At 38.4% G+C, this 288,358-nt stretch overlaps 1 protein-coding gene across 1 annotated transcript; it reads right to left on the reverse strand.

Moving 5' to 3' along the window:
- Positions 1-34,381: 34,381 nt before the first annotated feature.
- LOC150080000 (uncharacterized) lies at positions 34,382-170,799 on the reverse strand. The gene is made up of 15 exons (XM_090383327.1): positions 170,713-170,799; positions 155,631-155,789; positions 133,893-134,051; positions 125,262-125,384; positions 111,511-111,663; positions 100,653-100,763; positions 89,947-90,105; positions 86,498-86,656; positions 60,001-60,150; positions 59,640-59,759; positions 59,196-59,348; positions 54,258-54,404; positions 43,888-44,045; positions 37,290-37,572; positions 34,382-34,431 (listed from the first exon to the last, which is right to left on the reverse strand). Exons 1-13 carry the CDS (start codon positions 170,797-170,799, stop codon positions 43,926-43,928), a joined length of 1,800 nt encoding a protein of 599 aa, XP_090239453.1. The 3' UTR covers positions 34,382-34,431; positions 37,290-37,572; positions 43,888-43,925.
- Positions 170,800-288,358: the final 117,559 nt, after the last annotated feature.

Below are 288,358 nucleotides of genomic sequence, written 5' to 3' on the forward strand. Positions count from 1 at the left end.
TCACATAGATAAAATTGCTACAATGCATGGCTCACGAGCGGGACGCTCTTCTCCGAGACTGAAGGAATCACGCTCGTCATCCAAGACCAGGTAATCAACACCAGGAACTACAGAAAATACATCGCCAAGAAGCCCGGAGTGTTCGATGACACATGTCGACGATGCCACCTGGCCTCAGAAACAATCCAACACATCACCGCGGAATGTAAGGGATCACCCAGACTGAGTACACTCATAGACACGACCAGGCAGCCAGGATAATACATCAGAAGCTAGCAAAGAAATACCAGTTGGTCGAAGAAAGTGCACCGTACTACAAGTACGAACCTCAGGCAGTACTAGAGTCCCCAACCCACAAGCTGTACTGGGACCGCGCCATAATAACGGATAAGACCATCCCTCACAACAAGACCGGACATAACCCTTGTGGCGAAGATGGAAAAGGCTACCTATCTGATTGACATAGCGGTACCCAACACTGGCAACCTGCAGAAAACCCATGGGGAAAAATCAGGAAGTACACGAACCTAAGACAGGAGATCAAAGAGATGTGGCATATGCAACAAGTAACGACCATTCCGGTCATCATGTCAACCACAGGTATGGTGCCAAAAACCCTACATAACAGCCTTGCAGCAATAGGTCTCCCAGCGAACATCTACGAGGAACTCCAGAAAGTCGCAATCCTGAACATCTGTAGGATTGTCAGAGAGTAACACCAGACGTAACAACAATCCACCCTGTGTACTTGGTAGCAATACCCGTCACGAGGTGGAATCCTCAATCAGGGAGAAATAATAATAATAATAATAATAATAATAATAATAATATGTATGATGTTCTGCATATTTTGCACCTATGTTAGAATTGAAAATATTCCAAAGATGTTGAATCAAAACTGTGTACTACATTTAAGTAGCGCAAATTATGTGGCGATTGATCTACTGATATTTCGTTGAAAATCGATTTAGTTCTTATATAAATTTATTCTCAGGTAGATAAACTTTTATTTTTTTACCGAAAACTGACTACTATAATATTTGTGTAGCGTCAAGTCATTTCTTTAAGAGGATATTAAAACCCCAGTTTCTGGAAGAGAAACTATCGCCTGAGACCGACTAACTCGGCCACGTTGTGAAAAAGACCCATAAAAATTCCTCCCGTCATTCACGGGACTCGAACTTGGGTTTTTTCCACGCGATATGTATACGACGGCAATCCTACTAACTGTGCTAAATGATGCCTCTCCAAACTACAAACGTAGTTTGGAGAGGCATCATTTTATCTGTATCTCATATTGTGCTCCTCCTTCACAACGAGTTGCCATGTATTGCACTACCTCGAATAATTAACGCTTCACTAAAAGAGAAGACTATTGTTACTTATTCTAGGTGGGTACCACCACCAAGACGGCACCGTTTCAAGGCTTGTTGGCCCTTCGTCGGTGGGTGGGCAGACACCCTGGTATTACAGACATGACAATCCAGTTGCGCCTGCCCACCCACCGACGAAGGGCCAACAAGCCTTGAAACGGTGCCGTCTTGGTGGTGGTACCCACCGAGAATAAGTAACAATAGTCTTCTCTTTTAGTGAAGCGTTAATTATTCGAGGTAGTGCAATACATGGCAACTCGTTGTGAAGGAGGAGCACAATATGAGATACAGATAAAATGATGCCTCTCCAAACTACAAACGTAGTTTTTTCGTATAAGAGTTTTCTATGGTGTATTTACACCAATATTATATAGAATACTTACACTCTTAAACATCAATCTTCATTTATACAAAACTAATACTAAATAAATGAAATTTGGCTGTTCATTTAAATGTTACAAGAATAACTACACTGTAATCTTCGAATATCTACTTTTACCTATTCTACAAATTTCTAGCGCCACAGCATTTAAAGATTACTTGGGACCTACCTTCTGATCGCAAGAAGACACATTTCCTTTGCACCACTGTCGTAAGTGCTCTGTCAGCTTCAAACGAAACATTTCCTTTTCACAGTGTGGGCATTTGATCCGCTCAAAATCGCAAATTTTTCTGTGTTTCTGCAAAATACAAAATTTGGCAATCATAATGATATTAAAATAAATATTTTTATTTATTTTATTTATTTGAGGAAAACAAACTAGAATTTTAAAACCTAAAAGCTGCGGTTGTATGAATGATTTCAGTTTAAACCAACGAAGTACTTTTATTTTATTTTTTTACACACACTGTATATACAATAATTTTACATACATTTATATAAGCCGTAGTCCTTTTGTACATGTGTGTGTGTGTGTGTGTGTGTGTGTGTGTGTGTGTGTCCTGGTACCGCCTAGACATAAGCCCTCCACGTATTTCTCCTGTGATATCTCAAAACCTCTGCAAAACAGCCCTGAAAAAAGTGTTGTGTCAGGCCATTTCGCCACCAGAGAGCAACCAACACTTGGATCAACCATTCTCTGTGTGTGCTATAATGCACAAATCCCTCACCCACCGGTTGAAGTGCTATAACGGTAGGTGCCAGCAATCCTTCCCCCAAGGTTGCCCAGACCAGGGGGCCAGCGAAAAAAAAACAAGCTTCCAACTAGGAACAATGTACACTGTTGAAACGAAAGCAATATATGTGCAGCACTCACATTAACTTGTATCCTGCAATAGAGTTCTTACCTCCTATCTTCTTTTAAAAACTGGCTGAAAGTTCCTGCAGAAAAGCAAAGATGTCCCGGCTGTGAACCAAGAGAGGTAAATTATATTCCGTTAGATTTCGTAACCTATTTAGTAATTCCTGCCTTTCTGAGGCATACAGTCCGCAGTCAAAGATGACATGTTTCCAAGATTCAACCCTACCGCAAGAACAGTAGGGATCATATTCTAATCCTCTTTCAAATAGTTTGGCCCTTAAGGCATGTCCAGTGATTAAGTAACTCGTGGCAATGGTGGGAGCAAACCAAGAATTTACCCTCTTGTTCAACACAAAACCTATGTCTTGAATGAATCCTCTTTTAATGGTTCCAAAATCACTCACATCCCAACATTGCTGCCAGCAATTCACAAGCTCACCCAAAATTCAACGTTTTACCTCCTTAATGTTGTTATTTGGATTAGAAGTGATATTCAGTGATATTCAGGTGGCTTTAACTTCTCTAAGTGATATACTATACCTAGGAAAATAACGTGTAAATCCAAGGGGATGGTACCTGCAATAATTTGCAAGCATTTGTAGTAGCCGCAAACCAAATACCAGCACCATAAACCACAATGGGAAGAAATATCGTCTTGTAGTATAATACACGAGTTTTTTTGGATAAACCCCATTCCGTGAGGGAAATTCTAACTACTGCAACTATCATCCAAAGTTAAACCGAAATACTTGGTGTTCTGTACATATGGAATTTGATTACCATATAGGGTTGCCTTTGGCGGCATTCCATAATCGAAGTGGCGTTTAAACACCATGAAATTGGTCTTAGTGACAGAAATCTTTAGTTTTTTTAAACCCGCCCATGCCAATAAATAATTCAAAACTAACGAAGTACTTTTATTATTATTGCTCTTATATTATTTCTGGCTAATTGGGGCTTTACCTCGTGACGGGTATTGCTACCAAGTACACGGTGGTTGTTTTTATGTCTAGTCTTACTGTTGGTCGAAGAACTCTCTGACAGGTGTTCCTACAGGTGTTCAGAATTGCGACTTTCTGGAGTTCCTTATAGTTCGCTGGGAGACCTATTGCAGCTAGGCTGTTATGTAGGGTCTTTGGCACCATACCTGTGGTTGACACGTTGATCGTTACTTGTTGCATATGCCACATCCCTTTAATCTCCTGTCTTAGATTCGTGTACTTCCTGATTTTTTCCCCATGGTTTTTCTGCAGGTTGCCAGTGTTGGGTACCGCTTTGTCAACCAGATAGGTAGCCTTTTCCTTCTTGTCCACAAGGGATATGTCCGGTCTGTTGTGCGGAATTGTCCTATCCGTTATTATGGCGCGGTCCCAGTACAGCTTGTGGGTTGGGATCTCGAGTACTGCCTAGAGTTCGTACTTGTAGTACGGTACACTTCTTCAATCAACTGGTATTTCGTTGCTAGCTTCTGATGTATTATCCTGGCTACCTGGACGTGTCTAAGAGTATACTCAGTCTGGGTACTCACCTTGCATCCCGCGTTGATGTGTTGAATCGATTCTGAGGCCAGCTGGCATCATCGACATGTATCATCGAATACTCCGGACTCTTTGGCGATGAGTCCGGAGTCGATGATACATGTCGGTTCCTGGTTTTGATTACCTGGTTTTCAATGGCGAGCATGAATCCTTCAGTCTCGGGGAAGAGCGTCCCGGTCGTGAGCCATGCATTGGTAGAATTTTTATATATGTGATCTTGATGGGATCACTGTAGTGTCTTCTCTGCCCATCATTCTATCTTCGTTTGTGCCTCCTGGTTGGGGAGGACTCCTCGCTTAGGTTGAGTGGGGTATACCGCTTGTCTATCTTCCATTTGGCCTGCTGGAGTGCTGCTGTGTGTTTCTCGAAGTACATAATAAATAATAAAATAAATTTTCTGTTTATACTCCGGGACGACCAAACGGTCAGAGGAGTTCCAAGATAGCCAGAATACAAGAAATAGCACCGTATTCAGCAGTCATGGGCTAGAACCCCGGTCACTCAAGGCACGTGTACTTATGCACCCGCGCGCCTGACCACTAGGCTACGGCGGCCTCTAATCCTTCAGGTTACATATTACTGTCTTCTGTTGCCCAATGAGGTCTATCAGGCGCCTTCCTCCTTCTTTCCGGGCAATTGTCAGTGTCTCTCCACGGCAGATTTCGGGTGGTGTTGGCAGCTCTTGGTCATCATTGTTCTTGTATTTCTCATGATATCCTCCAGCTCGGTGTTAGCACTGGGTTATTGTTAGCACTGGGACTACATAAGTGTTTATGGCTTTAACTGTATTCCCTCCGTTCAGCTTTGCTTTCAGCAGGCTTCTGAGTCTCTGATGGTATTTTTCGGTCAGGCAGGCCTTAATTTCCTTGTTAGTTAGTTAGTTGGTTGGTTTTTAGGAGCATTAGCAACTAAGGCCATATTGCTCCGGGAAATGCGGTGGTCATTCTCTGACCTTTCCTCATCCTCCGTATTTGGTGGTGACGGGCTCGAACCCCGGTCTAATCAAGAAGTGTGTGCTATGCACTGCTGCTCCTTCCCACCTGGCTACGGAGGCGGCACTAATTTCCTTGTGCTATATCTGCTAAGCCTGCATCATCCCCAAGTATTTGTAGGCCTCTCCCTCTGCCATGACTTCGATCTCTATTATTATTATTGTTGTTGCTCTTATATCATTTCTCCCTGATTTTGGCACCATACCGGTGGTTGACACGATGATCGGGATGGTCGATACTTCTTGCATATGCCACATCTCCTTGACTCCATGATGGCTAGGCGCCTCCGTAGCCAGGTGGGAAGGAGCAGCAGTGCATAGCACACGCTTCTTGATTAGACCGGGGTTCGAGCCCGTCACCACCAAATACGGAGGATGCGGAAAGGTCAGGGAATGACCACTGCATATTCCCGGAGCAATATAGCCTTAGTTGCTAATGCTCCTGAAAACCAAATAACAATAACAATAACAATCCATGATGGCTACCAAGTACGCAGGGTGGTTGTAATGTTTGGTGTTATTGTTGGTCGAGGAAATCTCTGACTATCCTACAGGTGTTCAGGATTGTGACTTTCTGGAGTTCTTGTAGGTGTTCTCTGGGAGACCTATTGCTGCTAGGCTGCTATGTAGAGTCTTTGGCACCATACCGGTGGTTGACACGATGATCGGGATGGTCGATACTTCTTGCATATGCCACATCTCCTTGACTTCATGTCTCTGGTTCGTGTACTTCCTAATTTTTAACTCATGGGTTTTCTGGACATTGCTAGTATTGGACACCACTATGTCAATCAGTTAGGTAGCCTTTTCCATCTTGTCCACAAGGGTTATGTCCGGTGTGTTGTGCGGGATGGTCTTATCCGTTATTATGGCGCGGTCCTAGTACAGCTTGTGGGTTCGGGTCTCTAGTACTGCCTGGGGTTCGTGCTTGTAGAATGTACACTTTCTTTGGTACTGGTAATTCCTCGCTAGCCTCTCATGTATTATCCTGGCTATCTGGTCGTTTCTATGAGTGTACTCAGTCTCGGTGATCATCTTGCAACCCGCAGTGATGTGCTGGATCGTTTCTGTGGCCAGGTGGCATCGTCGACATGTGTCATCTGACATTCCGGCGGCCTCCTTTGCGATGTATTTTTTTGGTTTCTGGTGTTGGTTACCTGGTCTTGGATGGCCAGCATGAATCTTTCAGTCTCGGGGAAGAGCGTCCCGCTTGTGAGCCATGCATTGAAAGCAATGTTATCGATATGATCTTGATGGAGGTCATTGTAGTGTCTGCCATGGCGTGTCTTCCTTGCCCATCTTTTTAACTTCGTTTCTTGTGCCGTCTGGGTGGGTGGGGGTTCCTCGCTTAGGTTGAGTGGGGTATACCACTTATCTATCTTCCTTATGGCCTGGTGGAGTGGTGCTGTGTTGTTCTTGAAGTAATCCTTCAGGTTAACTATCGTTGTTTTCTGTTGCTCTATCAGGTCTATCAGCCCCCCTTCTTCCCTCTTTCCGAGTTATTGTTAGTCTCTACACTGCTGACTTCGGGTGGTGTTGGCGGCTCTTTGTCATCATTGTCCTTGTCTTTCGCATGATATCTTCTAGCTCGGTGTTAGTCCAATCTATGACCCCGAATGTGTATGTTAGTACTGGAGCTGCACAGGTGTTTATGGCTTTAACTGTGTTCCCTCCGTTCAATTTTGCTTTCAGCAGGCTTCTGAGTCTCTGATGATATTTTTCGGTCAGGCACTTCTTGATTTCCTTGTGCTCTAACTGCTGAGCCTGCATCATCACTAGGTATTTGTAGGTCTCTCCTTCTGTCATAGCTTCGATCTCTTTACCAATCAGCAGCTGGTAGTTTCGGCCAACTAATTTTCCTTGGTGCAGTATGTGGGTCTTGCATTTGTCTAGATAAAATTCCATCCTGATGTCCTTGCTGAATTCTTCGGTGATCCGAAGTAGTTGCTGGAGTTGCTTCTCAGTTTCCGCATACAGTTTGATGTATTATCCTTATTATTATTATTATTATTATTATTATTATTATTATTATTATTATTATTATTAGGGTTACCGGTAATTGATTATATAAACCCGTGTTTGTGTCTGTAAATGGTGTGTTCTCTGGTCGATTTGTCTATTTTGCTGGACGAAAAACCTCAGTTCTGGAGGGAAGAAACCTTGCTATCTACGCAGGAGACCGATTAACTCAGCCACAGAGTGAAAAAGCCCATTCAAGTTCCTAGCGTCATCGACGGGATTCGAATCCCATCGATGACGCTAGGAACCTTTTCCACCCGGGTTCGAATCCCGTCTAACCAAGTACTTTGAAATGATTTCTTCGGACTTGCTCTTTCAGTTCTGTGAGATTATATTTTGTTTAAGCGGTGACAGCCAATCTCTGGCATCTTCACCATCTCGTACATCACTTGCTAGGAATATTTTATATTGTTGCTGCCTTTGTAAGATCGCTTGCTGAGAGGCAGCGCCAATCTAAGAATATTTATCTTACTAATTTTTAAACATACCTGAATATCACCTTGGGGAAAACATCCATTGCAGAACTCGCAGTGCACATTGGAGCATCCATTCCTAGCATGACCATCCATACCTGTTGAGTTCAACTGACAATAAGAACAGATTAGTTTTGGACCAAAAGAGCTTTACGTTATAGCAAAACTAGTTAAATTACCGAATACAAGAATAAATTGAAATAATCTTGCGAAATTATGTACAGTAATTTGAAAATTTGCTATCCTGTTGATACGAAGAAATTAATAAGCTGAATAATACGTGTATACAAATTTAAAATGACCGAATGAATCTGTTACTCACGGAACAGTGGTTTATGGTTTTGGTATCGCAAACAATCCTGGCATGACAAATACAGGAAATCAGTTTTCATGACAACTAGTAGGGCAGGGACTCCCCTTCTCACTGACAAAGATTACTGCAGATGAGCAACAGGCAGATATGATAAACCTCATATCAAGAACTGTTTAAATTCCGGTTGCTGCCTATCACTTCCCAAGAGTATAAACAGAATAATGTGTGATAAGAGTAATCAAATAAAATTATGATATTAGGGTATCCCGCTGGCTAAATGCAAATTTCTGCACAGTCTATTCTAAAACTATCCTTCTTCAATTTGGATGTATGCTTCTTCAGGTGCGGAATCTGAGCAAAAGGAAGAATCGCATCAGCATAGAGCTTGCTCAAACCATTCAAGGCCTTATACACCTCAATCAGATCACCTCGCAGGTGCCTAGTCTCCAGGCGCTGAAATTTGCAGAACTTAAGCCTATCTTGGTAACAGCAACCCTTTAATCCACTCTAAGGATTTTTCCTGTAATTCCAGCCTGTTCCACCTTATAAAGTAACCGACATTTTGCAGAGAAGAAAAGTGCTTGAAATGCATATAAATTATCAGTTGATACAGAAGCATATAGTAGACATAAATTAATCTGTAATCAAGATAACAAAGGAGGTTAGGCAAGCTAAGGTAGATTATGAGAAGTCTCTGGGAAAAATTCAAAGAAAAGCAGCAAAAACTTCTATGCTTATATTAACAGTAGAAGAAAGGAATTAAATCATATTGGGCCACGTTAACTGTTCATGATCCTGATCGGATAGCGAAAAAATTGAATACTTATATCTAACAAGACCTGTGTGGCCCCTGATAAATTATATGTATCCCATGCATTTTTATTCTCAGCTACATGTCTAATTAGTTCATCTGACATTCATTTAGGCGTAAACCTTGAACAGTATTTCTTAGTTGGTATGAAAAGCCTTGTAGCTTCTATTATTACTTTCCTGAATGCTTCACATTTAGAATTGCTGTTGGTAACATCATCGGTTGGACCCACTGCATACAATTTAAACTTTTACCTTAATGCATGAATAATTACTGCTGATAATCTGATCAAGAGTATTACTCCCTCTGGTTGCCCTTCGGACATGCCGCTATAGAAAACAATCATGCAGTAAATCCATAAAAACCTTGATAGTGTGCGAGTGATCAAGCCACAAGTTCCAGTCAATAATAGGGAAGTTAAAATCCCCCATTAGAAGAATATTCTAATTTACTGGCTTAATTTATTGCTCCATAGAGTTGTTCGTTGTAAATAAATAAATTTTCCGTTTATACTCCGGGAGGACAACACGGTCAGAGGAGTTCACAGGATACAGAGGATACGTCAGAGTCATTAGATCTACAACACACTCCTTTTCATTTTTCTTGTCCACCCATTCCTTACAAATGTAAAGAATGGGTGGACAAGAAAAATGAAAAGGAGTGTGTTAAACTTTTTCGTGGCATAGTCACCAATTTTAAGGAGTCACCCAGAACTGGCCCCAGGTCTGTAAGCGTCCTGTACGGTCTTTTTTTGGTGCTTTCTTTCCGACTTGAAATTTACAGCAAATCAGTGAATTTTTAGGAGATTTTGCGCCCCTTAAATTTTGGCGCTCAATTGTGTATTAAGCCGGCCCTAGGGTCACCACATTTTATTGCCTATCTTTTACCATTTCTATTACTCTGTGTTATTAATTTACTGTTCTTGGCGGATTATAGCTTATGCTGCTGATGAACCAATAAAAGCCACACCAAACCTTAGGAGAAATTTTCATTATATTCCTGAAGAAGGCGTTGGTGTGGTTTTTTGGACCGTATTTAGGACCGCATTTGGACCGTTTTTTGGACCGTCACCACCAAATACGGGGGATGCGGGAAGGTCAGGGAATGACCACCGCATAACCCGGAGCAATATGGCCTTAGTTGCTAATGCTGCTAAAATCCAAATAACAACAACAACTGAAACTTGAATGTCATTTCCAATTTTTTCATTGGTTAAGTAAAGGATCAATACAACTCGTTTGTAAGCTCATAAGAAGACTAGTATCGTCTAGCAGCAGGGGTGCGTTATCCAATAGGCAAAAAAGACATCTGCCTAGGGCCCGGATCAGAGGAGGCCCCAAAAACAGTTTATAAAACTCATTGGTATTTTTTACTAATATTTAATGATTTTTATCGAAAATTGACTCTACCTGAAGGTCAATGAACTTGAAGATTAATTTGAAAATTAAGTTTTTCTTCAAATTTTTTACATTTTGATGAAATTTTATATTTAGTTCTTCCTTAAATAGTTTAGTTAATTGAAGAAGTAAAGACGGCCTTGAATGGAACCAACGCCGCTGACAGCCTTATGCTTAAGGGAACTAGCAGCGAAATGCAGCTAAAGCTTCTCACAGGCTATGATAATAATTGAAAGTAGAAGAGAAAAATATTTTTGCGAACGAATTTAAATTTATTAAGATTATTACTATATTTAATACCAATCACATACCACGTGAAATTAATAATATACAGTGTGATTCAAAATTATTGTCGGGGTTTCCGTGGCCTATAATTTTCAAACCGGAAACAAAAAAATAAAACTCCTTACGGCATATGAAAGTGTAACTCAAAAAGTTTTATTACCTGTAGAATCAATACTGCAGAATGCTAAACAACTTCAACATGCGCGCCTTTCGTGGCACGTAAGGTGTCCAAGTGATATTCAAATTCCCTCCAAGTGTTCTCCAGCATTTGCGGTGTAACTGTTTCAATCGCAGCAACAATTCTGAGCTTCAGTTCATCGAGGGAGGTCACAGCGGTGTTATACACAATGTCCTTCACGTATCCCCACAGGAAGAAATCAAGCGGCGTAAGATCGGGTGAGCGCGGAGGCCACAGAATCGGTCCACCACGCCCATAACCCAGCGCCTAGGAAAATGCTTGTCAAGAAATTCTCAGACAATAAGAGCCCAATGTGGCGGTGCACCATCTTGCTGGAACACTACACTTGGCTGATGATTTTCCAACTGCGGTAGTAGATACAGCTGTAGCATGTCCTGATAGGTCACCACTGTAACTGTTTTTCCGCAAAGAAAAAGGGCCCCAAAACTTCCGAACATGACAAAGCACTCCACAGATTGACCTTTGGACTATCTCTTTCGAATTCTCGAATGGCGTGAGGGTTTTCTGCTCCCCATATTCTGTCGTTATGACGATTTACCCTTCCTGCAACGTAAAACTTTGTTTCATCACTAAATCGCCATCTCCGAATGTAATTTTCATCAGCTTCGATGTTTGACAAAATGTCTTGGGCAAATTGGAAACGGCGAGGTTTATCGTTCGACTTTAAAGCCTGCACAGTCTGCAGTTTGTAGACATGGAGGTGAAAGCGGTTATGAACAACCCTCCAAACAGTCGTTTGTGGAATACATACTCTGCAAAGAAGCTGATATAGTTGATTTTTGTGGGCTTCGAGAAAACATTTCGTGGATTCGATCAACATCTTCCTGCTCCCTTTCGGTGCAGAACACTACCAGTTTCTTGAAATTGTTTAACCAACGTCGGATAGCATTATTTGAAGGTGGATATTTTCCATACTGAGTTCTGTAACAACGTTGCGTTGTGACAACTGATTTTGTTTCGAAAAACCAAAGTACACGCATTGACTCCTCTTGAACAGTCGCCATTGTGAAGTAATGTCGTCAATATCTCCCAAACATCAATGCGGTGAGTACAGCGTTGCCAAATAAAACTTTTTGAGTTACACTTTCATATTCCGTAAGAAGTTTTTTTGTTGTTTCCGGTTTGAAAATTATAGGTCACGGAAACCCCAACAATAATTTAGAATCGCCCTCTACTTTATTAAGGCTAAAGGTGACGTTTCAGGCATTAACATTAGTAGAGGGATAAGATGCAAGAAAGCAAGTTTATGGAACATCAGCCAGAAAAAAAAAAAACACCCATTTCACCCTTCATTCGTTCCAAATGCCTGTCCAACTGAGCCTTAAATTTATTTAGGCTATTAGCTTCCACAAAAAAAGATGGAAGCCTGTTCCACCAATCAACTACCCCCTGGCTAAAGGCAAATTTCCGCACATTTATTCTATACAACTATCTTTCCTCAATTTGAAACTGTACCTCCTGAGGTTCTCAGTCTGAGCAAGAGGAAGAATCCCATCAGCATTCAGCTTGCTGAACCCATTCAAGGTCTTACAGATCAATCAGATCACCTTGCAGGTGCCTGCTCTCCAGGCGTTACAACTTGCAGAACTTAAGCCTTTCTTGGTGAGAGCACTTCTTTATTCTCCTCACCAATCCTGTTGCCCTTCTTTGTACTCGTACTAGCAACTCTACATCCTTCCTAAAATGAGGTCTCTAGACCTGTACACAGTACTCTAGGTGTGGCCTGACTATTGCCTTGTATAATGTGATAATCACCTCCCTGTTCCTGCTAGCAAAATTCCTATATATCATTGACAAGACTCCATAATCTGCCCTGGCATCCCGTCTGCACAGCTCAGCGGACTTCATATTTGACTTCACAATTATCCCCAGGTCTTTTTCACTTTCTACTTTCCTGAGTGTAGTACCACACAGTTGGTACGTCTCTCTTCGGTTATTTCTACCCATATGCAGTACCTTGCATTTGTCAAAGTTAAACTTCAGTTGTCACTTCTCAGACCATTTTCCGAACTTATCTAGATCCAGCTGGAGTAGCATACCGTCTTTACTGTCGTTAACAATCCTGCCAACCTTTGTATCATCTGCAAACTTGGACATTAATATCATTGGACATCAATATCATTGATAAATATACAAAATATTTGTCCACGAAGAGCAGTGTCCATTGATTACTGATCTCTGTCGTCTCCCACTCAACCATCCCTTATCCATTGTAGCAACTTACCCTTAATGCTATACCTCTCCAATTTGTACAGCAGTCTTCCATGTGCAACAATATCAAGAGATTTCCTGAAATCCAAGTATATGATATCCCAGGGGCTCACATCTGGTGAGTATGGGCTTGGCACACCCAGGGTCCACAGCTGGATATCACCATTCTTCTCTTTCTTGGTGATTTCCTTCTACTTCTCTCTTTCTCACACACACACACACACACACACACACACACACTGGGTAACTCAGAATTTTTTTTTGGCTGTTGCAGCATAAGCCTCAGGCTTCCTTGCACCATATGGTTAATAATAATAATAATAATATCAAAATTATTTTTGGTATTCAGTTCCTTTGTGACCACATCATAGTATCTAATCAAATTAGTCAGACAAGATCTCCCTTAAACAAACCCATGCTGTGTCTTAACTATTATTGCAGTCTTGTCTAGATGACCCTGCAATGCTTCTTTAGCCAGTGATTCCATTATTTTTCCCGGAACACAAGTTAAACTAACAGGTCTCTAGTTACTTCACAAAGGGAGTTGAAAAGGTGACACAAGTGTGTCACCTTTTCAACCCCCTTTGTGAATTGGTGATACATTTGCACACCTCCAGTCCATGGAGACCTCCCCTGAGTCCAAGGAAGCTCTCCTAATTATGGCTAAAGGTTTGCTTACTTCCTTTGCTGCCTCTTTTAATATAACTGGATAGATCCCGTTCATCCCAAGTGCCTTCATATGTTTAATTTCAACAATTTCGCCTCCAATTTGCTCTCAGCTGTTACAAAATCACTTTGCTCCCTGTTAGCGTTTGATAAACTTCTGGCACTCCCCTCATTGAATAACTAACTCCTCATGTGTGAGTATAGATGCAAAATACTCATTCAGTTTATTTGTAATCTGAGCATGATCATCAATAATCAACCCATCGATGTTAAGTCGACCAATCTGATTCATCCCCTTCCTTCTAGAATAACTAGAAGCACCAAATGTGCTTTACATACAAACTTTGGTGCTTTTCTTTGAATCCTTTGCCAAAGATTTCTCAAAATCTCATTCGCCTGCCTAACCTCCTTTGTGACTTGACTACAGACTAGTTTATACCTGCCATAGGTTTCTGTGTCACCTGATACTTTATATGCATCCATTCATTTTTCTTCTCTGCCATGAGCCTCATTAATTCATCTGACATCCATTTAGGCCTAAACCTTGAAAAGAATTTTTAGTTGGAATAAAAAGCGTAGTAGCCTCAAAAATTAAGTCGCTGAAGGCTTCCCATTTAGAATTGAACGTTGGTAACATCATCAGTTGATTCCACCGTACAGAATTTAAAAACTGTCTCAGGCCACCGTAGTCACCTTTACGAAAGCAAAAACCCTTCCCTATAGCCTTGATGGTAGTTAAATCTTTAAGTAATTCCCATATCAGTACATCGTGATTACTGTCACCCAGTGGTTCCCTTATCTGCAAATTCTTAATGCATGAATAATCACTGCTGATAATCAGATCAAAAGTATTACTCCCTATGGTTGCCTCTCGAACATGTTGCTGTAGAAAACAGTCATGCAATAAATCCACAAAAGTCTTGTTAGTGTGCGTGTGACCAACCCACACGTTCTAGTCAATATCTGGAAAGTTAAAATCCCCCATTATAAGACATTCTGATTTACTGGCCCACTATTTCTCTGCACAATTGCTCATTATACTCATCAGATTCATTTGGCCTATAGCACACACCTACTTTCATTTTTCCTTTCCCAGTGCTTATTTCACACCAGACTCAACACTGCATTGTCCACCAACATCAATTGGATGCACTTACTTGGGTTTTATGTGTTTCTTAACTAAAAGCATAATCCCCTCCTCCCTCCCTGTCCTGTGTATCATTCCTCTACACATTATACTCCCCAAATTCCAATTCTGCACTGCTTATATCTGTTTGATACCACGTCTCTGATGTCCCAACAATATCTGCCTTTGATGTCTTGACTAGCACTTCAAGCTCATCAAATTTATTAACTATACTCTTAGTTGGTGTACATGCACCTGTTCCTACTCTTGGTTATCCTAACACAGCCCATGTATTTACTTGTTCCACTATGACTCCCAACAGTCCTGGAAATCTCCATTACCTTTCTTTCCAGGCTGCTGCTCATTAGAACAGAAGCAGTTCAAGAATCACTTTTCCCTCTGCCTGTGGCCACTGCTAACCTTTTAGTCTGTGTATCCTCCCCAAGCTAGCAGTTTTCCGACCCACCTAACATTGCCTCGATAGCATCAGCAAATATTCTTTCGCCCTTTCTACTTAAGTGTACCCAATCCCCGTGGAAGCAGTCTCTCCTGTCAACAAGTACAGACCAGGCTTTAAAAAATCTTAATTTCATTAGTTCCAACTGTACTACATCACCTTATGTGCCCTTAAAAGATGATATTTGCTCTACAACGTCATCAACTCTTGCCCCTGACAGACATACACTGGTGCTGTTCCACCTATCCTTCTTGCATAGGTGGAATAGGATATTCCCTATCTCCCTGACAACAGGGTCACTAACAAAACTTGTTCCTTTGGGACCAGCGCATTGTACCTTGGAGATTGCCTCTGTTTGATATGAGTCCCCTCATATTAATTTCTTCGAGGGCAATTACCCTACACCACAATCAGATTCCAATTCTGCACTGCTTATATCTGTTTGATACCCATTAGAACATGGGCATTTCATAGATGGGCATTCCATGGGCATCTCATAGATGCCCATTAGAACACTTAGTTGGCGCCCAATTTCTTGATACTCTAGACACCTAGCACACACAAAGGATAGGTGTCTACAGTGTCAAACCTCCTTGGCTAGATTATGTTTCACATTTCGCACATTTTTTGAGACTGTGATGCGTTGGAGAATCGTCCCCTTCGGTTCTCCCACGAGCCACAGCACTCTCGCTAGTCTGTGATATTTGCTTCTAGTCTCTGTCATGATTTCTGTTTAAATACAATTTAATTAACAATGAATTTAGACTATAAAGCGTTTAGGGGATAAAGCCTCCAGCTATGAAAACGTCTGGAATATCTATAAATTTAGTGCGAGAGCATCAATAATGCATAGCCAAATCTGAATTAACAGAATATATGCAAGGCGGCATCGTTTTAAGTTATATCTCATATTGTGAATACCTTCACAATGAGTTGCCATGATATTGCACTACTTTGAATAAGTAACGCTTCACCTGAGGAGAAGACTAATGTTACTTATTCTCAGATGGATACCACCACCCAGGTGGGTGGGTGGGTACCCAAGTAAAGCAATAATGGCAAAACAGTTATGAAGTATAACTCCACAATATGATGGTGTATGATGTGTTTAGACTATAAAGCATTTAGGGTTAAAGCCTCAAGCTAAAAAAACGTGTAGACTATGTATAAATTTAGCATCAATAATACATAGCCAAATCTGAATTAACAGAATATGTGCAAAGGCGGAATCGTTTTAAGTTGTGGTATCCATCTGAGAATAAGTAACATTAGTCTTCTCCTCAGGTGAAGCGTTACTTATTCGAAGTAGTGCAATTTCATGGCAACTCGTGAGAACCAAGAGAACCAAAATAGTTGCCATCCTAAAACCTGGGAAAAGTGGATCTTGCACTGAAGATTATCCCCCAATTGCACTTTTAAATATATGTTACAAATTAATTGAAATAATGGTTTACAATAGAATCTCAACCATAACCTTCCAACACATACCAATTGAACAAGCCGGATTCCAACTAGGCCAAAGCTGCTGTGATCAGGTACTGGCACTTACCAGCCACATCGAGAACGGATTCCAAGATAAGAAGAAGACCATCGCAGTCTTTGTGGACTTGACATCAGCTTATGGTACAGTATGGCAACAAGGAATGATTCTGAAATTTTTGAAGATTATTCCTTGTAAGACCCTCGCGATCCTACTTAACAATATGTTATGCAATAGAGTGTTTGAAGTACATTTAAACGGCAGAGTGAGCAAGCCTCATATATTAAATGATGGTTTACCACAGGGATCAGTTCTAGCCCCATTATTATTTAATACCTATACTGCAGATCTTCCAGCAACTGCTTCTAGGAAATTCATGTACGCAGATGACATAGCCCTGACTGCCCAGTCTACTGACTTTAATACAGCCGAAACTGTTCTCACAAAGGACCTTCATAACCTGAATAAATATTTTCATACATGGCTACTTAAACCTAACTTAAATAAAACCGAAGTTAGCTGCTTCCATCTGGATAATCAAAGGGCTAATTATACACCTCAAGTGAAATATAAAGGTCAACGACTGAAACACAACCCTTGTCCAAAATATCTGGGAATTACAATGGACTGAACACTGACGTATAAACAATACCTTTGTAATATTGCAGCAAAGATAAAAACTAGGAATAGCATCTTGCACAAACTCAGTGGAACAGGCTGGAAAGCAAACGCAATGGTGCTACGAACATCAGCCCTTGCCTTAGTCTACTCAGTTGCAGAATACTGCTGTCCCATATGGCTTAATAGTGCACACTCTGTAAAAGTTGATACCCAGTTGAATGACACAATGAGGACAATATCAGGTACCATTAAATCGATACCTTTAAAATGGCTACCAGTGTTATCTACCATTCATCCTTCTCATATAAGAAGCGAAACAGCTTTGCTGAAAGAATAGCAAAAATGTCAAAGAAATCCTCAATTGCCCATACATCAGGATTGCAAACCCCAGAAGCTGGAGAGATTGAAATCCAGGAACCTCCCTTGGAAGCTAGGCAAGAAACTTATTAAGTCACATTTTAATGCTGACTAGACCTGGCATGAAGATTGGATCATTTCAAATCCCGACCATCTGGGCTTAGTGATCCATGCAGAGCTGTACCAGGTTTCAACTTACCAAGGAAGGAATGGACATCCCTAAATAGAATCTGAACAAATCACGGAAGATGCAAGTTTTGGCTGCACAAGTGGGGAAAAACTGAAACCCCATTCCGTGACTGTGACAATGTGCCTCAGACCATCCAGTATGTCGCCTCTGCATGTCCAAAGAGGAGATTTGAAGGTCCCATCCAAGATCTACATAGTGTTACTGATGATGCCATTAATTGGCTGAATAAACTGGACATTACATTTTAATTCATCAAATGTTATTTATAATTTTCTCTGTAAATATTGTTTTTAGGCTTATTGTAATTTATTTATATTTTTTAATATTATCTGTTACAAATGTATCCTCATTTTGCCATACGAAATAATAATAATGGCAACTCGTTGCGAAGGTATTCACAATATGAGATACAAAGGGTACTAGGAAAGTTTTGCAATACAGCTTTGTTTATTTAATTTTTTCAAAGTAATTTCCTCTACATTCAATACACCTCTCCATCCTCCGAAACCAATCTTTAAACCAGTTCTGCCAAGTTTCACTAGGGAGTAAAGCACACTCGTTGTCCCAAGCCCGTAGCAGGTCCTCATCACTGGAAAACCGCCTCCCTTTTAGCTTCATTTTCACATGCGGGAACAGTGCAAAGTCGCAGGGAGCAAGGTCTGGACTGTAGGGAGGGTGCTAGAGAAGTTTCAGTCCTGTCGTGGTCAAATATTCGGTGCAGGATTTGGCGCGGTGAGCTGGAGCATTTTCGTGATGGAGGTACCAGGTGTCCATTCTTGACTTTGGCCGCAGGTTCTTCATAGATCCAATGACTTTAGGCAGGCATTGTTTAGTATACCACTTAGCTGTGACTGTCTTCTGCGTGTCCAAAACGACACGTTCCACAATTCCACTCGATTTGAAAAATACAGCTATCATTTTCTTCTTTACAGATCGAGATTTTCTGACAATTACGGGTGTGTCGTCATCATCAAAGACCCAAACTTTGTTTTGAGCCTTGGTCGGCAGATCGTAATAGTACAGCCAAGTCTCGTCACCTGTCACGATGTTGTTCACATACCGAGATTGTCCCTTATCAAACTTTTTTAACATCTCCCGGCACCAAGTCACACGTCGTGTCATCTGCTCTTTAGTCAGTTGATGCGGCACCCAGAGAGAACAAAGTTTCTTCACGTGCAAATGATCTTGCAGAATCGAACGAATTGCTGGTGCATTTAGGCCCAAAGTATCCTCTATCTGTTGGTAGGTCACTCGCCTGTTTTCGTCAAGCATTTTCCTCACAGCAGTAACGTTTTCCTCCGTAACTGACGTTCGTGGCCTTCCCGGCCTCTCAGAATCCTCCAGAGTGAAATTTCCCCTTTAGAATTCTCTATACCACCTGAATATCGTTGTACGATGTGGACAATCATCATCTAGTGCAAGAGCCATTTCTTCTAAGCACTTGTCTATGGTTAAACCACGCACGAAATTATACCGCAAAACTGTCCTTATCTCATTTCGTGACCACGATGCCATCGCAAGCACTTTACACTCTCACTACTAATGAATAACTGAGCCCATCGACTTGGCGCGGCGGCTACTATGCACGTATGAACATGTCTCAACATGCAGCAACAAGCAGCTTCCTGTGATTCATTGTTGCGTCATATTGCAAAACTTTCCTAGTACCCTTTGTATAACTTAAAACGATGCCGCCTTGCATATATTCTGTTAATTCAGATTTGGCTGTGTTATTGATGCTATCGCACTGAATTTATACAGTCTTAACAATGAATTTTAATAAGATTAATATTATTTTTGATTAATTGATACTATGATAAACTAACAGATTCCTAATTGTGTGCTTCTTATTACGCTATCTAGTTTTACTTTATTCCTGACGCTATCAGTTCGAGATATATATACTTTAAGCTATTTCTTATCGACTACAATATGGCGGCTAGTTCAACAATATTGGCGCCAACACCGGGAGTAGTAACTTCCAAAAATCGCTTGTTAAATTCAAAATAAGAAGCTAACGAACGCTACTAAACCTTTCTAATATCTTTGTAAAACACAATGTACTAAGTTAATTAACGAAGAATACGGTAAAAATTCTTATCCCTTAGCCAAAAATCCAAAGACTGTTCTCTTCCGCGACCCCAGTGGCCTCCAAATCTTGTCGAATTGTCTGATGATGGGTGTCGGGAAGATGCCTGAAACGTCACGTTAATATATAGTGGTTTACTGTTTAATAAACTATATTACTAATTTCACGTGGTATATGTGTGGTATTAAATATAGTAATAATCATAATAAATTCAAAATCGTTCAACTGCAAAACTATTCTTCACTTTCAATTATTTCAGTGAGCATTCCAACGAACATTTTATCGAAGTGTCCTGCGATGGGCATTAGTAAACCACCCACTCCCTCTCTTTATTCGCCTTATTTTTTTTATGGCCTTATTCATTGGATCTCTTTATCTAACACTTTAGTAAGAAACGTTCAAGTTTCATTGTGAAATTTATATTTTTGTTTTTAAATAAATTTTTAAAGAAATCTATTAATTTTAAAGATTACTATTAATATATATTTTTAGTAGCAATGGGTAAAATAGATATTTCTCTCTCCCCTTTGATTATGCCATTGTTTCATAATATTAGTTGTATAAATTTAATGATTTTCTATTATGACATTTAAAAAAAAGTACCGGAACGTTGTTCCGGCGCATTCCGTCCAGAATACACCACAGGTGTATCCCCTCTCTAGACTTGCCAGTGATTGACGGATGGAGACCACGCCTACTAAAATTTTTCCCCGTTCTCCTTGCCGAACTAATCCTTCAGTCAGCGGGTATATCTGTCACGTGACAGCGGAGGGTACAACCAACAGCACCGCAGAAAAATTAAGTAATTTGGCAATAATTTGTATTGAGAATGATATTACTGACAGGATTGATTATAATGAACTGATATCCAATTCTCAACCCAAAAAAAGCACGAAAAATCCATATAAAGTAGTATAAAAGTACTTAAGTGTATGTATTATTTCTGAATTATTCTTCTGGATTAGATATTTTTCTTGTCATATAATTCGTTTTGTTGTCACAATAAAATAAAATTGAAATTGTTCTTTATTAGTTTTTTTTTTTTTTTATATGGGGCCCCCAAATTCCATTTTGCCTTGGGCCTCGTGAGGGTATAACACGCCCTCCCAGTGTTATTTGTTATTTGGTTTTTAGGAGCATTAGCAACTAAGGCCATATTGCTCGGGGAATATGCGGTGGTCATTCCCTGACCTTTCCGCATCCTTCGTATTTGGTGGTGACGGGCTCGAACCCCGGTCTAATCAAGAAGCGTGTGCTACGCACTGCTGCTCCTTCCCACCTGGCTACGGAGGCGCCGCCCTCCCAGTGCTCCTGGACAAATATACCCTATGCCTTCATTAAACCTAGATGATTCGTTTCAAGATAATTCAACTTTTATTATGAAAACAGTCAGTACAATTTCCAGCACCATATGTGTTGTAACCATGAGTGCTGCAAGTGAAATCCAATGAGGTGGTGCATTCGAAATCCAACCTTTGGATTTCAAATAATCAGAGGTGCACCGTCCAGACAGTGCACTGCACCCATGTGCCAACGTTCAAGGGTTGCCTGAAAACCTGAAACTTACATACACATATTAAGAAAATTTTAAAGGGGGCACCAATTTTCAATTAGCACCTGAACGCAAAATTGCAATTTACACACGTGTGCCACATACCCTGGGAATGTCCCTGTGAATAATGCACAATTTTTAATATTTTTCTTAATTTATTGAAACATTAAACCAGGGGTGGGCAACAGCCGGCCCGCGGGCCACATCCGGCTCGCGACGATGTTGAATCCGGCCCCCTCCGTAAATGCATAAATATAGAAATCGGGAATCGCGGCCAGTACAGCAGTAAGCAGTGCGCAGTTAACCAGGTGATTCTACGCAGCGTCAAAAGTATTATTTCCTAATTATTATTGTAGCATCGATCGAACGAAGTTCCTTTGGGTTTGACTTCTTATTGAAAAAAATAATATTGGTGCGAGATATTTTATAAGTCAGTTTATGCCTTTTCTAATTATTACAATTTTTAATTTAATATAATTTATAGCCCATAAAATGAGCCAATTAAAAAAAAAGAAAAACTGATGCCGAATGCCGCATTTTTCAATGATAATTGGACATTCAAATATTTAATTACAAATATAGACGATAAAGCTGTTTGTTTGGTTTGTAACGAAACTATTTCCGTTTTTAAAGAATATAATCTAAAAACGCATTTTTCAAAAAAACATTTCGTAAAATATAAGCTATTTTCACCAGAACAAATGAAAATTGAAGCAGAAAATTTAAAATGTGGTTTGCGTAAGCAACAAAATACTTTGAAAATTTTGTCAAAACAGATAGAGCTCTGACAAAAGCTAGTTACATTGTTGCACAACAATGTAAATCATTTTCTGACGGGGAATTTGTGAAGGAATGTTTGATAGATATTGCAGAATTATTATGTCCTGATAAAAAATCTGACGTTTGAAAAAATTTCTGTCTCGAAGAACTCTTGTGAGATGAATTGATAATATTTCAAGTAATTTATGTGATCAATTAAAATTGGAAGATTATACTTATCATGCACTGGCTTTAGATGAGTCATGTAACATTACCGATACGGGTCAACTTTTAATCTTTATTCGAGGTATAAATCATAGATTTGAAATTACGGAGGAATTACTTTCTGAAAATCCTATGAAAGACAACGACTGGCGAAGATTTTTTTTATAGCTCTTCAAGAAGCTTTGCAAAAACATAATATAAAGTGGGACATGTCAACATCACAACCGATGGGTGTCCTAGTTTGACAGGAAAAAACATTGGATTATTAAAAAGAATAAGCGACGAAATAAAGCGTATTCCAGGAAAAGAAATAATTTTCTTACATTGTATAATTCATCGAGAAGCCCTTTGCAAAAGAGTTTTAAAACCGAAGCATGTTATATCGGTTGTAACGAAAGTAGTTAATTTTATTCGTGGAAGAGCTTTAAACCACCGGCAATTCATAACATTTTTGAAAGAAATTGAATGTGATTTTACTGATATTCCTTACCATACGACATAAGATGGCTTAGTCTTGCAAAAGTGTTAAAACGATTTCATGATTTGTTGGATGAAATTGTAAACTTCTTAAATGCTAAGGACAAGCTGAATGAATTTTGTGAATTAAAAGATGAACAATGGCTGAACAACTTTTTCTTCTCCATTGATATGTTTTCGCATCAAAATGAATTAAATTTATTATTACAAGGGAAAGCACTATTTATTTTTGATATGTACACAAATGTCACATCTTTTACGAGAAAACTCAAGTTATTTTCGCAACAATTCCAAAATAAACAGTTAACTCACTTTCCAATTTTACAAAAAAGAGAAAAAAACTTGAAATGTGCTGATTTTAAGAAATATGAGGCTATAATAAGTGACTTATTTAATGAATTTACAAGACGATTTGATGATTTTCAGAAAATTTCTAAAGTCTTTAGTAAGCCTACCATTTAGTTTTAATGTCAATGATGCACCACCTCGTATCCAGTTGGAACTGATAAATTTACAATCAAATTTAATATTAAAACAATCAATTTGCTGAAAAAACAATAACGGACTTTTATGCCTCGTTAAATCAAGAAATGTTTAAAAATATTCTAGATAATGCGCAGAAATATTTGGCATTCTTTGGATCGACATACCTATGCAAAACTACATTTCCTTTAATGAAAAATACAAAGAGCAAAATTAGATCAAGAATAACGGATGAAAATTTAGGAGCAGTTCTAAGAATAGCCACTAGTGAATTGAATCCCAATTTTGATGAAATCATAAATCAGGAACATTCCAAATGTAATCCCTCACATTAAAGTTTTTGTTTTCTGCATTTACTTTGTTATCATAACAATAAAAATGTTTATTCCAAATTGTAGTTCTTATCTGTACCTATCTATAATCGACTCCTATTTAAATATTGTATTTATTTTTTTTTAAAAATGCATTAATAATTTGGTAATTCAAGTAATATAACATTTTTTAGGTTCTGATTTTTTTTGTTAAATCGTTCAATCTATTCCGGCCCGCGTCATGATACGAAAATTTCATTCTGCCCGTTGACGAAAAATGTTTCCCACCCCTGCATTAAACCAATACAAATTTTACAAAAAAATTCTACGTGAAACATTGGCTCGGCTGTACGTGTAAATCAGTAAAACTTGACTTAATTAAGATATTGCATGTATTTGAAAATTTGGTGAACAAAAAATTATTCCCACATGCACCACCTTTCAAAATATCCTGTGGTGCCTATGGTTGTAATGTATTATTTTCTTTTGAAGGTAAAAGAAAACTAACTCCAGAAGAAAGTGTTAGTCTTAAAGTTCTCTTGATGATGCTGGTTAAAATTTCAATTGTCTCCAGCAATAAACAAATTTTAAAGGCTGCTCATAAAGTGGACTCGCCCAAGTGAAGTACATTAAGTAAAATTTTGAATTTGCCACTGGAGGGAGAATGTATATATTTTAATCTGAAATAAAAGAAATGATTGTCTATCTTGAATCCATATGCATAATTAATTTAATATTAAGAGAGGTTATCTTCCACAGCTGAAGAAATGCAAAACAAAATGTAATAGTTAAAAACAAAATTAACACTTCATAAAAAAAATTCAAGATTTCTCGAAGTCTGAGACTGTTTTAAATGGTCAATCTTTTAAATCTTAAATTTAAAATTTTATCAATCTTAAAAATTGTGTTAATTGGCAAATTGGGGAAAAAGGTTTTGAATACATTTCAACGTACGATAAAATGAAAATAATTGATGCAGATGAAGAAGAAAGTGGGCTTTTTTGAGATATATTTAAAAAAATATACCAATGATTCAAAAATAAAAGAATGGAATGATGCCAGCAGATATGAGGTCATTTGAAGAGTAATTGGATTTGCATCATGTTTGTCGAGAACTAATGGTGCAAGGGTTTTTTCGGTAGTAAGTAAGTTGTGGACACCAGAAAAACACAACTGACTGTAGAAACGCTGAAAGCACTACTACAAGTTAAGTGAAATTTTGCTAATTCTTATAAAGAATTTTATGAAGAAATAGTAAATAATGAAGAATTAAGAAAAATTCACTCCGAAGAAAAATATTTAATTTCTATTGATTTTATTGTTAAAAGATGTATTTTTATTATTATTTCACAGAAATACCTACAGTATATAATATAGGTAGGAAGTAAGAATATTGTTCTGTACCAGAGGAATGGAAATAATGAAAATTGCAGGTACACATGGTAGTAACTTTAATAGAAACCACAGGTACAAATTAAGGTAAGCAAATGAATTAAAATTAAAAGTAAAACAAAAACCAAAAGTAGCTTTCGAGTATTTGTACTTTTTTTTTTTTTTTTTTTAATTCATTTGCTTACCTTAATTTGCACCTGTAGTTTCCATTAAAGTTACTACCTTGCTTGTACCTGCAATTTTCATTATTATTTCCATTTCTCCTGTACTTCCCATCCATAGCAAGAGGCCTATTTAGTTTAATATAGGTACTTCTGTGAAATCAAACAAATATATGTGAACAAAAAAAAAAAAAAACAAATATTGGCTTTATTTGTTTTTTTTTTAAGAAGTATGATGCTTTATTTTATAAGTTTAGTTAAAAAAAAAAAAAAAAAAATATTTTGTATGTGAACATTTTTTTATAAATAAAAAATTTTAAAATATGTGTATATTGGGGGGGGGGAGGTTGTAATATTTATATTTACAAGATAAAATTGTTTATATATATGTATCTTACAAAATTTAAAGTTATTTTAAAAAATAGTTTTAAAAATTTATTTTAAGAATCCAATTCATAAAATTAATTAACGAATTGGTTTTTGTTTAATCAAAGGTTGAACAGTTACGGCCAAATGCTGAATTCAGTGGTCACATTCAACTTCTTATAGACTGACAGAATCCTTCAAATTTGCTTTTCCCAAAGCAAACATGTCATCACTCCCATGATGAGTGTTTTTTTATATTTTTATTTTACCAGAGTTGATCATAGGTTAAAGAAATAACCATTTCGTCAAGGGGAAATGCAGTTCAACTATTCAGCGTTCGAAACAAGTGAAACAGCCATTTACAACCAGTTACCATGCTCTTCAATAGTTTTTGGATTTAATTTAAATATTCTCAACCTTTCATGCAATGGAATGCAAGGCACCCATCTGTTGAGCTAGTCAGTCACTAAGATTATCTTTGGACAAGGAATGGAGTGAATGGATGGGTGAAATGGGAAGTTTCTTTTTGGCTGATGCTGTATAAGCCTGCTTTCTTGCATCACATCTGCTAATGCTAAATAACTGTGCAGTCAATTTTTTTCTGAGCAGTGCACTCTACAAAGGGATAATTCCTGTATATCATTGCCTTATTATCATTATTAACCATATGGTGCAAGGAAGCCTGAGGCTTATGCTGCACCAGCCAAAAAAATTTCCCGAGTTACCCCGGGAGAGAAGTAGAAAGGAATCACCAAGAAAGAGAAGAATGATGATATCCAGCTCAGGACCCTGGGTGTGCCAAGCCCATACTCACCACATGTGAGTCCCTGGGGCAGATATACAAAGGGATAAGGTATTATCCCTTTGTATAAAGCAATGGTTAGACCACACCTTGAGTACTGCATACAGGCCTGGAGGCCTCATTTTAGGAAGGATGTAGAGCTAGTGGAAGGAGTACAGAGAAGGGCAATGACATTGGCGAGGGGAGCAAAGGGTTGCTCTTACCAAGAGGAAGCTTAAGTTCTGAAAATTGCAGCGTCTGCAAACTAGGCCCCTGTGAAATTAGCATTAGCATTAGTAGAGGCATATGATGCAAGAAAGCAAGCTTATTCAGCATCAGCCAAAAAAAAAAAAAAAAAAAACACACACCACTCCCATTTCACCCCTCCGTTCGTTCGAAATACCTGTCCAGTTGAGCTTTAAATTTGTTGAGGCTATCAACTTCAACAGCAAGTGATGGAAGTCGGTTCCACCAACCAACCACCCGCTGGCCAAAGGCAAATTTCCGCACATCTATCCGACATCCGTCCTTCCTCAATTTGAATTTATGCCCTCTGAGGTGATTATTCTGAGCAAGATGAAGAATCCCATTGGCATTGAGCATGCTCAAACCATTCAAAGCCTTACACACCTCTATCAGATCACCTCGCCGGTGCCTAGTCTCCAGACTCTGTAATTTGCAAAACTTAAGCCTTTCTTCGTAAGAGCAATCCTTTGTTCCATTCACTAATCTTGTTGCCCTTCTCTGTACCCGTTCCAGCAGCTCTACATCCTTCTTGAAATGAGGCCTCCAGACCTGTATACAGTACTCAAGATGTGGCCTAACCATTGCCTTATACAAGGGAATAATCACCTCCTTATCCCTGCTAGAAAAATTCCTGTATATCATTGATAAGACACCATGAGCTACTCTTGCAGCTCGTCTGCACTGCTCAGAGAACTTCATATCTGCCTGCACAATTACCCCCAGGTCCTTTTCATTCTCCACCACTGTCAGTGTAGTACCGCAGAGTTGATACGTTGCTCTGGGGTTACTGTTTCCCATATGTAGTACTTTACATTTGTCAATGTTAAACTTCATTTGCCACCTCTCAGCCCATCTGTTCAACCTTTCCAGATCCTGTTGCAGCAGCATAGCGTCAGTAGTGTCCTTAACAACCCTGCCAACCTTTGTACCATCTGCAAACTTGGACATTAAACTTGATATCCCATCATCAATATCATTCATAAACACCGAAAACAACAACGGACCCAACACTGAACCCTGAGAAACTCCACTAATAACATTAGTCCACGTTGAGCAGTGTCCATTGATTACCACTCTCTGTCTTCTGCCACTCAACCATCCCCTTATCCATAGCAGCAATTTGCCTCCAATGCCACACTGCTCCACTTTGTGCAGCAGTCTTCCATGTGCAACAGTATCAAAAGCCTTTCTAAGATCCAAATATATAATATCAAAGTTATTCCCTGCATCCAGTTCTTTTGTGACTACATCATAGTATCCAATCAAATTGGTCAGGCAAGACCTGCCCTTAACAAAACCATGCTGCGTCTGAGCTATAACTGAATTCTTGTCTAGATGATCCTGCAGTGCTTCTTTAACCAGTGCCTCCATTAATTTACCTGGAACAGAAGTTAAACTAACAGGTCTATAATTACTTGTGTCAGCCTTTGATCCTCCTTTGTGAATTGGGGTTACATTTGCACATCTCCAGTCTATGGGTACCTCCCCTGAGTCCAAAGAAGCTCTCATAATTATGGCTAGGGGTTTGCTTACTTCCTTTGCTGCCTCCTTTAATATAACTGGATAGATCCCATCCACCCCAGGTGCCTTTTTTATGTTTATCCTCAACAATCTCTCCTCCACTTTCTTCTCAGTTATTACAAAATCATCCAGCTCACTGCCAATGTTTACTTTACCTACATCATTCTCCTTCCTGAATAACTCCTCATGCGTGAATGTAGATGCAAAATACTCGTTTAGATTGTTAGCCACCTGAGCAGGATCCTCAACTGTTGAACCATCAATATCCAGTGGACCAATCTGATTCATCCCTTTCCTTCTTGAGTTTAAATATGTAAAGAACTCTTTTCTGTTTTTCTTTGCATCCTTTGCCAAGGGTTTTTCGTAGTCTGCCTTTGCCTGCCTAATCTCCTTTGTGACTTGGTTACAGACCAACTTATATCTATCATAGGCTTCCATGTCACCCATTAATTTGTATGTATCCCATGCATTTTTCTTCTCTGCCACCTGTCTCATTAGTTCATCTGACAACCATTTAGGCCTAAACCTTGAACAATATTTCTTAGTTGGTATGTAAAGCCTGGTAGCCTCCAAGATTAGTTCCTTGAATGCTTCCCATTTTGAGTTTGCTGTTGGTAACATCATCAGTTGGTCCCACTGTATAGAATTTAAATACTGTCTCAGACCATCATAGTCGCCTTTACGAAAACAAAAACCCTTCCCTTTACCTCTGATGGTAGTTACCTCCTTGAGTAAATCCCACTTCAACACACTGTGATCACTGCCACCTAGTGGTTCATTTATCTGCAGATTCTTAATGCATGAAGAATCACTACTGATAATCAGATCAAGAGTATTGCTCCCTCTTGTTGCCTCACGAACATGCTGATGTAGAAAACAATCATCCAATAAATCCACAAAAGCCTTGCTAGTGTGCGAGTGACCAACCCACAAATTCCAGTCAATATCTGGGAAATTAAAATCCCCCATTATAAGACTCTCTGATTTACTGGCCCACTCTATTTCCCTGTACAATATCTTATTATACTCATCAGAGTCATTAGGCCTATAGCACACTCCTACTCGCAATTTTGATTCCCCTATGCTTATGTCATACCAAACTGACTCGACACTGCCCTGTCCATCGATGTCGACTGGCTTCACTTCCTTGGACTTTGTGTTTCTTAACTAATAGCATAACCCCTCCTCCCCTCCTGTCCTGTCTATCCTTTCTATACACATTGTATTCCCCAAATTCCAGTTCCGCATTACTTATATCTGTGTGACACCACGTCTCTGATATCCCAACAATATCTGCCTTTGATGTTTTGAGCAATACCTCAAATTCATCAAATTTATTTACCAAACTCCTAGCATTGGTGTACACGCAGGTATACATGCACCTGTTTCTATTCTTAGCTACCCTAACACAACCCATGTGTTTACTTGTACCACAATGACTCCCAGCAGTCTCTGAAATATCCTGAATCTTGTTTTTCAGGCTTCTGCTCATTTCAATAGAAGCAGTGCAAGAATCACTTCCACCTCTGCCAGTGGCTACTGTTAATCTATTAGTCCTTGTATCCCCCCCAACTAGCAGTTTTCCGACCCACCTAACAATGCCTCAACAGCATCAGCAAAAATTCTTGCATGATCTGATTGAGGGGTATAAGGCCTTGAATGAATTGAGCAAGCTCAATGCTGATGAGATTCTTCCTCTTGCTCAGATTATACACCTGAGGGGACATAAATTCAAATTGAGGAAAGAAGATGTAGAATAGATGTGTGGAAATTTTCCTTTCGCCAGCAGGTGGTTGATTGCTGGAACACACATCTGTCATGGAAGTTGATAGCTTAAATAAATTCAAGGAAGAACTGGAAAAACTTTTGGGGCAAAATGGATGGGTGAAATGTTATTATTTTCTTTTGGTTGATGCTGCATGAGCTTGCTTTCTTGCATCATAAGCTTCTACTAATGCTAATGATCTCATGACCCAGAATGAGTCTTGTTAAGGCTCCCAACTGCCAGGTGATGGTCGTAGAATTTTTGGACACATCAGCAACTCAGGCCATATATGTCTGTAAATTTCATGTGTTCTGTAGTCAATTTGCTGTTTACTGGATGAAAAATGTAATCCTAGCTGAAATTGGCTAAATCATGTGAAAGTCGCATAAAAATTCTTTGCTTTAATGACAGAATCCGAACTTAGGTCTCTTCCACCCAGTCTGGGGATGTCAGTGATTATGCCAACTGTGCTACCTATGAGGACCCAAGTGATTCTCTTGAGTGATATCGCTGTTCCAGAAGAACAATGACACAAGTGGAATTCATCAAATTTTTCAAGAAAGGGCAAATAAGAAAACCATTCATGATTAATTTTAATTACATGTGAGAAACTTTGCTGGCAATGAAAGCAGGTTTAATAATTGCATATATTTATATTACTGTTATATTTGTTGTCCAAAAACATAAAAATATCTACATTACTTTTATTTATAATGCCACTCATGCAGGGATGTTTTGAAAATCCATCCCCTATTCTACAATTGCATCATTGTTCTACTAAAATTTGGAATGAAACATACAAAGTTTTACGCAATTGTTATAAACAGAACTTGCAACGTTGTTGCACCGAAGAACTAACTTCATGGATCAAATCTGAGACACAACTAACCCTTGTGTCTTTCTTCTTCTAAAGGGTGGTAAGAAACAGCCGATATTTGAACAATGACGCAACTGCTCTCTAGTAGTGCTGAGTGTAACTACAGGTCTGTTGTTTTTGCTTTGGAAATAAGAATCACGTCAGTAAAAAGTGACACATTTAACTAAAAATACTCAAATTTAGCACTTGCATCATTGTTCTCCCGGAACAGCGATACATAGAGTGAACTTTCTGAGTGATTTTAGTTGTTTTATTCCTAATGACTTTGAGTTCAGTAAGTGGTTCTGTTCTTAAAAGGATATGAATAAGAACCCAGGAAATCCACTTTTTCTTAGTAGAACCTAGGTGCCAAGTGATTTTTAATCAAGTGTCTTTGCCAATGAATATGCACTCTCTTGAAAAAATAGAATCATTTACAGCATTACAGGAATTCTTAATTGTCATTAAAGAAATCATTTTACTAGATCAGGAAGAAAAGTAACCTCGTTCTGTTTTTATTTTATTACTAACCCACTGCCACTTAATCACAAAGGTGACACTGCTTTTGTCCAATGGCGACCTCAGGTGCCAAGTGATCTCGGACTTAGCGATTTATCTGCGCTTTCAATGAGCAAGTCTTCCACAGCCACTACTAGTTATTTTTAAGTTCGAATGCTTATTTTATTGCAGCTCTTCTGTCTTAAAGTAGTTGAAGAGAGTGAGAAAGGGAAGGTAACTTTACATTTTCTACTTTAATCACTAACAGTTACTAACCTTCACTTGGTCACACCAGGTTACTGGTTACCAGGCCTTCCAATGGTAAGGCCAGTAACCTGGGTGAAGATTCATTTGACTCCTTTTAGCCCCCAGCCAAATGAATCCTTTTTTCCACCACTAGAGCCCATGGGGTCAACACAGCGAGATGCCCCAAATCCAAAAAGAATGAGAAGAGAAATGCACAAATAAGCTCATGCACAGTTTCCACCCCTTGACAAATCAACTTGAGTAAACTTTCTCCATTTTTTATTCAAAAATGTTCAGAAAATGCTGCTAGTCCACCTAAAGCAATTTAAAAACTACGATCAGGAGACCTTGTAGAAACAGTCACACAAAAGCATACTGAAGCTCTGCTTAAACTGTCATCTTTTAATGGAATCTCCTCACGCAACTCTAAACACCTCAAAGGAGTTATAGCAGACTGGGATTTACTAATAGTATAAGAAGAAATAGTACAAGGACTGCAAGAACAAAAAGTCATACATTCTAAAAGAATGAATAAAATGAGGTGGAGAACTTGTACCTACATGCAACATTATACTTGCATTCAGTACCTCAATCTTACTAACAATAGTAAAAGTGTGTTACCTTTTGTATCAAATTCATCCCTATATACCAAACCTGATAAGGTGCTGTTAGTGCCAAAAATTTGGCCATTCACAAACACCATGCCTGGGAGACACCGGCATGTTGTTTGTGAACGTGCTCCACTCAGCTTAGCACAGGATGCAGCCATCTAACACATTCTTTTCTTCTGAGGGCTAATGACTCTCCTATATGTGAGCAACGTGACTGTTTTAACATCTTTTAAGCATATTTTAACTGAATGCACCAATTTTATAAATGCTTGTTTTACCACTTTTAATCATCTGACTGAGCCCGATACATTTATTGAATTTTTTATTTGACGATAACCACGTCGGCAGTTTTTAATTTTTTACAAACTTATCTCTTTACACTTATATAATTTAAGACAATTTATTTTTACTCTCATACTGCCTATTTTTGAAGTCTACACAATTTTTGATTTTGGTGAAGTAACTTATCTGAAACATTACCAAAATCTTTGTTTCTTTTAGAAATTGACTTTTTCCTGGTGCATTATAACCTCAATCATTTTTGTGCCATAAAACCCCAATCAACCAACTCATCCTTCAAGTGCCTTCTTTTTTTTTTTATGTTTACCTACAACTTCTCTTCCAGCTTCTTTATCACAAATTCATTTAGCTCCTTGTTAGAATTTGATAAATTCATGATATCCCTTTCCCTAAAGAATTTCTTGTGTGTGAATGTAGACACAAACAACTATTCAGTGAGTCAGTACCCTGAGCAGGATCATCAATGACTGAACCACTGACATCTAGCAGACCAATGTGATTCATCCCTTCCTTTTGAAATGTAACTCATTACATATATTACCTAACTTGTTTCTGTTAGTTGATGCAGCAAAAGCCTGGTGCTTCCCTGTACCACATGGCTAACAATTTAACAAAAAGGAAACCTTTTTTAAAAACTGTAGGTCTGACCCCTTTTTTAGCTATTACTCATAAAACCTAACAAAAATCAAACAAATGCTTATTAAGAATAATTAAAAGTAAGATATTCGATGGAAAATAATCATATTGTTCCCACTTCATGAAACTAAACATTATACCATTACAATAACTAAATATCAGAGATAGGAAGATTTCACATTTAACCCATTAGCGATGGGTTAACCTACGTATTATTCACAGGCCGTAGTCCAACCTACAGCCTGTGAATAATTTTTATATGGCCCACACAGAAAGTGAACTAAAACAGCATTTTAAATTTTGTTAATTATTTCAAGAACAGCGTATGACACTAAAATAAGTGTAAAAAGACAAATTTAAAAACTACGGCGCTCATTACTGCAAATGCATGAGTGTTGAAGTTACGAAGCCAGATGTTGGTGTTGTGAATTCTTTTCTTTTATCTACGTTTTGTATCAAATATGCGCATGCTCGACCAGAAGCGTGTGTATATAAGAGGTGCTATCAAAATGTTCTGGGACTCCAATTATGCAGCAGAAGTCATGCCTTCTGCTTGACCTTGGAAGATGTGCAAAAGTCTACGTGCAGTATACTTCATTGAAAAAGTAACACACTAATTTTTCTCAAATCACTCAGTGCAGCCCGCGAAATAAATCTAACTTTGAATATCGTCCCTGTACAAGAAAAGGTTGGACACCACTTCCCTACTGCATTCTTTTAAATATCTATTAGAACTACAGTCAGTATGAATTTTAGTATTCCTCCAGTATGGTATTCCCTACTAATCTGCAACATTAATTAATTTTTAATTGGAAAAGTACAGCTATAAAAAAAAAATTCTTCATAACACCATTTTCATCATGTTTAGTTTTCCATAGAGATTTTTATTCCCTCTCATTTTTCTACCTTGGGATTTGGTCATAAGATAGTAGCTTTAGATAGTATGGATTTTTAAAAATTTTTTTTTGCATTACAAGACTCTTATGTACAGTTTTTTTATTTCTGTCTTATTACACAATATGTCAAAAGTGAGATTACAATTTGAGAGTTTTCAATTTTAAATTCTTTCTTAGTCCCTTCTCCCAAAACTAATTTGTATATAAAATTTGCTAGCACTTGCTGTTACATTTGAATTTGGTATCCTGATTAATGGATTAATCTAGTATTTCAGCAACAGTAACTCTATCAAAATACACACTTTTCAAATGAATGTATGTGAGAATAATATTGAAAATTTACATTGTTTTTCAACTTATATTTACAGAGTTGTTATATTTACAATTCTCATAAGTCTAAAATTCTAAAAGTTATCACTCTTCACATTACACCTGATTTTAGCAACTTTTATCTTGTATCAGGGAGCTTATCCTGCATTGTGGCATGAATCTTCAACATAAAATCAGCAAATCTGTCGAGAAAAAAATAGTGGGAGAAATAAACTCAGTTATATTCAGTCATGAATTTGGTATATTATTTAGTCATATGTGAGTTTACTTTTTTATTTGGTATTACAGCCCTCCACCCTCACTGATGCTGGGTACATATACAGTAAATCCTCACTAATCCAGATTAACCAGGGGAGAGTTCATCCAGATTAAGCGATAATCTGGATTAGTGAAGCAAAAGATAGTCCTAAAAGAACAAAAATTTATAACACAAATAAATGGAAAATTTTAATAAATAAAATATAGGTAGTGCTGATGAAACTAAATAAAAAAATATCACCATAGAGCCTTTATTTAAAAACTATAAAAAGACAATACATTTATCCATTGATAGATAGATAAATGTATTGTACTTTTATACATTTATCAGGTGGTGTTGCACACCAATGCCACTTAATCATTGCTATGAATACCACTTAAATACAGCTTCTTCGAGCAACACATCATTTGACTTTTTTAATGTCTGTCTTTTACTCTCCTCCATTTTACTCTGTCTTTGATGCACTGCTTTTATCACTTCCCACATTGAATTTTAAAGAAAATAGCATTATAGATTCTTTTTGTTTTTTAATATCTGACATAATCTATTGGCTAATACCAAACTCTTCAGTAATTTCTTTTCCAGGTACACCATTTTCAAAAGTTGTTCTTCACTTTGAGCCTTGTTAATGATAGTTAAAGTAACATGTTTTCTTTTTATTCCACTTTTAAATTCTTTAGAACCCATAATTATATAAAATATGTTAATTTATGTACATATATATGTATAAAGTAATCAAATGAAGCAATAGCATCCGTCCAACTCAGAGTCAACAATGATACTGAACAACACACAAGACAACATAATGTATGATCCATCTCTCTCTACGCAGTCAGTGACTCATCTGCCTTCCTAAATCCTGTGTCTTTAAAAGTACTCAGATGTGAACGGAATTTTTCATATTTTGATTCAGATTAACTGTAATCAGATTAGTGAGGGTTTACTATATATTCCTGAAAAATGAGCTAAAACTAAATTCACATTAAATGAGCATAATTTACATGTAAGAAAAAAAACAAATTAGATAGTATGAATCAGAGCTGTAATACTCAATACGTTCTATGTTGATATTAATATTTGTAAAATAATAAGAGGAGTATACCTCAATATAGTACATAGAACACTTCCAAATGATATACTCCAGAAATTAAAACGGAAAAAACGACAACTTACCGGTACATTAGAGTAAAATATAAATAATTAATTAAAAACCAATTTAACACAATGAAAAAGAATCTAACAAAAATATTCAAAACGATTTTCCTTCCTTAAGCTGACAATGCTTTTCGACCGTATGTCGTGATCACAGGAATGAAAATTACCGAATAGGGTTGAAATCTGAAACTTAAATAGTGATTATTTGTCTTCGCGCATGCGCGTAAAAGGTCCAAGCATCGGAGATCAAATATGGCCGCCGAACATTAACAGAATTCTCATGTAATTTAATTTCTACGGTTTCTGCAATTAATAGTCGTGTATAATTACATTGAATATTAAGTATTTTGGCCTCGTTAAATAAAAAAGTATGTTTTTCGTTAATGGCATGAAAGGCTAATTCTGACGCTGCTGAACGAGAAGCACGAACTGAGGCTTCATGTTGATTTACACGAATATTAAGAGAAAATCGCGTCGAACCTTGGCAAGACGAATCGCAATCGCCGCAAGAAATGTTATATACCAGATCATTAATTTGTGTTGCGAACGTGGAAAGAACCGAGCAATTGTTCAGTATAGTGTGTAACTTCCGTATTGGCCTGGCCATAATTTTAAATTCGGTATCTTTAAAGAATCTATTAAGCTGTTTGTGCCACTGTTCAACATATGGGACAGAAATAAAGTATTTTTTGATATTACTATTGTTGGTTGGTGTAGTATTTTGTATCCTATCCTTAGCCTGTATCCTAATTCGGTTTATTGTGGCAATGGAATAACCCCTGTTTAAGAACCTGCTAGTTAATATTTGTATTTCTGAGTCCAAAGCAGATTCCGTCGTTGAATATTTATAGGCATTTAGAAATTGATTAAAGATAATCTATCTTTTGTAGGTGAACAGGTGATAGCTATTATAATGTAGAAGCATTCAATGGAAGGCACAGATAAATTAACACAATTTCAGTAGGTATGATTAAAACAATATAGTACAGTAATAGAACAAAAAATTAAGAGATAAGACTACAAATCATCCATATAGATAAGGACACTCAATGGCCACTTGTATGTAGTTTGAGGTTCTCGCAGCGATGCTGCTGGGATCCAGATTGGAATTATGGATAGGAATCCAGTGTTCATCATGTACTACGACCTGCAGAAACTCAGAAAGCGGGATCATGGTGGTTGGGGGGTCCCCCAGCTTCAACAAATCACTTTGGCCCCCTGCCTCAATCGGCTAGTGGGTTCATGTGCAAGGGTCAACTGTGTTGATGCCATGCCCATATTCATGGTCCGAGAGACAGGATTCAAGCTGGTGGAGGTGTGGGTATGGTGTTGGTGTAGCCCTGGCATCTTAAGCAATTTTGCTTACTGGGTAGTGGGGAGCCCAGGCACTGAACAAAAACAAAAACAAAAAAAAAAAAAAAAAAAAAAAATAGTATGAATCCTGATAATCTAAAATTTTCTTCTGGGGTCTCAAAACGGCCCCTACCAGAAAATAATGAAAGAGAATCAGACATGGTGTGTCTGATTCTCTTTCAAAGAGGCCAAAAAATGAAACAATATCAGCTCTTACACCTACACACATAATAATCCATTTTACAAAAGAAAACCCTATAGGGAAAAAGTCACCTTTCTTTATCCAGAAGTGTTTGGATGGGTTGGAAGGTGCCCCAAATCAGTAAACTGGATACGTTCTGGAGATATCCTCATTGAAACCAAGTGTGGCAAACACTCAGAATAGTTCCTCCAAGCCACCTCTATAAACTCATCCTGAGACATGATCTCTGAATGAAATCTTCTGGAAGTGTCTGAAGAGGAGATCTTGTTCGGAATTGAAACCTTAAACAGTGACAGCTACGAAGCAAATATCTGTACAAAGCAGTGGTTCCCAAACTACTGAGATCTACGGACCCTTTAAAAAAAATCAAAAGACATTTATGGACCCCTTCGAAAATCAAAAAAACATTCAGTTTTATGTTTAAAACAATCCAACTTTATTTATTCTTATTTTTACATAAATATATACAGACATTTCTCGCTTTACGAGTTTTTTTTTTTTTTTTTTTCAAAGTATCAAGTATCAACAAAATTGAAAATATGAACATTAATGGCAAAAAATGAATGTTAAACATTCATAAAAACCGCATTTCAAACCACGCACGTAGTTATACAATACTGCACCATGCTTTATGATATTAATCCATTTCCATCGTATCGCAAAAATATCGTAATGTGAACCCAATAACACATTGTTTTTTGGTAATTCATTCCGCGACTTCGGAAGTTCAAATTTTCACTATATAACTCCCTAAAAGGTCGTTTTTATAGTGTAAATTGTATTAGTTACCAATTCAAATCATTAAAAGCATTACACTTTCATCGTTATTGTATGTTCTGTTATAAGAACCAATTTTGAACAGCTTTGTGATATTTTTCTAAAGCGCATTTCTGGAGGTCACAACCATAAAACAAAAAAAATTTGCACTTTCCAGTTTATTGGGCTTTTCTGTTACTGCAAGAAATTATAAACGAGTAGTAAACTCTATGTTATTGCATTTGTGAAAATACCGATAGCTGGAATTGTGTGCGTTTTTACGTTATTATGGTGAAATGTGTTTGCCCTTTACCGAAATCTTCAATTATATAAAAATCATAAATAAATTTTCAGAATCTTCTCTTCATTTTTTTTTTTTTTTTTGCTTCGTAAACTTGTTACTCCGCACAAATCGTGTTGGTTGCAATTCGTGCGTTCCGTTAAAAAATGCTTATGCATGCTATTGAAATTCATAAAGAAAAGAGATTATCTTGGAAATAAATGCCTCTTGAAGCATTTCTGATGACGACTCCTTGTGCAAAAACCAACGAGTGCCGAGCCAATAATGAGTGATCAACGAGTGTGCATTTAGTCGATGTTGATGAAGAATAAACATTCTTTAACATTTGTAAGTCATAAATAATTTCTCTATTATTATAATTTGCTTGATTTTACAGGCTGTTTTCATTTCTTTGGATAAATCAATCATTGTTTAAACAAACTAATTAGCTAACTAATTTCATTGTAGATAACGTAACCCCTATTTTTTAACTTTGTCTATGAGATTCAATTCCCGTTTTACAAGTTTTTTCTTTACGAACGCGCACTAGGAACGAATTAACTTGTAAAGTCGAGAACTACCTGTAATAATAACTTTATTATCAATTTTATATACATACGTCTCTTGGAACTGGTCTACCAACCCCCCAGGAGTCTGCGGACCCCAGTTTGGGAAATGCTGGTACATCGGATGGGAACCTAGCCTGACTACAAACATTATCCTTACTTTTAATATGCCAACATCTCCTAATGAGATGTAAAATTGCAAAACCCACCTACATTAATTGCCAAGTAGAGCACCCTGCATACTCTCAAGCATGCAAGAGGTGGAAGGAAGAAAAAGAAATATGACTTAAAGCAGAGCTAAACATCTCATACCAGGAAGTCAGAAAAGCTGTTAAACTAGTAAATAGCAATAAGGCGACATCTGCTGAAAAGGCTGCTAAGAAATGTTTTATTGGAACTCATACTGAAATGACTGTATCGCTGAACTCACTGAAAGAGTCTTTTGCACCCACTGCTTGCTATTTATTGAGTTCAGAAAAAAAACAGCAGAGAAAACTCATTCAGCTGCCATTCCAATATCAATAACTCCTTGTGCACCAGTACTACACAAATCAAACAGTAAAGTAACAGCACAGAAAACCAAACTGATAATGGCAGTAAAGAAAAAATGGATGTTGAAATTAAGAGGTACCTGACAAAAATTTCTTGGAACTCTGTGGAGGAAGAAATGGACATAGCACAGCATTCATACTTCCACAAAAATGATAAATGCAAGACTGAGAAAAGTAAGCCTTCAGCACTTCAGATGCTGACTGGCAGAACCACCAAGCCCAAGTAATTGCTTAATTTCTACAGTGGAACTGTAGTGCATTCCAGCAAAATGCAGAACACAATCAAGCCAAAGCACACCAGCCTGTTTTTGTGTACAGGAGCCTTATCGAAATGCAAATGATGACCCCACTATACATAACGCCATGCTTATTTATAAGAATAGAATTGTGGATGTGGTCATGGAGGAGTTGCTATCCTTGCAGGCAACCAGACTGAATTTCAGCCTTTGCTTTTTACAACCAGCATAGATGCTGTAGCAATTTGCCTTACATTGGGGGTTTTTATTAACAGACTGCTCTATTTATTTGCCACCTTGAACTGACAACCCCTAAAAAGACCATGATAATATTGTAATACAGTTGCCTTCCAATTTCTTACTCCTTGGGGGGTTTTACTGGACACAACACCCTGTGGAGTGTTATGTCCATTAAAATAACATCCTTGGAAAGAGACAAATCATAGAGCATATGCTCACTGACCTCTCATTCTAAATATGGAAACAAACATCTTCCACATGCCTACCTGTACATTTTTTGCCAGTGATCTTTTTAATCTGCTCCCATTCTTTCCTCCCTTCACTTATTATTATTAGTCGTATGGTGCAAGGAAGCCTGAGGCTTATGCTGCACCAGCCAAAAAAAATTTGAGTACCCTGAGAGAGAGAGAGAGAGAGAGAGAGAGAGAGAGAGAGAGAGAGAGAGAGAGAGAGAGAGAGAATCACCAAAAAAGAGAAGAATGATGATATCCAGCTCAGGAACTTGGGTGTGCCAAACCCATGCTCACCAGATGTGAGCCCTTGGGGTTGCTTGGCAGTTGCAGGAGAAACAATACAGAAGTGATCACTTACCCATGATAACCTGCTTACATAGGGGAGACCATGTCTTCTGTTTAGGCTATCCCAATGGAAGACTGATCAAGATGACTGGTTTAGGTTGTTTGGTTTTTAGGAGCATTAGCAACTAAGGCCATATTGCTCCGGGATACGCTGTGGTCATTCCCTGACCTTTCTGCATCCTCTGTATTTGGTGGTGACTGGCTCGAACCCCGGTCTAATCAAGAAGCGTGTGCTACGCACTGCTGCTCCTTCCAACCTGGCTACGGAGGTGCCTCAAGATGACTGGAATGTGCCTTTCGATTTCTATAAAATTTTTACACCACTATAGTCAGCTAGGAGACTATCGATGAAGCAATCATGTACATCACAAAAAATAGTCCGAGCAGCTGCAATTGCAATTCCAAGAACATCCACCCAGTTTCCACCATTTCCCAAACCATAGTGGTATTCAGAAGCACAGCTAGCAAAAAATGCATAAAACAGAGCTTGGGATATCTTCCTACAAAATCCCACTACAGCTAAATTCATAGTTTTTAAACACATGCACTAATGCACTTCACATCCAACATCAGAACCAAAAGAATCCGGGACCCATTTTACTTCTTCTATTACCCAGGTAACCAGTTCCAAGGTAGTCTTGGACAAAATCCAGAAAATGTAGGGAAAATACATAGCACACCCATCGATCCTGGTATATAATGGATGCAGTATTGCAGATTCAAACTGCAATAGTTAATGCTCATGGGGAAACATTTCCTATCGTCTCAGCAACATCTTACCTCCCCCCCCCCAAGTTTCTATTCCTTAAACACAAAATGGAGAAAGATGTCCTTAATTTTACATCAAAGGGCCTTTTACAATTCATGAGCAGAAAAACAGCTCTCACCCTTACAAAGGCAAATGCTGTTGGACCAGATGACATCCATTATGAAATGACTAAATACTTTTCACCAAAATCCATGGATCACCTGCTCTTTCTCTATAATAGAATCTTCCTTGAACAGCAGTTTTCTAAGCCAGGAAAGGATCCTAAATTTTGAAAAAATATCTACCTATTGTCTAACTGGTTGTTTGTGCATAAGTATTGCAGAAAGAAAGAATGGTCAATGCTCATTTTTTATGGTACTTAGAATCAAATGACTTCCACTCCTGCATTCACTGCATCTTCTGAAAGAACAGGTCCACATTGGAATACTTAATTAGACTGGAAACATCTGTTCGAGATGCATTCCTAAGAAGAAAGCACCCGGTGTCTACCTTTCTTCTTTGACATTGAAAAAGCATATGCCACCACTTAGAGATGTGGTATTTTAAAAGATCTTTATAACCTGTCTATGAGGTCAACTTCCCATTTTTATTAAAAATTTATCTCGTCGCCTGTTCTAAGTTATATTAAGATTAGAGTAAGATTCACCCTCTCGGTCCTTTTGCCAAGACCACAAGGTTATGTGTTTTGCCATTAAAGTGAACTCCATTACTGAACAACTTCCTCCAACCATAAACAGTGCTCTCTATGCTGAGGATGTCAGCATTTTTTCCCAGTCAAGAAACATGAGGGTTATCAAGAGACAACTGCAACAAGCCATTGATCGCCTTAACTCCCAGGGATTGACCAATAGTTTCAGGTTCTCAAGAAAGAAGTTTGCATTCATTTTTGTCACAAGCATAATTGTCACACTGAATCTGAATTAAAACTTGGACAAAGCACCATTCCAATAGTAGCAGAGACAAAATTCTTGGGACTCATATTCACTGATGGTGATTTTGGCACAAGTGCCTCTTGGGCCATATTGTGCCTGTTCACGACTTACTTATCACTAATTCTATGTGTCATTATGATCACAGACAATTATAAAATTTATGCATTTCAAATAGTTAAACAGTTCTTTGAGATTTTCATCATTTCCAAGAATGTGTGATAAAGTTCAGGGTTCCTGCAAGCTGGATATTTGGATAGATGATTGTTGGAGACATTCAATGAGAATATGCTATATTGTTAGCTGGAGACTGGCAAAAGAATCACTGAGGAGGGTTCTCTTCCAGAAGCAAATACAGATGAGTTGAATGGGAATGACTGAATGAATGTGGAGTCTTGTCAGAATTACTTCTAGCCTGCTTCTCCTGAAACTAGTATGCCCATAGCTGTGGCTCTTTTTTTTACTTGCAGCAGTTTACTATTGATTTTAGTCTTCCAGAGTTGAGACCTTTGTTTCTTACACGTTGTTTTTCATCAGATATGCACTAAGTGCATAAGAGGGCTAAACATTTTCATGCTCTCTCTCTCCTCTACTTCTTTGGATGTCCACCGGTGCACTTTACTTCATCTGTATTATTGTTCCCTCGTTCAATCAAAATTAGATTATGGATTTCAGGTGAATGTGTCTGCCATAAATAACATTCTTTGGTTCCTTGACCCCATTCACTGTCAAGCTATCTGTATTACTACTGTTGCATTCAGAACATCTCCTGTCTAAAGTCTATGTGTCGACAGTTGTCTCTCTAGTATGCTGACAAATGAAATCCCTGCCACACTATCCCATGTGGACACCCATTTTTGAGCCACAAGGAAAATCTGTACAATACTTGCCACACTGCCACCCATTTGGTATTCATATCCAAGGGCTACTCAGAGATTTGGACGTAACCATAAACAATGCTAACCCATCACCTAGACTCCTTCCACCCTGGCATGTTTGTTTTCCTGCCTGCAGCTTCTCTCTTAACAATTGGGGGAAGTACAGTACTCCATCTGCTGGATATGTCTACCAGTAGCTATTTACAGCACACAGATCTGAACATTGACTTCTTGCCAATCTACACAGATGGTTTAAGGTCTTAGGTGTCTGTTGGATCTGCAACTGTATTACCAGACAGCTATGATATCTGAGCAGATCCCTGGTGAACACAGTATATTCACTGCAGAGCTGCATTCAGTTGAACTAGCCTTGGATCACACACAAATCCACCATCACCAAAAATGTATTATATACATACCAATTGTCTTAGTTCACTACAGTTCCTTTCTGAATCAGAATTTGATATTTGCTTCTGCTAGATGCCCAACCACATTGGGATCTTGGGAAATGATCTGGCAGACACCATAGTCACATCAGTGACCCTTTATAACTCTCACCTATTAGTCTCCTATACAAATTACAGGCAAGTAATATGAAAGAAACTGGTTTCCCAAAAAGGGAAACCAGGAATATACATTATACAATAAAATATACATATAAGAAAATTGATATATAATATTCTTGTTTTCTTATCTATGTTTTAAGGTTAACATTATTACAGCAAAACAAAATCTCTAGTATAAAGCAAAATCTTATGTCCTTTGGCATCTCAGTTTAAAAGCCCCCTACCTTTTGCTGGGTTAAACGTTATTTAAAAAACGTCAAAAACAAATATGCTTCAGTAAATTTTATTTTTTCACTTAGACACTCAGTGTTTCAACCAACCTTAATGTTACTCTCTCAGTGAAGTCCTCTTGTTTTTGTTATGCTGAACGACTATGGCATTTATACTTTAAGTGTTTGTTCAAATGTTTTGGCAACAGTTCAACTTGACACTGGGAACACTGGACTTTTTTTGATATGTCACATGGAGGGTTGTGCCTCTACAAAAATATAAAAGTTTTAGCAATAAGTACATATATGCAAATAACTGAAAGTTCACTTTACATTTATACGAGGGTGATCATTTAATTCGCGGACTGAGGCAAGACTATGTTTACCACATGAACCTTCCATAACTGCTGCTAGAGGCACTCTCCCTGATTGCTACTGAGCAGACTCTGTGAGCATATGCTGGTACTTGTAAGCTGGTGTTGTGTGAAGAAAATTTTTTTTTAGCCACATATCACTGGCATTTGTTTTGAAGCAAGTATCATGTTGGACATACAGACTGAACAGCATATGTCAGGCCTGGCTAACCCGCCGCCTGCCAGATAATTTTTATGCTACTGACTACATCAGTGGAAATCACTCACTAGCTGCACCAGGCACGATAAATAACAAGAAATATAATACTAAACCAGCTGTACTTCACCAAATCCCTTCTCCGAACTAGAAACTCTGCAGATGGAAGTAATTGATTTACAGTGCAACAATGAATTAAAGCACATTCACACCACAACATCAAAAATCAAGTTTTACAGCATGTATGTGAAAGTGAAAGCGGAAAAGTATCCCAAATTAAGTTTTTTTTTTTTTTTTTTTTTTGCATAAAAAATTGTGAGCACCTTCGGATCCACATGCATTTCTGAAACTTTCTTTTTCAAAAATGAAATTTATTGAAAGTAAATCTCGAGCTTCAATAACTGATGAAAATCTGGAAAATCAATTAAGATGTGCAACTAATGCAGTTATTTATTTCTCCATTACTTTAGAAAGAGTAGAAGTAATTGCAATGGGATGATAATTGTCAGAGTGATCCAACAGTCTGCACATCCAGAAGGAACAGGGAGCCATCCCTAACACAAAGGTTTGGTTTTCGGACTCCTTCTTGGGTGTCGCCATAGCCTAGTGGTCAGGAGTGCGGATGCATAAGTACACGTGCCTTGAGTGACCGGGGTTCAAGCCCGTGACTACTGAATACAGTGCTGTTTCTTGTATTCTGTCTATCTTGTGAACTCCTCTGACCGTTCGGTCGTCCCGGAGTATAAACAGAAAATTTATTTATTTATTTATTTTATTTTGAAATTGATTTTAAAATAATTGAGTGATCGCAAAGAAAAGCAAATATTTCATTGGTGTAGATATAAAATAAAAATGAATGAATAAAATAAATTTTTATGGCATTTGATTTTTTATTTTTAAAAGATTGTTTTATTTTACATGCTGCCCACAAAAAATTGTAGTTTGTCAAGGTGGCCCACAGAACGAATTGGGTGGGCCAGGCCTGGTATATGTGATTCATTGTGTCAGATGGAGCTTAAATGCATTGGAAGCAGTTAAGGCGATGAATGAAGCATATTAGTAGTATTAATAATGGCTGCATGGTACAAGAAAGCCTATAGCTTATGCTGCACCAGCCAAAAAAAAAAAAAAAAAAAAAAAAAACACGAATAAAACAATGATAAAAAAATAATAATAAAAAAATAAATAGTAATACAGGTGACCCCCGCTTAACGCTGATCATTCGTTCCGGAAAAACAGAGCGCTAAGTGAATCCGCGCTAAGCGAGCGCCACTTTCCCATAAGGTAACATATGTATTTGTGAGCTGCGGTCGGTGCCATAGGATATTTCCTAATCAATAATAAACGGTAATGAAAAGATGCACAAATGTCGGTCAAAATATTTAATATTCAAATATTTGCACATATAAAATATTCTGCATTACATACGTATAATTATGTGGTAACTACTTGCGTCTCAAAAGTAAACAAAATTCCAATTAAAATAATGAATTTAATTGATTTAATTTAATGGATGAATTTAATCATGAAAAATGTGTGGATTTTGAGTTGAACTTTGGCCCTCTTCCAAATAAACTAAAAGGGGTATTAATTTTAAATGGACCGCAGCGTTACCACCCAACAATAAAGTCAACCGATCCTTCGCCGCTTTGAAACTTGGCATGTTTTTTGTTCTTTCAATATGAAACTTCTTTTAGGCATTCGTTTCCACAAAAGTCCTGCTTCATCTATGTTAAAAACTTGTTGAGAAGTATAACACATAATACCCCTCTTCAATAATTTTAACAAGTTCTTTTTTTGAAAGTTTCGGCTCCTTAATCTGCACTAGCGGCTTCTCCCGGGATTTTAAATCTATTCTACCAGTTTTAAATGGTTCCACATTTTTTTTTTTTTTTTAGGCGAGTTTTCTTCAGATCATCGTATTGGCTAATCTCTTTCTCTCTCTTTTTAATATTTAACTTAACTGAATTCTGCATTGGAATATTATCTTCAAAAAAATTAGTCTTTCCATTTCAATCCTAATAGCCGGTCTAGTCCTAGTTGCTTGCAGTGGAACAGATATCTTTCCCGCTGCTAAAATTAATTCTTTATTTTTTCATAATTGTTCTTACAGTTAAATTTGCGAGTCCTAAATTATGGCACACATCCGCTTGTCGTTGACCGGAATCGATTCGCTTCAAAACGTCTAATTTAATTTTCAAATTCAGTCTTTTTCTTACATTTATAGTCTTCGTACTGCGCCCAGACGTTGTTGCATTTTCATTCCTGTCTGTCATTATTAGCTCTTCGAAAATATAACTGCGTTGGTTGAATTAATTATGATACAATGTTCAAGTAAACTGTCCGTTACGCACGATGTCTAATACTGTACTGAGTGATGACTAACTAGACTTCGGATAAATGCATATAACGCAAATATTACAAGCAATATATTTGATCATTTTTTAAAATGTTGATCTCGGAACTACGTAACAAGTGACTGTACTTAAATTAGCGTGAGAGAAAATTTCACCGAGCGTGGGAAAATTTCTCAAGTCGGCGTTGGAAACGTTTTAATGCTGTTTTGCTATTTATTTTCAAGCTATCGACTCCATCAAATGAAACGATTTCGTTAAATATGTCAAAAATGTAATCTGTAAAAGAGCGTTATAGTGATCTGTGACAGCGTTATAGTCAGATACGGGTTATAATATAAGAACAGCGTTATAGCGAATCAGCGTAAAGCGAACCGCGTTATAACGGGGGCCTGCTGTAATTAATAAAAGAAAAGAAAATTAAACCTATATCCTATGCACTTCCCTCACCCAAAGGTATGGTAATGAGTGTCTTGGTGAGACGGCCATATTCCAGTGTGACAGAACTTTCTAGTGTGAAGTGATTCTCCATCAACACAATACCAGGCCCCATAGGGCTAATATTGTGCAACTGCCATAGGTGCTGAGGTTCTGCCACATCAGCCTTGTTCACCGGACTTATCCCTGTTTCCATGTCTCAAAAAAAAAAAAAGCTCTGAAAGGCAAGCATTTTGTGTCCAACGCAATGATGCTCACAGATCCAAAACGGAAGCACTTTGGAGTCTTTCAAAAAATTGCTTGCAAGAAGCATTTAATGTCTGGGTATGTTTGTTGTTGTTGTTTGGTTTTTAGGAGCATTAGCAACTAAGGCCATATTGCCCCAGGAATATGCGGTGGTCATTCCTTGACCTTTCCGCATTCTCCGTATTTGGTGGTGAGGGGCTCGAACCCCAGTGTAATCAAGAGGCGTGTGCTACCTAATGTCTGGGTACAACGGTGTCGAAAGTATGTAAAGTTCAAGGGAAAGTATCTTGAGGAGAAATCCACAGAAGATTCAGATGATGACAATTAAGATAAGATCTTGCACCAGTCTACAAATTACATGATCACACCTTGTATAAAGGCAAAGCTTAAATTTATTTTATGGTTTTGCATGTGAACAAATCAGAAATTGGAAATTATAGACCAATTAGCTTGTTGTCCCACATTTAAAAGTTGTTTACAAGGGTCATTACTAACATATTAGAAAGAATACTTGATGAGAATCAACTAAAAGAGCAAGATGACTTTAGGACAGGATTCTCAACTATGGATCACGTCCACATAATATTGCAGCTAATGGAGAAAGAAAATCAATATAAAACATCATTATGCCTGGTATTTGTGAATTATGAAAAGACATTTGACTCCATAAAGCATAAGGCAATGTTTTGGGCACTGGAAAAAACAAGGTATAGATACCCTATGTATTATAATTTTGAAGAAAATATATGACCCTACCTCCTTTATTAGACTAGACAAAGACAGTAGCAAATTTAAAATTGAGAAAGGAGTTCGACAAGAGGAGACAATATCACCAAAGCCGTTTACTGCTGCCCCTGAAGAAGCTTTCAGAAGATTGTACTGGTCACAGAAAGGAGTCAATGTGAATGGAGAGTACCTAAGCCATTTAAGATTTGCAGTTGACATTGTGATCATAGCCGTGATCCTAAAGAATTAGATGATAATCTTAATCAGTTATGCAGAGTTTGTAAGGATTTCGGACTAAAGATGAATGTGGTAAAACAAAAGTAATAATGAAAAAGCATGCCACAGAAAAGGATATAATCATTGAAAAAGCAGTAATTGAAAAGGCAGATTCATATGCATATCTGGGACAAATCATTAGCTGTAATAATGATAAATGGCTGGAAGTTAAAAGAACAATAAATTTTGGAGGGATAGCATTCAGAAAATATTAGCGTTAACATTGGTAGAGGCATACAGTGCAAGAAAGCAAGCTTATGCAGAATCAACCAAAAAAAAAAAAAAAAAAATACTGCTCCCATTTCACCCCTCCATTCATTCCAAATACCTGTCCAGCTCAGCTTTAAATTTATTTAGGGCTATCAACTTCCACAAAAAAAGATGGAAGTCTGTTCCACCAATCAACTACCCGCTGGCTAAAGGCAAACTTCCACACATTTATCCTACAACTGTCTTTCCTCAATTTGAATTTATGCCCTCTCAGGTGATTATTCTGAGCAAGAGGAAAAATTCCATTAGCATTGAGCATGCTCAAACCATTCAAGGCTTTATACATCTCGATCAGATCACCTCGCAGGTGCCTAGTCTACAGACACTGTAATCTGCAAAACTTAAGCCTTTCTTCATAAGAGCAACCCTTCACTCCATTCACTAATCTTGTTGCCCTTCTCTGTACTCGTTCCAACAGCTCTACATCCTTCTTAAAATGAGGACTCCAGACCTGTATACAGTACTCAAGGTGTGGCCTAACCATTGTCTTATACAATGGTGATAATCACCTCCTTATCCCTGCAAGAAAAATTTCAGTACGTCATTGACAAGACACCATGAGCTACTCTTGCAGATCGTCTGCACTACTCAGAAAACTTCATATCTGCGTGCACAATTACCCCCAGGTCCTTTTCATTCTCTACCACTGTCAGTGTAGTACCACAGAGTAGATATGTTACTCTGGGGTTACTGCTTCCCATATGTACTACTTTACATTTCTCAATGTTAAATTTCATTTGCCTCTTCTCAGCCCATCTGCTCAATTTTACTAGAGGGACTCCACTAATAACATTAGTCCACGAAGAGCAGTGTCCATTGATTACCACTCTCTGTCCCACTCAACTATCCCTTTATCCGTAGCAGCAATTTGCCTCCAATGCCACACTGCTGCCCTTCAGACTACTGCAATTTGTGCAGCAGTCTTCCATGTGCAACAGTATCAAAAGCCATCTTTCTAAGATCCAAATATATGATATCAAAGTTATGTTTGTTTGTTATTTGGTTTTTAGGAGCATTAGCAAGTAATGCTCCTAAATGACCACCCCATATCCCTGCGGTGGTCATTCCCTGACCTATCCGCATCCTCCGTATTTGGTGGTCACGGGCCCGAACCCCGGTCTACTCAAGAAGCGTGTGCTACACACTGCTGCTTCTGCCCACCTGGCTATGCAGGTGCCATAAAAGTTATTCCCTGCATCCAGTTCCCTTGTGACCACATCATAGTATCCAATGAAATTGGTCAGACAAGACTTCCCCTTAACAAAACCATGCTGTGTCCGAGCTATAACTGAAGTCTTGTCTAGATGATCCTGCAGTGCTTCTTTAACCAGTGCCTCCATTAATCTCCCTGGAAAAGAAGTTAAACTAGCAGGTCTATAATTACTTGTGTTGCCCTTTGATCCTCCTTTGTCCATTCCCTGAGTCCAAGGAAGCTCTCATAATTATGGCTAAGGGTTTACTTACTTCCTTTGCTGCCTCCTTTAATACAACTGGATAGATCCCATCCACCCCGGGTGCCTTTTTTATATTTATCTTCAACAATTTCTCCTCCACTTTCCTCTCAGTTATTACAAAATCATCTAGCTCACTGCCAGAGTTTAATTCATGTCTGAAATATTTTATATTCATTTTATTTATTTTTTAAATATGTCTGACTTTATTTCATGTCTGAAATATAGTCACATAGTGAGGAGCAATATCTCAATTTGTCTGAAATTAAAATAATGAATCAACATATACTCCCCACCATGAATTATGGATGATATTGCAGGATCATCCATAATTCATGGTGGATTCAATTATGGATGGAAATGAAACTTGGGCACTCACCAAAAGAATGGAAGAGAAGCTGACAACTACACAGCAAAGAATGGAACAAATTATATTAGCAATCAGACTGTTAGATAAGAAGAGAAACACTTGGATTAGGCAGAAAACACAAATAAAGGACATTCTTATCAAAACTAAAGAACTGAAATGTTCTTGGGCAGGACACACAGCCCGAATACAAGACGACAGATGGACTAAGAAAATAACAAAATGGTATCCAAAAGGAGTTAAGAAAACCTGAACATAACAACTGAGATGGACAGATGAAATTCATGGCTAGTAAATGGATGGCCATTGCACAAAACAAAAGGAACTGGCAAGTTGCTGGAGAGGCCTTTATCTTGCAGTGGATTGAAAATAGCTGATGATGATGATGATGATGAATTACATTTAAAATAGTTTCCATTGAGTGAAGAAAAAATTTTTATATAACAAATGGATTAGGAGAGATTTAAGGGTACACACTGTTCGCAGTTCTGGCCTTCACCAATTTAGGAAATTAGTACTGCTGCCACGAATTAAGAGAGCTAAAGGGATTACCATTCTACAACTTACTGACACTTGTAAAACTTATCTGACCACCTGTCCCACATACCGAGAAGTCGCACTGCTGAACAGTGAGCAGATCAATGGGTATTCCCAAATTCTCCAGGGTGCTACTGTAAGTGCCCTGTTAGAGAATTTGGAGAGAGCGATTTAGAGAATTAGGAGAAAGTATCCGTTGAAAAAGTTAAATAGTTGGGGAAACATAAAAATATTATTTTGTTCATTAAAAATAATTAATTTGCTGATTAAACACTAATGTGAAATTAAAAATTCATGAATACACTTTCATTTGAGAAAATACCACTGATTAATTTATGTTCAAATTTAATACTCATTAATTAAAGTTGTGTTCAAAATAAACAACACTCATTGAGCACTTTAAAAATAATTAAATTGTTGATCAAAAATAATTATTTAAAAAAAAACCACACATTTATTGTGTTCAAATAATACCACACATTTAGCACTTTATAAAAAAAAATAATTGGTTGACTAAACATTACTAATTAAAAATATTTTTTTTGTGTTCACATTACATTCTAATACTACATTTGTTTGTTAGTAAATATCTGGTTAGCCCAGTAATAAAGGTGCCTACAAGTTTGTAGATCTCAGTTTGAATCCCAACAAGTAGTAGTAATAGTAGTGGCATGTGATGCAAGAAAGCAACTGTATCAGCATCAGCCAAAAAAAAAAAAAAAAAAAAAACAATCCCCTCTAAATGTTTGCCCAGTCCCTCCTTAAATTTATTTAATCTATCAACTTCCACAATGACAGATGGAAGTTTGTTCCAGCAATTAACCACCCGCTGGCTAAAGGCAAATTTTCGCACATCTATTCTACATCTGTCCTTCCTCAATTTCAATTTATGCCCCCTTAGGTTCGTAATCTGAACAAGTGGAAGAATCCCATCAGAATTCAGCTTGCTCAACCCATTCAAGGCCTTATACACCTCAATCAGATCACCTCGCAGGTGCCTAGTCTCCAGCTGCTGCAATTTGTAGAACTTAAGCCTCTCCTGGTAAGAGGATCCCTTCATTCCCCTCACCAATCTTGTTGCCCTTCTCTGTACACGCTCAAGAAAATCTACATCCTTCATAAAATGAGGCCTCCAGACTTGCATGCAGTACTCAAGGCCATTGCCTTATACAGAGCTGTCATAATTATGGCTAAGGGTTTGCTTACTTCCTTTGCCACCTCCTTTAATATAATTGGATAGATCCCATCCACCCCAGGTGCCTTTCTTATGTTTAACTTCAACAATTTCTCCCCCACTTTGCTCTTAGTTATTACAAAATCATTAAGCACCCTGCTACAATTTGATAACCTTCTGCCATTTTCAAAACCTTAATAACTCCTCATGTATGAATGTAGATGCAAAATACTCATTCAGTTTGTTTGCTATCTGAGCAGGATCATCAAAAGTTGACCCATCGATATCAAGTGGACCAATCTGATTCATCCCTGTCCTTTTAGAGTTTATATAAGTAAAGAAATCCTTGCTGTTTTTCTTAGCATCCTTTGCCAAAGATTTCTCATAATCTGCCTTCGCCTGCCTAACCTCCTTTGTGACTTGATTACAGACTAGCTTATATCTGCCATAGGCTTCTGTGGTGCCTGATCATTTATATGCATCCCATGCATTTTTCTTCTCTGCCACAAATATCATTTGTTCATTTGACAACCATTTAGACCTAAACCTTGAACAATATTTCTTAATAGGTATGAAACCAATTCCTTGAATGCTTTCACTTAGAATTTGCTGTTGGTAACATCATTAGTTGGTCCCACTGTACAGAATTTAAAAACTGTCTGAGACCACTGTAGTCACTTTTACGGAAGCAAAAACCCCTTCCTTTACCCCTGATGGTAATTATATCTTTAAGTAAATCCCACATCAGTACACTGTGATCACTGCCACCTAATTGTTCCTTTATCTGCAAATTCTTAATACCATCCAGCAGCAAAATTTTAAATAAAATAATAAATAACAGTCTGGCCTGTGGAAAGTATCATGGAAACCAGCCATCGAAAAAAAAATCATGGAGCAGAGTCAAGTGGTTGCGCAAAGGATCATGGGTGGCTGGTGGTGCCAACTAGTGGGGGTGGCTGCAATGAAAATCGGTTTAAATCACCGGTACCCCTACTTTTTCTTAGAGAGACAGTTGTAAAAATTTGCCAGCACATCTCTGCACTAGAGTGACCAAGTGGTATAAAAGTTAGTATGTTAGTTTAAAGTAAAAAAAAGGTGGTTTTCTTTTCTGAACCTTACAATTCATAAGTACAAGTTTATTATTAATTAATGGGAATGTAAGAAAACTTTTAGAAATGAACAAAAGTGTAGCTTTGAGAAAAATTCTCTAGAAATCACTCAGAGAATCACTTGGTCACTATAACTTGCACCCGGGGCCTAATTGGAAGTTTTACTTCCATTCATCACAGTGCATTGAATTTTTCACAAAAATTCAATGCACTGCTCACATTTTGACAAATATGTCAAACCATGAATAACATATTGTATTCAAATAAGTTAAGTGATGGGCAGTGTCATTTATAACTGCTTTCAGCCATTGTCTTGTGAAAACAGACCAGTGTTTGTACTGTATTTTCAATTCTATACAAACAGCAGAGTAACCTTTTGGTGATGCCATTTGTTCACAAGATATTGCAATAACAGCTGACTCATGGATCACAGTATTCATCTCTAATGTGAGCATACAGCGAACCTTGGTTGGCCAACCTTCAGTCAATGCCTTCTGTAACTGAAACATCATCTACAAAGATGGAAACTGAAATGAGTTTTCACATATGAGCCAGACAACAAAAAAATAACTCAGTGTAACAATTCTAAGAGTTAACCTTCAGCCACTGCTGTGTCTGAAATATCTTCATATTCACAGATGGCAACTTAAACTTTCCACACATGAGCCAGACAAAAAATAACAATAATACAACAGCCAATAATAATAATGATGTTAACTCTTAGGAGTTAAGATATGCAACTTATTTCCCTAACAAGTAAAGTCTGTTTTCAGTCCTGCTGTTATATTAATATAAAGACTCTATAAAAGAGACTCCATAAAAGAATGGGGAATCACACAGAAATTGTGAAGGAATATATGAAATAAACTGAACCAGCATATGATCCATGTATTTGAAATTTTCAGTTTCCTCTTACAAGCATCGATATAAATTTCTCATTGTCAAACTTCATTTTCTACTCACTTCAGTTTGGTTCTTTGGAATGCTTCCTGCAGAGCGCTGAATCATAGGACATTTTTTGACTAGGTGGTCATTCAAATTCTTGGACATTACCAGAGAGGTACATTTTGGGCAATGGGTATATTTGTTCTTGACTGCATGCTTGAGTGTCTGTAAAATAAATAAAAATGCAGAACTTAAAGATATTTAATAAAAACAGATTCAACATTACAATAATTAACTTCAGACAGTATTAGTATTAGCTATATGGTGAAAGGAAGCCCTGGACATTTTCCTATTATATATATATATATATATATACATATATATACACACATATATTAGAATGATGATTAAAAAATAAAAATAATGCCAGCAGCATGGCAAGACAGAAGAGTGAAAATAATCAAAATTAAACATAACGATCAAACCAACAGGGAGGAAAGAGAAGGGTAACAAGAGTAAAAATATTGCAGCAGAAACTCTCCAAGATAATTTAGAAAATCTAAATGCAAAGATAATAAAATAATAATCAATTAAATTTTGAATGCCAATTAAATAGAAATTTAACGGCGTACTCTCTGACAGGCACCAAGTCCAAATTTATGTGAAATATCACCAGCAGAGATGTAAACCAACTATAATAAAATAAAAGCTGGCATTATTTTTATTTTTTAATCATCATTCTAATTTATTTTTATATTTCAAGCATCATGAATATGCTTTTTGCTACCTCTGATGTTTGCTTTACCTTTTTATTTTTTATTATGAAAGATTCAGTTTTCAACTATTTCAAACATTATTAAAATATATGTATAAGTATATATATATATATATAATAAATAATGTAAGGAAGGGGGTCAAATAATTTTATTTGACTCTCTCCTCACATAGAAAACCATTCTGCTGAGCTTTGAATTCCCCAAACTGTCAGCCTCAACCACCCATGGAGGTCATATTCTAATAACTAACAACTCGCTTGTTAAAGAAAATTTCCTGCAATCCAGCCTAAACCTCACTTCCCCCCCCCATGTAATTTGTAATTTATGACTCCAAGTTCTGGATTCATTTATAATAATAAATATTTCATCCTTGTTCATTCTACTTTCACCTCTCAGAGCCTCATACACCTCAATCAAATCTTTTCTAAGGTGTCTAGTTTCCAAGCTCCACAGCCCACATATTCAATCTTTCCTCATATGAACACTATTTTGCCAACCTTACCAGGTGTATTCCCTTTAAAGAAGCTTGATGTCCTTTTTTTTTTTTTTTAGATATCAGAAAGTAAGTTGAGAGAGAGAGAGAGAACACAATCATAGTGTAGATGTTTAAACCACTAAGAGTTTTCTTGATAAAGTCTGATAAGTTGTGTATTTAAATAAATTACCTTTTTTCATGCATGGATGCCAATTGCTAATTGTAAAAATATAGGAGATCAGAAAATTAGAGTTCACACTTGCTCTCTCCTGAAGAGCATTTGTGAGACCTTAATATAATACATGCATAGGAAGAGGCACATCAACTAACAAAACTTAAGCTTTTATAATGGAAAAATAAAGATAGTAAAAAAAAAAACCTTGCTTATATATTAATCAGGAGTATCATAAACAAAATGAATGAATTTTGATCGCTGGGCAAGCCTTCTAAAGCTGTATTGCGCAACTAACTGTGTCACACTGTCAACCAAAAACTGCCAATAAGGAATTTTATTCCTTATTGGCAGTTTTTGATTGTGTTCAAGAGAGATAGGGGAAGGAGTGGAGTAGAATGGGAGATTATGCTTCTTATCACAATTGGAATTAAAGCAGCCAAATTGTTACTAGGGTATGGATCAACAAAGATGAATGCACAATTAATATGATGTGAGTTATCTCGTGATAACGTAAAGTAGTCAGTCCAGGAATGTCATAGGCATAATGGTTATGGGGAATATGATAATCTCTTTAGAAAAACTGAATGGAAAAGAAATGGTAAATACTTCATTATGGATGACCGTAACATATTTTCTACTGACTGAACTTCATGGTCACAAATTACATCAAGAAGGGTCAGTTTTCTGAACCATCTGGATAATGTTACTTATTTCAATATATCACATATCAGTGGGGTGGCACATTCCTCTGGAAAACACACTGCTAATTTTGAAGTTTGATGGAACGTTGAAATCTAAGAGAGCAGTGGGTGGGTGGGTTTTGAAAAAAACTATAGAGCTGTGCTTAAATCTAATATCTGGAAGTGGCACCACTCACTAATAAATATCAACCGTGCACACTTTTAAAAATATATTTCAGGACATGTAAGTCAATCAGATTTTTGCTGCAATCTTGTTTAATTATTATACTCTTATATTATGATCTCCAGTATTTGGTATTAATATTTAACAAAATAAATTCTCATGAATTGTGAGAAATCTAATGCTTTCTCAAATTTCTCTCTGAGCACTGAGAAGGATGTCACTTTTATGCGGCGCCTCCATAGCCAGGTGGTCAGGAGCAGCAGTGCGTAGCACACGCTTCTTGATCAGACCGGGGTTCAAGCCTATGTCCACCAAATACGGAGGATGCGGAAAGGTCAGGGAATGACCACCGCATATCCCCGGAGCAATATGGCCTTAGTTGCTAATGCTCCTGAAAACCAAACAACAACAACACTTTTATGCCATAAATCTTCAAAAGTTACATGAAACTTCCAGTCTCTTTCTCTACAACTATAAATAGAGACTCACTTAGCTGATAGAGCATGAGCTTGTAAATAATTTGATTAAGATTGTAGATTACAGAGATCATAAAATATACTAAAACAGTGAGTGCTTGTAATAAGTGTCTGTGCTAACCATAAAGTGGGAAGATGTGGATAATGACATTTTATTTGTCTCCTGTTGGGTTTAAACCAAATGTTTTAAACCATTTTTTTTTTTTTTTAGGAGCATCAGCAAATTGGGCCATGTTGCTGTACTATGCATTATGTCTATAAAAATGCATGTTCACAGGCCAATGTGCATGATGTGCAGGCTGAAAAATCCAGAACTCTGGGGAAACCCTACTGCCTCTGCCTGAGATATATGGTAAGTTATTCATAATTAATTTATATCTTAAAGCCTATAATATTTTTGTTACCGATGTTTAAATTAAAATAAACCTTAAAAACAACTCTAACACAAAAAATATATGATATGTCATATATATTTTTATGACCGATGTTTCGTTTTTTTTGGTATTTCCAGATAAGAATCACAATGAGCATGCAGTAGCATGGCAAGTGGTGAAGAGGCAGCAGTATATCACTTGATGCCAGTTTACAGGGATACCATGAGGATCTATATGGTGGCACCATGGGCTAAAATTAACACTCTCTCTCTCTCTCTCTCTCTCTCTCTCTCTCTCTCTCTCTCTCTCTCTCTCTCTCTCTCTCTCTCTCTCTCTCTCTCTCTCTCTCTCTCTCTCTCTCTCCCTCCCCCCCAAAGGGCATCAGTGAGACAAAATCAGCTTAAGGATCTAGCCCTACTATTTGCAGAAAAAGGAGCTCTAGAAAATACTGATTTTAGTGACATTACTGACCAACTTGCAGAATTAAAAGCCAGAGAAATTAATCTTCAGATTTTCATTTTTTATTATAGAATTTCTTTATTTTTATAATATTTCTTTAGTAAAGATGAATATATTGATTTTTTAAAATCTCATTTATGATATTTTTTATGTTTGTAAAGTGTCCTTTTGTGAATAAAATAGTAATAATAATTATTGTTTTATTTTTATATTTAAATAATATATGCCACACCAAACTACCTCAAAAGATAGTAACTTGTTTTATCCTACTAAATCTAAGATTTTTTTCATTTGAAAAAGAGTAATATTGGGTGATTTAAGGCTGGTGGAAACAGAATTAAAGACGGTTCAATATCAGAAAGAATTAAGCATTATGTATAAGCACAAAATATTCCTTGCAATATCAGAAGGCATCAGAAAGATCACTGCACAGATAGTACACTGAGCATCAGAAAGACTCAGAGCCTATCAGTGATCTTATAGATCATTGATATGTAGTACACTCTTTGCTAACGGTAAAAAGGATGTTATTATTCCTCTTTACAAAACAGTGGTGAGACCGCATCTGTAATATTGTATTCAGGTCTGGAGACCTCATCTAAGATGGTCTAGAACTTCTTAAAAAAAAGGAGCACACAAAGAATGGAAGCCAAGGTTGGATGGACTCATACTAAGGAATGTCCCTATCGGAAGTACATTAGAACAAGAGTTTGGAAACTTTTTAGACATGAAGAACCCTACATCAGAAAGAAAAACATTGCAGAGCCTTAATAAAAAAAAAAAAATACACTAAAAATAGAAATAGTTGGTCACTAGCACCAGATCTTTACATATATAACATGCACATTGACAGTCCAAGGTGACTTAGAAAAGGCCAAATTTACTATTTACTTTTATGAACAGCGTATTCTGATTCAATTTTATAGTTTAAGAAAAAAAATATTAAGGGTCTAAAATTTCCTCACAAAGTCCCAGGTAACTATGGCAGAGCCCAAGGGTTCTGCAGAGCATAGTTTGAAAACGACTGCCTTAGAAGATGTAGACTGCAGAGTCTGGAGACTAAGCACTTAAGGGTAATTTAAGGCCCTTAAATAGCAGAATAAATTAGGGATGTAGGTTTGCACTGGGAGATAAAAGTAGAACATAGGGGCACAAATAAAAAGTTTTGAGAAAGAGTAGATCAGATCTCATAAAGTTCACCTTCAGGCAATGTATAGATGTAATCAGATTACTGGAATAAGCTGCATCCTACAGTGGTTGAGGAAGAGAGTCTGACAGAATTAAAATAGAACTGACTAGTTAATTTTTAGCAGTGGCAAATTGTAATCAACTTTTTTTTTTTTTTAAGACAGGCAGAATAAGTTCACTTCCTTGCATAATTTGGCTTGATCAAGTAAAAAGTTCATTTTTTACTTACTTCGGCCTGGTTCTTTGGAACGTTTGCTTTACTGTGACAAATCTTAACACATTTGTTTTCTAAGTGATCACTTAAATTCCTAGAGTTAACTAGAGAGTTGCACTTTGGGCAGTGAGACCACACAATGTCAATGACATACTTCTGTGCCTGTATCTATAAAAGAAATTAAAATGGAGAAAATGAACATTTTAGTAAAAATGCATTCAACATTACATGAAGTAATTTATGATATTAGAAAGTTAAGTTGAGCCAGATTATATTTATAGTATGGTCTTTACTGTATTTCTAGAACTATGCAATGAGAATATAAATCTCATTGCGTTAAATCTCATTGAATAAAATCTAATAAAAAAGTTAAGGTAAAATATATATATTATAATTCAAAATTGCTGTTTTCATGAATTGATACCAATTTGTGATTGTCAAAATTAATTTGTTACTTACTTCAACCTGGTTCTCCTGAAAGTTCCTTTTATTGCCAAAAACCTTAAGACACCTGTTTTCTAAGTGATCATTTAATTTCCTAGACTTGACTTGCAAGTTGCATTTTGGGCAATAAGACCACTTATAAAAGAAATTAAAATGGAGAAAATGAACATTTTAGTAAAAATGCATTCAACATTACATGAAGTAATTTATGATATTAGAAAGTTAAGTTGAGCCAGATTATATTTATAGTATGGTCTTTACTGCAATGAGAATATACAAGTTTTGTTGAAACCATTCCAAGCATCTTGATAAAATCTAATAAAAAAAGTTAAGGTAAAATATATACATTATAATTCAAAATTAATTTGTTACTTACTTCAACCTGGTTCTCCTGAAAGTTCCTTTTATTGCCAAAAACCTTAAGACACCTGTTTTCTAAGTGATCATTTAATTTCCTGGACTTGACTTGCGAGTTGCATTTTGGGCAATAAGACCACTTGGATTCGCTAACATCAAATTTCTGTGTCTGTAAAAGAAATAAAAATAGAACCATAAGATTTCAATTAAAATTAAAAATCACTAGACTACAAGTATATTGCAAAATAAAATAGTCTACTGATAATAAGAGTGGAAAGGAAGGTTTCTCACACAAAAGTAAGTTCAATTCACTAAATACAATTGCATTAATGTCAATATCAATGAAAGTAAGAAGTTTTCCTTTCCACTTTGCTTCTACAGCTACTAAAATATTTAATATTCAAATATTTGTACATATAAAATATTCTGCATTGCATAAGTATATAATTATGTGGTAACTACTTACGTATCAAAATTAAACTTAAAATTCCAATTAAAATCATGAAAAATGTATTGATTTTGGGTTCTACTTTGGCCTTCTTCTTGGTAAACTAAAATGGGTTTTAATTTTAAATCCTCCGCGCATTACCACCCAACAATAAAGTCGACCGATCCTTTGTCGCTTTGAAACCTGGCATGTTTTTATTTCTTTCAATGTGAAACTTTTTTTAGGCATTTGTTTCCAAAAAAGTCCTGCATCATTTATGTTAAAAACTTATTGAGAAGTATAACACATAATACCCCTCTTCAATAATTTTAACAAGTTTTTTTTTTAAAGTTTTGGCTCCTTGATCTGCACATGCGGCTTCTCCCTGGATTTTAAATCTATTCAACCAGCCCTTACTAGTTTTAAATGGTTCCACATTTTTTTTTTTTTTTTTGGTGAGTTTTCTTCAGATCATCATATAGGCTAATCTCTCTCTCTCTTTTTATAATATTTAACTTAACTGAGTTCTGCATTAGATATTATCTTAAAGTCTCTCCATTTCAATCCTAATAGCCAGCACAGCCCAAGTTACTTGCAGTGGAACAGCTGTCTTCCCTGATGCTAAAATTAATTCTTTATTTTTTATAATTGTTCTTATAATTAAACTTACCAGTCCTAAATTATGGCACACATCTGCTTGTCATTGACTGGAATCGATTCGCTCCAAAACGTCTAATTTAATTTTCAAATTCAGTCTTTTTCTTACCATTGCAGTCTTCGTACTGCATCCAGACTTTGCTTTTCCATTCTTATCTGCCATTATTAACTCTTCGAAAATGTAACTGCTTTGGTTGCATTAATTATGACAATGTTCGAGTAAACTGTCTATTATGCAAATGTCTAATACTGTACTGCGTGATGACTAGACTTCAGATAAATGCATATAACACAAATATTACAAGCAATATACTTGATCATTTTTTAAAATGAACTACATAACAAGTCACTGTACTGCAATTAAATTAGCATGCAAGAAAATTTCACTGAGCATGGGAAAATTTCACAAGTCAGCGTGGGAAACGTTTTAATGCTGTATTGCTATTCATTTTCAAGCTATCGACTCCATCAAATGAAATAATGTCATTAAATATGCCAAAAATGCAATCTGTAAAAGAGCGTTATAGTGATTTGTGACAGCGTTATAGTCAGATATGGGTAATAATACGAGAACAGTGTTATAGCGAATCAGCGTAAAGTGAACTGCATTATAATGAGGGCCTGAGGGCCTGCTGTACTATGTATTTATGTTTAGGTTTTTATATTGTTCAAGGTCACTATGTGCCTTTATTTTGCATAGCTTCAAACAAGAAAGCTGATTGACGTCTAACATAAACAGCCTTCTTTGTCACAAGACCATTAGCGACTTTTCGTTGCTTCTGCTGGTAGTCCTGCAGCCCTCATGTAATAACCCAGTTATTAATGATACCATCCGCGCCAGATGCCAACAGCAACCAACCATTGCCGACCAAATCCAGAAGCGAAGGCTTAGATGGTTTGGCCACGTATGTAGAATGGGCACGAACAGAATACCATCCACACTCCTTTGGAGACAACGACCCACCCAATGGAGCATCCAATGGACCGCGCCTAGGAAAACGTGGGCCAAGCAAGTGGAAAATGACTTGAAGAGCCAACGTCTCGACCTTAACCAGGCCAGGACTGACGCCATGGATCGTAAGGTATGGAAGAACATCACAGAGCAAGTCCGAAACCCTGCGGCACCTACAGCAGCATACTGGTTGCGTGGCCAACCGCCTCCCCCAGCTGCCAGCTAAGGACCAAAGAAGAAGAGAAGAAGAATAACCCAGTTAGCCACACCTACAGCCAAACTCTTGTCTTATTACCCAAGATGCACTGACCCTTCACTAATGTGAGCTAACCAAGACAACAAAGGCAGATATTGTTGGGATATCAGAGATGTGGTATCACACAGCCATAAGAAGAGCAGAATTGGAATTTGTGGATTACAATGTGTACAGAAAGGATAGATAGGACAGGAAGGGAGCAGGGGTTACACTGTTAGTTAAGAAACACAAAATCTAAGGAAGTGCATCCAATTGATGTTGATGGATGATGCAATGTTGAGTCTGTTTGGTGTAACATAACCACTGGAAAAGGAAAAATAGCTGTGTGTTATAGACCTAATGAATCTGATGAGTATAATGAGCAATTGTGCAGAGAAATAGAGTGGACCGGTAAATCAGAGTGTCTTATAATGGGGGATTTTAATTTCCCAGAGATTGACTGGAATTTGTGGGTTGGTCACTCACACAATAGCAAGGCTTTTGTGGATTTATTGGATGATTGTTTCTACAGCAGCATATTTGAGAGGCAACTAGAGGGAGTAATATTCTTGATCTGATTATCAGTAGCGATTCTTCATTCATTAAGAATCTGGATAAAAGAACCACTAGGTGGCAATGATCACAGTGTGCTGAAGTGGGATTTACTCAAAGAGGCAACTACCATCGGGGGGGTAAAGAGAAGGGTTTTTACTTTCGTAAAGGTGACTATGGTGGTCTGTGACAGTGTTTAAATTCTATATGGTGGGACCAACTGATAATGTTACCAACAGCAAATTCTAAATGGGAAGTATTCAAAGAATTAATCTTGGAACCTACAAGACTTTTCATACCAACTAAGAAATATTGTTCAAGATTTAAGCCTAAAGGGATGTCAGATGAACTAATTAGACATGTGACAGAGAAGAAAAATGCATGAGATACATATAAACTAACAGGTGACACAGAAGCCTATGATGGATATAAACTGGTCTGTAACCAGGTCACAAAGGAGGTTAGGCAGGCAAAAGCAGATTACGAGAAATCATTGGTAAAGAATGGAAAGAAAAACAGGAAAGAGTACTTTACTTATGTCAACTCTAAAAGGAAGGGGATGAATCAGATTGGTCCACTTGATATCAATGGTGCTCAGGTAGCTAACAAACTAAATGAATATTTTGCATCTACATTCACACATGAGGTAAGGGGAATGCCAGAGGTGTATTAAACTCTGGCAGTAAGCTAGATAATCTTGTAATAACTGAGAGTAAAGTGGAGGAGAAATTGTTGAAGATAAACATAAGAAAGGCACCTGGGGTGGAGGGAATCTATCCAGTTATATTAAAGGAGGCAGCAAAGGAATTAAGCAAACCCTTAGTCAGAACTTTGAGAGCTTCCTTGGACTCAGGGAGGTGCCCATGGACTGGAGATGTGCAAATGTGACCACAATCCACAAAGGTGTATCAAAGGAAGACACAGGTAATTACAGACCTGTTAGTTTAACTTCTGTTGCAGGGAAATTAATGGAGGCACCGGTTAAAGAAGCATTGCAGGATCATCAACACAAGACTTCAGTTATAGCTCGGACACCGCATGGGTTTGTTATGGGGAAGTTTTGTGTGACCAGTTTTATTGGATACTATGATGTAGTCACAAAGGAACTGGATGCAAAGAATCATTTTGATATCATATATTATCATATGTCACTCACACACTAACAAGGCTTTTGTTGATTTATTGGATGATTGTTTTCTACATCAGCATGTTCGGGAGGCAACTAGAGGGAACAATACTCTTGATCTGATTATCAGTAGTGATTCTTCATGCATTAAGAATCTGCAGATAAAGGAACCACTAGGTGGCAGTGATCATAGTGTGCTGAAGTGGGATTTACTCAAGGAGGTAACTACCATCAGAGGTAAAGGGAAGGGTTTTTGCTTTCGTAAAGGCGACTATGATGGTCTGAGACAGTATTTAAATTCTGTACAGTGGGACCAAGTGATGATGTTACCAACAGCAAATTCAAAATGGGAAGCATTCAAGGAACTAATCTTGGAAGCTACCAGGCTTTACATACCAACCAAGAAATATTGTTCAAGGTTCAGGCCTAAATGGTTGTCAGATGAACTAATGAGACATATGGCAGAGAAGAAAAATGCATGAGATACATACAAATTAATGGGTGACATGGAAGCCTATGATAGATATAAGTTGGTCTGTAACCAAGTCACAAAGGAGATTAGGCAGGCAAAGACAGATTATGAGAAATCCTTGGCAAAGGATGCAAAGAAAAACAGAAAAGAGTTCTTTACCTATGTAAACTCTAGAAGGAAAGGGATGAATCAGATTGGTCCACTGGATATTGATGGTTCAACAGTTGAGGATCCTGCTCAGGTGGCTAACAATCTAAATGAGTATTTTGCATCTACATTCACACATGAGGAGTTATTCAGGAAGGGGAATGTCGTAGGTGAAGTAAACATTGGCAGTGAGCTAGATGATTTTGTAATAACTGAGAGGAAAGTGGAGGAGAAATTGTTGAGGATAAACATAAAAAAGGTACCTGGGGTGGATGTGATCTATCCAGTTATATTAAAGGAGGCAGCAAAGGAAGTAAGCAAACCCATAGCCATAATTATGAGAGCTTCTTTGGACTCAGGGGAGGTACCCATAGACTGGAGATGTGCAAATGTAACCCCAATTCACAAAGGAGGATCAAAGGCTGACACAAGTAATTATAGACCTGTTAGTTTAACTTCTGTTCCAGAAAAATTAATGGAGGCACTGGTTAAAGAAGCACTGCAGGATCATCTAGACAAGAATTCAGTTATAGCTCAGACACAGCATGGTTTTGTTAACGGCAGGTCTTGCCTGACCAATTTGATTGGATACTATGATGTAGTCACAAAAGAACTGGATGCAGGGAATAACTTTGATATTATATATTTGAATCTTAGAAAGGCTTTTGATACTGTTGCACATGGAAGACTGCTGCATCAATTGGAGCAGTGTGGCATTGGAGGCAAATTGCTGCTATGGATAAAGGGATGGTTGAGTGGCAGAAGACAGAGAGTGGTAATCAATGGACACTGCTCAATGTGGACTAATGTTATTAGTGGAGTTCCTCAGGGTTCAGTGTTGGGTCCGTTGTTGTTTTCTGTATTTATAAATGGCATTGATGATGGTATATCAAGCTTAATGTCCAAGTTTGCAGACGATACAAACGTTGGCAGGGTTGTTAAGGACACTACTGATGCTATGTTGCTGCAACAGGATCTGGAAAGGTTGAGCAGATAGGCTGAGAGGTGGCAAATGAAGTTTAATATTGACAAATGTAAAGTACTACATATGGGAAAGTAACCCCAGAGCAACGTATCAACTCTGCGGTACTACACTGACAGTGGTAGAGAATGAAAAGGACCTTGGGGTAATTGTGCAGGCAGATATGAAGTTCTCTGAGCAGTGCAGATGAGCTGCAAAAGTAGCTCATGGTGTCTTGTCAATGATATACAGGAATTTTTCTAGCAGGGATAGGGAGGTGATTATTCCCTTGTATAAGGTAATGGTCAGGCCACACCTTGAGTACTGTATACAGGTCTGGAGGCCTCATTTCAAGAAGGATGTAGAGCTGCTGGAACGAGTACAGAGAAGGGCAACAAGATTAGTGAATGGAACAAAGGGTTGCTCTTACAAAGAAAAGATTTAAGTTTTGCAAATTACAGAGTCTGGAGACAAGGCACCGGCGAGGTGATCTGATAGAGGTGTATAAGGCTTTGAATGGTTTGAGCATGCTCAATGCTGATGGGATTCATCCTCTTGCTCAGAATAATCACCTGAGAGGGCATAAATTCAAATTGAGGAATGACAGATGTTGGATAGATGTGCAGAAATTTGCCTTTAGCCAGCAGGTAGTTGGTTAGTGGAACAGACTTCCATCAGTTGTTGTAGAAGTTGATAGCCTAAACAAATTTAAGGCTTAGTGGACAGGTATTTTGAATGAACGGAGGGGTGAAATGGGAGTGGTGTGGTTTTTTTTTTTTTTTTTGGCTGAGGCTGAATAAGCTTGCTTTCATGCATCATATGCATCTACTAATGCTAATGCTAATTTGAATTTTAGAAAGGCTTTTGATACTGCTGCAAATGGAAGACTCCTGCACAAGTTGGAGCAGTGTGGCATTGGAGGCAAATTGCTGCTATGCATAAAGGGATGGTTGAGTGGTAATCAATGAACACTGCAGTTCGTGGACTAATGTTATTAGTGGAGTCCCCCAGGATTCAGTGTTGGGTCCATTGTTGTTTTCTGTATTTATAAATGATATTGATGATGGTATATCAGAGTTAATGTCCAAATCTGCAAATGATACAAAGGTTGGCAGGGTTGTTAAGGACATTACTGACAGTATGCTGCTGTAACAGGATCTAGAAAAGTTGAGCAGATGGGCCGAGAAGTGTCAAATGAAGTTTAACATTGAGAAATGTAAAGTAGTACATATGGGAAGCAGTAACCCCAGAGTAACGTATCAACTCTGTGGTACTACAATGACAGTGGTAGAGAATGAAATGGACCTGGAGCTAATTGTGCAAGCAGATATGAAGTTTTCTGAGCAGTGCAGACAGTCTGCAAGAATAGTTCATGGTGTCTTGTCAATGAAATACAGAAATTTTTCTAGCAGGGATAAGGAAGCGATTATCCCCTTGTATAAGGTAATGGTCAGGCCACACCTTGAGTGCTGTATACATGTCAGGAGGCCTCATTCTAAGAAATGTAGAGCTGTTGGAACGAATACAGAGATCAGCAACAAGATTAATGAATGGAACAAAGGATTGCTCTTATGAAGAAAGGCTTAAGTTTTGCAGATTACAGTCTCTGTAGACTAAGCACCTTCGAGGTGATCTGATTGAGGTGTATAAAGCCTTGAATGGTTTGAACATGTTTGAGCATTCCCCAAATGCTGATGGGATTCTTTCTCTTGCTCAGAATATTCACCTGAGAGGGCATAAATTCAAATTGAGGATAGACAGTTCTCGGATAGATGTGCGGAAGTTTGCCTTTAGCCAGCGGGTGGTTTATTGATGGAACAAATTTTCATCTTTTGTTGTAGAAGTTGATAGCTTAAACAGATTCAAGGCAGATCTAGACAAAGATTTGGAACGAGTGGATGGGTGAAATGAGAAGGGTGTGTGTTTTTTTTGTTTTTTTGGCTGATGCTATATAAGCTTGCTTTCTTGCATCATGTACCCTTGCTAATGCTAATGCTCCCTACTGTGTCAATCACAGCTCACCTACTTGTTTGTTATATTCTGTTTCTTGTATTCTGAGCTATTTTTACTTAGCAACATACCACTTGATAATGCTTGCTCAATTTTTGTAATGCTGGAACATGAGGTACTGATACTGGAGTGATGGCCGACAGATTTCTGTGCTAGTTTTCTGGGCTCAGTAAATAGAAGGTGATGGGCGTAAGTGACTCTTTCGGCAGTACAGTCATTTACATTTGAGTACCAATGGAACATTTTCAGAAACTTTATCATCATATGTTTGCTGATTGCTATTTACTGGTTTAATTGCTTATCTGGACCCCTGGTATGAAGTGATCAGCTCTGCCTTTAATTGTATTTCCTTTTCTTCCTTCCACCTCTGGCATGGTCGCTCAGGGTTTCCAGCATTATGTGAGGTAATTTCATAGTCCTTTGCACCATATTGAGTGCATGCAATGCCACCATGGCAGTCAGTCCATTTGTGAACATCCATATTCCTGGCACTTGAAGCTCCTTAACGGATTTGGGACATATGGATGTACAGTGCAGTCCAGTTGTTTGGTTTTTAGGAGCATTAGCAACTAAGGCCATATTGCTCCGGGGATATGCGGTGGTCATTCCCTGACCTTTCCGCATCCTCCGTATTTGGTGGTCACGGGCTCGAACCCTGGTCTAATCAAGAAGCGTATGCTATGCACTGCTGCTCCTGCCCACCTGGCTACGGAGGCGGCCCAGTGCAGTCCAGATAACTAGCTTTAATCTCATTAGGAGATATTGGTGTACCAAAGGTAAGGATGAGGTTTGAGATGGGACTAGATTCCCATCCCTAGTGCAAACATTCACTTTGCAGCTGTCACTTCTTGAACTGCTAATGCTCCTAAAAACCAAATAAACTCCTTTAACAGATTTCTTCCTCAGACACTGAACAGATCCCACTCTGAGAATACAGCTCAGGATAAGTTTAGTGTGTTGTGGAATATTACTATAATTGCTATTCCCCAAATAAATTACTTAGAGGAGCTGTTCCAAGTGCCTATCAGTTTCAGTGAGTATGTTGCCAGAACAAAGCCGTTTAACCAATTTGGGTGAATGTGCTAGCCCTACCAAACCCTTCTGGATGACGGGCAAAATTTTTCATGTGGGCTTTCCACTCGTGGAAAGTGCAATCAGGTATCAAGGTGTTGGACCTGATGTATCTTCAGTTCTGGGTCTATTTGCTGAGGAAACATTTTCTGTGTCAGTGGTATCATTATCTATTAGGAACTTTGTTGGGATTCCAGAAGAAGAATTTAGAGTATCGAGATTCATAGTGATTTTTTTTTTTTTTTCAGTGCCCGGTTCCCCACCCACCATGGAGCCTAAAAGGGACACTCACTACCAGCTAGCAATAAATACACTCAAGAGTGGGGTGGGATGCTAAGGCTACTCAGACACTACAGATTCACACTGCTGTCAGCCTTGAACCATGAATATAGGGGCCTGGCATTGACATTGTTGATCCTTGCAGGTGAACTTACTAGCTGAGTGATCCTGGCCGAGCCATCCAATACCATCTTGTCAAAGCAGAGGCCAAAGTTGTGTGTTGAACCTGAGCCCCTCAACCATGAGGGGAGCCCCCTTTTTGAGTTTCCATGGGCTTAACTTCCAGCACATCGTAAACACACCGTATTCCTATGGTGTTAGCGAGGAACCTAGGCTGTAGACACAGGATCCCACCCAGTTGTTGTTGTTTGGTTTTTAGGAGCATTAGCAACTAAGGCCATATTGCTCCAGGGATATGCGGCGGTTATTCCCTAACCTTTCTGCATCCTCCGTATTTGGTGGTCACGGGCTTAAACCCCGGTCTAATCAAGAAGCGTGTGCTACGCACTGCTGCTCCTGACCACCTGGCTAAGGAGGCGCCTCCTACCCAGTGATGCTACTCCAGAGGACCAGCAGCATCACTGGGAAGTCCTCTCACTAAGTACGTGTGCCGTGAAAGGGGTTTCCTGCAGAGAAACTTAGGAATTTATGGGTTGGCACTTTAGGAGTAAGATCAGAAAGATAATTTTTTTCCACCACACATACAAACTGTCAGGATTCTGTTGGTTATTCATTGTGGTGGGTCAAGCACTTTGTGAGGAAGCTTGATTTGCATTCACTGAGAGATAGTGAGACAGAGCCAGATATTGAAGATCATGCAGGTATTTCTGTATTTTTTGCTGGAACTGCAGCAACCTGATGTACGAGGAGGTTGAATTAACGAAAATCAACCACTGCTTTCAGATCAAGAAGCATGTGATAGAACTTACACTGCTGACCTATTCAAAAAGATGCTGTTTAATATCATTTTCTCTACATTGTTTTCTCAGCATTCATTCCAGGGTAGCAAATAAGCCATGAATCTGTGGTGGTGTACGTGGGAGAGGGGAGAAAGTGTCATCCATTTGGGTGTAGGCATCATTAATTTATTGAATAATGTGAGTGTTTAGGAGACTAGTAAAACCAAGGATGTATCTGATAAATCAGTCTTGGAACTCTTTGCAGAGGAAGAAATGGACATAGGACAGAGTCTATACTTCCCCAAAATAGATAAATCCAAGACAGAAAACTTGGCCCTCAGCCCAAAGCTGACCAACAGATTTACAAGGCCCAAGTAGAGCCTAAATTCGTACAGTGGAATTGCTGTGAATTGCAGCAAAATGCAGAAGACATCAAGGCACTCCTGAAAAAGCATGAACCAGCCTGCTTCTGCTTAAGGAGACATCATCTTCAGCCATTTTCAATCCACTGCAGGATGAAGGCCTCTCCAGCAACTTTCCAGTTTCTTCTGTTTTGTGCAATGGCCATCCATTTACTACCCACAAACTCCTGAATTTCATATGCCCATCTCCGTTGTTGTCTTCCAGGTTTTCTTTTAGCTCCTCTCTGGTACCATTCTGTTATTTTCTTTGTCCATCTGTCAGCATGTCTTAGAGATATCTGTCCTGCCCAAGTCTGTTTCAGTTCTTTAGTTTTGATAAGAATGTAATTTACACGAGTTTGCTGCCTAATCCAAGTGTTTCTCTTCTTATCTACCAGTCTGATTCCTAATATAATTTGTTCCATTCTTCGCTATGTATTTTTCAGCTTCTCTTCCATTCTTCTGGTGAGTGCCCAAGTTTCACTTCCATAATTTATGGTGGGGAGTATACATTGGTTCATTATTTTATGTTTCAGACAAATTGGGATACTGCTCCTCAGTATGTGACTATATTTCTTGAATGCTATCCATCAGAAATTTATCCTTCTCTTAACTTCCAGCCATTTATCATTAATACAGCTAATGACTTGTCCCAGATAAGCATATGAATCCACCTTTTTAATTACTACTCCTTCAATGATTATATCCCTTTCTGTGGCATACTTTTCATCATTACTTTTGTTATAGCGGTATTCATCTTTAGTCCAAAATCCTTACTAACTCAGCATAACCGATTAAGATTTTCCTCCAATTCTTTGGGATCATGGCACAAATATTCCTTTACTGATAATCTAATTACATACTGCTTTAAAATCACAAAATCATTTGCAAATCTTAAATGGTTTAGATACTCTCCATTCACATTGATTACTTTTTGTGACCAGTGTAATCTTCTGAAAGCTTCCTCCTCAAGGGCAGCAGCTTTGTACAGTGTCTTTGGTATTGTTTTGTGTAAAGGAGGTAGCATTCTCATATATTTTCTTCAAAAGCATAATGTATGGTGTATCTATGCCTTGTCGTTCCAGTGCCCAAAACATTGCTTTATGCTGTATGGAGTCAAATTCCTTTTCATAATCCACAAATGCCAGGCATAATGGTGTTTTATATTCATTTGCTTTCTCCATTAGCTGTGATATTACGTGAAGGTGATCCACAGTAGTTGAAAATCCTGTCCTAAAGCTAGCTTGCTCTTTTAGTTGATTCTCATCAAGTATTCTTTCTAATCTGTTAGTAATACCTCCTTGTGAACTTGTAGATGTGGGACAACAAGCTAATTGGTCTATAATTTCCAATTTCTGATTAATTTCCTTTCTTATGCAGCAAAATTATGATTGCATTATTCCACTCCTTAAGCGTCATGCCTTTCCTAATGTATTTTGTGACACAAAATACTGGCAAGAAAATGCATTTTGTAACGCATTTTCTTGTCAGTTTGTGTCATGTCTCATCATCCCAATTTTAACAACTCTTCAGTAACTTCATCTTCACCCGGAGCTTTCCGATTCTTCATTTTCTTTAATGCATGTTCTACCTCATCAGGAAAGATATCGAGTATGTTATATATTTTGCTAATTTGTGATCCATCTTTTCCACTACTGGTGTCATTCCCTCGCTCCTTATAATTCTTTATAGCAGTCTTCTGCTATTTGAATTATGCCTTCTCTGCTATTTATAACTAAACCATCACTATTCTTCAGTTTCAATATCATTTTTCTTTCTGTTTTAATGCTCATGGCTGATGATTTAAGTCCTTTGTTTTCCCTTAATGCTTGTTCTACTTTTCTTGTTTTCTCCATTAGCTTTCTCCATTAAATCTTCTTATGTCCTTTGTCTCTTTCTAATGGCTTTGCATAACTCAGTATACTCAATTTTGTCCTTTTCAGTGTTTACTTACACTTCATTTGTCATCTTCAGTCCATCATGACAAGTGTTTCTTGGCTAATTTTTTATTCTTTCGATTTTTTTTCACCTATAGGTTTCTCAGACTATCACTTTCAGAAAGTCGTAATCCTCATCAATATCTTGGTCCAGAAAGGTCTGCAGAAGCTGAAACTTGTTCTTAAGTTCCAGTACATACTGCTTTGTCTCCTCTTCTGTTATCTCAGAGACCCTCGTATTATTTACTCGAGTCAGTTTTTTCCTTTCCTTCTTACATCTATATCAAGTGTGCATCTTACTATTCTGTGATCATTTCCAACATTTACCCTGTTCAGGATGGTAACATAATTCATAATATATCTTCTTAGTGAAGATGAAGTCGATTTCATTAGTTATTAATCCATTTGGGCTCTTCCACATCCACTTTCTGTTCACCCTTTTCTTGAAAAAAAAAAAAAAAAAAAGTGTTCATTACTGACATTGCTTGAGATTCTGCAAATTCCACAAGTCTTTCACCTCTTTCATTAATTCCAAAATTTCCTATAGTTCCCCTTTCTGTTCTGTTTTGTCTCTTTCAAACTTTAGCATTGAATCTCCCATAATAATGGTGTAGTGAGTTTTCTAAATTTCAGTGTGCATTTCTTCAACCTCTTCGTCATCATGGCTCAATGTTGGTGCATAACCTTTAGTTTGCACCTCTTGGAAATCCTGAGAAGCAGTCTTGACACCCTTGGTGATGTACTTTTGAATTCCAAAATGTTGTTTTTTATATCTTTATGGACGAAAGCCAACTCTACCTTCGCTCTTTTCACTGTTTCCATTGGTGTACAGCAGATTTCAGTTGATAAACTTATAAGTGATTTATTTCTCCTTCTTGTTTCAGCCAAACCAATGATATTCCAATCCACATTTTCTAATTCCTTTTCCAGCTTTAATATCCTAACTTCACTGATGAGCGATCTTACGTTGTAACAGACCAAGTTCAGTTTCCGTGCATGGCAGCCTGGTCGCACCCAGAGATTAGCACCTTCTGCTTCCACTCTGATCCTCTTGCTGCCATAAGAGGGGGAGTGAAAGCCGCTGAGCACTGAGGGCCATTTGTTTCGTTGTGTTGTCATGTGCTGGAGGAGACTTATCTAAAGGCAAATGATGACTGCATCATGTGTGCAACATTACTATTATTCGTAAGGGTAAAACTGTGGATGGCCCTGCTCATGGAAGAGTCACTATCCTCATGGGAAACCACACCCCTTTCACCTTTTGCGACTTATAAACAGTATAGAGACTGTAAAAATTTGCCTAACAGTGGTGTTTTTATTAACAGACTGCTCTATTTATTTGCCATATGGGACTGATCCCCGCAATGTGGTACCTGTCTGTAGTGAGGGGCCTTCCCAGTGATGTTGCTCAGCTTCCAAATTAGCATCAGTGGGATCTAACACCCATACCTCTGTTCCAGAGTTACATCATTGGAATCCAGTCTGTGCAGCTGTGTGAAGAACATGTGGAAACTCAAAAAGGGTGATCCTGGTGGGTGAGTGGCAGCCCAGCCCTTAAACACCAATTTGGTCCATGCTTTGAGAAGATGGGAGGTCCTGGACTGGCCCAACTGGGATCAACCAGTGGGTGGTTCTTACTACTATGGTCAACTGCATTCAAGTAAGTTTCCCTCCCTTTGGTCTTAGGACAGGTTCAAGACTTATTGAAATGTGGGTATGATGCTCCAAAGTGAACTTCGTGAATTTCACGAAGTTCACTTTGGAGCATCGTATGCATCATTCACGTACGCAGCACCTGCTAGCTCCCAAGTGGACATTGCCTTGTAGGGCTCTGTAGCGGACAAGGTATTTAAGAGCATAATTTTTTTTATTTTACTAATAGGAGTAATTTAAAACCTTCTACTTCTTCTAAGGGCACCAATAATGCCCCTACATAATCAAATAGTGATACAGACAATACCTCTGTAAAAAGACCTAGAACTGAGGATATGCCATCAATGATACCACTTTTCCTCATTACTTATTCTAATGGAGAGCAGACAATTGGGAAAATGTCACCCTTCTTTATCCAGCAAGGATTAGAAGGGTTGGAAAATCCCCAAAAAAGATTGCGATCTGGAAATCTTTTCATTGAATCTTCGTTTACAAGCAATGTCCAATTGCAGATCCAACTGGAAATACTCTAGGGGAAACATTTGCAATAATATCATTCCCCTCAGAGTTCTTGGTTGCAAAAGAGAAAAACTTTCATTAAACTTTTCTTCAAAAGGGCTTGTCAAGCCCTTTTGAAGGGCCCTTTTTCAACAAAGCCCTTTACATAGGAAGAGTTAAGCATAGTACTTGAGCAAGTGCTGTTGGGCCAGATGACATCCACTACAAAATGATAAAGCACCTTTCTCCATAATCTAAGGATCACCTTTAATTCTATTTAATAGAGAATCTTTCTTGACAAAGAATTTCCGGATTCCTGGAGGAAGGAAATCGTTCCTGCCTTCCCAAAACCAGGTAAGGATCACAGAAATCCAAGGAACTATTGTCTCATCGCTCTGACAAGCTGCTTGTGCAAAGTTCTGGAAAGAATGATTAATTCTCACCTTATATGGTATTCAGAAACAAATGGTCTGCTTTCCAGAACACAATGTGACTTCCAAAAAAAAGATCCGCTTTGGATCATACTCGAAATGTGCATTTGTGATGTTTTAATTAAATCCAAGCACCTGATAGCAGGTTCTTTGATTGAAAGAGCATATTGAAAGAGCTCCATATAACTTTGGTCTTAGGGGTAAGCTTCATGTTTTTATTAAAATTTTTTTTTACAATTACCGATTGCAGGTCCATTTAGGATCCACATTTGAGCACTAAACTTGCCTTTCAGAAACATATAATGCAAATACGAACTCAGTATATGAAAAAAATGAATATACTTAAAGTTCTCTTCTATCACATGGGGAGTCGATCTCTTTGCACTCCTACACCTATATCGAACCTTAATAATATCTCATCTGGTCTACGGAGCCCCAGTTTATGATTCTGCATGCAAGACAGCATTGGCTTGGCTCAATCCAGTCCAGGAAAAGGCTCTTGAGATTGCCTTAGGAGATTTTAAGATGTCCCCAGTGCAAAGTTTGTATACAAATGCCAATGGACCACCACTACATCTTCGGAGAAAATTATTGTTTCTTAACTATGCAGCCAAATTACATAGCCTCCCTCCTTACCCCATATCGACATGTCTTTTTGAACCTCAATGAGTAACCTTATGCAGAAATAAACCCAATGAAAACAAACCTACTGGTATCGAATTATAAGAGCTAACACAATATTGGAATACATATCTTGGAAATAACTCGCAAGTCAAACACAGTAAAAGCACCATAGGAAATGTTGTGATAACCTCTTTGCAATAACTACTTTCTTCAGTGGGGAAAACACTCCCTATCAAACCACAATCTTAGACAGTTACATGCAGCTGATGCCTTCGTCAATGCTCAGAGTTTTCAGATATATACCAAAGCTCAAATACTGACAATGGAAGCTGCAGTAATCTTTCCTACATTCACTGTCACTGTCCAGTTACTACTTGAATGCAGTTTTTACAGCTGAACTCTATGCAATCACAATGGCTTTGAATCTGCTTAACAATCTTTTACATACCCAGGTCATAACATATACAGACTCTTTAAGTGCAGTGATTGCCCTACAGAATAAATCACAAATTTCCATCCATTTCTCATAAAAATTAGATCTGTTATGTCACCTCAATGAAAATAAGCTGACTGTCAAGTTTTGCTGGATACCCAGCTACTTTAGAATTCCAGGAAACAAGCATGCAGATAAAGCACTCACTCACTTTGATCCCATCCCAGTTCCTTATTCTGACTACAATCCCAATCATACCACAGATATGTACTGATACGTGGTTTGAAATGTGGCATACACAGAGAGATAACAAGCTTCTTGAAATAAAATAGAAAAACTTCATGCCTGTTTAATCGGAACTAGATCTCCACAGCTGAGAAATTCCAGTTTCTGATTAAACAGACACAAAGACGTCATGCTCGTGAGAGCATGAATTGGCCATATGCATTTATCACACCTCTTTTTACTGCTAGGAGATGATCTCCCGACTTTGCTTGCACCACAGTTTCCTATTTACCATTAAGCATATTCTCATTGAGTGTGCACATTACCATTCACCTAGAATTGTATGTTTCAGACCACTACTCAACTTACAAAAGCCTCTGCAACTAACCTATATATCTGGAGATGATGCCAATGATTCCAAACCTTTTACTTACCTAAAAATTATCAATGTATACAATCACTTCTAGATCTATTTACTTTCATATAAGGATCAACACTCCAAAGTAACAGATGGAATTTGGTCATAGAAGCCCTTGCAGCATTAAATCTCACTCCAACAACAACAAATTTAAGTACTCCTGCAAAAAAATCCAAATTTGCTGGCATATGCTGATGATTTAAAGCTATTTATTATTTCAAAAACCTATGATGACATGCACAGAGTTAGCCACAATTACACAGCACATTGGTTTCCAGCATACGGAGGTTTCCAGACAAGAGCCCACTCGCCTCACCAAAACATCTAGGAAAGGAAGTGTCCCAGTCATGAAAGTTGCTCTAAAGGACTAACTACCTAACCCCAAGGTTGGAGTGGTGGCTAAGGCAGATTGTGGCACAATCTGGCGTCACTCTTGAGAACTACGACTGGACATAAACCGAAGCTAAATAGGTCCACCTCCATAGATAGATGATGTCGCAGAGAAATATTAATCATACTGCATCAAGTGTGGCACGGGATAAAGTCACTCGCGTTCAGGCCTTAGGCAGAGGGGTCAGTTCGAAAAATCAGAGACGGTTTCCCGAGAAAGACAGTGGAGCAAGTGGCACTGTCCCCCGTATGGATACCACAAGACCATCTAGCCCCACCGACTGGAAGTGGTTCCTGTGCAACTGCACTAGTGACCACCCAGGAAGGGAGAAAACGGCAACACATGAAGTGGAGCATCAAAATGAAGACGTACACCATGCAAGCATACTACAAAATAATGAAGCTGGAGACCAATATGACAACTTACAGGGCGAGACTACATACCAATTGGCTGGAACGATTCCCGGATATTCGGGTCACCAAACAGCGAATAGCAGACCAGAGAAGGATCACCGTCACAAAGAACCTGATAGCTCCTGCAATCTTGGAAATAATCAAGCAGGACCTGAGCGATCAACTACAAAGGATAAAGAATATGGAACCAGAGGAGGAAGAACATATGACCACCGAATCAGAGGAGGAAGAGCAAGAAGAAATACAACCCACAGCAGCTGAAGTGGAAAGAGACGAGGTCATGATATCTAGAATAGAGGACAAGAGAAAGAAGGCCCTAACAGAATTCGAAGGAATGGACCCCCACAAAGACTCACGTGATACCGAATAGAACCTTGGAGAGTCAGAGACCACCTCAATCGGTACATAATACCGCATTACCTCAACAGCAATGGTGCAACACTGGAGGCCATCCACACAGCCGTGTATTGTGCAGTGGCAGCAGCCACATGGATTAATGGAAGCGAAACAAGAGACCAGCAGCAGAAGAACCGAAAACAGAAGGAACCACCAGCTTGGGAAAGAAGACTTCAGCAAAAGATAGAAGAATTAAGAGCCAAGATAGGCCAATTGACCGAGTACCAATGGGGCAATTGGAGTAAGAAATTAATTGGAAAAGTGAAGAGCATCCTCAAGAGAGACAGCGTCCACAGCAAACATGACACAAAAAAAAAATCAGAGAATAAGAGAGTACTTGGACACATTGAAGCAGAACATCCTTCTTGCACTCAGCAAGAGACTACGCCAAACAAAGAGAGGTCCCAGAGGAAAATAAACAACCGAATCTTCGATGAGGACCATCAAAGAGCCTTCGACAGGAAACTGGGAGAAGAGGAGAAAACAGGAAACGGACCGCCTGAGCAGAAGACTATTGAGGCGTTCTGGGGAAACATATGGAACAGGGAAGACATAACAGCCGAATGCCCTGGATAGAACTAGAACGCAAGAAAACCAAAGACGTACAAGAAATGAGAGGGTGGGAGATTCGGGAAGTAAAACAGATTAGCATTAGCATTAGTAGAGGCATACGATGCAAGAAAGCAAGCTTATTCAGCATCAGCCCAAAAAAAAAAAAAAAAAAAACCCTCTCCCATTTCACCCCTCCGTTCGTTCGAAATACCTGTCCAGTTGAGCTTTAAATTTGTTTAGGCTATCAACTTCAACAACAAGTGATGGAAGTCGGTTCCACCAACCAACCACCCGCTGGCCAAAGGCAAATTTCCGCACATCTATCCGACATCCGTCCTTCCTCAATTTGAATTTATGCCCTCTGAGGTGATTATTCTGAGAAAGATGAAGAATCCCATTGGCATTGAGCATGCTCAAACCATTCAAGGCCTTATACACCTCTATCAGATCACCTCGCCGGTGCCTAGTCTCCAGACTCTGTAATTTGCAAAACGTAAGCCTTTCTTCGTAAGAGCAACCCTTTGTTCCATTTACTAATCTTGTTGCCCTTCTCTGTACCCGTTCCAGCAGCTCTACATCCTTCTTGAAATGAGGCCTCCAGACCTGTATACAGTACTCAAGATGTGGCCTAACCATTGCCTTATACAAGGGAATGATCACCTCCTTATCCCTGCTAGAAAAATTCCTGTATATCATTGACAAGACACCATGAGCTACTCTTGCAGCTCGTCTGCACTGCTCAGAGAACTTCATATCTCCCTGCACAATTACCCCCAGGTCCTTTTCATTCTCCACCACTGTCAGTGTGGTACCGCAGAGTTGATACGTTGCTCTGGGGTTACTGTTTCCCATATGCAGTACTTTACATTTGTCAATGTTAAACTTCATTTGCCACCTCTCAGCCCATCTGTTCAACCTTTCCAGATCCTGTTGCAGCAGCATAGCGTCAGTAGTGTCCTTGACGACCCTGCCAACCTTTGTATCATCTGCAAACTTGGACATTAAACTTGATATCCCATCATCAATATCATTCATAAACACCGAAAACAACAACGGACCCAACACTGAACCTTGAGGAACTCCACTAATAACATTAGTCCACGTTGAGCAGTGTCCATTGATTACCACTCTCTGTCTTCTGCCACTCAACCATCCCCTTATCCATAGCAGCAATTTGCCTCCAATGCCACACTGCTCCAATTTGTGCAGCAGTCTTCCATGTGCAACAGTATCAAAAGCCTTTCTAAGATCCAAATATATAAATATCAAAGTTATTCCCTGCATCCAGTTCTTTTGTGACTACATCATAGTATCCAATCAAATTGGTCAGGCAAGACCTGCCCTTAACAAAACCATGCTGCGTCTGAGCTATAACTGAATTCTTGTCTAGATGATCCTGCAGTGCTTCTTTAACCAGTGCCTCCATTAATTTACCTGGAACAGAAGTTAAACTAACAGGTCTATAATTACTTGTGTCAGCCTTTGATCCTCCTTTGTGAATTGGGGTTACATTTGCACATCTCCAGTCTATGGGTACCTCCCCTGAGTCCAAAGAAGCTCTCATAATTATGGCTAGGGGTTTGCATACTTCCTTTGCTGCCTCCTTTAATATAACTGGATAGATCCCATCCACCCCAGGTGCCTTTTTTATGTTTATCCTCAACAATCTCTCCTCCACTTTCCTCTCAGTTATTACAAAATCATCCAGCTCACTGCCAATGTTTACTTTACCTACATCATTCTCCTTCCTGAATAACTCCTCATGCGTGAATGTAGATGCAAAATACTCGTTTAGATTGTTAGCCACCTGAGCAGGATCCTCAACTGTTGAACCATCAATATCCAGTGGACCAATCTGATTCATCCCTTTCCTTCTCGAGTTCAAGTATGTAAAGAACTCTTTTCTGTTTTTCTTTGCATCCTTTGCCAAGGATTTTTCGTAGTCTGCCTTTGCCTGCCTAATCTCCTTTGTGACTTGGTTACAGACCAACTTATATCTATCATAGGCTTCCATGTCACCCATTAATTTATATGTATCCCATGCATTTTTCTTCACTGCCACATGTCTCATTAGTTCATCTGACAACCATTTAGGCCTAAACCTTGAACAATATTTCTTAGTTGGTATGTAAAGCCTGGTAGCCTCCAAGATTAGTTCCTTGAATGCTTCCCATTTTGAGTTTGCTGTTGGTAACATCATCAGTTGGTCGCACTGTATAGAATTTAAATACTGTCTCAGACCATCATAGTCGCCTTTACGAAAACAAAAACCCTTCCCTTTACCTCTGATGGTAGTTACCTCCTTGAGTAAATCCCACTTCAACACACTGTGATCACTGCCACCTAGTGGTTCATTTATCTGCAGGTTCTTAATGCATGAAGAGTCACTACTGATAATCAGATCAAGAGTATTGCTCCCTCTTGTTGCCTCACGAACATGCTGGTGTAGAAAACAATCATCCAATAAATCCACAAAAGCCTTGCTAGTGTGCGAGTGACCAACCCACAAATTCCAGTCAATATCTGGGAAATTAAAATCCCCCATTATAAGACTCTCTGATTTACTGGCCCACTCTATTTCCCTGTACAATATCTTATTATACTCATCAGAGTCATTAGGCCTATAGCACACTCCTACTCTCAATTTTGATTTCCCTATGCTTATGTCACACCAAACTGATTCGGCACTGCCCTGTCCATCGATGTCGACTGGCTTCACTTCCTTGGACTTTATGTGTTTCTTAATTAATAGCATAACCCCTCCTCCCCTCCTGTCCTGTCTATCCTTTCTATACACATTGTATTCCCCAAATTCCAGTTCCGCATTACTTATATCTGTGTGACACCACGTCTCTGATATCCCAACAATATCTGCCTTTGATGTTTTGAGCAATACCTCAAATTCATCAAATTTATTTACCAAACTCCTAGCATTGGTGTACACGCAGGTATACATGCACCTGTTTCTATTCTTAGCTACCCTAACACAACCCATGTGTTTACTTGTAATGCAATGACTACCAGCAGTCTCTGAAATATCCTGCATCTTGTTTTTCAGACTTCTGCTCATTTCAATAGAAGCAGTGCAAGAATCACTTCCACCTCTGCCAGTGGCTACTGTTAATCTATTAGTCCTTGTATCCCCCCCAACTAGCAGTTTTCCGACCCACCTAACACTGCCTCGACAGCATCAGCAAAAATTCTTGCACCCTTTCTATTTAAGTGTATCCCATCCCTGTAGAAGCAATCTCTCCTGTTAACAAGTACAGTCCAGGCTGAAAAAAATTCTACCCCTTGAGCCTTGCACAATCCCTCCAGGGCCGAATTGATCGACAAGGCTCTCATCATATACTCCCTCCTATCGTGTCTGGGCAGAATTGCAGACACTTTCAAGTTCAACCCTAATTCACGGCTTTTTTTCAGCAGTGACCTGTACTTGCTAAGTAATTCCGCCGGTCTCCTACTCTTAATATCATTCGTGCCAACGTGTACAACTATATCACCTTTTGTGCCCTTAAAAGATGATATCCGCTCTACAATGTCATCAACCTTTGCCCCTGGCAGACATACCCTGGTCCTATTCCACCTATCCTTTTTACAAAGCATGTTCCCCGTTTCCCTGACAATAGAGTCACCAACAACTACTAGTTCCTGTGGGACCAGCGCATTCTGCCTAGGGGGCTGCTTCTGTGTTGCCTGATGACCAAGTGCAAGCTCTGGCGTTGATGTGGGCAGCTGAGAGCTTGATGAGCCCCTCAATTTATTTCCTTCGAGGGCATCCACCCTGTCCTTCAAGCTCTCATAAAGGCCCATAACAACGCTGAGTTGTCGCCTGATTTCCTTGCACTCCTTACATCGTGCACACACAAAGACATCCCCCTTGGCAGTATCATGTCCCGTACCCAACTGCTCCGCAAACATCAAGCAAACAGTGCATTTTAATAGACTGTGATTCAGAGGGCAACTGGCCCCCTCAGTTCTCCCCTGAACCACAGCACTCCCATTAGCTTGAGCCTTTTGCTTTGCTGCTCTGGTTAGAGTCATGATTCCAATGTAATTCAATAAAATTTAAAACAAAAATTAAATCCTTAAGTTATATTATATATATATATATATATATATATATATATATATATATATATTGTTTTTTTTTTTTTTTTTTTTTCGGTATCTAGTGTTCCCTTTATACAACTTCCGTATCACGTGTACCACTATAGTTATGTATTAATTATTTGTTACGATTAAGTCGTTATATATATTTATAGAGTTAAAAATACAATTTAATTGACAATAAAGTTTATCAAGATTAATAGATTTACTGAATAATTGACAATATTATATTATGCACTATACTACACTAAGCTTATGCTATCGTGAAAAATAATGATGATCAAGAACTCTCACAACTGGCAAACTCCAGGAATAGATAACGTCCACAACTACTAGTACAAGTAGCTCACTTGCACACACAAGCACCTAGCAGAGCAGGTCACATGAATGATAAGGCACCCAGAAACAATCCAAAGTTTCTCACTCAAGGAATTGCATATCTGTAGCCTAAAGACAAAGATAAAAGAAACTTGACAAAATATAGGCCAATCACCTCCCAACAATAACCAGGAAGATATCAGACCACCACTTGAGAGCCAGAACATAATGGCCGAACAGCATAAAAGATGCAAGGAGCAATTAACCATAGATGCCGCGGTTATGGAGCAAGCCTAAAAGAAGCGCCGCAACATGTATACAGCCTACATCGATTACCGCAAGGCCTTCAACTCCGTGCTCATAGCTGGCTAATAGAGGCGCTAAACATCTACAAAGTCAATCCGATAGCGACAAACTTCCTAGGAGAAATGATGGTGAAATGGAGTACCACCATTAAGGTTGAAAACATCACAACCAGGCCAAGCCCACTGTGGTTCTGTCTAGCACTTAACCCGCTATCCACCATACTCAACAGTAGCAAGTACGGATATAACCTCAAAGAAGGAAGGAAGAATCTGTACACCCTCACCCACCTTTTGTACATGGATGACATCAAGCTTTACACAGGAACCAAGAAGCACCTCCAGCAACTACTCCAGATCACCCAAGAATTCAGCAATGATATTAGGATGGAATTTGGTCTAGACAAATGCAAGAACCACAGATTGCACAAGGAAAATTAGTCAACTGAAACTACAAGCTGCAGACTGCTAAAGAGATCAAACTCATGGCAGAGGTGGAGGCCTACAAATACTTGGGGATGATGCAGGCTCAGCAGTTACAGCACAAAGAAATTAAGGCCTGCCTAACCGAAAAATACCATCAGAGACTCAGAAGCCTGCCGAAAGCAAAGCTGAACGGAGGGAACACAGATAAAGCCATAAACACCCATGCAGTCCCAGTAATAACATTCTCCTTTGGGGTCATAGATTGGACTAACACCGAGCTAGAAGATATCATATGAAAGACAAGGACAATGCTGATCAAGAGCCGCCAACACCACCCGAAGTAAGCAATGGAGAGACTAACAATAGCTTGGAAAGAGGGAGGAGGAGCCTGATAGAGCAACAGAAGACAGCGATAGTTAACCTGAAGAATTACTTCCAGAAACACACAGAAGCACTCCGGCAGGCCATAAGGAAGATAGACAAGTGGTATACCCCCACTGAACCTAAGCGAGGAGTTCCCCCCCCCCAACCAGGAGGTACAAACGAAGCTAGAAAGATGGACAGAGAAGACAGTCTATGGGAGACACTACAATGATCTCCATCAGGATCACATAGATAAAATTGCTTCCAATGCATGGCTCGTGGGCGGGACACTCTTCCCTGAGACTGAAGGATTCATGCTTGCCATCCAAGGCCAGGTAATCAACACCAGGAACTATAGAAAATACATCACCAAGGAGCCCGGAATGTTCGATGATACAAGTCAACGATGCCACCTGGTCTCAGAAATGATCCAACACATCACCGCGGGATGTAAAGTGATCACTCAAACTAAGTACACTCATAGACCCGACCAAATAGCCAGGATAATACATCAGAAGCTAGCAAGGAAATACCAGTTCATCAAAGAAAGTGTGCCATACTACAAGTACGAACCCTGGGCAGTACTAGAGACCCCAACCTACAAGCTGTACTGGGACTGCTCCACAATAACAGATAGGACAATCCCGCACAACAGACCTGACATAACCCTTGTTGACAAGAAGGAAAAGGCTATCTATCTGATTGATATAGCAGTACCCAACACTGGCAACCTGCAGAAAACCCATGGGGGAAAATCAGGATGTACACCAACCTAAGATAGGAGATCAAAGAGATGGGCCATATGCAACAAGTAACGGCCATCCTGATCATTGTGTCAACCACAGGTATGGTGCCAAAGATATTACATAACAGCCTACTAGCAATAAGTCTCCCACCAAACACCTACAAGGAACTCCAGATAGTTGCAATCCTGAACACCTGTAGGATAGTCAGAGTTCCTCGACAAACAGTAACATCAGACATAACAACAACCACCCTGTGTACTTGATAGCAATACCCGTCATGAGGTGGAACCCCTAATCAATCAGGGAGAAATAATATAATAATAATAAACAACGACATACTAGTTTCGGCATGCTCATAAGACACACACTAATAAAGCTTTATTATATCATTAACAAATACATACAATTCTACAATATTAAATGTTATTAAATAAATTCATCTGAATGAATTTTCTTATTCACAGTGCTGCTAAATCACACATTCTTGAATACTACCGGTAAGAATTCTATTACGGGAAATCTTATCTACTAAATATGGTTTGATACTTATGCATATGATACAAACTCATTTGTATCATATGCATAAGCATGCCTTTCCTACAGTATACAGTAAACCCCCGCTATTCGCGGTATCTGTATTCGCGGTTTCGCGTATTCGCGATCGCCGATTTACTATAAAATGAAACCTAAAAAATGTGAATTTTAAAGCGCCGTGAATATTTTCCGCCATAAAAAAAAAATGGGCGTGGCTAAAATTATCTTACCCGGTCAAAACAGCGCTCAGTGGGTGAGGGGAGAGGGGTGACAAAATCGCGAGCGTGAATGTTTCTCGCTAATCCTTGTTCAATATGTGTTATGCACTTGTTATGGAAGGTTTTGTCGTTTGCTTTTAATTTATATGCTTATAAATTGAATAAATTTATCAATTTATAAATTGATATGCTTACAAAAGTGATAAATCTACCGTTTTGCAGTGTAAAACAGACTTTTTCGAGTGTGTTAACGGAAGAAAGTGACTTTATTGTGGACAAGTTCTTTCTAACCCGTACAAAAATATGGCTACGAATAACAAGAGAAATGTGAAAATATCAAATAAGGTGATGACATTAGCGAATAAAATTGAGTTATTAGATAAAATTTCTAATGGTGAAAGTGTCTCCTCAGTGGCAAAACATTATAAAATCAATGAGTCAACGGTACGATCAATCAAGAAATCGGAAGAAAAAATCCGCCGTAGTGTCCGTGAAAACGCGCTAATTGCTTCAAAAATTTGCTCTGTAACTCGTGATGTTAAATTAGAAAAGATGGAAAAAGCTTTAAATCTGTGGATAGAAGACCGAACTCAAAATAAAATTCCGTTAAATTCGCTCATCATTCGTGAAAACGCAAAACTCCTTATCAACGCTTTGGCGAAACTGGTGATAGCACTGGCGGGATAGGTTTTTTAGCTAGCAAAGACGCTGGTTTGAAAGATTTGTTTGAAATTTCTAATAAATATTACATTTAATATTAAATTGTTTCTTATTTTCATTTCGATGCCATATGCTTGCATTTCACTATGTACTGTCTATGTATATAGTCATATTATGAAGGTACATATAATACATAGACAAAATTTTAGACTAGTTTTTCTTATATATTTCATACTTTGGAACGGAACCCCTTTATTACTATGGGAGCCATAACTCAGTATTCGCGTTTTCGGTATTCGCGGCATTTCTCAGGAACGTAACCCCCACGAATAGCGGGGGTTTACTGTATTTTGTACTTAGAAGTAAAATTTTACAAAAACTAAAAAAAAAAAAAAAAAAAAACACACCACTTTTATAAATGAAATTAGAGTGATTATGGATTTCTAGCCAGGATTAAAATAATGAATATAGTGTAAATATTCATAAACTGCTGTACTATAAGCATTCAAACATGCAAGTAAAAAAAAAAAAACAAAAAACACACACCATGTACATAACATTACAAAAACTAATGCTACTAATATGCTTGTGATAGATTAATGGCATAAAATACGTAAATTTCATGTATGACTTTATGAGTTTAATATATTAGTAAAAGCATGTATAAAATTCAACTTACAACAACATTTTTACTCCTAACTGGTTCAAGCTGGCTGAAGGGCTGTGCATCATACCGGCTACAGAAGTCTCGTATGTGCTCATAAAAATTCATGCGAAACATTTCCAAGTTGCATACTGGACATTTTACTCTGGCAAAGTCACAGTGTCTCTCATGCTCCTGGGGCGAGGAGGGGGGAAAAGAAACTGAATTTCAAAATTCATTTCATTCCAAACAGGGAAAAAAAAAAAAAAAAAAAAAAAAAAATCAACTTGCACAATGTAGTTGATTACAAAAAGTGTTAGGACTCTTAACATAAGTACACATAAATATAATCCCAATAATTATACGTGCTCCCTGTAATTCTGATGCATATAATCAAAGTTGCCAAAAACAATACATTTTTGTTTTACGGGGTCAAAATGCTCAGTTCCCAACGTAATTATATGACTTAATTGCAGAAACCATTGAAATTAAATTAAATTAAATTATATATTTATCATATTAATTATAAGACTACAGGTAACACTCGTATAACATGGTAGTTAGGTTCTTACAAAATGTGTTGTGAGAAACTGTTATACAGGACTAAAAAAAAAAGTACAAAAAGGGGGGTTACATTCCAAAAGCTAACAAAAATACACCATTTCATTAATAAAATGTTAACAAAACTAACAAGAATACACTATTCTAGATTTCACATATCTTCTGCTCTTTTTAAAAAATGAGTAGTCTGATTTTGTTTGCTTTTGCTTGATAAATATTTGTGAATTTCATTGTATGGAACTAAGCATTTTTGAAGCTCCCTTTTGAACTTTCGGCTCCTTTAATTCAAGAATGTGTATTCAAAAATTAAGATTCTAATTGCTCAGCTAACTTTATGCCTTCCTATATACTGTTTAGTGTAAAATTTGGAAGTTTAGAATATTCATCTGCTCTATCATCCTCTATTAGCTACTGGAGCAGGATTATCTATTGATGATCCTGCTCCAGTAGCTAATAAACTGAATGAGTATTTTGCATCTACATTCACACATGAGGAGTTATTCAAGGAGGGAAATGCCAGACGTTTATCAAACTCTAACAGGGTATTAAATGATTTTGTGATAACTGAGAGCGAAGTGAAGGAGAAATTGTTGAAGTTAAACATAAAAAGGGCACCTGGAGCAGATGCGATCTATCCATAATGAAGGAGGCAGCAAGGGAAGTAAGTAAAACTTTAGCTATAATTATGAGAGCATCCTTAGAGTCAGGAGAGGTCCCCATTGCCTGGAGATGGGCAAATGTATCCCCAATTCCAAAGAGTGTTCAAAGGTGACACAAATAATTATAGACCTGTTAGTTTAACTTCTGTTCTGGGGAAAATAATGGAGTCACTGGTTAAAGAGGTGATACAGGATCACCTAGATGAGACAGCAGCAGCAATAGTTCAGATACAGCATGGGTTTGTTAAGGGGAAGTCTTGTCTGACCAATTTGATTGGATACAATATGGTCACAAAGGAACTGGATGCTAAAAATAATTTTGATATCATATACTTGGATTTCAGGAAAGCTTTTGATACTGTTGCACATGGAAGACTGCTGTACAAATTGGAGTGGTATGTATAGGATGGTTGAGTGGGAGACTGCAGAAAGTGGTAATAAATGGACACTGCTCTATGTGCACTAATCTTATTAGCAGAGTCCCCCAGGGTTCAGTGCTGGGCCCATTGTTGTTCTGTGTATTTATCAATGATATCGATGAAGGTATATTGGGCTTAATGTCCAAGTTTGAAGATGATACAAAGGTTGGCAGGATTGTTAATGACACTAAAGACACTATGCTACTGCAACAGGATCTAGAAAGGTTAGATAGATGGGCTGAGAAGTGGCAACTGAAGATTAACATTGATAAATGCAAAGTACTGCATATAGGTAGCAGTAATCCAAGAGAAACATACCAACTGTGTGGTACTACACTCAGGGAGGTGGAGAATGAAAAAGACCTGGGGATAATTGTGCAGTCAGATATAAAGTTCTCTGAGCAGTGTAGACAGGCTGCCAGAGCAGGCTATAGAGTTTGTCAATGATATATAGGAATATTTCTAGAAGAGACAAGGAGGTGATTATCCCTTTGTATAAGGCAATGGTAAGGCCACACGTTGAGTACTGCATACAGGTCTGGAGGTCTCATTTTAGGAAGGATGTAGAGTTGCTAGAATGAGTACAGAGAAGGGCAACAAGACTGTTGAAGGGAACAAAGGGGTGCTCTTATGAAGAAAGGCTTAATTGTTGTTTGTTTGTTGTTTTGGTTTTTAGGGGCATTAGCAACTAAGGCCATATTGCTCCGGGATATGCGATGGTCATTCCCTGACCTCCGCATCCTCCGTATTTGGTGGTGACGGGCTCAAACCCCGGTCTAATCAAGAAGAGTGTGCTACGCACTGCTGCTCCTTCCCACCTGTCTACGGAGGCGAAAGAAGAAAGGCTTAAGTTCTGCAAGTTGCAGCATCTGGAGACTAGGCACCTGCGAGGTGATCTGAGTGAGGTGTATAAGGCCTTCAATGGTTTAAGCAGGCTCAATGCTGACGGGATACTTCCGTTTGCACTAAGAACCTGAGGGGGTATAGATTCAAATTGAGGAAAAACAGTTGTAGAATAAATGTGCAGAATTTTGTCTTCAGCCAGCAGGTAGTTGATTGCTGGAACAGACTTCCATCTGTTGTTGTGGAAGTTGATAGCTGAAATAAATTTAAGGCTAACTAGACAAACATTTAGAGTGACCAGATGGGTGAAATGGGAAGGTTTTTTTTTTTTTTTTTTTTTTTTTTGGCTGATGCTGCATAAGCTTGCTTTCTTGCATCATATGCCTCAACTAATGGTAATGCTAATAAGGTTGCAATCTGGTTCATTTTACAATTTGCATATATGATGATCTCCTTCTTCCCACTGTTTGCCAGCCTAATCCTTCATGGGTACTATTACATCCACCTAGAGTTGTTTGTAGGCACTTGCAATTCTCTGTCCAGAAAATCAACTTTCTCATTCGCATATACTTGAAAAATTTCTGACACTGTACAACCATCTTATCTCCTTTTATTCACAATCTGTGCCACATAATTCTTGCTCATGAGCTTATGCTTCAGTACAGTCAATTCATACACATTACAAATATTAATATGTCATTAAATATACTACACACAGAAAACTCAACTAAAACATAAATGTTTCAAGAAAGAGCATATTTCTTTAATGAAATGAATGAATCTATTCTTCCCTTTGATAATGAGTAGTATAATGCTTGGAAAGTTATCATTTTATGAGTACAAAAAAGGTACTATAAAGAAAACATGCAGAAAAAGTGTAGGAAATGTTTAAATAAAAAAAAATAACATTTAGTTTAAGTGGCAATGAAAACACTTTAAAAAATACTGTACATTTTAATTCAGAGAGAAAAAGTAGAAATAAGATATTTTTTTTTCAACTAACCTGAATCTTGTTGTTTTCAAAGGTCCCATTGCAGTAGATGCATTGCAAATCCCCCTCAAAAATCAAACCATTAATGGGCTCAGGTGCAATCACCAATGGTGTTCTAACTTTATTCCTTAATTTTATGAACTGATCTAGACTGCAATTGCGTTTATGTTCCTAAAATAAAAAAAAGAATTTTTCCACTGGGTTCCTGATTAAAGAAGTACAGTAGAAAATTATATTGCATTATGCAAAAAAACAGATAAAGATCATCATAAAAAAAACTGCACTAATGGAGACATGGTCCCAACTTCATAATAGTTCATCTATATAGGCTATTGGAGAGATTTCTTTATATCAAAAAGTACAGTAACAACTGTATATTCAAATAAACCCTGAAAAATCCAAATATCATCTTCTCACCTAGAGCACAAGCAGACTTCAATCCAGCAGCCTCTCTGCAGCCCTCCATTGCGGGGCATGTTCTCGTCGCCACTCATTCCGTAAAATTCCTAGGAGTGGTAATGGATGAAAACCTAACGTATAAGGAACAAATCCAGCAACTGCATTCAAGAGCATTACAGGCTTTCTGGGTATGAAACTTGATCTCTGTAGAGCGCACAACAAGGAAACAATCAGAAGTCAGAAAATTTCTCCTCTACTACTTTAGTTCTATCATCAGTTATGGTGTTGAAGTTTGGTTGGCTGCTCCTATGTCCAGTCTGAAGACAACTCTGGGATCTGGAATTCTGAGTCCTGAAGTGGGCCAACCATTGGACTCACCTACCCTATACGACATCAAAATCACAGCCCTGCATAAATTTGAGATACACCCTGGCCCAGCACCTGGCATATGCGAGGAAGCTCACAATGCCGCTTAATCTGTGCTCCGCTGCTCTCGACTTCATTAATATCTTGGAAATCGTGGGCTGGAAAATCCCTGGTAGAGCCCTCAGAAACCGTCCAGTGCTCTGTTCTAACCTGCAGAAGCTCTTGACCTTCAAACGACACTTTCCGAACAGCATCATCAGCATGCTGAACTCTGCAAACATTGATTTGGATGTGTGGTACAGAGATTCTGTCTACAGAGAAGAAAAGCGCAAATCCATAGTGAAGTGCAGTCAGCATTCCTGCAATTGTCAGCAGAATAACTCCCAGTGAAAGTCTCCAGACTGCCTCAATGTGTTGCAGCTTGTATATAATAACTATAAAATCTATGTACTATAATGGAATATAAGCTCTGTATAATCAATCTATTATAATAACTATAAAATACATTTATTGCAATATTAGCTGTGTATATTGCACTGTCTATGTATTCTATATATTTGCTGTGTACCCACGTAATGTACTGAATGTAAGGTGTCCAGTTAATTGTACGATTCTTCTGGTTGCCTGTAGCGGGAATCGTCTCCTACATTTCTATGAATAAAGAATTTTATTATTGTTATATTATAATATAATATTATTATTATATTATTCTTATAATAATAAGAATTTTATTATTATTATATGCAATAAAAAGAATTTTATTATTATTATACCAGTGAAGGTTCAGAAGAGGGTGGGAATACCAAGCCACAAGTCTATATAATTAAAATGTTTGTTTGTTTATAGATTTTTTTTCATTTTAATGTGCCCCTTGATCTGTGAAATTTCCCTGGATCCAATTAATGACAGCCATGAATGCTTATTTCTACTCCTGATAAGAACAACTGTTAACACAAGGCCGAGCAAGTGTTTTGAATGTGGGCATATAGTATTAGCAGCAACAAATGATGCAAGAAAGCAAGTATATACAGCATCAGCCAAACATAAATAAATAAAGCCAAACACTTTCACACATCACTAGTCCATTTCAAATAACTTGTCAAGTTCTTCCTTTAATTTATTCAAACTACCTACCTCTGCAACACCAGATGGAAATTTGTTTCAACAATCGACCACCACTGGCTGAAGACAATTTCTGCACATCTGCCATGCAACCATCCTTCCACAGATGAATTTATGCTTCCTCATGAGTAGTCTGAACTAAAGGAAGGCACTTATTCAATCCTTCCAAAGCCTTAAACACCTCAATGACACCTCCACACAGGTCCATAGTCTCCAACTTTCAGAACCGAAGAATTTCTTTGTAAGAGTATCCTTTTGTTCCTCACACTAATAGGCAGAACACAAGATATGACCATTTCTCTATACAAGGGGATAATCACCGACTTATCCCAGCTGGCAAAGTATTAGCATTAGCATAGGCACATGATACAAAGAAAGCAAGCTTATACAGCATCAGCAAAAAAAAAAAAAAAAACCCCTTCATACTTCACTGATCCATTCTTTCCAAACGTTTGTCTAGTTCTGCCTTGAATTTATTTAAGCTATCAACTTCCACAACAACAGATGGAAGTTTGTAGTAGTGGCATGCATCAGCCAAAAAAAAAAGTATGAGCTTATGCAGCATCAGCCAAAAAAAAAAAAAAAAAAACACCATTCCCTCCAAATGCCTGTCCAGTTCCTCCTTAAATTTATTCAACCTATCAACTTCCACAATGACAGATGGAAGTTTTTTTCCAGCAATTAACCACCCACTGGCTAAAGGCAAATTTCCGCACATCTATTCTACATCTGCCTTTTCTTATTTTGAATTTATGCCCCCTTAGGTTCGTAATCTAAACAAGTGGAAGGACCCCATCAGAATTCAGCGTGCTCAACCCATTCAAGGCCTTATACACCTCAATCAGATCACCACACAGGTGCCGTCTCCAGCCACTGCAATTTGCAGAAATTGAGCCTCTCTTGGTAAGAGGATCCCTTCATTCCCCTGCTGGCTAAAAGCAAGCTTCTGCACATCTATTCTACAACTGTCTTTCCTCAGTTTGAATCTATGCCCCCTCAAGTTTGTAATCTCAGCAAGAGAAAGAATCCCATCAGCACTGAGTCTGCTCAATCCATTTAAGGCCTTATATACCTCAATCAGATTGCCTCGCAGGTGCCTAGTCTCCAGGAGCTGCAATTTGCAGAACTTAAGCCTTTCTTCATAAGAGCACGCCTTTGTTCCCTTCACCAGTCTTGTTGCCCTTCTCTGTACTCATTCTAGCAACTCTACATCCTTCCTAAATGAGGCTTCCAGAATTGTACACAATACTCAAGGTGTGGCCTGACCACTGCCTTTATTCAAAGGGATAATCACCTCCTTATCCCTGCTCGCAAAATTCCTGCATACCATTGACAAGACTCAATGACCTACACTGGCAGCCTGTTTGCACTGTCAGAAAACTTCATATCTGAATGCACAATTACCCCCAGGTCTCTTTCATTCTCCATTACCCTGAGTGTAACACCACATAGTTGGTTGTTGTTATTTGGTTTTTAGGAGCATTAGCAACTAAGGCCATATTGCTCCAGGGATATGCGGTGGTCATTCTCTGACCTTTCCACATCCTCCGTATTTGGTGGTCACGGGCTCAAACCCCAGTCTAAATCAAGAAGCATGTGCTAAGTACTGCTGCTCCTTCCCACCTGGCTACGGAGGCGCCACACATAGTTGGTACATTTCTCTGGGGTTACTGCTACCCATATGCAGTACTTTGCATTTCTCAATGTTAAATTTCAGTTGCCAATTCTCAGTCCATCTACCCAACTTTTCCAGATCCTGTTGCAGCAGGTTACTATCATTACTGTTGTTAACAACCCTGCCAATATTTGTATCATCTGCAAACTTTTACATTAAGCTTGATATACCTTCATCAATATTATTGATAAATATACAAAACAACAATGGGCCCCATCACTGAACCCTGAGAGACACCACTAATAACATTAGTCAATGTCGAGCAGCAGTAGTAGTGGCATGTGATGCAAGAAAGCAAGTGTATGAGCTTATGCAGCATCAGCAAAAAAAAAAAAAATAAATAAATAAAATAAAAAATCACACCATTCCCTCCAAATGCCTGTCCAGTTCCTCCTTAAATTTATTCAACCTATCAACTTCCACAACGACAGATGGAAGTTTGTTCCAGCAATTAACTACCCACTGGCTAAAGGCAAATTTCCACACATCTATTCTACATCTGTCCTTTCTTAATTTGAATTTATGCTCCCTTAGGTTCGTAATCTGAACAAGTGGAAGGATCCCATCAGAATTCAGCGTGCTCAACCCATTCAAGGCCATATACACCTCAATCAGATCATCGTGCAGGTGCCTAGTCTCCAGCCACTGCAATTTGTAGAACGTAAGCCTCTCCTGGTAAGAGGATCCCTTCATTCCCCTCACCAATCTTGTTGCCCTTCTCTGTACACGCTCAAGCAAATCTACATCCTTCCTAAAATGAGGCCTCCAGACCTGTACGCAGTACTCAAGGCGTGGCCTGACCATTGCCTTATACAGAGTGGTGATCAGTACCCACTGATCACCACTCTGTCTTCTCCCACTCAACCATCCTTTTATCCATTGTAGCAACTTGCCCTTAATGCCATACTGCTCCAATTTGTACAGTAGTCTTCCATGTGCAACAGTATCAAATGCTTTCCTGAAATCCAAGTACAGTGGTACCTTGGATTACGAGTAACTTGGTATGCGAGTGTTTTGCAAGACGAGCAAAAATTTTTAATAAATTTTAACTTGATAAACGAGCGAGGTCTTGCAATACGAGTACAGTCAGACCTCGTATAACACGTGTTTACACTACACGAATTCGATCATACACGATTTATAAATAGGGGAACGATATCTTATATAACACGAACCGAATTCGCTTATGCACAATTAGCCTTTGTGTTTACAAGAAATGGCAGTCGAACGCAGAATCACCCCCAACCGAACGCAACCCGATAGGAATGAAGAGAAGATTTTGAAAATGTATTTATGGTTTTTTATATCAGTGAAGGGGAAACACATTTCACCATAATAACGTAAAAACCAACACAATTCCAGCTATCGGTATAATCGCAAAAGCAATTAGATCGAGTTTACTACCAGTTTATAACAGATTCACTCGCAGAAACGCAACAGGAAATTGTTTTTATTGTTTTATGGTAGTAACCCCTAGAAATGTGCTTTAGTAAAATGTGAGGTGTTAATAGAGTTGTCTCTGCCTTTACGGTGTTGTTTATTCAGTTGCTACACGCACAGCTTTGTTTATGTGTATCAAGCGTGCCTCCTCGTTTTGTAATTGTGCTTTATTCCCTAAAAATTAGTAAAATAATTAAAAGGTGTGAAAAGGAAGCATCCTGGCGAAGACACTGCAGATTCAGAGAGAAAAAAAAAAAGCAATATCGATAAACAGAGGCGGACTGGGTCAAAAATTCTTACCCGGGAAAATTTATAGTGGCCTCATACTATGGTTTATGGCCAAAATCACACCGGCCTCCGGCCCACCGGGCTACACGCGTGCAGCTTTGTTTATGTGTATCAAGCGTGCCTCCTCGTTTTGTAATAGTGCGAGCGATGAATCTGATTTCCGTGAAATCCTCAAAAGGAGGCAAAAGCAAGTGTCATTGGAAAGATTCCTTGTTAAAGTCGCACAAAAAGATAGCAGTGATTCCGTTAGAGACAGTGAAAGTCGTCCTACCCAATAATTAATAAATTCGATTGCTTTATGTATATTAAATTTAAATATTAAAAATATAAAAAGGTATGTATTTTGTATTAATCATTTTTACAGTATATGAATATTTTTGAGTTTTGGAACAAATCATCTAGGTTTCCATTATTTCTTATGGGGAAATTCGCTTTGATATACGAGTGCTTTGGATTACGAGCACGTTTCTGGAACGAATTATGCTCGCAAACCAAGGTACCACTGTATATGATATCAAAATTATTTTTTGCATCCAATTCCTTTGTGACCACGTCATAGTATCCAATCAAATTGGTCAGACAAGACTTCCCCTTGACAAACCTCTGTCATGTCTGAATTATTATTACTGTCTTGTCTAAATGATCCTGCAATGCTTCTTTAACCAGTGACTCCATTATTTTCCCTGGAACAGAAGTGAAACTAACAGATCTGTAATTACTCGTGTCATGCTTTGGTCCCCCCTTTGTGAATTGAAGATGCATTTGGACATCTCCAGTCCGTGGGGACTTCCCCAAGTCCAAGGATGCCCTCATAAGGGTTTTCTTACTTCTTTTGCTGCTTCCTTTAATATAACTGGATAGATCTGATCCACACCAGGTGCCTTTCTTATGTTTAACTTCAACAATTTCTCCTCCACTTTACTCTCAGTTATTACAAAATCATTTAACACCCTGTTAGAGTTTGATAAACATCTGGTCCCATCCTCCTTGAATAACTCCTCGTGTGAATGTAGATGCAAAATACTCATTTAGTTCAGCAGCTATCTGGGAATGATCATCTATAGTCAAACCATTGATATCAAGCGGACAAATCTGATTTATCCCCTTCCTTTTAGAGTTTATATAAGTAAAGAAATCTTTGCTGTTTTTCTTAGCATCCTGTGCCAAAGATTTTTCATAATCTGCCTTTACTTGCCTAACCTCCTTTGTGACTTGATTACAGACTAGCTTGTATCTACCACAGGCTTCTGTGTCACCTGACAATTTATGTGCATCCCATGTATTTTTCTTTTCTGCCATGAGTCTCATTAGTCATCTGACATTCATTTGGGCCTGAACCTAGAGCAGTATTTCTTAGTTGGAATAAAAAGCCTAGTAGCCTCCAAAATTACTTCCTTGAATGCTTCCCATTTAGTATTTGTTGTTGGTAACATCAACAGTTGGTCCCACTGCATAGAACCTAAAAAATCTCTGAGAACCCCTGTAGTCACATTTACAAAAGCAAAAACCCTTCCCTTTACCCCTGATGGTAGTTACATCTTTAAGTAAATCCCACATCAGTACACTGTGATCACTGCTACCTAGAGGTTCCTTAATCTGTAAATTCTTAATGCATGAATAATCACTGCTGATAATCAGATCAAGAGTGTTACTCTCTCTTGTTGCCTCTCTAACATGCTGCTGTAGAAAACAGTCATCCAATAAATCCACTGTTTTCTTTGTGTAATGTTATTAGTGGAGTCCTCTGGGGTTCAGTACTAGGTCCTATTGTTGTTTTCTGTATTTATTTAATGATGTTGATGGAGTTTCAGCATATCATTGACAAAACTTCATGAGCTGTCCTAACAGTTTGCCTACTCTGCTCAGAGAATTTCATGTCTGACAGCACAGTTTCTTCCAGATTTTTTTTCATTCTCCGATACCCTGAGTGTAGTACAATACAGTTGATAAGTTACTTTGGAGTTACTGCTATCCGTATGTAGTACCTTACATTTGTCAATGTTAAACTTTAATTGCCACTTCTTAGCCCATATACCTAAGTTGTCTAGACCTTGTTGCAATAGCATACCCTGATTATTATGATTAACCACCCTGTCAACTTTCTTATCGTCTGCAAACTTAGACATTAAGCCTGATAAGACTTCATCAATATCATTAAATAAATATAGAAAACAACAATGTACTAAACCAGGAGGACTCCACTAGTAACATTAGACAAAGAGTGTGCACTGAAAACCACTGTCTTCTCCCACTCAACATCCCCTTTATCCATAGCAAAAACTTTCCCTTAATGCCACACTGCTCCAGTTTGTATAGCACTCTTATATGTGACAGTATCAAAAGCTAACCTGAAATCCAAATATATGATGTTAATTATTTATTTATTTATTTTTTTTGCATCCAGTTCCTTTGTTACTGTGTCATAGTATCCAATCAGATTGGTGCAAGATTACCCCTTAATAAGTATAATTTAATTATTTCCTATGTCTTAGGAATGCCTAGCATTATGCATTAAAGCTACTGAAGAAGGCACTGAATGAAATTTTATAACATATAAGTATACATTGTATTTTTAAGTTTTAATAAATTCTAAGTATCCAATTACACCTATTTGTATAAAATCAGTTATGTTTTTATATATGCCATAGTTAAAGTCCAGGCATTGAAAAACGTCCTCCAATAGCCATATAAGTTCATAATTCCTTGAAATTTTTTTTTTTGCAAAGAAAATTTATTAATTTATTACAATTCAAAATTTATGTCATTTGAATTTTAAAAATGGCTATGGAATTTTCATTGGTGAAAAATAAATAAAAATAAATACTATGCAGACATGTATCTTACAATACTATACAGAATATAGCTGGGAATGAGCCGGTGAGCCCATAGACTTGTGCCTTTGTCTGAATAGTTCTTAAGTTTTCATTGTAAGTTTTTGCTTGATGGAAAGTTGAAATCTTAGATTACTATAGAGCAAGTGTATACTGGAATAAGTCTGATTTATTCACCCTTTGATGTTTTGTTTTTAAAGCTTGTAAACTACTATTTTAAAGGGGTTATGATGGTTCTTGCTGGACAATCTTGAAATATAAGCCTCTATTACTCATAAGCCTCTATATTTCTTTTTACACAGTTTAGTCTCTTTTCCTCACATATGAATTTTAATTATACATGAGTGTTCTATGTAAAAAAAGTTCATACCTACTCTGAACACTTATGGAGCTATAGTCTGTTGTATGGTATGTCATTTGAATTTTAAAAATGGCTATGGAACCTGACAGCAAAAATAATAAAAAATAAATTTCTTTACCATTCAAAACTCCATAGTTATTTTTGTTTGAATTCAAAGATTTATAACTATTCAAAATTGGACACATGTTTATATGAAAACATAGGGAAAAAAAAAGTTTTACATACCAAAACATGTAGGAAAAAAAAAAAAAAAAAAAATTTCCCTACTTGTTTCATATATAAAGCCATCCCCAAAACTATCAGCATTTGAATTACATCATGGAACAGCTTTCTCCAACTGTAAACTGTTGATGATGATGAGTTTATCATATTCTCTCAATCCTGAAAAATGAGGTTAATTGAGCTAAGGGAGCTAAGGAATTTCAAATAACTGAGAAGAAATGGATGAAAATGAATGAGAAATGGAAATTGTTGAAGCTGACAGTAAATAAGGCACTTAGGGCTGACAGAATCTATCAATTATATTAAAAGCAGCACAAAAAAAAAAGTTAAGCAATCTTTTGGCTACACTTTCCTTGGATTCAGGGAGGATCTGTACAGATTGGAGATGTGCAAATGTGTCTTCTACTCACAAGGGGGGGGGGGTATCAAAATGAAAATTGGGTAATTATAGACCTGTAAGCTTGACTTCTGTTCTAGGGAAAACAATGGAGTCAGTCAATAAAGAAGTAATACAGGAATATATCTTGAAAGGAATACAGTTATATAACATAACAGATTTGTTAAGGGTAGATCCTTTCTTATCAATCGATTAGCTACTGTAATGCAGTACAAAGGAACCAGATGCAAAAAATAACTTTTTTGCCTATTTAATGCAAAAATTCTTAATATCAATTAGTACCAAACATGTTCATAATTCTTATATCATTCTTATTCTATTCTTAATATCATTAGTATCAACATGTAAAACAATAATACCTTTTGTGCCATTAAAAGATAACTGTTCTACGACATTATTAACTTTTGCCCCTGACAGAGCTGGTCCTATTCCACCTATCCTTTTTGTACAACACATTTTTTGTTTCCCTTACAATGGAGTCAACAACAATAACTGCTTTCTGTAGGAAAGTAGCTATTGTTGGTGGTTCCATTAAAAGGCAGGAGACACTGGTTTGTAGGACCAGTCCTTTCTGCCTTTAGGAATACTATTGTGTTACCAGATACATATAGGCTCTAACATTGAGCTGGGTAGTTGAGTGTTCGATGCGTCCAATATTTTAATTCCAAAATACAAATAAAATCTTGCATGTATCTTACACATTCCCCTCCAACACCACCACTAACTTGGGCAAAGTTCATGGCAGTAACACTAGAAAGAATAGGCCTGAATAATACATATTAAAAAGAATTATAGAATACAAATCTTTGGAGAAATTTTATCCATAATCCAATTCTGTCACTGCAAATATACACCATTAACTTGTGTATGATCTATTTGTCCAGCATCAATGAGAGAAGTGTCTCAAACAGACCTGACCTAATGAGCAAAATAGTCTTCATCCTTGGACTGATTTTACAAAAAACCAAAACAATGGCATTAGAACCAATAATACTTAGTATCATGCATGTGTTGAGGATTGAGAAGACACATATTGTTGACATTAGAACTTTAATTTCTGCAGATTGTAATTTTCAGGAAAAATGAGTAATTCTGTAGAGTTCAGAGTTGGATAGTGAATGGATGATGACTGGTTGAAGAATGTGTTCAGACTTGTTTGAGAGTTGTGGAATTACAGATGCAAATTAAGAAGAATGGTACCCATGGAATATCTACAGAAAAGGTATACAGCAGAAACTGAATGTCTATGAGACAGCAAGTAGACAGACTTTCTTAGAGATGGGTCATTCCTTGGATTAGTGTGTCTCAGTGATCCATTCAGAATTTAAATGTAGGAAATGACCAGGAAAGCTACTATAAGGTTAGTTTTTAATTTCCTTCCAGTTTTTTTGTAAAAAAAAATTAAATCTCCTATTTTAACATTGTTATTCAATGACTGATATCTTTCTAATATTGGAAACTCATAACTGAGTTGTTTTTAAACATGTTTTTAACTACAAAAAAATAAAATAACTTACCCCTTAAAATCAACTAATTTTAATCTTTATTGAAAATGAATAATTAATTTATTAAAATTTACTTAAAAATTGACAAAAGGAAGATATCTGCACCACTTACCTCTATCTTACTTTTTTTTATGTATTGTTTACAGTGACTACAATACTGGGGTTTGTTTTTCTTGGCCCTTTTAGATTTAGACATAATTTCTTGAGATGGATCAGTTTTAGTCTACAAAAATTAGAATTTCATATACTAAAAGATGCAACTGTATTCACTGAACATAAAAAAAATATAATAATAAATTTAAAGAAAAAAAACTATTTTATTGAGTGAACTTAACTTCATTGTTGTAATAAGTCTCTCCCTCTTCCCCCCCTCCTTTCAAGGGAGATAAAAACTGAATATAACTAATAGAAATAATTTAAATTATATCAGGTGTAACATTTCAGCTGCCTGCTTCATTGATGAAAATATTAAAAAATTATGTTGTGGTGATACAAAAATTATTGAAATTGAAGGATTTTGAAAAGTCATATTCTGTGGAAATGAGCTATGATCCTGGAAGGTGATTAGGTATTAATTACTACCAAAGATACTTTATGATATTGATGAAGGTATATATCAGGGTAAATGTCCAAGTTTTCAGACAATATGAAGGTTGGCAGGGTTGTTAATGACAGTACACTACTGAAACAGGATCTAGAAAAGTTGAGCTGATGGGCCAAGAGGTGGCAACTGCAGTTTAACATTGAAAAATGTAAAGTACTGCACATGAGTAGCAGTAACCCCCAGAGTTACATACCAACTGTGTGGTACTACACTCAGGGCAGTGGAAAATGAAAGACCTGGTGGTAATTGTGCAATCAGATATGAAGTTTTCTGAGCAGTGTAGACAGGCTGCAAGAGTAGCTCATGGTGTCTTGTATATGATATACGGGAATTTTCTACTATACAGTAATATAACAGATCTGGAAGCCTCGTTTTAGGAAAGATGTAGGGCTGCTGGAATGAGTACAGAGAAGGGTAACGAGACTGGTTCTGCAAATTGTAGCAAATGGAGACTAGGCACCTGTGAGGTGATCTGAATGAGGTATATAAGGCCTTGAATGGTTTGAGCAAGCTCAATGCTGATGGGATCCTTCCTCTTACTCAGATTACTCACCTGATGAGACATATATTCAAATTGAGGAAACAGAGTTGTAGAACAAATGTGCGGGAATTTGCCTTTAGCCAGCAGGTGGTTGATTGTTGGAACAAACTTTCATTTGTTGTAGTGAAGGTTGACAACTTAAATAAGTTTAAAATAGAACTAGACAAACACTTGGAGTGAATGGATAGGTGAAATGGGAAGGTATTTTTTTTTTTTTTTTTTTTTGCTCATGCTGTATAAGCTTGTTTTCTTGAATCATATGCCTCTCTACTAATGCTAATTTCCCAGTGGATAATTCTTATGTACTTATTTTTGAAAGTGTAATTTTTAATAATATTTTTTGTATTATCACAACATAATTTTATAGTCTTTCCTTCAATTAAATAAAAACATAAAATGGCGGTGAACAGTATGTGGCGCAACAAAGGAAATTAAACACTATTATACTATGTGCGAAAAACTGCTGCATCTGCAGCAGGTTGATCTTTGGCCAGTTTGGCTACAAATTGTTCCCTTCTTCTATGGATCAAGTGCCATATTGAGGGTGGCTATATATATATATATATATATATATATATATATATATATGGTGTTTAATATTTAAAGTTTATAATGATAGAATTGTATGGTATGGTTTTTGTCATGTGTGCTATGTTAGTGCTATTGCACATAGGGCAATTAGACATTATACGTGCATGATTTAATATAGGTCGATTAGTTCAATTAAGTGGTATTTTTATACGTGCAGAATTTAGACATTATAGGTATTAGTGTGTATACGGATCAGGTAATCAAGCTAGCATATATAGGCTATCTTAATTCTGGTTGGCCTTTAAAAGTTATGTTAATGTAAACGTATTAATTACTATGAAGCAAAATATGAAAATATCAATACTAATCGACAATGAAAATATCGCAACTAAATGATAATGAAAATGAAAAATATCAATACTAAATGATAAAGGGTGATGCAATTTTTTTGAAAATCATTCCCTCACATGTTAATCTATCCACTACTTCATCGTGGGCTTTGAGCAGATCGATAGCCAGTCTAAAGGAATGTCTCATACCTACCCGTTTCGGTTGTCTCCATACCAATTTTGCCATTTATTACTTCGCTAATATATATAAGCGATATTTCTGGTTTTAGTAGGGTTTTTAATTTATAGGAATGGATTAATTATATACTTAATTTTTTTTTAATAATTTTAATTTAATTTTCTTTACATTTAGTATTTTTAATTTTGGATTTAGATACATTTTATATTTTTAGGCTTGAATTTAAATTTTGTAAGCATCTGGTGCAGCAAACTGGGATAGGTGACACAAAGCCCAACGGGTATGTGTCCTAATAGATGAGAAGGTTCTTACTTACTGCTACTGTCCTATGGTGGTCGACGGTCAGAAAAGGGTCAATTCCCACCTTTTTGTTTTATATGTTGTTAAATTTATTCTGTGCAGTCGCGCTTATTGTATATAGTGGTGTGATAGTGAAATGGCTGCAGGGCCCGATATCCTATAAGTATGATTTCAAAAATCTGTTTACAAGTATTTTGCATGATAATTTAAAAATGATTTTGAATGATTATTATAATGCATATAATAGTGTTATTCCATGTGATAAGTTATACTGGGTTAATTTAATACATTTATGTTAATTTAATTGTTTCATTGTTAATGGTAGTGTGCATATAGACAGCATACGGGTATAGCTATGAGAGCGTGTAGCTCATGTATTGTGGCCAATCTATATTTGCATCACTATAAAAGTAAGTTTAATAACAGTACTATACTTTATAAATATATTGATGACCTTATTGCTATTAATGAGCCAAATTTTTTACAAGAAATGGCCATTTTTTATCCGACGGATTTGGGGCTTGAATGTACGAATAAAGAGAGTTTTCTGGCAGCCACATTTTTAGATATTGATATTAAAATTACATCTGATAAAGTAGTTACTAAAGTATATGACAAACAGAGATTTTAATTTTGAGACTGTCAATCTCACACATTGGCATTCAAACATATCCCACAGAATTCATAGCAATATAATTCTATCGCAAGGTTTAAGATTAATTAGAATATGTAATAGTCCTGATAATATTGTAGTTGTTCTGACAGAATTTATTAACAAGCTGAGTAAAAATGGTTTCCCTCTTAAATTCATATTTAAGTACTTATGTAGAGCTATTTACTTAGCTAATAAACTATGGCATGATAATATTTGCCCACATACTATAGTTAGGAATTTGGGGATTTACTAAATTGATGTCTTATTCTGAGATTATGTATATATGTACATATTAGGCACTTCCCATAGCTGTTGATCTGTGTCTTAACACTCTGAAAAAGTTGCAGCCATAGTTGTTCTATGGGAAGGAATAGTTTTTTTTTAATCTTGTCCAGAGGTCACTTATATCCACAATGTTTTTAATTGGACAATAACTTTTTCGTAATTGCATATGACAGTAGAGGGAGCGTTGAACTTTCTTTCACTTCATGCAGTGGCTTGGGTCTATCCACGTTTTGTTTGCTCCAAAGTATCAGTAAAAATTTTGCTTTTTTCTGATGTATTGGTTAATTTTGCTTTGTTCTGTAAGATTGGCTTGCTTTTCTATTATTATGGCCTTTAACGTTAACCTTAATTCTATATTAGAGTCCTTTAATCTTAATTGGATTAGTACAAGTTTCTTTAACAATGAATTACCAGGAACCCTGTAAGGGATGGGGATTTACACCCTTGGTAATTTTCCAAAGTAATTTGCTGTCTTTACCTCTACTTTCATCTTTATGCTATCTAACTCTTGTACCTTATGCCTCAAAATCTATTAGAGTAATTTGAGGGAGATTGAGGTACTATTGCTATACTTGTTGCCTAATTTTTTGGGCTTATGCCCTTACTATTCTTTTCTCCTGTCCATTTTGCTACAGAAACAGAAATACTTGTGTAAATATTCCATTAATGTTTAAGAGTTTGGCTATCTATAGGGCTAGCAGTTATATTTTGCCAGTCTGCCGTTCTAATTTTATATTATGAGTTTCATATTTATTTTGGTTACATTAGCTCATTTAGCTACTTAAATTTAATCTTAAAGATATTATGTATACTATATTTAGTATATATGAATATGGTGAGGCTGGCATGTAACTAGCAGAAACAGATAGCTCATGTTGTTGATGGCATATATTGAGAGGTGCTAACCCCAGTTGATGTGCCTTTCGATGTAAGCCTTATTCAGTAACGACATTATGGTAATATTGATTGTTACAGTGATTATTTATTTTGTTAATATTGGAATTAGTATGACTTAGGTATATATTGAGACAGTTAGGGCCATTTGTAGGTTATGATTACACCTTTTCTTAAGCTATATAGTTTGAAATAAAAATAAATGTGTTCTCCTAAGGTTATAAATAATGCCTTGATCCAGGGCCTGCATACAACTAGTCGGTACTGAAAGGTAAAACTACATTTGTATATTCATCAACCTCAGCAGAATGTGCTATGCAATGATCTAGAATCATCAAAACTTGAATTTGAATTGTCAAAGCTGAAAATTTTTGACTGCAAACAAAGAACTTCAATTGGCATCATAATCGCATAGGAGTTGGTTAACTCCTTTAAAACATCTTGATTTGGAAAATTTACCAAATATAAGTGGATGCAGTTTTGTACTGCCATCTGCTTTACAGCATAACAGAATAGTGATTCTTTGTTTACTTAATTTTCCACCATTACAAGACTAACCTCAAACAGCAAATGTTTCGTTTGGGTCGGCAGCAAATTATAAAATATACCAATCTCTTCAAGATTAAAAATATCTTTGGCTGATATTTTTTAAGAATGAACTGTACAGAACACAACCGGTCTGTGGCCTCTTCTTTATCAACTGATCCAGACTTGCTACAAACATTTTATAAAACTAAGTTATTCCTGCCCTTAAATCTTGAAGCAAGCCACTGCTACATTTGAAATTGCTAATTCTTGTGAAATTCTACCATCAACTGGCAAATTAGATGCACAGATTTGTTATTACTACTCAAAAATCTTTGTTTCAAGCTCCTTATGTTTTGCACCAAAAATTTGTTTCATGTTTTTTTTTTTTTTTTTTTTTTTTTTTTATTGCTGCTCCAGTGTCATGCACTTAAAAAATTTATTTTTTCAGTTTTTAGTATCATAGAGAAACTAGGTAAAGGTAATGTTGTAGTCATTTGCAATGTCCAGTTTACTTTATTCTAGCATATCAACCCCTTGAATAATTTTCAGTTTAATTTACAGGCTTATATCTCTCCATTTATGCTTTATCACCATAACTGCTAGATGAGGCTTAATATAAACACTTTTAAATAAAGACCCAAGCTCCAAAAAATATCTGCTCAGATCCTTTCAAAAAGCACATCAAATTTAATAACAAAAGACTTTTTTTAAATAGTGCAACAAATTACAAAACAAATGTCAACAAATGACCTGCAACTGATGTTTTTCAGAGCATATTTATGTGGTAGCTACCATAAACATGCTTTGTTTACATAAGAGTAAATTAAAAAGTCAGTGCTTCCATTGGTTTTTTTCAAGAAAGATGGAACCAGGTGGTTTTGTGTATGCTGGTTATTAGACAATAATAGGACAATTGTGCTAAGCTTTGTATTAACACTACAAAATGACAATATTTCTTGACAATATCTCATGGAGTAAAAACAGACTTTGTAGTAACCATATCCTGGTTGATGAGTTATATTTCATATTGGTTGTTAAGGACACTACTGACGCTATGCTGCTGCAACGGGATCTGGAAAGGTTGAACAGATGGGCTGAGAGGTGGCAAATGAAGTTTAATATTGACAAATGTAAAGTACTACATATGGGGAAACAGTAACCCCAGAGCAACGTATCAACTCTGCGGTACTACACTGACAGTGGTGGAGAATGAAAAGGACCTGGGGGTAATTGTGCAGGCAGATATGAAGTTCTCTGAGCAGTGCAGACGAGCTGCAAGAGTAGCTCATGGTGTCTTGTCAATGATATACAGGAATGTTTCTAGCAGGGATAAGGAGGTGATTATTCCCTTGTATAAGGCAATGGTCAGGCCACACCTTGAGTACTGTATACAGGTCTGGAGGTATCATTTCAAGAAGGATGTAGAGCTGCTGGAACGGGTACAGAGAAGGGCAACAAGATTAGTGAATGGAACAAAGTGTTGCTCTTACGAAGAAAGGCTTAAGTTTTGCAAATTACAGAGTCTAGAGACTAGGCACCGGCGAGGTGATCTGATAGGGGTGTATAAGGCTTTGAATGGTTTGAGCATGCTCAATGCCGATGGGATTCTTCCTCTTGGTCAGAATAATCACCTCACAGGGCATAAATTCAAATTGAGGAAGGACAGATGTCGGATAGATGTGCGGAAATTTGCCTTTGGCCAGCGGGTGGTTGGTTGGTGGAACTGATTTCCATCACTTGTTGTTGAAGTTGATAGACTAAACAAATTTAAGGCTCAACTGGACAGGTATTTCGAACGAACGGAGCGGTGAAATGGGAGTGGTGTTTTCTTTTTTTTTTTTTTGCTGATGCTGAATAAGCTTGCTTTCTTGCATCATATGCCTCTACTAATGCTAATGCTATTGAAAACATAGGGTGATCATTGGACAGGAAGTCTAAACGAAATTTTTTCCACTGAGAGGAGTACCACAGAGATCATCTCTTGGGCCTCTTTTCTTCACCATCTTTATCAACGATCTACCACAATTTGGTGAGAGAGAGAGAGAGAGAGAGAGAGAGAGGTGGTATTGAGATCCTAATGTTTGCCGATGAGTAAGTGGCAAACAAAATCATTCATCTGTACTGCGGGCCACTGCTTCAAAAATTGCTGATGATGTGAAACTATTTTCACGTATCAGCAGTCAAGATGATGCAGTCAGGCTGCTCTCAACTCTTTCGTTGATTGGACTGCTTTGAATGGTCTGGTGGTTAATCCTAGGAAATGTAGCTCTATTTCCTTTGCAGCTTCGAGGAAAACTAAAGGCTTTAGTTAATCAATATTACATGAAGGAGATGCCGATTTCTAGAGTTGATTAAGTTAAAGATCTGGGAGTTACTTTTACCACTGCATGTTAGTTTGATAAACATGTTAGAAATATATTAAACCAAGCGAAAAAACAAATTGGCTTCATTAAATGGCAGTCGTACAGATTTCAAGATCCTCAGTTCTCTGTGCTCCTATTCAAAACAACTGTACTCTCCATACTGGAGTTTGCTTCTCCTATATGGAACCCACACTATGCATACAACAAATAGAATTGCTCCAGATGAAATTTATCCACTATCTTTCCAGACGTAACCCCACGTTTTACCACAGAATCTTCTACAGGAATCTCTCTTCCTACTTCAAGCTTCAATCTCTGGAAACTCTGAGAACTGTTCTTGATTTAAAACTGTTGTACCATATCTTCGCTGGTTCAACCTACCTGCCGGATCTTCTATGCCATATTGACCTTCATGCTCCAGCAGTGGCTACTAGACAGAAGACTACATTCCACATCGGGAGATTAGAAATATCCAGGAACTCCTTCTTAAAAAGAACATTGGCACTCATGAACAAGTTTGACTTGGATATGGCTGAGAACAAACAGTTTCACAGAACTATTTGGAGTAGTTGACTGGTTGACGGATGAGTTTTGGGCTAAAGATGTCCTCATTAATTCGTGTGTATGTGATGATGTCTCCTGCAGCAACCTGCTCTCTGCAATTTTTCATGGCACTGAACTTGATGTCATGAATACCTTTTTTATTTTGGTGAATTGGACTTTTCCCATTTTAAATGTACAATGAATGAACTTTCATTGTACAAAGTGTATTATTCTACTATTTATTTTTACGTTTTGTAAATTTTTGTTCTGTTATACACTTTAACTGGGTGCATGCTTGTTGTGTATATTATATGTTAAAATAAATAAATAAATATAAAATGACATTACTGAATTTTGTAATAAATGGATCTATCATTTCAATATGGATGAGTATTTGATGAAGAACAAGCTTTCTCCCTTGGATGTGTTCCCAAAGCTACAAATCCATAGTTGGCAATCAAGAGTATCACTAATGGGCAATGATTTTAGATTACTATTTTCCAGAGATTTTGAAATAATAATGAGGGGATATGCCTTTTGGAGATACTGTTTTATGCTTCTTTGAGCAGAAAATGGCAGTCCCAAGAAAGTAATATTAACTTTCTTGAGATAAAGATGGCATATTTCCCTTCACATAAAAAAAGTTGGATCAAACAAAATTCTATTTTTCATCCAACTCCAGCAGTCATGATTTTAGCAATCTCATACCATACCAAATGCATCCTAACCAGCTTCCTTTGATTTTTTTTTTATAAGAAACATTATCAGAAGAATTTTAAATTCATCTTAATACAAGGAAGTTTCCTGATCCTGATGGTATTTTTCCAGTTCTTAGAGCTGTGCTTTAAGAACTGATGACAACAACCATATTTTAGGATGTGCAGGGATTTATGGATTTTACTCCCACATGATGCAACCATCAACAGATCAGTGTAATAGGCTATGCTGACCTGATTGAAAAATGCAGTGTACAAAAAGGAGCTTAGTCTTCTGTCAAAAAGAGTGTAGTATTACATAACAAAATATGCTTGCACACTGCATGTGCCACAATGGATCTCTTAAACACTTGGCACTAGAAGATATCCCCCCATTCTCCCTATCCAAACTAGTTGGTGATATCCTGAAAGAGGCCCCTGAGGTCGGGAAAATTCATATCTAGGAAATAAGTGAACTCATACACCAACCATTAGATGAATTTTACTGTAACTAAAATTTTACAAATAACAAAGAATATATAAAAAACATTATACAATTTACTATAATTTAAAATAAACTGATGTATATTGCGGAATGCTAAAACTATAATACAATAAAATCATTTACTATAAAATATGCTAAAATATAAAGATTAAAAGCACTAAAAAACCTGAAGCTTTTGAGAGCGTCAGCTCTCTTCCTCAACAGTGATTAGACTTCCTGCAACCTCTCCTATTTAACAGGCTCACGGTACCTCCACACGTGGTATTCCTTCACGTGGTTCCCTCGGTGCATGGGCAGAACTGGAAGCGGAAATGGCTCGGGTATGTGGCAAACAAAATCGTTCATCTGTACTGCGGGCCACTGCTTCAAAAATAGGATGTATGTGTATACCTCTGTCTCTATTCATGGTATGCTTACTGGATGAGCTAATCCGTAAACCCTCTAGCCACTTACGTTCCCAGTACCCATGCACACGGTCTACGATGATCGCATCGATATGAGGATAAAGAAAAGGAAATTGATCGTGTCATGGCAGACCTTAGAAAAATGTGGATACCCCAGAGGATCCTGGACAGATATAGTGGAGGAGTGTTTGAACGTAGGGAGCCGTTCGTTCTGGTAACCACCGCATACATCCCCTACTATCCAGGCCTTACTGAGCATTTAGCGAGAATTTTGTGGGGATATAAGACACGCTGTGCACAGCTGCCTGGGCAGAGGCTGTGCGCAGCTGTATCCCAGGTGAAAGACCGTATACCAAAAGATCTCAGTAGTGGAGTTGTATACAGAAAAGAATGCCCGAATTGTGGGGAATGTTATGTGGGGGAAACAAAATGACGCCTCAGGGATCGTCTGGGGGGGGGCATTTAAATGCCATAAGAACCGCCGATTATAAGTCTGCTGTGGCCAAACATTTTTTGGAGAAGCAGCATCAGATCTCCCCAGAGGACATGATCACAGTAGACCGCGCGCATGGGTACTGGGAGCGTAAGTGGCTAGAGGGTTTACGGATTGGCTCATCCAGTAAGAATACCATGAATAAAGACAGAGGTATATGCATACATCCTATTTTTGAAGCAGTGGCCCGCAGTACAGATGAACGATTTTGTTTGCCACGTACCCGAGCCATTTCTGCTTCCAGTTCTGCCCATGCATCGAGGGAACCACGTGAAGGAATACCATGTGTGGAGGTACCGTGAGCCTGTTATATAGGAGAGGTTGCAGGAAGTCTTATCTCTGTTGAGGAAGAGAGCTGACGCTCTCGAAAGTTTCAGGTTTTTAGCGCTTTTAATCTTTATATTTTAGCATATTTTATAGTAAATGATTTTATTGTATTATAGTTTTAGCATTCCACAATATACAGCCATCAGTTTATTTTTAATTATAGTAAATTGTATAATTTGTTTTATATATTCTTTGTTATTTGTAAAATTTTAGTTATAGTAAAATCCATCTAATGGTTGGTATTTCCTAGATATAGTTGGTGATATATAACCTCCACATTTCTCACATTCAATAGGCAGCTGCAAGAGAAATGTTTCTCACTGGATAATGTCATCTAATCAGTACAACAGTAGAACATGTCATTCTACCACCAGAGAGCTTGACAATTTGATCAACAATTATGATAAATGGTTGAAAAAGCATGCCAATTGTGTCAAAATATAGTTAGAGTTTAAAAATTGTTTAAAAAAGTTTAATAGTTTATCAGCAAAATGTATTATAACATATTCTTCTGAACCTGTTAGAACACATATGCCAACTAGCTATCATTTCTTCAATTCAACTCATCAAATGTTTTCCTCCTCTTTATGAATCCCTTCTATTTTCATTCTTTAAAACAGCTTTCTTTCATTTTTAATTTACTGAAAATTACAACTTAGAAACATTCAAGCCCAATGTTAGTAAAGCTATCTCACAACTATCAACAATAGAAGGCCACTAAAGCTTTCAACATAATGTTGGGACTTGGGGCAAAAAAAAAAAAAAATAACTTACTTGAATACATCTTCCATGGCGTGACTTTTTCTTTGTTTTTTTCTTCATCACGTGACATTCACATGCCAGATGATCATCCAGCTTAGTTTGGATCATCTTAGACTTGCACTCTGGACATTTAATGATGATATCATCACACACTTTTACATGGGGCTGGAAAACAGATAATATGTAATGGAACATTTAAGTGCATGCATAAATAACTCAAATTTATAACACTAGCTCAAAGAAAAACATACCTATCTTACAAATTTATACCTTAGGTATAAAAACCAATGCACCAAAATAATGATCACCCTCATCAAATAGCTCAAAGAAAAACATATCTTACAAATTTATACCTTAGGTATAAAAACCAATGCACCAAAATAATGATCACCCTCATCAAATAGTCATATGAAATTTAAACCCAATTAAACTCAATGTAATATAATACATATTGCTTAATGAGCAATCTTCTCTGGGCAATGGACTGATTCAGCCTGAAAAAAACCTAAAGGCTGAGAAAACATACAATTTATATTATACTTCCATTGTATAGTGACACATTTCCCTTTCAAAAATATTAGTTGTATAGTGCGTAATGAGTCTGACTCTTCTCTCTCATTACTTTATAAAGGTAAAACAGAGGAAATGTGAAATAAAAAAAAGACAAGTATTCTTAATGATTTGTTCGTTAAATTATTTAAAAATGTATTTGTTTACAAGCTCAGTGATCTCGCTACAGAGTTCAGAACTGTCTGTCTTTGCTTGTCTATCTATAATACAGTATTAATTCAATTCAAGTTAATTTTTTTGTTGTTGTAGACAATCCTAAGGTGAATTGTTAGTTTTAAAAGCAAAACACTTAGGAGTATTTGATAGATTTTAACATGTAAAGCAACTTGTACTTAATGTGCATGCTTTGTGTAGAACATTGCGTATCACTGACTGAAAGAGTTTCTTAATTGGCTCTCGTTGAGAGTGTGAGATACCAGACAACAATACATTTGGACATTGGGTAATGGAGAAGTAAAAAAAGTAGCAAAAACAGAAATTAATTGTGAATGTGAATCATTGGTTTCTTTCAAAACTTTGACAGTTTTAAATATGAGCTTTCTGCTTATTACAAAAGAATATTTTCTGATTAAAACTGGAGAAAAGAATTGCTATGTTACTTTTGCAGTTCTCTTGTTTATGTGTTAAATGAAAAGGTATTAATTTATGTTCACACTCTCCAATGATTTGGAACATTGCTGCTGTTTATATGCCTAAAAGAACCCTCAAAGCAGAACAACTACTTGAAGGATTTAAAGTAGTAGTTGTAGTAGTGGCATGTGATGCAAGAAAGCAAGTGTATGAGCTTATGCAGCATCAGCCAAAAAAAATCACACCATTCCCTCCAAATGCCTGTCCAGTTCCTCCTTAAATTTATTTAACCTATCAACTTCCACAATGACAGATGGAAGTTTGTTCCAGCAATTAACCACCCGCTGGCTAAAGGCAAATTTCCGCACATCTATTCTATATGTCTTTTCTTAATTTGAATTTATGCCCCCTTAGGTTCGTAATCTGAACAAGTGGAAGGATCCCATCAGAATTCAGCGTGCTCAACCCATTCAAGGCCTTAACACCTCAATCAGATCACCGCGCAGGTACCTAGTCTCCAGCCACTGCAATTTGCAGAACTTAAGCCTCTCTTGGTAAGAGGATCCTTTCACTCCCTTCACCAATCTTGTTGCCCTTCTCTGTACACGCTCAAGAAAATCTACATCCTTCCTAAAATGAGGCCTCCAGACCTGTACACAGTACTCAAGGTGTGGCCTGACCATTGCCTTATATAGAGGGACAATCACCTCCTTTTCCCTGCTAGCAAAATTCCTATATATCATTGACAAAACCCCATGATCTGCCTGGCAGCCTGTCTGCATTGCTCAGAAAACTTCATATCTGACTGCACAATTACTCCCAGATATTTTTCATTTTCTACCACTTTAAGTGTAGTACCAGACAGTTGGTACGTTTCTCTGGGGTTACTTCTACCCATATGCAGTACTTTGCATTTGTCAAGGTTAAAGTTCCTTCAGTTGCCACTTCTTAGCCCATCTGCCCAAATTTTCTAGATCCTGTTGCAGTAACACACTGCCATTACTGTCATTAACAACCCTGCCAACCTTTGTATTATCTGCAAACTTCAACACTAAGCCTGATATACCTTCATCAATATCATTGATAAATATACAAAACAACAGTGGACCCAATACCGAACCCTGTGGGACTCTACTAATAACATTAGTCCACGAAGAGCAGCACCCATTGATTACCAAGGAATGCCTATTTCTAGAATTCTGCACACATCATTCGCTTTGACAGCCTTATTCTTACTTTCAAATTATTAATGGTGACCTACTGATCGACATAAAATCATCTCACACCACCTTTGGAAAGTAACCTTTAAAAAATTTGTGATTTACAATAAGTGGACACTTATTAAAACTGCTTATATACTTAAAACTACATGTATTATTGCGAAAAAAAAAAAAAAAAGTAAAATGAAATATTTTTTTAAAATATAAATGTAGTCTTAGTTGGTGGATACCATTCCTTAGTAATTAATTTGAAATGCCAATGTTTTGTTGTTTGACCTGTGGCAATCTTAAACTGAAAGAATGCAAATTAAAATCACTAAAGCTTTGTAATTTTCAGTTTCAGCTAACTAAAGACATTCTATGAGTGAATGAATGGTTGTCAATTTATTTTAGTCTCTTGATATCTAAACTGAAGTTAACAGCTTCTAACAGTTTCTTAGCAATAAAAAGAAAAACAGTTAAACATGATTTATATAAGCAAAAAGAGGAAACGTATTTAATATTTTTATATCTATAATTTTAGTGTTATAAATGATGCAGTCATGTTTAACCATTTAGTAACTGTTTACTTCACTATTGACTAACAATGATAAGACTGTTTCAGAGAAGGATGCAGAAACAATATTTTCAATAATTTTATGTATGTGTGAATTAGTGACAATGAGTGCCAATGCTTTCATGAAGAGAAGAGTTATAGTAAGTATTAAAGTAACTTTCCCATTTAAAAGATTAGTTTATTAAAATATTTTTCTAAACATACAGGTATTCTGAGCAGGAAAACATAGCATATATAGACAAGTGTTTACTGTTGATAATCAATGTAACCATAACACGTTGCCACTTTATTGAACAATGGAGGTTTCAGCTCTGCAACAATTGATGTAAAAATATGTAAATAAATCACTTACCTGTGTGTCAAAAGCAGGAAAGTGCTATAAAGTCATTGACGTGATTACTACCCAAACCAGCTCAAGAAAATTGCATTCCAAAAGCACTGATCCTTTAACATGTTCATTTATATGTGCACTGTCCTTTAAAATAGTATTCACTGTTGAAGCAGTGAGACCTAATTCCCTTTCAATAGATGCCAAACTTTGTCCTGCTTCGTACTTCTTAATCATTTTCATCTTCATTTCTAAATCACTTTTGTTTTGTTTCCTGGCATTACCACCACTTGCACTTTTCATCGTCGCTTTCCCTTCATCATTGTAATACGTAAATAAGAATGAAGAGAAGTTTCTGAAAATTTGTTTTTATATGAGTGAAGATTTCGGTGAAGGGGAACACATTTCACCATAATAGCGTAAAAACCCACACAATTATCGGTATCATCACAAATGAAATAAGAATGAGTTTACTACCCATTTATAATTAGATGCACTAACAGAAAAGCCCAATAAACTGGAAAGTACAAATTGTTTTATAGTCATGACCTCCAGAAACGTGCTTTAGTAAAATATCACAAAGGTGTTCAAAATTGATTCTTATAATGGGAACATATGATAACAATGAAAGGGTAGTGCAATTTCCATTATAAATATGACCTTTTAGAGAGATAAATAGCTTAGTAATATGGCAAATTTTTCAAGTTCCAATTTTTCAAGTGTTATTGGGTTTATCACATTATGATAATTTCACAATACCTCCATTTATTCCTATGGGAAGAAAAATACATTTCCACAATTTGTTTAAGTTTGCACCAGCCAGCAAAAACTTACGTAAAGTCGAATTTCCGTAAATTGAGTATTATTTAAGTTGGGGAGTTCCTGTATTTCCACAACAACAACATACTGAAGCCTGTTCGAACAATCAACCGCCTGCTGGCTAAAGGTAAACATCTGCACATCTATCATGCAATCATTCTACCTCAACTTGAATTTATGCCCCCTCACGTCCGCAGTTTCAGCAAGAGGAAGAATCATTAACAATTAGCTGACTCAATCCATTCAAGGTCTTAAACAATTAAATCAGATCACTCCATACGTGCCTAGACTCTAGATGCTGCAATTTGCAGAACTGAAGTCTCCTTTATGAACTGGGGACATTTTCACATCTCCAGTCCATTGAGACCTCCCCTGAATCCAAGGATGCTCTCATAATTTTTTTTTATGAAAACCCCAAACGAGAGGTATTAGAACTTATTGTACTTAGTACCATGCTTGGGTTGGAGGTTGAGAAGATGAAAGAGGATATTTGTTGACATTAGACTTGAACTTCTGTAGACTGCAATTTTCAGGAAATACATATGAAGGAAGGTTATTCCAGAAAATGGCAGTTGAATGAATAAACAAGGAAGATGAAAAGTTGGTTCTGTGAGTTTGAAGCTGGACAGTAAATGGATGTTGGCTGGTGGCAGCACGTGTTCGGACTGTTTTGAAAGAGAGAATGGGAATTATAGAAGCCAATTCAGAAGAACAGTGCCCATGGAAGTATCTGTAGAAAAGGCATGCAGCAGAAACAATACGTCTATGAGATAGTGAGTGGAGAGACTCTGTTAGAGACAAGTCATTAATTAACCTAATTATCCAGAACTTAGCTCTGGAGACTAAACATTGGTTCCACCACTTCAAGCCTCCAATAAGCAAAGTCGTGGTATTGCACCGGTTGATGAGAGTCATCAACAGCCTAGTAACAGAGAGGGGGGGCATTCCTCCATATGGTGTGGGTGCCACATCTCGACTCCTGCTTACATTGGTTCACACCTGGGTGGTTACCCACAGTATTTGCGCACATGGGGGTTATGCCCAAGATTTCTAACAGTCCCACCATCGTGAAGGTGCAAGCAGAGGATTTGGCTGTCACGACTTTCTGGACTTCCCGAAATTGGGTCCACTTGACTTGAGTGTCACCCGAATATAATTATGACTAAGAGTTTTCTTACTACCTTTGTTGCCTCCCTTAGTATAACTATACAGGGTGTCTCAAAAATATTGATACAATGTTTGTTTGTTATTTGGTTTTAAGGAGCATTAGCAACTAAGGCCATATTGCTCCGGGATATGCGGTGGTCATTTTCTGACCTTTCCGCTTCCTCCGTATTTGGTGGTGATGGGCTCGAACCCCGGTCTAATCAAGAAGCGTGTGCTACGCACTGCTGCTCCTTCCCACCTGGCTACAGAGGTGCCATTGGTACAAATGTTTAGGGGCGGTAGGTAACATCTAAAGGAACGTGAATCACATAGGAATCCATAACCGGAAACATCACGGGAAAGTAGTAGCAGAGGCACAAGAAGCAGAAATGACACAAAACAGTAATTAGTGGCAAACATTTATTTGACATATTAACAATGGAGTACGAAATGGATGCATTTCATGATGTTACAACAGATGCTCGAAGGTTCCAACCATGAGACGCGATGCATGCGTGACACGGACGCAGCATGGATTGGCTGAAAGGGTCGAACAGACCTGGAGTTTCTTTGACAGTAGCAGCAGCGCAGACGAGATCCATTTCCGTCTCCACAGGCGATTCATACACGATAGATTTGAGGGCTCCCACAGAAAGAAATCAGCGCTCGATAAATCAGGTGAGCATGGGGGCCAGGCAACGGGTACACCACAGCCAATCCATCGATGCCCAAAATGCCTGTTCAAATGATCACGAACACATCTTCCGTAATGGGCAGGCGCCCCGTCATGTTTAAACCAAATGTTGCATCTCCCATTTGCTGGAACATCATCAAGTAACCCTGGTAGAACTTGTTCAAGAAAGATCCAATATTTAGCGGAGTTCATGCAGGATGGTAACAGGTATGAGCCGACTAAGCAGTCACCGACCATACCTGCCCACAGATTTATTGTGAAGCGATGTTGTGCCGCATGGGGGCGCACACCGTGTGGGCCCTCTGCTAATCCATATACTAGGTGCATGTCTGCCAGCTCACAGTTCGTATATCGATGCATGCTCTTCTTGTGGCGACTACTGCTTGAATGAGTAAACCAGAAATTTTCCCTCTCGTGAATTGATGAACAGCGCCGTGTACCGACTTACGGTGACGTTTCCGGTTATGGGTTCCTATGCGATTCACGTTCCTTTAGATGTTACCTACCTCCCTCCCCTAAACATTTGTACCAATATTTTTGAGACACCCTGTATAGTATCCATCCACCCATGCATCTTTATGTTCAGCTTTAACAATTTATGTTTCATTTTCCTCTCAGTTAACACAAAGTCATTTAGCTTCCCATTAGAGTTTGATAAACTTTTAGCATCCCCACCCTTCCCCTAACGAATTCATCATGTGTGAGTGTAGATGCAAAATACCTATTCAATTTGTCAGCAACCTGAACAGGATAATCAAAAGTTAACCCACTGACACCAAGTAGCCCAATGTCATTCAATCCCTTTCTTCTACTGCTAATATAACCATAGAAGTCTTTGCTGCTTTCTTTGCCAGAGACTTCTCATAATCTGCCTTAGCTTGTCTAACCTCCTTTGTGACTTGATTACATACTAATTTATTTGATGCTAGAGAGCTATTACGTGCTCGATAATTCCTATATTCTATTATATTATGAATCAACAGGGCTTACCTTTATTTTTGATATAGGAAGCTTCTTTTCTAACTCTCCTTGTCCAACTCGCTAATAATTCATGGGGAAGGCGATATCAATTTTGCAAAACATTGTCATAAAGTTATATTTTGGAGGTCTAAACAGGCTAATAATTAAGGATCGATTTTTCTTTTTGGTCCTGTGGCTAGAATTTTGAGTTAAATTTAGGGGTCTAATAATTGGGTAAGGGGCGGGGGCTAGGGGTTGGGGGTTATTCTCTACATTCCTTAAGTTGGACTGGAACTTTTCGGGGCATCATGTTCACAGGAAGAGAGTTACTCACAAAATTGTGAGTAACTCTCTTCAATTTTGTGAGTAACTCTCAACAAAATTGAGAGTTACTCACAAAATTGTGAGTAACTCTCTTCCTGTGAACATGATGCCCCGAAAAGTTCCAGTCCAACTTAAGGAATGTAGAGAATAACCCCCAACCCCTAGCCCCCGCCCCTTACCCAATTATTAGACCCCTAAATTTAACTCAAAATTCTAGCCACAGGACCAAAAAGAAAAATCGATCCTTAATTATTAGCCTGTTTAGACCTCCAAAATATAACTTTATGACAATGTTTTGCAAAATTGATATCGCCTTCCCCATGAATTATTAGCGAGTTGGACAAGGAGAGTTAGAAAAGAAGCTTCCTATATCAAAAATAAAGGTAAGCCCTGTTGATTCATAATACTAATTTATATATACACCATACATTTCTCTATAACCGAATAATTTATATGCATCCCGTGCACTTTTCTTCTGTGTCACAACTCAATATTTCATCTGACATTCATTTAGGTCTAAGCCTAGAACAGTATTACCTTGTTAGTATGAAAAGACTAATAGCTTCTACAATTAGTTTCCTGAATGCTTCACATTTAAAATTTGTTGTTGGTAACATCATTGGTTAGTCCCACTGCATAGAATTTAAAAATTGCCTGGGACGACTGTAGTCCACCTTTACAAAAACAAAAGCCTTTACCTTTACCCTTGACAGTAGTTGTCTTTAAATTCCACATTAGTACACTGTAACTGATGCCACACAGTGGGTCTTTTACTTGCAGATTCTTAATGCATGAAGGATCACTGCTGATAACCAGATCCACAGTATTGCTTCCTCTTGTTACCTTTCTAACATACTGATGTAGAAAAGTCATCCAAAAAATCTACAAGTCTGGCTAGTGTCTGTGATACCAATGCTCAAATTCAAATTAACATTTAAAAAGTTAAAATCCCCCATTGTACGATGTTCTGATTTAATAGCCTACACTTTTCTGTATAGCTGTTTAGTTTACTAGACAGAGTCATTAAACCATAACAGACTCCTCCTCTCAATTTTGTTTTCCCAGTGCTTATATCACATCAAACTGACTCAAAATTTCACTGGTCATCCATGTTGACTGGATGCACTGCCTTAGATTTAATATGCTTCTTAACTATGAGCATGACCCCTCCTCCCCTCCTGTTCTGTCTCTCCCTCCTGTATACATTGTACTCTCCATATTCAAATTCAGTATCACTTGTGTGTGGGCGCCTCCGTAGCCAGGTGGGAAGGAGCAGCAGTGCGTAGCACACGCTTCTTGATTAGACCGGGGTTCGAGCCCATCACCACCAAATACGGAGGATGCGAAAAGGTCAGGGAATGACCACCGCATATTCCCGGAGCAATATGGCCTTAGTTGCTAATGCTCCTAAAAAACCAAATAACAAACTTGTGTGTGAGTGACACCATGTCTCTGCTACCCCTACAATGACCACATTTGATGAATTAATCAGTGCATCAAATGTATTTACAATACTCCTAGTATTAGTGTACACGCAAGTATACATGCACATGTTCTTAATCTTAGTCACCATAACACAGCCCATGTATTTACATGATGAACCACAGCAGGGCCTGAAATCACAGACACTTTGCTTTCCAGGCTGCTGCATATTCCAATAGAAGCTACTCACTCTGTACAAATCTGCCCTACCATGGAATATTGTTCTCACATCTGGGGTGGTGCTGTTAAAACCTCTTTTAGACTCCTATTCGATGACACTGATTTCTAGACAAGATCAAGTCTCTATTAGGGATGACCCTGACTTCTAATCTCGCTTAGCATAACCACATCACAAACATTGCTTCCTCTCAATCAAAAAAAAAAAAAAAAAAAATGGGTTTTCTCCTTCCTTCACATGCATTTCCTGAAAATTGCAATTTACAGAAATTTAAATCTAATATCAATAAGTATCTTCTTTCATTTCTCAACCTTCAACCCATGCACAGTACTAAGGTTATAGGTTCTAATACCTTCCTTGTTTAATGTTTTCATAAAAACAAAATAATAATCTGATAATTTATCGAAAAACAGGTTAGCCTGTTTTGATTGTTGGAAACTTTTGTTGTTACCAAATGACAAAAGGAAAGAAGAGTACAACAGCTACATGTTGATCGGTAACAGTACCAGAGAAAAGGTTAGGGTGGCCAAAGCTGAGTATAAGGAAGCACTGGCTAAGAGAGCAAAGAATGGAGACTGTGAATACAAAGAAGAAAAATCAGATCAGTCCTTTATGTATTGGGTGTGGGTGAAAGTTTCAGATAATGCCAGATGTTGTTGATGAAATAAGCAAGTACTATATACTGATCTTTATTGAAGAAAGACCCTTAATGCTTAGGAGAGGCGATGCAAAATTAGCATGAAAAGGGAAAGCATTATATTGATGTAAAGCATTATATTGATATAAATGATATTGATGATGGTATAACAGGCTTAATGTCCAAGTTTGCAGACTATGCGAAGGTTGGCAGGGTTGTCAATGACACTAATGACAATACACTGCTGCAACAGGATCAAGAAAAGTTGAGCAGATGGGCTGAGAGGTGGCAAATGAAGTTTAACATTGACAAATGTAAAGTACAACATATGGGAAGCAGTAATCCCAGAGTAACGTATCAACTCTGTGGTACCACACTGACAGTGGTAGAGAATGAAAAGAACCTGGGGGTAATTGTGCAGGCAGATATGAAGTTTTCTGAACAGTGCAGACGGTCTGCAAGAGTAGCTCATGGTGTCTTGTCAATGATATACAGGAATTTTTCTAGCAAGGATAAGGAGGTGATTATTCCCTTGTATAAGACAATGGTTAGGCCACACCTTGAGTACTGTATACACGTCTGGAGGCCTCATTTTAAGAAGGATGTAGAGCTGTTGGAACGAGTACGGAGAAGGGCAACAAGATTAGTGAATGGAACAAAGGGGTGCTCTTACGAAGAAAGGCTTAAGTTTTGCAAATTACAGTGTCTGGAGACTAGGCACCAGCGAGGTGATCTGATAGAGGTGTATAAAGCATTGAATGGTTTGAGCATATTCAACGCTGATGGGATTTTTCCTCTTGCTCAGAATAATTGCCTAAGAGGACATAAATTCAAATTGAGGAAAGACGGTTGTAGGATAGATGTGCGGAAGTTTGCCTTTAGCCAGTGGGTGGTTGATTGCTGGAACAAACTTCCATCTGTCATTGTAGAAGTTGATAGCTTAAATAGATTTAAGGCAGAACTTGACAAACATTTGAAGCGAGTGGATGGGTGAAATAAGGGTTTTTTTTTTTTTTTTGGCTGATGCTATATAAGCTTGCTTTCTTGCATGATGTGCCTTTGCTAATGCTAAGAGTAAAGTACATAGCTATAGACTGGTTAGTCTGACTGCAGTAATACAAAAAAACCTTGGGAGCTATGATTAAGAATGCAATCCAGGGGACATTTAGATAGGAATGACATTCTGAGGGACACACAACATGGTGTGTTAAGGGAAAGTAATCATGTTTAACTAACCTGGTAAGTTTTTTTTTGATACAGTTACTCATGAACTGGATGTAGAGAAGAATTTTGACATAGTTTATTTGGATTTTAGCAAGGGATTTGACTTAGTTCCACATGAGGAATTGAGTCAAGTAAAATCAAAACAGTATCAGCTCCAGCTTATACAGTAACCTCTCATAAGGGGGTATTGTATAATCTGGAGCATGATGTTGGGATTACTGGAAAGATTCTAAGGCGGATCACAATATGGCAGAAGGTTGTGATTAATGTATATTCTTCAGATTAATTAACATCAAAACTGGGATCTGCCCAAGGACCAGTTCTTGGACCACCGTTTCTAACTTTCATAAGCATCAATGAAGAAATAAAGGGTGTAATATCAAAATTTGCAAATGATGTAACGATTGGGGAGTTATTTATGATCAATGCCCAGCAATGCTCCTTCAGGATGACTTGAATAAGCTTCAGGAATGGTCAGAAAAGTGGCAATAAAATGCAAAGTCTTGCACTTGAGGAATAGGAATCCCAAAATAACTTATGCACTTGGTGAGGTTGAAGTAAAAACAGCTGAAGTAAAAATAGAACAAAATGCACTATAAAGTGGAATATAGTAGAAGAAGGGAATCTTATTATAAAATGTAAATACATTTTATACTAAGAAATTCAAGTTCAAGATTTATATCAAAATGGAATTTATGTGAACTGATGATCTTAGTAGCAAATGAAAAAAGTGCACGAGATGATTGCAAATTATCAGGAAATACAGAGTCCTACAATAAGTACAAATTAGGGTGTACAGAGTCCTACAATAAGTAAAAAGGTAGAGTGGGGGGTTAGATGGGCAAGCCAAGGTAAATCATGGGAGGTCTTTAGCCAAAAGTGCAAAGAAAAGTAACAAAGAATTCTTTGCATATATTAACACTAAAAGGAACGGGATGAATCACACTGGTCCATAAGATATGCGTGGTATAACTATTGATGCTTCAACATCTTCTGCATATACGTTAGCACATGGCATAACTATTGATGTTCCTGTTCAAGTTGCTCATAAACTGAATAAATTTTCTGCATCTATATTCACACATGAAATTTTTAGAGATGGGATTATCATAAGTCTATGTAATAGATTTATGATAATCAGAAGTTAAATTATTTTATAATAGAAAGTAAGTTGGCAGGGAAATTGCTGTGGCTAAATAAACAAAGCACCTGGGACTGATGAAATTTATCCAACTACATCTTTTAATACAATTGGATAGGTTCCATCTCTTATTCACAAAGGTAGCTTAAAGGGTGACATGGATAACTAACAGACCTGTAAGTTTAACCTCTGTACTAAAAAAAAAAAAAAATAATGGACTCAACAGCTATTAGAGTAGTAATGCAAGATCACCCTGATAGGAGTAAAGTTATAAAGCAATCACAGTATGGGTTTGTTAAAGAAAGATCATCCTCATCAATCTGATTAGCCTATTATGAGGTTGTTAGAAAGAACTGGATGCAAAGAATAATCATGACATCACATACTTAGATTTCAATAAAGCTTTTGATACTGGACTATGTACTATTGTTGTATAAATTGGAGCAGTGTGGTGTTGGCGGCAAATTGCTACTATGGATAAAGAAGTGGTTGGGTGTTATGGTAGGACATAATGATTATAAACAGCTACCACTCTTCAGGGGCTATGTGATTAGTGGAGTCCCACAGGGGTTGGTGTTTGGTCCCTTACTGTTTCTATTATTTAATACTCACACTGATGCAGGTATTTCGAGTTCAATGTCTAAGTTTGTTGATGAGACAAAGATGGGCACAGTGGTTAATGATAGTAATCAAAGTATGCTACTTCAATAGGATCTAGAAAAACTAAGCAGGATTAGAAAATGGCAATAGAAGTTTAACAGTGATAAATGCAAAGTAATGCATTTGGGTAGCAGTAATCCTAGAATAACATGCCACTTGTGTGGTATCAAACTCAAGATGGTGGAGTTTGAAAAAGGACTAGGGCTAATTGTATAGCATGACATTAAGTTCTTTGAATGGTGCAAACAAGCTGGTAGAACAGTTCACAAGGTTCTGTCAATGATATACAGGAACTTTGCCAGCAAGGACAAAGAGGGAGTTAAATATATGGAAATGGTTAGGTCACATATGGAGTACCACATAATGGGGTTGGAAACCTCATTTTAGGAAGGATGTAGATTTTGTTGGAAAGGATGCAGATAAGAGCAAAGATTAGTCAAGGCACAAAAGGATATTCTTATGAAAATGAAAAGATAAGGGTTCTGTAAACTGCCATCTGTGGAAACTAACTAGGCATCTGCAATGACCTAATTGAAGTGTATAAAGCTTCAAAAGGGTTAGGTAAATTAAATGCTGATGGTATCTCTTAACCACTTGAGGTGCACAGATGGTGGGGGGGGATAAACTGAAATTGGAAAAGGAAGGTTGCAGAATAGTGGGGAAATTTGCACTCAGCTAAAGAATAATAAATTATTGGAACAAAATTTATTCCAGCAATTTTAAGAAAAGTTTGAACAAATTATTGGAAGGAATAGGCAAATGATTTTTTGAGTGGTGCTGTTAATATTTGCTTCCTTACAACATATTTCCAATAATAATGTTAATTCCTAAATTAACTCATCTTATAATTTTGTTCTGACAATCACATTTCCTCTCTCGTAAGACAGAGCACAAAAACATTTCAGAGTAAAAGTGCATAATAACCATTGCACTCTTATACTAAACATCAACACTTTGATTTACACTAATAATTAGAAGTATTTAAAGCAAATTCTGAAAAACTATAAATATAAATGAGAATTTAAAAAAAAATTACAAATATGAATTATGAATAGTGCACTGAAAACATCTATTCAAATTAAATGTTATGAAATTGCATATGCCTAAAGATACATGCCTCTTTAAAAAAATTCTAAGTAGATGATGGAATAAAAAAAATTGCTCCAAAATAATGCTTGTCATAAATTATATGATGACACTGATCATTTCTAAATATTTAACCATGAACTCTGAAATTCAGAAAAGAAAACTCACCTTAATTTTAGTCATTTTAAAACTCTTAGTGAAATAGTTATAGTCCAGCTTTGTCTCAGGACGACACTCTTCAACGTGTATCAATCTATATCGGCTCTGCAGATCACAAGTAAGTTTATGCTCCTGCAGAAAAAAAAAATTTTAAGTGTTCAGCAGTGAACATAAAAACATCACCTTGCCTGGAGTGGGGGAGGACTTCACAATTTGAAGTCATATAATTAGAATTATTTTGGTTCCATTCATTTATTGGTTAAAGCTGTTTCAATAAACAATAAATTAAACCATTTCCTGAAATTATAATAAACACCACAGTTTAAAAATGTGTAGATACACACAATAGTATTAATAACTGCAAATGATACAGGAAAGCAGGCTTATACATAACACACACACACACACACACACACACACACACACACACACACACACACACACACACACACACACACACTTCAGCTGTCCATTTGCTCTAATACGAGGAGTATTTAAAAAATTCACGGCTTGAGTATAAAAGGGCTTATTTTGAGGAGTCAAGTATTGTGTTACTTTCAACATAGTCCCATTGGAGTCAATACATTTTTCCCCAATGCTGCACTGATCCACACTGCAATGATGTCACTGACATCATTGCAAAATGGTATTCAGCAAAATGCCAGACAGGTATTTTTTTTCATATAACAAAACAGTGAAAGTCAGATGGTGCTAGATCTGGTGAATATGGTGGAAATCAAAGATTTCAAAGCCACACTCATTGGCACACTATGGCCATAGTTGCTGATGTGTCTAATAAATCCCCAAACAAACAAGTTACACTCATGCATCACAGCCATGGCAATAACAGACTTTTGAGCAGGCAAGATACCTTTGCTGAGTTTTCCTCTGTGTTTGTCTTCAAGAAATGACATTTTCTTGAAGACAACGTTTTCAAGAAAAAAACACCTCATAAGGTGTGCTTAATATGCCACCGTGATTGTCTGGCCTTTCTGAAGATAATCCACTAGCAAAACACTCCATCAACATCCAAAAAAAAAAAAAAAACCCAATGCCATCACCTTGCTAGCACAGTCATCCTTTTTTTCAACACAGATTAATGATGTAGCATACAACATTTCATGTAAGGAATGTGATTCATCATATCAAGGGTCAACAAGAGGTATGATAAAATATGAGAATGAGACAATATTTGGCTTCTGTGCGTGCGACTAGAGCAGGGGCATCAGAATTAGCATTCCATGATGTCAACGAGAATCACACCTTTTTATTTGATGAGTCAAAATACTTAGCATACAAAGGAATTGGACGAAGGTAAAGAAAGCCTGCACAAGAACGATGAGAAACGTCGGATAAATTACGCGGAAAATTAGTTTGCCGATACGGCACTCTAGCGCTGCTCACTCGGTAAACAGACGGTAGATGTTATTGGTCTGGAGCAAAGTCGAGAATGATATACTGATTGACAGGTAGGCGTGGCAAACGACGTGCTGATTGGTGCATGAACACAATAACATCGGTTTAGTATCACTGTAGCAGCACTAATGGTAACTTGTCCTAATTGCACATGCCCTAACATTTACTGTAAGGGTGAAAAAAGGTCAGGTTACCTCGACTTGAATCCCATGGAAACTTGAACCCCTCCCGAAGTGGAGAGGGTAACCTAACTTTTTTTCTTTAGAATCAGTCATATTTAGAAATACATTCATAAAAAAATAAATTTTTTTATGACTGTATTTTTATTTTCTTGTTCAATAATATGCCCTAATGGTGAAAACAGGTCAGGTTACCTCCACTTGAATCCCATGGGAGCTTGAACCTCTCCCGAAATGGAAGGGGTGACCTAACCTTTTGTCTTTAGAATCATGAGTGGACTAGCACATAAATTGTTTATTAATAAAATATTAATTTTTTATTACTGTACTTTTATTTTTAAAGACACTCATGCGGATACACACGTATCATAAGGTCAATCAGCACCTTAATAGCTATTCAGTATATATATATAAAGAATCTTTCTTTCTGTTTCTATTATTTCCCAACCTAACGTTTAAGTCGCAAAATACAAGGAAACCTCTTTTATTTCCTAACCTACCATTTAAGCTCAGGTTATGAAATTCAACGAAAAACAAAGAAACCTTTTCCTTTTTTTTTGTAACCAAACTTAAATCAATAATACAGTAAAAGCACTCATCAACTCCAAAAATTTGTTTTTAATAATGAGAAAAAAAAAAAAAATACAATGAAGAACATAAAAATGAACAGAACGAAACTTTCTCAGAAAAAAAATTCATGAGTACAAATCATACAGTTGGATCTGAATAGCTATTCGCAATTTGAGTAACAATATTGTGAAAAGTATCTTCATAATTTTTCCCGTAAATTTGATGCCACATATATTCATTAATGTGACCCATCAACATATGTTTACAGCTGCCATTTACTCCTTTAATTACACTTTTTAGTTTCTTCCACTGGGCTTCGATATTATTCGTATGTGCTCCTGTATGTGGATCTACAAAATGTTCCTTATGTTTCACCGTTAAATGTTTGTACTTATTTTTTTTCTAAAGCCGTAATACGGCTATATGCACACCATTCATCTGTTATGATGGTAGTATTTTTCTTCACTACTTTTCTAATAATGCGCAAAAGAGTTTTTGCTTTCCGATTTTTTATCAATTTCATGAAGACGAATTTAGATTCTCTTTCGAACACACCAAACACCCATTTCTTCTCAGCAGTTAAATTTCGTCCTCTGTGATGTTTTGGTTTTATCAATACAGTTTCGTCTGCTTCTACAATTTTCCCCGATCCACCCAACTTAATGGGTTTTTTTATTAACTGCAATCTGCAAATATCTCTTAGTTTCTTATAAAACTTAATTGCTGTCACTTTCGAAATTTCCAGATGGAATGCTGTCTTAGTTATTGGCATGCACGTTGACCAAAAGTATATAATGTACATTATCTTTTTCAATGAAACTTTTGTATTTTCCAGAAAACTATGTTTCAATAAAGAAACTTGTGAAGAACATTTTTTGCAAAAGCACAACTTTCCACATGATTCTGTTCGTGATTCAATTAGTTAAAAATAATCATTGCACTTAAAACAGTACAATTTCGGTCTTATCAATTTAGTTTTCATCAAAAAATCAAGCAACGTTTCATTTTCCTTACAAATTTCTTCCATCTTTAAAAAATTCATTGCTACTATTACCTGTTCACCGTTTATTACAAAACTATTATGCACCGTTCTTTACTGGTAAATACACATCATAATGCCAACCGATGACTACACAGTAGCTTGTCGTCTGTCTCGCCCACCACCAATCATTTCATTGTTTGCCACGCCTACCTGTCAATCAATATATCGTTCTCGACTTTGCTCCAGACCGATAACACCTGCCGTCTGTTTACCGAGTGAGCAGCGCTAGAGTGCTGTATCAGCAAACTAATTTTTCGCATAAGTTATCCGACGTTTGTCGTCGTTCTCATGCAGGCTTTCTTTACCCAAGCCAGGAATTGCACTAAATTATTAATCACATTAGCACTGGAAATCAAATTACACAAGAATTCCATTAATGTACGTCGCCCATTTCTCATATTGAATTCGTGATCATTTGTGCACATGTGGCATGATATTAAATAATCTCAAAGGGTTTAAAAAATTCTCATTGTTACTTTTATCCTGTGACCAAGAAAGACCGTCGAAAAGCTGTGGTTCGATTTAGCATTAGTATTAGAAGAGGCATACAATGCAAGAAAGCAAGCTTATGCAGCATCAGCCAAAAAAAAAAAAAAAAAAAAAAAACAACCCTCCCATTTCACCCCTCCATTCATTCCAAATGCCTGCCCACTTCAGCATTAAAGTTATTTAGGCTATCTACTTCCACAACAAGAGATAGAAGTCTGTTCCACCAATCATCTAACCGCTGTCTAAAGGCAAATTTTCGCACATCGATTAGCATTAGCATTAGTAGAGGCATTTGATGCAAGAAAGCAAGCTTATGCAGCATCAGCCAAAAAAAAAAAAAAAAAAAAGTAACATAAATAAATAAAAATAACCATTTCCACTTCACCCCTCTGTTCGTTCGAAATACCTGTCCAGCTGAGCTTTAAACTTATTTAGGCTATCAACTTCCACGACAAGGGATGGAAGTCTGTTCCACCCACCAACCACCCGCTGGCTAAAGGCAAATTTCCGCACATCTATCCTACATCTGTCTTTCCTCAATTTGAATTTATGCCCTCTCAGGTGATTTTTCTGAGCTAGAGGAAGAATCCCATCAGCATTGAGCATGCTCAAACCATTCAAGGCTTTGTACACCTCTATCAGATCACCCCGCTGGTGCCTAGTTTCCAGACACTGTAATTTGCAAAACTTAAGCCTTTCTTCGTAAGAGAACCCCTTTGTCCCATTCACCAATCTAGTTGCCCTTCTCTGTACTCGTTCCAGCAGCTCTACATCCTTCCTGAAATGAGGCCTCCAGGCCTGTATACAGTACTCTAGGTGTGGCCTGACCATTGCCTTATGATTCTACAACTGTCTTTCATCAATTTGAATCTGTGCCCCCTCAGGTTCTTAATCTGAGCAAGAGTTCTTAATCCCATCAGCATTCAGCTTAATCAGCCCTTATACACCTCAATCAGATCACCTCACATGTGTCTACTCCCCATGTGCTGCAATTTGCAGGACTTAAGCCTTTCTTGGTAAAAGCACCCCTTTTGTTCCCCTCACCAATCTTGTTGCCCTTCTTTGTACTTGTTCTAGCAACTCTACATCCTTCCTGAAATGAGGCCTCCAGACCAGTACACAGTATTCAAGGTAAGGCCTGACCACTGCCTTGTACAATGGGATAATCAATTCCCTGTTCCTGGTAGCAAAATTCCTATATATTCAAAAATTCCTTTGTACTTGTTCTAGCAACTCTACATCCTTCCTGAAATGAGGCCTCCAGACCAGTACACAGTATTCAAGGTAAGGCCTGACCACTGCCTTGTACAATGGGATAATCAATTCCCTGTTCCTGGTAGCAAAATTCCTATATATCATTGATAAGACTCCATGATCCGCCCTGGCTGCCTGCCTGCAATGCAGAGCGAACTTCATATCTGACTACACAATTACCCTGAGGTCTTTTTCACTTTCCACTTCCATGAGTGTAGTACAACACGTTTGTGTATGTTTCTCTTGGGTTATTGCTACCCACATGCAGTACTCTGCATTTGTCAATGTTAAACTTCAGTTGCCATTTCTCAGCCCATTTGTCCAACTTATCTAGATCCAGTTGGAGTAGCATACTGTCTTTAACAACCCTCTCAACCTTCGTATCATCTGCAAACTTTGACATTAAGCCTGATATACATTCATCAATATCATTGATGAATATACAAAACGATGGTAGTCCCAATGCCAAACCCTGGAGAACTCTACTAAAGGTAGAGATTTTAAGCCAGAGGAGATTCCAAATTACCAAGTCTCTGATAGGGAATATCAGAAGGACATATGCACAAGTACCACCTTTGAGGCAAAAGGAATCATACATAGAATAATTTGGGCAACTGAGATGAGCAGTAGTTGAATCAACTGATAACTGAGATTCTATCAGAAAAAGTACATTGGGTTTGGCAGATTGCAAGTGGAAATGGACATCGTTGAGATAAGAATTGAGACCTCGTATATTTGTGAAATGTACTAGGAAGTATTTGGGAGGGTTAGATCTTTTTGTAGATAAGCTTACTCTGTTAATTTGACAATTCATGGTGTATTCAATGGTAAGAAAAAGTGGGGGGACATGCTGTATGAATGCTGTATGTAGATGCCATTTCCAAAAATGAAAGTTTTGGAAATGGCATCTACAGGTAAGAACATACCCAGAACCTTGACTTAACGTGGCCTCGACAATGCCCCCCACATACACACTACTCGGACTCCCTCCAGTCACGATCTGGCAGAGTAGAGGTAGCAAGATTATACACTAGCTGTTCTGGAAGCCTCCTAAAGAGTTACCAATAGGTTCAGTCCGGTGTACTAACTAGTGGCCGGCCTGCAAACACACTGTTTTAGAACTGTACCCTCGAAATGTAAGGAAGATTGGATCTTACCATGATGTTCATCATAACCTGAAAAGTCATCAGTCATACTGCATGATGGAAGAAATGGGATCTGATGCAATATGTATGAAATTAAGGGGTGATGCACTTTCTTTGAACACCAGTGAGTGTGTGTGTGCACACACACACACACACACACACACCGGGCTAGCCAGGTAGGTAAAGTGCTTGCTTGGCAATCCAAAGGTCGCGGGTTTGATTCCCGCCTCGGGCTTTGATCATAGTAAAATACAAAAAAAAACTTTGGGAGGTGCAATATGGCTATAGAAGCTGATGATGCGCCAACAACTAACAAAAAAAAAAAAAAATAAATATATATATATACACACACACACACACACACACACACACACACACACACACACACACACACACACACACACACACACACACACACACACACACACACACACACACACACACACACACACACACACACGTGTTCAAAGAAAGTGCATCATTAGTGTATGTATGTGTGTGTATATATATATATATATATATATATATATATATATACACACACACACACACACACACACACACACACACACACACACACACTTGCGTTCAAAGAAAGTGCATCACCGACGAATTTCACATTTCTAACACTTTTTCGCAATGGTATGTTACATTAATGACTAGCATCACAAATAGAAATATAAACAAAAGATATTTATTAATAGTTAAGCCAAAGTTAAGTAATATTTGACAGGTGCTCTCAAAATATTCCAAAATGAACATTTTCAACCTTTATACAAACAGTTTTGGTAAACATGACAATTATGGCTGAAATATTATCGGAAGCCCTCAATTTGCTTCAGTTTATCATTTTAAATGAAAAGTTCTCCAGGTGCAAACTAATATTTAGTTGAACCGTCTCTGGCCCTGATGACAGCAGCACACCATCGAGGCATTGACAAGATCAATTTCTGAAGATAATCAACTGATAGTTCATGGTTCCAAACTCTAATTATGGCTTCCTAAAGTTCACAAAGGGTCTTTGGTTTCTTTCTGGCAACTGCAGATTCCACACGATGCAAACAGTTCTCTATAGGATTTAGGTCCAGGTTGTTTCCTGGCCAGTTAAGAGTTGTAATGGACCATTCTTCCAACCATTTATTCACCTGTAACAAATGTAAACACATTACCGTCGAATCTCTAATGCAGAAATTAAGCTAAAGTAACTAAAGAAGTGCCTACTTTTACTTTTTGCCCGATGACAAGGAGCAGAGTCGTCCTGAAAGATGCAGTTACTTGGCAAGTTGAAATGGTCTCTAATATTGGCAGCAATTTGCCTTCCAATATAGCCAGGTATCCATTGGCATTTACAGAACCTTTTATAACCTGCAGGTGACCTACTCTGTGATACAAAATGCACTCCCATATCATTTGGCTGGTAGGGAATTTCACTGTAGACACCATACAGTCTGGATGGTATTTATTCATCACTACATCTACGGCGAATTGTTTGTCCCCCATCAGAGCCATGCAGGTTGAATTTCTTCTCATCCGAGAAAATGACTGACTTCCACTTTTCGGGAGTCCATCTGACATGCTCCTTACACCAAATTAATTGGCCTTTTTCATTTTTTGTGAGGAGGGGCTTCTTAGGATGACAGGCTGCAAGTCCATTTTTGAAGAGGCATCTTCTAACTGTTACTGCACTTGCTACCACACCTGTATGTTCTTCCCATTCTCTTTTCAACTGAGACGAAGAAGCTTTACTGTTTTTAAGGCCTAAGCGCTTCAAAACGCAGTCCTGTTTTGGAGTAGAGACTCGTTTGCATCCAGTTCCTTTTTTTCCTATCAGCAGAACCAGTATTCTTGAGTTTGGAAAGAAATCTACTCATTGTCAACTGATTACAAGCACTCTATGAGCAATATGACAGGAAGAACATCCTTCCTCATGTAAAGCAACAATAGCACTCTTTCTTTGTGGAGTCAACTGCACGTAACGCGCCATCCTGACACAAGCAAGGAATGACTGCAACTCTTGCAGAGCGTACTTATACAGCTGAAAGTAACAGCTGATGCAATATTATGTCATCGCCTACGCGTGTCAATCTTATCTGACGCAATCTGTAAGAAATATTGCCATATACTTACGTTATTCGGACGACATTCACAGTTTTAAGGGACGATGCAATTTCTTTGAACACCAGTGTATATAGGGGTCCACAAACTTATTTTGATTTTTTAGAGGGTAGTTTGGGAACCACTGACTTAGTTGAAAAAAAAAGGGCAAAAACAATTGCAATATTCACTGCAGTTTATAATCTACTGGCCATAAAAATACATAAGTGGACAGAATATTCTTGGTGTTTTTTTCATACTTTTTTTAATATTAGTATATTCAGTTTAGTGCAAAGACACCTTAGGCTTTTGCTGTTTTGGATTCACTAGCCAAGACTACCTTCTGTTTGATGAAAAAACAGTAACAGAATTTATTTTTATTTATTTATTATTATTATTATGATTATTATTATTTTATTTTATCTGAAAAATAAAAAATTTTTCTACTTACATCTATTTGGTTCTTTGAAAACATCAAATTACAGTGTGGACATGCCACTTTTACCTTAAAACATATGTTGTCTAAGTGATAAGTGAAACTCTGGCAGTTTACAGACTTGCTGCAGTGTGGGCAATGAATCCTTGCCACATCACAAGTAACTTCATGTTTCTATATAAGAAAAAAAATGAAGATATTTTAATTTATTAAAAATAAATTGAGTATTTAAAGACACACAAATAGTATTTCACTTAACATATAATAGTTGTTAATTTGCTTACTTTTGATTTTAGGATATTTCATGAGTAGACTTTTCCTGATATATTTCTTGTGAAGTTTCAAGATAAAGTAAATTTATTACAAATTTTAGAGATAAAAATTTTACAATTTCTTTAAAATTTGCTGTTTTTTTTTTTTTTTTTTTTTTGTTCGTCTTCGAGAGATTTGTTCACATCACTTAGTTTAAAAGCTTCAAAACACAAACTAGTTGATGTCAGTGTCTTTTGGTATCAGAAAACAAATATAAAGAGGACAGGATAATCCTCCTAAGTAGTTTCAAATAAGGCTAAATAGCATTAGCTGTTTTATAATTTTGAAATACATTTTCATAATCATAACTCAGCTAATACAAATGTACTATTTCTGCTGGGTTTTCTACATACAGAAATTTCTGCATGTAGAAATTCTGTTCATCAGAATTACTCTTACAGGCACCTTTATTAATTTGTTGGCCCCAGATGCTAAGTGATTTCTAAGCTTTCACTATGATTTTCTAAAAAAGCAAATTGCAGTCCTTTTATGTACTACAATTTACTAAAAATAAAAAAGGATTTCTCCTTAAGAAATCCTTTTTATTTTAAAATGTTAAAGTTTCTATGTTAAAAGAGCTCAGTGAAGAGTCACTTCATATCCTATTCCTTCTATATAACCAGATTTTTACAAAATTCTTAGGATTCATATTCTATAGTAAGTTGACATTTCTACTGCATATCTATAGACAAAGTGCACAAGGGGACTGAACTTCTTACGTGCCATCTAATCCAATAATTGGGGAGCAGACTGCTGCATTTTATTGCATCTCTATTGCGCACTTGTCTGATCCAAATTAAATTATATAGGCCCCAAGTTTAATACACTGTTTCTAGCATCTGCTAGAAATAGTATACTGTGATGGCTACACCCAGTTCACTATCAAGCCATCTGCATCATTACTGGAGTATTTAGACCATCCCCTGTCCAGAGTTTAGGAGTCAAAGAAATTGAACCACCTGCTTCTTCGGTGAAAGCAATTGTCACTAAAATATGCTTTTAAAGCTACAGTGGTACCTTGGTGTGCAAGAATAATTCGTTCCAGAAATGTGCTTGTGATCCAAAGCACTTGTATATCAAAGTGAATTTCCCCAGATGAACGAATCATCTGGAAACCCAGATGATTCGTTCCAAAACTCAAAAATATTCACATAAAAATGATTAATACAAAATACATATATACCTTTTTATATTTTTAATATTTAAATTTAATATACATAAAGCAATCAAATTTATTAATTATTGGGTAGGACGACTTTCACTGTCATTAACGGAATCACTGCTATCTGTTGACTCTTTCTTTTTGTGCGACTTTAACAAGGAACCTATCCAATGACAATTGCTTTTGCCTCCTTTTGAGGATTTCACAGAAATATGACATTGCATTGTTGTTAAACAGATTCATCGCTCGCACTGCCACAGCCTTACTTGGGTGGTGCTTTTCTACAAAATTTTGCACTGTTTCCCACATTTTACACACCTCCCTAATCTCATTTGAAGAGAGGGACTTCTCCGTTTTTTTCTCCTCCTCCTCAGACGAGATCTCCCCCATAACCTCTGGCTGTTGCTCGCGATGCGGATCCATCAGTTCGTCGGGCGGTGGTAAACTCCTGTCCATGTTCCTCCACCAGCTATTGAATGTCATCCTTATTCACCCCCAGTCCTATGGTCTTCCCCAAGGACACAATTTCATCAATAACTGGAAGCTCCTGTTCATGAGCAAGCCCCTCGATGCAATCCGACCACAGTTTTCTCCAAGCAGAATTAAGGGTTCTCTTGGTGACCCCATTCCAGGCTTTATTGATGATCTTGGGGGAGTTTACGATGTGGAAATGATTTTTCCAAAACTCTCGGAGGGTAAGGTTAGTTCCTTCGGTCACCTCGAAGCATCGCTGAAATAGTGCCTTGATGTAAAGCTTTTTAAAGTTCGAAATGACCTGCTGATCCATGGGCTGGAGTAAGGAGTAGTGTTGGGAGGAAGGAACTTCACCTTAATGAACTCTAATTCTTCCAGTAAGTCGTCCTTAAGGCCTGAAGGATGAAAAGGAGCATTATCCATAACCAGCAAGACTTTGAGTGGCAATTTTTTTTCTAAAAGGTATTTCTTCACTGCAGGACCGAAGACCTCGTTGATCCACTCAACGAACAAGATACGAGTGACCCAAGCCTTGCTGTTGGACCTCCACATAACGTTTAACTGGCTCTTCTGCACCTTGCATTTCTTGAAGGCTCGTGGATTCTCAGAATGATACATGAGCAGGGGCTTGACTTTGAAATCACCGCTTGCATTAGCACACAGCAAAAGGGTGAGACTGTCTTTCATGGGCTTGTGACCGAGCACTGCATTCTCTTCTGCTGTAATGTAGGTCCTCTTTGGCATCTTTTTCCAAAAAAGCCCCGTCTCATCGCAATTAAAAACTTGCTGCAGCAGGTAACACTCGGAAACCACGAGCTTCTGGAACTCGGCAACGAACGCCTCAGCTGCCTTAGCGTCCGAACTCACAGCCTCTCCGTGCCTCACAATACTATGGATGCCACTTCTCCTCTTAAAGTTATCAAACCATCCCCTGCTCGCCTTGAAGCCTTCGTTTCCTGTAGACGTACCTGGCAGTTTACTTACGAGGTCGGCGTACAAGGCCTTTTCCTTCTCACAGATCAAGTTCTCTGTCACAGTACCACTTGCTAGTTGCTTCTCATTTATCCACACCAAAAGCAACTTTTCTATATCTTCCAGAATACTTGGCCGTTGCTTTGATACTCTTGTGACTCCTTTTTGCTACATATAGCCCCCTTAGTTCTTCTTTAATACTGTGCAAATCTTTGACGGAGACTTCTTATAAAATCTTGCGATGGCAGCCACTTGCATACCTTGTTCATGCTTCTCAATGATTTCCTTCTTAACTTCTACCATAATCATCTCCTTCTTCCGCCTTCCGTTTCAACCCTTTTCTTCATTGGGGCCATTGTTGTGGTACAGTTAATAAAGAACTGTCACTACATTTGAACACAAAACAAAAAATGCTTTACGCACATACACGTGGTCACAACGCTAGCGTGAATGTTGACTATACAAACGAGGTATGCCGACTGAGACCGAGCATGCGAGACGATTACCCACAATGCCGAGCGGTTTGTGATCACGTGATGCTCGGCAGACAAAGCGTATAGGTAATACTATACTCGTATTGCAAGAACTCGCTCGTTTATCAAGTTAAAATTTATTAAAAATTTTTGCTCGTCTTGCAAAACACTCACAGACCAAGTTACTCGCAATCCAAGGTACCACTGTACATGGAAATTTGAGCCACAGTTGAAAAATCTCTATAACACCCATCAGACTGCCAACCGTCCCTTTGGTATCCGTGTTCAAGGGCTGCTCAGAGAGCTTAGCATCATGACAGACAATGTTGCCCAGTCACCAAGGCAGCCCATTCCACCCTAGAATGCCAACTTTCCACTATGTAACTTCTCTCGTAATAAAAGTGGAAACACCAACACTTTCACCATCTGTCTATCTACAATTCTACACTGCCCATTAATCTGCTTATGCTGATTTCCTGCTGGTCTTTACCATTGGCACAAAATCAGATCTGTGGAATCTGCTGTGGTCTCCCCAAATTGCAGGGTATCTGAGAAGATTCCCCCAGGAGTGCACCCTGGAGGAATACACTGCAGAATTATGTGCTACAAAGCCAGTCTTGGACCACACTGAAACTAATAATTATCCAAGGTGTATGGTATACACTGATTCTTTAAGTACATTACAAGCTATCAATGGCAAGATATGATCCACATCCAATTCTGTTCGGGGTTCAGCACAAATTAGATTCTCATTATGAATCTACATTTGACATCTGCTTCTACTAGTCCAGAGCCACAATGGCATCATGGGTAATGATCTTGCAGATGTTGAAATTCCAGATCAGCACAATCCTAGAGTTATCACAGCTTGCTGGTTCCCTATACAGACTACAGGCAAGTGATAACAAATGTATTACAATCCCAATGGCAACAATCATAGCATACACACAAAAAAGTTGCATCAAATTAAGCTTGTAAGCTAAACATGACAGTCTAATCTGCACAGGAAGCTCAAAGAGGAAGTTGTTCTTGCTCACCTCCAACGCAGGACATCAATGTCTTACTCATTCTTTTCTGATGAGGGTAGACGACTTGCCTATGTGTGAGGACTGTACCATTTTATCTAGTACACGTATTTTAATTGAATGTCTGCTTTTCATACATCATCAACGTACATCTTTAACTGCTTTTAGCCATCTGACTGAGTCCTATACACTCAGTCAGATACTAACTGAAAATGATCACGTGTAAGCTGCTATTAACTATTTAAAATTAACTTTTTTCCTTCTATTTAAAATATACTAATTTATCATACATACTTTGTTATTTATATGTCATTTCTAACTTTTTTTGACCTTTTTCTATTTTTATAAAACTTACAATCCTTGTCTTGACACAGTGACCAACCAATTTAATGGGTCTCTATAATCTTTTATCACCTTTTTATCTTTGACCATTTTTTATGACTGTTTTTATAAATTTACCATTGTTGGCAAATTATAGCCTATTTTGCTGTGCACCAATAATTTCCAAATCAAATCAAACTGAACCACACCACTAAACTCAAGTGGTAACAGTTAAATTGTTACAATGAAATTGTTGTGGATTCCAACAAAATGTCAATGAGGATACCAATTCCTGCATAAATATGAACTTGTTTGCTTTTTTTTTTCAAGAAATTTATCTAAAGGAAAAAGACTCTCATTCTGCAGACCTTTACTACCATCTCTAAAAAGAGGAATAAGGATAATCTGGGCCATGGAGGAGTTGCAATCCTTGCGGGCAACCACACCCCCTTTCACATGTATTCAACTGAACACCGATTTAGAAGCTACAGCAATTCATCTTTTTTGAGAACTTTGGCACTGTGGGAATGAGAATACTCTGGGGAAACAAGAGTAGCTCCAAGAGGGCAAAGTTTTTAAGGCTCCAGTTAATAGTTTTCCTTAAATTTTTTTGCAGTTTTATTGACTTAATTGGCATATTAATTTAATTTCTAGCAAGTAGCTTGAAATTAAATTAATATGCCAATTAAGCAATAATCAATTCCTAGTTACGATACTTAGTTAATTTTGAATTTAGATAAAGATTTTGTAGGTTTTTACTTAGTATCATTAAAATTTGTACCATTCAAAACTTGCCACCATATCTCGAACTAGAGAGCATAAAGTATAATGTAAAACTAGATAGCGTAATATGCAGCACTGCATTAGAAATCTGTTAGCAATTAAATTTATAAATCATACTAATTTTTATTGTTAATTAAATTGTATTTAAACAGAAATCATGCCCCAGACTAGAGTAGCAGAGCACCGGGCACAAAGTAGCGAAACTGGTATGCTTCATGAGAGACCCGAAGGGTGTAATTCTCCAATGAATCACAAGTCTAAAAAAAAAGTGCAAAATGTTTGTAGACCTTTCTGGAAAAGGATATGATCAAGCCATGGAGGATGTCTTTGTGTGTGCTAGGTGCCGAGAATGTGAAGAAATTAGGCACCGACTCAGCATTCTGATGGTCCTCTATAAGAGTAAGAAAAATCAGGTAGATGCCTCAAAGGAATTAAAATGGGGTGCCCATTAAGCTCTCAGCTGCATAATTCAACGCCAGAGCTCACATCAAGGATCTGGGTATATTCTTACCATGTGTACGCCACATCCAAAAATTTCATTACTTCATACAGCATGTCCCCCTGACTTTTTCTCACTATTGAATACACCACGAATTGTCAAACTAATAGAGTAAGCTTATCTGCGAAAAAATCTAAACCTCCCAAACACTTCCTAGTTCATTTCACAAATACATGTGATCTCAATTCTAATCTCAACGATGTCCATTTCCACTTGAAGTCTGTCAAACCCCATGTACTTTTTTCCACAGAATCTCAGTTATCGGTTGATTCAACTACTGCTCATCTCAGTTGATGCCCAAATTATTCGCTGTACAATTCCTTTTGCCTCAAAGGTGGTACTTGTGCATATGTCTGTTCCGATATTCCCTGTAAGAGACTTGGTAATTTGGAATCTCCTCTTTTCGATCTTCTCTGGCTTAAAATCTCTCTACCTCATTGTAACAAATTCATTTGTTGTCTCTACCGTTTTCCCAACTTCACTAATCACTTGGAGTTCTTTGACTTCCTCTCTTTGCAACTTTACTTTCTCCAGTCCAACTTTCCTAATAGCAAGGTAATTTTTCTTGGTGATTTTAATGTTCACAACTCCAGGCTTCCATTTTCTGGTCCCAGCTGGTTGAGATGCTGAGACTTTTGTAATTTCTAATGACCATGCACAGATTGTTCATTTACCTACAAGAATACTGGACAATCCTAACCAAGCAGCCAACACACTTGATCTTTTTCTCACAAACAACCCTTCTAAGTACATGGTCAAAATGAGAGGTCCTTTAGGCACCTCAGATCACAACTTGGTGATTGTCTCTTCTCCAATGGAGCCTTATTCTCATGGCTATTCCCAACCTGGTATTGTTTGGCATTACAAGAATGCAAAATGGGATGACCTGCGAGATTTCTTTTCTTCTTTTCCTTGGTAGCATTACTCTTTCAAAACTTCTGATGTCAATGTTTGCTCAGATTGTGTCAGTGAAATTATTCTTGTAGGAATGAATTTTTTTCCACACTACGCTTTAAAATCTCGTCCTTTATCTAAATCTTGGTTTTCCAATAAATGTGATAAGGCTGTTCTAAAGAAGAACATTGCATATCATAATTGGCTTGATTCCAATTCTTCAGTTTCATTTTCTGCCTACACCAAAGCTCGCAACAATTGTAAAGCAGTTATTAATCAGTCCAAACTAGATTTGGACTTAAAGCACATAGGTTTATCAAGTAATGCCTTATCACTTATGTCTAACTTCTTTGACAACAGGAAAAGCGGAGTTCTTTTTGAAGGAAGTTACTCCTCCACTTTCCCTATACAAAGGGGAGTCACACAGGGTTCTCCTCTTGGGCCACTATTTTTTACTATATTGCTATATTTGTATGCAATATGTAGACATCAAAGTGCTCTCATATGCAGATAACTCGAAAATATACAAAACCATCAAAACAACACAAGATTGTGAATCACTAGAAAATGGACTAAACACTATCACCCAATTGATTACAAACAATGGCCTAACACTAAACTTGAACAAATGCTGCACCATGTCTGTTGCAGACTATCACAAAAATCACAAGATTAATTATCCCTATAAAACTAAAAACCATGAGCTATTGAGAATACAAGAGATTTCAGATTTGGGAGTATGGTTTTCTGACAAGAGAAACTTCGACACACATGTAAATAAAACTACAGCAAAGGCCTCGAAATCCCTTGGACTGCTTAAAAGAATCTGCTTCGACTTAACCAACATACAGCTCATAAAAACAGCTTGCATAATGATAATCAACCCAATTCTAGAATATGCCCCACAAATCTGGAATCCTCACACCAAAATTCTTAAATAAACAACTGGAACATATTCAGAAATACATAGTCAGATTCCTAGTGTACAAATCTAGGTTGGAAATGAACACAAAATCCTACGATGAATGGTGCATTCACTTTAGGATGGTACCACTCTACCAAAGAAGGGCTGAGGCAGACTGCAAATTCCTAATGCATCTCGTGGCTGGAAAGTTGGATGCTGCCGAGCTGTTCTACCTCATCAATTTCAGCTGTCCTCCAAGAGCCTTGAGAAGACACAATATGCTGGCACTAGAGCCATTCAGAACGGATCAACTTAGATTCCACTATTTCAACAGAACTGCAAAATTGCTAAATGAATCGAACATTGATATTCTAGCTGAAGACATCAATATCAAAAAAGAGTTGCAAAAGTTTTATAATCAAGTAACTACAAAATGAGAATAAATGATTAACTTAATAATAATAATAATCAAATAATAAAAATAGGTATATATTATCTATAAATTTTTCAATAAACAAAGATAATAAATAACAAATATAATAATAAGAAATAATTAAAAAAAAAAATTGGGTAACTATAAGAATAACAATACAAAACAATCAATGTAACTAACTATTCATTGTGAACAAACAAGAAAAGATAACAACAAAAATGTTTAGAAATACAAAATTCTCCATCATCACAGCTTTGCTCAAACACAAATTAGCATAGGCATATGATGCAGCTTATGCAGCATCAGCCAAAAAAAAAAAAAAAACCACCTCCACTTCACCCCTCTGTTCGTTCAAAATACCTGTCCAGCTGAGCCTTAAACTTATTTAGGCTATCAACTTCCACAACAAGGAATAGAAGTCTGTTCCACCAACCAACTACCCACTGGCTAAAGGCAAATTTCCACACATCTATCCTACATCTGTCTTTCCTCAATTTGAATTTATGCCCTCTGAGGTGATTATTCTGAGCAAGAGGAAGAATCCCATCAGCATTGAGCATGCTCAAACCATTCAAGGCTTTATACACCTCTATCAGATCACCTCGCTGCTGCCTAGTCTCCAGACACTGTAATTTGCAAAACTTAAAGCCTTTCTTTGTAAGAGCAACCCTTTGTTCCATTCACTAATCTTGTTGCCTTTCTCTGTACTCGTTCCAGCAGCTCTACATCCTAATTGAATTGAGGCCTCCAGACCTGTATACAGTACTCAAGGTGTGGCCTGACCATTGCCTTAAACAAGGGAATAATCACCTCCTTATCCCTGCTAGAAAAATTCTGGTATATCATTGAAAAGACACCATGAGCTACTCTTGCAGCTCATCTGCACTGCTCCGAGAACTTCATATCTGCCTGCAAAATTACCCCCCAAGTTCTTTTCATTCTCTACCACTGTCAGTGTAGTATCACAGAGTTGATACGTTGCTCTGGGATTGCTGTTTCCCATATGTAGTACTTTACCTTTGTCAATGTTAAACTTCATTTGCCACCTCTCTGCCCATCTGCTCAACCTTTCCAGATCCTGTTGCAGCAGCATAGTGTCAGTAGTGTCCTTAGCAACCCTGCTAACCTTTGTACCGTCTGCAAACTTGGACATTAAGCTTGATCAATATTATTTATAAATACCGAAAACAATAATGGACCCAACACTGAACCCTGAGGAACTCCACTAATAACATTAGTCCACGATAAGCAGTATCCATTGATTACCACTCTGTCTTCTCCCCCTCAACCACCCCTTTATCCACAGCAGCAATTTGCCTCCAATGCCATACTGCTCCAATTTGTGCAGCAGTCTTCCATGTGCAACAGTATCAAAAGCCTTTCTAAGATCCAAGTATATAATATCAAAGTTATTTCCTGCATCCAGTTCTTTTGTGACTGCATCATAGTATCCAAACAAATTGGTCAGGCAAGACTTCCCCTTAACAAAACCGTGCTGTGTCCAAGCTATAACTGAAGTCTTGTCTAGATGATCCTGCAGTGCTTCTTTAACCAGTGCCTCCATTAATTTTCCTGGAACAGAAGTTAAACTCACAGGTCTATAATTACTTGTGTCGGCCTTTTTTTTTTTTTTTTTTTTGTGAACCCCAAACACGAGAAGTATTAGAACCTATAGTACTTAGTACCGTGCTTGGGTTAAGAACCTATAGTACTTAGTACCGTGCCTTTGATCCTCCTTTGTGAATTGGGGTCACATTTGCACATCTCCAGTCTATGGGTACCTCCCCTGAGTCCAAGGAAGCTCTCATAATTATGGCTAAGGCTTTGCTTACTTCCTTTGCTGCCTCCTTTAATACAACTGGATAGATCTCATCCATCTCAGGTGCCTTTCTTGTGTTTATCTTCAACAATTTCTCCTCCACTTTACTCTCAGTTATTACAAGATTATCTAGCTTACTGCCAGAGTTGAATACACCTCTGGCATTCCCCCTCACTGAACAACTCCTCATGTGTGAATGTCTATGCAAAATATTCATTTAGTTTGTTGGCTACCTGAGCAGGATCATCAACAGTTTAACCATCGATATGAAGTGGACCAATCTGATTCATTCCCTTCCTTCTAGAGTTTACATAAGTAAAGAACTCTTTGCTTTTCCTTTGCATCCGTTGCCAAAGATTTCTCGTAATCTGCCTTCGCCTGCCTAACCTCCTTTGTAACTTGGTTACAGATCAACTAATATCTATCATAGGCTTTTGTGTCACGTGTTAATTTCTTTGTATCCCATGCATTTTTCTTCTCTGCCATATGTCTCATTAGATCATCTGACATCCATTTAGGCCTAAACCTTAAACAATATTTCTTTGTTGGTATGTAAAGCCTAGTAGCTTATAAGAAAAGTTCTTTGAATGTTTCCCATTTTGAATTTGCTGTTGGTAACATCATCAGTTGGTCCCACTGTATAGAATTTAAATACTGTCTCAGACCATCGTAGTCCCTTTTACGAAAGCAATAACCCTTCCCTTTACCCCTAATGCTAGGTGACAATGATCACAGCACACTGTGATCATTGTCACCTAGTGGTTCCTTTATCTGCAGATTCTTAATGCATGAAGATAATCAAATCAAGAGTACTACTCCCTCTAGTTGCCTCCCGAACATGCTGATGTAGAAAACAATCATCCAATAAATCCACAAAAGCCTTGCTAGCGTGTGAGTGACCAACCCACAAATTCCAGTCAATATCTGGGAAATTAAAATCCCCATTATAAGACTCTCTGATTTACTGGCCCACTCTATTTCCCTGTACAGTTTCTTATTATACTCATCAGAGTAATTAGGCCTATAGCACACTCCTATTCTCAATTTTGATCTCCAAATGCTTATGTCATAGCAAACTGACTCGACATTGCACTGTCCAGCTATGTCGACTGGCTTCACTTCCTTGGATTTTATGTGTTTCTTAACTAATAGCATAAACCCTCCTCCATTCCTATCCTGTCCATCCTTTCTGTAGACGTTGTACTCCCCAAGTTCTGCATTCCTTATATCTGTGTGACACCACGTCTCTGATATCCCAACAATATCCGCCTTTGATGCTTTGAGCAATACCTCAAATTCATCAAATTTATTTACCAAAATCGCTTGCAACATAAGATATTCATCGTATATGTTGTATATTGACCTTGTATACTGAGATCTGACATCGTATACTGACTGTAAATAGAATTATTACTATATTGCTACTGTTATATTTCTCCTCTGTAAGGCTTCGGCTATTTTGGAGTAATAATAAAAAAAATAATAAAAAAATAAAGAAAAAAAAAGATTTTGAATAGGCTAAGAATAGAAAACTTGCTTCTTGCCCTGATGGTAGCCGATTATTCTGGTTTCTTGCCAAAGATATTGGCCGCAACTTTTGCCCATCTCTGCTCCCACCTCTGTCAAAACCAGATGGTTCTGTTGTCACTTCAGCCACGGATAAGCTGACCTGCTAGCATCCCATTTTTCTTACAACTCTTGTATTATTATTATTATTATTATTATTATTATTAGCCATATAGTGCAAGGAAGCCTGAGGCTTATGGTGCACCAGCTAAAAAAAAAAAAAATCGAATTACCCTGAGAGAGAGAAGTAGAAGGGAATCACTAAGAAAGAGAAGAATGGTGATATCCAGCTCAGGACCCTGGGTGTGCCAAGCCCATACTCACCAGATGTGAGCCCCTGGGGTTAAATTTTAATGATCTTGGGGAAGCACCTCCCACCATTTCCAACACACTCAACTGAAAATGCCTCCTGTGGTCTTCCATCAGAAGGATTTTGACAAATAAATGCTAAGAAAGCTACAAGTCCTGATCATATTTTTCCACTTGTCCTCAAAACCTGTGCTCCTGAACTTACTCCTGTTCTTTGCTGGCTTTTATCACTTTATTTCAAAAGGTGTTTTTCCTTCTGCTTAGAAATTTGCTCATATCCAGCCAGTTCCTAAAAAGGATGACAAATCCCTCCCATACAATTATCGTCCCATTGCAATTAATTCTACTCTTCTTCTACTATTGATTTCTCCATTACTTCTGAAGTAATGGAGAAATCAATTAACCACCTAGAAACCTCAAATTACCTAGAAACCTTTCATCTGATCAACAATCACCAGTATGGATTCCATCAGTGTCAATCCACTGGTGATATTCTTGGGATTCTAGCTCGTGTTACCCATTTATGGACAAATTCAATGGAAAAGTTCTGTGAAACACAAGCAGTTGCTTTTGACATCTCAAAGGCTTTCGATCATATTTGGCATATAGGTCTTCTAAACAAGTTTCCATCTTATTGTTTGCCAACTCTTTTTTTTTGTAATTAGTTATCCAGTTTTCTCTCTGATTAGTCACTGAGGTTGACGATAGATGGCTGGCTGTCTTCTAACTTCTCCACTAATGCTGGTGTCCCACAAGATTCAACTCTTTCCACCACTCTTTTTCTCTTGTATATTAATCACCATCTTCCCTTGACTAGAAATCCTATTCATAATTTTGCCGATCTTAGCACATTGCATTCCACTTTCCATTTCGAGAAACCTGGCCCCGCTCAATCAGATTCAACTTCTCGAATATCCACTACCAATTCATTAAATGCCGATCTCCAGGTAATTCTCCAGTGGGGCAAAGACAACTTAGTTGATCTTAATCCTTCTAAAACTCAGTCTTTCCTTGTATCTCACAAAAAGGATTATTCTGCTCCTATGCTTATCTTTGGTGGCCTCTGATTCCTAGGCAAAACAATATATATCTCTTTTGGGGATTACCCTGACTTCAAATCGCTCTTGGCACAAGCACATACAAATATTACTTCCTCTGCATCTAAAAAACTTGGTTTTCTCTTTCGCTCTCGGCGTTACTTTTCTTCCAAACTGCTGTTCACACTGTACGAATCTTCCCTAACATGAAATATTGTTCCCACATCTGGGACAGTGCCACCAATACCTCTCTCAAGCTTCTAGAAGAGGGCAGTTAACGATTCATTTCTAACAGAATATCTCCACTCGCTGTCTCAGACATACTGTTTCTGCTGCATGCCTTTTCCACAGATACTTCATGGGCACTGTTCTTCTGAATTGGCTTCTAAAATTCCTGCTCTCTCTCTTTCAAAATGGTCCAAACGCATGCCGCCACCATCCATTTACTGTCCAATTTCAAACTCACAGAACCAACTTTTTATCGTCCTCGTTTATTCATTCAACTGCCATTTTCTGGAACAACTTTCCTTCATACGAATTTCCTAAAAATGACAGTCTACAAAAGTTCAAGTCTAATGTCAACAAATATCTTCTTTCATCTTCTCAACCTCCAACCCAAGAATGGTACTAAGTACTATAGGTTCTAATATCTTTCATGTTTGGGGTTTTCGTAAAAAAAAAAAAGGGAGAGAAGAGAGAAGAAAAGAAGTGGTGACACAGATATAATGCAGAAATTAAATATGGGGAGTACAATGTGTATGGAAAGGATAGACAGGATAGGAAGGGAGGAGGGGTTATACTATTAGTTAAGAAATATAAAATCCAAGGAAGTACAGCCAGTTGACATGGGTGGACAGTGCAGTGTTGCATCATTTTGGCATGACGTAAGCACTAGGAAAGCAAAATTGAGAATAGGAATGTGGTGTAGGCCTAATGAATCTGAGGAGTATAATAAACAACAGTATAGACAAATATAGTAATAGGGTATTTTAATTTCCCAGATATTGACTGGAATATGTGGATTGGCCACTCACACACCAGCAAGGCTTTTGTGGATTTATTGGATGATTGTTTTCTACAGCAGCATGTTTCAGAGGCAACTAGAGGGAGTAATACTCTTGATCTGATTATCAGTAGTGATTCTTTGTGCATTAAGAATCTGCAGATAAAGACACCACTAGGTGGCAGTGATCACAGTGTGCTCAAGTGGTTTTTACTCAAAGAGGTAACTACCATCAGGGCTAAAGTGAAGGGTTTTTGCTTTCGTAAAGATGACTACGGTGGTCTGAGACAGTATCAAAATTCTATATGGTGGGACCAACTGATGGTGTTACCAACAGTAATTTAAAAATGGGAAGCATTCAAAGAATTAATCTTGGAAGGTACTAGGCTTTTCATACCAACTAAGAAATATTGTTCAAGGTTTAGTTTATCTGACTTCCTAAATGGATGCATTAGTTTATTTGACTTTCTAAATGGAAGTCAAATAAACTAATGAGACATATGGCAGACAAGAAAAATGCATGGGATAAATATAAATTAACATGTGACATGGAAGAACCCCTGGCCTTTTGGCCGTGAAGGAAAAGTTGAAATACTTAACCTTGTAACCAGTTACAATCAAATATTGCAATAAAGACTCTCTCTCTCTCTCTCTCTCTCTCAATGATAGATAAAGCTGGTCCGTAACCAAGTCACAAAGGAGGTTAGGCAGACATAGGCAGATTATGAGCGATCTTTGGTAAAGCATGCAAAGAGAAACAGCAAAAAGAGTTCTTTACTTATGAAAACTCTAGAAGAAGGAAGGGGATGTATCAGATTCATCCACTTGATATCGATGGTTCAACAGTTAATGATTCTGCTCGGGTAGTTAAACTAAATGAGTATTTTGCATCAACATTCACACATAAGGAGTTATTCAGGGAAGGGAATGCCAGAGATGTATTGAACTCTGGCAGTGAGCTAGATCATTTGTAATAACTAAGAGCAAAGTGGAGGAGAAATTGCTGAAGATAAACAGAAGAAAGGCACCTGGGTGGATGGGATCTATGCAGTTATATTAAAGGAGGCAGCATGGGAAGTAAGCATACCCTTTGCCATATCAGGAATCAGGGGAGGCACCCATGGATTGGAGATGTGCAAATGTGACCCCAATTCACAAAGGAGGATCAAAGAGTGATGCAAGTAATTCCAGATCTGTTAGTTTAACTTCTGTTCCAGGAAAATTAATGGAGGCACTGGTTAAAGACGCACTGCAGGATTATCTACACAAGACTTCAATTATAGCACAGCATGGGTTTGTTAAGAAGTCTTGTCTCACCAATTTGATTGGATACTATGTTTGTTTTTTTTTTTTTTTTTTTTATGATTTGGTTACAAAGAAACTGGATGCAAAAAATAATTTTGATATCATATATTTGAATCTTAGAAAAGCTTTTGATACTATTACATATGGAATACGGCTGTGCAAATTGGAGCAGTGTGGCTCTGGAGGCAAATTGCTGCTATGGAAAAAGGGATGGTTGAGTGGGAGAAGACAGATATTGGTAATCAATGGACACCGCTCTTTGTTGTTTGATGTTATTAGTGGAGTCCCCAGGGTTCAGTGTTGGGTTCATTGTTGTTTTCTTGTGTTGCTATTGTTGTTGCAATTGAGGATTTTTGGCACAAGGGCCTCCTGGGCCATACTGTGCCTTGTTGTTTTCTGTATTTATTAATGATATTGATGATGGTATATCAGGCTTAATGTCCATGTTTGCAGACGATACAAAGGTTCGCAGGTTTGTTAATAACACTAATGACAGTATGTTGCTGCAACAGGATCTAGAAAAGTTGAGCATATGGGCTGAGAGGTGGCAACTGAAGATTAACATTGAAGATTAACCTTTGTGAATTGGAGATTCACAAAGGGGAATCAAATGATGACACAAGTAATTACAGACCCATTTAGTTTGACTTCTGTTTCAGGAAAAATAATGGATTCAATTGTTAGAGAATCATTGCATGATCACACCAACAAGACTGCAATAATAATTCAGACACAGCATGGGTTTGCCAAGGGGAAGTCTTGTCTGACCAATATGAGAGGATACTATGATGTGGTCACAAAGGAACTGGATGCAAAATATAATTTTGATATCATATACTTGAATTTCAGGAAATCTTTTGATACTGTTGCACATAGAAGACTACTGAACAAACTGAAACAGTATGACATTAAGGGCAAGCTGCTATAATGGATAACAAGATGGTTGAGTGGGAGAAGACAGAGCGGCAATCAATGAACTGCTCTACGTGGACTAATGGTGATAATGGAGTCCCTCAGGGTTCAGTGTTGGTTCCATTGTTGTTTTCTGTATTTATTAATGATATTGAATGCATATCAGGCTGAATGTCTAAGTTTGCACACGATATGAAGGTTGGCAGGTTTTTTAATGACACAACTAACAGTATGCTATTGCAACAGGATTTTGAAAAGTTGAGCAGAGGGGCTGAGAGTTGGCAACTTCAGTTTCAAATGTTGACAAATGTAAAATACTGTATATGGGTAGCAGTAACCTCAGAGTAACATGTCGACTGTGTGGTAATATATTCAGTGTGGTAGAGAATGAAAGGATCTGGGTGTAACTGTGCAGTCAGATATGAAGTTTTCTGAGCAGTGCAGAAGGTCTGCAAGAATAGCTCATGATGTCTTGTCAATGATATATGGGAATTTTTCTAGCAGGGATAAGGAAGTGATTATTCCATTGTATAAGGCAATGGTCAGGCCACACCTTGAGTACTGTACATAGGTCTCGAGGCCTCATTCTAGAAGGATATAGAGCTGCTGGAATGAGTACAGAGAAGGGAAATAAGATTAGTGATTGAAACAAAGGGTTGCTCTTATGAAGGAAGGCTTAAGTTTTGCAAATTATAGTGTCTGGAGAGGAGATCTGATTGTGCAAAATTATAGTGTCGCAGACACTATAATTTTGCAAATTATAGTGTCTGCGAGGAGATCTGATTGTGGTGTATAAGACCTTGAATGGGTTGAGCAAACTCAATGCTGGTGGAATCTTCTTCTTAACAAAATTAATCGTCTGATGGGACATAAATTCAAACTGAAGAAAAACATTTGTAGAACAGATGTATGGAAATTTGCCTTTAGTCAGCAGGTGGTTGATTGCTGGAACAAACTTTCAACTGTTGTTGCAGAAGTTGACAGCTTAAATAAATTCAAAGCATAACTAGATAAACATTTTGAAATGAGAAGTGGGAAGGGATTTTTTTTTTTTTTTGGCTAAAGCTGTATAAGCTTGCTTTTTGCATCATGGCTTTACCAATGCTAATGTTTGCAGATGATACAAAGGTTGCAGGGTTGTTTATAACAGTAATGACAGTATGAGATGAAACAGGATCTGGACAGATGGGCTGAGAAGTGGCAACTGAAGTTTAACATTGACAAATGCAAAATACTGCATATAGGTAAGCAGTAACCCCAGAGAAATATACCAACTGGGTGGTGTTACACTCAGGGTAGTGGACAATGAAAGAGACCTGGGGTAATTGTGCAGTCAAATATGAAGTTTTCTGAGTAGTGCAGACAGGCTGACAGAGGGTCATGGGCTCTTGTCAATGATATACAGGAATTTTGTGAGCAGGGATAAGAAGGTGATTATCCCCTTTTATAAGGCAATGGTCAGGCCACACCCTGAGTACTGTGTACAGGTCTGGAAGCCTCATTTTAGGAAGAGTTGCTAGAACGAGTAAGAGAGGACAACAAGACTGGTGAGGGGAACAAAGGGGTGCTCTTATGTAGAAAGTCATATAAAGTTCTGCAAATTTCTGCTTGTGGATACTAGGCACCTGCGAGGCAATCTGATTGACGTGTATAAGGTCTTGAATGGATTGAGCAGGTTCAATGCTGATGGGATTCTTTCTCAGATTAAGAACCTGAGGGGGCATAAACTTAAATTGAGGAAAGATAGTTGTTGAATAGATGTGCAGAAATTTGCCTTTAGCCAGAGGGTAGTTGATTGCTGGAACAAACTTCCATCTGTCGTTGTGGAAGTTGGTAGCTTAAATAAATTGAAAGCAAATCTGGAGAAACATTTGGAAAAAATGGATAGGTGAAATGGGAAGGGTTTTTTTTTTTTTTGGCCGATGCTGTATACACTTGCTTTCTTGCAGCATATGCCTCCACTAACACTAATCTAGCAGTGGAGAGTCTTTCTCACTATATGTTCAATATATTTGAATCCTAGGGCAAACATCACCTAGGGAGATCGCAATGATATGATTTTGGCAACTGCCCTCTCTCCCTCCTGCTTCTTGGAGATTTTAATAGGCATAATACCCTGTGCAGTTGCACAGAAACTAATGAATGAGGTTGCATTGTCAAATGTATGCTCAACAATAATGACCTTGACGTCCTCTGACATCAATTTCTCTATCTGCCCCCCTTTCATACTTCCTCTGCTTTCCGGGGTGGAACAGAATCCTTATGGAAGTGATCACTTTCCTTTAATATCCACCAGTGGGTGGACAACCTTGCCATCTCCCTAGAATCCCACAATGGAAGTTTGATCGGGCAGCTTGGAGTATATTTGCATAGCTCACTTCAAAGCATGGTAGAACCATGGCTTTGAAGAGTGTGGTTAGTTGGAGGGATTATGCTGTTAATTATGCATGGAGGGGTCATGCTGATAGTTAAGAAAAAAAATCTAAGGCAGTGCATCCATTTGACATGGGTAGACAGTGCAACGTTGAGCCAGTTCGGTAACATAAGCACTGGGAAAGCAAAAATGAGAGTAGAAATATGTTATATTTCTACTCTCGTGAGAATAATGAACAGCTGTACAGAGAAATAGTGGGCCAGTAAATCAGAATATCTTATAATGGGGGGATTTGCCTTTCATTCAAGTGGAATTAATTACTGCACTTGCTACCTGAAAGGGCAGCACTGCAGAGCTAGAAGATATTCAGTATGAAATGACAAAAATACCTTCCATCTCATTCTTTCCAGAGCTGATACTATATCTCTATAATAGAATTTATTTAGAGAATCAGTTTCCCTGATTCTTGGCATAGAGCAATTATCCTTGCAATTTCAAAGCCAGGAAAGGACCTCAAAATTCCTAACAATTAGCATTAGTAGAGGCATATGATGCAAGAAAGCAAGTTCATAGAGCATCAACCAAAAAAAACCCTTCCCATTTCACCCATCCATTTGTTCCAAATGTTTGTCTAGTTCAGCCTTGAATTTATTTAGCTATCAACTTCCACAACAGATGGAAGTTTGTTCCAGTAATCAACTATCCGCTGGCTAAAGAAAAATGTCCACACATCTATTCGACAACCGTCTTTCCTCAATTACCGTTTATGCCCCCTCAGGTTTGTAATCTGAGTACGAGGAAGAATCCCATCAGCATTGAGCCTACTCAATCCATTCAAGACCTTATACACCTTAATCATATTGCATCACAGGTGCTTAGTCTCCAAATGCTGCAATTTGCTGAACTTAAGCAATTCTTTGTAAGAGCACCCCTTTGTTCCCCCTCACCAGTCTGGTTGCCCTTCTCTGATAAAATGAGGTTTCCAGACCTCATTTTACCACCTTATTGCTTATGTAAAGCCTTGGAGAAAATGGTCAACTCGTGCCTTATATCACCTTGAAGCAAATGACTTCAAGAAGACACAGCATGGCTTCCGAAGGAACAGGTTCACTCCAAATCTTTTGATCCAATTAGAAACAGATTCATGATGCATTCGTGAAGCATCAGCATTTAATATATTATCTTTGACATGGAAAAAGGTCAAAACTTGGAGGCTTATGTTTTAAAAGATCATCTATTTGGTCTTAAATGTGTCATTTTTTTTTCACAATTGAAAAACAACACAAGAATTATTGAATAACTGCCACAAGCAACTGAACACATTAGTTCCTGGGCTTTAGTGACTGGCAGAGCTGTGCCAAGGATGAGGCAAATGAGATTCCTCAGGTTAAAAGATATAAGGGGCACTAAAAGAAAGATTAAGTAATTGTCAATGTTTTCAATTTTATGTTTTGAAATAAATCCATTTATCATCTTGCTTTTGCAAGATGAAAATCTTTGCCACACCACTGTACAGATACTGAGCTCTGCACATCAGCGCTATCTGGGGCACTACCATGGTTCACTCCCCACTGGTTGTAATTTTTAAAACCTCAATTTTAATTTTTTATTTAAATGCGTTCCAGAAATGTATTTTAAATGTCATATATATTTTTTAATATTTTAGGGGAAGGCACAATTTTTCATTCTTGCCTCAGGTACTAAAATGGCTCGGCATGGCCATGGCGACAGGGTTTAAGTTTTCCACTAAAATGATTGTTTGTGTGCATTTTTTCTGTAATTGGAATCTTCACCCTGACCCTGAACTCAGATGCGGACAAAATGCAGTTCCTGTGGTAGCAGGAAAAACATTTTTAGAACTCATCGTTGACGAAAAGCTGACCTTCCATAATATTCATCAGCTAGAACACAATGCATGACAGATCTAAAATGCTCGATGCCATCTCCTCCAATTATTGGGGAACAGATAGATACATAATATTGCACCTTTATTAAGCACTTGTCTAGTCCAAACTTCACTATGGTTGAAAATGGAGAGCCCACTCTCCATATCATAAAGAAAACAATATAAAATAGCATGAAGTCCTTCAACCAACCTGAAAGATCTACTAAAAGGCCAACTATCTGTATCCCATACAAACATAACATCAACAAAAAAATAGCTAAAGAAGCAAGGAAATATGAAACCAGTACTTTTTCAAAGGATCATCTTCCATGAAACATACAGCAAAACATCTGGCCAACAACCCCAACAATCCTAGAGGACCGATTTATAATACAGGTTGCAGCTGTGAGCCCATCAATGTGTGCACTGGGCATCCGTACGTGGTGAGGGGGACCGTCAGTGATGCTGCTGGTCTTCCAAATTAGCATCACTGGGATCCGATGCCCACAGCCTAGGTTCCAGGCTTAAAACACAGGAATCCAGCATGTTTGCCATGCACTGAGACCCATGGAAATTCAAAAGTGAGAGGTGGGGGGGGGGGAAATCCTGGCAGTTGATGGGCCCAGCTTCAACATATCACATTTACCTGCCCCTGTTTTGACAAGATGGGTGGTCCAGGATGGCTGAGCCAGGATCAATCAGACAGTGGGTTTGCCTGAAAGGATCAACTGTGTCCCTACTATTATGGTCAGAGAGAGAGGATTTAGGCTGATGGAGATGCAGTTATCTTTGTATGGGTTGTTGCTTGCTGGGTAGTGGACATCCCCCATTTGGGCTCCAGGGTGGGCGGGGAGTCTAGGTACTGAACTAATTAAAAAAAAAAAAAAAAACTATGAATACTAATACTCTAAATTCATCTCCTTCTGGGACCCCCCAACAAAGGTCTCTACCAGAAAAATATATAAATGACCCAGAAAATGCTACCTCAGCAAAAAAGACCAAGAACCAAAGATACATCAGCCCCAACACTTCGATACCTGATTGTTCATTCCACTTCAATACCTGATTGTTCATTCCACCAATGAAAAGCCCATAGAAAAAATATTGCTCTTCTTCATCCACACGGGTTTGGAAGGGCTAGCAGGCTCACTCAAATTGGTGAAACGGCTTTGTTCTGGTGATACCCTAGTTGAGATTTTAGGGTGATTACCTGTCCATTAAGTATGCATATTTATATATTCTACTTTGAATCAGAAACAAATGTTCAGGCAGAAGTTAATTCTCAAATTACCTTAAGGTCAGTTTTCAGAATACTCTTACTGCAGTAATTACACTGTACCTTCCTTACAGGGCACCAGTTCTTAATATGGTTAGCTACCTTTTTTGATTGCAACTCAGCTTTACAACAGGGACATTTGACTTTCTTCAGACAACAAGTGGTCTTGTGCACCTGAAAAAAAAAAAAAAAAAATTGTCACTGAATTTGGTAATAAAGTTAAATATTATATGAAACTTTGTAGAGAATTCCAATTCTTAAAAGCGTGAAACAAAAAAAAAAAAAAAAAAACTTTCCTTAAAATTATTATAATTCAGTACTAAAGAACAAGCAAAATTTGCAGCTATAATAAAATATTTACTTTTTCACAGTGCACAACTGAACAACATGATCTGTGCACAAAAGATGCCAGTTTTCCTATTGCACTTTACACAAACAATTGTAAAAGGAAAATTGTAAAAGGTTTGATTTGATTCATATGCAATTCATGAAAAAGTGATGCTCTTTTTTGATGGAATACTCGTTTATATATGGCACTGAAGTAAGAGATACGTATGTAGTTCAGCTAGGCAATAATAAAGATTTATCTACTAGAATTGCAACCTATGCCACATAGACAAATTACACATATTACACAACTACTTCAGGATTTGCCAAATTAGCACTACTGGTCACAAACATGCTGAGTGATTAGTAGCTGGATCGTTTAGATTAGCAACAGGACAACTCAGACATAAGATATATTTGTTCAATAACAGAATTGTGTATGCAAATGTGGTCTATGGTCTACAAGAACAAAATAAATCTCAAGATCTTAACACCTCCAACAAATAAATTAATTCTGCATAAAAAGACCATATGAAAATCTTCCTCATTAATAGAATTAAAATCTGACCTTACTCATTATGACTGTCCATCATAAACCCTCCATTTCATATAAAATATAAAGAACCTGTCTACAATACTGCAACAGATTAGAGAAATAAGACAATTTACAGAAGTGAAATCTTTCTTGGTAAGAGTACCTTTTTGTGCCCCTAACTAATACTGTTGCTCTTCTCTGCACCCATTCCTAGAGATACAGGTCTTATTTAAAATGAGGCATCCAGACCAGTATGCAGTACCCAAGATATAGCCTGAACATTTCTTTATACACAGGGGATAATCACTTCCTTGTCATTGTTGGAAAAATTTCTGTTTGAAAGAATTCCTTATTGAGAGAATCCATGGGTTGTTCTAGCAGTGTCTATACTGCTCAGAGAACTTAACGTCAGACTGTACAATTAATTTTAAATTTATTTCATTCTCACCAACTTGAGTGTGGTGAATAGATATCCAAAATGGCAAATATATACCCAGAATATGTACCCAAACAGTATATATTCTGGGATTATTGCCCATATGCAGTACATTACACATGCTAAACCTCAAATGCCACCTCTCAGCTCATATGTTTAGATAATCTAGGTCTTTTTTGCAATACCATACATGTGACTTCTCTCGATAACCATCTTCCGAACCTTTATTTTTCAGTAAACTTAGACATTACACTTGACATGCTTCCATCAACAACATAATAAATATTGAAAATGATAAGTCCAGCACTGAACTTAGAGACTCCACTAATAATATTAGTCCTAGAAGAGTAGTGGCTACTGATTACCACTCTGTCTTTAGCTTCTACATTTTCTATTCCACTCACTGCACCCACCCTATAACATGGTCACCTGTATGTAGCGAGGGAAACCTGAGTGATGCTGCTGGTCCACCAGATTACCATCATTGGGATCTAACACCCATTACCTAAAAAAAAAAAAAATCTAGATTCCAAGCTATGACCATAGGAATCTAGATTGTTTGCTGTGTGCAGTAACCCCTCGACATGGGTACCTGTACGTGGTGAGAGGACCTCCCAGCGACATTGTTGATATTCCAGATTAGCAGCACTAGAACACAATGCCCACAGCCTAGGTTCTCAGCTAACAAAGCCATATCATGAGAAATTTTTTGCCAAAGGATTAAACAAAAAAAAAAAAAAAAACAGCAAAAACTTCTTTACTTATGTAAACTTTAGAAAGCAAGGGAAATCAGATCAGTCCGCCTGATATCGATGGTTCAAGTGTTGATAATCCTGCTGAGATAGCTGACAAACTGAATGAGTATTTTGCAACTATATTCACACGTGAAGAATGTCAGTAGGGAAGTAGAGGCCAGAAGTTTATCTAGCTCTAGCAGAGAGGTAAATGATTTTGAAATAACTGAGAGCAAAGTGGAGGAGAAACTGTTGAAGTTAAACATAAGAAAGGCACCTGGGATAGTGGGACCTATCCAGTTATATTGAAAGAGGCAGCAAAGGAAGTAAGCAAACCAGCCATAATTATGAAAGCTTCATTGGACTTGGGGAGGTACACATGGACTTGAGATGTGCAAATGTGTGCTCACTTCACAAAGGGGGAATTAAAATAATGGAATCACTGGTTAAAGAAGCACTGCAGGATTATCTAGACAAGACTGCAATTTTAGATCAGACACAGAATGGGTTTGTTAAGGGGAAGTCTTGTCTAACAACTTTGATTGGATACTATGATGTGGTTACAAAGGAACTGGATGCAAAAAATATAATAATGATATCATATACTTGGATTTTAGGAAAGCTTTTGAAACTGTTGCACATGGAAGACTACTGTAAAAATTGGAGCAGTACGGCATTGCTGCTATAGATAAAGGGATGGTTGAGTGGAAGAAGAAGACAGAGTGGTAATCAATGGACACTGCTCTTCGTAGACTAATGTTATTAGTAGAGTCGCCCAGGGTTCGGTATTGAGCCCATTGTTGTTTTCTGTATTTATCAGTGATATTAATGAAGGTATATCAGGATTAATAACCAAGTTTGCAGACAGTATGAAGGTTGGCAGGGTTGCTAGTCACACTAATGACAGTGCACTACTGCAACAGAATCTAGAAAAGTTGAACAGATGGGCTGAGAGGTGGCAACTGAAGTTTAACATACAAATGCAAAGTACTGCATATGGGAAGCAGTAACCCAAGAGTAACGTGCCAACTGTGTAGTAATACACTCAAGGTAGTGGAGAATGAAAAGGACCTGGGGGTAATTTTTCAGTCAGATATGAAGTTTTCTGAGCAGAGCGGATAGGCTGCAAGAGTAGCACATGGTGTCTTGTCAATGATATACAAAATTTTGCTAGCAGTGATAAGGAGGTGATTATCTCCTTGTATAAGGCAATGGTCAGGTCACACCTTGAGTACTGCATACAAGTCTGGAGGCCTCATTTTAGGAAGACTGTAGAGCTGCTGGAAGTATAGGGAAGGGCAATGAGATTGGTGAATGGAACAAAGGGTTGCTCCTACGAAGAAAGGCAGTTCTGCAAACTTAAGCCTTCTTCTGGAGACTAAGCCTGCAATGAGATCTGATTGAGGTGTATAAGGCATTGAGTAGTTTGAGGAGCCACAATGCTGATGGGATTCTTCCTTTTGCTCATATTACTCACCTGAGAGGACAAAAATTCAAATTAAGGAAAGATAATTGATGTGTGGAAATTTTCTTTCAGCCAGCAGATGGTTGACAGTGGCAAAAAAACTTCCGTCTGTCATAGTAGAGGTCAAGATCTTAAATAAGTTCAAAGTAGAACTAGACAAGCATTTGGAGTGAATGGATGGGTGAAATGGGAAGGTTTTTTTATTACTATTTTTTTTATTTGGCAATATATATTATTATTATTTATATATTATATTTGGTAACATAATATATAAGCTTGCTTTCTTGCATCATATTCCTTTACTAATGCTAATGAATCCAGTGTGTGTTTGCCTGACCCACGGAATCTTAGAAACGGGATCCTGGTTGTTGAGGGCCCAGCTTCTACACCACTCTGACCCCTGTTTCGACAAGGCAGGTGGTCCTGGATGGCTTGGCCAGAATCAATCAGCTAGTAGGTTTTTGCAAGGGTCAACCATGTAGATGCCATGCCTCTACTCTCATGGTCCGAGGGACCGGATTCACGCTGGCAGAGGTGCAGGTATAGTGTCTGGGTAGCTCTGGCATTCCACTTCCGAGCACGTTTATTACTTGCCAGGTAGTAGGTGTCCCATTTTGGCTCCGTGGTAGGTGGGGAGCCCAGACACTGCTAGAGTGCTATTACTCTAACCAAACTGCTAGAGTGCTTATTACTCTACAGACTCATTATGGTAATAACCATTTGGAATCTCTTAAACAATTTGGGTTTAAATTTGGTTGCAGCACAACAGATGCCATCAACTGCCTCATCTAGACAGGAAACCCTCACAGACAACAAATATATCCTCACTATAACAATCAACTTTTGTGGAGCATTTGATAATCTATGGCAAATTTCTATCTTTAGAAGAATCAGGCATGCGAACTGCCAGGAAATTTCGCTGCTATTGCCTTTTCAACCAACTAAAGAACTGCTAATTATCAGTCACCACTACCTATAGACAAATAACCAGACCTGTAGACAGAGGATGCCTGCAAGGGTCAGTATTGGGACCATTTTTATAGACTATCATCCTTGACAATTTCTTAAATTTGAACCTGGGCAGAGTGGAGTGTGTTGCTTTTGTCAATGACATAATTCTAACTATCCCAACTTAGACTAGAGCACTATTAGAAGACTATGCTAACAATACCATACAACAGTTGAAAGCCTGGACCAATAATCATCACAGGAGAATCTCTCCCAACAAGGTTATGGTCATCCTACTAAAACAGAATTTAAATGGGCTACCAGTCATTCAAATTGGGCTCTCTCCTCCATTGGGCTTTTGACCCAAATTAAATATCTGAGCATTATTATAAATAGTAAACTGACATTCCTCCCACATCTCTGGCATTTATCAGACAAAATACACAAGTACACCGCTCTTATTCATGCACTGTTTGGACCCTCCGCAGCAGGACCTTGGTCATGATCTACAAGGCAGTTTTCCTGCCCATTGTTACACATGGTAATGGGGCCTGGTGTCATCGAGTCACCCTTGCATGTAATACTGCCAAGGTTCATCAATCCAGAGAACGCACCACATACACAGCACATCTCATGCTTGTTGCACTGTGAGTATCCCAACTCTCCAGGTGCTGCCTGGCACCTTCCCCTGGACCTGGAGGTCATTCACTGAAGGCTGCATTACTAGTGGAAAAAGGCCATTCCCACTACCCTACTTCATTTCATGGATAACATTAACAATCAGCATTAGTAGTAGTAGTAGTGGCACTTGATGCAAGAAAGCAAGTGTAGGAGCTTATGCAGCATCAGCCAAAAAAAAAAAAAAAAAAAAAAAAATATCACACCATACCCTCCAAATGCCTGTCCAGTTCCTCCTTAAATTTATTTAACCTATCAAGATGGAAGTTTGTTCCAGCAATTAACCACCCGCTGGCTAAAGGCAAATTTCCGCACATCTATTCAACATCTATCCTTTCTTAATTTGAACTTATGTCCCCGTAGGTTCGTAATCTGAACAAGTGGGAGGATCCCATCAGAATTCAGCGTGCTCAACCCATTCAAGGCCTTATAGACCTCAATCAGATCACCGCGCAGGTGCCTAGTCTCCAGCCACTGCAATTTGCAGAACTTAAGCCTCTCTTAGTAAGAGGATCCCTTCATTCCCCTCACCAATCGTGTTGCTCTTCTCTGTACACGCTCAAGCAAATCTACATCCTTCCTAAAATGAGGCCTCCAGACCTGTACGCAGTACTCAAGGCGTGGCCTGACCATTGCCTTATACAGAGGGACAATCACCTCCTTTTCCCTGCTAGCAAAATTCCTATATATCATTGACAAAACCCCATGACCTGCCCTAGCAGCCTGTCTGCATTGCTCAGAAAACTTCATATCTGACTGCACAATTATTCCCAGGTCTTTTTCATTTTCTACCACCTTAAGTGTAGTACCACACAGTTGGTACGTTTCTCTGGGGTTACTTCTACCCATATGCAGTACTTTGCATTTGTCAAGGTTAAACTTCAGTTGCCACTTCTTAGCCCATCCGCCCAAATTATCTAGATCCTGTTGCAGTAGCACACTGCCATGACTGTCATTAACAACCCTGCCAACCTTCGTGTCATCTGCAAACTTCGATATTAAGCCTGATATACCTTCATCAATATCATTGATAAATATACAAAACAACAGTGGACCCAACACCGAACCCTGTGGGACTCCACTAATAACATTAGTCCACGTAGAGCAGCACCCATTGATTACCACCCTCTGTCTTCTCCCACTTAACCATCCTTTTATCCATTGTAGCAACTTACCCTTAATACCATTCTGCTCCAATTTAATAGTAAAGGCATATGATAGCATTAGCATTAGTAGAGGCATTTGATGCAAGAAAGCAAGCTTATGCAGCATCAGCCAAAAAAATTAAAGTAAAATAAATAAATAAAAAATAACCACTTCCACTTCACTCTGTTCGTTCGAAATACCTGTCCAGCCGAGCCTTAAACTTATTTAGGCTATCAACTTCCACGACAAGGGATGGAAGTCTGTTCCACCTACCAACCACCCGCTGGCTAAAGGCAAATTTCCGCACATCTATCCTACATCTGTCTTTCCTCAATTTGAATTTATGCCCTCTCAGGTGATTATTCTGAACAAGAGGAAGAATCCCATCAGCATTGAGCATGCTCAAACCATTCAAGGCTTTGTACACCTCTATCAGATCACCTCGCTGGTGTCTAGTCTCCAGACACTGTAATTCGCAAAATCTAAGCCTTTCTTCGTAAGAGTACCCCTTTGTTCCATTCACTAATCTTGTTGCCCTTCTCTGTACTCGTTCCAGCAGCTCTACATCCTTCTTGCAATGAGGTCTCCAGGCCTGTATGCAGTACTCTAGGTGTGGCCTGACCATTGCCTTATACAAGGGAATAATCACCTCCTTATCCCTGCTAGAAAAATTCCTATATATCATTGACAATACACCATGAGCTACTCTTGCAGCCCGTCTGCACTGCTCAGAGAACTTCATATCCGCCTGCACAACCACCCCCAGGTCCCTTTCATTCTCTACCACTGTCAGTGTAGTACCACAGAGTTGATACGTTGCTCTGGGGTTGCTGTTTCCCATATGTAGTACTTTACATTTGTCAATGTTAAACTTCATTTGCCACCTCTCAGCCCATCTGCTCAACCTTTCCAGATCCTGTTGCAGCAGCATAGTGTCAGTAGTGTCCTTGACAACCCTGCCAACCTTCGTATCGTCTGCAAACTTGGACATTAAGCTTGATATACCATCATCAATATCATTTATAAATACAGAAAACAATAAAGGACCCAATACTGAACCCTGAGGGACTCCACTAATAACATTAGTCCACGATGAGCAGTGTCCATTGATTACCACTCTCTGTCTTCTCCCCCTCAACCACCCCTTTATCCATAGCAGCAATTTGCCTCCAATGCCACACTGCTCCAATTTGTGCAGCAGTCTTCCATGTGCAACAGTATCAAAAGCCTTTCTAAGATCCAAGTATATAATATCAAAGTTATTCCCTGCATCCAGTTCTTTTGTGACTGCATCATAGTATCCAATCAAATTGGTCAGGCAAGACTTCCCCTTAAGCCGACCGGGCTAGCCGAGTGGGTAAAGTACCTGCCCGGCAACCCAAAGGTCGCGGGTTCGATTACCGCCTCGGGCTTGGATCAAAGTACTGCAAAAACCTTGGGAGGTGCAATATGGCCACAGAAGCCGATGCGCCAACAACTACCAAATCAAAAAAAAAAAAAAAAAAAAACTTCCCCTTAACAAAACCATGCTGTGTCTGAGCTATAACTGAAGTCTTGTCTAGATGATCCTGCAGTGCTTCTTTAACCAGTGCCTCCATTAATTTTCCGGGAACAGAAGTTAAACTCACAGGTCTATAATTACTTGTGTCAGCCTTTGATCCTCCTTTGTGAATTGGGGTCACATTTGCACATTTCCAGTCCATGGGTACCTCCCCTGAGTCCAAGGAAGCTCTCATAATTATGGCTAAGGGTTTGCTTACTTCCATTGCTGCCTCCTTTAATATAACTGGATAGATTCCATCCACCCCAGGTGCCTTTCTTGTGTTTATCTTCAACAATTTCTCCTCCACTTTACTCTCAGTTATTACAAGATTCTCTAGCTTACTGCCAGAGTTGAATACACCTCTGGCATTCCCCTCGCTGAATAACTCCTCATGTGTGAATGTCGATGCAAAATATTCATTTAGTTTGTTAGCTACCTGAGCAGGATCATCAACAGTTGACCCATCGATATCAAGTGGACCAATCTGATTCATCCCCTTCCTTCTAGAGTTTACATAAGTAAAGAACTCTTTGCTGTTTTTCTTCGCATCCTTTGCCAAGGATTTCTCGTAATCTGCCTTTGCCTGCCTAACCTCCTTTGTAACTTGGTTACAGATCAACTTGTATCTATCATAGGCTTCTGTGTCACGTGTTAATTTGTATGTATCCCATGCATTTTTCTTCTCTGCCATATGCCTCATTAGTTCATCTGACATCCATTTAGGCCTAAACTTTGAACAATATTTCTTAGTTGGTATGTAAAGCCTAGTAGCTTCCAAGATAAGTTCTTTGAATGCTTCCCATTTTGAATTTGCTGTTGGTAACATCATCAGTTGATCCCACTGTACAGAATTTAAATACTGTCTCAGTCCATTGTAGTCACCTTTACGAAAGCAATACCCCTTCCCTTTACCCCTAATGGTAGTTACCTCTTTCAGTAAATTCCACTTCAAACACTGTGATCACTGCCACCTAGTGGTTCATTTATCTGCAGATTCTTAATGCATGAAGAATCACTACTGATAATCAAATCAAGAGTATTACTCCCTCTAGTTGCCTCCCGAACATGCTGATGTAGAAAACAATCATCCAATAAATCCACAAAAGCCTTGCTAGTGTGTGAGTGACCAGCCCCCAAATTCCAGTCAATATCTGGGAAATTAAAATCCCCCATAATAAGACTCTCTGATTTACTGGCCCACTCTATTTCTCTGTACAGTTTCTTATTATACTCATCAGAGTCATTAGGCCTATAGCACACTCCTACTCTCAATTTCGATCTCCCAATGCTTATGTCACACCAAACTGACTCGACACTGCACTGTCCAGCGATGTCGACTGGCTTCACTTCCTTGGATTTTATGTGTTTCGTAACTAATAGCATAACCCCTCCTCCCTTCCTATCCTGTCTATCCTTTCTGTAGACATTGTACTCCCCAAATTCCAGTTCTGCATTCCTTATATCTGTGTGACACCACGTCTCTGAAATCCCAACAATATCTGCCTTTGATGTTTTGAGCAATACCTCAAATTCATCAAATTTATTTACTAGACTCCTAGCATTGGTGTACACGCAAGTATACATGCACCTGCTCTTCCTCTTAGCCACCCTAACACAACCCATGTGTTTACTTGTACCCCAATGATTCCCAGCAGTCTCTGAAATATCCTGCATCTTATTTTCCAGGCTGCTGCTCATTCCAATAGAAGCAGTGCAAGAATCACTTTCTCCTCTGCCAGTGGCACCTGTTAATCTATTAGTCCTTGTATCCCCCCAATCTAGCAGTTTTCCGACCCTCCTAACACTGCCTCGATAGCATCAGCAAACATTCTTGCACCCTTTCTATTTAAGTGTATCCCATCCCTGTAGAATTGGATACAAGAAAGCAAGCTTATATAGCATTAGCCAAAAAAAAAACAACCTCATTTCACCCATCCACTTACTCCAAATGTTTTTCTAGTTCTGCCTTGAATATATTTAAGCTATCAACTGCTACAATGACAGATGGAAGTTTTTTCCAGCAATCAACCACCCGCAGACTAAAGGCAAACTTCCACACATGTCCTACAACTGTCTTTCCTCAATTTGAATTTATGCCCTCTCAGGTGATTATTCCAAGCAAGAGGAAGAATCCCATCAGCATTGGGCATGCTCAAACCATTCAAGACCTTATACACCTCAATCAGATCACCTCGCAGGTGCCTAGTCTCCAGACACTGTAATTTTCAAACCTTAAGCCTTTTTTAATAAGAGCAAACCTTTGTTCCAGTCACTAATCTTGTTGCCCTTCTCTGTACTCATTCCAACAGCTCTACATCCTTCTTAAAATGAGGCCTCCAGACAGTACTCAAGGTGTGGCCTGACCATTGCCTTATACAAGGGAATAATCCCCTCATTATCCCTGCAACAAAAATTTCTGTATATCATTTACAAGACACCATGACCTACTCTTGCAGACCATCTGCACTGCTCAGAAAACTTCATATCTGCCTGCACAATTACCCCCCAGGTCCTATTCATTCTCTACCACTATCAGTGCAGTACCACACAGTTGATACATTACTCTGGGGTTACTGCTGCCCATATGCAGTACTTTACATTTGTCAACTTTAAACATCATATGCCACCACTCAGCCCATCTGCTCAACCTTTCCAGATCCTGTTGCAGCAGCATAGTGTCAGTAGTGTCCTTGACAACCCTGCCAACCTTCGTATCGTCTGCAAACTTGGACATTAAGCTTGATATACCATCATCAATATCATTTATAAATACAGAAAACAACAATGGACCCAACAGTGAACCCTGGGGGACTCCACTAATAACATTAGTCCACGAAGAGCAGTGACCATTGATTACCACTTTCTGTCTTCTCCCACTAAAGCATCCCTTTATCCATTGCAACAATTTGCCTCCAATGCCATACTGCTCCAATTTGTGCAGCAGTCTTCAATGTGCAACAGTATCAAAAGCCTTTCTAAGATCCAAATATATGATATCAAAATTATTCTTTGTATCCAGTTCCTTTGTAAACACATCATAGTATCCAATCAAATTGGTCAAACAAGAGTTCCCCTTAACAAACCCATGCTGTGTCCAAGCTATATCTGAAATCTTGTGTAAATGATCCTGCCTTGCTTCTTTTTACCAGTGCCTCCATTAATTTCCCCGGAACAGAAGTTAAACTAACAGGTCTTTAATTACTTGTGTCACCATTTGATCCTCCTTTGTGAATTGGGGTCACATTTGCAGATCTCCAGTCCATGGGTACCTCCCCTGAGTCCAAGGAAGCTCTCATAATTATGGCTATGGGTTTGCTTACTCCTTTGCTGCCTCCTTTAATATAACTGGATACATCCCATCCACCCCAGGTGCCTTTCTTATATTTATCCTCAACAATTTCTCCTACACTTTGCTCTCAGTTATTACAAAATCATCTAGCTCACTGCCAGAGTTTAATTCACCTTTGGCATTCCCCTCCCTGAATAACCTGAAACAAGTGAATGACCTGACACAAATGAATGATCTGAAACAAGGCAACAAGCACCTGAGACAGCACCTTACACAGTTATGACAGATCCATTGATTTGCCCTCCCAAAGGAGCTACTAGCAGAAGATTCCTGCCACTAGTGAGATTAAATATCCAAGACCTCCATCCTGGTATTTTCCGGGACTTTTTTGTTACTTTTCTCTTAACAAGACATGGTTCCCTCAAGTTAAAACCCGCTAGCCTTCGTCTACAGCTGTCCCCCAATAACATGACTTAAAAGCTCTCTTAATCTCCACCATCAATGTACTACCACAAAACAATGAGCACCTGTTCATCACTGAATAAAATTATAATGCCTTCTCAGCTTTTGCACAGGGCATCTTTGTCCAATCATAGGTGCTTTGGGAACTCACCAATATAGCCCCTCAGAATACTCCTGGAAACTAACCTTAACTTATGGTTACATCCCCAGGACCATACAAGCATACTCTTCTCTCACCAGAGCTTCTCTATTCTACCCTGTTCCCACAGTTACTAGAAGTGCACGATTGGATCCACCATCATGTACCCCTCTACTAGAACCTGAGCCTCACCCTAACAACTAAACTAAATTACTCTACTAAGAATGATGGCTAATAACATGAATAACATCTATACTACATCATTATTCCATGTCCTAATCAAGATCATCAATGGAACCAATGATAAAGGAATCATCCTTATGTGGATCTACACATACCTATCAGACTACTGATAGGTATGTAGTATGTATAGACACTACTGGACTGGACAACCAAAGTACCTGGTGATCAGATATGGGCTTGCTGGCACCTCCTTAAGGTTCAGGAAATGCAAACCCTTCAGGGTACGATTTGCCTGCATATATTTTTGTGGGACGGCCACTGCTAAGATCCTTCACTGGAGGCCAAATGGCTACTTCATAGGGCACCCTGTTTGCATATGATTTATACTTTAGTTACCCCTTCAGCCCATTTTACTTTTCACATGACCTCTGGTTACTCTGATCGAACTGATATTCGGGTGACATTCAAGTCGAGTGGATCCAATTTCAGTGAAGACCGGACGGTCTGTGACAGCCAAATTCTCTGCTTGCAACTTCACGATGGTGGGACTGTTCGTCATCCTGAGTATAACTTCCATGCACAAGCACACTGTGGATAACCACCCAGGTGTGAACCAACGTAAGCAGGGGTCGAGGTGCGGCACCCACACGGAGGAATGCTGCCCCTCTATGTTACCAGGCAATACTAGGTGGTAGATGACCCTCATCAACCAGTGTAATACCACCACTTTGCTTATTGGAGGCTTGAAGTGGTGGAACCCATGTTTAGTCTCCAGAGCTAAGTTCTGGTTAACCCTTCCCCATCTCTTCCATCATGCAATATGACTGATGACTTTTGAGGTTATGATGAACATCGTGGCAAGATCCTTACATTTCGAGGGTACAGCTCTAAAATGGTGTTCAAGGGTACAGCTCACAAAAGTTGACCTCAGAAAAACAATAACAAAATCAAGTTTCATCTCAATCTAACTTGATTTTGGACAGTTAAACAAACTAAGAATAAATAAGTATCGTCTTGTAACTGTTTTCTTTTCCAATTAATAGTTCACTCTTTTACAACCTAATGATTCTATTGTACCCTCAGATAAAGCTGCCCCATTAGCATATTACTTTTCCTCTAAGTTTTGCATTGATGATCTTGGTAAATTACCTCTCACCATGCCAACTACATTCCATTCAATGCCTCCCATAATATTCTGACAGAAGGAAATAAAAATAATTCTACACAATCTTGATGTTTAAGATGTCTCCAGGTACCAATGGCATTTCTCCATTTGTTTTCAAAATCTGTGCTCCTATTTTGTGCCTTTTACCTGTCTTATTTCACTACTGTTTTTCTTTCTGATTGAAATTTGTCCATATCCAAACCAGTTCCTCAAATGGGTGGCAAATCTCGCCCATCCAGTTATCATCCCAAAACACTTATCTCTACTCTTTCCAAAGTAATGGAGAAATCCATCAGCTGTCACTGTTTATTCTAACTTGAAACATTCCATCTGATCATTGATTAATAATCCAAATTCCACTGTGATATACCAGATTATTATTATTATTAGCAAATGATACAAGAACAAGCTAAAAAAAAAACTGCTCATATAACCTCTAATAGTGTGTCTAATTCTTCTTTGAATTTATTCAAACTACCCTCTTCTAAACACCAGATGGAAGTTTGTTCCAATACTCAACTATCCATTGGCTGAAGGAAAATTTCCACATACCTATAAAAGTTCCTTGTGTTCTTGAGGAGATTCGAACCTGGGCCTTCAAGGACAGATGATATAAAAAAATTGAGTTAAAGTCAGTTAGTTGCTGCTGATATTTCAAAGGCTTTTGATCCAAGGCATAAAAGGTCTTCTAAACAAGCTTCCATCTTATGGTTTGACTTCTACTTTGTGCAACCGGTTAGCTAATTTTCTCTCTGTCCACTCACTGCGAGTAATGATAGTAATGTCCTTTTCCACTGACTAGAGATCCTAATCACAGCTTTGTCAATGATAGTATGCTACATTCCTTCTTCCAGTTTGAGAAACCTTGCTAAATACAAATGGCTTTAACTTCTCAAATAGCTGTCACTAATTCTTAAGTATCAAACTTAAGAGACAGATTGGAAGTCTGATTACTCCGACTTCCAATCTGTCTCTCTTACCATAATCACATTATAAATACTGCTTTTCTGCACCAAGAAAAGCAGTAACAAGAAAAGTAATGACAACTGAAAAAAAGAAAACTAGGTTTTCTTTTTTTCACTTGTCATTACTTTTCTTCTAAACAGTTATTTATTTGTACAAATCTAATCTATTCTATTCTGGAATATTATTCCCATATTTCAGTTGGTACCCCAAATAACTCTCTCAAGCTCCTAGACTATTCAAAGGAGGGCAATCAGGTTGTCTAATTACACAACTATTATAAATTCTCTTTACTGACTGCCACACGAAAGTTCCTTTTCTGTAGATATTTCCATGAACACTGTTCTTCTCATCTGACATCTGTAATTCCACCATCTCTTTCAAAAGCAGACCAAAACACATGCCTCAAATCATCAACTTCCATTCTGTCCAACTCTGAACTTATGGAACCTCTAGTCCTTTTCTTCATTTATCCCTTCTACTCCTATTCATTAGAACAACTTTTCTTCCCATATACCAGATTACTATACTATATATTTCCTGAAAACTACAACATACAGAAATCCAAGTCTGATGGCGAAGTACTGAAGGTTACAGTATCACAAAAGGATTATCACAATACGATTATCATAAAAAAAAATCAAAATAATGTCTTCAAAATTATTCAGAAGACTAATGTAATCCTTATGTTTCAGATTTCATAATCTTGATCTAATTATCTTTAAAAACAGTTAAGATATATTTTATTTACAGTTTCTAAATAAATCTGTTGGAATAAAACTGGCATTCACAGTCATTAATGAGAGTTAATTTAACTATTCAACTTGACAGACCTCTTATAAATACCACATCCTTTTTATTTGCAAGAACTAATAAATCAAATTTTATTATTATTATTTTTTTTAATCAAGATGTTAGACTTCTAAAATTTACTGCTATAGACATATTTTAAAGGATACTTGCAAAATTATATCCCAAAAAGACCCAAATTTATCTGCCATTTTTCTTTGTAAAATAAGAGGTTTTCACATGGCTTCAAAAATTACAATACGTAAAAAAAAATTGTAAATTCCTTACATCTTACCTGAATTTCATTACTGGAGAACTTGTCTCCACAGTATAAGCAAATGTTTAGAGAACATTCTAATAATTGATGAATCTCCAAACTCATCTGGGGAACATCAATCTGACAGTATGGACAGCTAATAATTGCAGATGCAGGGGATCTACCATGGTGCAGGCGATTCTAAACAAAAAGCTTAGAATTCAATAAATAAATTAAAACAAAACTGAGAGGAAATTAAAAAGAAGAACTGTAAAACAGAGCTTTCAAAAATAACATGCAAGAAACAGCTTTCTAAACAGTCTTTAATTTAAGATTCATGACCTAGAAAGAATATATAAAAACTAAAGTACAACTTGTAAAATAGTGATAACAGATCCATCATTAATGCATTCTTAAGAAATATAAAATAAGGTGAATTACGTGATATATATATATATATATTTGAGTAGAATTAAGAAGACCATTTTTTTCCAAGGAAGAAATACTTATCATGTGTATGTAAGCAAGCATCAGGAGTAGGAGGGTCAGATTTAGTATTTTTATGCTAACTAAAGGCAAAAAATAAAGAAATTTAGGATAGAAATAGACATTCCTCCAAATCTAATAATGCAGAGTGCTGAGATATTAAAAAATAGTATGTTACAGTATGTTCAATAAGAATGTTTAATGGTTATATCTAGGGTCATTACTTTTCATCCAGATGGCAATGGCCATGAAGAATGTATTGGGAATAAATGGCTAATTCAGTAGAGGATTAATTAACTATACTATTTTTATTCAACTTAGTTTACTACAATAATGGCAACTGTTTGATATATGAGAAATGATACCTGTTCAGGATCACATCATTTCACAATCTCAGCTGAGTATCTGAAATATTTCCCTATTTTTTTAATGCTTAATTTACTAATTCCTGTGTGTTATATAAATATAAAGACCATCTTGCAAAGAAAACACTAATTGTTTTGTTTTGTACTAAACTAATATTTTGATTTCATTCAAATCCATTCAAGCCTATTTCATTTCATTCCAGTGGTTTCTGCATTGCCTTTTGCAAAGATTGGTTAAATACAAGTTAGCATTAGTATAAGCAGCAGTAAATGATCAAGAAAGCAAGCTTATATATCATAGACAAAAAAAAAAAAAGAGAGAACTCCCATTTCACCTATTCATTCAATCCAATAGTTTGTCTAGTTCTTCCATGAATTTATTTAAGCTATCAATTTCAACAACAGATGGAAGTTTGTTCCAGCAAATCAACCACCCAGTGGTAAAAGGCAAACTTCTGCACATCTTTTCTGCAACCATCCTTTCTCAATTTGAATTTGTGGACCCTCATATGTGGTGTGAGCAAGGGAAAAAATATGATCAGCACTGAGCTTGCTTAGTCCATTCAAAGCCATAAACAATGCAATCATATCTCCTTGCTGGTGCCTAGTTGTGACATGCTGAAATTTGCAGAACTGAAGCCTTTCTTTTTTTTTTTTTTTTTTTGCATGAACACCCCCTTTGTTGCCTTTTTTGCATCATTCCAGAAGCTCCACATTTTTCCTAAAATGAAGCCTTCTGACCTTAGCATAGGCATAATGATGCAAGAAAGCAAGCTTATGCAGCATCAGCCCTAAAAAAAAAAAAAAAAAAAAAAAATCCCATTTCACCCCTCCGTTCGTTCCAAATACCCGTCCAGCTCAGCCTTGAATTCATTTAGGCTATCAACTTCCACAACAAAGGAAGAAAGTCTGTTTCATCAACCAACTACCCGCAAGCTAGAGGCAAACTTCCGCACATCTATCCTACATCTGTCTTTCCTTAATTTGAATTTATGCCCTCTATGGGTACCTCCCCTGAGTCCAGAGAAGCTCTCATAATTATGGCTAAGGGTTTGCTTACTTCCTTTGCTGCCTCCTTTAATATAACTGGATAGATCCCATCCACAGATGGGATCTATCCAGTTAAATAAATAGGTTAAATAAATTTAAGGAGGAACTGGACAGGCATTTGGAGGGAATGGTGTGATTTCTTTTTTTTTTTTTTTTTTTTTTGGCTGATGCTGCATAAGCTCATACATTTGCTTTCTTGCATCACATGCCACTACTACTACTACCTCGGGTGCCTTTTTTATGTTTATCCTCAACAATTTCTCCTCTCAGTTATTACAAAATCATCTAGCTCACTGCCAGAGTTCAATTCACCTCTGGCATTCCCCTTACTGAATAACTCTTCATGTATGAATGTAGATACAAAATACTCATTTAGTTTGTTAGCCACCTTAGCAGGATCATCAACAGTTGAACCATCAATATCTAGTAGACCAATCTGATTCATCCCTTTCCTTCTAGAGTTTACATAGGTAAAGAACTATTTTCTGTTTTTCTTTACATCCTTTGCCAAGGATTTCTCATAATCTGCCTTTGCCTGCCTAATCTCCTTTGTGACTTGGTTACAGACCAGCTTATATCTATCATAGGCTTCCATGGGATACATATATTAATTTATATGTATCCCATTCATTTTTCTTCTCTGCCATATGTCTCATTAGTTCATCTGACATCCATTTAGGCCTAAACCTTGAACAATATTTCTTAGTTGGTATGTAAAGCCTAGTAGCTTCCAAGATAAATTCTTAGAATGCTTCCCATTTTGAATTTCTGTTGGTAACATCATCAGTTGGTCCCACTGTATAGAGTTTAAATACTGTCTCAGACCATCGTAGTCGCCTTTACGAAAGCAAAAACCCTTCCCTTTACTCCTGATGGTAGTTACCTCTTTGAGTAAATCCCACTTCAGCACACTGTGATCACTGCCACCTAGTGGTTCCTTTATCTGCAGATTCTTGATGCAGGAAGAATCACTACTGGTAATCAGATCAAGAGTATTACTCCCTCTAGTTGCCTCCCGAACATGCTGCTGTAGAAAACAATCATCTAATAAATCCACAAAAGCCTTGCTAGTGTGTGAGTGACCAAACCACAAATTCCAGTCAATATCTGGGAAATTAAAATCCCACATTATAAGACTTTCTGATTTACTGGTTTGTTTGTTATTTGGTTTTTTAGGAGCATAAGCAACTAAGGCCATATTGCTCTGGGATATGCGGTGGTCATTCCCTGACCTTTCCGCATCCTCCGTATTTGGTGGTGATGGGCTCGAACCACGGTCTAATCAAGAAGCGTGTGCTACGCACTGCTGCTCCTTCCCACCTGGCTACGGAGGCGCCGTCTCATTTACTGGCCCACTATTTCCCTGTACAGTTTCTTATTACACTCATCAGAGTCATTAGGCCTATAGCCCACTCCTACTCTCAGTTTTGATCTCCCAATGCTTATGTCACACCAAACTGACTCGACACTGCACTGTCCAGCAAAGTCGACTGGCTTCACTCCCTTGGATTTTATGTGTTTCTTAACTAATAGCATAACCCCTCCTCCTTTCCAATCCTGTCTATCCTTTCTGTACACATTGTACTCCCGAAATTCCAGTTCTGCATTCCTTATATCTGGGTGACACCACGTCTCTGATATCCCAACAATATCTGCCTTTGATGTTTTGAGCAATACTCAAATTCATCAAATTTGTTTACCAAACTCACAGCATTGGTATACAAGCAAGTAACATGCACCTGTTCCTATTCTTGGCTACCCTAACACAACCCATGTGTTTACTTGTACCGCAATGACTCCTAGCAGTCTCCGAAATACCCTGCATCTTGTTTTCTAGGCTGCTACTCATTACAATAGAAGCAGTGCAAGAATCACTTTCACTTCTGCCAGTGACTACTGTTAATCTATTAATCCTTGTATCCCCCCCAAGCTAGCAGTTTTCCGAACCACCTAACACTGCCTTGATAACATCAGCAAATATTCTTGCACCCTTTCTATTTAAGTGTATCCCAATCCTGTAAAAGCAGTCTCTCCTGTTAACAAGTACAGACCAGGCTGAAAAAAATTCTACCTCTTGAGCCTTGCACAATCTTTCCAGTGCGGAATTGATTGACAAGGCTCTCATGATATACTTACTCCTATCGTGTCTGGGCAAAATTGCAGACACTTTCAAATTCAACCCTAATTCACGGCTTTTTTTCAATAGTGACCTGTACTTGTTAAGTAATTCCGCCGGTTTCCTACTCTTAATATCATTAGTGCCAACGTGTAAAACAATATCACCTTTATGCAGTACTCAAGATGTAGCCTGACTATTACCTTATACAATATGATAATCACATCCTTATCCCTGCTGACAAAATTCCTAAATATCATTGACAAAACCACATGAGCTGCCCTGGTTGCCAGTCTGCATTGCTCGGAAAACTTCATATCTGACTACCCCAGGTCTTTTTTTCATTTTCTACTGCCCTGAGTGTAGGACCACACGATTGATAAGTTACTCTGGGATTATTGCTGCCCATATGCAGTACTTTGCATTTATCAATGTTAAACTTCAATTGCTATTTCTCAGCCCATCTGCCTTACATTTCTAGACCTTGTTGCAGTTGCATACTGTCATTACCCACTCTGCCCACCTTTTTATCATCTGGAAACTTGGAGCCTAATATACATTCATCAATATAATTTATAAATACAAAAGAAAACAATGGGCCAGCACTGAATTCTGAGGGCCTCCACTAATAACATTAGTCTATGCAATGCCCACTGTTTACCACTCTGGCTTCTCCCACTCAACCATCCCTTTATCCAAAGCAGCAACTTGCCCTTAACCGTATTCCCGTCCGCTGGAATACGTTCCAGCCCCAACTGGGTTCAGCAAGTTAATTCTATAATTTTTACTCTAATTTCAGAGCTGAAACTCGCTACAGTTGGAGACAGAACTGTTTTCTTGAATTTTCCCACTTCAATTTTCGAAACCTTCTATTGAATTTCATGCAAATGACAAAAATGTGACATCAAGTGTGCATTTTTCTAACCCCACCCTAATTAACCTATGGCTTATGAAACCCGATACTTGATTCGTTTGTTTGTTTCGGAGCAGGAGTTTCTGTTTACAGAGCGAAGTGTGAAAAAGAAGCCATTGATTACGTCACACTGTCGTCCGTACAGCTACATCGAGAAGGGACGGGAAGGAATGAAAATAAGACACCGCGAGCTACTGTTTTTGACATAAGAAGCAATAAAGCGAAACAGTAGCAACAACTGTTTTTGAAAGGCAAAAAGATCGTATTTCCTTTCTTCAACGTGTATTGCACCTACTAACAGAAAATCAATCTTTTAGAAACGGGAAAAACATGTGTAAAACTAATAACACAGCAATGCGCATTTGATAAAAAAAAAAAAAAAAAAAAAAAAAGTTTGCTTTATTGTAATTGGTTTGAGGAAACAAAATCGGAACAGCAGTATCCTGGGTTTGATCTTCTAATGAAATTTCGAGAAAATATTTCTATTTGTAGCTGCGTTATAAACTTCGAAAACTGGTGCATCAAAGGAAAGAAAAAAAAAAAAAAAAAAATCATCCGCTATGAATAACAGATTGTTTCTTAAAATTTGTATTCTTTACAAAACTGCAATATTTTCTAACAATACAAAGCTAACAGATTGCGACTAATGGCTGCTCAAAAAATATTGTTAGAAGATATTTGCTTGTTACGCTTTGATGTCATCGCAAAGATAGAAATTCTGCTTTAGTTCAGAAGCCAAATAAATTCACTATCCACGGTCATAAAGCTGTTTTGAGCTGCAATAAACAGATATACCCCGCTGAAAAATAGAATTACTCCCATCACTTTTCTTGTTTTACTGTGGTTTTTGGCAGATGAGTCGGTGACTGCTAAATGCGGTGCGGTTTCTTGTATTCTCTCTCTCTCTCTCTCTCTCTCTCTCTCTCTCTCTCTCTCTCTCTCTCTATTTCGAGATCTCTGACCGTGTGGTCATCACGGAAAAGAAACAGAAAATTTGTTTGTCGGAATGCTGCCCACCAACTATCAACTCTTTTACTGACCTTCTAATGTATGTTGTGTTCAAATAATCCACTTCGAAATTTGAAAGTGCTACATCAATTATGAGCAAAAACGGTTTCACCCAACATAACGAATTACTTTATAGGTATAATAAAGGACGACTACTAATGATTTTACTGACTGGAAGGAAGTGTCCACAATAAAACATCAATTACAAGCAAAAACAGTTTCCTCCAACATAACGGATTACTTTATAGGTATAATAAAGGACGACTACTGATGATTTTACTGACTGGAAGGAAGTGTCCACAATAAAACATCTGTACAAGGTGAAAACATGTGGTCACTCAAAGGATAAGCAATACAGCGATGTTTGAAATTTATACTGCAGTTCACTAGCTAATATTTCCAGAGGAATTATTCTGAATTTTTTTCTCAAATGAGCACCAGACCAAAATCGGACTAATTAGTACTTCCGCATTCTAGGATGAACTGACTAATTAGAACTTCAGCATCTGTGATGAAACGTCGTGCACACCGATATCGTTGGCTACAGCAATAATGTAAAGAAACAAAGCAAAATATTGTAACAGAGCTATAAAGCAAAATAATGTTAGAAAGTAAAAATGCAAAATATTGTTCTCTAAAACAATTGCAGTTTCGGCATCCTAGGATAGAACTGACTTAGAGCTGCAATGCTATTTTTTTTATTATTATTTTTATTTATTTTTTTTTTTTTTATTATTTTTTTGGGTGTGTTTTGTATGGGCAGCTCCTAGAACAAAAGTTCATCTCCGCCTCTTTGCTCTGTTCAGTTTTTACACACTGTCAAGGTAAGGCCAGTGTGTGTCGTGAAAAAAAAAAAAAAAAAAAAAAAATCATCCTGCATAGGAATATCCCATGTTGGATGAAGACAGATGAAAAGGAAGGCAAGAGAGAGAGAGAGAGAGAAAAAAGTTTTTCATCCTGCACGGGAGAAAGTGACAGGAAAGAAAAACTGTTTGTGAGCTTGTGTGTGTTCTGTATTGTGATGTTGTGTTTTGGCATTTTGGCTACCTGGAAGCAGTGATCACCTGGATGACTGCCTCCAGGTACTTGTCCCTAGCAGAAGGGCAAGGCCTCCCCTACTATCTGCACGCCCTCCTCCCTGGGGAACGAGTTTCCCAGGGAGCAAAGAAAAACTTGTATAAGATGAAGAGAGGGAAGGAGAAAAGAGGAGAAGAACTATCCCGGCCCAGGAAAGCCCCAATCCAGGATGGATTGCTAGAACAACACAAGAAAAAATAAAAAAAATAATAAAATAAAATAAATAAATAATAATAATAAATTTAAAAAAATAATAATAATAAATAAAATAAATGAAAGTTAACTCTCTGAACTTTTGACAATCTCTTGGCCTTCTCCCCACCAAAAGGGTATTTTTTTTTATTTCTCTCTCTCTCGGGTCGGACTAGAAAGGGTGGACTCCCTCCCCTAAGGAGTTTTTTTCCCCTCAAGTGAAAGAAGGGAATTGGAAATTTCATGAAAACGAACCCTGTTTTTCTTCATTCGGTGAACGGCTTCTCTGTCAGTGCAAGAGAAGTGACTTTATTACAGTTGCAGCTCAGAATGGAATTCAAGCATTGAAACACATGACATTTTATGGTGAATTTTTTGGGCATTGTGTGATAATGAAAATTCAATTTTTCTCTTGAAATTTTTTGATGGTATCAAATGCATATCAAGGAAATATTGAAGTATTCAATAACAATTACTTACAATTTCCCAATCCTCACTACGAGTAACGGATTGTTCTCTGTTACTAGCAGCGCATTTTTTTTTTCGTTTGTACACCAGGTGAGATGCATGTGAAGTTCCTTCGACATCAGTTTTTGAAGTTTATAACACAGCTATGAATAGAAATATTTTCTTGAAAGTTCGTAAGAAGATCAAATATACATCCATGAAACTGCTGTTCCGATTTAGTCCTCTAGAAATAATTATAATAAAGCGAACTTTTTTTTTTTTATGAAATGCGCATTGTAGTGATCAGTTTTACGACAGTTTTTTTTTTCTTTTGTTTTCCTCCCGTTTCCAGTATGGCTTCCAATAGATGAATTTCCTTGATTTTTTGTTAAAGATACAATACATATTGAAGAAAGGAAATGCGATATTTTAGTTTTTCAAAACCAATTCGTTGAAATTCTTTCGTACAACAATTACGAAAAGCAGTAAAGCAAACTGTTGTGAGAGAGCCAGGCAAAATAGTGTTTGCAAGTAATGATGCTCAACTGTTTGTTTTCCACGAAAGTTGTTTACAGTTTCATTTTCTCCTGGATCACCTTGGTAACGCTAATGACGTAATCTTGATTCTCTCCGTGTGTGTTGATTCGTTTTAGCCAGAGGCGCTGAGCTGAGGCGCGAATTTTTGAACTAATGCTGTAACGCGTTTTATTTTCAAAGCTTGGATCTTGTTTTGCCAACATACAAATTTAATAAATTGAAATGTTTGTTTGTTTGTTTGGTTTTTAGGAGCATTAGCAACTAAGGCCATATTGGTCCAAATTGAAATGTGATTGTACATTTTTGCTGTTTTAGAGTGAATCAATAGTTTTTGCTGAGCGCTAAAAGGTAGGAAATCAAAGAATATACTTCTGTTTATGTATATTGAGAGTTTCAATTTTGTAAATTGAGTAGAAATTATGGAAATTATTAGTTTTCTTCAGGGGGGACAACTTTTTAGTGAGGGGTTAAAATTAGGCTTAAAACAGGGCAGACCAGGCTAGGGTTAATGCCATACTGCTGAAATTTGTACAGTAGACTTCCATGTGCAACAGTATCAAAAAGATTTCCTGAAATTCAAGTATATGATATCAAAATTATTCTTTGCATCCACTTCCTTTGTGACCCCATCATAGTATCCAATCAAAATGATCAGACAAGACTTCTCCTTAACAAACCCATGCTATGTCTGAATTCTTACTGCAGTCTTGTCTAGATGATCCTGCAATGCTTCTTTAACCAGTGACTCCATTATTTTCCCTGAAACAGAATTTAAACTAACAGGTCTGCAATTACTCTTGTCGCCCTATGATCCCCCCTGAATTGGAGACACATTTACGTTTGCACTTCACCAGTCTGTGGGAACCTCCCCTGAGTACAAGGATGCTCTCAAAATTATGGCTAAGGGTTTGCTTACTTCCTTTGCTGTCTTCTTTAATATAACTGGATAGATCCCATCCATCCCAGTTGCCTTTCGTATGATTAACTTCAACAATTTCTCCTCCACTTTGTTCTCAATTATTACAAAATAATTTAGCTCCCTGTTACAGTTTAATAGCTTCTGTTTTCCACTTCCCTACAGAATTCCTCATGTGTGAATGTAGATGCAAAATACTCATTGTTTGTCAGCTATCTGAGCAGGATCATCAACACTCAAACCATCGATATAAAGTGGGCCAATCTGATTCATTCCCTTCCTTTTAGCTTTTATATAAGTACAGAAGTCTTTACTGTTTCCCTTTGCATCCTTTTCCAAAGATTTCTCATAATCTGCCTTTGCTTGCCTTACCTCTTTTGTGACTTGATTACAGAGTAGCTTATATCTACCATAAGTTAGTATATATAGGTCCTACAGGATCTATTTTAGTTATTGATGTCTCCCTTGCTCAGCAACCATATATCCTCTATTTGATAGACTATTATTATTATTAGCCATATGGTACAAGGAAGCCTGAGGCTTATGCTGCACCGGCCAAAAAAAAAAAATTCCCTATTACCCTGAGAGACAGAGAGAGAAGTAGAAAGGAATCACCAAGAAAGAAAAGAATGATGATATCCAGCTCAGGACCCTGTATCCATAGCAATCCACCAGCCAGTGATCAATAGTATGTTATATGCTGCATTGATAGAAGCATTCCCCACCTATCTTACCAAATTAGCAAATGAAACTTTTTCAAAGCTGAATGGGATGTATCCAAGCAGCAAGCGACAAAGAAAAGCAAGTCAATGCACACCCATAATATTCTACATAGCAGTAGAATATATATATATATATATACCTAACTAAATACTGCAGGCAGCAGATGAAGCAATTCCAAAACAATCCACAAAAATATCAGCCTGCTCAAAAGCGTAGTAGAATGATGAATGCAAGCCAAAAAAGAGAAGAACAGAGCATGGAACATCTTCAGGAAGTTCCTAACAACAGCAAATCTCATCCGCTTAATGTGTTAGGTAGACCAGCAAAAGGGAAGCATGAAGGTGTTTCACTTCCACAATTACAAGAACAACGAAAACCCAAAAGATATATGCCAAAATACAGCGAATATATGCAAAACAAACACATATCAACTGTCGCATGCTCACTATCAATGGCTATGATATTACAAAACTGGAGGAAACTGCATACGCTCCGGGAAGGTGGTTCATGGAAACCTCAGCTATAACATCATACTTACCACATTTACAGGCACACAAAGCACAAGCTGAAAAATGCTTAATCAATTATGAATCAGCATACAGTGCTGCACACAATCTTCCCTTTCAATATCAGAGTTGCATCATGCTCTAGCCTCCACCAAACCCAGTGCAGCAGGGCCAGATGGATACATTATAATCATGATAGCAGAACTTACTGAACTGGTCCTCAAGACAGTGTTACTTCTCTACAAACAGAATATTCAAAGAAAACACTTTCCCAGACAAATGGTATCACACTTATGTTTTGACATTTCCAAAACCAGGAAAAGATCCTACAAATCTGCAACATTATCAACCTATCGCACTCACCAGCTGTAAAAGCAAGGTAATGAAAAAAAATTATCAACGCCTAGCTATCCTGGTTTCTAGCTCGAAATGACCTTCCTAAATCCAGTGCAATGCAGCTTCTATGAATGCAGATCCACTCTTGACCTTTTGATTAGGAAAGAAATAAACATCCATGACACCTTTGTACCGGAAGAACACCTCGCCAGGGTCCTCCTCTTTGACACTGCTTGGAGGTGTGGTATGATCTAGGATTACATGGACATCTGCCGCAGTTTATCAAAAATTTCCTACACCATCAATCATTTCAAGTTCATAACCATTTATCTTCAAATTTTATCTAGAAAGAAGGAATCCCACATAACAATCAGGGCTAAGTGCCACCCTCTTTAATATAGTACTAAATTCAATAACACAGGACCTACCACAAATAGTATCCACTATCCTGTACTCAGCTGACTTCAGTATCACCTGCCATTTGCCTAATATGTGAATGGTAGAAAGACAGTTTCAAGGAGCCATCAACAAAATAGCTAAATGGTTCCAAAACAATGGATTTTGCCTCTACACCAAAAAATGATTGAGATGCCCTTCCACATAACCTACATCCACACCCAGAACTTAGACTATAAAATCAAATCATACCAGTGGTCCCTAGTGTCCACTTTCTTGGCATGATTTCTGACCAAAAACCCACCTTCCTTGAACATATAAAAAAGTGCTCCAGATTACCTGTCTTAAAAAACAACTAAACAACTTAAGAGTTCTTTCTATCTATCATTTTCCAACATGGAGTCTACCATTACACACTACTACATATGCACCATGCATTAATACAATCATGTCTAGAGTAGGGTTCTGTAGCCTATAGTTCTGCTAGACCAAGTGCTTTATGTTAGCTTGATCCTGTGCATCACAGTACTCTTCGTCTTGCACTGGGGGTATACCATACATCACAGGTTCAAAGCCTATAAGCAGAAACATGTGAAACTTCCTTGCATATATGCAGACAAATGCTTTTATTAAACTATGCAGCAAAACTCAAAGGGCATCCAAACCGCCCATTTGGAATGGACTTTTCTCTGCTAAATGGGAAAACCTTTACAGAGCTTATCCATCTATAAACACACTCACTGCAAGCTGACTGGCAATTTGACCTTAGTAAGATACAGTTTACTGCCCCTCATACAATTCCACCTTGGACATATTATATACTGCCATACAATCTTTCATTTATAGCTTGGAGAAAAACACACCTTGTCCCAACAGAACATACTGTAAATACATGCCATGTTGAGAACTCAGCACAGCAAGTACATTCCAATCTGCAAGGATGGGTCTAAAACTGACACTCATGTTGGTGCAGCAGCATTATTTTCCAACATTACCATAGCCAAGAAACACCCTACTGAATGTAGCAACTATATTGCTGAACTCTGTGCTATCCACATGGCCTTAAATTATGCTCTCAACAACCATATTGCACAGTGTTATACATACAGACTCCAAGCTGTAAAACAGAATACGAAGAATGATAACTCCTTACTTAGACAGGTCTGGAATACTCTGACTAAGTTAACCAGAAGAAATAACAAGTTCTTTTGTTGGATCCCTGGTCACACTGGAATTTCTGGAAACTAACATGCCAATCTAGCTGTCATACTTTCACCCAATGCTAATGCTAACCTCAACACAAGCAAAAAATTGCTTACCAGGCTATAAACAAAGTGAACAGTTGCTGCTAATAGTCCAGAGTTCAATCATTATGATGACTGAATCAAGCAGCTGTTAATTTCATATGACTTAAGTGGTGCCTCCCTAGCCAGACAGGTAGGAGCAGCAGTGCGTAGCACACGCTTCTTAGCATAGGCATATGATGCAAGAAAGCAAGCTTATTCAGCATCAGCCAAAAAAAAAAAAAAAAAAAAAACACCACTCCCATTTCACCCCTCCGTTCGTTCGAAATACCTGTCCAGTTGAGCCTTAAATTTGTTTAGGCTATCAACTTCAACAACAAGTGATGGAAGTCGGTTCCACCAACCAACCACCTGCTGGCTAAAGGCAAACTTCCGCACATCCATCCGACATCCATCCTTCCTCGATTTGAATTTATGCCCTCTGAGGTGATCATTCTGAGCAAGAGGAAGAATCTCATCGGCATTGAGCATGCTCAAACCATTCAAAGCCTTATACACCTCTAGATTAGACTGGGGTTCAAGCTCATGACCACCAAATACGGAGGATGCGGAAAGGTCAGGGAAAATACCACCACATATCCCCGGAGCAATATGGCCTTAGTTGCTAATGCTCCTAAAAAAACCAAAATAACGACAACAAATTACTTAAGTTTTACACCACTTGTATATTGACCACTTATGAATGTTACACACACTTGGGTGCTTTTTGAATGATTACGTGTAACTTCACTTCACTGGTATTGCCATTTGACAGTTATATGCATCAGAAGTAGTGAAGGTGTTAAGTAACAAGATTTGGTCTTAGTTAGACTGAATTTTGCAATATACCAATAAGAAAAAGAAAATCTAGTCCAATTGATGAATAGTCAGTTAAACAGATCAGCACTTCACATCAATTTGCTGAATGAACTGAATATGCTAGATTTTTTTAACTGCTTATTTGGATATTGCTTATTTCTTGTGTCATACAGACAAATAAAAACACGATATAGATTGCAAAAAATTAACAATGCATTTTTCATAACAGCTGTTTTGTGCATAGTGCAGTGGTCAAGTGCAAAGGTGCATTACAAGGTTTGAATGGAGCATCATTTAAAACTACATAACTGCTAAATATGGTTAACAATTGTTAACTGTATTCACTATCGAAATGATTAATTGTATTCTGTTTATATTCTTACACAACAATTAATTGTTGTGCAAGAGTATAAACAGTACATTTTTTAATTCCTAGCCTTATAAAAATGTTAATCCTCACCTCTTCCCTCCGTCCTCCATATATAAGCTACAATCTGCAATCTACAATCAACAATGTCTCGATTCTTTGTTTAGGTAGACAAAGTCTACCTATAGATAAACAATCTCAACATTGTAGATTTCTCAAGGTTCACTTTCCTAACAAGCTTTCCCAATTATTTGCCCACCAAACATGATCTGGCTTGCCAGATCATGTTTGGTGGGCAAATAATTGGGAAATACCTTCCCTGAAAAAGTCATCTGGATACCTTCCCTGAAAAAAAAGCCAACTGGAAAAGTATGGACACTTAAAACCTTAATACCTATTAAAAGATCAGTATAAAAGTCTTCTGCTAATAAAAATTTCTTTTATCTTAAAAAGAAAATAATTAATGGAATGAAAACTTATAAAAGAACTTTAAAAATCCTCATTATTTATCATTTTGTGACTAAAAAGAATGTTAACATAGAAATGCATTACTCAAACTACCATTATATGTAACTGGAATATAACTTCCCACAATATCCTGAAATTTTCTAGGCAGGTAAATATATTATTTGATTCATAGAAAAAGAAGTGCAGCATTTTATTTGGCTTACATTCATATGGGAAGGTTGCCCATCAGTAAGAGAACAAGCTTCTTGTAAATGCTGATCCAGTTTTGTACGAAACATTTCAACATTACACTGTGGGCATCTGATCCTCACAAAACCACAATGGATTTTATGCTCCTATGAAGAAAAATTTTTTTTTTTAATCTTAAAAATCAAAAGAATAAATGAATTAATAGTTATTATAAAGAAATAACAAAATAATAAATGTAAGTATTATATTATTATTATTATATATATTATAATATATATAAAAAAATAAATATACAAGAAACAAATTATAAAAAATTTAAAAATCTTCATTTATCAATTTTGATTATTAACATATTTTTTGACTTTTTCTCTTTGGGTGAATTTTTCCACCAAGTAATGGGTACGAGTACCAAGTGAATGGGGTGCATGGTTGTGTTCCAGTTACTATTATTATTACTACTGTCCTACAGGTGTTCAGGATTGCAGAAAAACTGCAGTTCCACATAAGTGTTCTCTGGGAGGCCTATTGCTGCTAGGTTCTTATGAAGGCTCTTTGTCACCTTGCAAGCGATTAACAGTGATTGGGATGGTCATAACTTGTTCTAAATATGATATTTAAGGAAGCACACAGACCTAAGACTTCCTGTCTTAGGCCTGTGTACTTCTTGACCTTTTCCTCATAGGTTTTCTGGAGATTGCTGGTGGTAGTAGTAGTAGCATGTGATGCAAGAAAGCAAGTGTATGAGCTTATGCAGCATCAGCGAAAAAAAAAAAAAAAAAAACACACCGTTCCCTCCAAATGCCTGTCCAGTTCCTCCTTAAATTTATTTAACCTATCAACTTCGACAATGACAGATGGAAGTTTGTTCAAGCAATTAACCACCCATGGGCCAAAGGCAAATTTCCGCATTTCTGTCTTTTCTTAATTTGAATTTATGCCCCTTAGGTTTGTAATCTGAACAAGTGGAAGGATCCATCAGAATTCAGCGTGCTCAACCCATTCAAGGCCTTACACCTCAATCAGATCACCGCACAGGTGCCTAGTCTCCAGCCACTGCAATTTGCAGAACTTAAGCCTCTCTCTCTCTTGGTAAGAGGATCCCTTCATTTCCCTCACCAATCTTGTTGCCCTTCTCTGTACATGCTCAAGCAAATCTACATCCTTCCTAAAATGAGGCCTCCAGACCTGTACGCAGTACTCAAGGCGTGGCCTGACCATTGCCTTATAGAGGGACAATCACCTCCTTTTCCCTGCTAGCAAAATTCCTATATATCACTGACAAAACCCCATGACCTACCCTTGCAGCCTGTCTGCATTGCTCAGAAAACTTCATATCTGACTGCACAATTACTCCCAGGTCTTTTTCATTTTCTACCAACTTAAGTGTAGTACCACACAGTTGGTATGTTTCTCTGGGGTTATTTCTACCCATATGCAGTACTTTGCATTTGTTAAGGTTAAACTTCAGTTGCCACTTCTTAGCCCATCTGCCCAAATTATCTAGATCCTGTTGTAGTAGCACACTGCCATTAATGTCATTAACAACCCTGCCAACCTTTGTATCATCTGCAAACTTCGACACTAAGCCTGATATACCTTCATCGATATCACTGATAAATATACAAAACAACAGAGGACCCAACCCCGAACCCTGTGGGACTCCACTAATAACATTAGTCCACGAAGAGCAGCACCCATTAATTACCACCCTCTGTCTTCTCCCACTCAACTATCCATCCATCCTTTTATCCATTGTAGCAACTTACCCTTAATACCATTCTGCTCCAATTTGTACAATAGTCTTCCATGCACAACAGTGTCAAAAGCTTTCCTGAAATCCAAATATAGGATATCAAAATTATTTTATGCATCCAGTTCCTTTGCAACCACATCATAATATCCTATCAAATTTATCAGACAAGACTTTCCCTTAACAAACCCATGCTGTGTCTGAATTATTACTGCAGTCTTGTCTAGATGATACTGCAATATATCTTTAACCAGTGACTCCATTATTTTACCCAGAACAGGAGTTAAACTAACTGGACTGTAATTACTCGTGTCATCCTTCGATCCCCCTTTGTGAATTGGGGATACATTTGCAGATCTCCAGTCTGTGGGGACCTCCCCTGAGTCCAAGGATGCTCTCATAATTATGGCTAAGGGTTTGCTTAGTTGCTTTGCCACCTCCTTTAATATAATTGGATAGATCCCATCCACCCTGGGTACCTTTCTTATGTTTAACTTCAACAATTTCTCCTCCACTTTGCTCTCAGTTATTACAAAATAATTAAGCACCCTACTACAATTTGATAACCTTCTGTCATTTTCAAACCTTAATAACTCCTCGTGTGTGTGAATGTAGATGCAAAATACTCATTCAGTTTGTTTGCTATCTGAGTAGGATTATCAAAATTCAAACCATTGATATCAAGTGGACCAATCAGATTCATCCCCTTCTTTTTAGTGTTTATATAAGTAAAGAAATCCTTGCTGTTTTTCTTAGCATCTTTTGCCAAAGATTTCTCGTAATCTGCCTTTGCCTGCCTAACCTCCTTTGTGACCTGATTACAGACTAGCTTATATCTGCCACAGGCTTCTGAGTAGCTTGATAATTTATATGAATCCCATGCATTTTTCTTCTCTGTCACGAGTCTCATTTGATAAGGCCTAAACCTTGAACAATATTTCTTAATAGGTATGAAACTTTTAGTAGCATCCAAGATTAATTCCTTGAATGCTTCCCACTTATAATTTACTGTTGGTAACATCGTCAGTTGATCCCACTGTACAGAATTTAAAAAAACTGTCTGAGACCACTGTACTCACCTTTACGGAAGCAAAAACCCTTTCCTTTACCCGATGGTAATTATATCTTTAAGTAAACCCCACATCAGTACACTGTGATCACTGCCACCTAGTGGTTCCTTTATCTGCAAATTCTTAATACATGAATGATCACTGCTGATAACCAGATCAAGAGTATTACCTCCTCTCTGATTGCCTCTCAAACCTGCTGCTGCAGAAAAATTAATCATACAATAAATCCACAAAAGTCTTACTAGTGTGTGTGAGTGACCAACCCACAAGTTCCAGTCAATATCTGGGAAGTTAAAATTCCCCATTATTTAATCACACCATTCCCTCCAAAATTGAGATGTATAAGGCCTTGCACATATATATCATTCGAGTCATTAGGCCTATAACACACTCATACTCTTATTTTTCTTTCGCGTGCTGATGTCACACCAAACTGACTCAACAGCACACTGTTCATCTATATCAACTGGATGCACATCTTTTGATTCTGTTTTTCTTAATTAACAGCATAACACCTCCTCCCTTCCTATCCTGTCTATTCTTTCTGTACACATTGTACTCCCCAAATTCCAGTTCTGCATTCCTTATATCTGTGTGACACCACGTCTCTGCTATCCCAACAATATCTGCCTTTGATGTCTTGACCAACACTTCGAATTCATCAAATTTATTTATTATACTTCTGGCAATGGTATATATGCAAGTATACATGTACCTATCCTTATTATTAGTTACCCCAACACATCCCATATACCCACCTGTTTCACGATGACTGCCTCAGTCCCTGAAACCCCCAGCACCCCTGGCTCCAGGTCGCTACTCATTTAATAAAAGTTGTGCAAAAATCACCTTCACCTCTGCCTGCGGCTACTTTTAACCTTTTAGTCTGTGAATCCCTCCAAGCTAGCAGTTTTCCGACCCACCTAACACTGCCTCGATAGCATCAGCAAATATTCTTGCACCCTTTCTATTTAAGTGTATCCCATCCCTGTAGAAGCAGTCTCTCCTATTAATGATATTGATGAAGGTATATCATGAGTAATGTTCAAGTTTGCAGATGATACAAAGAGTGGGAGCGTTGTTAATGAGAGTAATAACAGTATACTACTGCAACAGGATCTAGAAAAGTTGAATAGATGGGCAGAGAGGTGTTAACTGAAGTTTAACATTGTTTGATTTTAATATTAATTATTTATATTAATAATTTAATATAAAGTACTGGACATGGGTAACAATAATCCCAAAGTAACGTACCAACTGTGTGGTACTACACCCAGGGTAGTGGAGAATGAAAAGTGCCTGGGGTTAATTGTGCAGTCAGATATGAAGATTTCTGAGCAGTGCAGACAGGCAACAAGAGTAGCTCATGGTGTCTTGTCAATAATATACAGGAATTTTGCTAGCAGGGATAAGGAAATGATTGTCATCTTGTATAAGGCAATGGTCAGGCCATACCTCATTTTAGGAAGTTTGTAGACGTGCTGGAATGCAGAGAAGGGCAATGAGATTGGTAAATAGAATCAAGCGTTGCTCTTATGAAGAAAGGCTTCAGTTCTAGAAATTGCAGTGTCTGGAGACTAGGTACTGCAAAGTGTTCTGATTGAGGTGTATAAGGCCTTGAATGGTTTGAGCAAGCTTAATGCTGATTGGATTCTTCCTCTTGCCCAGATTAATTGTCATATGGGATATAAATTCAAATTGAGGAAAGAGTGTTGTAGAACAATGGTGGGACTGTTAGTAATCCTGAGTATAACTTCCATGCACAAGCACACTGTGGATAACCACCCAGGTGTGAACCAACGTAAGCAGGGGTCGAGGTGCGGCACCCACACCACATGGAGGAATGCCGCCCCTCTATGTTACCAGGCAATACTAGGTGGTAGATGACCCTCATCAACCAGCGTAATACCACCACTTTGCTTATTGGAGGCTTGAAGTGGTGGATTATTGTTATTTGGTTTTTAGGAGCATTAGCAACTAAGGCCATATTGCTCCGGGATATGCAGTGGTCATTCCCTGACCTTTCCGCATCCTCCGTATTTGGTGGTGATGGGCTCGAACCCCGGTCTAATCAAGAAGCATGTGCTACGCACTGCTGCTCCTTCCCACCTGGCTACGGAGGCGCCTGAAGTGGTGGAACCCATGTTTAGTCTCTAGAGACTAAGTTCCGGTCAACCCTTCCCTATCTCTTCCATCATGCAGTATGATTGATGATGACTTTTGAGGTTATGATGAATGTCGTGGCGAGACCCAATATTCCTTACATTTCGAGGGTACAGCTCTAAAACAGTGTTCGCAGGCCGGCCGCTAGTTAGTACACAGGACCAAACCTATTGGTAACTCTCTAGGAGGCTTCAGGATCAGCTAGTGTATAATCTTGCTACCTCTACTCTGCCAGATAGTGACTGGAGGGAGCCCGAGTAGTGTGTTTATGCAGGGAGCATTGTCGAGGCCACGTTATGTCAAGAATCTGGGTATGTTCTTACCACGTGTACGCCATAAGCAAAAATTTCATTACTTCATACAGCATGTCCCACCCACTTTTTCTTACTATTGAATACACCATGAATTGTCAAACTAATAGAGCAAGCTTATCTGTGAAAAGATCTAAACCTCCCAAGCACTTCCTAATTCATTTAACAAATATACGTGGTCTCAATTCTAATCTCAACGATGTCCATTTCCACTTGCAGTCTGCCAAACCCCATGTACATTTCTGACAGAATCTCAGTTATTGGTTGATTCAACTACTGCTCATCTCAGATGCCCAAATTATTTGCTGTATGATTCCTTTCGCCTCAAAGGTGGTACTTGTGCATATGTCCATTCTGATATTCCCTGTCAGAGACTTGGCAATTTGGAATCTCCTCTCTTTGATCTTCTCTGGCTTAAAATCTCTCTACCTCATTGTGACAAATTCATCTGTTGTCTCTACCATTCTCCCAACTCCACTAATCACTTGGAGCTCTTTGACTTTCTCCAGTCCAACTTTCCTAACAGTGAGGTAATTTTCCTTGGTGATTTTAATGTTCACAACTCCAGCTGGCTTCCATTTTCTAGTCACACCGACCCAGCAGGTCGAGATGCTGAGGCTTTTGCAATTACTAATGACCTAGCACAGATTGTTCATTTACCTACAAGAATACCGGACGATCCTAATCATACAGCCAATACGCTTGATCTTTTTCTCACAAACAACCCTTCTAAGTACACGGTCGAAGTGAGAGGTCCTTTAGGCACTTCAGATCACAACTTGGCGATTGTCTCTTCTCCAATGGAACCTTTATCTCATGGCTATTCCCGACCTCGTGTTGTTTGGCATTACAAGAATGCAAAATGGGATGATCTGCGAGACATCTTTTCTTCTTTTCCTTGGTCAGATTACTGTTTCAAAACTTTTGATGTCAACATTTGCTCAGATCGTGTCAGTGAAATTATTCTTGCAGGAATGGAATCCTTTATCCCACACTCCACTTTAAAATCTCGTCCTTTATCTAAACCTTGGTTTTCCAATAAATGTGCTAAGGCTGTTCAAGAGAAGAATGTTGCATATCGTAATTGGCTTGTTTCTAATTCTTCAGTTTCATTTTCTGCCTACACCAAAGCTCACAACAATTGTAAAGCAGTTATTAATCAGTCCAAACTAGAGTTTGAACAGGCTAAGAGTAGAAAACTTGCTTCTTGCCGTAATGGTAGCCGAGCATTCTGGTCTCTTGCCAAAGCTATTGGCCGCAACTTTTACCCATCTCTGCTCCCACCTCTGTCCAAACCAGATGGTTCTGTTGTCACTTCAGCCAAGGATAAAGCTGACCTGCTAGCATCCTATTTTTCTTCCAGCTCATGTATTAATGATCTTGGTAAAACACCTCCCACCATTCCCAACACGCTCCATTCAATGCTTCCTGCGGTCTTCCGCCAAAAGGATATCAGAAGGATTTTGATGAATCTCAATGCTAAGAAATCTCCGGGTCCTGATGGTATTTCTCCACTTGTTCTCAAAACCTGTGCTCCTGAACTTACTCCTATTCTTTGCCACCTTTTTTCACTATCTTATTCCAAAGGTGTTTTTCCTTCTGCTTGGAAATTTGCTCAATCCAGCCAGTTCCTAAAAAGGGTGACAAATCCCTCCCATCCAATTATCGTCCCATCGCAATTACTTCTACTCTTTCTAAAGTAATGGAGAAATCAATTATCCGCCAACTCTTAAACTACCTAGAAACCTTCCGTCTGATTAACGATCGCCAGTATGGATTCCGTCAGTGTCGATCCACTGGTGATAATGTTACCCATTTATGGACTAATTCAATAGAAAGGTTCGGTGAAACACAAGTAGTTGCTCTGGACATCTCAAAGGCTTTTGATCGTGTTTGGCATAAAGGTCTTCTAAACAAGCTTCCATCTTATGGTTTGCCAACTGATTTTAGTAATTGGTTATCTAGTTTTCTCTCTGATCGCTCACTGGGGGTGATGGTAGATGGCTCTCTGTCTTCTAACTTCTCCACTAATGCCGGTGTCCCCCATGGTTCAGTTCTCTCCCCCAACTCTATTCCTCTTGTATATTAATGACCTTCTTCCACTGACTGGAAATCCATCCATAGTTTTGGCGATGATAGCACATTGCATTCCACTTTCCATTTTGAGAAATCTTGTCCTGCTCAATCAGCTTTAACTTCTCGAAACTCTGATACCAATTCCTTAAATGCCGATCTTCAGGTAATTCTCCAATGGGGCAAAGACAACTTAGTTGATTTCAACCCTTGTAAAACTCAGTCTTGCCTTATATCTTGCAAAAAGGATTCTTCTGCTCCTATGCTTATCTTTAGTGACACTCCGATTTCTAGGCAAAATGATATATCTCTTTTGGGGATTACCCTGACTTCTAATCTCTCTTGGCACAAGCACATTACAAATATTGCTTCCTGTGCATCTAAAAAACTTGGTTTTCTCTTTCTCTCTCGGCGTTACTTTTCTTCCAAACAGCTGCTCACTCTGTATAAATTGCAAATCCGCCCTGCCATGGAATATTGTTCCCACATCTGGGGTGGTGCCCCCAAAACCTCTCTCAGGCTTCTTGATTCCATTCAGAAGAGGGCAGTTAGGTTAATTAATGATTCATCTCTAACAGGGTCTCTCCACTCGTTTTCTTATAGACGTACTGTTTCTGCTGCATGCCTCTTCTACAGATATTTCCATGGGCACTGTTCTTCTGAATTGGCTTCTATAATTCCCGCTCTCTCTCTTTCAAAACAGACCGAACACGTGCCGCCACCAGCCAACATCCATTTGCTGTCCAACTTCAAACCCACAGAACCAACTTTTCATCTTCCTCATTTATTCATTCAACTACCGTTTTCTGGAACAACCTTCCTTCATACATATTTCCTGAAAATTACAATCTACATAAGTTCAAGTCCAATGTCAACAAATATCTTCTTTCGTCTTCTCAACCTCCAACCCAAGCACGGTACTAAGTACTATAGGTTCTAATACCTCTCGTGTTTGGGGTTCACATAAAAAAAAAAAAAAAAAAAAAAAAACGTGCAGAAATTTGTCTTTAGCCAGTGGGTTGTTGATTGCTGGAACAAACTTCCATCTGTTGTTGTGGAAGTTGATAGCTTGAATTAATTCAAGGCAGAACTAGACAAACATTTGGAGTGAATGGATGGGTAAAATGGGAAGGATCTCTTTTTTTTTTTGACTAATGCTGTATAAGCTTGTTTTCTTGCATTGTATGCCTCTACTAATGCTAACCTATTAACAATTGAATATAAACATTTGCCTAGCTTGTGACAATGTTTATATGAAGTATAAATGTTTATCTGACAGCATAACAAGAAAAAAAAAAAATTTATAATTAGCATTTGTAGAGGCATATGATGCAAGAAATTAAGCTTATGCAGCATCAGCCAAAAAAATAAAAAAATAAATAAAAAAATAAACCCTCTAACATTTCACCAATCCGTTCGTTCCAAGTACCAGTCCAGCTCAGCCTTAAATTTATTTAGGCTATCAACTTCCACAACAAAGGATGAAAGTCTGTTCCCCCCCCCCCCAACTGTTGTAGCTGCACGACATTGCACTAGAAGTAGAATATTATGATATCACAGCAGCCATGACAATGGAATGGAAAGAATTAAGATCATAATATAGGGCCAACTTACCTCAATGTTGATTTTTTTAAATATCTCTCTACAATGAGGACAACTAACTTGCATCCCTGGGCATGTGGTCGTTATGTGCCGATCCAAATGTTTGCGATAAAGTTCAGTGTTACATTCTGTGCACAGTATCTTTTCTCTAGCAAAACTCTCTGTATGTGTCTAAGAAGACAAAAAAGAAAATATCATCATTCAATTATCAAAATTAAACCCAAAGTGCTTCATCTAACTCATTAAGGAAAATGATCATGCGTAGTTGCTAAATCATTAAATTTTAAGAGTATAATTTTAACATCAAGAAGGTAGGGAAATAAAAAAAGTTCCATCTATAGTAAAGTGAAGCCTATTCATATTGCTATTCTGTATGATCTGTCCAAAGATACACACATACATACACACATGAGGCGGTATCAAAAAGTACATAACCTGTCTTAGGTAAAACATCAGTAGGAAGATGCTTTTTTTTTTTTTTTTTATGAGAACCCCAAACACGAGAGGTATTATAACCTATAGTACTTAGTACCGTGCTTGGGTTGTAGGTTGAGAAGACGAAAGAAGATATTTGTTGATATTGGACTTGAACTTCTGTAGATTGTAATTTTCAGGAAATACGTATGAAGGAAGGTTGTTCCAGAAAACGGCAGTTGAATGAATAAATGAGGAAGATGAAAAGTTGGTTCTGTGGGTTTGAAGTTGGACAGTAAATGGATGTTGGCTGGTGGCGGCACGTGTTCGGACTGTTTTGAAAGAGAGAGCGGGAATTATAGAAGCCAATTCAGAAGAACAGTGCCCATGGAAGTATCTGTAGAAGAGGCATGCAGCAGAAACAGTGCGTCTATGAGAAAGCGAGTGGAGAGACTCTGTTAGAGATGAATCATTAATTAACCTAACTGCCCTCTTCTGAATGGAATCAAGAAGCCTGAGAGAGGTTTTGGGGGCACCACCCCAGATGTGGGAACAATATTCCATGGCAGGGCGGATTTGCGATTTATACAGAGTGAGCAGCTGTTTGGGAGAAAAGTAATGCCGAGAGCGAAAGAGAAAACCAAGTTTTTTAGATGCAGAGGAAGCAATATTTGTAATGTGCTTGTGCCAAGAGAGATTAGAAGTCAGGGTAATCCCCAAAAGAGATAGATCACTTTGCCTAGAAATCGGAGTGTCACTAAAGATAAGCATAGGAGCAGAAGAATCCTTTTTGCGAGATATAAGACAAGATTGAGTTTTAGAATGGTTGAAATCAACTAAGTTCTCTTTGCCCCACTGGAGAATTACCTGAAGATCGGCATTTAAGGAATTGGCAGCTGATTTTCGAGAACTTGAAGCTGATTGAGCTGGACAAGGTTTCTCAAAAATGGAAAGTTGAATGCAATGTGCTATCATCGGCAAAACTATGGATAGGATTTCCAGTCAATGGAAGAAGGTCATTGATATACAAGAGGAAAAGAGTGGGGGAAAGAACTGAACCTTGGGGGACACCGGCATCAGTGGAGAAGTTAGAAGACAGAGAGCCATCTACCATCACCATCGCTGTTTTTAATATAAGTTGTTTTTTTTTTTTTTTTTTTAATGTAGACCCCCAAACACGAGGGGTATTAGAACCTATAGTACTTAGTACTGTGCTTGGGTTGAAGGTTGAGAAGACAAAAGAAGATATTTGTTGACATTGGACTTAAACTTTCAGGAAATAGGTATGAAAGAAGGTTGTTCCAGGAAACGGCAGTTGAATGAGTAAACGAGGAAGATGAAAAGTTGGTTCTGTGAGTTTAAGTTGGACAGTAAATGGACGTTGGCTGGTGGTGGCATGTGTTCGGACTGCTTTGAAAGAGAGAGTGGGAATTATAGACGCCAATTCAGAAGAACAGTGCCCATGGAAATATCTGTAGAAGAGGTATGCTATTGTTGTTGTTATTTGGTTTTTAGGAGCATTAGCAACTAAGGCCATATTGCTCCGGGGATATGCGGTGGTCATTCCCTGACCTTTCCGCATCCTCCGTATTTGGTGGCTCACAGACTCAAACCCCGGTCTAATCAAGAAGCATGTGCTACGCACTGCTGCTCCTGCCCAACTGGCTACGGAGGTGCCAGAAGAGATATGCGGCAGAAACAGTAAGAGTAGGAGACAGCGAGTGGAGAGACTCTGTTAGAGATGAAACATTAATTAACCTAACTGTCCTCTTCTGAATGGAATCAAGAAGCCTGAGAGAGGTTTTGGGGGCACCACCCCAGATGTGGGAACAATATTCCATGGCAGGGCGGATTTGCAATTTATACAGAGTGAGCAGCTGTTTGGAAGAAAAGTAACGCCGAGAGAGAAAGAGAAAACCAAGTTTTTTAGATGCACAGGAAGCAATATTTGTAATGTGCTTGTGCCAAGAGAGATTAGAAGTCAGGGTAATCCCCAAAAGAGATATATCATTTTGCCTAGAAATCGGAGTGTCACTAAAGATAAGCATAGGAGCAGAAGAATCCTTTTTGCAAGATATAAGGCAAGACTGAGTTTTACAAGGGTTGAAATCAACTAAGTTGTCTTTGCCCCACTGGAGAATTACATGAAGATTTGCATTTAAGGAATTGGTAGCAGATTTTCAAGAAGTTGAAGCTGATTGAGAGGGTAAGGTTTCTCAAAATTGAAAGTGGAATGCATTGTGCTATCATCGGCAAAACTATGGATAGGATTTCCAGTCAATGGAAGAAAATCATTAATATAGAAGAGGAAAAGAGTGGGGGAAAGAACTGAACCTTGGGGGAAATTTTTTTTTTTTTTTTGGTAGTTATTGGTGCATCGGCTTCTGTGGCCATAATGCACCTCCCAAGGTTTTTGCAGTACTTTGATCCAAGCCCGAGGCGGGATTCGAACCCGCGACCTTTGGGTTGCCAGGTAGGTACTTTGCCCACCCGGCTAGCCTGGTCGGCTTTTGGGGGAAACTGGCATTAGTGGAGAAGTTAGAAGACAGAGAGCCATCTACCATCACCCTCAGTGAGCAATCAGAGAGAAAACTGGATAACCAATTCCCAAAAACAGTTGGCAAACCATAAGATTAAAGCTTCTTTAGAAGTCCTTTATGCCAAATATGATCGAAATCATTTGAGATGTCTAGAGCAACTACTTGTGGTTAAATTCGGAATTTAATAATGAAGTTTCACCAAACTTTTTACCAAATGTTTATCCATAAATGGGTGACATAAGCCAGAATATCAACATTTAGATAAATATTCAAAAAGTTGTGAACATTTAGATAAAGGATTGACACTGACGGAATCCATACTGGTGATCGTTGATCAGAAGGAAGGTTTCCAGGTAGTTTAAGAGTTGGCGGTTAATTGATTTCTCCATTACTTTTGAAATAGTAGATGTAATTGCAATGGGGGGTTAATTGGATGGGAGGGATTTGTCACGCTTTTTAGGAACTGGCTGAATATGAGCATATTTCCAAACAGAAGGAAAAACACCTTTAGAATAAGAAAGTAAAAAAAGGCGGCAAAGAACAGGAGTAAGTTCAGGAGCACAGGTTTTGAGAACAAGTGAAGAAACATAGTAAAAAAGGCCTATGTGCTCTGGATTCATTACGAAAATTTTATTTTGTTCCTCAGAGCAAAACAGGAAGCACAACTAATAAGCTTTCGGCTGAGAGGCAGCCTTCTTCAGATTGAATACATGAATGGCAGTTGGAATAGAGATGTGCACTGCCAGGATGGTGCGTGAGGCGCGTGGTTAATTGTTTGTTGATGTTTGTGGCTGTGACATATGGTGGTGACGTGGCCAGCGTTTGTCTATGGATAGAATTACTGCCTCTGTGATGGGGTTAACTTGGCAACCACTGTTCCTGTTCAAAGAGGCATCCGAGCATTTCATATTTAACGATTCCAACCAGGTGCGCTTTAGGTAATGGTGGGACCTGTCCACAACCACGACATCGCGGTGTTGGTCGATGTCATGGCGGGTTGTCCAGACATGCTCGGCGATAGCTGAGTGTTCTATATCTGCCAAACGGATCGCCCTTTTATGTTCTGAGAGACGTTTCTCGAGTCGACGTCCAGAAGGAAGGGGATGAATCAGATTGGTCCACTTGATATTGATGGGTCAACTGTTGATGATCCTGCTCAGGTAGCTAACAAACTAAATGAGTATTTTGCATCTACATTCACACATGAGGAGTTATTCAGCAAGGGGAATGCCAGAGGTGTATTCAACTCTAGCAGTAAGCTACAGAATCTTGAAATAACTGGGAGTAAAGTGGAGGAGAAACTGTTGAAGATAAACACAAGAAAGGCACCCGGGGTGGATGGGATCTATCCAGTTATATTAAAGGAGGCAGCAAAGGAAGTAAGCAAACCCTTAGCCATAATTATGAGAGCTTCCTTGGACTCAGGGGAGGTACCCATAGACTGGAAATGTGAAAATGTGACCCCAATTCACAAAGGAGGATCAAAGGCTGACACAAATAATTATAGACCTGTGAGCTTAACTTCTGTTCCAGGAAAATTAATGGAGGCACTGGTTAAAGAAGCACTGCAGGATCATTTAGACAAGACTTCAGTTATAGCTCAGACACAGCATGGTTTTGTTAAGGGGAAGTCTTGCCTGACCAACTTGATTGGATACTATGATGCAGTCACAAAAGAACTGGATGCAGGGAATAACTTTGATATTATATACTTGGATCTTAGAAAGGCTTTTGATACTGTTGCACATGGAAGACTGCTACACAAATTGGAGCAGTGTGATATTGGTATAAACCCTTTCGGTATAATCTTGTTAGCTTTGCATCTATGTGCAAACCTCAGGTGTTGTCTGGCACGGGCTATATAACAAGATTATACCGAAAGGGTTTCGGTACAAACAACTGTTTTCTAATGATCGTATGGGACATGCCTATCGGAACTTCGGCTTCAAGACTCTGCGCATATGGATTGGCTGCCTCCATCATGACATACAACGTGCTTCAGCGAGCAAAGCATGCCTACTAGCCGACCTTAAGGCTTTGATTCCCGACCCGGTCTACACCAATGTTATCAATACTTTATGTTACCAGGCCATCAGAGAATCAGTTCGTTATTGTGCCCGACAGAAACGTAAGTTCAATACTTTATTTAATGAATCCCAACAATTTTGTCGCCAGCATAATACCCCTCTCACAAATTGTACGGACTTTGTACTGAACCTAAGCAGCAAGCAGTTATCTGCAGAACAAATAAACTTATTGACCCTTGGCATGACATTTGCCGTTCTTCCAAAGCACCCACCGATCACCGACATCGCCTTGGGTGTGGAAGCGAGCTTATCACGCCTCCCAGAAGATACAGCCAACGCTATCCGGTTGAAGACTGCAGCAGTTCTACACCATGCTCGCCCCGTCTCTTCAAACCTCAGCCGTATGCAGATTTCTACCCTCAAGGCACTGAAACAGGATTCGTCCATCGTCATCTTACCGGCGGACAAAGGCCGTCGTACGGTTGTGATGAACCACGCTGATTACATGGCAAAAGCCTTACTGCTTTTACGAGACACTTCCGTCTACAAACCCTTAGCCGTTAACCCCAACAGAGCTTTGGAACGATGGGAGTCAGAGGTGAATATCCTCATCAACAGCTGGCTGAAACAAGAAAAAAATCACACAGTCAACCCGTAATCACCTCCGTGCCTCCGGGTGTCAGATCCCACGGTTTTACGGCCTGCCGAAGGTGCACAAAGAAGACACACCACTAAGACCAATTGTATCCTGCTGTGGATCACCGACTTACGAGCTGTCCAAGTTTGTCTCGAGACTTCTTTCTCCTCTAGTTGGCAAGACCACCTACACCGTCTCCAACAGTGTTGAGTTCATAGAAAGGATCCACTCTATATCCATCTCACAAGATCAGGTCATGGCTTCGTTCGATGTAATATCACTATTTACCTCCATCCCAGTGGAACTTGCCATCTCTTGTGCAAAACAACTCTTGGACAACGATGAAACCCTTAGCGACAGAACTAGGCTGACGCCTGATGACATTTCCGCCGCCCTCAGACTGTGCTTAACAGGGGGTGCAATCATGTTTAACGACTCAATCTACCAGCAGATACATGGCACAGCCATGGGTTCCCCTGTCAGCTCTGTCACAGCAAACATCGTGATGGAGGAGTTAGAGGGACGTGCGTTTACACACGCGCCAGATCACATCGCCTTTTGGTGTCGCTATGTAGACGATGTGTTCGTTGTCATCCCTAGAGACTCAGGTCAACGACTCCTAACCCACCTCAACTCACTATCGCCCTTCATAAAGTTTACGATTGAGCTGGAGTCGAACAACTCTATACCATACCTAGATACACTTGTCCGGCGCGAAGACACATGCTTGAAGACGACAGTTTATCGCAAACCTATGTGTGCTGGCCAATTTACCAACTTTCGGTCAGAACACACGCGGGGCAACCTCCTCTCCACTGCCCGAACCTTGCTAACTCGCGCCTGCACACACTCCAGCTCCGCAGATGAAAGACGCAAAGAGATCACCAGAGTCAAAGTAGACCTTACGAGGTGTGGCTATCCCATCGACGTCCTTGACAGGTGTGATCTACAGGCACGCGACAACGTGACGACCAACAGCAACGCCAACAGGGACGAGTCATCCACGAGGGCATTTATCCCATACTACCCCAACCTGTCACAACAAATCGGTAGAATTCTAAAATCACATGGGATAAAGTGCATCCAACTCCCAGGCAAGAAACTGCGTTCTCTTATCTCCAACGTAAAAACACCCGTCCCCACTCTTCTACAGAGCGGTTTGGTCTATCGCATCTCTTGCCGTGACTGCACCAGCTGCTACTTTGGAGAGACTGGACGTCGACTCGAGAAACGTCTCTCAGAACATAAAAGGGCGATCCGTTTGGCAGATATAGAACACTCAGCTATCGCCGAGCATGTCTGGACAACCCACCACGACATCGACCCACACCGCGATGTTGTGGTTGTGGACAGGTCCCACCATTACCTAAAGCGCACCTGGCTGGAATCGTTAAATATAAAATGCTCAGATGCCTCTTTGAACAGGAACAGTGGTTGCCAAGTTAACCCCATCACAGAGGCAGTAATTCTATCCATAGACAAACGCTGGCCACGTCACCACCATATGTCACAGCCACAAACATCAACAAACAATTAACCACGCGCCTCACGCACCATCCTGGCAGTGCACATCTCTATTCCAACTGCCATTCATGTATTCAATCTGAAGAAGGCTGCCTCCCAGCCGAAAGCTTATTAGTTGTACTTCCAGTTTTGCTCTGAGAAACAAAATAAAATTTTCGCAAGTGAAGAAATACCATCGGGACCTGGAGCTTTCTTAGCATCAAGATTCGTCAAAATCCTTCTGACTTACTTTTGACGGAAGACCACAGGAGGCATTGAATGGAGCATGTTGGGAATGGTGGAAGGTGTTTTACCAAGATCATTAATACACGAGTTGGAAGAAAAATGGGATGCTAGCAGGTCAGCTTTATCCTTGGCTGAAGTGACAACAGAACCATCTGGTTTGGACAGAGATGGGAGCAGAGAGGGGCAAAAGTTGCGGCCAATAGCTTTGGCAAGTGACCAGAATGTTCGGCTACCATTAGGGCAAGAAGCAAGTTTTCTACTCTTAGCCTGTTCAAACTCTAGTTTCAAATGATTAATAACTGCTTTACAATTGTTGCGAGCTTTGGTGTAGGCAGAAAATGAAACTGAAGAATTAGAAACAAGCCAATTACGATATGCAACATTCTTTTCTTGAATAGCCTTAGCACATTTATTGGAAAACCAAGGTTTAGATAAAGGACGAGATTTTAAAGTGGAGTGTGGGATAAAGGATTCATTCCTGTAAGAATAATTTCACTGACACGATCTGAGCAAAAGTTGACATCAGAAGTTTTGAAACAGTAATCTGACCAAGGAAAAGAAATGAAATCTCGCAGGTCATCCCATTTAGCATTCTTGTAATGCCAAACAACACGAGGTTGGGAATAGCCATGAGATAAAGGCTCCATTGGAGAAGAGAATCACCAAGTTGTGATCTTAAGTGCCTAAAGGACCTCTCACTTCAACCGTGTACTTAGAAGGGTTGTTTGTGAGAAAAAGATCAAGCGTGTTGCCTGTATGATTAGGATTGTCCGGTATTCTTGTAGGTAAATGAACGATCTGTGCAAGGTCATTAGTAATTGCAAAAGCCTCAGCATCTCGACCTGCTAGGTCGGTGTGACTAGAAAACAGAAGCCAGCTGGAGTTGTGAACATTAAAATCACCACGGAAAATTATATCACTGTTAAGAAAGTTGGACTGGAGAAAGTCAAGTTGCAAAGAGAGGAAGTCAAAGAGCTCCAAGTGATTAGTGGAGTTGGGAAATGGTACAGACAACAGATGAATTTGTCACAATGAGGTAGAGAGATTTTAAGCCAGAGAAGATCGAAAAGAGGAGATTCCGAATTACCACGTCTGTGACAGGGAATATCAGAACACTACTTGGACTCCCTCCAGCCACTATCTGGCAGAGTAGAAGTAGCAAGATTATACCCTAGCTGATTCGGAAGCCTCCTAGAGAGTTACCAATAGGTTCGGTCCGGTGTACTAACTAGCAGCCGGCCTGCAAACACTGTTTTAGAGCTGTACCCTCGAATTGTAAGGAATATTGGATCTCGCCACGATGTTCATCATAATCTCAAAAGTCATCAATCATACTGCATCGTGGAAGAGATAGGGAAGGGTTGACCAGAACTTAACTCTGGAGACTAAACATGGGTTCCACCACTTCAAGCCTCCAATAAGCAAAGTGGTGGTATTGCACTGGTTGATGAGAGTCATCTACCACCTAGTACTGCCTGGTAACACAGAGGGGCGGCATTCCTCCATGTGATGTGGATGCCGCATCTCGACCGCTGCTTACGTTGGTTCACACCTCGGTGGTCACCCACCACGTACTTGTGCATGGAGGTTATACCCAGGATTACTAACAGTCCCACCATCGTGACGGTGCTAGCAGAGGATTTGGTTGTCACAGACCGTCCGGACTTCACCGAAATTGGGTCCACTTGACTTGAGTGTCACCCAAATATCAGTTCTATCAGCGTTTTAGCCTCCCAGGTAGCAAGTACAACTTGTCTGGCATATCTGAGAGAATGTCTGTGACAACCTCAAGGACCAATCCTTGATCTGATCAGCCTTGCCCTGCAGAACCACCTACAGCCCTGTGACCTGGACTGGTACCTCCGGATCCAGCTCCTTATGACCACCACTACAGCTCATCCACTAGCTCGACACAGACCTCCTAGACCAGAGCAACCGCCTCCAGCAAATCTGACCAAAACCAAATCTCGGAAACTCAAACACCACCAGCAGCACGCCAAAATTCAAGACCTCTACGCAAGAAACAGGAAGAAATGTCTACATATTCAATAACTAACATGGTTAATTTCATTCCCGTAAGCAATCGTACACCAGAGGTGGAGCCCAGAATCTGAGGAAGGATGCTACGGTTGACAAAGAAGCAACATCGAGCAGTGATCAAGTTCCTGCATTTGCAGGGCAAGACAGCTCAGGAAATTGACAAAGAAATGAAAGCTGTGTATGGGCAGAATTGTCCATCCTATGACACTGTAAAAAAGTGGAAACGGGAGTTCCAGCACAGTCATACAAGTGTCTTTGACGAGCCAAGAGAAGGAAGGCCATCAACATCCACAGACAGTGAGATGGTTGCAAAGGTTGAGCAGCTGGTGCCGAATGACAAATGTGACAATTCATTTAATCACAAATGCAGTGGGAATTAGTTATGGGTCTGCCACAGCATTTACATAGCCATCTGCACATGTCTAAGGTCTCCACACAATGGGTTCCAAGATTGCTGACACCTTTACAGAAGCAACATAGAATGCAATGTTCTCACCAACTGTTCAATTTGTGTAATGGGGATTTTGATAACTTTTTTGATCGGTTGGTGACAATGACAAATGCTGGGTGTACAATGAAGAAACCATTGCACGGACGGCGCTTTGATTTGTCTCAGGAAGTCATCAATGAAATGTATCATGCTTTCAGACATGATACACTTCATTGATGAAGTGTATGCTTTCGGGCAAAAAAAGTGCAGACTTCTATAATCAAGGCATTAACCAACTGATCCATAGATGGGAGAAATGTGTTACTATACATGGAGGGTACATAGAAAAGGATTAAAGCTCCTGTGAAGTTTCGCCTTTCTAGGACTATTATTTATATATACATAAGGGTACAAACTTGTTGATACCCCCCTTGTAGAAGGGGGGGGTATCAAAAAGCAGAATTCAGACAGCTGCAACTAAACACTATGGAAGAGGTCAACTTTTCACTGGTATGCTGGATTCCCTTGGGTGCTGTGTTTCCTCTGGCCTGGAGCTTCTGATGATTTTTTTTAAATCAGGGATATGTATAAGGAAGTTGTATGTTGTTCTTTTGCAAAAATGTACAGAGAGAAAGTTCGTTTGCAGATGCATACAGGGCAAGTAGGCATTTCTGAAATACCTTTAGGGAGCACCACTAAGTTTAAACACTTCTGCTTGTATTTCTTTATTACAGCTTTCACAGGATAAACGAAACCATCTCATGGAGCCATTCAGGTCAATCTCTGATGCACTGTTTGGAACCAGTGCCACAGATTGCCACACCTGTGCTATGATCTAACACACACACACACCACTTGGCATCTATACATCACTTCAAAATTTAACACTTTTAAACAAATATTATCACTGAACCAATTCTATAATTTATTTAAATTATGAAATAACATTGACAGACTTTTTCAAGGCTTATTGATCTTTCATCAGGCAGCAAGTGCTCCAAACTGAAAACAGTGCATTTGTGGTGTAGAAGTTTTTCCCTCAAGGGTATCATAATATTTACTCACAGCATATTATAGAAAACATGAGGGTCTTAAATTTATCAAATTTATTTATGCTGTATTAAATTTAATTATGCTATATTTTCTGCTATATTAAATACTTTCAACTTACAATAAAATCTTCTTCTGTAAACCTCTTTGAGCCCTGCCGACAGTTTGTATTGATCTTCAGACATCGTCCTTTAATGTGCCTGTCTGAATCTTCACGACTTATCCATGCATGACAATGATGACAACAAAACTCAGAACATTGATCTTTGGGTTTCTGTAAATATAAGACATTATTTGAAGGATTTGAGTGCTCTGAGAGAAAAACAATTTCCATTGTAACCTGAACAACAATAATTAATATCTCATTGTATGCTTTATTATGACAGTTAATTTTAGGATGTAACAGTTGTAGTTATTTGGTTTTTAGGAGCATTAGCAACTAAGACCATATTGCTCCGGGGATATGCGGTGGTCATTCCCTGACCTTTCCGCATCCTCCGTAAGATGTAACAGAAAACATATTTTAATGTTTTGACTCTTCCTTCTTCACTACTACATTTAACACTGCACCTACACGGGAAACAAAACTGCAAGACAAACTGCAATTTGTTACATCAACTATAAAGTGTTAGTATACAGTCTCTGTCATACAAAGAAGGAATATATATCTGTCAAAATATTTCTATTTCTGTAATAGTCTGTAACTTCAATGTGCCAGAACAAGGTGTTTATTTCATTACATCATCCCCCTTAACATGGGCACCTATATGTTGTGAGGGACCTTCCAATGATGCTGCTGTTTCTCCAGATTAACATCACTGAGATCCAACACCCACACTTGGGTTTTTCATTCCACTACCGTGAGCGTAGTACCACATAGTTGGTAGCATTTACTGCTACCCATATGTAGTATTTTGCATATTTCAAAGTTAAACTTCGATCGCCACTTCTCAGCCCATCTGCCTTACTTCTCTAGATACTGTTGAAGTAGCATGTCATCATTCCTGTCATTAACCATCCTGCCAATCTTTGTATTATCAGCAAACTTGGACATTAATATCATTGATAAATATAGAAAACAACAATGGGCCGAACACAGAATCCTATGGGACTCCACTAATAACATTAGTCCGTGAAGAGCAATGTCCACTCTGTCTTCTCCCACTCAACCATCCCTTTATCCATAGCAGCAACTTGCCCTTAATGTCATACTGCTCAAATTTGTACAGTAGTCTTATGTGAAACAGTATCAAAAGCTTTCTTGATATCCAAGTATATGAAATCAAAATTATTTTTTGCATCCAGTTCCTTTGTGATCACATCATAGTATTCAATCAAATTGGTCAGACAAGTCTGAAGTATAATTGCGGCCTTGTCTAGATCAGCAGTTCAAGTTCAACCTTTTTTGAGTCACAAACCCCTTTTAACATAATATTTTTATTGCAAAACACTAAGCCTATTATTCTCTGAAATCATATAATAGTTCTGAATTTTTATTATAAAATTTTCCAGGAGTATGTTTTTTATAAATGATATTGTGTAATATAAATATAAAATAAAATAATATAAAATTATTATTAAGTACCTATATATAACAATGGTCTTTGAGAATGAAAAAAAAAAAATTTAGTATTGTAAACATATTTATTTAACAAGATACACTGTAAGATAGTAAACTAAATACAAGGAATTACACAAGATGTGGTTTCTTTTGTCAGCAATTTTTTACTTTATTCTATCTTTTCATTATTAGTTAATTTTTTATAACCCTTTTACCACATCCAAATGGTGCAATACACATCAGCACGTTCGCACCCATTCCCCCCCCCCCCCGTAGCACATGCTCGCTATGTAAGGGCATGTGACCCAAACCACAACTAAATATAAATTTTGAACCGAACCAAAAATTAATATTAAACCATTTTGTAGATTACAAAAATATTCCTGTGTATATTGAAGTAGATGCCATTACAAAATTTTTAGTGAGAACTCCCAGGAGTTTGCAAAATATCAGTTGGAAGCCGCTAGCCTAGATGATCCTGCATTACATCTTTTAACCAATGATTCCATAATTTTCCCTGGAAGAGAAGTTACACTAACAGATCTGTAGTTAATTGTGTCACTCTTTGATCCGCCCCCCCCTTTGTTTTGGGTTAAATTTGCACATCTCCAGTTCACAAGGACCTCCCCTGATATCCAAGAATACTCTAAATAATTATGGCTAAGAGTATGCTTACATCCTTTGCCACCTCCCTTAATATAATTCAAAAGATCCTATCCACCCTAGGTGCCTTTCTTATGTTTAACTTCAACAATTTCTCTTCCAATTTCCTCTCAGTCATTACAAAATCATTTAGCTCTCTTTTAAAGTTTGATAATTTCTGGCACTCCCTTCTCTAAATAATTCCTCATGTGTGAATGTAGATGCCAAATACTCATTCAGTTTGTCAGCAATCTCAGCAGGCACATGATAGAAAGGTTGGCAGATGATACAAAGGTTGGCAGGGTTGTTAATGACAGTAATGGCAGTGTGCTACTGCAACAGGATCTAGAAAATTTGGGCAGATGGGCAAAGAAGTGGCAACTGAAGGAACTTTAATCTTGACAAATGCAAAGTACTGCATATGGGTAGAAGTAACCCCAGAGAAACGTACCAACTGTGTGGTACTACACTTAAGGTGGTAGAAAATGAAAAAGACCTGGGAGTAATTGTGCAATCACATATGAAGTTTCCTGAGCAATGCAGACAGGCTGCCAGGGCAGGTCATGGGGTTTTGTCAATGATATATAGGAATTTTGCTAGCAGGGAAAAGGAGGTGATTGTCCCTCTGTATAAGGCAATGGTCAGGCCACGCCTTGAGTACTGCATACAGGTCTGGAGGCCTCATTTTAAGAAGGATGTAGATTTGCTTGAGCATGTACAGAGAAGGGCAACAAGATTGGTGAGGAGAATGAAGGGATCCTCTTACTAAGAGAGGCTTAAGTTCTGCAAACTGCAGTGGCTGGAGAATAGGCACCTGCGCGGTGATCTGATTGAGGTGTATAAGGCCTTGAATGGGTTGAGCACGCTGAATTCTGATGAGATCCTTCCACTTGTTCAGATTACGAACCTAAGGGGGCATAAATTCAAATTAAGAAAAGACAGATGTAGAATAGATGTGCGGAAATTTGCCTTTAGCCAGCGGGTGGCTAATTGCTAGAACAAACTTCCATCTGTCATTGTGGAAGTTTATGGGTTAAATAAATTTAAGGAGGAACTAGACAGGCATTTGGAGGGAATGGTGTGATTTTTTTTTTTTTTTTTTGGCTTATGCTGCATAACATGCCACTACTACTACTACATCAATCCTAGAACCATCGATATGAAGTGAACAAATTTGATTCATCCCATTCCTTCTAATGTTTACATAAGTCTTTGCTTTATTTCTTTGCATCCTTTGGCAAAGATTTCTCGTAATCTGCCTTCGCTTGCCTAACCTCCTTTGTGACTTGATTACAGACTAGTGTATATCTACCATAGGCTTTGTGTCATATGGTAATTTATATGCATCTCAAGTAGCTTTCTTCTCTGCCACAAGTCTCATTACTTCATTTGACATATATTTAGGACTATACCTTGAAGAGTATTTCTTCTGTTGGTATGAAAAGTCTAGTAGCTTCCAAGAATGCTTCCCGGAATATTTCCCATTTAGAATTTGCTGATGGTAATCAGCTGGTCACACTGTATAGAATTTAAAAACTGTCTGAGACCACTGTATTAGCATTAATAGAGGCATATGATGCAAGAAAGCAAGCTTATACAGCACCAGCCAAAAAAAAAAAAAAAAAAAAACCTTCACATTTCACCCATCCATTCACTCCAAAAATTTGTACCCTTCTTCCTTGAATTTATTTAAACTATCAACTTCCATAACGACAGATGGAAGTTTGTTCCAGCAATCAACTACCCACTGGCTAAAGACAAATTTCCACACATTTATTCGACAACTGTCTTCCCTCAATTTCAGTTTATGCCCCCTCGGGTTTGTAATTTGAGCAAGAGGAAGAATTCCTTATACACCTCAATGAGATCACCTTGCAGGTACCCAAGTCTCCAGATGCTGCATTTTGCAGAACATAAGCCTTTCTTCATCCCTTTGTTCCCCTCTAAGAACACCCCTTTTTTCCCCTCACCAGTCTTGTTTCCCTTCTCTGTACTCTTTCTAGCAACTCTACATCCTTCCTAAAATGAAGCTTCCAGACCTGTACACAGTACTCAAGGTGTCGCCCGTAGTCACCATTATGAAAGCAAAAACCCTTCTCTTTACTCTTGATAGTAGTTACATCTTTAAGTTAATCCCAAATCAAAACACTATGATCACTGCCACCTAGGGTTCTTTTATCTTCAGATTTTTAATTCCTAAATAATCACTGCTGATAATCAGATCAAGAGTATCACTCCCCCTGGTTGCTTCTCTGCTGTAGAAAACAGTCATCAAATAAATCTACAAAAGTCTTTCTTGTTTATGCATGACCAACCCACAAGTTCCAATCAATATCTGTAAAATTAAAATCCCTCATTATAAGACATTCTGATTTACTGGCCCACTCTTTCTCTGCACAGTTTTTCGCTGTACTCATCAGAGTCATTAGGCCTAATGATGCACTCCTACTCTCATTTCTATTTTTCCAGTGCTTATATCACACCAAACTGACTTGACATTGATTGGCCATCCAGTTGACATGATCCGATGGTAGTGCAATGTTGAGATGTGCAAGTAAGTAATTATAGACCTGTAATCATGACTTCTGTTCAAGAAAATATACTTGTAAAAGAAGTCAGGCAGAACACCTGGACAGGATCGCAGTTCTAGGCAATCACTGCATGAATTTGTTATGGGCCATTCCTATCTGACCAATCTGAAAGAAAACTATGATGCAGAAAAAAAAAGGAACTGGATGCAAAAAGTAATTTTGACATCATGTACTGAGGTTTCAGAAAAAGCTTTTGATACTGTTTCATGAAAGACAAGATGACGATGCAGATGAGAGTGAGACATCACTGAAGTTAGAGAATACTCAACTACAAATTAAGAAATTGAAATATAGTCACAATGACAGATTTTTCCGAAATTAAAAATAAAAAAAAATCTATAAACTTACTTTAAAAGCTTTCTGCAACGCTTGCCTGGAATTCTGGTGGTATTTCGTTGTGGCCACAGACCGCCTATTCTTCTTAAGTCTATACAAAATTTTATGATTCATCCAAGCCATTCTCCGCGAATGGAGAGTAGTGACATATTTATATTTTATATGCTCCTGTAATTAAAAACAAAACATGATTCTTAAATTTCCATACATCCTAAAGCACAATTCTGTTCACATTTAACCAACCAGTCTTATATTCACATTTTCTACCCATTCAGCTATTCTGGCAGACAAGCTGCCAGAAGAGCTCAATGACAAACAGAAATTTTTCCCAGCAGGAATAAGGAAGAGATTAGTATTAGTAAGAGCCATATGGTGCAAGGAAGCCTAAGGCCTAAGGCTTATGCTGGACCAGCCAAATGATTATCTTGTTGTATAAGGTAATGGTTAGACTACATCTTGAGTACTGTGTACGGATCTGAAAGCCTCATTCTAGAAAGGATGTTGATCTGTTGGAACGGTGCAGAGAAGGACAAATGAGATTAGTGAGAGAAACAAAAGGGTGCTCTTAGCAAGAAAGGCTTCAGTTCTGCAAATTGCTACGTCTGCAGACTATTTACCTGCAAGATCTGATTGAGGTGTTTAAGGCTTTGAATGGATTGAGTAAACTAATGCTGACAGCATCATTCCTCTTGCTCAGACAATGCACACGAGGTGAACATAAATTTAAACTGAAGAAGGATGGCTGCAGGATAGATATATAGCAATTTGCTTAAAGTCACAGAGTAGTTGATTGTCAAAACAAACTTACATCTGGTGCTGTGGAAGTGGGTAGTTTGAATAGTGAGTGGGTAGATGAATTTAAGGAAAAATTGGAGAAATTATGAGTGGGGTCAGACAAGTGATATATGGTAGAGAATTTTTTTGTTTCTTTTTTTTTAGCTGATTACTGTATAAACATCAGTTAAAAATGATGCATTCTTCATTCATTTTCCAATACTAATACTAAACAAGTGTACCATTTTGAGTCGATTAATGACTTCTACAGCTGTTAATAAGGTCGGAAATAATGCTAATGCTTTACTTTTATATCAGTTAAATTATTTTAAATAAAATAATTTCACATATTTGTAAACACATAAATTTCACATGAATAAACACTAAGAAGATTAAGATAAGGTGTTAATTTACTGCAGTGTGTGATGGATCATTTAAAACATCCTGTTAATGGAAAGTATTGAAAAATTAGACTACACATTGTCTTTAAATGATTCGAGAGACTTAGTACAGTGCAGTGCTCTGTTAGGTTATTTAACCTGCTGGTAATTTTTAATTTTAAAGGTAAAATGCATTGGAATTGTACTTATACAACAAGTACATTATTTATTAAGCAAAGCTTATTATCTTAGTACTCACCTCTAGATCTGTATTGGTTAGAGTTAAATTTACATAAAGGAAGATAAAGAGAGTAAAAGTAAAGTTTTCAATTATATTAATTGATTAATTAATTTAAAAACATGTCTCTAGGAAGAGAGAGTGCACCACCTTTTTCCTGGTTGTCATTTATAAAATTATATGAAGAATGTTGAAAAACCAAGAGCTGGACGAGAAGCTTTCAATGTCGTCGTCATCAGTTGGTGAATGACAAGAGTTGTAAGTGTTGATTTATACTATCGTAGTACCCAGGATGCATCACATTAAACACATGGAAATTTGATTCGTGTGAGCTGCCATATTGGTGATAGATTCATGGGTAATTTAGTGTTTAAAATTTCGTATGATCTATTTTGGCGGAACCATTCTATAGCTAGGGCTTCATACTGGAATATCTTATAATTTGATTTAACTTTAATTAGTGTAATTGTGTTATCTATTAATGGATCATGATTAAAAGAGTGTACATGCTGACTGAGTTCAGTTCCCGGTTGGTCAGATTTGAAACTATTATAATGATCTCTCGTTCTGGAAGTTCCATATTTTAGGATTGTGCTACCTATTTCCATATTTTAGGGTGGTGCATACGTTACATCCAGATTGGCATTTTAAAAGGTATATTATATGGTTTATGTCTTGAATATTGTATTTATATGTTTCTCTGTATTTGCTGAAAAAAGTACTTAGTTTATTATATGATGAATAAAAATCAGTGTAACGTTTGTACCTTTAAAAATATTCTGGAGCTGAGGTGCAAGTTGGCTATTATACAGAAGTGTGACTATTGTATTTTGTGTATGATCAGTACTAATGTTATCAATGCGAGGATTATTAATTTTTTATTTTACAGCTAATATGGTTTCTTGAATTAACTATTTGGGGTATTTTCTAGCTATAAAGGTTTTTATTAGGTATAGTAGTTCTGTAATGAAATCTTCCTGTGAATGATTGTATTTAATCACATTGTAGATTTGGTTGTATAATACTGATTTTTTTGTGTTGTGTCGTATGGGGTGGTGGGAATGAAAATGTATGAATTTTCCTGCATGTGTCTTTTTCCTGTATGTTCCGTTTTGAGTTTGTTATCAGATTTATATATGGTCAGATTTAAAAAAATTAATACTATTACCTTCTTCTAGTTCTAAAGTATATTTTAGTCTGTTGTGGATGGAATAAACTCAAAACACAAATATACAGGAAAAAGACATACATTCCGTATCATATCCAACTTGCACCTCAGCTCCGGAATATTTTTAGAGGTACAAACATTACACTGATTTTTATTCATCATATAATATCGGTGTTTAGATACACCATAGACAACTCATAAAAAACTACAAAGTAGTTGTTGTAGGCATCATTTGCTCTTTCTCATATTGTGCTCTGCCTTCACGACGAGTTACCATGATATTGCACTACCTCAAATAAGTAACGCTTCACTAATAGAGAAGACTATTGTTACTTATTCTCGGTGAGTACCACCACCCAGACATGTTTCAAGGCTATTGGCCTATCATCAGTGAGTGGGCAGGTACCCTGGTATTGCAGACATGACGACCCAGTTGTGAAGATAATCACACAATGTGAGAGATGCCAAAAGGTGTATAAGACAATATTTAAAATAACTAAATGCACAAGGCATAATACATTAAGAGCTTGATATCTATATAATATCGGTGTTTAGATACACCATAGACAACTCTTAAAAAACTACAAAGTAGTTGTAGTTTTAAATATTATCTTATACACCTTTTGGCATCTCTCATATTGTGTGATTATCTTCACAACTGGGTCGTCATGTCTGCAATACCAGGGTACCTGCCCACTCACTGATGATAGGCCAATAGCCTTGAAACATGTCTGGGTGGTGGTACTCACTGAGAATAAGTAACAATAGTCTTCTCTATTAGTGAAGCGTTACTTATTCGAGGTAGTGCAATATCATGGCAACTCGTTGTGAAGGCAGAGCACAATATGAGAAAGAGCAAATGATGCCTACAACAACTACTTTGTAGTTTAAGAGTTGTCTATGGTGTATCTAAACACCGATATTATATAGATATCAAGCTCTTAATGTATTATGCCTTGTGCATTTAGTTATTTTAAATATCATCATATAATAAACTAAGTATTTTTTCAGCAAATACAGAGAAACATATAAATACAATATTTAAGACATAAACAATATAATATACCTTATAAAATGCCAATCTGGATGTAATGCACTACATAGGTAGCACCACCACAAAATATGGAACTTCCAGAACAGCCAACATGAGAGCATACTATCATTATAATAGTTTCAAATCAGACCAACCAGGAACTGAACTTAGTCAGCATGTACATTATCCATCAATAGATAAAGCAATTACACTAATTAAAGTTAAATAAAATAAGATATTCCAGTACGAAGCCCTAGCTACAGAATGGTTCTGCCAAAATAGATCATATGAAATTTTAAACACTAAATTACCCATGAATCTATCACCAATATGGCAGCTCACATGAATCAAATTTCCATGTGTTTAATGTGATGCATCCTGGGTACCACGATACTATAAATCAACACTTACAACTCATGTCATTCACCAACTGATGACAACAATATCGAAAACATCTTGCCCAGCTCTGGGTTTTCAAAATTCTTCATACAATTTAATAAATGACATCCAGGAAAATGGTGTGCTCCCTCTTCCTAGAGACTTCTTCTTCTTCTTTAATGCTGCCGAATGGCGTTTGCGACTTCGTTTTGATATTGTTCTCTGTCTAGCGCTGCGTGTAGAATTTGTGCTGTTGTCATGTGAAGCCAGGTGTTGATGTTATCTAGCCATGCCATTTTCAGTTTGCCTGGGCGTTTCTTGCCTTCGATCTTTCCCTCCAGGATGAGTGGTAGTAGGTGATATTTTTGTTGGTTCCTAGCGATGTGACCTAGGTATTTACATTTCCTGCTGATGATGGTTTTGAGCAGGTCCCGTTCCGTGTGTATGTCCTGCAGGACCTGTACGTTGGTTATCTTGGCTGTCCACGGGATTTTCAGCATTCTTCGGTAGAGCCACATTTCGAAGGCCTGGAGCTTTTTTGTAGTGGCTGATGTTAGAGTCCAGGTTTCTGCACCGTAGAGCAGTATTGGCCAGATGTAGCATTTCAATGTGCGTAATTTGAGCATGATGTTCAAGCTTCTGTCGGTGAGGAGGGTTTTCCACTTGGTGAATGCCTGCCTGGCTTGTTCAATTCTGCTTTTGATTTCGGCCTCATGGTTCAGCTGGTCATCAATGAGTACTCCGAGATACTTGAAGCGGTGTATTTGCTCTAATTTTTCATTGTTTAGTTTGATCGTGATTTTGCTTGCAGTCCTGCTGACCATCATCACCTTTGTTTTCTTTTTGTTGATTCGTAGCCCCCATGCTTGGCTTTCTATGTCCACTTCGTTCAAGATGGTCTGTAAATCTTGTTCTGAATCCGCTATTAGTGCTGTGTCATCGGCATATCTTAAGTTATTGATGTAGTGTCCGTTAACTTTTATGCCGATGTTCTTGTCAGCCAGTGTTTGGTCGAAGTTCATTTCCGAATAGATGTTAAAAAGAATGGGAGATAATGGGCAGCCTTGCCGGACACCTTTTTTTATTGGAATTGGGTCTGTCAGGTCGTTGTCATAGCGAAGCCGGGCTGTTTGATTCCAGTAGAGAGTTGTAATAAAGTTGATATCGTTGTTTTCAAGCCCAAGTTCTCTCAGTCGGTGAATTAGACGGTCGTGGTCTACTGAATCGAAGGCTTTCTCGTAATCAATAAAACATATATACACGTCTTTTTGATGTTCATAGCACCTTTGTAGCAATATTTGTAAACAGAAAATTGCTTCTCTAGTGCCTAGTCCCCTGCAGAATCCGAACTGTGTGTTTCCTAGTGCACTTTCGCACTTACATCTTATCCTTTGCTGAATCACCTTGAGGAAGACTTTTAGCACCTGGCTCATTAGACTGATCAGCCTGAAGTCTTCGCATTTCCGGCTGGTAGCCTTTTTTGGTAGGGCCACGAAGATGGATTGGAGCCATTCGGATGGAATGTCGTTGTTGTTGTAGATTTGATTGAACCATTTCGTTAGTTGTTGGATGTTGCTGTAGTCTAGTTGTTTCAGCAGAGACATGTTTTTAAATTAATTAATCAATTAATATAATTGAAAACTTTTACTTTTACTCTACTTTCCATTATGTAAATTTAACCCTAACCAATACATATCTAGAGGTGAGTACTGAGATAAGCTTTGATAAGAATCTTAATAGATAATCAACAGTACTTCAAGCTTTCAGCTGTAAAATTAGTCATTAGTACATTATTTATCTAAAGATCTAAACTGAAAACAAATGTGAAAGTATAACTTTTGTTTAAGAAACAATGAGTCAAGTCTTGCTAAATATTTTGATATGACTGTAAATTTCTGTTTTGGGCACTGTAAGTATGTTTATGCAGCTAAAAATTAAATACTAACTTTTCGTAATAAATCTGCAAATATGCCATCATTTCAGACACAGGTTAACATTACTGACCTGCAAGTTATTTTCAGTTTTGAAGCTAGCTGGTAAAGGTGGAAGCATATCTACATTTGTATGTGTGAATACTGTTTTGACTTGCTTTTATCCACTCTTTGCCCAGATTCCTTAAATATTCATAAAATTACACATGGGGAAGAAACCATATAATTTTACACTTGATTCCTATAGTGTTTGTTAGGCCTACATCCAATCTTCACTTAATAATATGGGGTCTTATCTACTTACATAAACATGTATTTTGACAAATGTAAATATTACTTCATTATTCACAATATGGCTGTGTCATCAGACAGCATTCATGACATACCGCATCACTATTTTTCCTATCATTTTTAGTGGATAGGAAAAGTAATTCCCAGATCATTAATCATTTAAAATAAATTACACACATGTACAAGGTCTGATCAAAAAGTTGACTGCTTTTGTAAAAAAAAAACAGAGAAATAATATTTAGGGTATACACAAGATTTATAAGCAGTATCCCCCTCTTTGAAGTAGTTTCCCCCAGGAACTGAACAGTGATATACAGAAGTCAACATTTCTGCCACTTCTGAAAAGATCGATAGATGTCTTCAAGCTGTGAACCAATTAACTCCATTGTCACGTTCTGTTCAAAAATTGGAATGTCATTAAATCTTTGTGTTTTCAGCTTCAATTTGCGATTGGAGAAACAAAAATTACATGGAGGGGGAAAGCGGATACTACAGGAATGTTTTTGGCCAAAACTTCCTGAATAGAGCATGGTATGTGGTAGTATGTGCAGGGGCATTATGGTTCAGAAACATTCAAGCATCTTCAAACAGCTAATGACATTTTTCTCTTAAGTTTTCCAGCATCTCTTTATAATAAATATGCCTGATTTACTATCTGACCATTCTGAATAAATTCATAATGAATGAAAACCTGAATATCCATTAAAAAAAAAAAAAAAGCCACATGCAACCTTCTTTTCACACCTCACCAAATCTTTCATGCTTTTTTTTTTTAGATGTGGTAAGTTAGTATTACCAGTACATAGGCTTTTCTGCACCTGCCAAAAATATAAATAAATAAAATTAACAATAAAAAAAAGCAAATTGTTTTGATTTCCCCTTGGTCAGCGAAAACAGTTTCGGTATAACAAAGAAAATTTACATATAAAGAAGTGATTTCAAATGACCTGGGTACGCACTATTCACACCTCTGGCCTTTGAGTAATAGAGCTGATGCTGTAGAAAGCACAAATTAAGAGCTAAAAGGATTAAGAATTAATCACTTTAGCTTTTAAGAGCTAAAGGGTTTAATTCTTAAGAGCATGAATTAAGAGCTAAAACATTCCACAATTTAATGCTACCGTAAAACATATAAAACCCTCTCTGTACCAAGAAGTCGCACTGGTCAATTGCCATCTAGGTGTCCACAGCCATTGGCAAAGAATAAGGCATATTCGTGATGCAGACATTGACTCTGGTCAACCTGTTTTCTACTTTAAGCACCCAATTAGAGAATTGGGAGAGAGAGTGATTTTCCTTTATCCCAGAAATTCTGGGATCTGTTGTTTTGCAGAAATGAGTAATCCACACTTTCACTAAATTTCACCTGTCTCTGTTTACATGGTGTGTAAAAGGGGTCTCTAAATCAGTTTTGTTTTAGCTGCTGTGCAAGTAACCTTACAATGTCTAAGGGAAATCCTTGAATGTAATGGAAAAAGTGGAAGTGCTTAATAGTGTAGATCGGGGTGATAAAAAAAAAGAAATTGCTATAAAATTTGGTATCCAGTATTGTGTCAATCATTCTGAAAAACTGTGTTTCAACTGAAAAACAGTGTTTCAATTTTCAAACTGATTGAGGAAAAGGGGCCCAGTTGGAATTGTGCGAAATTATGCCTGTATGAAAGTGTAGATGAAGCTGTTTTTAAGTGGGTGAAGTTGATTAGAGTCCAAAACATGCCAATATCAGATTCATTAAAAAATAAAAGGCTACTGGACTATGCATCTTTTCTAAATGTTTTCTAAATTTCTATGATGCAAGGAACACCAAGAAAGATTTTTCTTCATTTCTGAAAAAAAATATATTAAATTCATAAAGAACACTAAAAAAGAGTTAGGAGGCATCCTAGTACAGTTTCCTTCATTGATAACGTATTATGTTTTGAAAAGTTGGTCTGCAATTAATGTTAAAAGAAACACTATTTACTTTTGAAAGTTGAGATTTTGGAAATTAATGCTAAACCATAAGCAATCTTTATTTTAAAAAAAAAAAGAAGTCAAATAAACATCAATTAAATAGGCCAAAAGAGTGTATGATATTTGGATTATTTGCTAATATAGAGTTAGCATTATACTGAAATGGAAAATTTTATGAAACAGAATGCCCTCAATAAAATTTTATTTTAAGAAATCAAGTAATTACCTCACATACCTATTGAGTGTGATGAACTGGAACAGCATTATGGTTAACTAGTTGTACCATAATGCTGTTCCAGTATTATGGTACAACAACAGTGTAACATATGCCATCTTTCTGATTATGGTGTAAATAGTTTAATCTAGATCCTTTGGTCTTCACCATTCTTGTTTAGCAGTGACATAATTCTACAGCAGTCACCTGTGGGATATATGCATATGTCTCTATTTGCAGGTGGTTCCCCGTCTTCTCCAACAAATATTGCAGCAACTTCCATTTTGGATGTAGGTGCATTATATCATCTCTTATCTAAGTCCGGGTCTTCTATAAATGCCATGTGCACATTCATTGTTGGATTGGCCTGGTTTATTACTGCATTTGTTTATATGATATGAACCCTTTTGATAAGGGTTTATCAACCCTTCCTCATCTCTTCCATCATGCAGTATGACTGATAACTTTTGAGGTTACGATGAACATCATGGTGAGATCCAATCTTCCTTACATTTCAAGGGTACAGCTTTAAAAAAGGGTTTGCAGGCTGGCTGCTAGTTAGTACACCAGACCAAACCTATTGGTAACTATTTAGGAGGCTTCTGATTCAGCTAGTGTATTATCTTGCTACCTCTACTCTGCCAGATAGTGACTGGAGGGAGTCTGAGTAGTGTGTATGCAGGGGGCATTGTCTAAGGCACATTATGGGTATATTCTTACCATGTGTACCCCATACCCAAAAATTTCATTACTTCATATAGCATGCCCCCCCCCCACTTTTTTTCTTACTATTGAATACACCATGAATTGTCAAACCAATAGAGTAAGCTTATCTGCAAAAAGATCTAACCTTTCCAAACACTTCCTGTTTCATTTCACAAATATACGTGGTCTCAATTCTAATCTCAACGATGTCCATTTCCACTTGCAGTCTGCCAAACCCCATGTACTTTTTCTGACAGAATCTTAATTATTGGTTGATTCAACTGCTGCTCATCTCAGTTGCTCAAATTATTCGCTGTATGATTCCTTTCACCTCAAAGGTGCATATGTCCATTCCGATATTCCCTGTCAGAGACTTGGTAATTTGGAATCTCCTCTTTTCGATCTTCTCTGGCTTAAAATCTCTGTACCTCATTGTGTAAAATTCATCTGTTGTCTCTACCATTCTCCCAACTCCACTAATCACTTGGAGTTTTTTGACTTCTTCACTTTGTAACTTTACTTTCTCCAGTTCAACTTTCCTAACAGCAAGGTAATTTTTCTTGGTGATTTTAACGTTCACAACTCCAGCTGGCTTCCATTTTCTAGTCACACTAACCCAGCTGGTCAAGATGCTGAGGTTTTTGCAATTTATAATTACCTTGCACAAATTATTCATTTACCTACAAGAATACCAGACAATCCTAACCATACAGCCAACATGCTTGATTTTTTCTCACAAACAACCCTTCTAAGTACATGGTCGAAGTGAGTGGTCCTTTAGGTACTTCAGATCACAACTTGGTGATGGTCTCTTGTCCAATGGAGCCTTTATCTCATGACTATTCCCAACCTCATATTGTTTGGCATTACAAGAATGCAAAATGGGATGACCTGCGAGATTTCTTTTCTTCTTTTCCTTGGTCGGATTCTGTTTCAAAACTTCTGATGTCAAAGTTTGCTCAGATCGTGTCAGTGAAATTATTCTTGTAGGAATGGAATCCTTTATTCCACACTCCACTTTAAAATCTCATCCTTTATCTAAACCTTGGTTTTCCAATAAATGTGCTAAGGCTGTTCAAGAGAAGAATGTTGCATATCGTAATTCGCTTGTATCCAATTCTTCCGTTTCATTTCCTGCCTACACCAAAGCTCGCAACAATTGTAAAGCAGTTATTATTCAGTCCAAACTACAGTTTGAACAGGCTAAGAGTAGAAAACTTGCTTCTTGCCCTAATGGTAGCCGAGCATTCTGGTCGCTTGCCAAAGCTATTGGCCGCAACTTTTGCCCATCTCTGTTCGCATCTTTGTCAAAACCAGATGGTTCTGTTGTCACTTCAGCAAAGGATAAAGCTGACCTGCTAGCATTCTATTTTTCTTACAACTCGTGTATTAATGATCTTGGTAAAACACCTCCCACCATGCTCTATTCAATGCCTCTTGTGGTTCTTCCATCAAAAGGATGTCAGAAGGATTTTGATGAATTGCAATGCTAAGAAAGCTCCAGGTCCTGATGGTATTTCTCCACTTGTTCTCAAAACCTGTGCTCCTGAACTTACTCCTGTTCTTTGCTGCCTTTTTTACACTTTCTTACTCCAAAGGTGTTTTTCCTTCTGCTTGGAAATTTTCTCATATCCAGCCAGTTCCTGAAAAGGGTGACAAGCCCCTCCCATCCAATTATCCTCCCATTGCAATCACTTCTACTCTTTCTAAAGTAATGGAGAAATCAATTAACCGCCAACTCTTAAACTACCTAGAAACCTTCCATCTGATCAACGATCGCCAGTATGGATTCAGTCAGTGTCGATCCACTGGTGATATTCTGGCTTATGTTACCCATTTATGGACAAATTCAATGGAAAAGTTTGCTGAAACACAAGCAGTTGCTCTTGACATCTCAAAGGCCTTCGATCGTGTTTGACATAACGGTCTTCTAAACAAGCTTCCATCTTATGGTTTGTCAACTGATTTTTGTAATTGGTTATCCAGTTTTCACTTTGATCGCTCACTGAGGGTGATGGTAGATGGCTCTCTGTCTTCTAACTTCTCCACTAATGCTGGGGTCCCCCAAGGTTCAGTTCTTTCCCTCCACTCTTTTCCTCTTGTATATTAATGACCTTCTTACATTGACTGGAAATCCTATCCATAGTTTTGCTAATGATAGCACATTGTTGGTTGTTTGGTTGTTTATTGGCGCATTGACAACGGAGATCATAGTACGCCAACAGCACATTGCATTCCACTTTCCATTTTGAGAAACCTTACCCTGGCTCAATCAGTTTCAACTTCTCGAATATCCACTACCAATTCTTTAAATGCCGATCTCCAGGTAATTCTCCAGTGAGGCAAAGACAACTTAGTTGATTTCAATCCTTCTAAAACTCAGTCTTGTCTTATATCTTGCAAAAAGGATTCTTCTGCTCCTATGCTTATCTTTGGTGACACTCCGATTTCTAGGCAAAATGATATGTCTCTTTTGGGGATTACCCTGACTTCTAATCTCTCTTGGCACAAGCATATTACAAATATTGCTTCCTCTGCATCAAAAAAAACTTGGTTTTCTCTTTCACTCTCAGCATTAAATTTCTTCCAAACAGCTGTTCACTCTGTACAAATCGCAAATCTGCTCTACTATAGAATATTTTTCACACATATGGGGTGGTGCCCCCAAAACCTCTCTCAGGCTTATTGATTCCATTCAGAAGTGGGCAGTTAGGTTAATTAATGATTCATCTCTAACAGAGTCTCTCCATTCTGTGTCTCATAGAAGTACTGTTTCTGCTGCATACCTTTTCTACAGATACTTCCCTGGGCACTATTCTTCTGAATTGGCTTCTATAATTCCCACTCTCTCTTTCAAAACAGTCCGAACACATGCTGCCACCAGCCAACATCCATTTACTGTCCAACTTCAAACTCACAAAACCAACTTTTCATCTTCCTCGTTTATTCATTCAACTGCTGTTTTCTGGAACAACCTTCCTTCATACGTATTTCCTCAAAATTGCAGTGAAAATGGTATTTTCTTTCGTCTTCTCAACCTCCAACCCAAGCATGGTACTGAGGTACTATAGGTTCTAATACTTTTTGTCTTTGGGGTTTTCATAAAAAAAAAAAAAAATATATATATATATATATATATTCATAAACATTCCAAGCCAATTCTGGTTGGCTGGAAAAATTTAAAAAGTGCCATGACTTACTCGAAATAATTATTTCTGGTGAAAGTGGTGCTTGATGATGGCAGTGAGAAATGACAGTCATTTAAGTAGATACATATGAAGGTTTTATCGACATTTGTTCACATACCTTGTCCCCCCCCCCAAGAATACTGATCAAAATTTTACTATGCTTTATACTGATTGCACATAAATTTTTTAAGAAATGAAATTTCTTGTGTTTGCAGTAGGCCATATGAAGAAATTTAAAAAGGGAGGGAAGGGATGTATCTTATTACTTAAAAGAATTCTCTGTGAACAAAAATTATGAATATGGAGTGAAACTAGTATAGGATCTACTTATCTATAACAAAAATTATATTGTTAGAATGAAATGCTCTAAACAAAGAAATTTATATTAATTTTTAGAAAAAACTAATTGTGTTTACTATGTGTTATTTATTAATTAATTTAATAACATTATTTTAATATTTAATTAATTTAATAAATGACATTTTAATAAATAGCATTTATCATATTATTTATTAAAAAGTTAATTTTGTTATTTACTAAGAAGAAAAAAATTGAAATGCAAATATGATAATCAATAAAACATACTGAGCAAGCAACCAGTTATAGTGAATTTTATTTTTACTAATTATTGAAACCCACTAGACTGATCTATGCGAGGCAGACACCTCTGCATAGTGCAGAGGTGTCTACCTTGCATAGTTTCTTCTGATCCAATGGTATCCACTTTAGAGAAGTTTCACTGTATTATATTCTAATGGCCCTCCCATAGAAATCAAAATAATATTCCTGCATAAAAACTACATTAAAAATATGTAGTAGAGTTGTGTTTTTAGGAGCATTAGCAACTAAGGCCATATTGCTCCAGGATATGCGGTGGTCATTCCTTAACCTTTCCGCATCCTCCGTATTTGGTGGTGACGGGCTCGAACCCCGGTCTAATCAAGAAGCGTGTGCTACGCACTGCTGCCCCTTCCCACCTGGCTACGGAGGCGCCTAAAAATATGTACCAAAAACAAATTTAAAAGTATTTTATAAGTAGTGTATCCATGTATTTCTAAGGTTTTTCTATCAAATAAAAAACAGGTATAACTATGTTAATATAAGAAAAAACTATTCGACATTTTGTTCCCACCGAAAATCTCAAAAAAAAAAATTCATACATATTACAGATTATTATATATAAATTATTGTTTATACGCAACAACCATTGGTACATAAGGAAATATAAAATTTTTGCTGGTAATATAATTAGGTATTTATAATATAAATTCCTATAAAATAGCAAAGCAACAACTTTTATACAGTGGTACCTTGGATTACGAGTAACTTGGTATGCGAGTGTTTTGCAAGACGAGCAAAAATTTTTAATAAATTTTAACTTGATAAACGAGCGAGGTCTTGCAATACGAGTACAGTCGGTCCTCGTATAACATGTGTTTGCATTACACAAATTCGATCATACACGATTTATAAATAGGGGAACGTTATCTTATATAACATGAACTGAATTCGCTTATACACGATTCGCCTTTGTGTTTACAAGAAATGGCAGTCTAACGCGGAATCACCCCAACTGAGCGCAACACGATAGGAATGAAGAAGATTCTGAAAATGTATTTATATGTTTTATATCAGTGAAGGGGAAACACATTTCACCATAATAACGTAAAAACCAACACAATTCCAGCTATCGATATAATCGCAAATGCAATTAGATGCAGTTTACTACCAGTTTATAACAGGTTCCACTAGCAGAAACGCAACTGCAAATTGTTTTTATTGTTTTATGGTAGTAACCTCCAAAAATGTGCTTTAGTAAAATGCAAGGTGTTAATTAATAGTGTATCTCGGCCTTTAGGGTGTTATTTATTCAGTTGCTACACGCGCGCAGATTTGTTTATGTGTATCAAGCGTGCCTCCTCGTTTTGTAATTGTGCTTTATTCCCTAAAAATTAGTAAAATACTTAAAAGGTGTGAAAAGGAAGCGTCCTGGCTAAGACACTGCAGATTCAGAGAGAAAAAAAAAAAGCAATATCGATAAACAGAGGCGGACTGGATCAAAAATTCTTACCCGGGAAAATTTATAGTGGCCTCATACTATGGTTTATGGCCAAATCACACCGGCCTCCGGCCCACCGTGGTTTCCCCCGTAAGGCTTATGGCCAGTCCGCTTCTGTCGATAGAGAAAAAATATGAAATTGTGAAACGCTTTGAGCGAAATGAAAGACCATGTGATATTGCACGTGCTACAGACCTAAATGAGGCAACGCCGAGAATTACAAAGAACGCGGAGAAAATAAAAACAACTTTCATAGCGGGAACAACTCAAAGTGTAATTAAAATCCATTAGATTAAGACACACAGAATTGGAAGAGATGGAACGGCTGTCATCTGTTTGGATAGAAAATCAGACAAAAAGCAAGTTTGCTTACGATAGAATCAAAAGCATTAGCAATATTTTATTACGATTTACGTATTATAATTTATACAGTACTTACATATTATAAAATACGTAAGTATTTTATTACGACTATTTTATTTAATATAATAATTTAATACTTTAGTATTAAAAAATACTAAAAATACTTTATTATAATATAATATTTTTATTACGTATTTTAATCGTTATAAAATACTTACGTATTTTATAACGATTAAAATTACCCGATTATTTATTGTGTTTGGTAATGTTTTGGTTCCAAATGTGTGTTCAATCTTGGGTGGTCGGCACCTAACCCTACTTTTCCCATAGGGCCTGTTGTTTATATTGCACGATTTTGCATTGCACGAGGATTTCTAGGAACGCAACTATCGTGCTATACGAGGACAGACTGTACAGTGAGTCCTCGTATAACATGTGTTTACACTACACGAATTCGATGATACACGATTTATAAATATGGGAACGATATCTTATATAACACGAACCGAATTCGCCTATGCACGATTCGCCTTTGTGTTTACAAGAAATGGCAGTCGAACACAGAATCACTGCAACCCGATAGCAATGAAGAGAAGATTTTGAAAATGTATTTATGGTTTTTTATATCCGTGAAGGGGAAACACATTTCACCATAATAACGTGAAAACCAACAATTCCAGCTAGTACAAATATAATCGCAAATGCAATTAGATCGAGTTTACTACCAGTTTATAACAGATTCCACTAGCAGGAACGCAACTGGAAATTGTTTTTATTGTTTTATGATAGGAACCCCTAGAAATGTGCTTTAGTAAAATGTGAGGTGTTAATTAATAGTGTATCTCTGCCTTTACGGTGTTTATTCAGTTGCTACACGCGCGCAGCCTTGTTTATGTGTATCAAGCGTGGCTCCTCATTTTGTAATAGTGCGAGCGATGAATCTGATTTCTGAAATCCTCAAAAGGAGGCAAAAGCAAGTGTCACTGGAAAGATTCCTTGTTAAAGTCGCACAAAAAGAAAAAGTCAACAGATAGTAGTGATTCCGTTAGAGACAGTGAAAGTCGTCCTACCCAATAATTAATAAATTCGATTGCTTTATGTATATTAAATTTAAATATTAAAAATATAAAAAGGTATGTATTTTGTATTAATCATTTTTACAGTATATGAATATTTTTGAGTTTTGGAACAAATCATCTGGGTTTCCATTATTTCTTATGGGGAAATTTGCTTTGATATACGAGTGCTTTGGATTACGAGCACGTTTCCGGAACGAATTATGCTCGCAAACCAAGGTACCACTGTATTTCCTTATTTACAAAGGTTTCTTGTGCATTTATCATAATTTTTGAGAGAAATTAAGCGTTAATATTTTATAGGCATTCTTACAATTTTGAAACTTTAAGCTTATGCTATAAACTATAATATAAATGAAATGAATTTTATATAATATAATTTTTTACTTTAAACAGTTAATTCAGATAAGATCCCTGAGCTTATGGTAACCCAAGCACGGTACTAAGTACTATAGGTTCTAATACCTCTCGTGTTTGGGATTTGCATAAAAAAAAAAATATATATATATATACAGGGTGTTTCAGTTAAACGTTTCAGAACTTCTAAGAGGGGTAGAGTACATCCTGACAACTCGAAATCATATAGCAATATGGGGTCGGAAATGCTTTCCTGAAGCGGTATTGTACACAGAAGTCGTCGTGCGACGTCGTGCAGCACAGATTCGATTTTCGGTCAATGTATGGGCCGGTATTATGGGAGATCACCTCATCGGACCTTACCTGTTACCGTGTCGTCTAACCGGACCTATCTACTTGATCTTTCTGCAGCAAGTATTGCCACAACTTTTGAGAGATGAACAGATTTCTGCATCGACGCAACAGACAATGTGGTTCCAACACGATGGAGCCCCTGCCCATTATAGCGGAGATGTTCGTAACTACCTGGATGTCACATTTGGTCAACAGTGGATCGGACGTGGTGGTCCCGTGCGTTGGCCTGCTCGGTCACCCGACCTATCATGTCTTGATTTTTATTTCTGGGGTCATATGAAATCGCTAGTTTATGACACCCCTGTTGACAATGCTGAGGAGCTGGTTGCAAGAATCGCAGTAGCTGCCGAAGAAATTCGAAATTCGCCTGGAATATTCCAGAATGTTCGGATGTCCATGCGTCGAAGATGTGAGGCGTGCATTGTAGCCCGTGGAAGAAACTTCAAACACTTACTTTAATCCATGTACCTTTTGCTTCTTTTCATGTATTATTAAAACGATTTCTCACTTACGGTCTCTTTTCTTTATGGTGCTTCTGTGTACAACACCGCTTCAGGAAAGCATTTCCGACCCCACATTGCTATATGATTTCGAGTTGTCAGGATGTACCCTACCCCTCTTAGAAGTTCTGAAACGTTTAACTGAAACACCCTGTATATATATATATATATATATATATATATATATATATATCTCTCAAACCAGTACTAATGCTGAGTGCTGCATTAGCCCTCTCACTATAGATATGACAAACTAAAGCCCCATGAATTTTAAAATGTTCCCACTGGGAACCACAATAGAAGCTGCACATTAGCTGATAAAAAGTTCATAGCTTTGAAACAGCTGTCCAAGTCATATCTCAGAATTTTAAATGTATAGCTGATTCACCTGTTCAGATACTGCTATATAATTTAAAACAGATATTAACAAAACTTAGGGAGTACTATGGAAAACAGAATTTATATACAGGTTTAATGCAAGTCCAAATCTTAATGATGATTACAGTAAACTTTCAGAATAATGGGCTAGCCAGGTGGGTAAAGTGCCTGCCTGGCAACCCAAAGGTCGCGGGTTTGAATCCCGCCTCGGGCTTGGATCAAAGTACTGCAAAAACCTTGGGAGGTGCACTATGGCCACAGAAGCCAATGCGCCAACAACAACCAAAAAAAAAAAAAAAAAACAGAATAATGGCACCTTAGGGGATTCAAGGTGCAGTTATTTCAATTTTTTCTGTTATGTAGAAAGTTTTATTTTAAATAATTTAATGCAGAAATAATGAGGCTAAATAAGAAATAGAGAGCTTAATAATGCAATTTTATTAACTACACATAAATATGTTATATTCTGCCATTAATGCACTCCTACTTACGCCCCTTCTATTTTCTTTATTATATCAAGTTTAGTCTGCGTAGTAGCACAGTGGTATCATTATCATTCTCCCCACACCAGGTGGAAAAGGCCTGGGTTCAAATCCCATTGATGATGTAAGAAACTTGTATGGGCTTTCTACACTCCATGGCTAAGTTATCCAGTCTCAGGCATAGATAAGGTTTTTCCCTCAGAAACTGGGGTTTTTCGTCCAGCAAAACAATCAGAAAACACACTCAATTTACAGACACAATACAAATGGATTTATGAATTAACTTTCCGGGTGACCCTAATGTAATAGTTTGGATTATACCAAGTTTATCACTAATCTTTAATGTTCTTCTCTCTCTGTATAAGGTTTATTAACTTGAGAAGCCATAGTGAGGTGTTTTTAATTTAAAATAAATAAAAAACAGCAGCATAATCCATGATATCAGTACAGAATTCAGTTTCAAAATGGGGAACGTAAACAAATACAGTAATCACATGACTTGCCACATAACAGTAATTATCTCTAAGCGAATACAAGCCAAAGTAGCCAGCACTGGTTTTTAGTGTGAACAGAATGAACACCATGATTTAAAATCAAACATAGTAAAGTATATCGACTTGATTTGTATAAATTATGCAAAAGAATTGTTTGTGTGTGTGCATGCGTGCGTGCATATACACGCACACATTTTTGGAGGAAATCCCTAGCATAAATGGAGATGCATCTTTTTATGGTGCTGGTTATTATCATTTCACAGAAAGAAGTTTGCTGAGCTAAAGTTTTAACAAATCATATTTGCATTTATGCAAGAACATTTAAAACGAATAATTGACATCACTCACTCACTGATAATTTTATATTGCTAAAAATATTCTAATGAGGAGGGGAACCACTGTATTTAATAAGCAATAAAACTTCATTTCTTATAATTAGAACACATATCATGCAAGCATTTATTATTAGATGAAGAAATATTAAGTGGCAAATTTTCTAAGAATGTGGCATTTAATGAATTTAATTCCATCACATGAAACACTTAAAAGAGACTCAGCTATGCAAAGAAAATACATAAAAAAACATCAGGGAAAAAACTTCTATTAGAAAGAAATCATCATAATGTGGTGAAAAAACAATACAATAAAAAAAAATTTTTAAAGTAATAATGCATGCATTTTTTCGAAACTTGCATTAGAGTTACTCTTTTTAAACAGCTTTTTTCTTCTGGAATACTGCTGGCCACCTTTGGTACGTGAAAACCACCAATGCTCACTGACCATATTTTTACGCATTTGGATAAGGATTTTTAGCATGTTAACCCTGAAATTATAGCTGCTTTCTTGTAATTCTGTAAAAAATAAAATAAGGCAAATGTAAATAATGCTGGGAAAATTAATTGGCAGAAAGTATTTATATTTGACATGCATTCTGTAAAGATAATGAAGACAAGACTTACAAAAAAAAATATATATATATATATAATATTAGCATTAGTAGCGGCACATTACGCAAGAAAACAAGCTTATACAGCATCAGCCAGAAAAAAAAAAAAACCTTCCCATTTCACTAATCCATTCATTCCAAATGTTTGTCTGGTTCTGCCTTTAATTTATTTAAGCTATCAACTTCCACAACAATAGATGGAAGTTTGTTCCAACAATCAACTACCCATTGGCTAAAGACAAACTTCCACACATCTATCCTACAACTGTTTTTTAGAAGAACTCTTTATTGCATACAAAACGCACATGCCATACACAATACCCTTCACGGCTACAAGCCAGGGGTTTACAGTAAAGGAGTTTTCTCGGTTTGAATCTATGTCCCCTTAGGTTTGTAATCTGAGCCTCTTGCTCAAACCATTCAAGGCCTTATACATCTCAATCAGATCACTTCGCAGGTGCCTAGTCTCCAGAAGCTGCAATTTGCAGAACTAAAGCCTTTCTTCATAAGAGCACCTCTTTGTTCCCTTCACCAGTCTTGTTGCCCTTCTCTGCACTCATTCTAGCAACTCTACATCCTTCCTAAAATGAGGCTTCCAGACCTGTACGCAGTATTCAAGGTGTGGCCTGATCATTGCCTTATACAAGGGGATATCACCTCCTTATCCCTGCGCACAAAATTTCTGTATATCATTGACAAGACCCCATGACCTACTCTGGCAGCCCCTACTCTGCACTGCTCAGAAAACCTAATATCTGACTGCAAAATTACTCCCAGGTCTCTTTCATTCTCCACTACCCTGAGTGTAAGACCACATAGTTGGTACATTTCTCTGGGGTTACTGCTACCCTATGAAATACTTTGCATTTGTCAATGTTAAACTTCAGTTGCCACTCCTCAGCCCATCTTACCAACTTTTCCAGATCCTGTTGCAGCAGCATACTGTTATTAACAACCCTGCCAACTTTTGTATCATCTGCAAACTTTGACATTAAACTTGATATACGTTCATCAATATCATTGATAAATACACAAAACAACAATGGGCCCATCACCGAACCCTGAGGGATACCACTAATAACATTAGTCCACACAGAGCAGTACCCATTGATTACCACTCTGTCTTCTCCCATTCAAACATACTTTTATCCATTGTACAAACTTGCCCTTAATGTCATACTGCTTCAATTTGTACGGTAGTCTTCCAGTTGCAACAGTATCAAAAGCTTTCCTGAAATCCAAGAGTATGATATCAAAATTATTTTTTGCTTCCAGTTCCTTTGTGACCACATCATAGTATCCAATCAAATTGGTCAGACAAGACTTCCACTTGACAAACCCCATGCTGTGTCTGAATTATTACTGCTGTCTTGTCTAGATGATCCTGCAATGCTTCTTTAACCAGTGACTCCATTATTTTTCCTGGAACAGAAGTCAAACTAACAGGTCTATAATCTCGTGTCACCCTTTGGTCGCCCCTTTGTGAATTGAAGATGCATTTACACATCTCCAGTCCATGGGGACTTCCCCAAGTCCAAGGATGCCCTCATAATTATGGCTAAGGGTTTGCTTACTTCCTTTGCCACCTCCTTTAATATAACTGGATAGATCCCATTTACCCCAGGTGCCTTTCTTATGTTTAACTTCAACAATTTCTCCTCCACTTTGCTCTCAGTTATTACAAAATCATTTAACTCCCTGTTAGTTTGATAAACATCTGGCCCTCTCCTCCTTGAATAACTCATGTGTAAATGTAGACTTCCACTTGACAAATCCCATGCTGTGTCTGAATTATTACTGCTGTCTTGTCTAGATGATCCTGCAGTGCTTCTTTTACCAGTGCCTCCATTAATTTTCCTGGAACAGAAGTTAAACTAACAGGTCTATAATTACTTGTGTCACTCTTTGATCCTCCTGTGTGAATCGGGGTCACATTTGCACATCTCCAGTCCATGGGTACCTCCCCTGAGTCCAAAGAAGCTCTCATAATTATGGCTAAAGGTTTGCTTACTTCCTTTGCTGCCTCCTTTAATATAACTGGATATATCCAGGTGCCTTTTTTATGTTTATCTTCAACAATTTCTCCTCCACTTTCCTCTCAGTTATTACAAAATCATCTAGCTCACTGCCAGAGTTCAATTCACTTCTGGCATTCCACTCCCTCATGTGTGAATGTAGATGCAAAATACTCATTTAGTTAGGCAGCTATCTGAGAATAATCATCTACAGTTGAAGCATTGATATCAAGTGGAATCTGATTCATCCCTTTCCTTTTAGAATTTATATAAGTAAAAAAGTCTTTGCTGTTTTTCTTTGCATCCTTTGTATAGATTATGTTCCAAAAATCACCATAGTTAAAATAACCACAAACACAAGTAGGCGTCTCAAAATTAGTAATGTGAAAATTTGAAAAAACACAAAAAAAAAAAAAAAAAAAAATTAGAATTGTTCTTTTTTTTCATGCTACCTTTATTGTCAATCTTTTCTGAACACAAAGGTGAAATATCAAAGTTCTATATTAAAAAAAAAAAAAAAAAAAAACATACTTTTAATTAATTTTTGTAATCAAAACTCCCTTTAGATCTGTCAGTGAGTTAATGACAATTTAAAACTGCATGCAAATGCACCCAATTTCTGCAATTAGGCACCAACCCGTCAGTCGGTTATAGGCGTGCTCACAACATGAAATGCTCACCAAATGTCAACTGTTTTATTCTAGATGAGGCATTAATGTTACAAAGCCAGAGAACATTACTGATTGGAGGAAAGCACATGACAGTAAATAATAGTACTGGAAAATAATGCAAGAAAGCAAACTTGTAAACAGTGGTGAGTGTAGTGAACTCACGAGAGCCAATTGTTATTATTATTTTTTTTAAATTTGCAAGCCCATAATTGAAAAGATCATTTATTTTACAAATTAAATACTGAAATCAATTATTGAGTCGGAACTACAGTGGGGCAGTGGGACCCCCAGGCGCAGCATTTTAAGGATGCATTTGATCATTATGTATTTTAAAATTGCTTCATTTTTGATTTAATTACAGTCGGACCTCTGTTTAATGAACTTCTTGAAAGCAAATATTTTTAAATTCATCATGATAATTACATTTAAAATAGTTTCTGTAGAACAGAATAAAGTTTCCATATAATGAGCAGATTACATGAGACAACTTTGTGTGCATTGTTCCCACCTCTGACCTATAGGCAATTTAGTCAATTAAAAAGCACAAATTAAGGGTTAAAAAGATTACTGTTCCACAATGTTAGTGGCACAAGTAAAACCTATGCAGCCACCTACCCCACATGCAGAGAAGTCATGGTAGTCAATATGCTTTCCATAGCCAGTAAGAAGATTAAGGCATATTTCCGACACAGATAATAGCCTCTGGTCAACCTCTGCTGTGGTTCCCCTTTAATCCAGCAAGCAGTCACCTGTTTTTCAGAGATGTGAGTGAATCCACACCCCCTCAGTAAATTTCTCCTGTCTATGTTTACATGGTCACAGTAGCTGAATATCCAAGTGATTCAGACATTTTGGACAGTATTCAATGAACTAGTGACAGTAGCAACATCAAGGGAGGGGGGGGGGGGGGAAATGAGGGCAACTAAGATATTGATTAAACTTTCCAAAGATGAAATTTGACAGATTTCAAAACTGCGTCAAGGCCTTCACTGTGAAGAAAATATTCCAAAATATAATGGCATATCAGCAATGATTAAAAAAAAAAAAAAAAACTGTACGTATTACATCACCAAAATCCAAAAAACCAGCACGATTTAAGGATGACTTCTAAAGAACTTGATGTGGAAATTATAAAGATTGGTCATGTGTTTGGGCCATGATGGGCAGCTTGTAGCTTGTGGACATCAATTGCAGTTTGTAGGAATTATCCCACTTTGAGCAAACATTTTGAATCGGAAGTTAAATACTGTATGCAAAATTATTAAAATGAACTTTGGAATTTCTTAATGATCCTGCAGGAGCTTTCTTACCTTTCAGAAGCGTTATGAGATTGCAGCATCACTACAATAAGAGCAGATAAATTAATTATTCAAACTATCAATGCTATTACTAATTTGAAAAATTCTCAAGGAAATTATGAAGTTAAAAATTCAGAACATGTTGAAGTCTGAATCCCCTTGTATAAGTCGAAAGGAGTTGAAGGAATCAAAATCGAAAGTAAGAACATTTAAAAAATTATCTCGTGACAAGTTATTAAACTGCATTGTTTTATCATTAAAGGATTAGTTTGCAAAAGAGTAATTTTTAATTAAATAAAGAAAATAATGATATCAATGACAATGAGGAATTGAAAGAAATTTTAAACATGTGGAATATGGAAGAACTTTCGTCTCCATGGCAAGAGGGTGAAAAACTAATAAGAAATTTAAGTTTTCTAATAAAATAAAATTAATGATTTTAAAGATTTTGTCAAAGACAGTTAATCTTTAAAATGGAGTGAAACCCCATTTTGAAATCACTGCCATTAGCAGTGCTGAAGTTGAGCGAGCTTTCAGCATAATGAATAAATAATATTGTAACAATAAAAAGAATATCTTTGACAATTAAACATGTTGCAGATATCACAAGTTTAGACAAATACACCAACTGTATAAATAAACTGATTTAATGATAAAATAATACTGAATAGTATACTGATACAATAAACTGTAAAATAATAATTTACCAAAAACTGATTTACTTTAAAACAAATAAAAATGAATTGATGAATTTAAAATGCATTAAAAATTATAAATTTCAAAGGATAAAACACCATTGAAGCTTTCGGGGGCATCCGCCTCCTTTCTCAACAATAATGAAGTTCAAGCGACACAACCTAAAATATCAGGCTCATGGCACACGTAGTAGTAGTAGCGGCATGTGATGCAAGAAAGCAAGTGTATGAGCTTATGCAGCATCAGCCAAAAAAAAAAAAAAAAAAAAAAAACACACCATTCCCTCCAAATGCCTGCCCAGTTCCTCCTTAAATTTATTTAATCTATCAACTTCCACAACGACAGATGGAAGTTTGTTCCAGCAATTAACCATCCGCAACAAGGCCTCTGAGGTTGGGATTATTCATACTACCAATTTTAGACACACACACACCAACCGTTTATGACTGGTTGAATAATGAAATAAAATAAAATAAAATGATAGAAAAGACTGTAAAATAATATTTACAAAAAACTTTTAATCATTTACAAAAAACTAAACTATAACAAAAGTAAAATAAGTAAATAAGTTAAAATGCATTAAAATATAAATATAAAAGCGATAAAAAGACGATAAAAAACACTAGAGCTTTCGGAGGTGTCTTCCTCCTTCCTCAGTAATAGTGAGACTTATGTCTCACTATTACTCTTAAGTCTCATTTAAGTCATTTAAGTCTCACTATTACTGAGGAAGGAGGAAGACACCTCCGAAAGCTCTAGTGTTTTTTATCGTCTTTTTATCGCTTTTATATTTATATTTTAATGCATTTTAACTTATTTACTTATTTTACTTTTGTTATAGTTTAGTTTTTTGTAAATGATTAAAAGTTTTTTGTAAATATTATTTTACAGTCTTTTCTATCATTTTATTTTATTTTATTTCATTATTCAACCAGTCATAAACGGTTGGTGTGTGTGTCTAAAATTGGTAGTAATTAACCATCCGCTGGCTAAAGGCAAATTTCCGCACATCTATTCTACACCTGTCCTTTCTTAATTTGAATTTATGCCCCCCTAGGTTCGTAATCTGAACAAGTAGAAGGATCCCATCAGAATTCAGCGTGCTCAACCCATTCAAGGCCTTATACACCTGAATCAGATCACCACGCAGGTGCCTAGTCACCAGCCACTGCAATTTGCAGAACTTAAGCCTCTCTTGGTAAGAGGATCCCTTCATTCCCCTCACCAATCTTGTTGCTCTTCTCTGTACACGCTCAAGCAAATCTACATCCTTCCTAAAATGAGGCCGCCAGACCTGTACACAGTAACAGTACTCAAGGCATGGCCTGACCATTGCCTTATACAGAGGGACAATCACCTCCTTTTCCCGTGCCTGACCAGGCGCATGTTCAACACTCCCTTCATGTGTGCTGGAACTGGAAATGGTCCGGGAGCATGGCAAATTAAAACATTTGTCTCTGGCAAGGACCACAGCCTCCAAAAGGGGGTGGAACTTCATTATTGTTGAGAAAGGAGGTGGATGCCCCCGAAAGCTTCAATGGTGTTTTATCGCTTTTAAATTTATAATTTTTAATGCATTTTAAATTCATCAATTCATTTGTTTTAAAGTAAATCAGTTTTTGGTAAATTATTATTTTACAGTTTATTGTATCAGTATACTATTCAGTATTATTTTATCATTAAATCAGTTTATTTAAACGGTTGGTGTATTTGTCTAAACTTGTGGTAGGTAAAACCCCAACCTTAGAGGCCTTTTTGCAGATATGATGACCATTAATCTAAATGAAAAACCATTGCTTCAACTTAATCTGGATCGTTATGTCAGTTGTTGTTGTTATTTGGTTTTTAGGAGCATTAGCAACTAAGGCCATATTGCTTCGGGGATATGCAGTGGTCATTTTCTGACCTTTCCACATCCTCCATGTTTGGTGGTCACAGGCTCAAACCCCGGTCTAAATAAGAAGTGTGTGCCATGCACTGCTGCTCCTGCCCACCTGGCTACGAAGGCACCCCCGTTATGTCATATCTTTCCCTCCATAATCATTGCTCAGTGATTGAGCAAATCAGAAGATCAACAAATATTAATACAGAAGTATACTATGTGGCAATTGTTAGAATAAATTTTTCTTGAATATTTGGGTAATAATTTTTTTCGTGTAATCTGCGAATTTTGTGTACCTTTTCTAGAATAGTTTGTTTATGTAATATTTGTTTTTATATTCTAGATTTTTTGTGATAGTTTTTTTATGTTATTTGTGATGTGGGAAATATTTAATGTTATTTTTTATTCACAATATTAAAATTTTATCCCAAAAAAAAATGTATCCATTATATTTCTCAGTAAAAAAAAATAACAATAAAAAGTCGGCAAAACTGTAAGCTCATTGTTAAAATATTCACAGCTCATCCCTGCCTGAAAACCATCAGTAAAAAAAAAAAAAAAAAAAAAAAAAAAAAAGCTTCTCATATCACCTGTCCATCCCCTGCAATAATTTGACTAGTTCTTCCTTGAATTTTATTTAAAATACCCACTCTTCCACAACAAAAAATGGAAATTTCTTCTCTTCCAATGATCGACCACTCACAGGCTGAAAGCAACTTCCACACATCTATTCTGCAATGATCTTCAATTTGAATTTATGCTCCCGACATGCATAGTCGGAGCAAGAAGAAAAATGCCATGAACACCACAGCTTACTAAGTCCACTCAAAACATTAAACACCTAAATCAGATCACCTCTCAGGTGCCTAGCTTCCAGATGCTAGGATTTGCATCTGGAAGATCTAAAACCTTTCTTCATAAAACCACCCTTTTGATTCCTTCACAAATCTTGTTGCCCCTCATTTTAGGAAGGATCTACATCCATCCTAAGGCTTGAGACCTAAATTTAGTATACTCAAGATGCAGCCTAACCACTTCCTTGTACAATGGGATAATCACCTCATTATCCCTGCTAGTAATGTATATCATTGACAAAACCACATGATCTGTCCTGGCAGCCAATCTGTACTGCTCAGAGAAACTTCATATCCAACTGCAAAATTACCTACAGGTCTTTTTAATTTTTCAATAACCTGACTGTAGTACCAGACAGTTGGCGCATTAATACGGAATTACTGCTATGCACATTCAGTACATTGCATTTGTCAATACTAAAGTTCAACTGCCATTTCTCAACCCATCTAATTTTCCTAGGTCATGTTGTAGTAGCTTACCTTGATTAAATAAATAAATAAATAAATAAATCTTTATTGTGAAGTAGATTTACAGCACAATATCCCATCACGGCGACGAGCGCCAGGGGTTCACATATAGATAACATAAGTACAAATTCAAATGGCTACAAAATATAGCGAACACATACAAAAGGCTACAAAATACAGATTACAAATGCAAAAAGAAATACAAATACATCATCAAAACAAGGAGCTGAACACAAATAAAGAAAAACAAATACAAGTTGGCAGTGATTCAGGTTTCAAGAGCTTTGATAAACTTGTGTCTGTCCTTCTTTTTACTTATTATGGTGTCGATGTCGGCGTCCACACGGTTGAGGGCAGCGAGCATCTGCTTGGGCAGAAATCTTTCGGTGAGTACAAGCCTGTTGTGGTGAGCCACAAGTGCTGGTACCGACCTTAGGCTTGGCTGTGGAATCCTCCAAGAGCAAGCATTCCAAATATTTGGAGATGATATTTGGCCTGAGATGAGTTTGGCTGTGAAGACCAGCCTCTTTTCAACGATCAGGAACTTCAACCTCGGGATGTCGAGTGCTTGTGCCATCATGGTAGTTGTGGTAGCGGGAGGTAGCCGAAGCTTGTTATTCGCCCATTTCAGTAGCCAGTATTCAGCAGTGTACACCCGCTTAAGGTTTGTATGTGCAGCAGAGGCCCATATTTCTGCACCATAGAGAATGGCAGGGTAGACGGTGGAGGTGATGAACCTTTTAACAGTGGCAGGATGTCGGACGTGTAGCAGCTGCTGCTTTGAGATCCACCGTAGACGAGAAAATCTGGTACTGAGTTTGTCGATCTGGTGGACAAAGGACATCTTTTGGTCGAACAGAACGCCAAGGTCTGTGTGCGAGGGTACGTTTGGTATTCGTACCCCTGCGAGTGAAACGTTGAGTACTGTCGGCATGGATTTAAGGGAGAATATAACCTGAGCAGACTTCAGAGGGTTGATTTTTAGATTGAAGTTTGCCAGGTACAATTCTAGATCCTTAAGTTGGGAATTGATCCTGTTGCTAAGCTGGGCGGGGTCGTCGCCAGGGTTAATTGGAGTCAGCAGTTTGAAGTCATCGGCATAGCATAGGAGACCATTCGTTGAGGCAATAATGGGCACGATGATGGCTGTGAACAGGACACCAGACAGGACACCCCCCTGCGGTACTCCAGCAGTAATGTCGCAGGATAGGGTATGTTGCTGCCGATGGAGAATAAGTATTCTGTGACTGAGAAGTGATTCCAAAAAGCACAGCATATCACCTCGAATGTGAAAATTCTCCTTAAGTAGGAGGAGCAAGGCCGGAATCGACACGGCATCAAAGGCTGCGCTTATGTCGAGGTATGTGGTTGCTAGCTCAGCTCTTTGTTCGAATGCTGAGAGAATGCGTTCTGTGGTGGCTGCCAAGTTAGTGATTGATGATTTTCCTGCGATAGCATAATGGATTTCAGGTGGTTTCGTCTGGAGGATTTGTTGAGTGATTGTGGGTAGCAAAGCCTTTTCAAGAGTTTTTAACAGACAAGAGGCAACTGATATGGGTCTGAACTGGCTGACGTTTGAGGCAAATTGGTTTTTGGGGATGGGGTACACTCTGTATTTATTCCACTGGGATGGAAAATAATGCTCAGCGAGGCATCTGTTGTAGATCGAGAGAAGAGGGCCTATGATGAATGTGCTTAAGCATTTGATCATAAATTGTGGAATTCCATCCTCCCCAACAGTGGCTGTTGTGGGAAGGGAATTGATGGCACGTATGAGCTCCTGTTCCGTGATCTGGATAGTCCCTAGGACATCTGAAGGGTTTTCATAGTCAGGCTGGACAACTGTAGATGGGACTGTGGTTGTATTTGAAAATCTGGCGATGTATTTGAGCCATTCTTGAGGATCAAGCATGTGATTGAATCCACCATGTGGGGCAGCATAGAATGGCTTTCCTTTCCTCAAAGTGCGGTTAAGGTTCACTTGGATTGCGTCAGCTTTCTTTCGATTAAAGTGGGCCCTGGCACGGGAAAAGGCGATTCTGTCTTTACTGTCATTTGTATGCTTCCATTTCTTATGTAGGACTTGTTTCATTTTGAAGCTGTTGTTAAGATCAGCAGTCCACCACGATCTGGAACGGGGAGTTACTGTTACTCGTTTGGTGGCAGCATAGTCGGTGACGGATTTAATCCAGTCAGACAGGAGTGTCACTGCAAGGCTGAGGTCGCAGTCAATGAGGACATCCCAAGGAATGCAAGATGCTGCTTCTACACAGAGTTGAGGATTAAGGTATTTAGGTGCTGAAACGTATTTGACTATTTTGTTGTCAGGGATGTTGAAGTTTGGCACCTGCAATGACCATGTCAACACTATGGGCTGGTGATCAGACAGGAAGAATGTGATGGGATCATCCTCAGCTGTGCATGGTGTTGAAGCAAAAGCGAGATCCAGTAGGTTCAATCCCCTGGTGGGGTTCTCATTGACCCGTATCATGTTGATGGATTTGAAGAACTCGCAGAGCCTGATAAAGAGGTGATGTCGATTTGGAGGCAGGTTAAAATCACCACAAACAAGGCGTTGTGCAGACGGACGAAGATGGTTTAAGAGCCAATTCCCCAAATCTTCAATAATTTCAATTGTAGGCCCTGGGGGAATATACACAGATGCGATATCAATGTGGCTGGAGTGGAAGCGTAGCGAGACTATAATCGCTTCGAAATCTTCAGTTGTAGTTGAGGTCGAATTCTCATATGAGAACAGGGAGGAGTTGTACAGTATGGCTACTCCACCTCCTCTAGATTGCTCCCTGGATGCAGACAGCATGTTGTAACCAGCAATAGCTGAGCAGAAGAGTGTATCTTGATTAGGTTGAAGCCACGTTTCTGCGAGGCAGACCACATCAGCGACCTGGGAGAGAAAGATCTGTTCTGCTGAGTCTAGTTTGTTCCTAATGGACCTGATATTTTGGAAGTAGACCCTGATGACAGGTGTTCGACGAACTTCCGTCCTGATTGGAGGTGTTCTGAGTTGGCGTGTTCGAAAGCGAACGGCTCGACGTCCTGACGAAATATAGACTGGTATTTTATGGGGTCCATCACCTAGGGGACTCAGGATACTCTTATCATGGCGGAGTGGTGCCTTAACTGTGGGGTTTGGCAGAGCAGTGGTACGAAAGGAGGACTGTTGAGATTACTGTCATTAACCATCCTAGCAACCTTTGTGCCAACTTAAACATTAAGCCTGATATACCTTCATCAATATCATTAATAAATACAAAAAACCAAAATGTCCAGCATTCAACCCACTGTTATTAGTGGGGGACTCCACTAACAACATCTGCCTATGAAGAGCAGTGTCTATTAATAACCACTCTCTGACTTCTCCCTTTATCTAGAGTAGTAATTTGGCATTAATGCCACACTACTCCAATCTGTACAGTGAATTTTCATGTGAAACATATCAAAATGAACTGCCTTCGACTTAATATGGTTCTAAACTAAGAGCATAAATCCTTCATGTTCTTTCAAATTCTGCATCCCTTATGTCTAAGTGACACCAAGTATACCTATATTCCTACAGTGTCTGCATTTGATGACTTAATCAGTACTTCAAATAAGTCAAATTTATTTACCATGCTCCTAACATCAGTGTACATGCAAGTATACGTGCATGTACACTGTTATTACTCTTAGTCATCTTAACACAGTCCATGTATTTACTTGGTCCATGATGGCCTGCTTTCATCCTACTTTCCATGCTGCTGCATGTTACAAAAGAAGCAGTGTAAGAATCCCTTTTCCCTCTGCCTGTGGCTGTAGTTAATCTATTAGTCTGTATAACCTCAAGATAGCAGTTTTCTGACCCACCTAATACTACCTCGATAGCATCAGCAAATATTCTTGCACCCCCTTCTATTTAAGTGTATCCCATCCATGTAAAAACAGTCTCTCCTGTTAACAAGCACAGACCACCCTTTTTTTTTTTCCCACTTCCATACACCACTTGGGTGTTCATTTAGACAAAATACATTATTCATACTATTCACTAATAGAAGCCACCACCAACTGATGAGAAACAAGAATCTTTTAGAAAGCTCTATTGGCAGTTTCTGAGATTTTTAAATGTATAGCAGATTTCACCTGTTCAGGCAATGTCATACAATTTTAAAACATTAACAACTCAAGCTGTACAGTGGATAACTGTCTCGATCCTACCAACTGTGTACACATGAAACATGTACCCCAACAAGTACACATGAAAAGATATGCATTTTGCTACCCAGATGCAGATGCTTCGAATTTTTCATGTTAATATGGGTACTATACACTTCAATTCCTAAAATACCTAATCTCTTAAATCAGCAAATATGAGTTTCTAGATTAATGAAAATAAGCCACAATGTCCAATAGCTATGACCTATTCATTTTATTGGTGAAAAAAAAAAAAAAAAAGTGTTTTTCTTACTGGAAATCTTCTAAGGCTGACTAACTTGACAATAGGTAAAAACTCTATAAAAGATCCTTCCAGTTAGCAACAGGATTCAAACCCACACCTTGCAACACAGGTATGTCAGTACTAAGCTACACTGGTTTGACCCAAAGACATGTAGAGATCTTTGTGTCACATTATTTTTGCCCAAATAATATAATTAAAATGAATATTTTAATATTAAATTATTATTATATGGGTACTAATAGTAATATCAATTTCCAATTAATATTGGAAATTAATCTGTTAAAATTTCTGCATCACAAAGCTGTAAAATTTCCTATCATAACTTTAGGTACTCTTTTTGATAGAGTAATTTACTTAATGTTTTTCAGGACCAACTGTAGGGTTTGCATTCCAAGTGCAAAATTTCTCCAGGGGTTCAACATCTGGTGAGTATGTTCACAAGATGATATCCAGCTTGGCAAACCCAGGGTCCCAAGTGGGATATCATCATTCTTCTCTTTCTTGGCAATTCCTTTCTACTTTGTTCCTTTTCTCATTTTGCCTTTAGCCAGTGGGTAGTTGATTGGTGGAACAGACTTCCATCTTTTGTGGTGGAAGTTGATAGCCTAAATAAATTTAAGGCTGAGCTGGACAGGTATTTGGAAAGAATGGAGGGGTGAAATGGGAGCGGGGTTTTTTTTTTTTTTTTTTGGCTGATGCTGTATAAGCTTGCTTTCTTGCATCATATGCCTCTACTAATGTTAATGCTATTTCTGACTCTTGTTTTTTTTTTTTTTTTCTCTTTCTCTCTCTCTCTCTCAGGGTAATTCAGAAATTTTTTTTCTTTTTCTGGCTGGTGCAGCATAAGCCTCAGGCTTCCTTGCACCATATGGCTAATAATAATAAAATAATTTTCAAATGGTATTTTTATATAAAAAAATAATAAAATAAAAGATAATTGAATATTTGATATTACAGGTACAAAAAAAAAAAAAAAAAAAAAAAAATTCTATTTTAGCATCTATAGGAACATGTGCAAATCTAGAAATAATATCAAATGCAATCAGGGGCATATCATCCTGCATTGCAAGTGGTGCAGCTGCACCTTGAACCCTAAGCTGAGGGTATCCAAAAGAAAAAGAGAAAATTGCACGAAAACCAAATGTCATACTTCCACTTGGGTCCATAACCATACATCAATAAATTACAAAAAAAAAAGGCAAAAATGATTAGTACACAACGTTCTTTCCTTGGGTTATGTCCGAGCTCAAACCCTTAAAACAGCAGCAAGTGGGAGATAAACACCCTACGCTTGTCAATCATAAGTACAGTGAAAAATATTTCAAGAAATTTTTAAAAATGCTTACCAAAGCAATGATTATGATATTCTCTGCAGCGTTTAGAAAATTACGTTTCGCATGCGCTTATATATTGGATGGAAATATAGGTAATTTTCCTTACAGATAAGCCCCATACAAATTTCCTGAGTTAATCGTCCCTAAAAAAGAACTTGGCACTTTACAATCATCTTAATATTTTATTATCTTCTAATCAAAGAAAATATAGATAGTATATCACATAAAAAAACAACTACCAAACAACTGTTTTCATTTTAACATAATCAGTATTTCAAAACTTAGCGGGCATACAGGACACAGATAAGTACTGTCATTTAATCACTTATATTCACCAATCGTAGTCTGCTACCAATCACAGTGGCAGCCTGCAATTGGTGGATTACTGAATAGCAAAAAGTATCGGTTATTGCTACTGGAGGAAAACAACTAAAAGGTATTCATGCGCCGATTCATTCATAACCATTATGACTGCTTCATCTCATGTAGGTATATTTTTGTTGTTTTTGGGTGTCCTTTCCAATTCCACCCTGTATCTCTGTTTGGATACGGAAGTTCTGTATATTAGACTTGAATGTGTTGTGTAGTGTGTGGTTGTGCAGTAAGTGTGGATGTGTTGTTTCAGGCCACTTTGCTACCAGGGGTGCAGCCACACCTGGGCAGTTGCTACCTGATACTCGTCCTCGGTGAACGAGGGGGGGGCCTGGTTTTTTTTTTTTTTTTTATGTGAACCCCAAACACGAGAGGTATTAGAACCTATAGTACTTAGTACCGTGCTTGGAGGTTGAGAAGACGAAAGAAGATATTTGTTGACATTGGACTTGAACTTCAGTAGACTGTAATTTTCAGGAAATACGAATGAAGGAAGGTTGTTCCAGAAAACGGCAGTTGAATGAATAAATGAGGAAGATGAAAAGAAGTATCTGTAGAAGAGGCATGCAGCAGAGACAGTACGTCTATGAGAAAGCGAGTGGAGAGACTCTGTTAGAGATGAATCATTAATTAACCTAACTGCCCTCTTCTGAATGGAATCGAGAAGCCTGAGAGAGGTTTTGGGGGCACCACCCCAGATGTGAGAACAATATTCCATGGCAGGGCGGATTTGCGATTTATACAGAGTGAGCAGCTGTTTGGAAGAAAAGTAACGCCGAGAGAGAAAGAGAAAACCAAGTTTTTTAGAAGCAGATGAAGCAATATTTGTAATGTGCTTGTGCCAAGAGAGATTAGAAGTCAGGGTAATCCCCAAAAGAGATATATCATTTTGCCTAGATATCGGAGTGTCACTAAAGATAAGCATAGGAGCAGAAGAATCCTTTTTCCGAGATAAAAGACAAGACTGAGTTTTAGAAGGGTTGAAATCAACTAAGTTGTCTTTGCCCCACTGGAGAATTACCTGAAGATCGGCATTTAAGGAATTGGTAGCAGATTTTCGAGAAGTTGAAGCTGATTGAGCAGGACAAGGTTTCTCAAAATGGAAAGTGGAATGCAATGTGCTATCATCGGCAAAACTATGGATAGGATTTCCAGTCAATGGAAAAAGGTCATTAATATACAAGAGGAAAAGAGTGGGGGAAAGAACTGAACCCTGGGGGCACACCGGCATTAGTGGAGAAGTTAGAAGACAGAGAGCCATCTACCATCACCCCCAGTGAGCGATCAGAGAGAAAACTAGATAACCAATTACTAAAATCAGTTGGCAAACCATAAGATGGAAGCTTGTTTAGAAGACCTTTATGCCAAACACGATCAAAAGCCTTTGAGATGTCCAGAGCAACTACTTGTGTTTCACCGAACCTTTCCATTGAATTAGTCCATAAATGGGTAACATAAGCCAGAATATCACCAGTGGATCGACACTGACGTAATCCATACTGGCGATCATTGATCAGACGGAAGGTTTCTAGGTAGTTTAAGAGTTGGCGGTTAATTGATTTCTCCATTACTTTAGAAAGAGTAGAAGTAATTGCAATGGGACGATAATTGGATGGGAGGGATTTGTCACCCTTTTTAGGAACTGGCTGGATATGAGCAAATTTCCAAGCAGAAGGATAAACACCTTTGGAATAAGAAAGTGAAAAAAGGCGGCAAAGAATAGGAGTAAGTTCAGGAGCACAGGTTTTGAGAACAAGTGGAGAAATACCATCAGGACCTGGAGCTTTCTTAGCATCAAGATTCATCAAAATCCTTCTGATATCCTTTTGACGGAAGACCACAGGAGGCATTGAATGGACCGTGTTGGGAATGGTGGGAGGTGTTTTACCAAGATCATTAATACATGAGCTGGAAGAAAAATGGGATGCTAGAAGGTCAGCTTTATCCTTGGCTGAAGAGACAACAGATCCATCTTGTTTGGACAGAGGAGGGAGCAGAGACGGGCAAAAGTTGCGGCCAATGGCTTTGGCAGGAGACCAGAATGCTCGGCAACCATTAGGGCAAGAAGCAAGTTTTCTACTCATAGCCTGTTCAAACTCTAGTTTGGACTGATTAATGACTGCTTTACAATTGTTGCGAGCTTTGGTGTAGGCAGAAAATTAAACTGAAGAATTAGAAACAAGCCAATTACGATATGCAACATTCTTCTCTTGAACAGCCTTATCACATTTATTGGAAAACCAAGGTTTAGATAATGGACGAGATTTTAAAGTGGAGTGTGGGATAAAGGTTTCCATTCCTGCAAGAATAATTTCACTGACACGATCTGAGCAAACGTTGACATCAGAAGTTTGGAAACAGTAATCCGACCAAGGAAAAGAAGAAAAGAAGTCTCGCAGGGCATCCCATTTTGCATTCTTGTAATGCCAAACAACACGAGGTTGGGAATAGCCATGAGATAAAGGTTCCATTGGAGAAGAGACAATCACCAAGTTGTGATCTGAAGTGCCTAAAGGACCTCTCACTTCGACCGTGTACTTAGAAGGGTTGTTTGTGAGAAAAAGATCAAGCGTATTGGCTGTATGATTAGGATTGTCCGGTATTCTTGTAGGTAAATGAACAATCTGTGCTAAGTCGTTAGTAATTGCAAAAGCCTCAGCATCTCGACCTGCTGGGTCGGTGTGACTAGAAAACGGAAGCCAACTGGAGCTGTGAACATTAAAATCACCAAGGAAAATTACCTCACTGTTAGGAAAGTTGGACTGGAGAGTCAAATTGCAAAGAGAGGAAGTCAAAGAGCTCCAAGTGATTAGTGGAGTTGGGAGAACGGTAGAGACAACAGATAAATTTGACACAATGAGGTAGAGAGATTTTAAGCCAGAGAAGATCAAAGAGAGGAGATTCCAAATTGCCAAGTCTCTGACAGGGAATATCAGAACGGACATATGCACAAGTACCACCTTTGAGGCGAAAGGAATCATACAGCGAATAATTTGAGCATCTGAGATGAGCAGTAGTTGAATCAACTGATAACTGAGATTCAGTCAAGAAAGTACATGGGGTTTGGCAGACTGAAAGTGGAAATGGACATCATTGAGATTAAAATTGTGACCAGGTATATTTGTGAAATGAATTAGGCAGTGTTTTGGAGGTTTAGATCTTTTCGCAGATAAGCTTGCTCTATTAGTTTGACAATTCATGGTGTATTAAATAGTAAGAAAAAGTGGGTGGGACATGCTGTATGAAGTAATGAAATTTTTGATATGGCGTACACGTGGTAAGAATATACCCAGATCCTTGACATAACGTGGCCTCGACAATGCCCCCCGCATACACACTACTCGGACTCCCTCCAGTCACTATCTGGTAGAGTAGAGGTAGCAAGATTATACACTAGCTGATCCGGAAGCTTCCTAGAGAGTTACCAATAGGTTCAGTCCGGTGTACTAACTAGCGGCCGGCCTGCGAACACCGTTTTAGAGCTGTACCCTCGAAATGCAAGGAATATTGGATCTCGCCACGACATTCATCATAACCTCAAAAGTCATCAATCATACTGCACGATGGAAGAGATAGGGAAGGGTTGACCGGAACTTAGCTCTAGAGACTAAACATGGGTTCCACCACTTCAAGCCTCCAATAAGCAAAGTGGTGGTATTTCACCGTTTGATGAGAGTCATCTACCACCTAGTACTGCCTGGTAACATAGAGGGGCGGCGTTCCTCCATGTGGTGTGGGCGCCACACCTCGACCCCTGCTTACGTTGGTTCACACCTGGGTGGTCACTCACCATGTACTTGTGCATGGAGGTTATACCCAGAATTACTAACAGTCCCACCATCGTGAAGGTGCAAGCAGAGGATTTGGCTGTCACAGACCGTCCGGACATCGCCGAAATTGGGTCCACTTGACGTGAGTTTTCCCCGAATATCAATTCCATCAGCGTTTTAGACTCCCAGGTAGCAAGTACAGCTTGTCTAGCATATCTGAGAGAATATCTGTGACAACTTCAAGGACCTTCAAGGACTTCAAGGTTCTTGTCTGTGTCATTTTTGCCCGAGTCCCGCATCCACTAGAGGTATCTGTGGATGACAGCAAAATCCCATACCTGTGTATCACAAAAAAAAAAAAAAAAAAAAAAAGAGATAACTCTTTAGTCCAGAATTTATGCATGTTTTTGATTGAAGTTTTGATTGCACGTTTTCATGATAAGATCTGACTTCTAGAAGGGATCAATAAGCAGAAATTTAAAAAATTTTCTGAGAACTTCTGTTATTAGATAACAATTGTCTTCTTCTGGTAAAAATTTCAGCTGAGAAGAGTTGAAATGCATTGACGTTTTGAATGTTGTAAAGAAGAAGAATGCTTATATAGTAGCGGTAGTTGTAGTAGTACTAGTAGAGGCATGAGATGAGGCATCAGCCAAAAAAAAAAAAAAATTCACACATCCATTCCCTCTAAACGTTTGTCCAGTTCCTCATTGAATTTATTTCACAACAACAGAATGTCATCAGACAAGGGGTAGGCTGCATCGAAGAGAGATCTTTGATCTTCATATAAATTACAAGATAATACAAATAAAAAACTGTCACAGTAGGGCCACCAAGAATATTCATTCATCTACCCAAGTGATTAGGATTAGTAGAGGCATTTGATGCAAGAAAGCAAGCTTATGCAGCATCAGCCAAAAAAAAAAAAAAAAAAAAAAAAACCACTTCCACTTCACCCCTCCGTTCGTTCGAAATACTTGTCCAGCTGAGCCTTAAATTTATTTAGGCTATCAACTTCCACGACAAAGGATGGAAGTCTGTTCCACCAACCAACTACCCGCTGGCTAAAGGCAAATTTCCGCACGTCTATCCTACATCTGTCTTTCCTCAATTTGAATTTATGCCCTCTCAGGTGATTATTCTGAGCAAGAGGAAGAATCCCATCAGCATTGAGCATGCTCAAACCATTTCAAGGCTTTATGCACCTCTATCAGATCACCTCGCTGGTGCCTAGTCTCCAGACACTGTAATTTGCAAAACTTAAGCCTTTCTTTGTAAGAGCACCCCCTTTGTTCCATTCACTAATCTTGTTGCCCTTCTCTGTACTCGTTCCAGCATCTCTACATCCTTCTTGAAATGAGGCCTCCCGACCTGTATACAGTACTCTAGGTGTGGCCTGACCATTGCCTTATATGTTGTGATGAATGCAAACAGGCAATTCGACCAGAATTGCCTGTTTGCAGGACGAAAAATCCGAGTTTCAATGGAGGGGAATGGGGTGGACCTTGCTATCTAAACCGAAGGCCAAGTAACTCGGCCAAGGAGTGAAAAAAGCCCATAAAAGTTCCTCGCTTCAATGACGATATTCGAATCCGGGCATTTTCCACACAGTGTGGAAAGAACGGCGAACATGTCACCGTGCTACCCTCGCAGACGTAAAGGACAAGATAACAAAATTTGCAACCGGGTTTCATAAAATCACCACAGAGACAGGAAAGCAGGAAAGACTAAACTCCAGACCTAGTTGATGAACTTTTGACTTCAGCGATCCATGACCAATGATTAAATTGGAAGTTGTAATGGATGGAAAGAACCATTTGATGACTGCCTTATCAGATGCAAAAGAAACTTTAGATATGAATTAGAGGGTGACTTTTCCAGTAGGTTGGTCCTACAGATTGCCAGATTACATTCAATTACTGCCATATTCTTAGTTTTTCCTGTTTTACATTTGTTGCTGGATTACTTTCAGTTTCAAGGACTGTTGTAGAAAAGCCTTCCTTCAGACAATATAAAAATAATCCGGAAAGCGATATAAAGGTCTAACGGTAAAGCTCTACCAATACTTTGAGGATCATTGGTAGAAACAGTATGGGAAATCTGATAAATCGCAAGTTCCGTTGCTCGTTGTAATGAAAGAAGTTTAAACTACATCTTAACTATTATTTTATTATTTTATCCTATCAAGTAGACATTTGTTTTATAAGTTCAAAAGAATATGATGTTGGATTTCAGGAATTTTTTTAATTGCGGCGTTTTCAATCAAATCATTACCAGGAATTTTCTGAATATTTATTTTGGAAACTGCTGTTTTAAGTTCGTTAATAAAATCTGACTCAGTTTGTGCTTGGTATACCTTCTAGATATACCAAGTGAGATTTTTTCTAGAACTAGTTGTTGCATAATGGTTGAAATCAGTGGACTTCAGATTATTGAGTGTTACTCTATTACAAATGTAATTACTTTTGATCTAATTTTGAGATATTTTATATATCAACTGACAAGGGTCAGAATCACCAAACTTCGGAGACAAGATTGCACCATGAATTCAGTTTGTGCTCTGAATATGCATTCAGCTAAGGCTTTCTCTTGTCGCTATAGATATTTTAAGAATTGTCACTTCATCTTCTAGTCATGAACGATGACACTAAAAATTTTTCTACTCATCTTTAACCTGTTTCCTTAATTGATTTAATTTAGTACATCACCACAAGAGAGTAGTAGGTCTTCTTAACTTTCTCTCGGCAGAAAGTCTAATAAAGAGCTCTAAATTTAAATAGCATAATCAACAGCATTAAGTGAGTTTAGGTTGGATGCTGTACCCGGATGGAAATCTAAGTTTAGGGATTCTTTGATTTTGTCCAATTTTATATCAGAAGAGAAAGAATCTTCTGATATCATGAGGTCGACAAATATGAGCTGTTAGGAATGTAAGAGAGACTGCAAAAGATATTGTACATGTTCAGTGTTCGGTGTGTTGAGGGTCAAACGGTACCAGGGGTTTCTCCATCACCGCGAGTTTACATTGTTGTGTGATACAAAAAAAAACAAATTATGTTATTAGGGTTCTCTGTAAATGATTACATTTACATATATTTATGTTTTCTGTAAATTGCGTGTGCTCTGTGGTCGATTTGCCTGCTGGACGAAAAAACCTCAGTTTCTGGGGGAAAAAAATTTGCTATCTATGCCTGAGACCGACTAACTATGTCGTGTGATACATTCATTTTTTTTTTCATTCATTTATTAATTACACACAATATACAGTCTCAAGATTATGTACATCAAAGTATATACATGATTTATATACAATATATATTTACATATAATTAGATGCTGTGTACATATCATTAAACACTCGACTCGTGTGTGTGTGTGTGTGTGTGTGTGTGTGTGTGTGTGTGTGTGTGTGTGTGTGTGTGTGTGTGTGTGTGTGTGTGTGTGTGTGTGTGTGTGTGTGTGTGTGTGTGTGTGTTCTTTAATCAGGGTAGCTCCCAGGCATAAGCCCAACTATACCTTGAGAATTTGTGAATATGTAGTGTAAAATAACTTTATTTTACCTCTTGGACTTCTTTAATAAGTAATCTTGGTAACGCCAATACTTTGCCACGGCCTGTATAAGTAAAACTTCCTCCCTCCCTCCCCATCAGAGAATGTTGCGTCGCTGTCCCCTGTGGTGTGCAGGTGACGCCACGCGAGTGAAACAGTATCGCCCCGTCATGTGCCGCCAGCTAGCGGAGAGTGGTCATCTTTCGCCCAGGCAGCGTTCTGACGCATGTTTACAAAAAAAGAGAAAGTGAGATGTGACACTCTGCAGAGAGAAAAGTTGCCCCTGTAAGAGTCATACTACTGATGCCGACTGAATCACGTATCAGCGGAATGTTTGGTAGTGGGGAGACTAAAAGGGGGAGAGGAGAATGTCACATAAACTTCTTCAAAGCAACCCTGCACGAATATGCAAGCCCCTTCATAAATATCGTTCCTGGGTGAGTCAGGTCCTAAAAGTGTCAAGCAAAAACCCTTTTTGCCTGGCCGTCCAAATGAACACCTGCATATGAGAGGGAAAAGCAGAAAGGGGACAAACTTATATATAGAGATGGAGAACAAAGGAGAAGGATCTAAAAGTCTAGGTCGAGGGAGTTGTCCAGTTGGTTGGTCGGAGAGAGTTGTCGAGTCGTGGTCCAGTGGTCGTAGTCTAGTTGATTAGAGAGCAGTAAGAAGAAAGAGGCAGAGAGCGGTATTTTCCCGATTAGAAGAGAGACGAGATGATGCCAGAGATAATGAAGTCCTCGCTCCGACGTGGCTCGGAACTTTGCGGTAAGTTCATCCCATTTTAATCAATAGAATTGTATATGATAGTAAGTCATATTATACCCACCTTTCTTCTCATTAAAGTACGCTTCGAGATATGTTTGATGTGATTGTAACTGTAAAGTAATATTATCTAAACGATACTATATTGTTGTTCTATTATTACCTTGGCTACTCATTTGACACGAAGATAGGAGAATATTTATGTCATCATTTAAAGGAAAGGAATCGTTGTTCGCCTAACTACATGAAGATACACAGACTTAATGTACCAACCAAATTTCCCTTAAACTAACTTAACTATCTTGATACTAGATACTATTATATTGAGTTTATTGTACGTTTATATGTAATGTTGTTATGTAATGTTGTTGTTTAATAAACCATGTTTGTTTGCTAACTTTGCCTCATGACATTCTCTGGTTGCACACGGACCACAGAATCCGAATTAAGAAAAGAACCTTTATTTGCGGCCACTCTCGAGTCTCTGTTATTTCAATAGGGAATCGGAGTGGAGAACACAGCGCCCTCCGAGGTTGCCAATTTTATTCCACGAATAAGATTGAAGAACACGTGAGGTTTATGTCCTAATTCAAACTGGTAGACGAACACATTAAAACCCGACTCTCTGGACATTCATTTTAGTGTTGAGCATGCTTGAAAGTTGTATGGATATTGGTGAAAGTTACACAGCATGCCCGCGCTATAACAGAGAGAAAAGGCGGCGTTACAGTAGTCTTTACAAAGCAGGCCTGAAAAAGTATGTTGAATTACCTGGGTCTGATATAACTGTAGGCAATTCGCGCATGAAATCCCGCACCCACTGGAAGTAGTGCAATACCAGTGAGTGCCAGCAATCCTGCTCCCTAGGTTGACAGAGTAAATAACTGTAATACTGGTGTACCTGGTCTGCCTCCATGGGGCAGAGTGTGGACAACGTTGGAACCGATTAGGGGCCCAGTGGCTAAATGACCAGAGGAAGAACGGTACACGACACTACACATATAAAAACCCATGCACTTTTAAACCTCTGGCATTGACAGTGTTCTGTTCCACACCCACAATGTATACTACGCGGATATGGGGGAAACCCCTGGTGCCGTTTGACACTAAACACACTCTACACTCTCTCCCCAGATTGACCATACCAGGGAGCCAGCAGGAAAAAAAAATACGCTAATAATCAATAGTCTGGATGGCACAACTATAAACTTCAAAAAGTACGGTTCGACTGAATATTTCCTCATTTGCTGTTCCACAGGCAATCCCAATCCCAATAAAGAGAGAGAGAGAGAGAGAGAGAGAGAGAGAGAGAGAGAGAGAGAGAGAGAGAGAGAGAGAGAGAGAGAGAGAGAGAGAGAGAGAGAGAGAAATCTTTATTGCAACTAAATGAATACAATGTACATATATAGATTTAAGTGAAGTTGCAATTGTCCCGTCACGGCCAACGGCCAGTACTGTCCAGCAAATGTCCAACTATACACCATGGATAATAGACCCATTAGAGCACCAGACCCCACGCAAAGAATCAGGTCCAGCACCCCAGAATCCAGAAGAAGTATTCATGATCACTGCACAAAAGTCAACTAGCCAGAGCACCAGACTCAACACCGTGAATCAGGTCCAGAACTCCAGCTTCTAGCCAGAGGTAGAAACCAATATTTGAACATAACGTTCTCCAAAATCCAAGAACCGACAAAGGGAATCGGGTCCAACACGAAACTCCATGAAGATAATCCAGTCACCAGGTTTGCACCTCAAAGAAAGGCTCTAAGAATAGTTCTTCTTGCAAAAACAGCATCTGAAAACTCCTGAAATTAATTAAAACCGTCAGGATTTGCAATAAGTAAATGTACTGTATCACATGATAAGCCAGGAATATGTGCCATCAAAGTCTGCCTTTGGTCTTCATACTCCCGACATAAAAAAATTACATGCATCCAAGTCTCCTGTTTGCCACATGTACAGAAATGATCTGTCTCCAATCCTCTTTCATATAATTTGGCCCTAAGTGAGCATGTCCTGTTAACAAAAAAGAAGTATACATAAAAGGCACAAACCAAAATGCCACAGTTTTTGACAATGCATAGTTCACCTGGGGAATATATTTCCTCGTCACAGCTCCAACATCACTACTTTCCCATCTGGTCTGCCTTAAATGCATTAATTTATTCCATATTCGTTGTTTTTCTTCTCTAATATTATTCTCCAAAACAATTGTGATATCCAAAAACGTTAACAACATACCCTTTTTCAATTTGTACAGAAAACCTCTGTAGACAATAAATAAATCCAATGGCATGGTACCAGCAATTACCTGTAGGGCGTTTGTAGGTGCTTTCAGTAAAGTTAATAACATAGAGTGCTGAAACGATAAAAGTTTCGATCGAATCTTAGATTTAGTTACCACAGAAAACCAAGCAACAGCCGCATATGCCACTGTCTGGAGAAAAATAGTCTTATAATGCAATGACAACACCCTCATATTCAATCCCCACTCCTTACGAGAAATCCTAGCAATGGAAGCAATAAAGTGTCTTACTTTTACATTCAGGTGTGAAACATGTGGCAATAAGGAAAGTTTGTCATTTATGATTAATCCCAAATATTCAATTTAATTTTAGCCACATAATGAATCTGCACTCTACCTAAAAGAACTCTTGGAGGTCTGTCTTAATCAAATTGTTTCTTAAAAACATAGAGCAGGTCTTACTTGCAGAGATCTTCAATTTGTTCAATTCGGTCAACTGCATTAAATCATCTAAAACTGACTGTATTTTTTCTTCCAATATAAGTCTAGAACGCCCAGAAACTCCAATCACAAGGTCATCAGCAAAGGCTATCTTAAACTGTGTACCCTCCTTAACAAGCCACTGATCAAAATTGCATTCCAAAAGAGAGGTCCCAAAACCGAACCTTGAGGACAACCTCTCGAGACACCGGCACTATATGACAGATGAGGTGCACGCGCAGTAATAAATCTGTCCTGCCAGAGATTTAAAGTTTATGGATATCGTACAGTGTAGTGTTGTGTACCGTTGTTTCTCTGGTCATTTAGCTGCTGATCCCCTAATGGAATCCAACATTGCCCACACTCGCCTCTTGGAGGCAGACCAGGTGCACCAGCACATATTTTGAACTTTGGCAGGCCCTGCCACCGAATTTCCTGAGATTTCAATGGCAAGAGTCTAAAAAAAAAATGATGACTCTGTAGGGGATATAAACAAAAAGGTGTATAAGGCTGAAAAATTGGGCGAACAGAATTTTAGTGCTTTTAAGTTTCGCTTGTCACAGCATATGCTGTGAGAAGTAGACAGATGGGTGGGGAGACTGAAGACTGGGGGGGAGCAGAAATTGGAAGTAAGGGATCGATAGAGAGATTGAACCCTGCATTTGACAGTGGGACAGGCCAATGGACCACAAAAGGATGAGTGTGGAGGCAAGGAGGGGAGAAGATGGGGACCATCCCCTCTCCTTCTCCCTGGGAAGTGCTAAAGAAAGCACAATGCAAGAGAGCACTGATATAGGTTGCCAAAAGGCCTTTGATGTTATCGGTCCAGTTAGTAATGTCCAAATCTTTTTTTTTTTTTTTTTGTAGTTGTTGGCGCATAGGCTTCTGTGGCCATAATGAACCTGCCAAGGTTTTTGCAGTACTTTGATCCAAGCCCGAGGCGGGAATCGAACCCGCGACCTTTGGGTTGCCAGGCAAGCACTTTACTCACCCGGCTACCCTGGTCGGCATGTCCAAATCAGTGGTTGTCGATTTCAGCAGGTTTGTCTGGAGGGAGTCAGAAATTGTCCTTCTTACAGTTCTGTTATTACAAATGTTCTGTTTTACTAATGGGCATCTTGGTTCAGTGGATATATATCTTTCACTATTGTGGATAATCTTGTTCAAGTCTGCCTTTGTTGTGCCAGGAGGGTTCTTCATCTTGTGAAGAGATCCTTTGAAAAGCAGGAGCAGGCACTATATTCATCCTGGGTGTCTAAGAGATAGCAGCTATATGAGGACCTTTTTTGTAATGAACATACAACGAAGGTCCTCATATAGGTGGCAGTCGTGGACAAGGTGCTGCCAGCTCTCAAGCCCCCTGCAGTACATGTTGGGTCCTCTGTGATGCCGAGAACGGCGAGTTTAGCATTTATAGAACCGTGACCAGTAACTAAAAAACGTTGTGTATAGGCCTGGCAAGAACCATGGTGGGGGTTTGGGGAAGGTTTTATTGACATCAGGTAGGAATTTTATGGTGATCTCTCCCTTGGTCGAGTTTGACCACCTAGTTTGCCTTAGATTGACCGCTGCTAGACCCCAAATTGTGCCACGGACTTACGGTCGGCAACATTTGTAAACATTGCCGGTTCATAAGTGGGAGGATCCAACCTCGATAATCCGAAGTAGTCTCGATAAACAGTACCTGTGACAAAATGAGTACCCATAGTCAGAAATTGACTAAACTTTAGCCAGAAGATGAACAACGACGAAGAAGGCAACAACCTACCCCAGAGCAAAATGATGATTTTCAAATTATAGAAAAGAATGATCACGACGATGGAGCACAGCCACAACAAACTTCAAAAAAGAAATACAAGAAATATGTCGCCCCGAGTATGGGAATGGAGACAAGATCGCAAAGCGAACCAAAAGACCAGCAAAACAATGAGGACTCCCAACAAGAGAACAGCGAAGAATTAAGTAAGCAGCCCCAGCCTACCATAGACCCCAGATTGCATACTAGAACAGTACTGGACCAGGTTTTGGGCCTCCGGATGGAGCTTGAAAACAAACTGAAAGACTCCGCAAGTAGAATCTCAGCCACTCTTAGGGCTGATATTGTAGGAATATGGACCAAGCTGGAGATGGTCCTCCACAAGGTTCACAGTGAGACAGAAAGAAATGCAGACAAACTGGAGGCCTACTAGGAATGTAGGGTCACACAACAAATGAAACAGCGGACTCCTACCTATACAAGTGTACTGAGGAACCCACCAACTGTGACACAGATGCCAAGAAATGATCAGCCAAAGAAAAAGACACTCCTCCCAAAGCCAAACCTGGTAATACTAAGGCCCAAAATGCTGAGGAAATAAGAACAAGTGAAGAAATTAAGGCAAATCTATAAGCACCATGAAGGAAGACCTCATACAAACCCAAATCAGAGGAATATGCAAGATGAGGAGCATGTGACTGGTAATAGAAACCGAGACAAAGCAAGAGATGCAAGAAATAATACAAAACCCCAAAATAGCCACTTTGGGACTAACAGCTGAACCACACAAAAGGAAAGGGTCAGCCATAATAATATACAACGTAGATAAAGGCATCACACCAAACCAATTAGCGTACGAACTCTATCATAGGAACCTACAGGGTAAAATCCCTAACAAAAATTCACAAGAGATAGCAATGTCCAAATACTCCATTAAAGCGAGGGATGGAATAAACAAAAACTGGGTAGTAGAACTAACCCCAGAAGCCTGGCAAACCCTGAAGAACCCGACAAGGGTGTTTATAGAATGGGGATGCTACCGATATCGCGAACGTGTTGTCGTTCCGAAGTGCTACCGCTCCTGAAAGTTCGGCCACACCACGCATACGTGCACACAAACCACCCCAATATGCGGCCACTGCTCAGAAAAGGGCCATGAATATAATGCCTGCCCCACAAAGATATGGAACCTACCTGCGTAAACTGTAAAAACTTAAAGCTAGAGCATTCACTGAGAGACCCCATGTGTCCCACATACCAACAAGCTAAAAGTTTATACCAAAGTAGGATAAACTATGGGGACGACGAAAATTAAAGCTTACAACACAAATATACTAAAAATAATTCAAATAAATGGGCAGAGGGCTACAGCAGTAGTCGACCAGATCCGGGTTAAAGCCGAAGAGGAAAACGCGGATGTCATCATATTACAGGAGCCATACTCGCATGGGAAACGGGTTGTAGGCTACCCACTCACCTACAAAGTGATACATACAGTTGAAGACATCCCATGGGCTGCTGTCATGGGAAGAAACAGCAATATCACAGTGACTAAAATCACGCAGTTCTGCATGGAATGGGCTGCCTGTGCCCATCTAAATACAGCTTTAGGGAACCTGTACGTTGTTATTGTACGTTGTTATTGTACGTTGTTGTTATTGAACCTGTATTGTAGACCAGGAGAACAGACAGATTTTGCAATCGACTATCTTCAATGCCTGCAGGACACCCTACCAAAAAATCATCATAGGAGCTGACATGAACTGTCGATCCCCGACATGGCACAGTACTACCTCTGGTAGACGTGGAACCCAAAATGGTCAACTCCTCGATGATTACTTGGCAGGATCACAGCTGACAGTGCTAAATCAACCTCACCACTTGCCAACCTTTTGCAACACCCTCTGGGAGGCCACGACTGATATATCCCTAGTCACTAGCAACTTGGCGGAATTTGTGACTGACTGAAGGGTGGAGGAGGCATGGACTACCCCATACCACCATGCAATCACCTTTAAAATAATCAGACAACTGACAACAGTAACACTAACAAACCAACAGAAAAAGAGATATGCAGTTGCCAAAGAAGACCTGGATGTCATTCAAAAACCTGCTCATTACAGCCATAGAAAGCAACCCATCCAGTATATAGCCACAGAATGACCCGGATGACCTGCTGGGGGAACCACAGATCTAATACAAACCATTAGCGATCGAACAATCAAAAGAAAAAACCCAAAACCTGGTGCTGGTCCTTGGTTGACCCCAGAAATAGCCGTGCTTTGAAGCCAAATGCAAAAAGCTAGGAAAGATTTCAAGAGAAGCTGTAGGACTTGGCCCACACATGAAGTGGAGGCTTTAAGACAGTGCTATCGAGAAGCCAGAAATCTCTATACAGACACGATACAGAAAAGCAAGAAGCGTTCCTGGGAGCGTCTAGTATCCACGACAGGAAGCACTAACCCCTGGGATGTAGTTTACAAGGTGACTACAAACAAACTGCCCAGGGGGAGGTGGTCAGCACCACCAGGACCTCGCAAGGAGACTATACAACCACTTGGGAGCAATCGATGGGTAATATACTCGACACAATTTTCAAGGAACCTGTGACCCTAACTCTGCAAGAACAACATAAAATCTGCGAATAAAATGAAAAATATATCACCCCTGCACTCGCGCCCCCTTCACCCACTAGGAACTCGGCGCGGCTGCTACCAGGGTCAGAAACCACAAATGCCTGGGACTTAATATGATCGAACCGGAGATACTGAAAAAAATAGTAGAAATTTCTCCGCAAATCCTACTCACCCTGTACAACAGATGTTTGGAAACAGGGAAATCCCCTCCGGCATGGAAAACTGCAAACACCATGCTAATTCTGAAAAACCCTACTAAACTAACCCAGAATGCCCATTATCATACAGACCCATCGCGCTGCTCTCAGTGCGAGATTACACGAGAGGCAGCTCCATATGTGGATACAGAATCACTAACGAAAAGGCAGACCTAGCAGCTACACCCACAATAAAAACTATGCGGAGAGGGGGAAAACCCCTGGTGCCGTCTGACACTAAATACACCTTATACCTAGTTTGCCACTGCTTCTGCAGATGGGCGCAGAGGCGATATTTTTCAGCTGTCTTGTAATTTGCTAGATTAATTTTAAAGTTGTGGAAGGTTTGTGGGTTTCCCTTAGAAAGGTGGTACAGTAGACCAGTTCTAATGACCTCGAGGTCGAGAAGTAAGGCACCAGCCAGGACCTGGTGGGTGTAAGTGCTCACTGTACAGGAGGTGACGAGCAATATGGAGCATTGGATGGCATCCAATATCCTTCTGTTGGTAGCAGTGGTAACTTTGGTATATCAGATTCCAGAGACATATGTTATTATCAGTGTGGAAGCAGTTTTGAAGAATAAAGATAAGGTCTTCCGGTTGAGTCCCCAGTCACGACGTGAGACCCTGCATAATTTCGTACCATTTTCCTGGGGTATTTTAGATGAGGTTGGAATGAGCATGTTGTGTCGAGGATAACTCTCAGGTATTTTAATTCTGTTGAAAACTTGATGGTTGTTCCATTGATTCTGATCAGCAGGGGTCTTCTGATATCCAACTTGACTTTGAGAAGGAGAGAATTGGTTTTAGTTGGAGATATTATTATTTTTTTTTGGGTGGCACGTTATTGAATACATTAACCTGTATGCGTGTCTGTGAATTGTATGTGTTCTCTAGTCGATTTCCCTGTTTTGATGGACGAAAAACCATCACTTTCTGGGGAGAAAAAACCATCACTTTCTGGGGAGAAAAAACCTTGCTATCTACGCCTGAGACCTACTAACTCAGCCACCGAGTGAAAAAAGCCCATTAAAGTTCCTCGCGTCATCGACGGAATTCGAACGCGGGCCTTTTCCACCAGGTGTGGGGTGGACGGTGACGATACCACTGTGCTACCACGCAGACTTTAGTTGGGGACAGGTGGAGATTTTTGTTGTCTGAGGCCCATTCTTGGAGAGTATGGAGGGCTTAGTTTGCCAGGGCCTTGAGGCGGGCTCTGCTATGCACAGCCACAGTGATGATGAGATCATCGGCATAAGCCTGGGCGTTTACCTCTCTCAGATCCTTGTTGAGGAAACCATCCACGACAATGTTCCAGAGCAGGGGACCCAACACCAAGCCCTGTGGACAGCCCCGGAGAACTGTTATAGAAGCACTCTGATATGGTGCGTTAACCACTACTTTCCTGTTTGAGAGGTATATTTTGATAAAGATATGGTACGATGATCACTGTTAATTAGGTTCTTCAGAACATCTCAATCAAAAATGTCTTTGAATATATTTGGAGAGGAGGTAGAGACAGCTTTCACTAACAAGGTGATGCTTCGAATATTACGTATTATCATGCGCAGGAAGGCTGGTCGAGAGAAAAAAGGTAAACTTCGTTGTTTTCCTTATGTTATACTGGGGGGGGGGGGTTATATACTTCTTACTATTTATTATTATTATTTTCGTTTGGACTTCTCTGGACAACACATCTGTATGGCGGGACACTTTCCTTCCTTAATCATTTGTTCAATGATAACCCCAGTATACTCATGTGATTGTCTAGTGGTTTTTCATATTAGGACAATGATCTCGGCCCTCGGTAACCTATTCAAGGGAACAGGGACTGCAGCTTCGATCAGGCGTTGTGAAAATACTCAAACTCTTTCCAATTATAGGTAGAAATCAGAGTACCCGCAGTAACAGTTCTATTCAAAACCTGAATCTAATCTAATCCTGAATATCTACTGATCGTCGTGTGAATAGAGGATAGGCCTGAGGCATATGTTTAAAACAAAATATAGTTTAATATACTCCACTATAGAATTGATACATGTATGAAAACTACTGCCCTAGCGGCAGTGACAAGCAAATCCTAAATCATTTGGTTACAATAATATAAACTGACTTTATGGAAGTATTTAAGAGTTCTTAGCATTTATTGATGTTTTGGAAATTAATGGGTTCTTCACATAGGTGTTCTTCGTGTGGATACTTCATCTCAGGCAAGGACTAGCATATGACATAATGGTTGTACAAACATGATGGGGTCAATACTAAAAATACTGCACTATTTAGGATAGCATGCTTAAGATACATCATTTACCTATTGTTAATTTGTGAAACTGACAATCTAAGTGATGCGCTATTTAAGATAGCGGTATTAGGACATTTTACAATTTATCAATGCTAACATAATTAATTATATTATTGAGGAGTAAGGTTTATGTATAGCTGTGGGATGACTTACCTAAATACGGATGACTCATTCTACGGGGGGCGGAACTCAGTGAGGGGATTCCGTGCTTTCGCAGCCTTCCTTCGGGTTCTGCTATCTTCGCTCGCTCATTCTGTCTCTTCTTGCGCTGTTCTTCAAGCTTCTCTCTGTACAGTCATTCTGTAACGTAATTCCCGTTTCCAAAAACTTACTGTATTTTTTCACTCTCTCTCATACAGACTAACTAACCGACTGCTTCTACCAAAAGCCACCACAAAACAACCCCCTTTCGCTCATCGTCCACCAGGGTATATGCTCCTTATCGCATGAACTTTCGCCTCACACCGAGCTTGAACTAGGGTGGGACACTTTTCTCACGCGGCCAACATCAGACACACTGACCAGTATTTGTCAGGGAGAGCGAAGCTCGTATTTTCGTGGACTTGTGAACCCACCTCTACGTAGCGACTGTTATCTTCAGTTAGGAAAATAATGGCAAAGGGAATTTATAACTGAGAAAGCAACTAAGTCGAATTTAACCATTCTATATTTGACAAGAAACTGATAGCGGTTACTCATGTACGATTGGCATTTATATTTTCTGCTGAAACGGTCAAAACAACTCTTTAGCAAGAAGGGGCACAGCAAATGGGGGGGGGGGGGAATGCATGGGAAACATCTGTAAATTAATATGAAAAATGTGGGCATTTTACACTCCTCGCCACTACCGCTGAGGATTTCAGTCGGGGTACACAACTAAGACTGAAATTCTCAACGTCCCTACTGGGGCTTTGACTTTTGTCAGGGGGGGACAACATAAACATTCCTCCTCTTACAGTATGTAAAAGAAACTTAATTACTAACATATTATATGGATATAATCAAATAAAATACAAGCCAAACAAAACAAAGCGTATAGCACTTAGTTCACTGTGTGGACTTAATGTATTCACACTTCTCAATGCTGTTCGCTCTCCACATGGAGGCCATTGTCTGCACCCATCTGTTGAGAAATTGTTTTTTTTTTTTTTTTTTTCACCACTAAAGTCTGTGCTTCAGTTAACAGTTTCCCTGGTTTAAATAAGTGAGCATTTTGAAGCACAACAGAAAAACAGATCTGGACTTCCAAGCTGAGGTTGTCAGGCAGTAAAAGAAAAGTTCTTCTGTAGTCCATGATTCGGTGAGGTTATTCTTCAGCAGGCTGGAGACACACAAAAGGAGCTTATCCCTCCAAGGAATGTTCTGGGCACTGCTTTTGTTCATAGTCCTTACTTGGCTCACAGGCACGACATAAAACATAAACAATCACACAATTAATAACTGTCCTTAGGTCATGGACACAAAGCATCTGAAGTTAATTAAGCAAGTACATTATAATTGTATACATGTAACTAAACATCACAATAACATAGACATGAACTAATAACTAAAATGGAACACTGCAACATACATAAAAGAAATATCATATATGTAAAGCTGATAAAAATATTAAAGTTAGGTCTATAAAATATATATATGTATATATATAATTTTTCTTTTGAATATTGTAGACCTTAGCAATCTCCTTACACAGAAGTGAATGGAATTACAATCTCTTCTGTCTCCACGTTTGGCCTTGTCTTTCTTGGCTGTTAACACATGGCCTTGTGGTAAACCACTTTCACTATTCAGTTCTCAGGAAGAGCTTTTCTTGCCTTCACTAGACCGATGAATTCCAGCCACTGGGTGCAAAGGTTCACTGTGCGGACTGCACAGTGGTCCGCCGGGTGGTTCCAGGGACAATGAAAGGGATTGTTTCTTGCATCAGGCAAGAATTCTGGATCGGGACAGGAGAAGACTTTAGCATCCACCACAGTCCGGAAGGGAAGGACTTTTTCCAGGCTTCGTGCCTTTCTTTCTCCTATAGCTATGATCGTTTGGTATGGCTTCGTAAGGATGCTTAACCATGATCCGAAATGCCGAGAGGCAAACGCTCCTGCCTTTGGGGTTGATGCAATATACTGATGGTCCCAACTTACTAGGGCAATCTCCTCTACTTTGAGTGCACTTTCTTGGTTACTGGCAAATAGAAAATCAATGACGATCCACTTCGAGAAAGGAGGAAGTGATCCAAGGGGGTGTGTCGTTGGTGACCGGGGAAGGGCAGGTGTGCACCAGATTGGGCGGACAAAGTGATTCACCATCCCAAGTCTATGTTTTGAGACCTGCACCTCACCTTTCCAATTTAGGAAACTTCTCGTGCCATGGTTCTCATAGTGGCAGGGAAAACGCATTTCCAGGGCTGCCTTAAGTTTCCTCCTCATGGGTTGAGACCGCCTTACTTCCTTTTGTTTCCGCTCTTGCTGGGAAAGCTGCTGCGGGGTTAGAATCAGCTCAGCTCCAGAAGACTCCTGACAAGGACTTATGGATTGATTAGGCGCTGGGATCTCCCTTTCTGTGGTGGTCACCCTCTGTATCCAATGTAAAGGTGCTAGGAGGAAGGTCAGCATTGTAGCGATGAGGCATCGTACAGACCTGTGAAACTCCACCATCGCGACTAAACAAGGACGGATAAACACGACTAGTTAGTGAAGAAATACTTTTCTTCCTGCTTTTCCTTCCATTCCTCTCTTCTATATTAAAGATTCGCTCCACTTACACATCTTTTTTTTTTTCTTATTCTTTCGAATCCCGGGTGAGGGAGTACCACATTTACACCTTTCATTCATCCTTCCTGCTCTCACTCACAACCTCAAATGTCACTTTCTTGATTTCCTTGCATACCTCTCCGAAGACGAATTACTCAATTCATTTGCGAAATCAAACATGCCATGCATGGAAAAAAAAAATAATATCCCCATCAGAAAACAAAAACTTTAGAAATCATTCTCTTATTTTAAAATAGCCCTTGATTCTCCTAATTAGCACAATGTTTTGTTTATCAGCCGTCTGGATTTTTGAAGGCACGAACATGAGTACACTACTTCAGCAATCTTGTTTCTGTTTTTTTTTTTTTTTTTTATAGTCAATATTACCTATATGTTTTGTTCTATATTGACCTTCTTACATTAATGCACTATCACTTACTCCCTACTGTCATACATGATGAAGTTCTCATTAGTAGGTAAACTTTATTCAAAAAGAAATTATTGACGGAATTAGAATTCTGATTAATATTGTTTTGAGGATTTCTTTCCACAGTGAAGTTTTTTTTTTTTTTTTTTTTTTTTAATATTATTTATATAGATATATAGTACAAGAAGATGGATCCCAAGTCTAGATCTTGAAGTTCAGAAGTTAACCTCCTATTCACTTACATTTTTTTTTCTCTTCTTCTGGAAAATGATAAAAACAACTAGTAACTGGGAGGAACCAGCCGTCCCCAGGCCAATTGCCCTATCCTCTCTCCAAAAGAAACCAAATATTATCTCCCTCTTGTTCTCCCTTTTTTTTTTTTTTTTTTTTTTTTTTTTAGGATCCTCTCTCTTGACTTTTGGATTTCGATGTGCAATGAGAGAGAGAGAAAACAAAAAGTGACTAGGGGATTTCCGGACATTCCCTCAGCCGCCTGTATCCTTCCTCTCTCCATTTTTATACCGCATAATTTCATAAAGTCTAGATATATTTGGTGGAGAAAGGTGTTTGCTTTAATAGTATTAGCTCAATGGTCATATTTGAATAGAATTCGGATACAAAAACTCTGGTTTTTTTTTTTTTTCAAGGTTCATTGGAGTGATTCGTGCTTCTGCATGCGATTTATAAAGATAAATTAATTCTATTTTCCTACTTGTGCCATGTCATAACCTGCATTCAATTTGCCATCCATTTATCTGGCTGCTGATAAAACACACTGCCAGAATCCAACAAAACTGATCAATTTCTTCACCTCTGTGGTCAGTTATGTACTTTGATCCTTTTCTTATCATAACTTCGCTTATCCCCTTTCTTCTTCTCTTGAAATAACACGTGTTTTTTTTTTTCACATTAGTACAGGAAGATGATCTTCTTATCCAAAATCTTGATCTCCTGATGTCATAATTTCTTTTTTTTTGTACTGGTAAAGTGGTATGTAAATTAAAAAGAACCCTTTTCTCAATAGTTCTACCACAGTTTAAGCAGAAATGCAAATTACATTCCCAATCATTCCTCATACTCTCCTCAAAAAAAGACTCATGCTTGCTCTTCAGATCTGCTCCTCTAGTTCTCAGTATTCTTTGCTCCTTTCATCTCATGCATTATTATGCAGGGGATGTGTATACAGGTGTATATCCCTTCCTCCTTCTCCGATTTAGCTATTAGATACAGAATCGGAATCGAACCTTTTGTACATTGAATGCCTTACAAGAATGCTAAAAAGATTTTTTTTTTTTTTTTATATCTTCTCTCTTCTGTGTTTCCACCTGTGCCATTTACACTTCTCAATCCTTTTTCCTGCTTCACTTTCTGTCACCAATCTTATTATTATTAATTTTTTTTTTGAAGTTACTGGTACTGGTTCTGAAACTGGTCGTTCGGTGTACACAACTGTCTTGCCAAAGCATTCACTTTGCTAGTAACTGTAATTATGGCTTGTTTCTCCTTGAAATCGATACACTTCGCTATCCTCACTTTAGTCTCTCCAGGCATCTCTCAGAATACCTGCCAGATCAGAACTACTGCCATCGCTTGGTCGAAGGTATCTCTCAGCAAGATGTGGACCCAATATCCACTGAACTGCTCTTTCTATCCTATCTGGTGGCTCGCTTTGGCTTGTGTTTGCTTGAGTGTTGTTACTCTGATCTGGGGTGACACCTCTTTCTGCTTCAGCTACATTGCTGGAAGTATCAACCACTGTATCTGCTCTTTCCACTGAAGCTGTCTCTGGTACTAATTCCTCAGTTTGTGACTGGGACACCACAATTTCCTCTGGTGGGGCATGAGTTACTCGGTCGCGACTACGTAAATTATATCCGTGGGTCTGAGTAGGTGCTTGCACAGCTCCTTCTGGTCTTACTAACTGATCTGTCCTTGGTTGGCTCTCCTGATTTCTTTGTGGGAGGGATGACAACGGGATTGATATGGGTAAGCTGGTCGGCCTGGACATAGTTGGACGGGGAATTATAGGTGGGATAAGATCACAATCCTCCACTAAAGGTTCATCAAAGATCCATGTCTCTTTGGGCACTGATGTAGTGCTTGTTTGGTCTGGTGAATTGCTATCCTCTGATTCCTCTGATTCCTCTACTCTCAATTCGGGAAACACTTTCCTATCAATAACCTTTGTCAATCTGTCCACGTGCACAATTTGTTTATCTTTAAGGTTATACAGGTGCTTTATTTCATAATTCACTAATGATGGCTGACTGATCACACGGTAGGGACCTGTGCTCAAACGCGCCAATTTCTTTGTAGTGCCCTTTTTTATCTTAGGGGTAAAAAGATAAACAAGGCTTCCTACACGGATGTTTTTGTCTACTGCAACAGATGCTCTACGATCCTCTTGCCTCTGCACTGCCTCTTCCAGGTGCTGAGAGACGATTTCATAGGATCTGCGAAGGCGTGCACACAATAGTTCTGCATAGTTTTCCAAAGACGCATATGTCTCTCTTTGGAATGCCATAAGTTGGAAGGCAACACCAAATCTCTGCCATACATTAAAAAGTTTGGCGATTCCTGTGTGGAACTATGGGTTGCCGTGTGGTACGCAGCGATTGCTAGTGGGGCCATGACATCCCAGTCTGTTTGAGACTCGTTCACTACATGAGACAGGATGTTTGCCAAGGTGCGGTTTAGACGTTCGACTTTTGCATTGGCTTGGGGGTGGAAGGAACTCGTATGAAGCTGATGAATATCTAGCTTTTTACACACCTGTCGTAACAGTGATGACATGAAGTTAGTGCCCTGATCTGTTAGGATGTATTTAGGAATCCCATGTCTCGAGATCACATTGTTTATGAAAGCTGTGGCCACTTCCTCAGCCTTCTGGGTATAAAGCGGGCTTACTTCTGCGTAACGGGTAAAATTGTCTATTGCCATCAGTAAATATTTGTGCCCTTTCAAAGTCATTGGAAGGGGTCCCAAAATGTCCAAGGACACTCGGACCCAAGGTGAGTTCTCATTAGGAACTCTCATCAGGGCTGCTTTTGCCTTAGGGTTATACCCTCTACGCTCCAAACACGATGGACAAGTCTCCACATAATTCTTGACGTCGCCAAAAAGGCCTAGCCAGAAAAAGTGTTTTCTAACCTTCTCTAACGTCTTGTGTAGGGCCAGGTGGCCCCCGCTGAGAAAACCGTCGTGACAGGACTTCAACACTTCTGCTTTCAAGCTGGTTGGAACTACTAACTGTTCACAGGGCTCTGAGCGAGTAGCTCCATGGTCAGGTAAAGTGTAGTGATACAGTATCCTGTCCTCACTCAGATAGAAGGAATCTGGGACTTTGCTTGTTGCCTGTAGTGTTCCTTCTAATTGCTCAATTAACTCCTGCAAATTAGGGTCCTCCCTTTGGAGATTCCTAATCAAAGTTCTGGTTTGTTGTTGCGGCATGATCAGTGACTCTATGGTGGGATTTGCTGCTATAGGAGCAACTAATTCAGCAGTTTTGGATTTCTTAAGCCCCTTTGGTCTTTCCTCTTCCTCTAACACTGGCCTTGAAAGGAAATCGGCATTTGAGTGAAGTCGACCCGGCCTGTATATGATTTTGAAATTGTATTCTTGTAGAAGCATACTCCAGCGAGCTAATCTGGGGGATGGATTCTTTAAGTGAAGAAGATAGCTTAATGGTTGGTGGTCTGTTATTAGTGTGAAACTGGAGGCTATTAAGAATGGTCTGAACTGTGATACCGCAAAGACTATTGCCAAAGCTTCCTTTTCTGTGGTACTATACATAGTCTCTGCTTTCTTTAGTAGTCTGGAGGCGTAAGCGATTGGCTGTCTTTGATTTTCGTCAACTTGTTGCTCTAGCACAGCCAAGATTGCATAATTAGATGCGTCAGAGGACACAAAAAATGGTTTAGAAAAGTCAGGGTAAATCAATAGGGGTGGTGTGGTCAAAGCGACCTTCAGCTTGTCGAAGGCCTCTTGGGCGGCACTGTTCCAGAAAAAGGGGGTGTTCTTTTTTGTAAGTTGGGTTAGCGGCCTGACTATCTCTGCGTACTCTGGGACAAACTTTCTGTAAAATCCTGTCATCCCAAGAAACGATCGCACTTGCTTCATTGTTCTTGGCTCTCGACACTCTCGAACGGCCTTCACGTTCGCTGGATCGGGACGGACACCGTCCTTATCAATGAGATGACCTAAGTATTTTATTTGCTCTTTTAGGAACTCACACTTCTTTGGTTTCAGCTTCAGATCGTACTTTCTCAGGCGCTGGAAAACTTTCTCAAGCTTCGAAAGGTGTGAGGACCAAGATTTCGACACTATGATTATGTCATCTAAGTAAGCGAAAATGGAATCTCGTTGTAAATTATCCAAGACAAGCCCCATTGCTCTCACAAAACTAGATGGCGCGTTTTTTAACCCAAAAGGCATGCGCCGGTATTGTAGCAGCGATTCCCCTGTAGTAAAAGCTGTCTTGTGGCGGTCCGCGGGGTGCACTTCAATCTGGTGGAATCCAGCTTTGAGGTCCAAAGAGCTGAAGTAGCACGTGCCTCCCAGAAGTTCGAGTATCTCACTCATGGAAGGGATCGGGTATGCGTCGGAGATCGTCTTGGCGTTAAGTTTCCTAAAATCAATACATAACCTGTATCCCCACCTCGCTTCTTCACCAGAACAATGGGCACGGCATACGGAGAACAGCTGGGTTCAATGATGTTTGAATCTAGGAGTTCTTGGACCTGGTTGTGAATCTCATCCTTTAGTAAAAAGGGGGTTCTGTAAGCATTCTGTCTAACAGGAATGTTGTCTGTCAATTTAATTCTGTGTTGGATAACTTTTGAGTTGCCTAGTTGGGCTGGTGATTTGGCAAACACATCCCAGTATTTGCGTAACAGGTCTGATAATTGGTGTCTTTGATCGGCAGTCAGGTGATCAAGCTTAAAGTCCTCTATGGTCACTGGAGAAACTTCCCTTTTGCCTCTTTCCTGGCTCTTAGGGTTAATTGATTGAGGATTCAGGTTCTCCAGACACGCAATACCCATGCCTTTTGGAAGATGCAGCGGTTCCGCTGTTAAATTGGCGACGAGCACAGATATTTTCCCACTTTCGTCTACCTGGTCTATTGAATATTTCACTGCTAAATCATCCCGGCTTAAGTTTGAATTTGGCCCTGCTAATACTAGTTGTTTGGGAGGAGCAGCAAGCTGGTCACAAGATACTGTTACCACCTGTTCTGTGCTTGCTGGGAGCACATGTTTACATGTAAGCTTAGCAACTGTGGGTGTGGAATCCACCAATTGTTGCCGAATATCCTCTTCCCTCAGGCAAATCCCTAATGGAACTGATCGTATGATCCCTTTACCTAAGTCTAGGCTGAATGAAAACTTCCTTAATATGTTCAAGCCGAGGATGATATCATATTTGCCACTAAAATTTTTTGAAGTAACCAGAATTTTCTCCCTAAAAGTTGCCTTATCTAATTTAATATTAGCAGTTACTGTAGTGTGTATTGGCACAATATTTCCCGAAACTCCGGTTACAGTTAATTCTGGAGGTCTGAAATCTAACGATGTATCATTTTTAATTTTATTAAATAAATCTGCACTCATTAAAGAAACGCCAGCACCTGTGTCTAAAAGAAATCTAGTTTTAATGTTTTGTACAGAACCCAATACCACAGGTAGTTTAGTATTATCCTCCAGAATGTAAATGCCATGTTGTGTTCTGATGTCTCTGACTTCTGGCTTACTAACTTTATTAAAGTTAGGGGTTGGCAAAAGGGTTTTATTACATCGCGAATCCTTCCTATTAAGTTTAGAACCCCTTTTTAGTCATAAATTTCTATCTCTATCTCGCCTGTAGCTTCCAGTATTTGTATAATTATTTTGCCTGCCCTGAAATGTTTATGGCCGAATTTTCCCCTGAATATGCTCATTCCTATATGTTCCTCTCCTTATCCTAGAATAAGAGTCTATATTACTCCTATTATGATCAGCATAATACATTCTACTGGCGACTTGATCTCGATTTTCATTAAAATTACAATATTGATTATTAGCATAGGACGTCCTAACTTTTGGAGATGCAGTGTACACATCCGTTTCGTAATTCGTGCACGGGCGGCTGGGGGAAAGTTGAGTGAGTTGATGGAAGCTCGGACGGCCATCAAAAATGCGTCTTTCCCTTCGTTCGCGATTGTTTACCATATTTCTGGCTGCCTGCTGCCGGCCGTGGTATGGCAAGATTATGCGTCTTTCCGGGCGGTCAACGACCTCTGATCTGAAGGTCACGTTAGCGTCGGTTAGCGGATCTACTGCGCTGTCCGAGTGGAGGTAGGTAGCGCCTAATGCTGCCTGACCGTGGGGAGGGGAAAATTTGCCCACCTTCATAGTTTGCATCTGCTGACTCAGGGCGGCTATCTGTGTCTCTAAATTGTTGATTGTTGCGTGATTTACTGATAATAAACTTAACGATTGTTGTAAGTCGCGTATTTGATCTTGAATGGGTTCAAGAATGTGTTTGGGATTATTTTCCTGTCGCTCCCGTTCACTCTCGGCCCTTACAGGACTATTAATAACATGTACAGGGACAGTTTTTGTGTGAGTAAGTTGGTCATTAATTTCCTCTCTTTTCGAAATCTCAATTGCCTGTGAAAAAGTTAAAGGATTGTGTGTGAGCACCATTTTTCTAATTTTTCCAGATATGCCCCTAAGGAATTGGGCCAGCATTGCCTGGTCTAAAATGTTTAATACTTCAGGTGTCTCTCCCTGAATTTTGAAAGCTGCCCTTGCCAAATTCCTCACGCGCGCGCTATAACTCGCAATGGTTTCCGAAGGTGCTTGTACAGCACTGGCGAACTGCTGAAGGGAGGTGATAATTGGTTCCCTTTTTTCGAATTGAGCCAAAAAAACATTCTTAAATATGTTGTAATTCTTTTCCCCGCGTAATTCAAAGGATTGGGCTAAAAAGTCCGCTGCCGAAGCGCGAAGTTTAGATTTCGAGACTGCCAAAAGTTCTCTGTGTCCCCAGAGTGCTAATTCTCCAACACTCTCCAAAGTTTCGAAAAACAGTTGGACTGAAGGACCTTCATCATTTTTGCCAAAGAATAATGGCACAAGACTTAAAAATCCCGCAATATTCGCTGAATGTGGTCTGTCTGGTTCTGGGGTGGGTGGTGGCTGTTGTGTTTGAGGTAGGGGGGATGATGTTCCTGATGTTTGAGGCATCTGATCCTCCATTTTTTTTTTTTTTTAATTTACTAGGAATTGGGAAATTTAATTGCTAATTTTGGGCCCCTGTCTTCCAAAATAATGTGACTTACCTGTTGCTGAAACAAAATTATGATGTTAGTAATCCCTTATTTAAAACAAGAGTGTGTTATAGCATGTAGTCATTTGTTTATTAAATATAATTATAAGAATAGCGATAATTTATTAATTAGTGTAGATGTCCTGTGTTGTTGCAAAGGAGTAATGCCTCCTACCTATTCTCTTAATGCACGAAATCAACAATCTTACTACTTATCAGTAATCCCTTTAGATTCTTTCTCTTTGCGACTTCTTCTTCTGTGTAGACAGGTTTTCTTCCCGCAAAATATTTAATCCTGGACACAATTGTCACCAGTGTTATACTGGGGGGTTTTTTATTTATTATACTTCTTGCTTGCTTATTAATTACTTACTTTCGTTCGTTCTTCTCTGGACAACACATCTGTATGGCGGGACACTTTCCTTCCTTAATCATTTGTTCAATGATAACCCCAGTATACTAATGTGATTGTCTAGTGGTTTTTCATATTAGGACAATGATCTCGGCCCTCGGTAACCTATTCAAGGGAACAGGGACTGCAGCTTCGATCAGGCGTTGTGAAAATACTCAAACTCTTTCCAATTATAGGTAGAAATCAGAGTACCCGCAGTAACAGTTCTATTCAAAACCTGAATCTAATCTAATCCTGAATATCTACTGATCGTCGTGTGAATAGAGGATAGGCCTGAGGCATATGTTTAAAACAAAATATAGTTTAATATACTCCACTATAGAATTGATACATGTATGAAAACTACTGCCCTAGCGGCAGTGACAAGCAAATCCTAAATCATTTGGTTACAATAATATAAACTGACTTTATGGAAGTATTTAAGAGTTCTTAGCATTTATTGATGTTTTGGAAATTAATGGGTTCTTCACATAGGTGTTCTTCGTGTGGATACTTCATCTCAGGCAAGGACTAGCATATGACATAATGGTTGTACAAACATGATGGGGTCAATACTAAAAATACTGCACTATTTAGGATAGCATGCTTAAGATACATCATTTACCTATTGTTAATTTGTGAAACTGACAATCTAAGTGATGCGCTATTTAAGATAGCGGTATTAGGACCTTTTACAATTTATCAATGCTAACATAATTAATTATATTATTGAGGAGTAAGGTTTATGTATAGCTGTGGGATGACTTACCTAAATACGGATGACTCATTCTACGGGGGGCGGAACTCGGTGAGGGGATTCCGTGCTTTCGCAGCCTTCCTTCGGGTTCTGCTATCTTCGCTCGCTCATTCTGTCTCTTCTTGCGCTGTTCTTCAAGCTTCTCTCTGTACAGTCATTCTGTAACGTAATTCCCGTTTCCAAAAACTTACTGTATTTTTTCACTCTCTCTCATACAGACTAACTAACCGACTGCTTCTACCAAAAGCCACCACAAAACAACCCCCTTTCGCTCATCGTCCACCAGGGTATATGCTCCTTATCGCATGAACTTTCGCCTCACACCGAGCTTGAACTAGGGTGGGACACTTTTCTCACGCGGTCAACATCAGACACACTGACCAGTATTTGTCAGGGAGAGCGAAGCTCGTATTTTCGTGGACTTGTGAACCCACCTCTACGTAGCGACTGTTATCTTCAGTTAGGAAAATAATGGCAAAGGGAATTTATAACTGAGAAAGCAACTAAGTCGAATTTAACCATTCTATATTTGACAAGAAACTGATAGCGGTTACTCATGTACGATTGGCATTTATATTTTCTGCTGAAACGGTCAAAACAACTCTTTAGCAAGAAGGGGCACAGCAAATGGGGGGGGAAAATGCATGGGAAACATCTGTAAATTAATATGAAAAATGTGGGCATTTTACACTTATTTGTAAAATATATACAGTGCAACCTCGACATAACTTGGTGTCAGGCAGCAAAAATAATACCCGCTTTACAGCCAAAAACGTTTACCATTTTCCCCAATTTTTTTAACATAAATACGCTTAATAAATAAATGTTTTATGAGTACACAGACTAAAAGACATTAAGTGTTAAAGGTAACGTCATTCCCTTTACATTCTACTAAAAGACAATGCTGTTATGGACTTACATATATTTCTCATACGTTCTGAAATTGTCATGTAATTTAGTTTGCTGGAAACTGATGATGACAGCATATTTCATTGCATAATTCTTAATAGTAGTCAGATACAATAAATGAAGATGTTTACTATTATCCTGACGTTCTACTCACGCCATCACCTCCTTAGTGTTTTCAAGCACTTTTGTTAATTTCTGGTGCTTTGTACATGAGTCATCCACATTATCTTCTGAGTCACTTCCTATGTCACGAGTCTTCTGTTTGTCGATTGTATTCCACACAGAGGCTGAGAGTTCTTCCTCGCTCGGGTAAGCGCAACTGGAGCTTCTGCATCCACCTCGATCGAAGCAGCCAGGTGATTTGCTCGAAGACTGCCACCAAATACACCATTACAAGCAGCTTTCGCCTTTGTGTTGAAAATGTCGCAAATTTAACGTTATTATTAGTGATCTCGTTATTTCCAATACATTTTTTCCAGCAGTTTTCATTTACTGCTCAGCTTACTTTCTCCCACGCTAATGTAATTCCCTATGCAATGTCTTTCAGCATAAACGTTTTCAGAAATTCTTGAACTTGAATTTCCGAGTTCGCAACAGCAGCAAGTAGCTTATCACGATAGTAGGCTTTGAAGGCTCGAATTTTCCCTGATCCATCCATGGGCTCAATTAGTACAGTTGTGTTCCTTGGCAGAAGCGCGACTCTGATCTTGCCATTTTTCGATTTTAGGACATCAGCCGAAGTAAGAGCTGTGCAGTGATTCAACAATAACGGAGCCTTTTCTTCTAGTTTTTTTGGAAAGAACGTTACATCTCACATAGTACAAACTCATTTTTAAACCTCGAAGCAAAAATATCACACATCATCCAAGCGTTGGAGCTACTTTTATAAATCACAGGTAGAGATTTCACATTGGCGTGCTTAAAACACCCGCGACTTCGACTTTTACATGCTTAATGGCTTTAGCTTGCGATTTCCATCCTGTAATTCTCTCTTTATTAATTTTCATGCCTGCTTTGTTGGATTTCTTTTCAATATCCAGTGACTTGCTGGGGAGAAGTTTATAATACAGTGGTGTTGCGCCACAGTTGTACAACTGTTCATCTGTGACTTCACCATCTCGAATCACATTACGCAGAAAATCAGGAAATGCTGCTTGCTATATTGTCACCAAATGCAGATTAGCCTAGAAGACTAATCCAGGATATCCCATTGACGAGCCTTCCATCTACAAAGCCACCTTTCAGAAGCTTTAAATATAGCATCATCTCCACTAAGTAGCTTATGAAATTTTAATGTCTGTGCTTTCAAAATTGCCCCATTTTTCGATACTGCTTCCTTACACTTCTATAGAAACCATCTGTATAAGTCACTTACTATCGTATTCAGGTATCATCGTAAGGAGGAGGGGGGGCACGACCAAGTTTTTCAGTGTTTTTTTAGATAGGCCTGGGAACACTTATACGCATAGTTAAGGTGGTATATCCCCCATCCCTGACTACACCCCCTGGGTCCGCTCACTGTTTTCACAATGTATAATTTTCTTTCTTTCTTTGAAGGCCTACTTCATCTTCTGTGAAGTACGAATTATTATTATTTTTAGGCCACCCGAATAATTAAATTCATCTGCCGTGCTATGTCCTATGTCTGGTAATTGGGGGAAAAACCTTGCTATCTATGTCTGAGACCGACTAACTCAGCCGCGGAGTGAAAAAAGCCCATTAAAGTTCCTCGCGTCATCGAGGGGATTCGAACCCGCACCTTTTCCACCCGGTGTGGGGAGGACGGTGACGATACAACTGTGCTACCCGCGCAGACCATGAATTACGAATGAACACAATTTTTCTTCCTCTTTCATCGAACCACAAATTGTTCCTACTGGAATTCCACACTTGCAAAATGTACTGCATTTTGTTAGGCCACTCATCTCCTCTTTCGATAATCTTTAAATTTTCTTCAATTGTATAATTTTTTCTTTTGGTGACCATTGCTTCAGTCCTACTGATTTACTAATTTTGCCATGAATTTATTTCTGATGCCCTATAATTTACCTGGTTTGTAGAAAACCAAATAATCAAAACCAAACTAGCTGGCCTATCATAGTGCAGAAGTGAAGTCATGTGATTTCTCCGAAAATCAATTCTCACTTCATGTCATCCTAACGTTAAACACCCCATACCCTCCAAGAGTTCCACCAAGGCACACTACTTAAACTGGACAGTAAGGATTTACATTCCAAATGGACTGAGGTATTTTAAATTCCACTTGCAGAAATCCTGTCTTTACTCCCCTGCCTGCGCTCGATGTAGTGCCAAAGATCACGACAGCAAAGAATGTTCAGCTTCTAAGGCAATTTGTATAAATTGCCAAGAGAGCATCCAGCATACTCTTGAACATACCAGTGGTAGAAAGAAGAAAAGGAGATCCAAAAACTGAATTAAAAGAGGAGGGGGCTAATCCCAGTGCAGCTTCGACCTTAAGCCATGTCTGTCAAGATACAGCAAGTCGTCAACCCAAACTGGAGTCAGGGGTCCTCCGCATCTCACATTCTGAACAAAGGGAATGAAGAAGTACAAATGACTTCCTTTCTCAGAATTGGTCTATTGCAATAGACCAATTCAAATTGTCAGATAGTCTCCAAATCATTGACTTACCTCCGCTCCCATGAAAAATCAAAAGCAAAACCTGCGGGCATGGCTGAGCATGACCAAACCCTAAAAATTTGGCAGGAAATTCTTTTCTTCAGGGCGTAGCTACGGGAAGCCCTAGCCACTAGCAAATCCACAGGAATCTTGCCTGCTAGGATATATAATGCCTCAGGAATCACTGTTCGAAAGGCCCTGATGATGATGATGATGCCAAGAAGAAGAAGAAGAAGAAGAAGAATGAGCAGGGAGAGAGATCCAACAGACATGATCATGTTCAACATGTCCTCTCCAAACTCCAGCCACATAAATCAGGCTTGGGACAAAAACATTGTCATAAAGGAGGAGGCCTCTTTTATTCCCTAATCCATGCAAATGACTTGCTGGAACCTGGCATATATCTGGTTCACCCTCTCTCTCGGATGTAAGCGGCATGAACCGCGAAGCTCAGCCATTCCTCAAGGCAAACGCCAAGGTCCATGGTTTTCTTCACCCCCCAAAGCGAGAAATCCCTGAACCTATAAACAGGTGGCAGCAACCAGCTGAGGAACCCCTCAGCAGCACAGCCATGGATTTATGTACAGAAACATGCAGCTTATGCAGAGTAGCTGAAGATAACAAACTAGCCAAGCAGGTAGCCACCTGTAATTCGAGCTCCTTGCGGGAGTTGTCTCCCACAAGAAACAGAGATCGTATAGATGAGCTACGAGTTCAGTGTCATCAACATTGTGTGCCACCAGGTATTCATTAAAAACCCAGTTTCACAGTGTGAGCCCCGGGGCAGAACTCGGTAGACAGCCCTTTCCATAGACCAAGTCTGGTTTACGTAAATGGGGATGAAGTGATGTGGTCGCAACCACATCGCTTCATTCGCTTGTTTTTATAGGTAGGAATAATTTGCATAATCTAAAAGATATTTCTTGGCTAAATGCCCAAGAATATGAAGAGTTTATTATGCTTGGGTAATGTACACATATCATTTATACTACCAAGGTAGCTTTAATGCAACTTTTTAATTATAGCTCTTATTTTGAATAACTTCACAACGCGTTGCCATGGTATTGCACTATCTCGAACAAGTAATGCTTCACCTATGGAGAAGACTGATGTTACTTATTCTCGGCGGAAACCCCCTCCCCAAGATGACACCGTTTCGAAGCTTATTGGCTTCTCATCAGTGGGTGGGCAACTACCTTGTTTTTGCAATAGTGAAAACCCGGTTATGAAGTACATCTCCACAATATGAGAGATGCCTGATGGTGTGCATGGTTTAGTCTAAAAGATATTTCTTGGCTAAATACCTAAGAGTATGAAGAGTTTACTTATGTATGGGTACTTATGTTTCTTATGCTTCGAAATGGTGCCATCTGGATGATCCTAATACGTTGAGAATAAATAACATTAGCCTTCTCAGAAGGCGAAGCGTTAGTTTTTTGAAGTAGTGCAGTACCATGGAAACTCGTTGTGAAGGTATTCACAATATAAGATATAATTAAAGCGATGCATTAAAACTACCTTGGTAGTAGAAATGATGTGTGTGTGTGTGCATTACCCACGCATAAGTAAACTCCTTCATACTCTGAGGCGTTTAGTCAAGAAATATCTTTTAGATTAAACCACTCACACCATCAGGCATATCTCATTGTGAAGTTATACTTCATAACTGGGTTGTCACTATTGCAACAACTGTGTAACTGCCCACCCACCGATGAGAAGCCAATATGCTTCGAAACGTTTGTTTGGGTGGGGGTTTTGATGAGGACCCTCGTTACCGCGAATAGGTAATAACAGTCTTCCCTATAATGGGGAAGCGTTGCCTATTCGGAGGATTTATGAGTGGTTTAGTTCAGTAAGTGAATGTGAGGAGTAACTATCCTTTTTCTCTTTCGACGGCATTTCTTCTTCTTCTTCCTCTCCTACTATCACTTTCCTACACCTCTTCTTTCTTTCCTAAGTCTAATAGGAACAGTACGTGGATAACAGTGTTTTATCCCATACCATTTTTCAAACGGTGTCGTCTGGGTGGTGGCATCCGCAGAGAATAAGTAACGTAGTTACTTATTCGAGGTAGTATATACCATGCTACCATGGTATTTACTACCTCAGCAATGAACTCGTTGTGAAGATATTCACAATATGAGATAATTAAAACGACGCATTAAAACTGCCTTGGTAGTAGAAATGATCTGTGTGCATTTCCCATGCATAAGTAAACTTTTCAATTTGCATAAAATGCGGCTCTGTAAGGTGGTTGATTGATTTCTATTGAACACTCGGAATTTGAATGCCAGGATGCCTATTATATCAATAAATTATTCGTGAAAAACATTTTGTCCTATTAATTTTGTTCGAGAAGTATATAATCACATAATCACAATTAGCTGTGCATTTTTCTTTGAACATACGGGTTCGAACTTTCTTCAGGCTGCAGACCACCGGACTTAGCAATCTAATCTTTAGTTATATCAGGAACGCAGCCGGTCCTGATATAGCTAAAGATTAGATTGCAAAGGCTAACTGATTACAGCATGTTTATTGCCTTATTCTTTACATGCGACTCAATATTCGTAAATAATTCTGCCTATCAGTTTAGAAGGGAATTGAAAATATTTACTGAGAGTTAATACACTCGGATTAACTGTCATTCTTGTTAACAATATCATGAATCAACCAACGAGATGCAGATTGTGTTCTTAACTAGCAACCTTGACTCAATGGAATACAAGCGCATTTTGTTTTGCAGATGTTTCCTTAGGATCTTAATATATTCCTGTTGTGCGTACTAACTACGAACTGGAATCAAGGATCCAGAAATGAAAATTACCTGGGGATCAAACTGCAGTGTTCCAGAATTGAAAATTACCTGGAGATCAAAACCGTTAATCCAATTATTGCTTTTATATTCCTCCCCCCATGGATGAAAAAGAAGCGCATATAGAGTCTCATTGCACCAGTGCCTGCGAAGTCCCAATGCAAATAGGAAAAAACAAAGAAATTTTCTTCATTAAAAATAAGAACCCAATACTTAATGGAGATCAAAACCGTTAATCCAATTATTGCTTTTATATTCCTCCCCCCATGGATGAAAAAGAAGCGCATATAGAGTCTCATTGCACCAGTGCCTGCGAAGTCCCAATGCAAATAGGAAAAAACAAAGAAATTTTCTTCATTAAAAATAAGAACCCAATACTTAATGAGGGAAGGAAGGAATCAAAAATAATTTTGGTAACCGCATATAAGGAGTGAGGATTGCGTGATATTATACAGTATGTGAGACGGTAATGGATTATATTGTGTAATGATAAAACAAATGTACAGGAACAATGTGAAAATTCATAGAAGTCAAGGACCCCATACTGATAGCGATCATAATGTAGTGATTATGAATATAAGAGTAAATTTAAGAGATTTGAGAAAGAAAACAATGATAACAGATGAGATATGGAAAGGATAAGGAAGTGTAGATGAGGAATTTTTTGTAAGAAAGACTAAAGAAAAAAGCAAAGGTATGGTTATCTAGGCAAGTGAGAAAATAATACGATATAGAAAACGAACTAGAGCTAAAAAAACAGTGGGTAGTGATGGAAATGAAAAAGAAAGAACCAAGAAAGCAGGTTTATACAGCATCAGAAAAAAAATTTACTACACTTCCCACATCACCTGTTCATTCCCCTACAAAAGTTTGTCTAGTTTTTCTTTGAAGTTATTCAAAGTACCCACTTCCACAACAGCAGATGGAAGTTTGTTCCAACAGCTAAATACTCTTTGGCTGAAGGAAAACTTCCTCCCAACCATTCATCTTCAATTTAAATTTATGCCTCTCATGGGTGTTTTCTGAGTAAGAGAAAGGGTGCCATCAGATGCATTGAGTTTACTCAATCCATTCAAAGCTTTAAACGTTTCAATCGGATTTCCTCGCAGATGTCTAGTTTCCAGACGCTATAATTTGTACAACTGAAGCCTTTCTTGGTAATAGTAACATTTTGTTCACCTCACTAGTCTGGTTGCCCTTGTACCGCTTCCAGCAGATCAACTGGAAGAATTTAAACATAGCAGAGCGAAAAGGAAATATAGAGAGCATATTTTTTTCATTTTTATATAGGTTTAGAAGAAAAACAGATGATAAGAAAGGAATGGCTAAGGGCGCAATATATGAAAACAGAATATGGAAAAAGTTGTATTTTAATGTCAGAAAGAGTGAAGTTTTAAAATAATGAATTTAAGAATGATTTAAGACAAATGCAATTGAGATGGGGACTGAGAATTATTAAAAGATAAAGATGCTATACTGAATTGAAATATGAATGCACATTCAGAGGACTTATACAGGAAAGGTGGAAGAGAGGATACCGTTGAGACTGAGGACGAATAATGGTTATAAAGATAATCTGCTTACAATAATAATTGAAACAGAGATTAAAGCAGCTTTAAGGGAAATGAAGAAGAAAAGGACAGTTAGACTCGATGAGATAACTACAGAAATACTTCAACTAAATATTATATAATGAATACTTGAAGTGATGGAAAATGCAGAGATAATGAAACTAACAAAACCATCTACACAAATATACGAACGAAAACGGCCGGAAGATTTTATGAATAATAATATGATTTATATATTAATAATGTGAAAAAATAATATGAAATAAAAATAATCCAATAATATATAAAAAAAAAGAAGAATGCAATAGAATATACAGCTTCTGTTAAATTAGTTTGTTATCACATACAAAAAAGGTAACGTTGAGAATTACGAACGAAGGATTGAGGGAAATAATGGAAGGAAGGATAGGAGAGGAACAACCTGAGTTCCAGAAAGGAAGAGAAAATTTCAGTGAAATAACATCTGCCGTCGAGATATCAAGAAGAAAAAGCGAAAACAGGGTAGTCTAAAGCAAGTTTTGATGCAAAAACAACCGCCAGATAAACAACATGAACAAAAGTAACGAAATAGATAGAAGATTGACTGGTTAGTTTGAGTTTTAATGGCGCATGGCGCATAGAGCTATAACGCTCCAAAACAAAGAGGTAGAAGAATAATTAACGACCTGAATTTAATTTCACGTTAGGGTTACCTAAGAGGACAAACAAATGTACCCACAAGGGTTATGTCTTTCAATTGCGACAGTTCTCTGGTCGGTTTGTCTGTTTTACTAGATTTAAAAAGCAAGGACTCTGGCTGAAGAGCTGTGCTAGCTTCAATCACCTACGATCCACTAATTCAGCCATGATGTGAAAATGATTATTATGTCAGTTCCTCACCTCATTGAGATTCGACCCCAGGTGTTTTCCGCAAGGGTTAGAACCACTGTGCTATTGGCGAAGACCTATCTTACTAGTGTGACAATAAGAGCATAAGTTATTTACTTAAGCTCATAAACGCTAGAAAGAAAAGGAATGAATCACATTGTCCACTTGATATCCATTATTTCACTGTCGATGAAGCTGCTCAGGTTGCGGACAAACTGAATAGGTATTTGGCATCTACATTCACACATCAGGAGAGGATGCCAGAGGTTTATCAAAATCTAACAAGGAGCTAAATGATTTTGTGATAACTGAGAAGAAAATGGAAGAGAAATTGTTGAAATTAAACACAGAAAAGACGATTGTGATGGATGAGATCTATGCAGTTATAATAACAGAGGCAGCAAAGGAAGTAATCAAACACTTAGCCGTAATTACGAGAACATCTTTGAATTTAGGGGAGAACCCTGTGGACTGGAGATGTGCGAATGTATCGCTAATTCACAAAGGAAGATGAAGTAATGAATTGGAAATTTACAGAACCTGTTAGCTTAACTTCTGTTCCAGGGCAGATAATGGAGTCACTGGTTAAAGAAGTAATGCAAAACCATCTAGAACAAGGGCGCAGTTATAATTCAGTCACAGCATGGGTTCGTTGAGGGGAGATCACGCCTGACTAATTATATTGGATACTATGATGCAGTAACAAATGAAATGAATGAAAAAAATAATTTTGAAATCATAAACTTGGATGTCAAGAAAACTTTTGATGCTGTTACAGATAAAAGACTGTTGTACAGATTGGAGCAGTATGGCATTAAGGGTACGTTACTGCTATGGATAAAGGGATGATTGAGTGGGGAACGTGATATAGTGATCACCAATGAACGCTGCTCTTCATGGACTAATCTTATTAGTGGAATCACGCAGAGTTCAGTTCTCGGACCATTTTCCCCTCCGTATTTATTAATGATATTAATGAGGATAGATGAGGCTTAACGTCTAAGTTTGCAAACGAAGGTTGGCAGGGTGGTTAATGTATGCTGTTGAAACACGATCTATAAAAAAGTAGGAAGATGGACTGAGAAATGGCATTGAACTTTAACATTGAGAAATATAAGGTACTGCATATGGGGAACAGTAATCTTGGACTAGTATTAGTAGTAGAGGCAAATGATACAAGAAAGAAAGCTGATATAGCCCAACCAAAAAAAAAACCAATTCCCATTTCACCGATCCATCCCCTCGAATAGTTTTTCTAGTTCTTCTTTGAAATTATTCAAACTATTAGCCTCCACAACAACAAAAGCAGATGGAAGTTTGTCTCAGCAATCATCCTCCCGCTGAAAGCAAACTTCCGCACATATATTTTTCAGCAATCCTTCCCCATGAATTTATACCCTCAATGTGTGTAGTCTCAGCAAGGGGAAGAACGTCATTAGCATTGAGCTAGTTCAATCCATTCAAAACTTTTAACTCCTTAGTCAGATAATCTCGCAGGTGCCTAGTTTCCAGACGATACAGTTTGCAGAACTGAAGCCATTCTTGGTAATACCACTCGTTTATTCCCTTCACCAATCGGTTCTCTGCATCTATTCCAGCAGATCTACATCCTTCCTAAAATGAAACGTCAAAACTTGTATATAGTTCTCAAGATGTGGGTTAACCATTGCCTTATACAATGGGATAATCACCTCCTTATCCTTTCTAGAAAAATTGCTGTATATCATTGACAAGATCCCATGAGTTGTCCTGGCTGCCGGTCTGTACTGATCACAGACCTTCATATTTGAATTCACAATAAAGTTATATTTCATTTTATACTAACTTCAGGGTAATATACTACACTATTGAACGTTACTCTGGAATTACTGCTACCAGATGAAGTACTTTTGTATTTGTCAATTTAAATTTCAACTGCAAGTTCTCAGCCGATCTGCCAAAGTTTTCTAGATCTTGTTACACTAATTTACCTTGATTACTGACATTAACTATTCTGCCAACCTATATATCATCTGCAAACTTAAACCTTAAACCTGATATACTTTCATCAATATTATTAATAAATAATAAAAACAACAATGGGCCCAGCAGCGAAGCCAGAGGAATTCCACTATTAACATTAGTCCACGAAGAACAGTTTCCGCTGTTAATAAGTCTGTATCTTCTCCCACTCAAACATTCCTTTATTCAAAATAGTAACTTACCCTTAATGCCACACTAAGGGCAAGATTGCTGTAATTTATACAGCAATATTTTTTGTGCAACAGTATCGAAGGCTTTCCTGAAATCCAAGTATATGATATCAACATTACGTTTTGCATCATCCAGTTCCTTTGTGACTGCATCATAATATCCAATCAAAGTGGTCAAACAAGATTTTCCCTTAACAAACCCATGCCCTAACTTAAGTATAATTGCACTCCTGTCTAGATAATCCTACAATGCTTCTTTAACCAGTGACTTCGTTACTTTCCCTGGAACAGATAGTAAGCTAATAGGTCTGTAATTCCTCGTGCCACTAGGGTGACCCCCAGTTCACAAAGGAGGATCACTCTTTGACCCACTCCTTGTGAACTGGGGATACATTAGCACATCTTCAGTCCATGGGACCTTCCTCTGAATCGAAGGATACTGTCAAAATTATAGCTCAGGGTTTGCTTACCTCGTTTGCAGCTTCCCTTATTATAATTGGATAGATCCCATTTATCATATGTTTAATATATCAACTGTTAACATAAAACAGTTTAAATGTTAAATATCAACTGTTTTAGGTTAAAAAATATACCAACTGTGTGTGGTTCTACACTCAGGGTAATGGAAAATGAAAAAAGACCTGAGTGTACTTCTGCTGTCAGATATGGAATTCTCTGAATAGTGCATAAAGGCTGCCAAGACACATCATGGAGTTTTTTTCATTGATATACAGGAATTTTGCTAGCAGGAAGGAGATTATTAACCCATTGTATATTGTAATGGTCACGCCACATCTTGAGTATTCCATACAGGTCTGGAGGCCTCATTGAATAAAGGGGTGCTCTTACATAGAAAGGATTCACTTCTGAAAAATTCAGCGTCTGCAGACTAGGCTCCTCCGAGGTGATCTGAGGTATTTAAGGCTTTGAATAGATCGATCAAGTTCAGTGCTGATGGGATTCTTCCTCTTGCTCAGACTACACTTAAATTCAATTTGAGGAAAGATGGTTGCAGAATAGATGGGCGGCAGTTTGCCTCCAGCGAGAGTGTGATTGATTGTTGGAACATACTTCCATCTGTTGTTTTGGAAGCTGTTAGTTTGGAATAATTAGACAAACTAATTATGGAGGTGATGGAGAGGTGATGTCGGAATTGTTTTTGTGTAAGGTTTCGTGTAAGCTTACACAAAAAAAAATTTTTAAGCTTACACGTCCTCAGTAGGAAATATGACGAAGCTTACACGAAAATTTTGTGTAAGCTTTCGTTCTTGCCGGATTTGCTGCTACTAATATTAATATTAGATTGGTCATTTTTAAAAATTTGTTAAATTAATTGGTACAAGACAAAAAAAAATTGTATCGCCAAGTACTGTTGTTTTTAACACCAATAGTTTATTAGAGTCATGGTTTGTATTCGAAACTTGACATGAATAACGGTGAAGCAACAAGTAAAATACACTGGTGTGCAAAAATTAAGGACCAGTCAGGTTTTAATCTGTAGCTTCACATAGGAATGGCCTGGGTATGGGAAAAGCATACCAAAGAAACCTCGTGAGGTACAGAAATGATGAAGGAAATAACACCGACACAACAACGGAAACAAAACGGTACAGAGAGACTTGATTCAAAAATGGCAACATAGCACTGGCTGCCATGATACAGATGCATCACTGCCAAAGATGGAATAAAGGGAAGAGGTGGTCCTCAGTAGGAAATATAACCACCCCTAATATCGATGCAGGCTTTGCACCGCCTGTCCATACTTAGAACAATGTTGTTGATAAGTTCTTGCAGTAACATCGTCCATTCCTCTGTCAGCGCCATCTTCAGCTGGTGAACATTTTCTGGCGGGTATGGACGTGCTGCTAGGCGTCTCCCCAGAGCGTCCCATATGTGTTCGATGGGATTTAGATCGATGGAACGGGCAGGCGAATCCATACGAACAATGTCCTCACTTTCCAAAAGCATATCAACAGCTGCAGTGCGATGGGTTTTTTTTTTTTTTTTTTTTAGGAGCATTAGCAACTAAGGTCATATTTCTCCGGGAATATGCGGTGGTCATTCCCTGACCTTTCCGCATCCTCCGTATTTGGTAGTGACGGGCTCGAACCCCGGTCTAATCAAGAAGCCATTCCTATGGTACGCACTGCTGCTCCTTCCCATCTGGCTACGGAGGCGCCGTGCGATGGGATGTGGCGTTATCATCCATAAACACGAACTCGAGGCCAATGGCACCTCGGAACAGACGCACATGGGGAAAGATTACCACAGTACAGTAGCGTCCACCGGTTACAATATCGCCTTCCAGTATCTGTACGTCCATCCAAGATAACGCCTCCCCAGACGAGAACACCTCGACAGGCATATCGATCCCTTTCATTGATGTTTGCGGGGTGATACCGTGTGCCAACCTCTCGCCAGTTAGCTGACTTGCATAATCACTGCTGAGACCGAATCTACTCTCATCAGTAAAGAGTACCTTACCCCATTGGGCTGCTGTCCAGTCCTTGTGTTCGATGTACCACTGTAAACGAGGTCTCCGATGGGCTGGTGTTAAAGGGACACAGCGTACTAGCCGTCGGACAAACAGTCCACCTTTGTGGAGTCGCCTGACCACAGTAAACCGCGATATCCTGTGTCCTGTGCAGCTCGTTTGCAATGGATCCCGCGGTCTGGTGTCGGTCTCTCTTGGCCTGTAGTAGCATATATCGGCCATCATTGGGCGTTGTTTTTCGTGGGCGATCACCACTGGTCCTTCGAACAGCTGCACCTTCGTTCTGAAGACCGACCACGCACGTGAGACGATGCTATGGGCGATATCGAACTCTGCAGCCACACTCCTCGCACTTCGACCTTCCTTGAGCGTCCCAATTATTCGACCCCCGGTAAAGTCATCCAGATGTTGTCTACTGGCCATTTCGTTGTCTATAGCACTGTATGAAACCAATCGAACGTTTGTAACAATCGTGCTCACCATTCGGTAATTTGCACATAACTTCTGAACTGCTGCTTTTATCTGTTTATGTGAGCCCTCTCATCACGATTCAAATTTTTGCATGTGCACTAGTTTTCTACTGAAGGGCCACAGTTATGCAAATCGCCACAGGCTGTTTCGTTTGATTTTGTGGTTGTAACCTTTCGAAATAGTGTTGATCCTTAAATTTTGCACACCAGTGTATAACGTGAATGAGATGAAGAGGTCGTTGATCTTATTATGCTTCAGTACCTCCCCATAAAAGGTGCTGCGGAGCCTTCAAAGGGCCTCTAATAATATGTGCACCAATATATCTAGCTGCTTAAATAAGAAATTAGTCGCCAAATTTGGCACAGTGGACGCCCTACTCTTGGCAGCCTTTCCAAAACAGGAGAGAAATTTGTATTAATCAGATATGAAACTAAGATGCATTACGGGCTTATGCCTCAGGCTGCGAGAGAATTAGACTACATACAAGTTAGTGCAAACCGCATCATATCAGTACACAGCTAAACTCTGAATTAGCAAATCTTTGCAAAGGCCGCATCGTTTAAGTTATATCTCATATTGGGAATACCTTCACAACGAGTTACCATGATATTGCACTACTTCGAATAAGTAACGCTTCACCAAAGGAGAAGACTATTGTTACTTATTCTCAGCGGATACCACCACCCAGACGGTACCGTTTCAGTGCTATTTTGTATATGTGTGGGATAATAACTCTACTATCCACTTGTCCATATTCAACTTAGAAAAGCAAAAAAAAAGTAGAGGGAAAGTAATAGTAAGAGTGGAAGAGGAAAAGAAACGGTGTAGAAGAATGAAAGGGACAGTAACTCCTTCAACTCACACCACTCATAAACTCCTCGAATAGGCAACGCTTCCCCAGTGGGGAAAACTGTTGTTACCTATTCTTGGAAACTCCGGACATCATTAGGCTCCACCTGGTGCCGTTTCAGGGCTATTTGGCCCTTCTTCGGTGGGTGGGTCAGTACCCAAGTTCTGTAATGATGGCAAAACAGTTATGAAATATAACTCCACAATTTGAGTATAACCCCTGATGGTGTATCAGATGAATTAAGACTAACATCTTTGTGTCTCAGTATTTAACACTGCGGTAAGATCAAAAAACCTCTCATAATAAGGACATCCAAGAATTACCTTATCCGTCGGTTATATTGTGCCTATAAATTGCATGTGTTCTCTGGCCGGTTAGCCTGTTTTTGCTGGACTAAAAAAAATTGGTTTCTGTAAGAAAAACCTTGCTGTCATTGTCTGATATAGGCTAACTTAGTCACGGATGAAAAAATAATAATAATTCGTAAAAGTTCTCGCTTCATTGACAGAATTTGAAACCAGATTTTTTTTAAGAATAGGTGTTGGGAAGGGCTGTGATTTTAACCACTGTGCTACGCGGGAAAAAGTAAGAACCAGGGCCGGCAGGGAGATCGACTATTGATGTATGAGAGCGACAGCTAGTAACCATTTAGGAGGAACTTCTTGCCGTTTCGCAATTAAAATTAATGCCAACTCTGGATAAGGTGGATAATAATGTTAGCAAATCATCCATTTTATACAGTAAGAACAAAACGACTGAGTTATTTAATTCCTTATTTTTATAAATTATCAATAAAGTCTTAATTTTATTTAGAATGACTGTGCTTTGAACTTTTATTTAGAGTATTACGTATCCTAAATTTTTATTAGTTATTTTAAGATTATAATTTTCCTTTAAAATAACTGCACGATTTCTTTTTTTATTATCATTATTTTATTATTTATTATTTATTATTTTATTATTATTTTATTTTATTATTATTATTTTACCTATTTGCAAGTTTAAGAGGTCGCTGCGAACTGAAAGTATATTCGTAAAGTGAGATGTTAAAAAGAACCT

Source organism: Mastigoproctus giganteus, chromosome 10, assembly GCF_048544385.1.
Source record: "Mastigoproctus giganteus isolate SK-2022 chromosome 10, ASM4854438v1, whole genome shotgun sequence".
In the NCBI taxonomy this organism is placed as follows: domain Eukaryota; kingdom Metazoa; phylum Arthropoda; class Arachnida; order Uropygi; family Thelyphonidae; genus Mastigoproctus; species Mastigoproctus giganteus.

Coding starts and splice junctions, on each gene's coding strand:
- LOC150080000 (XM_090383327.1), bottom strand. CDS start 170,799: ATGAGTTTGGAGATTCATCAATTATTAGAATGTTCTCTAAACATTTGC. Junction 134,052..155,630: donor TTCTGAAAACTGACCTTAAG/GTAATTTGAGAA, acceptor TTTCTTATATAG/AAACATGAAGTTACTTGTGA. Junction 59,349..59,639: donor TTCAGGAGAACCAGGTTGAA/GTAAGTAACAAA, acceptor TTTCTTTTATAG/ATACAGGCACAGAAGTATGT.